The sequence below is a fragment of the Mesoplodon densirostris genome, chromosome 10 (assembly GCF_025265405.1).
Source record: "Mesoplodon densirostris isolate mMesDen1 chromosome 10, mMesDen1 primary haplotype, whole genome shotgun sequence".
NCBI classification, from domain to species: domain Eukaryota; kingdom Metazoa; phylum Chordata; class Mammalia; order Artiodactyla; family Ziphiidae; genus Mesoplodon; species Mesoplodon densirostris.
Genome location: NC_082670.1, coordinates 78,425,662 through 78,627,666, shown reverse-complemented (window position 1 = coordinate 78,627,666; position 202,005 = coordinate 78,425,662). Strand labels below are relative to the sequence as shown.

Genomic DNA, 202,005 nt, shown 5'->3' with positions numbered 1-202,005 from the left:
GGTCACCCGGTCCCAGAGTGAGGGGACGTGCAGAGGTGGGAACATGGACAGAATGGGCAGGGACGGCCGTCTGAGTCACGGGGGAGGGGTTGGCGGGGAGGGGTATTTCATCCATCTACAGGTTCAGTAAGGTTCAATAAGGGATTTTATTGAGCTCCTGCTGTGTGCCAGGCTCTGTGTTAGGCGCTGGGGACACCGTGAAGGAAATGGACATCTTACATTTCATCTTAAGTAAACTCATATGAATTATAATATCATTCATAGCATTTATTGAGGGCCTACTGTATGCCAGCCTTCTCAGCGCCTGCCAACCAATGGTAAATAAGAAAAATTTATAACTTAACCTTCAGGAGTTCATAGACTAATAGGAGAGAAAAGTATAAATCAACTATCACAGACAGCTTAATGGTACTGATAGAAATGAACAACAACTTGCTGTGTATATTAGTTTCCTAATGCTGCTGTAACAAATTACCAAAACTTTGTCTTTAAAAAAAACACACATTGTTGGCACTCCCCTGGTGGCGCAGTGGTTAAGAATCCGCCGGCCAATTCAGGGGACACGGGTTTGAGCCCTGGTCCGGGAGGATCCCACAGGCTGCGGAGCAACTAAGCCCGTGTGCCACAATTACTGAATCCCTTGCACCTAGAGCCCATGCTCCGCAACGGGAGAGGCCACCACAATGAGAGTCCTGCAGAGAGAGCCCTTGCACAGCAACGGAGACCCAACGCAGCCAAAAATAAATAAACAAGCTTAAAAAAAACACATACATTATTATCTGTAGTTTAGAGTCCCTCACAGGTCTCACTGAGCTAAAATCAAAGCATTGGCAGGATGCATTCCTTTCTGGAGGCTCTAGGGAAGAACCCATTTCTTTGTCTTTTCCAACTTCTAGAAGCTTCCCAAATTCCTTGGCTGAGGCCTATTCCTCCAACTTCAAAACCAGCAACATCAGGCAGGGTCTTTCTCATGCTGTCATCTCTCAGGTTCTCCACAGTCACATCTTCCTCTAATGCTTTTAAGGACCCAGCTGGGAAGAGGGGTTGGGCAGGATGAATACATATCAAGGGCTTCCAGCCCTAGGAGAAGTCAGCAGATTTGTGGTGACATTCTGTAACAGGTCATTTGTATACAAGGTGAAGTGCTTTCTTCAGACAGATTGCCTCACTGACTGAAAATGCTCAAAACCGCCTTGGGGGAAAGACGGTATTGCCTGGCCCTGGCCCATTGTTGGGATCAGTAACTATCTGAAGTCTCATTCTCCTCCTTAATGGTTAAGTGAAGACATTTGCTGGAGATCAGCTGATAAGGACTAGACAAATCTGGACTTGTACCTGGGTTTATCGCTGAAGTCTGTACTATGCCTAAAAGACCCCATGCTGTTCCCAGCCTGGCCCTTGCCTTTGTCCACACAATCTGAGCAGCAGATTCACTAGAGGCAGTTTAGGTAATCTTACTTATCCCATGCCCAAGGCTTCTGGTTCCTCATGCTTTCCTCCATCCAAAGGCATCCATCAAAACTTATCAGCCAGGGCTTCCCTGGTGGCGCAGTGGTTGAGAGTCCGCCTGCCGATGCAGGGGACACGGGTTCGTGACCCGGTCCGGGAAGATCCCACATGACGTGGAGCGGCTGGGCCCGTGAGCCATGGCCACGGCCACTGAGCCTGCGCGTCCGGAGCCTGTGCTCCACAACGGGAGAGGCCACAACAGTGAGAGGCCCGCGTACCGAAAAAAAAAAAAAAAAAAAACTTATCAGCCAGCATCTCACTCCGAAGGGGACCTCCTCCCTGCTAGGTGAGACTGGAGCTAATGTGATCAACTCAGCTCACTCGGCAGCTGATAATGTACTAAGGTTCTCCTTTCTTATGAGATATTTCTGTTTTCACCAGGTCTTGACACACATAACTAAATAAGTTCTGCATCTAAATATCCAGTCCACTTCACTCTGAGCTGAGACATCCCTGTCTTAGGATGAAGCTGGTGATTCTCTCCAGTCAATCAGAAGACACTTAAGAGTTCTCTAGGAAGCAGTTTATGGGGAGTGAAGGGGATTCAGCAACCTTGGTGGAGGAGGGTGGTCAGTGGCTTTGGTGACAAGGAGAGGAAGCAGACAAGGTCTTCAAATGGCTCTTTATCAATATGTGATAAAAGATAAGGGCTGAACAACTCAGGGCAGGCATTTCTGCAGGGAGCGTTTTAGCCAATGCATTCCACAGTTTTGCTGACAAGGCCTTCACTTCAAACACCCAATCTGTTTTCTAAATTTTTTCCTAGGCTTCTTTGATCTCTTTTTGGTAGAACCATCCAGAATGGAAGAGTGTAGAGAAGCGAAAGGCTCAGGCTTTCGGTGTGAATTCTGGCTATCCTGGCTCGATGACCTTGAACAAATAACCTCAGCAAGCCTGTTTTCTCATCCGGGAAATGGAGCCAACACATCAACTCCTGGGGTTATTAAATAATGCAAGCAAAACTCTTAGCAGAGTGCCTGGAATACCATCAGCGCTCAATAAATGTAACTGAAAACTCGGCAAAATTAACAGAGACTTCTCAACCAGACGCTGAAAAATCTAGAATTAGCTGCATTTTCCCAGACTCCAGTCTGTCTCTGTAAGAAGCCAAGCCTCCTCTCCACGTCTGTTACCCACAGATGTTGACACCAATCTGTTCCAGCCCCGCAAGATCCCAGTCAGAATGAACTGACAAAGAAAACATAAGTAGAGCAGTAACCCCTACATGTCAGGATGGACCTGACAAGACAACAGCAAATTCACAGACATCCACAAGGAAGAGTCTACCTGTACCTGAAGATAAACATCGGGTGGAAGGTTGGAGCACTGTGAGCCTGCTTCTCAAAGTTGTGCGATTTGCCAGGTCAGCCCAAAGGAGTAGGACTGGAGGGAGCTCTTCTACCCGAGCAAGTGTGCAGAAGTTCCTCCAATCCCACCGCCAGGCCTTTGCTCAGGCAGTCCCTCCGTCAAGAGCGCTCTCATCTCTCCCCTCCAACTTGGAAAAAGCATGCCCATCCCCCAGTCCCCTCACTCTCACAGCTTGTGTGGTCCCAATGCTTGTTTTATGCTGAAGTTTACTTGCTGTTTTCACTTGCTGAAGGAGGGCAACTGTCATCTCTGTCCCCTTGCAAGATGCAAGGGGTTTAAGACCTGACAGAGCCTCCACTGTCCAACATAAGTATGAGGAGAGCCACACTGTAACTTTAAATGTTCTAATGATACCAAAGAGTTATTAAGTACCCTTTTTTTGTGTGTGTGTGGTACGCGGGCCTCTCACTGTTGTGGCCTCTCCCGCTGCGGAGCACAGGCTCCGGACGCGCAGGCTCAGCGGCCATGGCTCACGGGCCCAGCTGCTCCGCGGCATGTAGGATCTTCCCGGACCGGGTCACGAACCTGTGTCCCCTGCATCGGCAGGCGGACTCTCAACCACTGCACCACCAGGGAAGCCCTAAGTACCCTTTAAAAAGTAAAAGGGAGCTTCCCAGTTTCCATCCCTGGTCTGGGAGCTAGATCCCATGTGCATACCGTAACTAAGAGTTCGCATGCCACAACTAAGGAGCCGGCGAGCCACAACTAAGGAGTCTGCCTGCCACAACTAAGACCCAATGCAACCAAATAAATTTTTTTAAAAAGGTGTGTAATAATAATAGTGGTAGTATAGCTGTAATAGTAATAATAATAACAGAAGCTTCTGCTTCTCAAGTAGTGTTATTCTCATTTAATCATCACAACAACTCCAGGAGGTGTTGTTATTATCCCCATTTTACAGGTAAGGAAACTGAGGCTGAGAGGAGTAGTCATATGCCTAAGGTCACAGAGTGACAGAGACTGGATACTAAGTAAATACTAAGAAAGGCAATAGTCATGATTAAGAGCAGGGACCTGCAGCTGCCCCTGACTTTATTTCCTTACCTGTAATCTACATTAACATGTACCTCCTAGGAGTTTCTGACAAATGGGAAGCTAGATGTATAGCACTTAGCATGTACGTGTCAGCTGAGAGAGCTGATACTGCTATTATTGTCATGATTATGTGACAATGTGAGTGGACATCAAAGAGGAAGACTGAAAGTTCCAGGTTTAGAAGCCTGCTTTCCAAAGGGAACAGAGGTGAAGACGAAGAACCAGGACTTGCAAAATAAATTTTTGCTCTCCCCAGATGCATCTTTCCCCCAGGGCAGGGCCCTTCTCAGCTGTAATTTTACACCAATGTCCACACCCTGCCAGAAAGAAAGAGAGCAAAATGTAAACGAGAATATTTACTCTGTCTCCACCTCCTAGAGAAAGAGGAGCTCGTTCTCTTAGCAGCTCCCTGGAGAAGTGGGAGGGTTCACCCTCCATTGCCAGCCCCGACTGCAAAGGTCCTGGGACCATGTGAGTGGGGTGCTGGAAGGAAGCCCACTCTGGTGGGGAGAAGGGGGAGGGCTGCTGGGAGATCTGGCCTTCCCCCAAAAAGGTGGCAAAAGGCAGCAGCACTGTGCAAGGGCCCCACTAGCCAGCCCTGCCCTGAGATTAGGTGGCGGCTGCTGCGAGGAGGCACAGATCTTCACCCCACTCACCCACCTCGTAAGGTGGAAATCAAAACGGGCAGAGCAGTGATCATGAAAGCCATTCTTTACTGGATTCACACAATGGGCTACCTGACTGTGGTTTTAGCTCTATTCTGTCCTTCGATCTTACAGCTGTAGTAACTGGCCACTTCCTAGTGCTAGGTACTGAGCTAAGCATGTCCGTGAGTTATCTTTTTTAATCATCTCAAGAACACTGTGAGCTTGGTGCTATTGTTATCAGCCCCATATTACAAGTAGGGAAATTGAGGCTGCAAAAAAAAATAATAATAAGTTCACGTTCTCAGAGTCCCTTGGGAATTAGGTGTCAGATTCTGGATTCAAAGCCTGGTCTCACCAACTCCAGAGGCCAGTTCTGAGTCTCTAAGCTCATCAGGCTCTCAGAGCCCACAGCCCTGACTTCCAGGAGCAGTTTGTCCAGCGAAGGCAAAGGAATGAAGGCAGTGGCCACTATCCACTGGACATCTGTGTTGTTCATTCAGCAGGTGCGGGAGTCAGGGTCTGCTGAGGACCTTGGCTTCCTCCCTTGAGGCCTTCCCTTCCCAGCCCAAGGCGGAACTCACTGCCCCATATTCCACCCCAGACTTGCTGGAATCACCAAAAAAAAAAGAAAAAAGAAAAATTAGTTTGCAAATGACTGGGCCCTCTTCCTCCACACAGTCTGGCTTTGGCTTCTTTGGAAGATTTATGTGTAGGTCTCGTTTGTTTTTTTAAAGTGCAGACAAATGCCACAGGGCACTTTTCAGCTAAAGAAAACCCTGTCTAGCCGCTGCTCACCTGGCAAGCCCAGTCTGCCTTCCAGCTGGAACAGAGCTGCCCCTTTGTGGATGGCTGGACAGCTGACAAAGCCCTTTCCTTCCTTATCTCATCCACTCCCTCCGCCCCCCCTGCTCTGAGGGCCAGGATTAGTAGTATTACTGTCAGAGCACTCAAGGACAGGGACTGTTTATCCCTAGGGTCTAAGAGAGTGGAGGCACTGAATTGCCGGGGAAGAAGGCTCCAGGCCACGTGGTTAGCGTCAGGGTCAGAGCTCAACGTTGTGTCTTCTGACTCTAAAGCCTTCTCTAGGTCTCCTTTTGGATATTCAAGGATGTTTACTGCACTGACTCTAACAGCCACGTGCCCCTCACTGGTGGGTCCCTCACATGCACTGTAGCCTTGCTTCTCCGTGTGGTCCCGCCAGCAGCTCGGGCAGTACCTGGGGGTGTGCAGAACCTCAGGTGCCACCCTGGACCTGCTGAATCCAAAGCTGCAGTTTAACAAGATCCCCAAGGCGATTCCTGTGCTCATTGAAGTTGCTAAGTCCCACATTACAGTACATCCATCTGGTGGACCACCTTGCCACTTTTTACAAAAGGATGTGATGGATCTACGTAGGCTGATGGAAAAGGATCTCAGAACTTATTGTTATGTGGGGAAAAAGAAAAGCAAGTTACAGATCAATACGCATTTGTATGATTCAATTTGTATACACATTAAAAAAAAATAACACTAGTACACGTTAATATATGCACAGAGTGGATCAGCCAGGCAGCCTATTAGGGTGCTAGTCTAGAAGGGGAACCCAAACAGCACTGAACTAGATCAAAACACAGTGCCAGTTCACTCAGGTTTCCACGCGGGACAGACCTGTGGTAACCAGTGCTCAGAGGGAAATAGCCTCCTCTGGGGGAAACTAGAACATTCCCTTCTTTGGGACTAGGAGCAACTCTAGGCTGTGCCACCATGCCAGAGTCCAGCTAGGCGACGATTCTCTCAGGTCCCTGGTCTGTCAGCTTAGTCCTTGGCCAGAGATGTGTGCTTCCCCGAGACGTAGTGATTTGTTAGTGCGTCACCTGAATCCTAGCCCATAATACAGCCCCCAAGAAACTGACTGCTCGGACTTCCCTGGTGGTCCAGTGGTTAAGACTCCGTGCTTCCAATGCAGGGGGCACAGGTTTGATCCCTGGTCAGGGAAGTAAGATCCCACATGCCATGCGGCGCAGCCAAAAAAAAAAAGAAACTGACTGCTTGGACAACTACAATTCCAGGACAATTCCAAGTAAGTGAAAAGATCAGATTTCATTCTGTGTATGTAATAAATTCTTTGTTTCAAAAAGAAAGAGGAATGATCTATTTTATTAACAGGAAATCGGTTTCTCCACATCCTGCCTAAGTAAATTTTGAACCACTGTTTTTAAAATATCAAGTTGAGGGGATGCCAAATTATAAGCCTGCCCAGGGCACCTCTGTGTCTCAGTCTGGCTCTGTATGTGCATAAAAAAAAACAACAACAAAGAAACCTTGGAAGGATTTATAGGAAACAGTTAAGCAAGCCAATCACTAGGAGGTAGAATTATAAGAAGTTTTACTTTCTACCTTAACGAGTTTCTTTCTTCCTTAAATGTTTTGAAACATGCACTGTTGGTGGGAATGTAAAATAGTAAAACCATTTTGGAGAGCGGTTTCTTAAAAAGTTAAACGTATGATCCAGCCATTCCACTCCTAGGTAATTACCCAAGGGAAATAAAATCATGTGTGTATAAAAGGACTTGTACTTGGATGTTTGTACCAGCTTTATTTGTAATTGCCCAAAACTGGAAACATCCAAAGGTCCATTTAACAGGTGAATGGATGAACACACTGTGGTGCATCCATACAATGAACTAGTCAGTACTCAGCAATAAAAAGTAAGGACCTACTGACACACACAACAACATAGATGAATCTCAAAATTATTATGCTCAGTGAAAGGAGCCAGGCAAAAAAAGAATACATACTGTATGATTTCATTTATGTAAAACTCTAAAAAATGCAAGCTATTTATAGTGACGGAAAGCAGATCAGTGAGTGTCTGGGGATGTAGGGGGTAAGTGGGGAGGGATGGGAGGGAGAGATTACAAAAAAGTATAAGGAAACTTTTTGGAGTGATGGATATATTCCTCATTTTGATCATAATAATGGTATCATGAATATATATTTGTGTGTGTGTTTATGGGTATGTATGGGTGGTTGTGTAAAAACATCACATTATGCACTTCAAATATGTGCTGTTTACTGTAAGTATATCATAACAAAGAAGAAGAGAGAAAAGAAAAGAAAGAAGAAAAGAGAGGTAGGGAGGGAGGAAGGGAAGGAAGGGAGGGAGGGAGGGAAGAAGGGAGGGAGGAAGGAAGAAAGGAAAGAAAAAAAACAAATCTTTTTTTAAGTTTATGGGTAGAAAAAAGCAAAGGCACACCCACATTAAAATGTGTGCTCTTTCACTTGTAAATCTCCTGGTCTCCTCTACCTATCATTGCAGAAAATGCATCAAATGTGATCTTTAATTCAGCTCATTTTAAGACTATCTGTTCCTTTCTCTCCCCCATGTCCCCCACCAAGTGAAGCGGAATCCTGCTGAAATGGAATCAGATAAGGTTTCCTCGCTCCACTATGGCCCCCAGCTTCTCCCCATGGAGCTTACAGGCTGCGAGGAATGTGATGGCATGTTTAGTTTGGAGCAGACTTTGGCCAGTAAATACACTCTCAGCTCAGACCAGAATCAGCCCTGATAGAAGATAGGCCCTTCCATAATAGATGGAGGTCAGTCCTCTGTCCAAAAGCTCCATGTAGATCTTTAACAGTGAGGGGAGGGGAGGGGAGAGGAGGGGGAGGCGGTAACCACAGCATTCTCCTCAGTATCACTGGAGCCTAACTGGGAAAGCTCTTGGCTACAGAAGCTCACTGAGAAGTAACAAGAAAACAAGCAGAACATGGCTGGCCAAGCTTAACGTGGTCTCTGATGGTCCCCCGTTCTCCAAGTATGAGAGGTTTGCACCTCTGTTGGCCTCAGTGGTTGACCAGCCATGTGATCCCAAGTTGGTTAGGACCAGAGGGAGTCCACTGGACCAGACGGCTTTCTAGAACGCAAAACTCTAGTAGCAGCAATGATAATCATGACATCTGGTGCTGAGCACACATCTATCGCCATGTTTAATCCTTACACAACTCCATGAAGTAGGAACTGAGTCCCAGAAAGGTTAAGCAAGCATCCTATTAATAGGTCTGAATCCAGGGCCCATGCTCTGGGCCATAGCACCACACTGCCTCCCAGGAAACTGTTGGAAGTCCAGGCATGGCAGAGATTCTGGACTCAGACCCAGGTTCAAATTCCCATTCTGCATTGATGAGTTATGCAGGAATAATAATAATACCCACCTCACACTTGCAAAATCACGTGGGTAATGAGGGCTGAGCATAGCAGGTGATCAGGAAGTGGTAGCTGCCATCATTTTCATCACCATCATCATCACTATCAGTGTCCAGAAGACCATCCAAAGCTGCTTCTCAATAAAAGAGAGACAAGGACCAGCATTGTAAATAGTAAAGGCTGGGGCTAGGACCAAAACCTAGGCAGTGGCTCAGAACCTGTGATCCAACAACTACAAATTTTAATTTCAGTATCATATTTTCCAGTTCTGGGACTTACATTTAATTATTTTTTTATAGTTTCCAGTTTCCTGCTGAAATTCTTGTTATCTAATTTCTTGAATGCCTTAATCACAGTTATTAGAGTCCCACCTCAAGCCTGGGGTTTTATTAAGGAACCGCCACCATGGGTCAGTCCTCACTCCAATTTTTGTTCCCCCAGACCTTGAGACACCAAAGCTCTGCCAGCTTCTTAGCCTCTCAGCTGCCCCAGTCAGTACACTCCTTGAGGGGAAAAGCAACTCCCAGTTACAGGCTTGTCTTTCTCAATCATTTCTAGGTGCTCTTGACAGAAGGGGTGACCTCATACTAGCTCACCTGCCATGGCCAGAAGCAGGAAGCACCAGCCCTCCCCCCAACCCCATCCTCTTGCTGCTTCTCTGCCAACATGGATAAAGACTGCAAAATTAAAAAGCAAAAAGAGAAAAGATAGGTGACATTGCAGTTTTCAAAGTTGTGTTATTTACTTATTTGGGAGACATTTTCCTCTATTTCATTTCAAGAAATACTACACGATATAGTTTCTGAAGGAAATGAATGATAAAAGCTGCCATTTATTGAGCACTTCAAAAGGACTTAATTGTTTTAAGCATTTTACGTGTATTAACTCAGTCCTCATTAAAAGGCTGAGAGTAGGTTTTGCCACCTCCACTGCCATGGGTGAAGGAGCCAAGGCCCAGAGAGGTGAAGACATTGGCCCCAAAACACACAGCTTTTTTTTTTTAACATCTTTATTGGAGTATAATTGCTTTACATTGTTGTGTTAGTTGCTGCTGTATAACAAAGTGGATCAGCTATACATATACATATATCCCCATATCCCCTCCCTCTTGCATCTCCCTCCCTCCCACCCTCCCTATCCCACCCCTCTAGGTGGTCACAAAGCACTGAGCTGATCTCCCTGTGCTATGAGGCTGCTTTCCACTAGCTAACTATTTTACATTTGGTAGTGTATATATGTCCATGCCACTCTCTCACTTTGTCCCAGCTTACCCTTCCCCCTCCTCGAAGACACACAGCTTGTACAGCATAGAGCTGAGACACAGACCCAGGTCTGGCCAAACATTCTTCTTTGTGACCTAAGAGCAAGGCATGAGTAATTATAAGGAATTAGAGTATCTGGACTTGAAAGGGCAAGAAAGCCCGAAAAAATTTGCAGACAACAGAAAGAAAATGGCTAAGGAGGATGAAGCAATGTCTAGGGGCAAGAAAGAGTTCTGAGTTCCGTTTGGTGAGCCCCAGCTTTGAGGACAGGTAACTTTGCCTCAGTGTCTTCATCTGTAAAATGGAAATGATAAAAGCGTTTATCTTACCCCTTGGGCTGTTCATTCCAGGACTTTAGCACTCAACCGCCTTTCCCATTTCCCAGCTCCAAGCAGAACCTGAGACCTTCCCTGTTGAGGGAGGTTTGCTTCAGGTAGAGGAAAACTAGGATTCAGCCAGCTGCACACCTGCCCTGAGCCAAGCCTCATCCTCCTTTGGAAGGACGCCAGGCCCTGCAGGGGGGCAGAGAATGGAGAGGGTGCTTTCCCAAGCCAAATGCCAAATCCCTCCAAGTCTGGATGGTCCTACAGGGCAGCGAGGCCCTTCCCACGCAGTCACCCCACACTCAGAGGGCTCACTCAGCCACTCAGTCTGTGCGCGTTTACTGAGAACACACCAGTCAATCAGGACTCTCCTGGTTGCAGGTGACTGAAACACAGCTGAAAGTCTGAAAGCAAAAAGAGAAATGATTGTCCCTGTAACCAGACAGTCCAAGGGGGTGGTTCAGATGTGTCTGGATCCAGGGGCCTAGGTGACACCTTCAAGATCCACCTCTCTCCCTCAGGGCTCTGCCTTCCCCTCTGCTGGCTTCCTGCTCAGGCAGGCCTCCCCATGTGGTGATGAAGCCGCCTTCCAGCTGCTCCAGGTTCACCTCCTAGGCAGCCCCAACCCAGAGAGAGCTCCTTTTTCCCAGAACTTCCAGCAAAAGTCCAGGGCTGATGCTAGTTGGCTCTGCTGAGCCTGACCCGTTCTCACAGTCTGAGGGACGTGGGCCTCCCCGTGCGCAGCCCTGGACTGTACGTTCACCCCGCCTGGGGGGTGCAGGCAGCCATCTCACTGTTGATATGGGGAGGCATCGAGGACAGATTTGCTGAGCCCCGCCTCTGCCAGACACTGTTCCAAGTCCTGTAGAGGTATTTAAATCTCACAGAACTCTGTGAGTTAACTGCCATCAGGTGGGGCGGGAGGGGCCGTATAGGAGTGGGGGAGTGGGAGGTACGAACTATTGGCTGTAAGAGCGGCTCAGAGATGTATCGTACAATACGAGGAATATAGCCAATATTTTGTAGTAACTGTAAATGGAAAGTAGACTTTAAAATTTGTATAAAGGGCTTCCCTGGTGGTGCCGTGGTTAAGAATCTGCCTTCCAATGCAGGGGACGCGGGTTCAATCCCTGGTTCGGGGAGATCCCACATGTCGCAAAGCAACTAAGCCCACGCGCCACAACTACTGCGCCTGTGCCCTAGAGCCCACGCACTGCAACTACTGAGCCCACGTGCCACAACTACTGAAGCCCGCGTGCCTAGAGCTCATGCTCTGCAACAAGAGAAGCCACCACAATGAGAAGCCCACGCACCGCAACGAAGAGTAGCCCCCGCTCACCACAACTAGAGAAAGCCCAAGGGCAGCAATGAGGACCCAACACAGCCAAAAATAAAATAAATTAAATAAATAAATAAAATTTTAAAAATAAAATTTGTATAAAAATAGGGACTTCCCTGGTGGTCCAGTGTTAAAGAATCCACCTTCCAATGCAGGGGATGCAGGTTCGATCCCTGGTCGGGGAACTAAGATCCCACATGCTGCAGGGCAACTAAACCCACCCGCCACAACTACAGAGTTTGCAGCCTCAACAAGAGAGCCCACGTGCCACAACTAGAGAAGAGAAAACCTGCACACCACAACTAGAGAGAAGCCCAAGTGCCTCAACTAAAGAAAAAGCCCGAGCGCCACAACGAAGGGACTGCGCACCACAATAAAAGATCCCGCATGCCTCAACGACTCGATGCAGCCAAAAAAAAAAAAAATTGTATAAAAAAATTTTAATAAAGATAAAGAAAATAGGAACATACACACAAAAAATACCATCAGGCAGGTGAGGAAACTGAGGCACAGAGAGGCCAAGTTACCCCAAATTGCACAGTTGGGAGACAGCAAGGCATGGCCTCACACGCGAGCACCTACAGAGACTGCCCTCCTAACCATTGCACCACACGGCTTCTACCATTTCTCCCTCAAGCTCTGGCCACACTGAATCATTTCAGTTCCTCAAATGATTGAGCTTTCTCTCCCCTCCTGGCCTTTGCACTCGCTCCTCTTCTGTTCAGCACCCGCCCTTTCCCTTTCCTCCCAGTCTAGGCTGAAGCAAGCTCACACTCAGGAAGTCTTCCCTGACCCTTCAGACCAGACGGGCCCTTCTGTGTGCTCCCAGCCCCAGGCACCCCCTGAGATGGGTTGCAATTGCCCGCTGCTTGATGATGTGCCCGCCAGGTGTCAGCTGTTCTCAGGAACCATGCTACATCTGAGCAGTTGGTAGGGGACGGGCTGGTACAGTAGTTGCATTCGTTTCCTGTGGCTGCTGTAACAAATCACCATAAATGTAGTGGCTTAAATCAACACAGGTGTATTCTCTTTCAGTTCTGGAGGCCAAAAGTCCAAAGTCAGTTTCACTGGGCTAAGATCAAAGTGATGACAGGGCTGGTTCCTTTTGGAGGCTCCAGGGGAGAATCTGTTTCCTTGCCTTTTCCAGCTTCCAGAGGCCACCTGCATCTCTTGGCTCATGACCCTGTCTTCCATCTTCAAAGGGAGCAGTGTAGCATTTTCAAATGTCTTCCTCTCTGTTTCTCTGGTTTGTCATCACATTGTCTTCTGTCTGAAAGACACAGGTGGAGGATACCCTCTTATAAGGACTGTTGTGATTACATCGAGCCCACATGGATAATCCAGGATCATCTCTCTATCTCAAGATCCTTCCCTTAATCACATCTGCAAAATCTCTTTTGCCATAGAAGGTAACAGTCACAGGGTCCGGACGTGGACTACTTGAGGGGCTACTGTTCGTCTACCATGGAGGTGAAGTGTGAGGACTCCGAGCCTGGAAGCCTACTCCTTTTTTTTTTTTTTTTTTTTGTGGTACACGGGCCTCTCACTGTTGTGGCCTCTCCCGTTGCGGAGCACAGGCTCCGGACGCACAGGCTCAGCGGCCATGGCTCACGGGCCCAGCCGCTCCGCAGCATGTGGGATCTTCCCAGACCGGGGCACAAACCCGTGTCCCCTGCATCAGCAGGCGGACTCTCAACCACTGCGCCACCAGGGAAGCCCTGGAAGCCTGCTCTTGAACCCATGTGGTTCAACCTCTAACTTGCTGTGACCAAGTGATTTAACCTCCCTGTGCCCCAGAGGGCAGAGGGCAGGAGGTGACTGAGTAGAGTCGTTTGAGGAACCGAAAGCAATTCAGGCTGGCTGCAGGACAGGGTCACGGGAGGAGCCGCTTGGCTTCAAGCTCTGACTCAGTTTCTGCATCTGTGAAATGGAGATGATAACGGTCCCTACCTCATAGCCCTGGCTGTCGGAGGATTAAATGAGTCAAGACATGTGAAGTGTTGAGCGTGGTGCTTTGGCACAAAAACACTCGATAAATGTTGGAAATTAGATGTTGTCTTAGTTTGGGTTTCCTCGCAAGCAGACCCAATTCTAGGATTCAAATGCAAGACATTTATTTGGGAAGTGATCCCACAAAGCACTAGCAGGGGAGGTGAGAGGTGAGACAGGCAAGGAAGGAAGCCCATAAAGGTTGCATTAATGAGGGGCTGCTCCTGGGACGAGGAAAGGGGAGGAGCTGCGGGCTTTACCATCAGTAATTGGTGGAGGGCTACTGGGAGAGGGGGAGCTGTTCATTCGAGGCCCTTTTGGACTAAGACGTACAGGCAGAGTGTGGACTTAACGATGACTAAATAAGTTAGTTTATGAAAAGCACTCACCCAGTGAGCAGGTGACCAGAAAGTCATCAGGCAGAAGGTCTTGGCTGCCAGCAGCTGGAAGTAACTGGCGTAAGCTGAAGGGGGTCTGGGTGTGTGCTGAGCGTGTGCTATAGTCATACCAGAGACCATCCTGCCCTGGGGGCCTGGACTCTGGGGACTACACACACAGTGGCATCCCCCGAAGAGTGTGGCTCCCCCTGTCTTGGAAATGGGCAGGGCCAGCACTGAGGGCCGAGCCTTCTGGGCCCCTCAGAGCAGATGGGAGAGGCTCTTACACAATGTCATGTACTTTCTCCAGGACAGGCTGAAGTGGAAATGTTAGCAGGTCCCCACAGGTCTTGACTGCAGGTGCCTGACAGACCAGCTCGGCAGCCCAGGGCCCCAGAGGCCCATAGGAAGGTGGTGTCTGTGGGCAAAGTCCTGATGGGGGATGGAATGACAGGCATGTCCCTGTGCAGTGAAACAGTGAGGTGTGAAGGGCCCAGGGGTGAGGGGTCCATCGGTAAAGGCAGGGAGGAAGATGACCTTTTAAAGAACAGAGGCCATGAGGCTGTGTGGATTTGGGTGGAGGGCAGGGCTGTCGTGGCTTTCTGAGATATTTCAGGCATGAATAATGCTCAGATTGCTGGGGTGGACACGGAAAGAAAAGTGGGGAGTAGTCCTGAAAGATGGAGAAAGGCCAGCTACTCTGCAGTCACTGCAACTTGAGGCCTCAAAGGCACTTCCCTGCAGCAGTGAGGGATGAAGGCTGTTCCAATTTCAGGGCCCCAGCAGGTACCTCATGGCAAGGCCTGAAGCCCAAGGAACAAGGTTGGTTTGGACATCAGGCCAGAGCTCTGGGATGCTGCAACCCAACAGCTTCCCAGTCCTCTCTCTGCTCTAAACCCTCGAGAAGTCCAGCTGACAGAATGTGGCCCACTGCTCAGAATGTGGGATTCGGGCCAGGCCTTGACCTCATTTGAGGTTCCAAAAATAGACCTTTTTTTTTTGAGGTACTACTCTAATCCTGGGGCCGCCTGGCTCCATGATCTGTAGATATGACCTTATCTATCTTTTGAGAGACAGAAGAGGAAAATTCAGTGTTACCTGCTAGTCTCCTTGATCCAGGAGAGTCTGTGGTCAAGGACCAGACAGCCTGGGTTCTGATTCCAGCTCTGCCATTCACCAGCTGTGTGACCTTGGGCAAGTTACCTAATCTCTCTGAGCCTCCACTAACTTCCTCTTAGTACATGCGTTGATCATAATCACACAAACCTGGTAGAATTGTAATGACTAAACAAGTTAGTTCATGTAAGACACTCAGCACAGTGCCAAGCACATAGGAAGCCATTGACTTCTCTAGTTAGTGTGTATTATCTCATTAATTCTGATAGCAACTCAAGCTGTGCTCACCCAGTGCCTGTATGTCCCCCTCAGAGCAAATCATCTTGCTGTGGTGGATTATAACTTCCTGCTAACTTTTCAGATTCTTCCACAGAAGTTCCCGGAGCCAGGAACTCAGCATTGTTTGCCGCTTTTCCCAGCACAGCACACAAGTGCTCTAAAGATGTTGATTTTGAAAGTATCCCTGCTTTACAGACCAGGAAGCTATGGGCAGAGGGTTTCAGGGACATATTCATGGTTCCCTAGTAATGGGGTCATCCAACTTACAGTCTCCAGCCCATGCCATTCTGCCAATCTGCAATTCTTGAGCACATTTTGTATGTCAGGCCTTGGACCGGGCACCAGGGAGAGACACAGAAAAGAAGGTAAACCTTAGCCCCGTCCTTCAGCATCCTTATCTTTAAAAGGGAGATCATACACTTTTCAAAAAGAAAGATATCCAAATGGCCAACAGGTACATGAAAAGATGCTCAATATCACTAATCATCAGAGAAATGCAAATCAAAACCACAATGAGATATCATCTCACACCTGTTAGAATGGCTATCGATAGCCAAAGAGATAACAAGTATTGGTAAAGATGTGGAGAAAAGGGAACTCTGGTGCACTGTTGGTGGGAAGGTAAACTGGTGCAGCCAGTCTGGAAAACAGTATGGAGGTTCCTCAAAACATTAAAATAAGAACTACCATATGATCCAGCAATCCCACTTCTGGGTATATATCCTAAGGAAATGAAATCACTCTCTAGGAGAGATATCTGTACCCACATGTTCACTGAAGCATTATTCACAGTAGTCAAGACATGGAAACAATCTAAGTGCCATCAGTGGATGACTGGATTAAGATATTACTCAGCCATAAAATAAAAGGAAATCCTGCCTTTTGCAACAACATGGATGGACCTTGAAGGCATTATAATAAGTGAAATAAGGCAGACAAAGACAAATACTGTATGTTTTCACTTGCATGTGGAATGTAAAAAGCTGAACTCATAGAAATAGAAAGTAGACTGGTGGTTGCTAGGGCTGGAGCGTGAGGGAAATGGGGAGATGTTGGTCAAAGGGGACACGTTTCCAACCCCAGAATAAGTTCTGGGGATCTAATGCACAGCATGGTGGCTGTAAATTAACAATACTGTATTAGATACTTGAAAGTTAAGAGAGTAGATCTTAAATGTTATAACCACAAGAAAGTGGTAATTATGTGAGAGGATGGGGGTGTTAACTAACCTTCCTGTAGTAATCCTTCATTACACTGGACACCTTAAACTTACATGTTGTATGTCAATAATATCGCAATAAAGCTAGAAAAAATGGAGATCATACCATCTCCCTCAAAGGGCTCCTGTGGGCTGAAGTGAAGTTTTGACTGCTAAGAGCCTGGCACAGGGTCCAGACTGAGGCAAGGGCTTGGTTACTGGGTGCTAGTACTGGTCTGTGGGCCTTTTCTTGTTCCTTCATCTGAAATTTCCCTTTTCTCCCTTCAGGCCTCCCAAGCTTGACTAGCACCCACTGAGCCAAGTTGTCACCTCCTCCAAGAAGCAGCTCTGCTTCACAGGCTGGCTTAGTTCCTTCTTCTGTGATTTTTTTTTTTTTTTTTTTTTTTTTTTTGGCTGCACCACGCAGCATGCAGGATCCTAGTTCTCTGACCAGGGATCGAACCAGTGCCCCATGCAGTGGAAGTGCGGAGTCCCAACAACTGGAACCCCAGGGAAGTCCCCTGTGATCCTAAAATGCCCAAGATTTTGATGCATTCCCCAAACTGGGTTAGTTCTGGACCAGACTGTACACTCTACGAGAAGGGGCCTGGGCCCATCTCAGCCACAGCTCTATCCCTGTTATCTGGCAAAGGATCAGCCACATAATAAATGCTGAGTGAATAAAGGAAACAAACAAGTAGAAAGGAGAATGGATGAATGGATGGATAGATGAACGACAGGTGAATGGTTTGATGGGTGGATGGATAGATGGATGGGAGAATGGATAAATGATTGAATGGGTAAAGGGATGAATGAATGAAGAGGTGCCAGGCTGAAAGGGAGCACTTCATCCTGCAGGTTGTGGATAGTACTGGGCTGTGGGGCATCCACACATGTGTGGCCTGGAGCCTGACAGTTCAGGCCTGAGGAATCTACATCCCGTCCCCACCCTGGGTGGGGTACTTGCTCTACTCTTATTTCCACAAGGCAATTAACTGCAACCACCTTCCATCCAGGCAGACAGATTCTAGAAAGTCAAACAGCCTTTCCCTCCCTGACTAGGAAGAGTGACAAGGTCTTGCCATCCACCAGTGACTGGCTTCGGGATCCTTGAGTTTGCATTCCCCCAAAGCTCACAGCCCCATCTTTTTATTTTCCTTTTATATATAGCAAAACATTATACTCACTAGCCTTCTGTTTTATCTCAGGCATTTAGTCTCCTGTGACTGCTTCTGGAATTTATCCTCCTGAAAGATAGCATTCACCAATAGAAATCATATGTACTCTGCACTTGATTTTATTTTCATTTGACATATTACCTTTTCATGAGAACAGATACTACTTACCTGTGTAACTGCTGGTAGCTGTGCCAGGCCCTTGCTCTGCAGTAATGTAATTTATTTAATCATCCATCATGTCAGACAACTTGTGTGCTTTACAAGGTCTCGTTATGGTTGGGTGTAGAATAGTGTGGCCAGCGTGCTACCTTTGTGTAAAAAAGGTGGAGCAAAGTATGTATATTTACCTGTCTGCGTATAAAATACCTCTGGAATGATTCATGAGAAAATGGTAACATTGTTACTTTCAGGGATAGAGATGGGGAGAAAATTTTTGCCTTGGATCCTTTGGTATCTTTTGCACTTTAAACCACGATTTTTTTTAAAAAGTTAATTAAATTAACATTAAAAAAATCAAGGTTTCCTGCCCTGTCCCACTTGAGGGTGGCTTAGACTTATAGACTCACTTCCAAAGAGTAGAGTTTGGAAAGTGAACAAAATAGTAACTTCACAGTAGAGAAGCCTGACAGACACCACCTTAACCACAAGCTCAAGGTGAATCTCACCAGCGGCGTCATGTGGGTGCCATGGACTCCTGATAGGATGTGACGAGAAGGGCACTTCACCTCTGTGGTGTTCTCTCTAAAAACTTATAACCCAGGTCTACTGGGGAGAAAACCACACAGACTGGTGGGCATTGGACAGGTGACCTGCCATTCCTCCTCAAGACCATCCACATCTTTTTTTGGCAGCGCAGCTTGCAGGATCTCAGTTCCCCAACCAGGGATTGAACCCGGGCCCTCAGCAGTGGAAGCGTGGAGTCCTAACCACTGGACCACCAGGGAATTCCCAAGACTGTCCATGTCTTGAAAAACAGGGAGAAACTGTCACAGACTAAAGGGAAGCCATGATAAGTAAATGTCATGTGCTTCCCTGGATTGAGTCTTGGAACAGAAAGAGGACATTAGTGGAAAAATCCAGGTGAAACCAAAATCAAGTCTGGAGTTTAGTTAATAGCTGAGTGCCAGTGTCAGTTTCTTGGCTGTGACAAATCCACACAGTAATAAAACGTTAATAATGGGGAACTGGGTGAAGGAACTCTCCACATGATCATTACACCTTTTCTGTAAATCTAAAATGATTCCAAAATTAAAAGTTCACTTAAAAAAATAAAGATTTCCCAAGTTTTAATTTAAACAAAACAAATAGCCCTACTATACCCTTTTGGATTAGGAGCCTGAGTCCGCTTTTTTCTTCTTCGGTCTGTGGTTGCAGGAGCACTGAGTGTTATGAGTCGGAAGGATGGGGACATTTCCCACATTTCCATCAGCACTTCTGCTGATGGAGGTCTGATTCAGGCCTGGTGTTTGTCTGGGGTTGGCTGAGGCTGTTTCAACACGAGAAATTGCTGTTACCATATAAATAAAATTAGTTCCCTTGCTGTTGAGGTTTGCATTTGTTCATTCACCTTAGATGGTGTCCAGATGTTTTCTCTGGGGGAAATGGCTTCAGGCTGAGGGGGTCTGGAGGCTATTGTTTTGGTGCCACATATGCTACTGGCCAGCAAGATGCCAGCTCTCGAGTGCAGAGTTTCTGAATCTCAGTTTGCCTAACCATAAAATGAGATGATAACTTCTCTCTCTTAAAGAACATATGAAAGCACTTTGCAAAAGGTATGATCAGTTCAAATATAAGACCTCAAACTTTTCTACTGGGGGAATAAGTGCAGCATGGAAAGTGAGCAGTTGAGAGTTGAGGGTGGGGTGGGTATAGCCCAGAGCAGCCGTCTTCAAAATATGATTTTCTTTTGGTGCTGGGGCGATGGTGGAATCTCAGATTTTAGCTTTATTTTTACTTATTTATTTTTTAAAATAAATTTATTTATTTATTTCTGGCTGTATTGGGTCTTCATTGTTGCGCCTGGGATTCTCATTGCAGTGTCTTCTCTTGTTGCGGAGCATGGGCTCTAAGCACGCAGTCTTCGGTAGTTGTGACTCACTGGCTTCGGTAGTTGTGGCTCCCGGGCCCCAGAGTGCAGGCTCAGTAGTTGTGGCGCACGGGCTTAGCTGCTCCGCAGCATGTGGGATCTTCGTGGACCAGGGCTCAAACCTGTGTCCCCTGCATTGGCAGGAGGATTCTTAACCACAGCGCCACCAGGGAAGCCCCTGATTTTAGCTTTGAAATTCATGAAACTTGACGTTCTAGTCCATGCAGGGCACACACTAAAGGCCAGGGTCAGCTCCATGGGCATGCTGCCCGTGCAGTCGACAGAGCTGTGTGCTTGGAAGGGCCAGGCACTTAATTTAATGCTCTGCTGTCACCATCTTGAAATTCTCCATACTCTCTGAACCAGGGACCCTACATTTTCATTTTACACCAGGCCCTGCAAAACTATGCAGCCTGTCCTGCTAATGGCACTCAGTGTACATGTGTGAAGGCTACAGGCCAACTGGGATTTTGAGGGCAAGGAGAGGAGTGGCTGGAGTTGCAGAGGAGAGGAGATGTGAAGCTGTGGCCTCAGGAAAACAACTCCTAGAGAAGGAGCTGCAATGGGAGGTAGGATTTTCAGGAAGTCTTGCTCTACTAGGAAACTTGCCTTTTAAATTCCTAAGAAACCACCAATAAAATTTTCGTTGCTGATGGTGGGTTGGATTTGTTTTTGGAGGGAGTCCTGTGTCAGGACTGGGTTCCACTCCATCTCCTGCACCAGGGAGGAAGGCAGGGAGCATGTGCTGGGTGTGCCCTGGATGCCAGCTGCCATGTTGGGTGTGTTCACGCCGAGAGGAGAACAAACCAAGAAAGTAGGGCTGAGGGGCCCCGGCCATTCTCCTTGATCCCTGTTCTAGGCTGAGTCTGAGCAGGGCATCTGTTATGTCCCTGGGTCTCCAATGCTGGGATCTTGAGGGGCAGGGACAGTAGGGCTTTTGAGGCTGCCCTGGGCCTCAGCCTTTTGCTTTGTGCTGGAACTCCACTTGGAGGCTGGCCAGCCACCTCCCGTCTCTGACTTTATCCCCAGCCACGCCTCTTGCTGTAGCCCCACCTGCGCCCCGCCTGGCCCCTCCTCCACATCTTTGCTCCCACTTGAAATCACAGCCCTCCTAATGCTCCAGTGCAAGTCCTACCTGGTCCTCAGGGCCAAGGCTGCATCCGGACCCTCTCTCTAAACACTCACAGCACCCGGACAATGGTACAGTCAGTGTTTGCTGGGCCACTGTCTCAAGGTCTATTTGTTTATGAGGGTTGATGTGTTGGGTGTCCAGCCCCCCTGCAGTTCCCACAAAAGTGCAGCTTAGTAAATGGCTAAGTGTGTGGGCTCTGGAGTCAGAGACCTGAGTTCAAATCCTGTCTCTACCAGTGTGATCTTGGGCACCTTACCCAGACTTCCTGAGCCTCACTGTGCCCAGCTAGAAGGTGAGAATGGTGTCATGGGTTTGTTGAGAGAATGTATAAACGAGAGGACAATTAACTGTGGCTGTTGAAGTTATTATTATTGTTATGACTGGGGATGGATGAGGAGGACTCTGGACAGACTCAAATAATATAGACAATAATGGCCAGACTTAGCGTGTTCCAGGCAGTGTTCTAAGTGTTTTATGTAGGAGTTATTTAATTCTTATGATAACCTGGGAAGCTGGTATTATTTCCCCCATTTTACAGAGGGGGAAACTGAGATCCACAGAAGTGATTATTAAGTGGTTGGCCCAAAATTACAGTAACAGGTGGAGCTGGGATTTGAATCCAGACAGTCTGGCTACAAAGCCTGTACCCTCACCCACTCACTCTGCTAGCCCTCAGACAGCACCACGCTGCTCCCTGTCCCCAGAGCCTGGGCTGGGCCACTACCTGCCTCTCCTGACTCTTCTGGTGCTGGGTGCCACCACTGCCAAAGGAAGGAACTCTTGGTCTTTAAATACTTTAGCTTTCCGGGTAGCTAATATTTACTGAGCAAAAAGAATGCCCCAGGAACTATGCAAAAGATTAAAATATCTCGGGACTTCCCTGGTGGCGCAGTGGTGGATGAGATGCTCCCTTTGTCTCTCCCCTTTAATCTACAACCAGTAAAATAAGCACAGCTCAACAAAGGTGCCTCTGCCCAACACAGTGGAACGCCAGAGAATTCCATATATCTGTATGTGTAAAGGTGGCTGGACTGGAACACATGAACCTGTTTACACAGGAGGGAATTAAGGCATAGACACTTACCTGAAGTCACATAGCTAGAGAGCGGAGGGGGAGCTGAAATCCAAATGTGGCTTGTCTCTTTTTTTTTTTTGGCCGCACAGCCAAAAAATGTACTCACAGATGATACATTATATGATGCCTCTGACTACCAAGAATGAGAACAGCTAACCAGCACTGGGCTCTTTCCAGGCTTTACATGCACTACCTAATAACCTAGATAATTACTCCCTAGGTGATATTATTATTATTAACTCTATTCCCATTTCACGAATGGGGAGAGCAAGGCACAGAAAAGTCAAGTAGCTTCCTCAAGGTCACGCAGCCAGTGAGAAGCAGAGTCAAGACTTGGCCAGCAACAATTTTACACCAGAGCTTGGGTACCAACCACTGGCCCATTCTGCCTCCCACTCCATGAGCAAAGAGAGACACTGTGTTTACCGTTCCCAGTTTAAACACCTGGTGGGGTGATGTGTCAGTCTGCCAACATTTACTGAGCACTTACTGTGTGCTGAATGAGCCCTGTGCTGGGAGCCATGGGGAATTCCAGTGAAAAGGCCCCAGGCCTTTCTAGGTGTACAGAACTTTAACTCACCATAACAACTTAAAAATCCATATAATGGCCACAGATGATTTCAGTGCAAGCTGGGTACTTTAAGTGACAGTAGGAGCAGAATGGAGGGGCTTGGCCCATAGGACAGTCCAGTAGGGCTTCACAGAGGTGGTAACAAACCCATAAACCTCTTCCAGGGCTTCAACCAGGATCTAACAGCGCAGCCTTCCAGAGACAGCAGGAGGCAGATTTTGCAGGGAGGTGGTGCCCTTGCCCACAGTCTGCTTTGCCCATTCCTGGCTGGCCCAGCTGGCACTTCAGCTCAGACCTTGGCCCTGGCCTGTCTCCTGAGCCTGAGTCAGGGGAACACAAAGCCTGGGGCCTCCTGGAGTGCAGACACCCAGCCCAGCTGCTGGGTGTTCTCTGGGCAAGGACAGCCACCAAGTCTCAGATCCTGAGGGTGTCTCCTCCATCCTGAGACCACTGGCTCCTCCTTAGCTGGCCTGGATCCAGGACTGGTCCATTCATGCTGCCTGATTACTCCTGTAGCACTGAGTTCAAGCCCTAGATCTGTCATTCACAAGCATGATGTCAGCTAACCCTGCTGAGCCTCAGTTTCCTCTTTTCTAGAATGGGGGTGTTAATAGTACTGACTCTGCAGTATTTCTGGGAGGATTCGGAGACAAGGCCTGCGGGCTTGTCTGGGCTGTGAAGCTCCCATCACTCACATGTCTGTACACTGACAGGCTGGGCCAGCCGGGGAGGGACTATCTCTATGCATTGGATGTACACAACTTTTTCAGTCTATGAGACAAGTTATGAAAGTTATGAAAGTTCAGTGACTAGTATTTAATGCTGACCTACTACTATAAAGTATTCTATTCTATTTATATGACTTCAGAGACTCTTCTGCACTAGGACACCCTCCCTCCAGTGTCCAACAACCAGTGCTAGCCCCAGGGCGTGGGGCAGATTTGCGTATTTATTTGTCTGTTCAGTAGGCTTAGATGTCCAGGATCCTGTTTAAGGTTTTAGGATGCATGCCTTCAATACATAACTTTTTTTTTTTAGTTTTTATTTATTTATTTTTGGCTGCGTTGGGTCTTCACTGCTGTGTGTGGGCCTTCTCTAGTTGTGGCGAGCAGGGGCTACTCTTTGTTGTGGTGCACAGGCTTCTCATTGCAGTGGCTTCTCTTGTTGTGGCACATGGGCTCTAGGCATGCGGGCTTCAGTAGTTGTGGCGCACAGGCTTAGCTGCTCCACGGCATGTGGGATCTTAGTTCCCCGACCAGGGATCGAACCTGCATCCCCTGCACTGGAAGGCGGATTCTTAACCACTGGACCACTGGGGAAGTCCCTAGCATTACTTTTCTTGATTGACTGTTTTTCCTTTGTTCCTCTATTCCCTCACTTCCCTAATTGTTAACTTCTGTGCCTGCCATTTGGAACTCAGGGAAGGTCTAGAGACTAAAGCTTTCTCTATAAACAAAAAACAGGGGACATGGAGGGGCTTTTGTATCTGGAAGGCCCCACAGGGTCCTACTTGGTTTCAGTCCCCCCTTTTCTTTTTTTTTTTTTTTTTTTTTTTGCGGTATGCGGGCCTCTCACTGTTGTGGCCTCCCCCGTTGCGGAGCACAGGCTCTGGACGCGCAGGCTCCGGACGCGCAGGCTCAGCGGCCATGGCTCACGGGCCCAGCCGCTCCGCGGCATATGGGATCCTCCCAGACCGGGGCACGAACCCGTATCCCCTGCATCGGCAGGCGGACTCTCAACCACTTGCGCCACCAGGGAGGCCCCCCCCTTTTCTTTGATACGCCTCAATTCTGAGGAGAATGGGGGCAGGACAAAAAAAGAGAATAAAGTTTTGGATAGAGAGGTTAATCATAAACTCGGCAGAGGAATTCTGTTTTAGGGGGACTCAGTTTCAGGACGAAGCCCCACAGTGATAACCTGCTCTTTAACACATTCAGTATCAACGTCTTCTACCCGTCCACTTCCCAGCTTCCTGAGGTCCTCACCTCAAGATCTCCTTTGGGATCATCTAAGTCAGTAGTTCTCAACCAGGGGCAATTCCCCCGGGGACATTCGCCAAGGTCAGGAGACTTTTTTTTTTTTTTTTTTTTTTGCAGTACGCAGGCCTCTCACTGTTGTGGCCTCTCCCGTTGAGGAGCACAGGCTCCGGATGCGCAGGCTCAGCGGCCATGGCTCACGGGCCCAGCCGCTCCACGGCATGTGGGATCTTCCCGGACCGGGGCATGAACCCGTGTCCCCTGCATCGGCAGGCGGACTCTCAACCACTGCGCCACCAGGGAAGCCCCAGAGGAGACGTTTTTGATTGTCCAAGTGGCAGACAGGAAAGATGCTACTGCTTCTAGCAGGTAGAGATGCTGCTAAACATCCTAGAGTGCACAGAACAGTCCCCGACAACAAAGAATTATCTGGCCTCAAATATCAATAGTGGAACTTCCCTGGCTGCCCAGTGGTTAAGACTCCGTGCTCCCAACATGCTCCCAATGCAAGAGGCATGGGTTTGATCTGTGGTCAGGGAACTAAGTTCCTGCATGCCACAAAGTGAGGCCAAAAAAAAAAAAGTCAGTAATGCTGAGGTTGAACATCTCTGACTAAACTAAGACACTGAGTGGCCCCTCCCTGTTGATAACCCTCTAGCATCCTTGGCCAGACAGGCATGGCCCAGAAGAGCCCCTGTGTGGAAAGGGTAGATGGGTGGGGAGCTGGCCCCTGGGGTCACCTGGCTTTTGCCTGCCTCCGTCTCTTCCCCTTCTACCTCCCACCCACTCTGTATGGTTCTGCTGCTGTTCTGGCCCCACAAGAAGACCCAGGGTGAGGATGGGCATGGGAGAGAAGGCTTGGCCAATCATAAAACCCCACCCCAGACCACTGGGATGTTGTTCAGGGAGGCACGTGGCTCCAGATAAGCCAGTCAGAATTTGCTCTGGGACTTTTCCGCCAGAGACTCTCCTTCCACCAGGGCCTGAGAGCTGGCAGGACATGAGCCTGAGGCGTCCAGCAGGCAAGCAGAGCTCAACGTCAAACCTGACTAAGAAATGCTGAGGGGCAGAGGCTTGACAAATAGACAATGACACAGATCAGAACCTTCCCTTTTTTGGAATTGCTTTTCTGTCTTGACTAATAGGGCCTTGTCTCTCCCACTGGGCTGGGAATTTCCTGTTCTTTTATCTCATCTCAAGCACCCCGCCTCCTCCCCCTTCTAAGAGCCTGGAAGACAGGCCTGCCCCACAGCAGAGTCACCCAACTGCTCATTTATGACCTGGGGTTGCTCACCTCCCCGTCTAGCTTGTGGCGAACACCTGAGCCAGTCTCTCACCACATCACACAGACGAACAGACTGGGCTGGGGAAGAGCTCTGTCCACCTTGCTAGGAAGGATCCCCCGGGGCAGATGTCTTCTGTGGCTCCTTTGAGGACTGGATGTAAGCTATGGATGGCTCCCGGGGGTTCACAAAACTCCTGATGCCCATTCCCTGCCCTATGTATTTTGGTTTTTCAAGAGAGCTGTCTCTGAATTTTGGACCCAGCTTGAATCCCGAATCTGCAGCTTCCTGGCTGCATAAATCTGAGCAATTCACTTCCTCTCCCTGAACCTCAGTTTCCTCATCTGCAAAACGTGGAGAGTGGTTAATACCAGCTGCCCAGGGGTTTTATTGGAGTAAAGATTAAAGGAAATAGTACAGGCAAAGCCCTTAGTCTAGTGTCTGGCACTTAGCAAATAGTCAACACCTTGGGGGAATAATAATATTCTGGAAATATTTTCTGCTTGAAAAATAGAGGAGACGCCCTGGGCCACCCCTCCCATCTTAAGCTAGCAGGTCAAGGACTCCTCCGGTCTGCGGCCAGCTGTCAGTAGGTGGGTGTGGAGGCCGGACCCTCTCCCACCAGGGAAGGGCCTGGCGTTTGCACCCCGTCTCCCACCCCGTGGACCCGACACACCCAGACTCCGCCTCCCACCCCATGGACCCGACACACCCAAACCCCCACCCCTGTGAGTCAGCCCCACTCCTTGAGGCGCAGCAAAACCCACAAGTCACTTCCTGGCCGCCCCAAACAAAGGCCTAGAACCCGCAGTCCAGGAACTGGCCCCTTATCGCTCCTCAGGCCTGATAAGAAGGGCAGGAGGGTCTGAGTCAGCCAGTAGTAGCCGTTTCACAGCTCTCCCTTGGCCTCAGGGCTGTTCCCAGCCCAACCTGGGAGCTCAGAGCCCCTCCACTTCCCCTTCTCTTCATGCTGCCCCGAGGGTCTGCCATTCAGCCCTTCGGCATCATTTCCAGAAGGAACCAGCCCAAAACTCTGGTAGGAGCAGCAGGGCACTCAGTGGAGTACTCCCTGGAGTTTATCAGATAAGCATGCACTTCTGGGGCCTAGGGAATGGGACAGGGGACAGGAACAGGGTGAAGAAGGAGGACAAAGGTGAAGGGAGGGGCGGGGCCACGCCCTCCCACTGGAGCACGCCTCTGGGAGGGGCTCAGGCTGCAGCCTCCTCAGTGGCCCCCCAGCCTCCCACCTGGCTCCAGTCTGATCCAACTATCCTCCACCCAGCAGCTAGAACCACCCTCTTTTAAGCCACATCTTCTTGTCCCACCCCTGCTGTAGCTCCCACTGCCCTTTGGGGAGAGGCCAGGTTTTCTCCTGACTGCCAAGGCCTCATTCTTGTCATGCTCCAGATGGAGCTACTCACAGTTTCTGGAAAGGAACTTCTCGTGCTTCTGGCTCTTGGCTGCTAGCACTCAGAGGAAGTGGGTATCATAACTTTCTGGGTGGGTGAGTAGACGTTTGAAGGAAGGCTTCCTAGAGAAGGGGGTACTTGAGCCGTCCTAGCATTCTGACAAGAATGATGGAGGCACAGGAGAGGGACACAGGCAATTACCAAACAAGCTGACAACACCAATTCATTCAGCTTCCACCTGAGTAAGCAGCCTGGACTCTTTCCAGGAAGTGGCTTCTAGTGGAAAGAGCTGGAAACTCAGCACTTAGCAGCTCTGTGACCTTAGGCAAGTGTCTCTCTATGTCTGATCTCCCGTGAGGCCACCTGTCAGGACTGCCAGGAGAGAGGAAAGCCTGCAAAGTATATAAATGCCCAGTAGGTGCTTAAGCCATTCGATCTGTGAGGGGGTTTTCTCTGGGTTGTGTCTCTGGTCCAAGTCAAGGGAAAGGACCAAGCTTAGGGGGAAATGAGGCCAGCCTAACCCAGATTTTCCAATTGTTCCTGACCGCGTGTTTGCTCCTTGGGGCTGGAGGGAGGAAATTCCCTGCACAAAGACAGGAAGGCAGAGGTGCTCTGTGGCAAAGGCAAAGCTTACAGTGGCGCCTGGTACGATGAGAGAGTCCACAGCACCAAGAAAGCCAGGCAAGGGAGTCACAGCAGAGGCTCCAACACCCTGGCACCTCTCACCATCTAAGCACGTCAACTCAGGATGTCACGGGGCGGGGGGACCGAGGCCCTGACAGACTGTGGACCTGCCCTAGGTCACATAAAGACCATGGCCTCCAATTCTGCTCCCCCTCCACTTGTTTTCAAATTCACAGCCATTGACTGAGGACATTCTGTAGAGTTACCGAGAAGGTGGTAATCCCACACCAACTGTGGTTTTAAAAGAATTCATTATACCCCCCCACACACACACATATATGTGTATATACACATTTTTTTTTTTTTTTTTTGCGGTACGCGGGCCTCTTACTGTTGTGGCCTCTCCCGTTGCGGAGCACAGGCTCCAGACGCGCAGGCTGAGCGGCCATGGCTCACGGACCTAGACGCTTCGCAGCATGTGGGATCTTCCCGGACCAGGGCATGAACCCGTGTCCCCTGCATCGGCAGGCAGACTCTCAACCACTGCGCCACCAGGGAAGCCCTACACACATTTTAAACAGCTTTATCGAAGAGTAATTTATATGGCATACAATTCACCCATAGGAAGAATACTGTTTGATGAGTGAATTTATACAGGGGTTCAACCACCAACACAAGCCAGTTTTCAAACACTTCCATTACCGAATTTGCTCATCTGCAGTCAATTCCACTCCCAGCCCCAGGCAATTACGGGTCTGCTTTCTGTCTCTATAATGTTGCCTTTTCTAGAAATCCCCAACCTCTTTTAAAAAAAAAAGTTAGAAGCCCAGTAACGACCCTGCTCTTTCCCAGGCCTAAAAAGGGGAATACTTTGAGGGCAAAAAGTATGTCTGCGAGGGGACCTAGAGAGTGTGGGGCCTGATCCCTCTTGATTGAACTCAGAGAACTCTCAGATGAACTTAGGGTCAGAGAGGCCTGGGTGGGGAGGGGCCTCTGTGGTCCTACCAGCCCATGCCTTCATTTCACAGACAATAATCAATGTAGCAGCTGCGAGGGACTTCCCTGGTGGTCCAGTGGTTAAGAATCTGCCTTCCAATGCAGGGAATGAAGGTTCGATCCCTGGTCAGGGAACTAAGATCCCACATGCCCCTGGGCAACTAAGCCCACGCGCTCTGGAGCCCACGTGCCACAACTGGAGAGAAGCCCATGCACCGCAACGAAAGATCCTGCATGCCGCAACTAAGACCCAACGCAGCCAAATAAATAAATTAATTAAAAAAAACAAAACAGAAACAAAAAAACAGGACTTCCCTGGTGGTGCAGCGGTTAAGAATCTGCCTACCAATGCAGAGGACACGGATTCGATCACTGGTCGGGGAAGATCCCACCTGCCGCGGAGCAACTAAGCCCGTGCATCGTAACTACTGAGCCTGCGCTCTAGAGCCTGCAAGCCACAACCACTGAAGCCCACACGCCTAGAGCCCGTGCTCCGCAACAAGAGAAGCCACTGCAATGAGAAGCTCATGCACCACAACGAAGAGTAGCCCCTGCTGCCGTAACTAGAGAAAGCCTGCGTGCAGCAACAAAGACCCAATGCAGACAAAAATAAATAAATAAATTCATAAAAAAACAAAAAAACAACAACAAAAGAAACAAAGTAGCAGCAGCGATGGCTACTACTCAGGGCCTGGTGTGGCCATGTGCTGGCTACCCCTGGGGGCCACCCGAGGAGGGAGTATGGATCTGGATGCAGAGGGCAGGAGTTCCTCTCTTCCCAAGGACCAGTGTGTGAGGTGCTTACTAAATGCAGAGAGGTCTTCCCCCACCCTCCCCAGATTGGATAGCAAGGGCCAGGCCTCTAACCTGCTCTCTCAGGCCCAGCCAGTTCTAGTTCTAGCTGGAAAGGCTCCTGGTACGATGGGCCCCAAACACCCCTGCTAAACTCACCGTGGTTCACCAGCGTCTGAAAAGGAAATTGCCAGCTGCACCAACTTAAAAGTGACCAGGGAAGTCAGCTTCCAAACTAGACCCAGAGCAACCAGCCAGAGAAGAGCTCAGTCCTAGAAGCAGGGCAAATTTGTAAGCAAGGCTGGGGGCTGGGCTGGCCTTTGCCTACAAATTACCTGGGCAGGTGAAAATCAGAGAGGCCTCCTTCGTTCTAATCAGCAACTTGCCGTGTTTTCTGGAGACTGGAGGCAGACTAAATTTCTTTTTTCTGCAATGACCAGGCCTAGGAGGGAAGGGGAACTTTCCAGTATATTCAGTAGGACAGCCTTTCTCACCCCAAAAGGAGCAAAGTTGTGAGTCTGTGAGTGGGAGTGACTAGAATTAATAATAACAATAGTGAACATTTATTCAGAGCTTCATAAGTACTATCTTATGAAGCAGGTACCATTATCACCCCCATTTCACAGATGAGAAAACTGAGGCACAGAGAGGTGAGGAATGTTCAGAGCCCCACGCAGTGAGGCGTGGGGCTGGGAGCTGACCTCTGGAAGTTAGCTCCCCTTATGTCCCATGCAGTACTGACTTCTGCCAAGATGCCTTGCTCTCCCCTGAGGCTTGTTAATAGGCCTACACTCAATCTAGGAACACCTGAGACCAATCAAAGCTGACACCAAAGTTACCCATGCCTCTGCTCTTTCTAGCACCCCAAACTGCCCCAAGAAGCCAAGGGTCTGTGATGCTGAGTAATGGAAAATGAGTTAGGTAACTTTGTTGTTACAAGTTGAACTGTGTCCCCCAAAAGGAGATGTTCAAGTCCTAACATATGGTACCTATGAATGTGACTTTATTTGGAAATACGTTCTCTGCAGTTGTAATCAAGTTAAAATGAGGTCATACTGGATTAGGATGGCTCTAAATCCAAAGACTGGTGTCCTTATAAGGAGAGGGAGATTTGTAAACTACAGATACACAAACACAGGAGGAGCCCATGTGATTACAGAGGCAGAGATTGGAGTGATGTGTCTACAAGCCAAGGAACCCCAAGGATTGCCAGCAACTACCAGCAGCTGGGAGAGAGGCATGGAAGAGATTCTCCTGCAGAGCCTCCAGAAGAAACCAATCCTGCTAACAACCTTGATTTTGGACTTTTGGCCTCATGAGCTGTGAGAGAATAAGTTTCTATTGTTTTAAACCACCCAGCTGGTAGTAATTTGTTATGGCGGCCCCAGCAAACTAATACAGTCACTTTCTCAAATCTCTTCAACCAGCCCTGTCATTTTGCTGGTTCCCTCGTTAATGACTTAAATAAATCTTTGACATGTGGTCACTACCTACTTGTATGCAAACCTTTCTGAAAATGACACTTTGCCATGGCATAGACACAGAACTATTACTTCAGTTCACTCTGCCCATGGTCTGCTAAGGCACAGGCCCCCACTGCCCATCCCTCTGTCCCAGGCAACGGGATGCCGCCCAGGCCGAGGCCCCCTGTGGATGGCACTCCACCCAGATGGTGGCAGCAGTGAAACAGCCCTCTCAGTCTTGGTCTTTTTTAGCAGCTGGACGGCAGAGGCAGCCTGGCAACAGAAAGCTGAGAGGTGGAGGGCTAGGGGAGAGGGGACCTTTCCAGTCCTGGCCACATCTGAGGAGCCAGGCAGAGAAAATACTAGTAACCTCGTGCCAGAGGTGCTGGGGGCTGGGGCTTCGTGACACCAAGCAGACGGCCAAGCAGCCCACTGAGGACAGTGAGGTCATCTGGAGGCTGACTCACTGAGGCTGGCAGTGAAGAGTGTGCATGGAAGAAGTCAGCTCCCCCTGAACCCTGAGCAGGGTGCACAGGGTGGGCCTGGGAGTCGGGCACGTTTTCCTTCATCCCGGGGCTTGTTACCAAGGCCTGTCTCACTTCTCATGACACCTTCAGGGCTGAGGCAGGTGGTGAGATGCAAGTGGGGCAGCGGGCTGGGTTTGAGGTCATGTCCTTCATTTACTCACTGTGTGATCAGGAATAAGAATCTGACCATCAGCTTCCTTATTTGGAAAATTACCACCTTTCCCACTAGTTCCCAGGAAGTCTCGATGGACTCAGGGCTGAGAAACCACCTCACAAAGGGCCTGGTGTAAAATTGGCACATAAATGCTAAAAAAAAAAAAAAAAAAATTAAGTCATCCTCAAATGCAACTCCCTTGGTTTTTTTGAGGAAATCACTCTGAGCAAGGAGGGTGAGAGGTGAAAGCAATTAAGTAATTTTTTCCCAAAAATGGAAAATATCTTTTAATTTACAAAATTGACTGCATTTCACGAATTCTAAGATGCACATCACCCCCCCACACACATTTTAACATCTCAAAAACCCAGATATTGGTGATGTAATTTCGTAGTGATTTTTCTTCATGGTAGTATATAAAATAATGGTGTCTTTCAAGCAATGGCATCTTAGACTTATGAAACCTGGTCTGAAATTGATACATGCTCATTGTATAAAGTTTAGACCACAGAAGTATACATAATAAAGGTTTCCCAAGTTCCATTCCCCAGAGACCATCGCCACCCTGAAGACAGCCCACTTTGTGTGGAAGTGCACATTTCTGTTTTTGTTCTCTTTAATCGCCCCAGCAAATCTCCGCAGACCAGTCACCCACACCTCCTCCAGTGCACCAGAGCCAAATTAATGCTTACCTAAAGAGGGCAACACATTACATATTTGGATTTTGTGATCAGACACCTTCCCGAGCCCCACCCCACGGTGGCGCAGTGGTTGAGAGTCCGCCTGCCGATGCAGGGGACACGGGTTTGTGCCCCGGTCCAGGAAGATCCCACATGCCGCGGAGTGGCTGGGCCCGTGAGCCATGGCTGCTGAGCCTGCGCGTCCGGAGCCTGTGCTCCGCAACAGGAGAGGCCACAACAGTGAGAGGCCCGCATACCGCAAAAAAAATAAAAAATAAAAAAATAAAAATAAAAAATGTACGTGCAGTGCAGTTTGTAGTTTTACCAGTTGCAAGTGACTAAAACAGGGAGGTGCGGGGCCTGGTCTGGAAAGAGAGAAAACGGTGGTAAATCAGAAATGTGTGTCTTACGCAAAGACAGGCTTTTTAACCCATGATATGATTTCGCAGAGCCACCAGGAGCCCTCACGCACAGCTCTGTGCCAACTTAACCAAACAGGGAAGAAGGAGGCACACGGCGTCAACGTTCATGAACAGGTAGCAGCTGTCAGGAACACTGGACTGTGAAAGAGTCTGAGAACCACGTTTTTCAAAGGAGGAGGGGAAAGTGACTTGTCCAAGGTCATTTCACTAGTGATCAGCGGAACCCGCCTGGAATCCGCTCTAGTCCATCGGTAAAAGCAAATCTGGGGCTTTTTCTACCATGTCACATGGCCTCCAAGGGGATGATGCCTTCTGCCCCCATCAGCTACATGCAAAATCTGCTCGGCCCGAGTCTACCTGCATGGCCCTCTGTGGATCACAACTTCAACAGAAGACTGAAATGAGAGGCAAGGGGAAGGAGGCAGGGAAACATAGCAGCCTGGGGGCCCGCTGGTTATGAATGAGACTTCTGTTTGCCTGCCCTGTGCGTCTGGAATTTTGTATGAAAACAATGAACTGGAAGGAGGTGAAAGCGTGCTCCCCAAAGCAAGGCCACCACACTTCCCCACCCCACACTCCCACCTCGCCTTATAAAAGACCTGCTTTGTTTCAAGCAAAGCAAAGGAGAAGCTGGGGAATATGCTGAGATTTGGGGGAGTTCAGGTGTTTGGGGTTGACATTGCCAACGTCTGGGATGAGGCAGCTATCAGAAAAATTGGGAGCCAAACTAGAACCTGGGATTTCAAACAACAATCATCTTCATAACTGCCCTCATATTTACGTCATGCTTTACACAAACTTGCAAAATGCTTTCTTAGGCCTTTTCTCAACAGAGCAAGAGCTTGGGGAGGGACAAAGAGCATCAATTCCTTCAGCCTTCTCGCATGCTGTCCGGGTGGCACTGCAGGTACACTGCTTTGTCCACGACCGTCCCCATCCCTGCAAATTGGGCAGGCTGGGCTGGGGTCCTGGCTTCCTCGCCTGCTGGTTTCAAGACCTTGTGTGGGTTAATGGGTCGTGATGCCAGCTGCGTGAGGGCAGATGAGAGTGGCTGCCCGGCAGGATGGCTGTGAGGACTGAACAAGCTGCTAGGTAAGGGCCTGGCTCATGGCAAGACCTCAGTTGATGCTGGCCACTGGTTGTCCCAGCTAGTAAGAGGCTTACAGTAAGGCTAGGGGTATGGCCTAGCCTGGAAGCACCTGGGTAGGTCTCTGGATGTAACTCCTGTCCAGATCTGGGGTGTGGGGGGGTGTCTGGGTGGGTGGGGGAGCATCATGTGAGGCAGGCTGTGGATTGAGTGATGCTGCAGGGAGGGTGGGGTCCACAGGGTTGGGGTCACTGGTTGACAGAGTCCGGCTTTCACTAAAGTGTACAGCTTTTCAGTAAAGTGAAAAAAAAAAGTGACACACAAGTACTGAGATCTAATGAGGGCCAGATTACATCACTCCTCTTCCTCAACCCTCCCCCGGGTCCTCATCTCAGTCAGAGAAATAGTTACAATCCTTTCAGTGGCCCATAGGGCTTGGGTCCCCACTACCTGTCTGACCTCCCTTCCACACTGGCCTCCTCACTTGCACTCAAACATGACAAGCATGCTCCTGCCTCAGGGCTCTTGCACAAGCTGCTCTGTCTGCCAGATTATGTTCTTTCCCCTAGATATTCACGCAGCTCCCTCATTTCCTTCAGACTTCTGCTCAAACACCACTTTTTCAAAGAGGGCTTCTTTGACAACTTTTTTTTTTGGCTGTGCCGCTCGGCTTGTGGGATCTTAGTTCCCCAACGTGCGGAGTCCTAACCACACAGGACCACCAGAGGATTCCCTGACCACTTTGAATAGCAGCCTGCTGATGGTGTTCCTATCGCCGTATCATGCTGAATTTTCCTGCAGATCATTCATCAGATCATGACACATTTTATCACATATACAAGTTTGTTCTTTCTCTCTCTCCACTAGAATCTAAGTTTCATGAAGATAAGGATTTTGTTTGGTTAACTTGCTAGTGCTTAGCAGTATGCCTAGCATGCAATTGGCACTCAAAAAATATTTGTTGAAATGAACAAACCACCGTGGTCTGGCATGAGTCATTTTTCATTGCCTAGAACTGATATTTCTTGGCAATTGCTTTATGCCAGGCATTGGACTAAGCCCTTGCCATGCATTAGCTTATTTAACCAAGTACTATTATTACCCCATTTTATAGATGAGAAAACTGTACCTCAAAGGTTGGTTTCCTTACCCAGGTAATAATGGCAGAGCCAGAACTATATCTAGTTCTGACGACCCCAGAGCATGGGTTCCTAGCAACACGATACTCATTCCTGATGCACCAAGAGTCTGAAAAGATAAACACCAGAACTATAGCAGGCTTACAGTTGATCTGTATCCCTTCTTCATGTTTTTCTAAATTTGTTTTCCCCAGTAAGCAGGTATTAATTTTATAATGAGAGAAAAAAAGAAGTTGATCTGCTTGTCCATCCGTCCACCAGGCCTGACCACAAAGGTGGGACCCTAAAGAGGAAGGTTACCCACTGCTCTTCTGGGAGCCTCTGAATTCCAGAATCTCTGGGAACCTGATTAAGAGCAGGAGGGATCTAAGGACCCCTGCACAGATGATGGTGGCAGAAAGACAACTTTCAGGTCAGCTGTGAGGATTGCAACTATTACCAGAAGCAGCAAGTGCTAAGATGGAAGAGAAATTTCTCTACAAGTGCAACTGTGCAACTTCTTTTCCTTTTGGATTCTGGCACCACATAGACAGTAAAAATGCTTCAAGGTCTGATACCAGCTTAAATCTATGCCACCTTCCCCAAGTTGTGCTTGGCTTTGAAGCTGTGACAAGGTTTGCATTTTTCACCCAGAACCAGCAGGTCAACTTTTCCAAGAAGACAACCCAGTTCCCCACCTTGGTGTGGGTTTCTGTCCCTGCAGGGTCTGGTCAGGAGGAAAAGGATGCTGTGACAACTCTGTGACTAAATCCTCCAATAGTCGGTGAGCACTGCGGTAGGGTCAAGAAACCAGCACTTCCGGTAAAAAAGTTAAAAGCTAAGAGCATGTCCTGTTCTTAGGAAATACAAACTAAGGAAAAGGAACACAATGGAAGAGTTGACATTCTCAGACAGTTTAGGGAAAAAGTGTGTGTTGGTGTACACATACACAGAGAGTGACAAAGTAAATGGGGCAAAGTGTAAACAGTCAGTGAATCTGGGTGAACGTAAATGTTGAGCTCCTTGTGCTATTCTTGCAATGTTTCTATGAGTTTGAAATCACATCAGAATAAAAAATTACAAAAAAAAAGAAGGGTATGTGTGCTGAATTAACTAACGCACTCAGCTTAGTGTTTAGAGAAGCTGAACTAAGGGTCCAATTCCTTTTCTTGTGCTAAACTCACCCAGGAAATGGAGAAAACTGTAATCATCTCATTCCTCTTCCCATTGGTCACAATGGACCCTCGTAAGCTTCCTGGTATGGGAAACATCCTGCTTGGGCAAGAGCTTTGATCATAAAAATGCAATAAATGCCCGGAGCCTGAGATTGGAATCTTTGGAAGGGACTGTAGGAGGCGGAAGGGGAAACTTGGTACCTCCCCACAGGGAGGTCAAGGCGGGGTCAACATGGAGAAAATCTGAAAACTCACAGCACAGAGTGTGATGGTGCTGGAGGGCGGCAAGGCGGCAAAGGCGAGCGAGGCACAGCCCTGCCATTAGGAGCTCACAGTTTAATGGGGGGTTGAAGCTACACACAGGTGACCCCTGGGGTGGAAAGTGCTGGGGGAGGAGAAAGGTCACAGAAAAAGTCCTCCAGGGGCTGAGGGCAGGGAGGCTGCTTGGGGTATTTCTGAAGGACACTGGGAGAGACAGAGAGAGAAATTCCCTGCATAGAATGCAGCCTCATGATAACTTCCCTTTCTGCTGAAGCCAGCCTGCTGGTTCTGCACAACCAAAAGTGTGAATCCCCCCCTGCAATGGGGCAGCCTTTGCACACCCAGCTCCCTCTGTCTCAACCATTTCTGCCACCTTAAATTCCCTCTTCCTGGTGTTCCCCCAAACCCGGCTCTTCCTCCAGGCCTAGCTCCAGTGTGTGTGAAACCACTCACACACCTGCCACTTTCCTACCTCCCCCCTGCAATGCCTTCCTGTAATGTCCTCAATAAGTTCAAATCTTTCCTGCCCTTCAAGGCCTGAGCCTTGCCCCCTGCAAATTTCTCAAGCTGCTCCCTGGAGAAGTCATTTGATTCTGAAAGGAAAGGCATCGGTATGACTCAGTGGTTCAAACATTTAATGCTTCCTCAGGAGGCATGGGGAAGCTATTTTGAACTGACCAATCCTACCACACTCTGCAGTGCTGATCCTTCTGGGAGCCACTTTTGAAAATCCTGACAAAGCGCTGCTGCACTTGGCCTTGTCACACAGCTCGGGGAGCCAGCTCACTGGGCCTTAGGCCAGCCTGGGCAGGTGCATTCCTTAGCAGAAGAGAAGTCCTGAAAGGAGGAGGTGAGTTCTGGGTGGCAAAGAGATCAGAACTAGGACCAGTGCAGTTAGGAGAAACAAGGACTTAGGACTCTGATGGCAAGGGACACTTTCTGTTATGAAATGCCGCCACATGTGGTCGTGTGCTCCCTGTTGCACAAGGGAGCCAAGTGAAAGTGGGGAAGAGTATAAAGATTTGTTTCGGCCCACAGCAGAATCTCCCAAATGTCCAACCCTCAGGGCAGTCTCCAGGGGTCTAGGGGGACCTGAGAAAAATAAGGGCAGCATGCTGAGGGCTTCATAAAGTTAGTCCATTGAAAGGACTGTTCCTTTTTTGATACAGGTCCCATAGTCCGAAAAGCTCTGAAAACCAAGTCTTTGGTTTGGCACCAAAACTCAACTGGCAGATAATCCTGTCCTGAACTGACACACGGTTATTTATAGCTTTTACTTATTCCACTTAGTTGAATATTCATATGGTTCACTGCAGAAATTTTACATATTATGAAGTATTATATGTACCACATTACCTTTCTTTTTTAAAAAAAATATTTTATTTATTTTATTGCACTGGGTCTTAGCTGTGGCATGCATGTGGGATCTAGTTCTCTGACCAGGGATCGAACCCGGGCCCCCTGCACTGGGAGCACAGAGTCTTAACCACTGTGCCACCAGGGAAATCCCCACATTCCCTTTCAAAATGTAAAAACTTTCAATTCCAAAACAAATCTGGCTTCCAGGGTTTCATAAGGAATTGTGGAACACTATTACGTGCACCCTATTTTTTAGAGTGAAAGTAAATAGTAGCTGTGGCTTGTTTTGTTTTTAATAAAAATTTAAAATGTTATTGCTTGGCAAAATAAAAAAGTTGGCAACCCTATGTCTAGTTCCAAATTTCTGGAACATCTTATTGTTCTAAGTCCAACCCTGGCATAAGGCATTTCTGATGCTTTACAAATCTAGGCTTGATTAGAACACAGGTTGCCAGCTAGTTAGTCACACTGGCCAAAAAGAGCCTGCAGACATGTTTTATTTGCTTCACACAGTGCATTCTCCCCTCCCATCTGGAAAATGAACATGAAGTCCAGTTTCCAGTTCCTCTTGAAAATTCAGAAGTGTTGACAACAGTCCTGCATGGCATATAATCAGCTGGAATCAAGCGGCAGGTGGCCTCTGCTGCTTTCTAGTCAATCCCTCTCTGCAGACTGTAACACCCAGTTTTTTTGTTGTGTTCTGTTTTTTAATATTTTATTTATTTATTTGGTTGCGCTGGGTCTTAGTTGAGGCTGGCGGGCTCCTTAGTTGCAGCTCACCAGCTCCTTAGTTGTGGCATATGAACTCTTAGTTGTGGCATGCATGTGGGATCTAGTTCCCTGACCAGGGATCGAACCCAGGCTCCCTGCATTGGGAGTGTGGAGTCTTAACCACTGTGCCACCAGGGAAGTCCCTAGAACACCCAGTTTGGTCCACTGTCACTGGACAGACATACTAGAAGAGACTACGTTAAGACTGCTGGTCGGGCTTCCCTGGTGGAGCAGTGGCTAAGAATCTGCCTGCCAATGCAGGGGACATGGGTTTGAGCCCTGGTCTAGGAAGATCCCACATGCCGCGGAGCAACTAAGCCTGTGAGCCACAACTACTGAAGCCCGCGTACCTAGAGCCCGCAACAAGAGAAGCCACCGCAATGAGAAGCCTGCACACCGCAACAAAATGTAGCCCCTGCTAGCCGCAACTAGAGAAAAAGCCCGCATGCAGCAACGAAGACCCAACCCAGCCAAAAATTAAAAACGAACAAACAAAAAAAAGATTGCTGGTCACCAGCTCCATATAGGAACTGCCCTAGCCAATACCTCCACAAAACTAGGAGGCTGCTGCTCTAGGGAAGGCCAGGAGCAGAGAATTCTGGGAGGCTAGGAGGCCAAGAGCAACTTGCTTGGCTCAGTGATCTCCTTAGCTGATGACACAAAAGAACTTGCTTGATTAGGAATTCCTTCTCACTTTCACAGCAACTCCTGCCAAAGCTGCAATGTCAGGAATATTGTCAGCCTGCCTGAGGCTCAGCTGCTGAAAGCCTGAGTGTAACATGGTCCTTTGTCCACAAGAATGACAGCATTTCAAAATATGGTATTAATGAATTTAAAACATCTATTTAAAAAAAAAGGCACAATACAAAGCAAAATAAAGATAGTGAGCTTTGGTTACTCAACTGGTGATTTTTGGTTACTCAACTGACATCTGTCCAACCAGAGTCAACACTTTGGTCACAGTGGAGTTTGCATAGGTAAAATATGCCACTCTTATAGAGATGGTCTATTTAATCAGAACTCTTTTCTTCAAATACAAGGCACGGAAGACAGTATATGAAACACCCATGTACCTGTCATCCCATATGAACAAGTCTTAAACTCTGCGACACGTGCCTTTGAAAAAAAATAATTAATTAATTTTTGGCTGCATTGGGTCTTCACTGCTGCGTGTGGGCCTTTCTCTGGTGTGGCGAGCAGGAGCTACTCTTCCTTGCAGTGCGTGGGTTTCTCATTGCAGTGGCTTGTCTTGTTGTGGAGTATGGGCTCTAGGCGTTTGGGCTTCAGTAGTTGTGGCTCGCAGGCTCTGAGCGCAGGCTCAGTAGTTGTGGCACACGGGCTTAGTTGCTCCGTGGCATGTGGGATCTTCCCAGACCAGGGCTCGAACCTGTGTCCCCTGCATTGTCAGGAGGATTCTTAACCACTGCGCCACCAGGGAAGCCCTACCCTTCCCAGTTTTGACAAATGATATTAATCTTTTTCATCTACTTTGAATACTTTTGAAAAGAAGATATGCAGGACTCCCTATATCATATAGAATGCATTAAAAAAAAGCTTTTTTAGGGCAACTTTAGTTTTTTTTAAAAAATTAATTAATTTATTTATTTTTGGCTGCGTTGGGTCTTTGTTGCTGCACGCACGCTTTCTTTTTAGTTGCGGCGAGCGGGGTCTATATTCTTTGAGGTGTGCGGGCTTCTCATTGTGGTGGCTTCTCCTCCTGTGGAGTACGGGCTCTAGGCGCGCGGACTTCAGTAGTTGTGTCTTGCGGGCTCTAGAGAGCAGGCTCTGTAATTGTGGCGCATGGGCTTAGCTGCTCCGCGGCATGTGGGGTCTTCCCAGACCAGGGCTTGAACCCGTGTCCCCTGCATTGGCAGGCGGATTCTCAATGAATACGTCACCAGGGAAGCCCAGTATGCATTTTTTTAAAAAGCCCTGAGGGAAATTCCTATTTACTTTTCACACTTCGAAATAATTTATTATTAATATTATGGACACTGACCAGGATTTTTGGTTTGGTTATTAGAAAGCTTAGAGCCACATGCGCTGGGTGGCATGAAGTAATCTTTTTCCCTCTCAGTCTTGGCTCAATTTTATATCCTCACTCTTGTTTTACTGTCTTCTTTCCTCTTCCCCTGCTCATTTTAAGCACGCTATTCCATGCTCTGGGTATCTGTGTAGATCACCATAAACCTTATTGAAAGGTATAAATAAATAAATGATTTTATAAAATGTATCAAAGCAAACAAATTAGGCAGGGGCATAAATAAATGCTTATTCAGTACCTTTCTACTTGGTAATTGGTAAAAACTAGGTGCAGCTCTTCTCACTGTGTTGTTTAAGTGTATACCTTAAATAAGGCTTAAAGTCTGTACAAAACAAGGTCCTCCCAGTCAAATTTACATTCACAGCAATAGAATGTTCACTGCCACTCACTGGTTTTATTCCAGACCAGTGGGAGCACCATCATATGATCTATCAGTGGCTGCCACTAACAACCAGAAAGCAGTGATTCAAGTCCATCTTCAGACTTGGATTTGACTTCCTATATCCAAAAACTTTTTATTGAGTACCTAATATATGCTGTATATTATACTAGGCTCTAGTTATACCAAAGCCAAGTAAAGCCCCAGCTGCAGCCCTCAGGGAGTTTATAGTCTAGTGGGGAAGACAGAGAGGAACTGGCAATTATAAACTACAGCCCAGGGAAAGAGAGGTAAGCTGTGAAGAGAGGTCCATCTGTCCAGAGTGTCCAGTAAAAACTGTCCCTGTAGCTTTTCATACAGTGGTGGAAGATAAAGGGCATAGTTTTAAGAGAACAATCTACTTTGGAAACTCTTGATAAAAACTTCTAAATTTAAATTGTAGGTATAACAGTTATCTTGAGGAAGCACAAGCTTGATTATTTGTCATCCAAAGAAATGAATTTCCCAAGTACTCTCATTTTGGAATTTCTACAACTTGTCATACATCAATTATACAAGGGAAGAATGTAATGCTTACAGAAGTCTCTTTAATGTGTTTGCTTTGATACATTTTATAAAATCAAGTCTTCCAACGATTCAGAAGTTTCCCAATGGGAAATTAGGTAAGAAACCAGTCTCCAAACTGGCTCCCAACAATCCCTGCTGCCTCTTGGTATCCATGCCCTTGATAACCCTGCCAAATTGTACCTGGGTTAATCTGTGTGAGCAACAGAATGTGGCAGAGTGATGGTACATCCCTTCAGAGATTCAAAGACTTCCATCCTTTGTGCTCTTCTCTCTTCAATCCCTTGCTCTGGGGGAAGCCAGCTGCTGTTCGAAGCAGCCCTATGGAGAGGCCGCCTTGGTGAGAAAATGAATGAAGCCTTAAGCTAACAACCATCTGAATGAGCTTAGAAATGCATCCTCTAGTCCCAGCCAACAGCTTGACTGCAACTTCAAGAGAGATCGTGGTCTAGATCCACCCAGCTAAGCTGCTCTTGGATCCTCAGAAACTGTGTGAGATAATAAATGTTTGCTATTTTAAGCCGATAAATTGGGGATAAATTGTTATACAGAAATGGATAACTAAAACAAATTTTGAGGACTCTGCTATAAAATGAGACCAGAAAAAGTATTCAAAGACAGATGATTTAAGCAGGTCGAAGGTTCTATTTACTCCAGGTACTATCACGGCACGTACTCATCTTCATTGATAACAAGGGCTTTATGTGGACACAGCACATATATAATTCATCACCTAATTTTTGGCTTAAGTATTTAAAATACAAAGCTTTTTTTTTTTTTTTTTTTGGTCTAAAGTTACATGACTAAATAAACTCTTCTCATGGATTTTTGTGTGTCTGACTTTATTAGCTACATACATGATATACTAAATTAGAATGTCCCACTTTAAAACTACCAAATTTCGTTTGTGGAAGAAAATGTGATTAGCTCTATATACACTGAGGAAAATAAAAATCTGTTTAAAAATATCCAAAACAGGGCTTCCCTGGTGGCACAGTGGTTGAGAGTCCGCCTGCCGATGCAGGGGACACGGGTTCGTGCCCTGATCTGGGAGGATCCCACATGTCGCGGAGCGGCTGGGCCCGTGAGCCATGGCCGCTGAGCCTGCGCGTCCGGAGCCTGTACTCCGCAACGGGAGAGGCCACAGCAGTGAGAGGCCCACGTACCGCAAAAAAAAAAAAAAAAAAGAAAAAAAAGTTGTAAAAAAATATCCAAAACACATTAACTTTCTGAAAGTTAGTTATGGAGTATATGGGGTGGAGGGTATGGGGGGAGGTTAAATAAGCATAGGCTAATTATCTCAGAACAAGTTTTCAACCAAAACCAGAATGGCATAACTATGAAAAGATTTACGAACAGCAAAATAATTTACAGTGGAAACCTGTGATTCAAGAAGTGGAAATGGTTGAGGTTTTTCAAGTGCCTTTGGTGCTCCTTCCTTATTGGTGTTCTTTCATCTGCTTAAACAGCCTGCCATGAGGAAGCGTTCTCAGCCCAGGAGGAATGGATCCCTGCCATTTAAGAGGGAAAAAAAACGCTGTCCAAACACACATGCCTGCTTCAAATTCTATGTGGAACAAGATCAGACAAATAAATACATTAAAATTTAGGATTAAAAAAACCCCTCTAGGATGTAATTTCATAGAAGTTTGAATCTCTGCTAAATGAAATCGGGCTACCTAGATGTACTCTGGCCAATTCAAGAGGTCAAAATGAAAAGATGAAGTGAAGAGCAACTGTGGACAGGTGGGAGCATAACCAGAAAAAGTTCCTTTACTCCTCGATCAACCACCAACCCCCCAGTTCCTTTTGCTTTTATTCTCAATGCTCTTGGCTTTTTCACTTTTTCATAGGCTTTATCTCAGTGTCCTTGCAAAACAGGGTAACAAATCATATAAGCTCTGGGTTGAAATCTTTTTTTTTTTTTTTGTGGTACGCGGGCCTCTCACTGTTTTGGCCTCTCCTGTCGCGGAGCACAGGCTCCGGATGTGCAGGCTCAGCAGCCATGGCTCACTGGCCTAGCCACTTGGCGGCATGTGGTATCTTCCTGGACCGGGGCACGAACCCGTGTCCCCTGCATCGGCAGGCAGACTCAACCACTGCGTCACCAGGGAAGCCCTGGGTTGAAATCTTTAGGAAGAAATATATAGCTGCTTAATCTGCTGAATGAGCAGCACTGTAAACACACGCCACAAGATATGGTGAACACTTGCCTTCATGTGCCAGGAGTTATTGGCTCCATCCAATCCATGCCCTGGCCTAAGACACTTTCCCCTGTTTAAGAAAAAAAAATCCTCCACAAAAACAACAGAAAACCCCCAAATAACCCGATTAAAAAAATGGGCAGAGGATCTGAACAGACATTTTTCCAAAGATACACAGATGATCAACAGGAACATGAAAAGATGTTCAACATTACTAATTAGGGAAATGCAAATCAAAACCACAAGATACTTCACACCTGTTAGAATGGCTATTATTGAAAAGAAGAAATAACAAATGCTGGAAAGGATGCCGGTAAAAGGGACCACTTGTACACTGTTGGTAGTACTTTAAATTGGTACAGCCACTATGAAAACCGTAATGGAGTGTCTTCAAAAAATTAAGACTAGGGCTTGCCTGGTGGCACAGTGGTTGAGAGTCCGCCTGCCAATGCAGGGGACACGGGTTCGTGCCACGGTCTGGGAAGATCCCTCATGCCTCGGAGCATCCCACATGCCTCGGAGCAGCTGGGCCATGAGCCATGGCTGCTGAGCCTGCACATCCGGAGCCTGTGCTCCGCAACAGAAGAGGCCACAACAGTGAGAGGCCCACGTACCGCAAAAAAAAAAAAATTAAGACTAGAACTACCATATGACCCAGCTATTCCACTTCAGGGTATTTATTCAAAGAACACAGAAACACTAATTCAAAAAGATATATGCACCCTTATGTTCACTGCAACACTGTTTACAACAGCCAAGATATGAAAACAACCTAAGTGTCCACAGATGGATGAATGGACAAAGAAGATATTGTGTATATATGCAATGGAATAATACTCAGCCATAACAAAGAATGCTACAATGTGGAGCAGCATTTACAACAACATGGATGGACCGTGAAGGTATTATGCTAAGTGAAATAAGTCAGACAAAGTATGATATCACTCATATGTGGAATCTAAAAAAATAAAACAAATGAACAAACAAAATAAAACAAAAACAAACTCATAGATACAGAGAACAGATCAGTTGTTACCAGAGGGTAAGGCGGTTGGTGGATGGGCAAAATGGGTGAAGGGGATTAAATGTATGGTGATGGATGGTAACTAGACTTGTGGTGGTGATCACTTTGTAGTGTATATAGATGTTGAATTATAATGCTGTACACCTGAAAATTATATCTCTATATAAATCCTTCACTAGTTGCAAGGTGCAGTTCAAACCATTTTACAGGGCAAAACTCCAGGACAGTACATAAAACCTTAAAAATGTTTTCCAATTCTAGGAAAATCAATCTCAGATGTTAGTGGTTTGTAAATTCAGGTACTTCTCTAGAGAAACCAGTCCTGTTCCCCAGACTACCTAGAAGGAAAACTCACCTTTGGCTCTGCAGCCAGATGTCTCTGGGTTGGATGGTTGAAGGTGAGAGGAAATGCACCCCTTTTCTATGGTTCCACAGGTTCCTATGTCTTCCTCTAGCATCCTGTACTGTGATTGGCCCACTTCCTTGCCTGTATTTCTCCTCTACACCAAAAGCTCTATGACAGCAGGAACTGAATATTGCCAGAACCTGGCACAATGTCTCACATCAGACACTCAAAAAGTATTTGCTAAATGAATGGAGGTAAAACCATCAAAGCCTGGAGGCACAATACGGAGTAGCAAAAAAATAACCATCCTCATCCTCAACTTTATAACTTACTGTAATTCTGACTATGAGTCAAAAATTCTCTGGGTTTTCTCCCTGATAGGCAAAACGGTGAGAACGAATTGCTAAGACCTCTTCCAGTATTCTGATTCTACGCATGTATATACAAAGCATGTTTAAAATTGTAAGACTGATGTTTAAATGAACACACCAGAATTCATAAGTGCAAATGAGCATTAACTCCTTTAAACGTAGGTACTTTGACAAGGTACTCATTCAATTACGAAAAGCAACTTAGAATTCTGCTTGTTTCTAATTTAAAGCAAAACCAAATAGCTTTTTAATTTACAAAAGCAACATACATTTACCACCAAAAATAAATCAGAAATCATAAAAAGGGAACAGAATTGACCCTCAATCATACAGACAGAAGCACTAGTGTAGCCTGGATAAAAAATCGTTCTGAGTCCTCCTGCTATAAACATATCCTGTATGTCTACATTTTTTTTTTTTTTTTTTTTTTTTTTTGCTGTACGCGGGCCTCTCACTGTTGTGGCCTCCCCCATTGCGGAGCACAGGCTCCGGACGCACAGGCCCAGCGGCCATGGCTCACGGGCCCAGCCGCTCCGCGGCATGCGGGATCTTCCCAGACTGGGGCACGAACCCGTATCCCCTGCATCGGCAGGCGGACTCTCAACCACTGCGCCACCAGGGAAGCCCTACATTTTTTTCTTTACAAAACCAAGGTTATTCTACACTGGTAACCTCTTTCTTAATATAGTATGAATATACTCGCACATACTCTGCAAGCACAGCAATCTGTAGTGTGGCAATATTAATTTATTTAACCGATGACCCACTGCTGGATATTTAGGTGGTTTACCCATCACTATTACAGAAAAATGCTACACTAAATGTCCTGGTAGTTAAAATTTTGAACACACAATTATGCCCTCAGAATAAACTTTCAGACGTGAATTTTTTGGGAGGACGGCTGCACATTTTTAACACAGTTGACTTGTATGCAGTTTTTTCCTCTTTGGTAACAGATTTCCATCCTTTTGATAGTAGATGTAATCACTGGAAGCAGCCAAAAGTCACTGGGGGTCAAGTCTGGTGATTGAAGTGAGATCAAGCTAGGCAATACTATTTTTAGTTGAAAGCCCCTGATTATGCAGCAGTGTGACTGGTTTTCATATGTGACTCAGAATTGCTCTTGAAGGCAGTCACAACAGGAATTCCAAAGTGTTGTAAGCAATTGGCTCATTATCAAACTAAGCATATTACTTCCTAAAGACACAACTATAAAAGGGATGAACAGAGCTGGATGCTTTCTTAGGAGTCATTCCACTGCAGTTCTATCTCATTCACACACAAAGTCTCAACAGTTGAGTCAATCAATTCATTTTAAATAGCTGTACTGGTTCACCTAAAACTTAAATATTTGCAGTATTTATTTACCACTTGACACTTCACATACATTATTTTAAAAATTTTCATACTACCGCTAAAAATATAGATATTATTCTCTCCATTTTATAAATGAGGAAGTAGAGACTCAGAGAAGACAAATGATTTGCCTAAGGCAGAGCGCCAGTATGCCAATACGGATGTTTTAGCTTTAAACATCACGTTCTTTTCATTTTCTGACCCAGCCATGTAGCACCTTAGTGTAATTTTTAAATGTGTTATAGGGTTGTTCAATTCTTAACTGCTAGGATTAAAACTTCTTAATGACTCTATCACTACAAGTGAATAATCCTACTCTTTATTTAACCTGAAAGTAAACTGAACAAAACTGGGGGTACTGCTTATGAATAGGCTCATTTATATTCTTAAGAAAAACTGGCAGTTCACTACAAAAACCCATTTATTCAATTTGAATAAAGTAAATATTGATGCTAGACTTTACATTTAAAGAGACTTGTCTGGCAAGTGAGTCACGTTTTAACAATAACCATAGTAAAAGGAAAAAAATTAGAGCAGTAAGTTAAATAAAAGGCTAATAAAACCTGGAGGAAACAGCTCAGTGTTTTCTTTTAAACCCTGAAGAACACCAAACGTACATTATGTTGCATAAAGAGTCATTTCATGAAAAGACTATTAACAATACAATAGTAGAGTCAGTACTAAGAATTTCAATGATATCCAACTCAAAAATGCATAGGGAGAGTAAAGTTATTTTATTAAATCATGCACATCACGTGTGTTAGTGCAAATAGTTTAATCTGTACTCCAGAAATTCTATTGTACTTTATATCTTTACAAAATAGATTTAAAACAATTATTTACTTTAAAAAATGTAATTCTGAAGTTAAGCATTTCAGAACAATATTTGCAATAACCTATATACAGGAGGTACTGGGTACCACTGGCATATTAGCATTCTGTGGTGGAGTGGCTTCCTGCAACAGAAAATGATGAAATGAACTATATGACAGTATTTTCTACAAGTCATTTGTGACTAATTCCTCCATAAATCTAGTGATCCTCCCAACAGCAAACCCCAAATGGCTTAAAATATAACCTTTAAAGTATAAACAATGACTGCCAAACATCACAAGGCAAATTATATCCTAAACTTCTATTTCAATATTTGGCTAGGCCTGTGGATTGCCACAGAACATTCAAGCCAATTCACTGACATTCCCTCCCAGCTTTCATTGACTGAAAAATTTAACTATGTGATACTTTAGGATATTCTATGACCTATATAAACTTCATTGACATAACTGTGGTGCCGCACAAAAACCATAGCTAAACCTTCACTTCCGTGTTTTAAATTTGTAACATCAAGCGGTGTTTAGGTGCTTTACTGTGCATGGAACACTATTAATCTTGGGAATAGTGCTTCTCATTAACAGAACATCCCAATTGACAACAATAAAAAGAAAATAACCATTTGCCTCCCCAACCAGGAAATCTGTTGGTAGGTAACAACAGCTCACCTCGAACATGAATTAGTTTTGAAATATTATTAACCAAATTAAGTCAGTAAAAGCTTATCTAAAGAGATATTAATTCTTTCTTCAATTAAACATGCTTGGAGGAAGAGATGATAGGAAAAAAAAAGTCATGCTTCCTAAAATGCTGTATATGAGAAAGTAACTTGGCTTTTAAAGAAAATATCTCTTTAAATACATGAGGTTTAATAAATTACATTCCAATTGACTCAACATTTTGGTTTACTGCACTGAAACTGTATAATTACTATGTTTTTGCTCCCAGAAATACTTCAGTTTGCTCAAGAAAATACACACTCTCATGGAAAGTTTTTCAAAGTTGATGTCCTCCACATCGTCAAGTCACATTAAGGCTGAACAAACGTGCACATATTCCCCAAATTATCACTAGAACAGAGTATTTTCCAAGTGTATTTCTCCTTAAAAAAAAAAAAAAAATCCACGCAAATAGTTGTCTCTAAGTCTTGTTCCCAATAGCTCAGTGGTTTTATAACAAGTAAAAATGGCGTAAATATGTAAAAAATATATATATATATGTGTATATATTCAAACTGATAGGCACTGAGCACACAGGGCCTCTCTTCCCATGTATGTATCAGTTGTTTGGTTTGGGTAGTTATCGAATCAAAAAAAAATGAGTTATCTGGCCATTAGAATTCAGAGTAAAATACCCATAAATTTAATGTTATAAATAATTTGGTGTACCAAGAAGCCTACTTTAGGCCACCATAATATTCAGAATTTCAACATACTAATTTAAAAATTACATGAAAAATTGCAAGCAAATTATTGCTTACAGTAGAATAAAGTCACAATTTTATATCCTCTTTATAGACAGATACATTTTATATAATTTAAAGCAAAGACCCTACAGCTGTATTCTTGCACTTCTGCTGTTTTAAGAGGTAAAAAGGAAGAAAATGGTTCTGTTTGTCCCCAGCATGAGTGTGGTGCCAGCTTCTAGAGGGAGGACGGTGTACGGACTCAAGAAACGCTCTCATGGAGAAGCTCTGGCCAGACCTGGCACGTACAGCACGATGGCTGTCACCGCAACCAGGGCAGCCAACATGGGCATCCAGGGCCAGGGTTTCTGTGTGGAAAGAAACCAAGAGTCAAAATCACATTCTCCCTTCTTTTTGCATACCTATTAACCCCTTGGTTCCAGAGAGTCCTGAATACTTAACAGAATATTAGAAAAACCTTATCTTTGCATAAGAATAAATTTAAAAAAAAGAAAAAAGGGTGAGGGAGTGCAGGTGTGAGGAGAGCCATAATAGCAGGAACTGTTTTAGAGGACCATTGTGTGGAAGTCGAATACACTGCAGGAAAATCTTGGGCAGTTTTCAATTTTCTTTGAAGCCTAATAGTGACTTCTCTAAGAAACCCTTTGAGCTCAGCCTGTTTTATTTACTCCGGTATCCACATATTACAGCTAACTGATGTCCATAAATGCCTGGAGTATGTTTCTGCCTAAAATGTTTATTTCTTGATAAAAACCAGACTCACATGTTGGCATAGTTTTATACAAGGGGCTGGTGGGTAAGGTGATAGAAAGAAAATGGTCTAAGCTTTGATCCTCTAATCTTAAACCACAGAAGACAAAATCAGAAGGGGTTCAAGATGGCAAAGTGATGTTGGGGACCCTGCTTCTCTGATGCTTTTGGTAAAGACCATGTCCAGGGTAATAATGCCACGTGATCATCTCATATGCTCTACTAACCAGTATGCTTGTTGGAGGCGAGCATGGATGGGCTGTTCTCTGTTAACTATCAGAGGGCTTTACAATATCAATTTGCTTTGTTTGAAAACTTTATTTTCACTAGTGTTCTGAGTGGTATTGAGAAAGCTAGCTTTTAAAGAAATATTGTGATGTTGTAGATCAGGGCTCAGAAAGACATGGGACAGGCTGATACCCTCACAAGTAAATGCATACTGAGGTTGAGATTGTGAGCCAATGGTCCATTATGCTACTCTCATCCTTTTTCATCTTCTTAGCCACAGTGTAAATATAGGCAAAGGGTTGAAACAACGAAACTCTACACCATGGAAAAGAAGAGGGAAGGGAGGAGGGGGAAGAAAGCTCGCTGAAAACTTCAAAGAGGCAAACTCTTCATTTCTCATTCAGAGCTGATTAAACATATAATTGGGAAGGGGGTACTAAGCTGCAGCAATTCACAGTTTACTCCGGTTTGCTAGGGACAAAGACTCAGTTAAAGGCAGCATATTAACATCTGGTTAGGTTGGAATTAATTCATGGTTAGCTTTACTACAAAGGAAACAAGACAATATGTTATGTGATTAGTTGATCATTCAGTTCATTTGTATAACACAATACATAGCATACTAAATGAAGGGTTTGCTTCAGGTAACAAAATACCTGTGTGGTTTTGCCATGCACTATATTACAAATATGGCACAAACAGGTGACGGGAACAAACAGACAAGGACTCAACAGTAGTGCTTGTACCTTTCTCTACCACAATGGACCGAAACACCAAAACAGGAAAGCCAGGAATAGGCCGATGAATACGGCTGGGACGGGTTGTAATATGGAAGGCTAAAGAAGGGAAGGGATATTAAAATCATTTTATGCTATAAAAAAATCAGATAAGATGATTTAGAACCCAGAGGGGTGGGAGGGAGGGTAGAAAGACATTTTAAAGACATCTAATACAATCCAGAATGATGGACTGTGGTATGTAAGTTGGCAAACTACCAGTTTAAAAGGAACAGCTGGAGGCAATGTGGGTGTCCCTAACTCCCTAATGAAATGTAGCACGTTAAGACAGAGCAATGAAAATACCTCACCAACTGATGCTCTGCTTGACAGTACATTATTTTTGTTCCATACTCAGAAACCATTATTTGACAAAGTACTCCTTTGGAAACGGCTAAGGTTTATTTTATCCCTCTATCAAAACCTTTCTTTTTTTTTAAACCAAAACTCTTTTGCTTGAGATAGTATTGCTTTCAAGCTTAAAAATAAATGCCCTGTGATGCATGGCATTTATTTTTCTAAATCAAGCAAAAGATCTGACACAACATATGAGAAACATTTAGTATATAAAGATAAGCAGCTGAATCTCAGGGCTTTCAGTGATGTTATATGAATATAAGTAATTTTAAATTTAATTTTATTATTATTATTTTTTTGGCTGCACCACGTAGCATGTGGGATATTACTTCCCCAGCCAGGGATTGAACCTGTGCCCCCTGCAGTGGAAGTGTGGAATCCTAACCACTGGACTGTCAGGGAATTCCCAGTAATTTTTTAAATTGGAAGGGAATTACTACAATGAGTGTTATTACAGAGTAATATTTCATTACCATAAGTCTAATGTCGTAAAAATAGGAAATCCACCCTTAAAGTAAATTAATTGTATAACTATAAATAATAATAGCAACATTACTTTCAAATAGGCTCTAAATCATATAGAGGGATCCATTCTGATTATCCTAGATGTCTTCATAGGTTAATTTAGTAGAAGGTAGACTGAAATTCCATAATCAGAGAGATATGAATTAACACAAAAGAAAGAAGTAACCAAACCATTATGATCTGATTTCAGAAGAGTTCTGTAATTGACATTTTCAAAATAAATGCAATCCATTTTTGCTTATCATAAAGCCTCCATACCCAATTCATAAATTTCTGAAAGGCTTCTACCTAAGCAACAAGTCTTTATTAAAAAAACAAACAAACTAGGACTTTCTTTAGCAAAGAACAGTTGGACACAACTCATAAGCATTCTGAGTGTGACTGTGTAACTGGATGGCCATGCAACATTACTCTTTTGTACTTGTGCTGCAAGTTAAGCAGAGTGCCTTCCTCCATAGGAAGTATGCGGCTCATGCCCACTGCAGTGTCCAAGCCATGACAGGGGTTTGGAATAAGTCAGAGCACAATCAACCACACTGAACATCCATCAGTTAGGGCCCACAAAGGCAATGATCACTAAAACGTATGACACAACATTTATTTAGTATAACATCTTTTAAAAGACCATCTGCCTCTCTAGCAAATAAAATACAAATTAATATTATTAAACTCAATTTATACCAAAATGTTCCAATTTCACACACACACACACACACACACACACACACACACACACACACACACACACACACCCCTAGAGAAACTCACCAAATACTTCCTAATATTTATAGGAGGCCCAGAAGACACTAAGCTTTTTAGAAATGTGCCTTAGTGAGAACATTATTAGTACAAAATGAAAACCATCATTAAGTCTCCATTTTTTGATACAGCCAAATGCTAAGGAACCGTCATGTATTACTCTTTCTTCAGTGGGTCCCTGGTGGTATAGTGCTTTGTTTCCCAGAGGGGGAAAAACAAGAGCCAGATGAAGGCTTAGTGACAGAACTTCAGATTCATTTGGGAAAAGCTGACAGTTCTTAGGTAAATTATTTTTTTGCAAACAAGGCTCTTCCTCCAGGTAGTCCTTAGGCTCTTGTGTACAGGTTAAAGGGGCAGATTCTTACTCAAAAATCTGACAGCCCAATGATTCCATCATGGAATTTCATAATGAAAAGCTTAGTTCACGTGTACTACAGGTCTTAGTTTCTCAAATCAGTAATAAAGTCCTCTGAAAAATCAATTTCAGGGCTCTCACCTGCCTCTCAATCAAAGCTAAGCCAAGTTTGCAAAGACTTACATTATTTCCTTTCTCTCGGAGCAGCTTCAGGTTGTCTTTACATTGTTTGAGCTCATCTGTGATTGATTGTTTTTCCTGCTCAGTCATTTCAAACTTCAACTTCAGTTCTGAGAGTACAGTCTGTGTCTTTTCATACTAAAGGCAAAGAAAAAAGAGTGTGCAGACTCAACTTAAAATGGGTATGAAGTTATGCGTCTAGTCAGGCTTATATACCAGACCCTGTTTAGTCACCTGCAACACCACAGTCATGCCTTTTTGTTATAAGGAGAATAAGAATCACTTGTGCTAATAATAAGAAGACTTTAATGTTCACTTGATTCTATGTAACAATTTTGTGGCCCTGGTGTTAAAAAAAATTGAGAAGTCACCACCGTGTCATCTGTTTCTAATATAAGGGGTCACTTTTTCCACTAAGAGAATTAGAGGAGAAAAGTAAAATTCCAATCTGAGCAAAAGAAAAGCAAGTGAAGAAAAACTCCATAGCCTAATTAAATGGCAAGGTTAGGAAGTCTGAGTTTATATCCTGGTAAGTAATGTCAGCCAAGCTATTTTAATCTTGAAGTCAAAAGTATTAACTCTCATTAGGCCTCCCTTTACCCAGCATCATTGGGTATTAAGGTGTTCTGGATAAGGAATTTCTACGCAAATGAAGCAAAGAAATATATCTAAGGCACCAATCGCTATGACTGGGACATTTCTATCTCTCTATTTAAGACTTATAAGCATCAATTAAAAATAATTTTAAAAAATCTGTTTCTGATATTTTTCCATAGTGAAACATGCCACTTCCTGCTCTGGAAAACAGTTCACTGTATATAATATGACTTTCAGACAGACTACCTAGCCCTTGAACACAGGTGAGATTAATGTAAAACATAGTATGGTTTGCCCCTACTTTAAACGCCCCAGAAGGCAGGAATGCTAGACTGGTTTCACTTCTAGATATTGCATCTTACATGCAAGCTGGGCTCTCAGTCAAAGAGCAAAGACTGTTCTGCTGCTGGCTGTGCCTTTGTCTCGGCCTCCACTGCCCCACTCTGCCATTTCTGAAGGTTTTAGAAGGAAGAAAGACAGACAAGGGCTGATTATAAAATAAATATACCACAGGTCTGGCATACCAGAAAGATTCCTCCTCTTCCCTAAACACAGCCCACGAGGCTGGAAAGTCTAGAGTTCCTTTCTGCCTGTATCCTAGAAATTTCTCAATAAAGGACACATTTATATGGTGCTTCTGAATAATCCAAACACCTTGGAGTGATTAATCAGGAGCTCATCATTATGCACTCCAAAGATAAATATTACAGATGCAAATGTATAAAAACATCAATCAGAAGTGGTGGAGGCAGGGGGTTAGGGTCAGCAGCGAGTTCACCATAAAGTGGGAAGAAAGACACGGGTACAGAGAGGGAGGTAAAATATGAAAGGAACTCTCTGTTACCTAACAACGTTCCCAGAACAAGTCTGGGTAGTATGCCAGAGAATGAACTAAGGAGTAAGATTCATGGACTTCATGACAGCTTTTTTTGTGGGGTCTGTGGACTTCCTTCCAGAAGGCAAAAGGTTACCGGCAGGTTGCCAAAGCAAACTCAGTGTACCTAGACTAGTCTCTGCACTAAGTCTCTTAGAACATAATCAATTCTCAATGATATGATTCTTAACAGTGACTAATAAAGAAAAAGTGAAACGTGATTTGCTGACCAAAATTTTCCCTTATTTTCCTTTTCCACCATTCTTACATCCAGCCTGCCCTTTATACCAAAGCACTTAATCATTTCTCCGTTCCAGGACTTGTGGAGAATGACAGGAAGGCAGCTTAGTCCTGAAGATCCTGCTGTTTACCTTCAGCTTGTGAGTGGGTGGGAAGGACTCTGGCCCCAGGGCAAGATAGTGAAGCCAAACAACTTTCCTGAGTCAGTCTTTGCAGGGTGGACTTGTGTGCTCAATGTTTTATGAATTCTTAAATTACAGATATTCCTACTAAATCAAAATATATAGATGCTTTCTTAAGTCAAATATAAAGATGGTATACCATTATTTTTCTCTTAACACTGAGGATTAAATTTTACTTTTCTCATGTACTTTTTCTCTTTTAAATGTTAAACAGAAGCTGCCACACATATAAAATTTAATTGTCAGAACAGAGGTCACCTTCTGTAGCCTTAGTGTCACACCTCCCTTGGATATCATTTTGTTCCATCTTGCTTTCTAACTCAGAGATGAGAAAGGAGCTCAGTTCTGATTAAGAGGGAAATACCACACAATATTACCAGCACCTTTGGTTCTTCTTCACAAAAATAATCATATCTGGGCTTGCTTAGTTTGTAATATTTTAACCTGTGACAGTGCTGAAGATACATAATCATTATATTGTACACATTAAGTATGATTCTATGAGAGAAAGGAGAAAAAGGGGAAATGTTGAAAGGGAATATATGTGCATTAATAAAAGGTAGTAATTCATTTGCAGTGGATTACACAGATATAAGAATCTTATTAAAGAAGGTTTTAGTTACAGACTAGTATTCAATAGTTGACATCAGGACAAATGGAAAGAAAAGCAATTTCACATCATAAAGGAGCATGGTATGGTGACTACACTTCATTTCACAATGAAAACATTGAACAAGAAAATAGAAAAGAAACATACTGACAAGATCAGACATATTTTTAAATGTGCTGCATTTAATGCAATCCAAAGGCTACCAACAATTTAGATGCTGTGACAACATGCCACTGCCATTTGTGGGAACAGTTAAAGCATTTCGCACTGATTGCTCAGTGACCAGAAACAGGCAAACAAATAATGCAACAAAATGGCTAACGCATTCAGAGTAACATACAACAGAATTATCTTCCGACCACAGCATTCTTCCCAGATTTTGAAAGAATTATGGCATGTGGACTGGAAGGACACAAAGTGCTTACAGTATTAAATACTAGTATATTTACTTTGGCACAAAATTTGTGTTCCAACCAAATAAAATGAGATTTCTCCCAAAATACATATCCTTAGCAAGAAGATAAAAAATGAACATATTACAAAATCAATATGGCCACATGTGAATAAAAAATGTTACAGTTTTTTTCTTTAGGAACAAACATGAAGACAGAAGAACAATAATCATTTCCAAGTTCAGGATACTACAGGGAAAGAAAAGTGCAAAGGAAAACTACATGGATTAAACAGATCTTCTAAAAACACTTTTGGGAAAATTTGTTATTTAAGACAAAGAGTTGTCTTCAACTTCCTTCTGTTTAAAACAAATCCTTCATTTAAGAGGGTCTACAACTGGGGTGAGCCCTGCCGGGTAGATGAAAATGCATCAGCCTTCTCCATCCCCTAAGCCGGCCAGAAGTCAATACAGGGAATAGTGTAAGGCCAGTAGGACTGATCGCAGCTCTTATTGCCCCACTCTCAACTTCAAGGTTCTGCTCAGGAAAAGCCTGGGTGGGGTCTCTGCTCCAACATCAACCCTCACCATTTTAAACATGATTTTTTTTTTTAAAGCCACCAAGAAAATGGTCACAGAACATGTATTTGGCTGGCTGGGTATGAGCTGAGTTTTCTCATAAGCAACTTTTCAGGCCAGTGTCACCTGAGGGGTTTAGACAGCATTATGGTGTGGCCCCAGTTAGCTTTCCAAAAGTATTCTAAATTAAATATGATACTGTCTTTGAAAGATAAACAGTGAATCAAGTAATCTGGTACAAAGGACTTCTCATATAGGTCAACTAACTGGTAGAGAAAAACTTTTAACGTAATTTTGTTTATTTGTAGTTTTGAGACCAAACCTTACTGATGAATTCTCTATATATGGATCATGATACACAGCTAGAAATCACCAGGCAGAGATGCTCCCAGTATCAACTCTGTGACAGGTAATACTTCCCTTTAGTTCTAACTAGCATGAATATCTGATTTGCTTTTGGCTTTAAGTCCAACCATAATTGGGCTCATAATGTCTTTTCGCTTTACCTCTTTCTGTACATCCTTCGCTTGGTTTTCAGCCTTACTGAGAAGAGTTTTTAAATCAGCTGAATCCCGAAGATGCTGTTCTTTCAAGGATCCCACTTGATTCTCAAGCTCTTTCCTAGTCATCTGCAGGATGCTGAGATCACTGGTAAGCTCTAAACTCTGCTTCTGAGAACTGCAACATAAATATTGACCGAGTTATTCATGTAGAAACCAGACACAGCAGGAAGTCCAATTTCTTATACATTTTACGAGGAGGGATGGAGTGGATTTTAGATGAGGAAAGAAAAGTGTAAAAAAGAATGATATTTTCAATAAGTAAAAAGCATTAAAACCCTAAAACAATGAAAGTTTAAAGTTGTATCCTATTTTCATATAATCAAATACACACAAAGTTTGAAATTGTAAAAATAGAAGGTGACTAATTGTATATTTTGTCATATCACATTATATTAACTGTATCATAAAAAGACTCAGTGTAGGTCTTCTACAGGAAAAGAAAGCACATATTCCAACTATTTTCTTTAAGTACTTGACAAACAGGATGGCGGACAGAAACTTAAAGCTTAGGAGCCACTTCCAACTTAAGTAAAGATAAACCTACTGAAATGAGAAGACACCAAACTGGGGGGGGAAAGCACAAGACAAAGAACCAGGAGTCTGGGTTCTAGACCCCAGATCTGCCACTATTTAGTTGTGGGATGTTGAGCAAGTCACTTAACTGGTGCCATTTCATTCTCTGAGTAAGCATTTCCTGAGCTCTAAGATCTGTGCCAGGCACCATTTGCACAGACACAAATAACACAAGGAGAGTCTCAGTGCCCTCCACTGTCAAACAAGAAGACAGAACTCAATAATTTCTGAGGCTGTTTTCCATCTTAAATTCTATGATCGCTGTTATAACCTGATGTAAAAAAAAAAGTCCCATTTACACACTAGGAAAACAGCTTGATAAGCAGGAATAGAAATTCTTTGTTCAATTCCTTCTACACCATGGACAACAAAGAACAGAAGACCTGTATATTGTAGCTGTTTTAAAGAATTTGGCTCCATCTACAACAGAAATAGCTAAAGGAGGATAAGGTTTTCAAGACATCCTCTCAGGATGGATCATAAGACTCAGACTCAATATTGTAACTGAAGTACTATAGAGTATAAATCCCATGCTGATTAGATGCTAGGCAGATCGTAGGGTGTAAGTGTGATGTTGTCAGGGCAATATAGCTAGGAACTATATGGCATGTAAGACACTGTAAAGGGAGACTAGCTTCTAAATACTACTTACATGCTGGGGAGGCTTAACAAATTAACTTAGAGAACTATTAAATCAGAAAAGTTTAAAAAACAGAATTAATGTCTTAAATAGTTTTTGTGAGTTTAGACAGATAACTTGACCAATGATCTAATATTCCACCCTTCTGGGGCCTAATATTATTAAACCATATGCTTCTAACTCATGAGGAGTTTGTAGGATTGCTTTTCAATACTTAAACAAAATTTGAAGTAATTAAAAAAAAAACATTTAACAATCTTCCAGATTCCAATTAATTATATCTCAAAAATACAGGATCAAGTCTGAATCTTTAAAGTATGAAAAATTCCAAAACAAGAATAATTTAAGATAATCAGTACTGGTAATCAAATATCAGTATTTCTTGCTTGAGAGAATACCAAACTAAATGGATTCACCAGATCCAAATGTATTCCAAATATGAAGGACTTGAGTGTCTGTATCATCTTACACACACTTTATACCAATTTGCCCACATGTGCTGTCACACAGATGAGCAGCTGGTACATACATATACACAGACGTGTGCGTGTGTGTCTGTGTGAGACCACCCATTTATTTATTTATTTGTTTGTTTGTGTTTTGGGCCTTTATTTTGTCCTTTTCATATTTTGAAATTGCTTTTACAAACTTTTACATAAAAAACAAACATTTGTTTTGTTCTTTATTATTAGTTATCTTTAAACATTCAAAAAGTAATACACATAGAAAAGACTATGGAAAGATATGACACTGGAAGAGAAAAAAATGCTTTAAAGATACTGATATTGACCATATGATGTTGTAAGGCGTTTTAGAGAATAAGTCAGCACATCTTGCTCCTTCAACTAGTTCTTGATTTTTTAAATGTAAAACCAATATTACAGTTGCCCTTTTTTTTTAAATTGAGGTCCAGTGAGGTTAAATAACATTTTTTTTAAGATTTTTTTTTTGATGTGGAGCATTTTTTAAAGTCTTTATTGAATTTGTTACAATATTGCTTCTGTTTTATGTTTTGGTTTTCTGGCCGAGAGGCATGTGGGATCCCTGACCAGGGATGAAACTCACACCCCCTGCATTGGAAGGTGAAGTCTTAACCACTGGACCACCAGGGAAGTCCTGCCTTTGTTTTTATAAGAGATAACAAGGAATACTATTTTCTGATATATCTAGTCCTTTCATTATCATTTTTCCCTAAAGCTTGTTTTCTATGGGAACTGACCTTGGTCACTGAGTTTTTGCTAATCTTAATGCTCTTCAGGAGTATAAATACAAGGCTAACAAGAGAGTAATGACTCCCATTTTTGGTGTACTCTGGGGAGGGAGATGGATTAAAGAATGGCTTCAATAATAAACACGTACTACTTTCATATCTGAATTAGAATGTAAACATTGTTTAAATAAAAAACATGGAATGGATCAAAATTTTAAGGAAGAAATAAATTTTAAACTATGTAACAAGTGTTGATGAGAAAATAGGACTCCACTAAATTTGCTGGAATGAATCTATTACATTCATTGGTTTGCCTGTAAGGTAATGGATGTTAGAAAGATTTAATTGGTTTTAGCAAATTTTTGATCTCATATATTATTACTTTTTATATAACCCTGTTTGAAATTCAAAAGCTGACTTTGTATCTTTCAACAGTATCAATTCTTTATCATCTCCTGATCACCCTTATAAACAGAAGGGATCATTGGCAAGAAAGAAAAACAAACTTGTATTTGAAATTTATTATCATTTAGTTTAAAGGGCAAGTTCAATCATAGATCTTTTGCTGTCTGTTGGCGGGGAGAAGGGGCATTTAGTGAATCTATATTCCATGAGTACACCGAAAGGAAAGGACATGCAGGTGATGGCAGAAAGAAGTGCTGAAGTACTCATTTAGCGTGGTTAACCTGCCAGATAGCCAAAAAGAGTCTGGCTGAATATTTTCCTCCAAAAAGGTATTTAAGTATCAAAATTAAACTTAAAATTTAGATGAAAATCTAAAGATAAAGAAATATTTTGAACCTAAATAAGAGTTCTTGCATACTTGTGCAATTCTTTTTCTTGCCGCTGCAATTCTGATGATAGCAAAACATTTTCCTTTTTTAGAGAACGGCATTCGGCTTCCAATACATTCCATTCCTTTCTCAACTTCTCTAGTTCACCTAAAATAGTCCCAAAACACATTTGTTAATATAGGAACATAACTATTTTTTCCCTTAAACACGTAGATTTTACATGGCTATTCTTTGATTCCTGTTACTTCGCAGTGGCGCCTCAGGGAAGTTCCCATCACCCTGAACTTCAGTAATATTTTTTTCTCACTTCACTTTTATAAGACAAATAATTTTTAACAGTATTTAAATAAAATGTAAAATTGTAAAGATTTTCAATTTATTGTAGAGCTTACAGACCTGAAGAATGCTTATAGCCCCAATATAAAAACACTGATTTATACAACCAATCATTGTCAAAGACAAAACTAGCCTGAATGGTTATTTTGTACAAGTTATAAAGTTATCATTATCAAGAGTTAAGAGCTTTATGTAAAATACATTTCTTACCTTGTAGCCTCGTTGCTTCTTCTCTCTGCTGGTCCTCACATTGCTGACATCGAAGCTGAAAAGTATTTTGCAAACTCATGATTTCTTTCTCATATTCAGATGCTGCTTTCCGCCACCGCTCAAGCTCAGCTCGCACTTTCTTAAGCTCTTCTTGTAGAGAAGCAATGTCAGTGTCCCGCTCAGAGGCAGCCTTTTCTGCTGCTTGATGAAGGAGTAAAATTTCATCTCGGGCACTAAGCAATTCATCTCGAGTGCTTGTGATTTCACTGTCCTTCTCCTCCCGGAGGTTCTCAATATTGATGTGTAACCTCTGCAGTTGGGCTACAAAAGTATATTTACTCATCATTTTCTTAGTCCATAGTAATCAGGAATAAAAGAACAGCCCATATGGGACTGTAGTTACTGCATGGCCCAGGCTGTCAGAGCTGTTTGTTGCTTTTGATTAAACTGTACAAGCAATCCATGTTTAATGCAGAAAATGTCAAAATACAAAAACACAAAGAGAAAAAACCCCAAAAGCGATCTTTATTTCTCCCACACAGAGAAAATTGTTTCTAACATTTGGTACTTCCTCTCCTAGATTTTTTCTATGCATTTATACACATATAAATACAAAAATAGGGAGGGATCGTAATAAATACAATGTTCTCTATGCGGCTGCTGATGAATATTTTTCAACAACAAAAACCAGCTATACTAACTTTTTTGACTAATCCTTTATTTTAGACACTTGAGGCTGTTCAGATTTTAATTACTATAGACAATACACCTTATCACGCAATCTTGATTTTTTTTTTTTTCCTTAGGGTGCATTTGTAGACATAGAATTGCTTGGTCAGAGGGTAAGCATTAGTAAAACCTTTGATGTTCTTGACTCAGTTTTCTGTTCAAATGTCAATTCCTTAAAGAAGCTTTCTCTGATGGCTTATCTAAAAATAGCCCTCTGTCATTCTCTAGCCCTTTACTCTGCCCTTATTGGACATCACATTATATACTTATTTGCTTATTCATCTTTTCCACTAGACTGTACATCCCATGCGTGCTATCCCCAATACTAGAAGAGTAAACAATCAAGAATTATTGGTTGAATTAATGAATTAGTAAAGTTAATGAATATTGCCTAATGAAAGAGGTATATTTTTTAAGGATCTGGTCTTGTTGCCCTCATGACTTGAACTGGAAACAATTTGTATAAAATCATACTTGGTTCAGAACTAGAATACTGGTCTTGATTATAATAACACAAGAAAATTAGAGGTATAAAAATTCCGTAGGTAGAAAAGAAGAATAATTAAAATAATTAAGAGGATTTAAGGCTTGCGTAGGAAGAAGTTGCCTAATAAATAAACATTAAAGAAAATATTAGACCTTTTAAGTCTGTGGGAAGCGTTAAGAGGTAACAGATTCAAAAATCTGAAAAGACACAATGGCCATGGATAACATGACCATGGACTTGTGGATAAAATCCTGAAATATACATGCTGGCACTGGAGAGCACTCGATGCCCACGTAAGACAGCTTTAAGACAAAAGGAAGCACTACATCATAGAACTTTTAGGGATAATTGCCCATACACAATACAGAATGGAAGTATAGATTCAAATCAGATTTATATAAACTAATGGATAATGGCATTAAACTCTAAGAGTGTAAAGAGCTTTCAATTTAAAAAGATATACAACCTACCCTAGAAATTCTTGTTTGACCATAATACAATTTTTTTAAATAACTCACATGTCCCACTCAAAAATAAGAAAACCCAAAAGACTGGTTTTTCTTTGGGATATTTTAGGGCAAATATCATAGGCCTTATATAATGACTCCCCATTTCGTCTCAACAGAGATTACTTGTCTATTTAACTTCTTCCTACCCTACCTCTCAAACTAAAATTTTAAAATAACATTGGTTCCTTCTTTGACAATGAAGGCAAATTAATTTTACTTTAGGAATTTTACAGTGACACAGGAAAGACATCTCCTGGAGTATCTCACAATTATAACCTCAAAGTACCAGGAGCTCTGGTTCGAAGAAAACCCTTGACAGGCAGGGGTCTTTTGGGTCATTTCTGTAATGACCCTGTGATAGCCATACAAAGAGAGAGCAAAATGGTGTATATGAAGAGCAGCCTTTACCAATGAAGGGAGTGCAGGGACCACTGTTCTATTCCATTTGGTAAATAATTTTTGTTGCAGTGCAAGTGTGCTATGAGCATTAGAAATAATATCACTAAAAAGCTAAAAGTGCTGATGCACAGAGCTACTCGAACTGATTTCCTGTCTGAAGGCCTCCTTTGTAGTAAGTCACTACATAACCCAGAAAATGACAGTCTCACCAAATCCATATCTTCAATCTTCCTCTTCCCACTCCAAGTGGGAGGTACTACTAGAGTACTAGGGAATCTTCCCTTAAAAAAAAAGGGGGCCACAGAGAGCCCAGTTACAGTCTCAGATTCTAGGGAAGAACCAAAGCCTTGAACAATGGGAACCCTTTGCATTCTTACTTTCCATTTCTTTTGAATTGCTACAAACAAACAAACAGCAACAATCCCAAATAGCCTCGGGTGTTCCATACCTTGAAGAACCTGTATTTGTTTACTGGATTCCTCAACTTGATTTCGATAGGCTTTTCTTTCTTCTTCCAAAAGAGCTAAAAGTAAAGCACAGTATATCTAATTTTGTGATTTAATGAAAATATTCAGAATTGAGCAGCTGGAAGGTTCTAAGAAATTCTCTCCTAAACCTCACTGAAGGAAACAAAAGTTAGGCAGTGTTATCAGTGTTAGCAGTTAGGTAGTTTAAAGATTTTTTTAGGAGCACAAAACAGTAGTAAGTAATAAATGTATTCAACCGAGTAGTAGCTGTCTATACCTTGTATTGCCAAGATAACATGTGCTGTTCTTTACTTGAGAAGCATTCTTGATAGTTGTTAATCAGGATTTTGAGCTTAAATGTGAAAAACAGACTTAAAATCCTCATGTTCACTGCCAAGTACATAGTTAAGTACTTACTGACAGGAAGTTCACAGTTCCCCGTGGGATGCAAATCTTCCTCCTGGTCAGGAAGGCCATTTTAGAGAACATGAGGATTCTAAGACTTTGTAAGGTACTAATTGACTGCAACTAGGTAGCTGCTGTGAACGCTATAGAAATGTAAGCTCTAGGGAATAGCACAGACTCCAACTGGCCTATGACTCTTATCGGTTGGGACATTAGAAAATTCTATACCTTAACTTTGCCTGGTTCCTCTCACTTACTGAAGAATCCACTGTAAAACTGCAGGGAATAAAAATTTCCCTTATCTTATACTGAGTAGCTAATATTAGGTATAACTAAAATGTAGAAATTTATATTTCTATGTTTTTTCCTTTTGCTGTACTTAATGTGTAATTAACTTTTAAGATCTTTCATTGGTACAGGCCTTTCTTAATCTTCACAAGAAAGTAGTGCAACTGTAACTCTCCTCACTTTACTGATCTGAAACATAAGCTCAGAGAGCATAAGTGATGTCCCAAGATCACATATCTAATAAAGTTGTAGATCTGAAAGAAGATAACCATGCCTCTAGACTTGGAAGTTTGGGGCCATTCAGTTATATCTTGTTGCTTTCACATCCCCTGAAGAATCAAAGTAATCTTGATCTCACCTTGAAGTTCAAAGCATTTTTGTTTACTTGCTCTAGCTAGTTCCTGGGCTTCAATCAATTCCTTCCGAAGATGCTGAATTTCTTGTTTTGCCTCAGTTTCTGACTGTGCACCCTGCAAGTCATCTGACAAAAATATGTTTATTTTAAAAGCAAAGTTAGTATCATACCATAATCTCTACAACCAAAGATTAGCAATCTTTCTCATGTTTGGACATGCATAGTTAACAACATAGCACAACTAAGTTTAATAAAATTTAGAAGCAAATTGTATTAAGCATTTTAGTCATTTTACCTTGGAGAAAGAACACACATATGATTAAATTATTTTAGTAATTCATGGCAATGGTAATATAACATACATACTAATATATGCTAAATTATATATTTCACGTATATAAGGCTTATGTAGAACTTATGCAAGGTTTGAAATTTAGTAGTATGATTATAATGCTATTCTTCTTTATCAATTTTGAAATTTCTTCATAAGTCAGAAAATTTTCACTTGGAACTTAACTGGAAATGGAAAAACAGAAAGAAACTTTTCTTCAAGAAAAAATATTTTAGCATGATTTCCCCAGCTGTGGAATACAAAATAAAAACTAAGCTGAAAGCTCCACTGTGCTCCCTTCATCATCACTGTTACCTCAACACTACATACATAACAAGTAAATATTTGCTTAATTATCATTATTATTTAAAATTAATTAATTAATTTATTTTTGGCTGTGTTGGGTCTTTGTTGCTGTGCGTGGGCTTTTGTCTAGTTGTGGCGAGCGGGGGCTACTCTTCGTTGCGGTGCGCGGGCTTCTTGTTGCGGTGGCTTCTCTTGTGAAGCATGGGCTCTAGGTGTGCGGGCTCTAGAGTGCAGGCTCAGTAGTTATGGCTCGTGGGCTCTAGAGCGCAGGCTCTGTAGTTGTGGTACACGAGCTTAGTTGCTCCGCGGCATGTGGGATCTTCCTGGACCAGGGCTCAAACCCGTGTCCCCTGAACTGGAAGGCGGATTCTCAACCACTGTGCCACCAGGGAAGCCCTGCTTAATTATTATTATTTTTTAAGAAATTTATTTATTTTATTTCAGTTATTTTATTTTTGGCTGCGTTGGGTCTTCGTTGCTGCATGCAGGCTTTTCTCTGGTTTTGGCAAGGGGAGGCTACTCTTCGTTGCCATGTGCAGGCTTCTCATTGCGGTGGCTCCTCTTCTTGTGGAGCACAGGCTTGAGGTGTGCGGGCTTCAGTAGTTGTGGTACACGGGCTCAATATTTGTGGCTTGCGGGCTCTAGAGTGTAGGCTCAGTAGTTGTGGTGCACGGGCTTAGTTGCTCCGTGGCATGTGGGATCTTCCTGGACCAGGGCTCGAACCTGTGTCCCCTGCATTGGCAGGTGAATTCTTAACCTCTGTGCCACCAGGGAAGCCCAGCCCTGCTTAATTATTAAATGATGTAACCTAAGTGATTTTATCAAAATAAATTAGAGCCAGCATGACATCTCAAATAAGCTCCCTCCCCTAATTCTTTTCTCTCTAGTCACTCTGCTCATCATCTTTCATTGTATTAGAACTTTCTACTACTGAACACTGCCTGAAATGAATGTATCATCAGGTAGGCCATATTCTTCTAGTACATTCTATTTGACTACTACTTTGGTTTACAAACAACTCAGGCATAACAACTTCAATCTGTCAAAAAAGAATTAAGAATAAAATTTCACAGTGTAATCACTGCAGGTCTTAAATATTACAAACACATGTTTTCATCCTCATATCTTACTTCTCCCTGTCAAAAATCTGACTCTAGTTTCATCTATTTTAGCCAGTCTGTCAACTCTTCCTTCAAACAGTCATGGTAAGGGTGGAGGCAAAGAGAGAGAGAGATTGAGAGAGATTTTCCAGTGGCAGGTGCATTGTCACAGCAACTACAAAACTTCGCTTTCAATATCATGCATTGGGGTCTGCAAAGGTTCTAGCTGCCCATCTCTGGAATTGTCATTATGTAGGACAACGTCCTTATTCTTAGGAGTATTAAAGCAGGAAGTATCATGATGCCTTTATCTTTTTTTTTTTTAAAGTTGATTTACAATGTTGTGTTAATTTCTGCTGTACAGCAAAGTGACTCAGTTATACATACATTTATTCTTTTTCTTATTCTTTTCCATTATGGTTTATCACAGGATATTGATTATAGTTCCATGTGCTATACGGCCGGACCTTGTTGTTTATCCATCCTAAATATAATGGCTTGCATCTGCTAATCCCAAACTCCCAGTCCTTCTCTCCTCAACCCCACCTCCTCCATGGCAACCACAAGTCTGCTCTCCATGTCTGTAAGTCTGTTTGTTTCGTAGATATGTTCATTTGTGTCATATTTTAGATTCCCACATACAAGTGATATCATATGGTATCTGTCTTTCTCTTTCTGACTTACTTTGCTTAGTATGATAATCTCTAGGTCCATCTATGTTGTTGCAAATGGCATTATTTCATTCTTTTTTTATGGCTGAGTAATACTCCATTGTATATATATACCACATCTTCTTTATCCATTCATCTGTTGATGGACATTTAGATTGCTTCCATGTCTTGGCTATTGTAAACAGTGCTGCTATGAATATTGGGGTGCATGTCTCTTTTCTAACTGGGTATATGCCCAGGAGTGGGACTGCTGGATCATATGGCAAATCTATTTTTAGTTTTTTGAGGAACCTCCATACTGTTTTTCATTGTGGCTGCACCGATTTACATTCCCACCAACAGTGTAAGAGGGTTCTCTTTTCTCCACACCCTCTCCAGTATTTATTATTTGTAGACTTTTTAATGATGGCCATTCTGATGGGTGTGAGGTATAGTTTTGATTTGCATTTCTCTAATAATTAGCGATGATGAGCATCTTTTCATGTGTATGTCTTCTCTGGAGAAATGTCTATTTAAGTCTTCTGCCCATATTTTGATTGGGTTGTTTTTCTGTTATTGAATTGTATGAGCTATTTGTATATTTTGGAAATTAAGCCCTTGTTGGCTGCATCATTTGCAAAGTATATGTAAATATCATTTGCAAGTATCATGATGCCTTTATCTTACTTTCAAGTGGTCTGGCAAAAAATATCTACATAATATCCTTCAGTAGATATTTTCCTACTTGTATGTTAGGGTTTTTTTCTAAGTATTTTTGACAGTTTGGGCTAAATAATTCTTTGTTTTGGGGCTGGCCTGTGGATCGCGGGGTGTTTAGTAGGTTCATTGGTTTCAACCCACTAGATGCTAATAGCACTGCCTCTCAGTTGTAACAACCAAAAATGTTTCCATATACTGCCCAATGTCCCTGGGGGTATAAAATTGCCCCACCTTGAGAACAACTGTTCCATGTTAATAACTTTATAACCAAGAGAAAACAAATCTACACATAGGCTTCTTTCTCACAGAAGCACTGGTTAGTAATTCTGAAACTATTTTCTGTATATTCTAAAAATGTTTTAAAAAATTAATAAATTGTAGACAATGGCATCCAGGTTTCTCACTATCGGGAAAGACAATTACAGATATGGAAATACGAAAGACAATTAATTCTGTGGTGTAAGGTACGAATTAGAAGAAGATCTGAATGTACAGAATAGACTCTAATAGATCTGAATGTATAAAAATAAATAGATACAGACATGTGAGGCAGTAAATATAGCCATACATGTATGTATGGATATGAATATACATACATCTATTTCTTAACTCTGTCCACTCAAGTGGGCCTAGAAGTAATGAACACACCATATACTCAGATCTTGGTTTGTAAATACCATTCTCTAGTTTAAAAAACTAGGGCTCTGTGGAGAAATGGCTGATTTCAGGACTAAATCTAAGTACAAGATGAATGTAGAACATCTTTTTTGTGTCAGAAAGTAAGAAAGGACTCAAAGAATGATTGGGTCCAAAAAGACATAAGGGGCTCCCACTGGCCAAACATGAGACAATTTGAGTATCAAAATAAATAATGATAGTGACAGATGATAATCCACTGAATAAAACATGAATCCATGAATTCACACTGATATAGAAAAAGAAAGGAAGGAAGGAAAGAAGAAAGGGAAGGGAAGAGAAAACTCTTCCATGTTGTAGAAAGCTTGCTAATAAATGTAGAAGGATGACAGAATTATGAAATCACTACTTGGCAACTATGATTATAATAAATGATTCAGGCAATCATCATAAGGAGACATCAAAGCTAAGAAGATAAATGTTGGAGGAGTAACAGGATATTTAAAGTTAACATCATCAGTGAGAGAACAATTCAACATCAGGTGCCTCCTGATATGATGCCCCAAATTATTTCTGTTATATTACTGCCAAAGATGCACAACTTTAATCTAAATACGAGGAAACATTAGATACAACCAAACTGAGGGACATTTTAGAAAATGACCATGGTTCTTCAAAAATGTCAATGTCATGGAACACAAAGAAAAACTGAGGAACTGTTCCAGATTAAAGGAGACTAAAGAGACTTGACAGATGAATGCAACGCATGACTCAGGATTTTCTGAGGACATTATTGAGACAACTGACAACACATGAATAAGGTCTGTGTATTTGATAATAGTAATATATCAGCTTGTAGTTAATTTCCTGATTTTGAGAATTATACAGTAGTTATGGAAGAGAAACAGAAAACACACATGAAAATATTTAGGAGCAAGGTTATCACGCCAGCAATTTACTCTCAATGGTTCAGGGAGAGAGAGGGAGGAGGAAGGAAGAGGGAAAGGGAGATGAATAAATCAAATTTGGTAAAATGTTAACAGCAAATAGAGTGAAATCTTAACAGTTGGAAAATCTGGATGAAGAGTATATGAGGTTCTTTGTTCTATTCTTGCAACTTTTCTGTAAGTCTGAAATTATATCAAAATAAAAAGTCAAAAGAATAATTTCTACATATATACATAAACAAATAAAGAAAACATGGCAAAATACTAACAACTGCTGAATCTAGGTGATGGGCACATATGGAAGTTTTTGGCATTCTTCAATTTTTCTTGTGTTTGAAATTTTTCATAATTAAAAAAGGTCTCTTGAAATTACCAATCCTAATGCTGCCATCTTGGAGCAATCATTTCTCCCTATATTCTTATCCTTAACCTATCTTCCCCTTCTGCATTCTATATTGCATTGTGACACTAGAGCAATTTTCTTACTGAGATCAAGAACCTACACTGCTGGGGCTTCCCTGGTGGCGAAGTGGTTAAGAATCCACCTGACAATGCAGGGGACACAGGTTCGAGCCCTGGCCTGGGAAGATCCCACATGCCGCAGAACAACTAAGCCTGTGCGCCACAACTACCGAGCCTGCACTCTAGAGCCCATGAGCCACAACTACTGAAGCCGGCGTACCCTAGAGCCCATGCTCCGCAACAAGAGAAGCCACCACAATGAGAAGCCCGCGCACCACAACGAAGAGTAGTCCCCGCTCGCCACAACTAGAGAGAAAAGCCCGTGTGCAGCAAAGAAGACCCAATGCAGCCAATAAATAAATAAATAAATAAAATTATTTTTTAAAAAAGGAAGATAAATGAAAGCCTTATTGAGCTAAATAAATACTCATTTTATTTAGATGTGCAAGTCAAATGGAAATAAATGTTTTTTAGGAACTATGATGAGGTGAAACGATTAGTAGAATCTGTTTTCCTTTTAACACAAATCATGTCTTTAGAAGTGCTTGGTGTATAGTCTGGGCCAGGAACCAGCTTTTCTCAGACTAAGGCTAAATCCTATAAAAAGGTCTACACCACACAATAACCCACTAAAGAACCAGTCATGGCACACAGAATACGTGATACTCTAAATTAAATTTGGTGTCACTATTTCTTCAGAAGAGTGACTGGAGATTTAACTTAAAATCTGACCTTTGCTTTAAATGTGGGTGAGATACTCTAAACCACGTGGTAAAGGGCCAAATCAAAACATTTCTGCCTGAGTTCTATTTTGCATGTGCATGTTTGTTGAAGGCTAATGTAGCCATAACATCTGTTACCTCAGCAACTGACAGAAGTGACCTAGCAGAAGCAGCTGGCCAGGTGGGTGCCATCCTCTTTCTACTACTATCACCGATTCCTTTGGAAAGTCTGGTAGTTTGGTTGCAGGCTTGGTGGATGAGAACCTTCACAGTGGAGGAAGACCACTTTCTTGCTGTGGATATGTGTAGTCATGTGAGATAGTCCTAGGTGGTAGCCTATGAACTACCACCTCTTACTGTTGGCAGCAGCCTCTTACTGTTGATTCTCACCCCTTTGCCATTCCTTCTGACCAGCCGGGTTCCTTCTTGACAACTGGATCTTTTGTTGGCTCCTTTGTCCTTCCCATTGTTCTTCTCTTTCTCTATAAATTCCCCCTGCTATCACAGTCCATCCCTATGCAGAGAATTCCCAAACACTGTTACTGACTTCTTTCTGACCCAGTCTTATCTTTCTCCACATCTGCCTCACACAGCCTGTGTTGCACCACACTTTCCTACTGGTAAATGTTATTCCTACATTAAACATTAATCCTATTTGTACATGTCAGTACTATTTTAAGGAAAGGCATGGCTCCCTTTTCCCTCTTGGTGTACCCTGACTTATCTTTAACCAACACATTTGGGAAGCCCATTCTGACTACTGCTCCACCCCTCCCCTGCCCCTAGCCAGGAAATTAGCTCTGCTCTCCAAAGTTTTCACCACACCTATTAAAACACTTATTACGCTATCAACATGTCTCCTTACTCCATAGGACTGTAGCCTCCTCATGTGTCTTATCTCTGTATCTCCTGGGCCAATAAATGTCACAGAAATAAATGAAAATGGCTTTCCAGTCCTAGTTTCTGTATCACACTTCCAACTGCATTTCTGGTTCCGAGGGTGACAATACAAAACTTCTGAACGTGAAAGGAAGAACTTTTAATAATTATGCTGGGACAACGGGTATAAATGGTTTCAGGCAAAAAAAAAAAAAAAAAAAAAAAAGGTTTCAGGCAAACCAGAACCTATGGAAAACCTTCCTGTTCAACATGTGCCAAACTAAAAACATCATTGTCTTTCCACCACATCATTTAGACTATGTCCCTAATTATTTATACGTCCTGCAAGTTGGCAGTTGGATCTAGAATCTTGATCAGATTCAGGTTCAGTTTTTTTGTCACTGAATACATCACATGTGGTATGACACACTTTCAGGGTCATCTCAAATGATACTTCTTCCATGAATCACCTTTCCTCCCCATCTCTTCTCAGATAAACAAAAAGAAACAAATATAAAATCTGGACGTTCTTTCTCCTTTCTTTGACTCCTACTGGCAACAACCACCAAGAAACAGCTTATCATCTATACCTCTTCTATAGCCAGTTTGTCTAGAAACTCCTCAAATCCCAAAGAGAGTCTTATTAGACTTTGAAACCACTGGAGTCTCTGGCACAGTTCCCTAAATAAAGCAAACTTGCATTAGACACTACTTGGACTGAATTCCAGTCTTCTTTTTGTCTTTTTTTTTGGGAAATGATTTCAAGCATATAAAAACCTGTGGATCAAGCCACAGCTTTATTTCTCTCAAAAGTGGCATAAATTGGTTGAAAATAATATTTCAGGAAAAATTACTACTGCTATCATCATTTCATTAATATCTCATGGTGAATGTTTAATCTACTTTAGATTCTTTTCCTAACCCTAGATGACTAACATGACAGGTAGCACATTATAATTCTAAAAAAAGATTGGCTGTTTTTAAAAAAGGAAATAATAAAATTTGAAAATAATGGCTCAAGAAGCCAGGCATAGGGTTTCAATGAATAAAATAAAGGGTCTACTTTCTACAACTCTCAAGGTTAACACTGTGGTCTAATAATTTATACTCTTCATTTAAGAGAAAAATTCTGTCAGTCTACTGAACCTAATTACACAGACAACAAAACATAGCCACATATACTCAAGCATAACCCAAGTGTTTCTAATAAATGACAGTAAATACATTATTTTAAAGAATTTAGGACTTCCCTGGTGGCACAGTGGTTAACAATCTCTGCCTGTTAATGCAGGGGACACGAGTTTGAGCCCTGGTCCAGGAAGATCCCGCATGCCGCGGAGCAACTAAGCCCGAGTGCCACAACTACTGAGCCTGTGCTCTAGAGCCTGCAAGCCACAACTACTGAGCACGCAAGCCGTAACTACTGAAGCCCACGCGCCTAGAGCCCGTGTTCCACGACAAGAGAAGCCACCGCAATGAGAAGCCCGCGCACCGCAACAAAGAGTAGCCCCTACTCGCGGCAACTAGAGAAAAATCCGCAAGCAGCAATGAAGACCCAATGCAGCCAAAAATAAATAAATTTATTTAAAAAAAAAGAATTTACACAACTTTTACAAAGAAAAACAATGGATGAAACAACCATTTAGGGCTATGATGACTGTTTCTTGGAGACTCTTCTAAAATTTGCCGCTTCTAATGGGTGATTTTTCTTTATCTAATTACTGATTGACTTAACAATTCTTTTTTTTTTTTTTTTTTTTTTTGCGGTACACGGGCCTCTCACTGTTGTGGCCTCTCCCGTTGCGGAGCACAGGCTCCGGATGCCTAGGCTCAGCAGCCATGGCTCACGGGCCCAGCCGCTCCACAGCACGTGGGATCCTCCCAGACCAGGGCACGAACCCGTGTCCCCTGCATCGGCAGGTGGACTCCCAACCACTGCGCCACCAGGGAAGCCCAACAATTCTATTCTTAAAATCAAGCTGCAAAATCTTTCAAGAGGTGTTGATAAAAATACCACTTATTTAAACAAAAGTTGGCAATCATACAGAAATGTAAGCAAAGTTTTTGGGTTCTGTTTTTGTCACCTTAACTGAAAGCAAGGTTAGGGAAACTAACCCATTTTCATCAATGGCACTCCAAGCAATTACCAGTAGCATTCATACACCCACCCTCCTTCCACATACACCTTGTGTTTTCCAGTCTCTATCTCCTACAACTTCCCCTTTTATACCCTCTTCCTTGAGTCTGATTCTCTAGCCTATATCATGGGCACTTTTACAGATATAATTTAGCCTTCCTGTTGTACTCAAGAATTAAAAAAAATTTTGCCCTGACATCTGGCAAAGTAAACAAATTAATACATTATTAACTGGAAAATATCCACAACCAACAACTGCTTTTCCCTAAAAGATAAAGTAGGAAATATTTTTAAAAATCCCACAATCTTATTTAGTTAATGAAAAGTTACCCTTTAACTGATAGGTTTGCCTTTAAAAAAAAAATTTTTATTTATTTAATTTATTTTTTTGGCTGCATTGGGTCTTCGTTGCTGCACACGGGCTTTCTCTAGTTGCGGTGAGCAGGGGCTACTCTTCATTGCAATGGGCAGGCTTCTCATTGCAGTGGCTTCTTTTGTTGCGGAGCACGGGCTCTAGGCATATGGGCTTCAGCAGTTGTGGCACACAGGCTCAGCAGTTGTGGCTCGCGGGCTCTAGAGGACAGGCTCAGTAGTTGTGGTGCACGGGCTTAGTTGCTCCACAGCATGTGGGACCTTCCCAGACCAGGGATTGAACCCGTGTCCCCTGCATTGGCAGGTGGATTCTTAACGACTGCACCACCAGGGAAGTCCCCGGATAGGTTTGCCTTTGTTAATCATCATCATTATTATTATTATCAGTATCTTCATTATGGGGCTTAACATGTTATGTTCCCAACAACATATTAAGTGATCTACTTGTACTGTTGCATTTAATCCTCACAATAATCCTATGAAGTTGGTTTTCCCCAAACCAACAAACGAAAAAACACTGAAGCACAGAGGGGTTACGCAATTTGCCCAAGGATATATTACAAATAAATGGCAGGGGCTTCCCTGGTGGTGCAATAGTTAAGATTCCACGCTCCCAATGCAGGGGATCCGGGTTCGAATCCTGCTCGAGGAACTACATCCCACATGCATGCTGCAACTAAGAGTTCACATGCCACAACTGAGACCCAGCACAACCAAATAAATAAATAAGTAAATTTAAAAAAAACCACAAATAAATGGCAGAGCTGGGACAGAACTCAGAGATCTTTGGCTCTTAGCCTCTTGGCTAGAGCCTGTCACTTTCCTAATGCTCTTGTGGTTTTATAACTTTGATGTAAGAGGTCTATTATTAATTCATTCAACATACATCTGAGTTTTTCCAAATATCTGGCATTGTGGTAGGGAAGAGGATAAAAATAAAATCTAAAGCAGACGGACACATAAAATTACAAAAGCACTAATAACAGTTGAATATAATTAACACAACCATAAACACTATTTACAGGAGTTACTCAGTTTTCCTGGGTATTTCCCTTGTATACAGGAGGTATACATGTTATTAAACTCCTGTTGATGTTGTTTCTTTCTAAAAAAAAAAAAAAAAAGATAAATAAATCTTATAATCAGGGCCTCCCTGGTGGCGCAGTGGTTGAGAGTCCGCCTGCCGATGCAGGGGATACGGGTTCGTGCCCCGATCTGGGAGGATCCCATGTGCCGCGGAGCGGCTGGGCCCGTGAGCCATGGCCGCTGGGCCTGCGCATCCGGAGCCTGTGCTCCGCAACGGGAGAGGCCACAACAGTGAGAGGCCCGCATACCGCAAAAAGAAAAAAAAAAAAAAAATCTTATAATCAATCTGGATTTGGCTGCTGAAAAGCTTTCTGTGAGATTTCTACAGTAAAAAAAGATCATAAGAACAGCTACTTCTTTATGACGGGTGTCCCTTCCTCATTCACCTCCCTTCTTGTTTCTGTGTGTCCCCCAAAGGCCCAAGGTTCCCAAACTTTTTCAGGATCAGCAACAACGTTCTATGCATTAATGGTCTTACGTTTCTGAGAAGAATCAGAAATGCTCCAAGATGAGATTTCTGGCCTGTACACACATTAACTTAGATTTATTATTACCACACTAGAAAAAAGGCATGTCTCGTAAACACCAAAGGTCACCTGAGAAGAGTGCAGATCGGTAAGAATACTGGAAACTATTATCATACTTAAAAACAGGTTGGCAGTTGGTTGCCCGGGCCAGTAATCCTCAGGGCTTCCCTTGGTACGGGAATTCAGTCAAAGGTGGCTCAAAGAGCCATGTCAGCTTCAGTATCCATGGGGGAGAAAAGAGAAGGCCATGATGCCCAGACTAAGGAATTCGAGAGAATCTGGGTAATCTCTTGGTTAACCAACCCCAATCCCAATCATTATACAAGTAGGAGAGCAGCAGGATCATTCAGGGTGAAACTAAGGCTTCCTTATATAATCCAAAACTTAGGGTCTGTACTGGGAGTTCCCTTAATAGCCCAGCCAGAAGCAAAGGCATTTCTATACAAAGAAACCTCCACAGGCTGCTTTTGCTGCTAATTTCCGAGAGTTGCCTGGTATTGGTCCACTGCTACTAAAATGCGTAACCTAGTGAGCTGAACTTATATGTCAACTTTTCTTGTGTATAATAAGGCAATTATAAAAGAGACTAAATGCAGGGTGGGAGAGGGAGGGGATATGGGGGTATATGTATACATATATAGCTGATTCACTTTGTTGTACAGCAGAAATTAACACAACATTGTAAAGCAATTATACTCCAATAAAGATGTAAAAAAAAAAACCAAACAATTTTCTCTAAATGAGAAATGGACCAAAACACTTAAAAATGAATCTTTGGTGTAGCAGCTGTTGTCATGATTGCAAAAAAAAAAGGAGACTAAATGACGACAATCACAGATTTATCAATAAGCCATCCCCAGGCACTTTATTTTAAAAACACTTTTATAAATGCTAATTTAATTCCTACCCATTTCATTCTAAACAAGTAAATATCAAATAAATGTACTTCTTATTTAGAAGTGACACAAGTGAGATAATTTATTATATGCACTGCTCATCTTAGTCCAACCCAAAATTTCTAGAAGAGTCCTAAGAACCTGGGGATATTTACTGGAGAATGAGGAGGGCCAGAAAATGAGGAAATTTACAACTGCTACCATATGATAACAGAGCAAACGGGTAGTTCTTTCAAGAAAGTTAATATTTTAATCTATTTTTAGTTTACATTAAAAGTCGTAATGAGTTTCTATCAGAGACATCAAGGTAAACACAAAAAAACCACAGCTGCATTTCACATTCTACCACTTATTGCCTTGCCTTCATATAACTTTTATTGATATAAACTATTTTACAATTTAAATGTTTTTCTTTAAAGCACTGGCACCAACATCAACATTTTAAATTTTAGTTCCTGCTACTTTAGAAAACCTATCTTAATCTTTTAAGTTAAAACTTAGTTTTAACTAAAGCTTAAAACATCATATAATACATGATTTTGTGGCAAAGGGTGAATCTGATGCCCTGGTTTAAAATGTCTTAAAAACAAGTTAAAATACCTTTTAATAGGGACACTTTAGCAAAGGGTTCATTTAGGTCTTGCTCATCCATTTGGGCGTCTACAGAGGGGGGAGAAAAGATAGTTATAAACAGTAAACTCTATTAGCAAGCTATCATTATCAAAATAAAAAACTGAAATTTATACAGCTATTGTATTTGCATCATTGAAAGTAGTTTTTAAATTTATCCAAGATTCAAGGGAGTGACTTGATAAATAGAAGTACTGCTTTTTCCCCCAAACACAAACTTTGAGATCTCCACCCACACTAACCTGCATACCTAAACTGCTTGGTAGGTAACAATAACAGCTACAGATTTATAAATATTAGGTTAAAACTCACCTGTAGTGTCGTCACTACTTTTCTCCTTGCTTGGACTCAGAGTATCTGATAAATCAGATTCCTTTGCTCTTGCCTGGTTCTCTAAGAAGTAAATAAATAAATAAATAAATAAATAAATAAAAGTAGAATCTCTTTATAATTAAATAGCTTATATCAATAAAACTGCTTCAGGCTATGAGTGCTCTAAATCTACTGGTATGCAAAATACTTTTAAAATTAACTGAGGTCACTGAATCTCTTACTTCTTCACCACTCTAGTCCAAAATGGAATGCTGGTTATTACACGTAGCTCATATTAAATTATAATGTGGATCATGATTGCTGTGCAGAGGAGGGCTGGGGTTTTTGTTCAAGGCTGTCCACTGGCCAACTGGAAACAAAAACGAAGCAAGCTTTGCTAAAGTATTCAGAGACCTGCAACAAATATAGCAAAATTCCCAGGACAATGTGGATACTGTATGAAGATGAGGAAAGAAAAGGGTTCTATTATATAAAAACACTAGTTAGGTTGCCTTAGTAATATTTATACTCATGATAAAAACTCTTTTTAAAAAAATCACCATTGTCTTTTATAAAGTAACATTTAAAACAAGAAAATTAACAGCCTTTTATATCTAAAGAAAGTATTACTGTACCTGAACCACAGGCCTGAAATTCTTTGCTTGAGTTGATATTTCCTTAAACTCAAGGACCATTCTCACTACTTGGCCTATTCAAGCTATATTAAGATATAGCTTAAGCTCCATCACATCTAAGGAAGTCTTCATTTCTCCAGCATGTTGCTCCTTTTTATTTATCTTCTCTGGGACATAGGGTTTTATAATTAATCATGTTCTATTTTATATCATTCTCTGTGTATACATATATCTTGTTTCCTTAGTGAGATTATAAATTCACTAAACATATCATCACTTTTTATAATGTTACGCACTTAACTATACTGTTTGTGGTAATCTGTATCAAAAATTTAAATGTGTACACCCACTTCTAGTACTTTTCCTAAGGAAATAATAGGCAACATATAGTATATATACATAAGGACGTTCATTGCAACATTGTTCATTATGGAATGGAAAATGTCCAAGATATATTCACTACTATTAAGTAAAAGTAAAGTCTGTTAAGCCATGTACAAAGATGATCCCCTTTAGACTGAAAATAGCTATACACTTAGCTATGAATTTTTTGTTGTATATATTCATTCAAGTCTAGAAGGATCTACAACAGAGATACCATGGTCATTTCTGAAGGCAGGGATGAACATTTATTTTCTAACTTCACATTGTTATACATTGTTTGAAAAATTATAGCGAACATATATTGTTTTCATAATCAACTAAATCAAGAGATATTTTTCATTTTAGAAGCAGTCAGAAACATATCTAAAACCAATACTGTCAAAATAATTAATATTAAAATATAACTTGTTATGGCTATTCCATATAAGAATACATTAGAACTTATGGCTTCACTTGTGAAATGAGTGATGGATTACAAGAAGCCTTTTGCTTCCTTTCTCAAAGGCCAACTGGGGAGAGACAGTGAGTTTAGATTAGAAGTGAAGTCACTGATTACTGAGGTCCATGGGAATCTAATCTGTGACCTCTGGTGCATTCATAGTGTACTATAGTCAGACATTTCTGAATGTACTAGTTTTGATCACTAAGTTACAGTCTCAAATAAGGCAGGCTAACACATCTTGTCTATATATAGAAAGAAACGAAACCACTGTGGGAACAAAAAGGAAAAGACAAAAATGACTCTTTCCTAATTTTAACATTCTTGGCAATTTTATGATCAAGATATAGAGGTAAACCAAGAGGAACGTATTTTCAAAAGTATTCTTCTGGCTTAGAAGGAACTTTTATTTCCTATTTGGAGTAGTAGCCAGGAAGGTAAAATTGCCTTAGAGGTGGGACTATCTTCCATTAAGATCTTACTAGAATATAAGCTCCATGAGTGCAGGAATTTTTGTTTTGTTAACTGCTATAATCCCATTGCATAGAACAGTGCACAGTACATAGTAGGTGCGCTAAAAAGAGGACCATTAGAGACACAATTTTACTTTGAGTAAGAAGGCAAGCTTTTAGCAAGTCAAGTCATGGTTCACCACTGTTGTGTCCTGGTACTAGAATTATTAAATGGAGGCAAACAAAATCTATTCAAGGTGAAACACAGGACACAACAAATGTGTGGTAGAGTCTCTACTGTTCAAAACATCTACTTTTCAGCTACGAAGCAGCACCCAACTTCCCAGTATTAAAAGTCATTACTAGCTGATTTTCTGTGCAGTATTTAATCATTAAAATGCATACCAATAGTATATAGAAGTAAATGGAGGAATGGCTACCAACATCAATACCAAAACTGTTCCCAAACTGGCAAGTCTACAATAAGGTGAATATTTTCACTATATCTTCAAGCAGACATAACGACAGATGGGCAACACAAACACAGACCACTTCCTACACCACTGGAACCATTATTTGAAAAGAAAGCAAGGTCAAGGATCAAGGGGAAAAAAAAGGAGACTTAACATTTGTTGGACAACGGACCAGTGCTTCCTGCTTTATAAGCAATATTTCATTAAATTCCCACAAAATCCTCTAAGTTATATACTGTCAATCCCATTTTACAAATGAGGAAACTGAGGTTTAAAGAGCTAAAGTAAGTTGCCTGAGGGCACATAGCTAGTTACTGGTAGAACCTAGAATTAAAAGCTACTGTTTGGGGCTTCCCTGGTGGCGCAGTGGCTGAGAGTCCACCTGCTGATGCAGAGGACACGGGTTTGTGCCCTGGTCCGGGAAGATCCCACATGCCGCGGAGCGGCTGGGCCCGTGAGCCATGGCCGCTGAGCCTGCGCTCCGCAACGGGAGAGGCCACAGCAATGAGAGGCCCGCGTACCACACACACGCACACAAAAAGCTACTGTTTGACCTACTCTGTATTCTTTCTACTTCCACCTTGAAATCTACTGTAAACTGCAAGTTGAGTTAGGACTTAAGAAGGCATATGCAACTTATGATTACATTTTTCATTAGGTGAAATACCTGAAGGAAATACTACCAAGACTTGTAACAGCTGGTAATTGGCAATTTCCAACAACTGATATTTAAAATCAGTTTTAAATATAATTCCATTAAAAACATCAGCAATGAAAGCATTTTAAAAATAAAACAATCCAGCCAAACCCAAAAGAAAATACTTTATAGCCAGATATAAAGCATTTAAAATGTAATTTATTTCAGCCAACTAGTTTGTCACAAGGATTAGTGTACCTCTGCATGCTATCTGTGGGAAATACCAGTAAAATGTTGACTGCTGATAGAAGTATCTCTGGGTATATAAAACATCTGTATTATCATTCATTTTTTGGCCACGCTGCACAGCTTGCAGGATCTTAGTTCCCTGCCCAGGGATCAAACCCGGGCCCGGTCAGTGAAAGCTCCGAGTCCTTACCACTGGACCACCAGGGAATTCCCTGTATTATCATTCTTTTTTGGGGGGGCTGCGTTGGGTCTTTGTTGCTGTGTGCAGGCTTTCTCTAGTTGTGGCGAGCGGGGGCTACTCTTCCTTGCGGTGCGTGGGCTTCTCATTACGGTGGCTTCTCTTGTTGCGGAGCACGGGCTCTAGGTGCGCGGGCTTTAGTAGTTGCAGCACGTGGGCTCAGTAGTTTTGGCATGTGGGGCCTAGAGCACGTAGGCTTCAGTAGTTGTGGTGCACTGGCTTAGTTGCTCCACAGCATGTGGGATCTTCCCGGACCAGGGCTCGAACCTGTGTCCCCTGCATTGGCAGGCAGATTCCCACCCACTGCGCCACCAGGTAAGTCCCTGTATTATCATTCTTAAAGGATGTATTCTATTCACTTGCATGGACTTACTTGCCATAATTTATTTAATAAATGCCCTTATTATTGGACACTTATGTTTTCCTTTTTTTGCCTTTAAAACAACACAAACAAATGCCCTTGCACATTTGTCCAATTTGTTCCTTAAGATAAAAACTTAGAAGTGAAATTGCTAGGTCAAAAAGCATGTTCTTTAAAACTTTCAATACATATTTTATAGCCAGATTTCAAAAGGAAATCATAAGATTTTCTTTTTCAATAATGACATCACATAATTTCAAGGAAATATAGAAGCACTATAGAAGCACTTGGGTAGCAAGATACTTTTAATTATAAGAAGCACTGATTTTTTTCTAAGGCTCTACTTCTACATCAAAGTCCTGGCTATTTAACCAACTAATCTAAATAGGTATTTAGGTGGTGAAGTAAAAGCTATTTTAAAATCTGTTCTCATCTCACTTTAGTAAGATGAAATAAATTGCCATACGTACTAAAAATAGTTCACTGTTCTGAAACTCAATGCCTGTTTGCCAGAACAATATTAGTGATGCATATTTTATGCATTCTTTCTCCAAATATGGCATCTGCCATGCACAAAATTCCAAATGGAAGCCACCAGATATATGAAATAACACTATCCTTTTAAATATTTTTAAAAGCCAAATGGATCCAGTTACTTTCATAAAACAAAATGTAATGAAATGGAGTACTGCAAACTTTTATCGCTCATTGCTTTAGCTAACCAAAATGACTGTCAATTTAGTTTTAAATTTTATACTGGTATGTTCTGATGAAAGTCCTAGAATGAATAATGAGCATATCCCACTAAATTTATTTGCACAATTTCCCTATACATTAAAGTGACTTGACAATATGATGCTTTAAAACTCACTTTTCTTCTCTAAGCCTGACAATTGTAACAGAAAAGAATCAGCAGAATAAATTACTTCAAGCAATTACAGGACTGTTCATTAAAAAATATAAGGTTCTACATAATCACTTTTGTTTAAGTCAAATTGAAATGCTAACAATTAAGATAATATTAAATATCATAAGGACTATTAAAGGTATGATAACCAACAAAATGGAACTGCAAGCATTTTTCACCTGTTTCAAAAAAGATTTACATTGCGTTTGATTAAAATTTTGAGATCAAAGCTGAAAATAATGCTGGAAGTGAGACAGAGAGATTGCAACAAATCTTTAATACCTAACGAAACCTATTCCAAGCATTAAAAAAAAACCCCATACATATATACCCATTTAAAAAGAAACTTTCTGTTGAACATATCCTTCTTAAAACAGAACTCCAACTATTTTATACTATTATCTGATATTGTTACTGGATTGCCATTTTGTGAGCTATAAGACATAAATTGATGATTAAAGTACTATGACCTTGGAAATGTATACTAACCTTCATTATCCAAAAGAGTTGTCAAAACCCACAGAAAAATGCCACAGAAACCCACAGAAAACGAACCTTTTGAAAGCTTTGTTTCTTCTACCACTTTGGTCAGATGCCCCTCGACGATCAGCTTCTCTGCCAAAGAAAATAAACGTTACTATCGAAGCCCAAACTGAGTAGCAAGCACTTCCCTGAGCTGGGCAGTGTAACACATTCCATGACCAAATTTAAAGATGATAACATTACTCCCATGACTAGGCTTGAACAAAAACTTGAACCTGGAAGGGGAACTAAGAGAACTGGAACGATACTAGACCAATCAGGTTAATGCAGAAATCCGAGGGTAAGGGAACTGAACTGCCTTCAGTTTTCATTAGCTTTCACCTTATTTTAAAAGCCTTGAACTTTTAAAAAAGGACTCAGAACAAACAAAGCAACCCTCTTTAAATCAAGGATATTAAGTTGAAATAAAGGAATTCTGAGAAGGTATTTCATTTAAATAAAGAAGTAATACAAATTATATTATACCAACAGTTTACTTTTCCCTATTGACACAATTTAGAAGAGATGCCTATATGACATGTTTCAGTAAAATGAATAATTTTAGAAGAGCTAATTATTGAAAGAAATTAAAAAATTTTTTTTGCTTTTGTTTTATGGGGGATTCTCTGCAAATGTATAATGTAGTTTATTTATAATTTAGCTAAGGTTGGATTTTCATATTCTGCCTTTCAGTCAGGAGGATAATATATCTATTCTGTATACACCATTATCTGATCCTATATGTCAGTTGGTCTCCTTCATTTTACACTTTGCAGTATGTGAAATAATTTTTCTATTCTATCCCTCAACCCACTGCAACTTGGTCTACACCCATTACTGAACCACTGAAACGGCCCCAAGATCACTATAACCTATCTGACAAAGCCCATGGTTCCTTTTCTTAATTTTCATTTAACATAGGCTCTTTGCAGCATGTGGCACTGTTTGCTCCTGCCTCTTTGAAAAACAGGAAGTCGAAGTAATAAATTTAGATGATTTAAAAAGGCATTAACCCTACAAGATATGTAACATAAGCTGTCTTACCCATCCTCTGTCCTACTCCATTCCATTCTTGAAAAATCACTTCCTACAAACAACAACTTTTAACTTTTAGCCATTTCTTCTGGTATTTACATTTATATTTCTAAATAATACATTGCTATTTCTTAATTTTTCCATTTTAGGCATTATTTACTGACAATCTCTTACAGATGATTATGCTCTCATATCCTATTATCATCCTCATAAGAGTTACATTTTGTCCATCTGTAATCAGTATTTATGACTATTACCTATACCTGAGTCATATAATATACGATAATTATATTTCTTTCCTTGTACAACATTTACTATTTTGGGAACTTACAATGCCCTCCTTTGTTTTGCTAATTTTTAAAAATATATCTCAAACACAGCCCAAGTTCTTATAGAACCATAAAACTCTCAATATCCTCAAACATATCAGGCAGTCTATCACATTATATATCCCTGTCTCTCCCGTCTCCCGGCCCTTTAATCTTCCTGCTCCAGTCTGAGCTGTAACCTGTACAAGATCCCCTGCCCCCAGATTCCAAATCTTCATCTTCCTGTTTTATTCCCTTGTTTTAATGTAATATATCCTCTGATAATTTCCTGATAAGAGGTGGATAGAAGGTAAATGTTTTGTAACTTTGTTCCTCTGAAAATGTTAGTGTTCTACTAACATTTGACTGGTTTGACAGATATATAATTCCATAGGACATAATTTTCCTTCAGAATTTTTAAAACATTGTTCCACTATCTTCTAGCTTCATACTGGAAGGTGAGTCTAATGCTAGTCTGACTCTTGTTCCTCATTATGCACTGTAGAAGCTTCTTGTGCTCAGCAACGCCTGGTTTGCCTGTCCTTTCTGGGCACCTGAGAAGACTGCACAATCCAAGTCCCTAGCACTCAGGAAGGTCCATGTGACTGGTTCTAGCCAGGGCCGAAGCATTTAAAAGAGAGTACAGTAGGATTTTTCTACACTTGTTCTCCCCCCACTCTAGAAACCACGTGTTCAGATTAGCCTAGATTCCTGAGTAACAATATAGAGCAGTGTCCTCCCTCACCATGGACATGTAGCATAAATGAAAAGTAACGTTTGTTGAATTAAGCCATTATGATTTCAGGATTTATTTGTTGCTATATTATAATTTTATTATGATTAATAATACAGTATGAGATCCTTTGTTTCTCTCTGGCAATTTTCAGAATCTTTTCTTTATCCCTGGTGTTCTTAAATTTCATATACCTCAGTATGTGGTCTTGTTTTTAAAAACTGAGGTTAAATTCACATAGTGTATTAATTTTAAAGTGAACAATTCAGTGGCATTTAGTATATTCACGATAATATGGAAGCACCAACTTCATCTAGTTCCAAAACATTTTCATCATCTCAAAAGAAAACCTCATATTCATTAAGAACTTACTCCCCATCCTCCAAAATCTCTTACCACTCAATTGATCATTTTATATTTCTAAAATTAGTCTCTACTCTCATTCTCTTTGTCCTTGTGTCCTATGTCTTTTATAATATTTTACTATGAATGGATCCATTCACCATATTTAATCAAAAGTTTACTGCCTCCGTTTTAAAACTCTTTTCCTTTGACTTCTAGGATACTACTCATTCCTACTTCTTTTATGTGCCTGCTCATTCCTTCCTTCTCAGCTTTTCACTGACTTTCCTTTATTCTATGATCTAAATCTGTATGTACAACTCAACAGCAAGAAAAAAAAAAAAGACAAAAAAAATCAGATTAATTGGGCAGAAGATCTGAACAGATATTTTTCCAAAGAAGAAATACAGATGGCCAACAGGTGCACGAAAAGATGCTCAACATCACTAATCATCAGGGAAATGCAAAGCAAAACCATAATGAGATATCACCTCACACTTGTTAGAATGGCTATTATCAAAAAGACAAGAAATAACAAGAATGTGGAGAAAAGGGAACCCTGGTACATTGTTGGTGGGAACGTAAATTGATGCAGCCACTATGGAAAACAGTATGCGGGTTCTTCAAAAAATTAAAAATAGAACTATATGATGCGGCAATTCCACTTTTAGGTATTTATCTGAAGAAAACAAAAACACTAACTTGAAAAGATATATGCACACCCATGTTCACTGCAGCATTGTTTACAATAGCCAAGGTAAAGAAACAATGTTCATCAATGGATGAATAGATAAAGAAATTATGGTAGGTATATATAATGGAATATTATTCAGCCATAAAAAGAATAAAATCTTGCCATTTGTGACAATATGGATGGACCTCAAGAGCAATGTGCTAAGTGAATTATGTCAGACATAGAAAGACAAAGACCATATGATCTCTCTTATATGTGGAATCTTAAAAAAAACAAAACAAAACAAGCTCATAGATACAGACAGCAGACTGATGGTTGGCCAGAGGAGGGGAGTGGGAGGTGGGAGAAGTGAATGAAGGGAACACAGGGTTTAAAAAGGGGGAGGGGAGGTAGGCAAAATGTAGACTTCAAAAGCCTCGTGTGAAAAAAGTGATAGATTTGACATCATATAAATTAAAACTTTCTATATGATCAAACTCACCATAAACAAAGGAAAAGGGCAAGTGCAAACATGGAAAAAATATTTGAAAAACAAATAACAGATAAAAGGTTATTATTCGGGCTTCCCTGGTGGTACAGTGGTTAAGAATCTGCCTGCCAATTCAGAGAACACAGGTTCGAGCCCTGGCCCGGGAAGATCCCACATGCCATGGAGCAACTAAGCCCGTGCACCACAACTATTGAGTCTGCGCTCTAGAGCCCGTGCGCCACAACTACTGAAGCCTGCACGCCTAGAGGCCATGCTCCGCAACAAGAGAAGCGACCACAATGAGAAGCCCGTGCACCACAACGAAGAGTAGCCCCCACTCGCTGCAAATAAAGAAAGTCCACATGCAGCAACGAAGACCCAGCACAGCCAAAAATAAATAAATAAAAAATAAATAAATTTATTTTAAAAAAAGGTTATTATTCACTCCATTCATTCATTCATTGAACAATTAATTAGGGAGTGCCTACTATATGCCAGACACTGTCCTAGGTGCTGGAAACACTAGAATGAACAAATGACAAAATCCCTGCCCTCCTGATTCTTACATTCTAATGGTACGGGGAGGGACAGGCAATAAAAAAATAAACAAATAGTATGTCAGATGGCAGTTACAGAGAAAAATAAAACAAGAAATGAGGAAAGAGCCTGTGGAGAAGGCAAAGATATGATGCCTTCCAAAAATGAGTAAGAAAAAATCAAACACAAGAGAAAAAAGGCCAAAGAACAGGAACACAGAACTTACAGGCCAAGAAATGCAAATGTCCAGTAAACATGAAAAATTCTCGGTCTACCTACTAACACAACGCCACGGCATTATCTGCCCATCAGGTTGGCAAACATCCAGTACTGGGAGGAGTGGGTAAATGAGTAATCTTGTGCCCTTTCACAGTGGAAGTGTAAATTAGTATCATTTTTTTTTTTAAAGAGGGCAATTTGGCAGGAACTATCCAAATGTTGAAAGCACATACCCTTTGACCCCACAACCCCTCTTCTGTATATCACACTGGAAAGAGAGAGGCTTGTACAAAGATTTCCAATGCAGCACTTGTCTGTACTGGGGGAAAGCAGAATACAAATTTTTAAAGTTCTGCCAAGCAAGAAAAAAAGAAAGCATTAGTTTTTGAGATTTCAAAAATTATTTTCTAATAGCATTAACTACCTGCTACACTTGAATAATTTCTAAATGTTGATGCCTAGTCTAGCTCTCTCTCTCTCACATCCCAGAACCCTAATGCCTAACTGCTTCTCAAACATCTTCACCCAGAAATCCCAGAGGAACTTAATCTCACCCCCCAAAACTGAATTTATCTTCTCTTCCTTTCTCCTATATGGATTTGGTATCTCTCCTCTTCCATAACTCTTCATTTGTATCTCTATTAAGCTATACTGCAACTATTTATTTATGTCCACCTTTCCCAACATACTACAAACTCTTTGAGGAATATACTCATTCCTTCAAGTACTTACTATGCACCAGATACAGTACTAGGTACTCTTCATGGATTACCAAGATAAATCTAGGAATTTAGGGTCTAGTGAAAGCAGGGAGGCATCTTATTAATAATTTAATTCTCAACACAATTATGTCACATAATACAGGTTCCACAAAAGCTTGTTATATGAATACAGCAAATAATGAAATAGTATAAACACAGGTTCTGAAAGCCATTCCAATCTTTCTCTAGGATGTTGAAGATTGAAGTACCACCTTTAAAAAATTATAAACATACATTAGGAGTAATTTATTGCTCAAAACTCTCTCACCCTTAGAACAAAATCTTAAGTCCCTACCATGATCTACAAGGTCTATAAGCCAACTATGGCCCCACAGAGCCAAATCCAGCCTTCTGCCACCTCAGGAAATAAAGTTTTATAGGAACATAGCCAGGTCCATTCATTTACATATTGTCCATGGCTGCTTTCCGCAACAATGGCAGAGTCTGGTAGCTATAACAAAGACCTTTTAACACGCAAAGCCTGAAATATTTACTATCTGGCATTTTATTTATTTTTTAAAGGCATTTTTATTCTAAAACTCCAATTTCAGACCTGCCTTGGGTTTTCATATGGTTTCTCTCCATCTCACACACTCTTTCTGCAGACACATGTACAACTCACTCAGCTTAGTCTTAAATCTGTTCAAGACCTACATAGTACTTTTATCACTCCCTATTGTCTTATAACCTTCCATTTTTTCTTCAGCAGATTTATCACTACCTGACATATTATTAGTTTATTAGTTTTTATCTCCTCAAGAGAATGTAAATTCCATGAAGGCAAAGCTATCTTCATCTTGTTCATTTCTATACCTCCCAAAGCTAAAATAATGCCTGGTATATACATAGTAGATGCTTAATAAATATTTGCTGAATGAATGAATTAGGCATTTATGTTTAAAGAGTTCAAACTTAGAAAAATTATTTGAATGTTTTCCTCATTCTAAAAAACTAAGGATTAAATACATATAAAAAGTTTCGAACAGTACCAGTATTAAGCTCTAGATAATAATTACCTGCTGTTATTATCACTATTGAAATTATTTAAGGTTATATTACCAATCTAGCAAATCATTAGTGGCCTGTGATTAAAGTATTAAGGAAAAGAATATTGTTTTAAAAAAAGTTTCTAACCGCTAGTTCTCAAACTTGGGGTGGAGACCTCAACTCTTTTAAGAAGTACTGAAAATCAGAGACCCCTCAGAGACAAAAAAGAACTTCCATATAATAATAACTGCAGGTCTTTTTTTTTTTTTTTGCGATACGCAGGTCTCTCACTGTTATGGCCTCTCCCGTTGCGGAACACAGGCTCCGGACGCGCAGGCTCAGCGGCCATGGCTCATGGGCCCAGCCGCTCCGCGGCATGTGGGATCTTCCCAGACCGGGGCTTGAACGCGTGTCCCCTACATCGGCAGGTGGACTCTCAACCACTGCGCCACCAGGGAAGCCCAATAACTGCAGGTCTTGAAAGAACTATTTGCCTTGGCACAAATGAAAGATAGATTTTCTTTCTTTCTTTCTTTTTTTTTGATGTGGACCATTTTAAAGTCTCTATTGAATTTGTTATAATACTGCTTCTGTTTTATGTTTTGGTTTTATTGGCCGCGAGGCATGTGGGATCTTAATCCTCAACCAGGGATAGAACCCGCACCCCCTACATTGGAAGGTGAAGTCTTAACCACTGGACCGCCAGGGAAGTCCCCAAGATTTTCTTTCCTTTTTAAAACTCCCTCTTTTTGAGGGTTACTCTGGAGAGATTATTATTCATTTTCCCCTGTTTTAAAACCATATTTATTATTTATTATGAAACAACACTTAGAAAGGGGCACAAAACACAAAGGTATGGGTTAATAACATTTTTTTAAAGTTAATGTCTGTATGAATACTGCCCAAATTAAGAAACAGAACCTAACCACCACCTCCAAAGCCTTCCACATTTCCTTTTCCAATCAAAATCCCCTGAGGTAAGCATTATCCTGACTTCTATGGTATTTAATTTCTTGCATTTCTTTATAGTCATATTACTCAAATATGTGTGAATAAATAATATAATTTTAGTGGTTTTGAACTTTATTCATCCTATATACCTCAGTGTTTTTTATCCATTTAACTACTGATGGTTTTTCAGGTTATTTCCAGTTTTGAATTCCTGTGAATAATACTGCTGCTGCGAACATTCTTGAATTGCACCTGATATACGTGTTTAGGTATTCTGTAGGGAACCTATCAAGGAAAATAACTGATGGGTATAATAAGTTTGACAACATTTGAGAACCATCACCAAAGCACTTTGTTTAGTCAGAAAACATATTACAGAATTGCAGAAACTGCCAAATATTGTCAAAGATTGAATAGAAGAGAACCAAATTTATTTCTTGGCTGATAAAAATATATTATATACTATCTGTATTACTATGTGACGCAAAATGAAAGTGAGAAACAAGGCAAACGAAAGAAGCTCAAAGGGAGCACAGGTATGCCTAGTTCTTAGCCATTTTCCTCACATGACAGCTACAACCAATTGAAAGCAGAAGATAAACTCAGTACTATATACTGATGTCAGCTCCCTAGGGATCTTAAACAGACAGAAGAGTAGAAGAATAAAAAAGAACTGCACAATCTGCTGTTGTAAATGCCAACCTGGAGAATATTTCTAAATCTCAAAGTTAGATTTCATTAAAAAGAAAATGTTATGACTAAGGCATCAAAATAATGTGCTTGAGACCAGATTTTTAAAATGGCATGCATATTGGTAATTTAAAAGTTAGACAATCCCTAGATTGTTGGAAACATATTACTTTAACAGGAGCAATAAAGCTAGATCAATTAGCTTTCACTGTCTTGAAAATGGGAATAAAAAGCAGGAAAACAAGTTACTTCAGCATGAAAGCTCCCACTAACACCCTCTCCAAACTCTGCCCCACGCCCCTGCAAAAGTTTTCTACCTTCTAGTTAACATGTATATCTGTGTGCCAGGAATTACTTAGAGCACTTAGTAAACATTATCTCATTTAATTCTCATAATCCTATGAAGTAGGTACTACCATCCCATTTTATAAATGAGGAAATTGAGGTTTGAAGAGATCATACCACCCAGAGTCATACTGCCAATGAGGGACAAAATCAGAATTCACATAAAGGTTCCTCTGATCCAACTCTAAACATCATACATGAAAATGAGCTAATGTTACTTAGAAGGTCATTAAGGGAAATACAGCTAAGAAACTGAGATTAAAATTAACATCAAGGGGCTGGTAGCGCAGTGGTTAAGAATCCGCCTGCCAATGCTGGGAACATGGGTTTGAGCCCTGGTCCAGGAAGATCCCACATGCCGTGGAACAACTAAGCCCGCGAACCACAACTACTGAAGCCCGCGTACCACAACTACTGAAGCCCACGAGCCTACAGCCCGTGCTCCGCAAGAAGAGAAGCCACTGCAATGAGAAGCCCTTGCACTGCAACGAAGAGTAGCTGCCGCTTGCCCCAACTAGAGAAAGCCCGCGCACAGTAACGAAGACCCAACGCAGCCAAAAATACATAAATAAAATAAATAAGTTTATTTTAAAAAATTAACATCAAGATACAACCAAAGGGGGCCTCCCTGGTGGCGCTAGTGGTTAAGAGTCCGCCTGCCGATGCAGGGGATACGGGTTCGTGCCCCGGTCTGGGAGGATCCCATATGCCGCGGAGCGGCTGGGCCCGTGAGCCATGGCCGCTGGGCCTGCGCATCCGGAGCCTGTGCTCCGCAACGGGAGAGGCCACAACAGTGAGAGGCCCACATACCGCAAAAAGAAAAAAAAAAAAAGGAAAAAAAAAAAAAAGATACAACCAAAGGAAAAATTAACAATCAGCATTCAACATCAAGCCAACAATTTATTTCCCTTCAGAGAATAGCAGCTCACATAGTAGAAAGAAAGCTTTAGAACTGCACAGGGTGACTCTGAGAGGTTGTTAATGTGAATAATAGAGATTTTTTCACAAGGTTATTTGTTTCTGCAGCAAAATACTTAAAGCAATTCCTATTACAGAAGATAATCTGCCTTTCCCTAAAAACAGTTCCAGAGGCTGTTTGCCTTAAAATCTAAGAATAAGGAAGAACAAAAGAAAAAAAATTAGAATTCAATGACATTTAAAATTCAATGAAATTAACCAATTTCCAGAATACAGAAATGGATTTTTTTTTTAAAAAGGAACAGTCTATATACCAAAACACTACTGGCATGAATTTAAGACTATCTTCTGTGCAATTATACTGGAAGAAAATCTGGCAGAAATATTGGAAAGCTAGCTGACTGGGGAGATGGTTGGTACAAATAAACAACAAACAAAACCCCTCCAATATATCTTACATAGAACAACTACTCTAAGAACAAAGAAATTAAAAATTAGCAACATCTAGTTTAAACTCAAGAGTTTTCCTGTAATGGGGACATTAACTTCTAAGAGAAGGGAACCACACCAAGTGTTTTCTATTCTTTGGCATAAATAAACTGCTTTGGCTTAGAGAAATAAAAGTTTAAAAGATGAAAATTTAAAACTCTGTTTCAGGGGCTTCCCTGGTGGCGCAGTGGTTGAGAGTCCGCCTGCCGATGCGGGGGACGCGGGTTCGTGCCCCGATCCCGGAAGATCCCACATGCCGCGGAGCGGCTGGGCCCGCGAGCCATGGCCGCGGAGCCTGTGTGTCCGGAGCCTGTGCTCCGCAACGGGAGAGGCCACAGCAGTGAGAGGCCCGCGTACAGCAAAAAAAAAAAAAACAAAAAAAAAACTCTGTTTCAAGTACAATATGTAATCAGAATAAGCCTGAAATTGTTCAGAGAGGCTGATCTCATAGAGTGATGAAAAGTAAACAGTCACAAGAGCAACACTGATTCAATGCATTACTCCAAATAAGGCAATTTCTATGTGAGAGCAAAGCCCTAAGAGCACAGAGGATGGAATGAGAGAATCATACACAGATAGTGACTGTAATTTCAAAATGCGGGTGGGAGGCAGGGAGAGAATTTTTTTTTTAATCAGGAAAAAAAATAAGACATGAAATATTAAGAGAATTAGACTTTTGCCTAATATGATAGTAAAAATGATTAAGTTGCATAGTAAGCATGGATTAAGAATACAAAGACATGTGGTTTATTTCATAGGACTCTTAACTCCATCATCAAAAGGCAGATGCCCTTGGGGGAGTGGGCAGTTTGTCTCTACAAAGCAGACCTCAGAGGAAAGTTTCTCTGGCACCCAGACACCGCGACAAACAGTAGCAAGAGAAATCAAAGGGGCAGGAAGCAGTGCAGAGAAGGCTGTTTTTCACTCCATGCCCACCAAGTGATGGCAGGCCTCTACATCCTTAGCTTCTCTACCTTTTACACCCTTCATCCTTTCACTCAGCATACAAGTTAATCAAGTGGTAGGATTCACAAAATATGTACGAAACAGATTTAGAGATGTACAACTTTTAACTCAGAAAGCATCTTTAGCAAGCATACAAAAGTCTCAATGTATTCATTGAAGTTTATATGGTAAACCTTGAGTGACTAAAATTTACAGGGAACATGGTATGTGGAGTTCTGCTTAAACCAAACTTCATGCCTGAATCTCTGAAGAAGAAAATTTGCGAAAACTTTTTAGTAAGTTTTATTAAAGTTACTTGTTAATTCTAGATCTTATATGATGTATTTTTAAATAGAAAATTTACTTCACAGTTCTGGAATTATGCAAAAGGTTATATTTAAATCTGTTCAAAATCCAATCTCTATGCTAGAGATTAAAAGCTTTTCTGCTATGACTTCCCCGGCAGTCCAGTGGTTAAGAACCTGCCTTCCAATGCAGGGGACGCGGGTTCCATCCCTGGTCGGGGAACTAAGATCCCACATGCTGCGGGGCGACTAAGCCTGCGCGCCACAACTACTGAGCTCCGGTGCGTCAACTACAGAGCCTGCGTGCTACAAACTACAAAGCCCACGTGCTCTGGAGCCTGAGCGCCACAACTAGAGAGAACTCGCCTGCCCAGTGCAGCGAGGAGCCCACGCGCGCAACAGAAGATCCCACGTGCCTCAACTAAGACTTGATGCTGCCAAAAATGAATGAATGAATGAATAAATATTTTTTTAAAAAGCTTTTCTCCTAAAAGAAAATTAAAAGGAACAGTCTGTTTTACCATAAAAGGAAAATAAATTGAAATGTGTTCTGACCCATTTAATTTCCTCAAAATCACCTTATAAATGGAGAGAGCCAACAACCAAATTGTCCTCTTACGGAGTCATACACATAAACTGAAAAAAAAATCTGTCAATATATTTAAAATATGCATGATGAGACTTCTCTAGTGGCGCAGTGGTTAAGAATCTGCCTGCCAATGCAGAGGACACGGGTTTGAGCCATGGTCCAGGAAGATCGTACATGCTGCGGAGCAACTAAGCACATGCGCCACAACTACTGAGTCTGCGTTCCAGAGCCCACATGCCTGGGGCCCATGCTCCATAACAAGAGAAGCCACCGCAATGAGAAGCCCTCGCACCGCAACGAAGAGTAGCCCCCGCTCTCCACAACTACTAGAGAAAGCCCGTGCACAGCAATGAAGACCCAACGCGGCCATAAATAAATAAATAAATAAACAAATTTAAAAAATAAAAAAATAATAAAATAGGCATGACTCCTATGGAAGTGAACTATTTGCTTTCTAATTTTTAAAACACCAAGTGAATTTACACTATACAAGCATAGTAAATAATGAGAGCTAGGTACTTAATATTTGCTTTTTAAAAGATGAAACAAAACTATGAAGTATTACTGCTTACAGAATATACACTTCATTGTCAAGATCATAAATAAGTTCAAGTGTCTATCAATGAAAATAATGGCAAAAAAGTTTATGTGTGCTTGTCACAAAATAATCCAAAATTGTTTCAAAAGTTCACTTGAGTAAGATTTTTGCTGAACTTGCCTAGCTTGCCATAGTACTTATTATTAAGCATGACAACTTCAATAATGGCACCTTGTCATCAAACAATAAAAATGTCATAAAATAATGAAAATGAGAACAAATCAAACCAGAGGTAACCCTTACTACGCCAGCTCCAGCTATCCAAATTTAAGGAGCCAAACAGATTTGGAAAATTTGAGATACAACTCTTGCTACTTGCCACCAAAACTCAGGAACCAAACAGATTCAGATAACAAGCTATATCCCTAGCTACCTGAATTTACAATCCAAACTTCCACTATTTATACTTAAGAACCCAGTGGATTCAGATATCTAGGAATGCTTATATTTTATTTTTTTCTGTTCTTTGGTTCACTCTTTGTCCAAAAAAACAGGGTTTTATATTCTCATTTCCCCTCTGTGTATCACATTTAGCATTTACCCATGCCATTACATAGTCCTTGTAAACATTATTTTATTGGCTAATATCCTCACTGAGGGGATTGCTGTAATTTATATAACTTCTGCTCAATCTCTGAATGTTTATTTGCCCCCATAACTATGACCCAATAAAAATCTCCAAACATCTTTTTCTTTATTTAAAACAAACATTGCTCTGTGTTAAAACTACAGCTAAATATTTTGCACATTTTATAATAATACTTTAAATGATTTTTGCAAACTGTAACTTAGTAAAACATTATTTTGATAGTTCTCTGTTCTTATTTCTTTAGGCTCAAAATATAAATCTCAAAAGCTCAAAATAAAAATAACTTATTTTAAAATGGTCACATAACTAAGCATAAAACCCTTCTCCTAAAGATTTATATTTTAGATTACATATTCTACTTTTAGTTGGTTTCAGTGGGTACCAATTATTTTGCCCCAATCCCTGCGTCTGCTGCCTGTAAAAATGAGATTTAGTAACCAGAAGGTAACAAAGATGCACTAATCTTTGCTTTATGAAAAAACTGTTAAAGAACAAAGAAATGTGCCATATTTATTAAACAATTTGGCTCAAAGTAATATTAAATTTACATTCAACATTATAGTCTCTAAAATGGACAAAAACAGAAGTTCTTCTAAAACTACTAAATGAAATTCCATGTTTCCTTAAAGCATCTCTAAGGAGTATAACATGTGATCTGTTGAGTTTGTGCCTGCTATAACTACCAGGTGTGATCCACGAATGCTCTTGAGATTGGCGGGGTGGGAGCAAAGGGTGGAACAGTAACCACACATGCATGCACACCCATAAAATGAATTCATGAGCATAAATACTTGGAAAACCACTCATTTCAAAGAGAGAGCAAACAGGAAGAAAAAAATGCCTGACAAAATGTGTGGCTGATAGGAAAAAGTATAGATTTCATCAATGAATCTTTACTACACATAGTGACCTTTAATTGTTACTAAGAAACTAAGAGAATAACACAACCTTGTGATTGTTACAGATTTAAGCAGTCACATGATTTTCAAGAAAGATGGAATACATAATTCTTCTGTTCAGAATTCAGCATTCAGAATTCTTTTGTTCTAAATCACCTCAAAAGCCAACCTATCTTTAAAATATTATTAAAATTAGCCTTGTACAACTTCCCCAGAGTAGGTAGTAGATGTCACACTGTAGGACAATCTATTACTACTTCTTCTCTAGAAAGCTCTTGCTACCCTAAGGGCTATCTCCAGATCTGAGTGTCCAAACGAAATCACTATTTTTGTGACTTCATTTAATAATTTAAGATATTTATCTAAGAATCTCAAAACCCAAGCCTGTGATAGAACTAGAACTTAAGTAAAACAGGTTAATGTTATTACTATCTCCTAAGTATCCAGACAGAGGTTTCGTTGCTTGACATTCTATTTTATTCCCTACTCAGTAATACTTTTTACTTAAAAAGCTTGAAACTGCCTCTTTTTTGTGGGCAATATGAAATGCTCACCTCCATCTGTGAAGGCAAATACAAGAGAAACATTTTTCTCAAAAGAGAGAAACAGGGGCTTCCCTGGTGGCGCAGTGGTTGAGAGTCCGCCTGCTGATGCAGGGGACGCGGGTTCGTGACCCGGTCCGGGAAGATCCCACATGCCGCAGAGCGGCTGGGCCCGTGAGCCATGGCCGCTGAGCCTGTGCATCCGGAGCCTGTGCTCCGCAACGGGAGAGGCCACAACAGTGAGAGGCCCGCGTACCGCAAAAAAAAAAAAAAAAAAAAAAAAAGAGAGAGAAACAGTATGAAAAGAACCACTGCTGTCTGAAGATGGCCTTTGTGCACTTCTACCATAACAAACACGTTGAGATGTTAATTATTCCTCTCATTTTTCAATTTAGACCCTGACTTCATTAAAATCAATATGAAAAATACTCTGTACTCACTCTGGCATTCTATGAATTGATGAATAAAAGTGCAGTCCCCGCCACTCTTTGAAAGCAAGTGCTCTAATAAAGAAAGAAACACCTTTAAGGATACAGTTTTTGTTGCTGTTTTTGAAAACCAACAGCAAAGGTAGGAAAACCAAAATGTATTAACATGGGTAACTGAATAAGATTAATAAAAGTTTAATATATTTTAATACTAACAGCAGACATATTTTGGAGTTAAAGTTAAATGACTGAAAATTATAATTATATAATCTTAATCTGTACCCCACCCAAATGGTTAGCTTTTAAAGGTGCAGTTTCTATCCAAATAGCTCAAGAAAACCATAGAAATATATTGCTTTAAAAAACTTCTCCCACTTTTAAAATACATCTTTTTCTTGAGAGCTTAACAAATACCCTTAAATAATTTAAAAATTTTATATTTGTTCTTACTGAATTAATTTTCAAATGACTGTTCTCCAACAGTCCCCCTTCAAAGATATTCATCTTAGTTAAGAGGCAAACAGTAAATATTTTAAGAATACAATAAAATGCCTTAAAATTTTTAAGAAACTGATATAATATTTTAATTTTTACACTTTCATTTCACTAGTAGTCTTTCCCCTTGAGTCACTTAATCTATACTTCATACACTATCAAATCATTACATTGTTATCTCTGCCTAAATGATTAAAATCAATGCCCATACATTTTAAAATAAGAGCTTGGTAAATGGTTTCGCTCAGGTCAAACAGATTTTTTTTTTTTCAATAAGTAAAGAGAATCAAAACCTAACACAGTAGTTTAATAAATGTTTCAGCCCTTTTCTTACAATAAGCTTTATTTACTTTGATTCAAAGAGTTAACTTCTAAATCTGGATAACATCCTTCAAGTACATATTTGTATCTTTCAAAACTACCAAACAGACATTGGAAGTTCAAGTGTTAAAAATATATTCCAACATGATGACTATCTAGAAGGTGTAAACACACAAAAACCTGTCAAAGAGGACGAGTCAGTACCACTCTGACTGTAAAAGCTTCTTTTCTCTTCCACCTGGCCTCACCCCCCATCATTTCAACTTTGCTTAAGAGGCAGGCATCTCCTACTCTGATGGCTGGACAATCTCTCTTGACACCCTTACTGATGGCCTTCTTCTTTACCTTCATATTCAAATCTCTCATTATCCTATATCTACTTACATGGTATGCCGATATATATTTCTATATAAATACACATACACAGTTATATATAGTTGTAACTACATATAACACATACATATATATAACTACATACAGTTATACAGAAATACAATGAAAAAGAAAAAAAAAGGCTAACTGCAATAGAAATTAGAAATTAAAAAAAAAAAAATCTAATAAATAGCGTTTGCCAGTTGCAGCCAAGAAATCCAAAACAGGAGTCTTCAGTTGAATTGTAATTACCAAAATAAAAAGTTGTTTACATAAATCCTATGTAAGCTATATAACATTTTCAAAACTCAAACTGTACAATATCACTGTTAAATATGAAAACTCAGTAAAACCAAATTTTAGCCTAACTAAAGGACTTTATAAAACATATTTTAAAAAATATATATTTGAAACCAAATTTCAGAGAAGCATCACAAGACTTCAGATGAAATTTATTAATGCAGGACATCCCACCATCATATACCAAGCCAAAAATCAAACTTTTTACCTACTCTGATTTTACTATCTGGACTCTACATTAAAATATCTACTATACTTGTTTGGATAAAATGCAAGATTAATATAAAAAGATAAATATACATGTGACTTTCACAAAGGTTATTTCCTAAGATACATGAGAGAAAAGTCTTTCAGGTAGTACATGTAAAGGATTTGGATCATGACACTTTTAACACTTCATTACTTGAATTCAGGCCCTTGGGAATTTCACTTTGCAAAAAACTATAAAAGATGTCACTGATAATCCAAACCAAGAATCAAGAATCAGATACCGAAAGTGCTGGGGCAGGGGAGGGGGTGTGTCCTGTGATACTAAATAGAGCTGTAGGAATGTAAAGAAAAAGCAGATACAGAAACATAATAGAGAATCATGACACTTAAAATGTTTTATTTATACATGAGTTACCTATGGGTTTTGATTATTTATACCTGTGTTGTCCAATACAGTAGCCATTAGCCACATGTGGCCACTGAGCCTTTAAAAAGTTGCTAGTTTGAATTGAGATGTGTTGTCAGTGTAAATTAAATATATACTGATTTCAAAGACTTACTAAGGAAAAAAGAATGTGAAATCCTCATTTGCGATCTTTTAATACTGATTACATATTGAAATAATATTTTGGATATAGTGGGTTAAAGTAAATATATTATTAAATACATTATTAAAAATTTACCTATTTCTTTTTATAATTTTAATGTGGCTACCAGAAAATTTTAAATTATGTATGTGGCTCTCAGAATAGTTCTATTAGAGCTTTTCTATACCTTCTAAGATATATTTAAAATATGCTTATAACATTTTAAAAATTACAGTACAAAACTGCTTATAGCAGCTACTTTAGATTTAAGTAATCTCAAAAATGGGATTTAGTGGAGAAGTATTATTAATCTTAATTTCTCCAGACATTTTTGAAATATTCTCTTACAACCATACTTGGTTCTCGCTCTACTTAAAGAGTAATTTTAGTTAAAATCATATCTGATAGCACATTATGATTGTGGACTTTGGCAATATTTGAATACTTGATAATTGGTTTCTTACTATATCATAAATGATTCAGAATAGACCCATCTTATTCCAAAATCCACTTTGTAACTAAATCCAGTGTATGAATCTTTTGTGCGTATCCAGGTATTTACTACTCAGTGTCTTTAAAGACATTCTATTAGTTACTCTCACACCACTCAATTTAGCACTACCAAAAAAACAAATACCAGCAAGGGAAAAATAATCATAGCAAGGAGCACCCTGAAGTGTCCAAAATATCTTATTCAGTGTTTTTTTTTTGGGGGGGGGAGGCTGCATTGGGTCTTTGTTGCTGCCCTCAGGTTTTCTCTAGTTGCAGTGAGCGGGAGCTACTCTTCGTTGCAGTGCACGGGTTTCTCATCACAGTGGCTTCTCTTGTGGAGCATGGGCTCTAGGCATGGGCTTCAGTAGTTGCAGCACGTGGGCTCAGTAGTTGTGGCACACGGGTTTAGTTGCTCCGTGGCATGTGGGATCTTCCAGGACCAGGGATCTAATCCGTGTCCCCTGTATTGGCAGGCAGATTCTTAACCACTGCACCACCAGGGAAGTCCCCTTATTCAGTTTTAAATCAAGGAGCTGTCTACAACTATTCTCATCTAAATCAACTGGAATTGGCAAAAAATTTTAAGCAGTAATTTGACAATTCTAAATAGTATAAAGATGGGTCAGTGTATATAAAAGGATTCTTAACTGAAGGAATAGAATGTTCCCAGCTCGAGTTAACACTAACATTATCCATGAATACATGCTCAAGTCAAAAGGGTGATGGATTTGAATAAGAAGTGTACATGCCAGAAAGAGAAAAAAGGGCAAAATAATGACAACAGAAAATATAAATTCATTTAAGAATGAGAAGCTTTTAGAAGATGAGGATTAAGTCTTTTTACGTTTGCTAAATATACTTTAGTAATAGTGGTGCAATGAATATAAACTACACCTTTAAAAAGTCTCAAATTGAAACTCAAACTGAAATTTTAAAATGTCAACGTATTTTCACAAAACATACATAAAATAGTCAAATAACAATGATTAATGGAACATTTTTAAAATTTAGAGTTTCAAGATTTGTTATATACAGAGTATTTAGCTCTTGACCTTGCGGCTCACATATACATGATTACCTGAGCCTATTATGCCAGTTCTTGATTAAAAACCAACCAACCAAACCGAATCAAAACAAACCAAAAAAGCACCTCCTAACTTTATCAGAGTTTGGTTGCTGCCCAAGAACTATAAAGATATCCCCTGATACATGGAAAAAGTATTTAGTAAGAAATTCTTGGGTATCGACCTTGATGTCTTCCACCAACTTCTGTATAAAAACTGAGTTGAGAGGCACACAGATTTGTAAACACAGAAAACAGTTTTATTCATTTTGTACTCTAAGCAACCAATACAGGATCTGGCATATAGTTGGTGCTCAATTAATGTTGGGTGAATGGGGTGGGGAGGAGGAATCTTAATGACTGAAGGAATATAGAAACCATTGAGTAGAAACCCCATGTTGCACTAAGAAAACCAACAGAGGCTGTATATTTTTGGCAAGAGATAACCCAAGCCATCCAGAAAGAAGGGTCATGTATCAAGAACAAATAAAGAATTTTTCAGATGGCAGAAATGACTGACCCTGTTATCTCTGATTGATGAAACAGACGGATAAAGAGAGCAATTTCTATGACACGTCCAAAGGCTCACTGGCCTCTGAAGTAAACTCCTGGCCAGGATGGGGGCAGGGGGTGCACATACATTAAAAAATGGCTGCCAATTATCCCCAGGAAGCGGTATTTGATGGAAGAAAATGGTAGTATCGTCTTTGAAAATATAGTGGGGGAAAAAAGCTATACTATGTTATATAAGCCAGTACTAAAGTTGAACATTATCATTTTCTTGTTATTTCAATAATTGAAATTTCCATATAACAAGGGATATCTAACCATAGATCACAGAATTAAGAATTACAAAATAAAGGGAAGCTTGATTTTTACAAGATGGGATTTAATAGTCAATGAGCAGCATGCTTTTCATTCCAAACACTTAAAACCTAAAAACCCTGACTTCTCTATCCTGCTTAAATAGTAAAAGGATATCATGAAAGAAAAATATTTAAGTTTTTTACACTACCTTTTTCTGTGCTCCCATTTATTTTAGGTAAGAAGTCATCAACTTGTGTCCCTAGGATTAAGACAGTGTATCATTGCCTGATCAAAGAAAGTATTATTTAAAACTGGTCTCAAGTGTAACCATGGCATTTTGTATCCCTACTTACATTAAGACTGATAGAACACTTTAAATTTATTTTTACAAGAAGGGTTCAACTTCCCATTTTCTATCATCTCAGAGAAAACCTACAACTGCTTAGTAAGCTGCCAGTGAACCTCAAAAGAAAAAGGATCCTGCTGTTGATGTGTTTTTCTTATTTAAATATCTCTAAGCAGACCGTCTCAGAGGCAGAAATTTCATTCATCTCAAGGACTAAACGATGGTGCCCACTGGTGGCAATCAAGCATATTTTTAAAGGAAATTTTCTGAAAGAGGGTAGATACTTTACACCTAATACGTAAAACATCCTTCTTAAAGAAATAAGTACCCAATGTGAGATAGTAAACATCGAAAATTTAATAATAAAAATTCAGCTTTAAATAAGAAATTTGGTGACACCTACCTAAGCTGCTGCATTCTTTAAGAGTTTTCTCTTGAAGATGTTCTAACCGTACTGTAAATAAAAGTCCAAGAAAAAGATATTTCACAGATAAAAAGAAAAAATCAAATCAAATCAATTTCTGGATTAGCTTAACTTACCTTGTAAAGCTGTTAGCCTTTCATTGGTGAAGTCATTATCAGCTTGCAAAGCTTCTATTTTTGCCTGGAGCTCCTGTTCTTTTTCTTCCATTTCATCTATTTTATGTTGTAATTCTTTTTTCTCAGCTTGTCCCTTCTGTTGGATTTCCTCTTGTTTTCCCTCTGCTACCTGTTGAAAAAGAGAAAGAAAATTCAGCTGTTTTAATAAAATCGAACCTTGATTTAAGAGGTCTAAAGCAGGACTGCTTTTATTCACATAAACTTCTAAGGAGAATATTCTATATTATAGAACATATCTGTAAATGTCAAAATGTCAAAAGTGATATGCGCTGTGTCACGCCTCCATATCACCTAGGAGAGAAAAACTTGTAGCAAGCAAGCAAACTCAATACATACGGAGATTATAGGGGTAAAAATGAAAAACACATCTTTCAAGAGGGAAATAACGGTTTCCCCTGAAATTACTATTGTTCCAATTAGTTTGTAAGTTCTAAAATGTAACTTATTCTGAAATTTTAAACAAAATTACGTTTAGCTAAAGGAATGATGATTACAAGCACTTTTTTAAATGACCTCTTTTTAACAAGTCCAATATTTAAAGCTATTATAGGTTAACCAATCACACAAAGGGGAGGTATGCTCTGGTCTTCTCTAACAAATGTGTATCTTCTAGCCACTCAATCCATGGTTTGAATTATATAAAGATGCGTCTTCACAAACTCAGTTCTAACATTTTATAGCAGTGGTCCCCAATCTCTTTTTTTTAAAAAAAGCATTTAAAAAAATTTATTTATTTTTGGTTGCACCGGGTCTTAGTTGCAGCGCATGTGCTCCTTAGTTGCGGCCACGGGCTCCTTAGTTGTGGCGTGCAAACTCTTAGTTGTGGCATGCATGTGGGATCTAGTTCCCTGACCAGGGATCGAACCTGCGTCCCCTGCATTGGAAGGTGGATTCTTAACCACTGTGCCACCAGGGAAGTCCCAGTCCCCAACGTTTTTGGCACCAGGGACCAATTGTGTGGAAGACCATTTTTCAACAGATGGGGGGGTGGGTAGGGATGGTTCAGGTGGTAATGTGAGCGATGGGGAGCGGTAGATGAAGCTTCGCTCGCTTGCTCGCCCACCGCTCATCTCCTGCTGTGCCGCCTGGTTCCTAACAGGCCGCAGACCATTAGTGGTCCACGGTCCGCGGGTTGGGGACCCCTGTTTTACAGGACCAACCTGGCATTACCTATGGTCTGGTCTGTCCTCATCCTAAATGTCCTATAGCTACAAGGAGATGCAGCTGAAGTGAAGCCAATGGCCTCCCTGGAAGGAATCACTCCAAGGTTCCCTCTGGGCTTGTACTAGCACTAACATAGCTGGGCCCTGATTTTGGGACACCCGAAAGATAAGCAGATTCTAGTTTTTCAAAAGTCTAAATATCTTGGGTTTTTCTGACTCTCATCTATTTCCTGTTACATATTTTAAAATGCCTATTATGAAGTACTATTTATTTCCATCCAGAGGAAATATGTCAGCTTATACAAACTTTCAGTTATCTGTGGTAAGGGGGTTTGGGCTAAATGGCACCTGATTTTTACTATAAGTTTAAACCATTACCAAATTTTACATCAACAACTATTCAGCAATAACTAACTCTTAAGCTATCCAGTGTATTAGGGACGATTAATTTACATACTTCTAGGTTGAGAAATACCTACCTTTAATTTATCAGATAAATCTTTAATCTCATTAACTGCTCCATTATATTTATTGGCTAATTCTCTTAATTCTTCCTGAGTCCGTTCATTCATTTCTTTCAGGTGGGTACATTCATCTTCAGTATTACTCAGACTTCGCTGTAATTCAAATTTACAGGCAATTGATTTAGCATAAATGCACATTCTAAATTCAATTTATAAAATGTGTAATTCTATGGGCTGTTCTAAAATCAGCATCTACCCTGGACTTTATACAAAGCTGAGTTAAGTAACGTAAGAATTTCAATTTACTTCACGTACATGCTAAAACAGAAAATACCAAGAATTTGGAAAGACAAAAAACAGGGGGAGGGAGAAAAGGACAATACTTTATATAATTACACTTTTTTTTTTTTGCAGTACGCGGGCCTCTCACCGTTGTGGCCTCTCCCATTGCGGAGCACAGGCTCTGGACGTGCAGGCTTAGTGGCCATGGCTCACAGGCCCAGCTGCTCCACGGCATGTGGGCTCTTCTTGGACCGGGGCACGAACCCATGTCCCCTGCATCGGCAGGCTGACTTTCAACCATTGCGCCACCAGGGAAGCCCCATAATTACACTTTTTAAAGGCCATTGGTTATGACTTTTAGCCTTGAAAATATTTTAAGCCTATCAATTCTTGAAAGCAAGTTTAATAATGTGCACAGAATCAATTTAATAAAATTAGAAGACAATTAGCAATTTTCTTTCCTTGCATGTCATATTAATGACATGACAGTGAATCAGTCACTTCGGGATGGGGCTATGATAGAAACTATCCTTACCTTAAAATATGTTTACTATTTAGTTTACAATGGACATTTTAACTAAATCCAGTAACACGTAACTTCTGTGGTAATTTTCCAGTAGTTCAAAAGAATAACCCATATTATCAATTATGTTGTTTTAAAGCAATGAGAATCACATTTTGATTATTCCTAAAAGACCCAGAAAGGACCTCAGAGATAATTTCCCCTGTGAACCTCCAAACAGGCACAATTTTCCTCTCTGGAGGATGGGTAAAGTAAGAATAGTGGTGTTGCTCTCTACCTAACACTGACTATCCTCAACTGGAAGAAAAACAAAACTATGTGAAATGAGATCAATTCCCTGGCACATATCGTGGTCCATTGTGTGGAGGCTGAATCCTAACCAAAGTGCAAATAGTAAAATTCCCTGGTTAGGCTTTTATTTCCTCAACCACTGACTAGAGACCATAAGCGCCAGAACTCACAGGGTTACGTTGAGAATCCCTGACAATGAAAACAGCATACTGCTCCTTCCCACCAGATAGACAGGAAAAATTTTCTAGCTATATAATAATACCCAAGTTTGAAATGTCCTGAAATGCTAGCACTTTTAGGCTAAAATTTTAAAATCATAGTACTATTTAGTATTTGTTAAATTTAAATACCTCAACTTCTGAAAGTTTTCTAACCACTTCAATTTTCTCCTGAAGAACCCGCCTCAGGGACTCTTTGGCTGTCGTCTCATAGTTGTGTTTATCCTCCTGTAATGCTATAAGTTCCTTCCGTAAACTATCTTCTGTTTGATTCTAGGATTAAAAAATATTTATAATTATAGCCAAGTTATTTTTTTTAAGTATTTACATTTGAAAAAAACAACACATTGTGATGCTCTTTGAGTTCTATATTAAGGTACCTCCAAACACAAATTATGTTGACTCTGTATTAATTGAAGCTGTATTTAAAAGCTGCATTAATAAATTATGCCTTCACAAATATATTAATTCACACTTCCAACAGAAAAAAAAAGGTCGAAATAAACTGAAAATTTATCTCAAGTATACAAAATGAATGAACTCTTCTACTTGCCATATTCTCTGAAAGCCACAACATTTACATTTATGGGCAAAAATAATCTCTTACCTCTAAAGGGGCCAAGCATTTAAAAATAATAACTAATAATAAAAGGAATAACAGCACCCTGAGGAAAAAGCTGATACCACATCTAAGGCAGGAAATGTAAAAGATGAGTATGGACTATCTTGTCTGATACGACAGCAGGAAGCTATCAAAGTCTACCAGGGTTCTACCAAAAGAACTCAGGTGCCAACCTGAAGAAACTCCTATAGACCAAAGGTGGGATAACTGGGAATCAATAAGGAAAACAAATGAAATAGGTTTATACACATGAAATATATTTAAATCTAAGTTGGGGGAAAAAAATACTTCATTGGTCATTCTTTGGTGGATGAAAAGGAACCAAAGCATTATTTTGAAATCCAGTAAATAAAGGGAGAAAATCATTTATCCTGCTTTGTCTAAAGAAAATGTATCACAGGATAACAAAATGGTTTATGCGGGGAAGTTTCTCTTTATAGAAGTAACTCAGCTAGTAAATGAAGGAAAGATAGAATTACAACATCACCATTTTTGCAACCCTTAATAAAAGAATGGGATCTAGGAAAGGATAATCAAAGACTGCTAATATCTCAAAAAGAAAGACAACTAGACACTATGGTGCTTCCTGGTGAAAGTACACAATATTACCCACGAAGTGTTGTTGAAAGAAAAAAAAAGTTGAGCCTACATCAGAGTTGATCTAAATCTGTAGCTCAAATTACAAATTTATGTTATGGAAGGAGGAGCCAGAAGAATGTTTAAATATCAATCCAGATTGAGGGAAATTATACAGAACAAATGACCCGGTTTTCCAACAAATATCAACTATGATGGAAAAAAGAGAGAGCTGTACATGGGTATTCACTATACAGTTCTTTCTATTTACATGTATGTTTGAAATTTCCCATAATGATAGAAGATTAAAAAGAATGGTGAAAATGTATAAACGTTTTTGCATGTATTCAAAATGACAGTCAAAGACATGAAGCCACATAAAAAAACTATGCATTCTTCTTTATGTACTTGAGATTAATACTTACTTTGGAGCAAGCCTGTAATTGGTTTCCCATAACCTCTAACCGTGATAAGAGTCTATCTTCATCTATTAAAGCCTGTTGAAGAAAAATTAAATATCAATAAAATCCCAGAGTAATAAAAAAATATATATCAAAAAGGTTGCTACTGCCAGAAAAGATCTAAAATCATAACGTTGACCAACATCCACTGAAAAATGCTAGATTTTCATTATTTGTTCATTAGGAAATAACTTTGCCTTTGCTTGCCACAAAATTTTAGTTTTAGCTTAATCAACAGCTAAGGGATATTATACTGTGCTTAAATGCTTCTTGAATATAAAGGCAACTGGAATACCTGCCAACTGGTATCTGAAGCCTCTTGGGTGATGGCTAGTAGCCGCTGAAGCGTGGCTAACTTCTGTTCCAACATCTGTTCCCGATGTAAGGCCTCCTAATATTATAAATCACAAAAGAAATTCTAATAAACTCAGCATGACACCTTTGAAGAGTAATCAATTTTTAGCACATTCTGAAAATATTCTCATATTACATCCCACAGTGTATCTTACTTTCAAATCTGATAAATCTACTTCGTAAAATATATTTAGGCCACATCATTATAGCCTCATTTGTTGAGCTGTAAGTAGTGCTATTAGGGGTGCTCTAGTTGCAACTTCCCCTATAACAGAAAACAGGTCACCTGTTTTTGTTTTTTTACTTGTAATTAACAAGAGTTTAAAAAACCAAAAACCTAGGGCTTCCCTGATGGCGCAGTGGTTGAGAGTCCACCTGCCGATGCCGGGGACACGGGTTCGTGCCCCGGTCCGGGAAGATCCCACATGCTGTGGAGCGGCTGGGCCCGTGAGCCATGGCCGCTGAGCCTGCGCATCCGGAGGCTGTGCTCCGCAACAGGGGAGGCCACAACAGTGAGAGGCCCACGTACCACACACACAAAAAAAAAACCCAAAAACCTAGAGTAGAAAATCTGACAAATGCTTTAACCCTGCATTTTATATATACACATTTAAAAGGGGTGTGTGTGTGTGTGTGTGTGTGTGTGTGTGGCGAGAGAGGGCGAGGTGAGAACAAACTCATTCCAAACTAAACCCAAACAATCTGGTTAGCAGCAAAGATACTTCTTAATGGCTTAGCTACATCAGTAGACATCTACAAAAGAAATAACTTTTAATTTTTCCTTTTAAAAATGTTATATAAACACAGTGTTATATATATATAAAAAGAGAGAGACTGCTTTATTCTCACAGTCTACTCCATTTTCAGGTGTTCTAATTCTCTCTGTGACTGTAAAACGCTTAGCCATAGTCGAATATGCCAAATATAAGTAAGAGTCCACCAAGCGTTAGTTCAATGTAATTAAGGGGTCAAGGAGTTATATAACTATTTGGCAGCTGCAAAGGAATATTTTTATAGAGAAAGACGCTGGCAAGCAAAGCCTTATCTCCAGGTCACTTGTTAACATTTGATAGCTGTTAAGAGGGTCTCCATCACTGCAGGTCAAGGTGAAAATGCTCACACAGCATTCAGTTGTGGTTTTGGCACATCTTTAAATTCACTTTCTTCTATTTCTGTCATTATCCAAAGAAGAACATTATTTACTACCATAATACCTCTGAGCCACCTCAACTGAGAAGTATATACTTCAAACACAGTATTTGAGGTTTAAAGCGTTCATTTGTTGCTCTCCACATCCTTGATAAATAATGATTAGGGAAATTTTGGTCTAATTAGAGTCAGAGGTACTGCTTTTTTTTTTTTTTAAACAAATTTATTTATTTTATTTATTTATTATTTTTGGCTGCACTGGGTCTTAGTTGCTGCGCACGGGCTTGCCATTCTTCGTTACAGTGTGCGGGCTTCTCATTGTGGTGGCTTCTCTTGTTGTGGAGCACAGGCTCGAGGCACACAGGCTTCAGTGCTTCAGTAGTTGTGGCTTGCAGGCTTCAGTAGTTGTGGCTCGCGGGCTCTAGAGCGCAGGCTCAGTAGTTGGGGCGCACAGGCTTAGTTGCTCCATAGCATGTGGGATCTTCCTGGACCAGGGCTCGAACCCGTGTCCCCTGCATTGGCAGGCGGATTCTTAACCACTGCACCACCAGGGAAGCCCCAGAGGTACTGCTTTTTAATATAACTCTAAAAGTACAGATTAAGGAATCTAATAAAAGTCATTCCACCTCAGAACACACATTAAAACACAGCTTACACTTAAAAGGGACTAGGTGCCAAGTTTATTTTAAACTTCTAAAACATTCCTAATATCCAGGAAGTTACACTAATGCTGCAAAAAGTTTTACTTAAAAACAAAACCACCAAACAACCACTACTTCCACTAGATGGTGTAATTTCTCCTTTTTTACTCAATTCCATTTAGAGTTTCATAACTCCATGAACCACATCCTAACAGAAATCTAACACTTCCAGGAATGGGCTTTTAGTTCTAAGGCATGAAATGCATCTATTTCAGTTTTTATTCAAAAGGTTTACAACTTATATTAGAACTTCAGCAATTCAAAAAGACGTATACAGAAAAGACAATCCAGTATAATTTCCCCTCAAAGAATTAGAAAAAGAATAGTGAAAGATTATGCCATTATGAATATTTAAAGAACTGACAAGAAAGTTGGAAAGAGTACTGGCGTGAGTCAGAACATTAGATTCACAGTCCACGATGACTAGTAACTGTAGTATATAGCCCTGGGAAATCATTTTACCATATTTCTCATATGAAAAGTGAAGCTTAGATCAGATTAATCTCAGTTTTCTTCTACCTCTAAAAATAAGAGAGATTGGACTTCCCTGATGGCACAGTGGTTGAGAATCCGCCTGCCATTGCAGGGGACACGGGTTCGAGCCCTGGTCCAGGAAGATCCCACATGCTGCGGATCAACTAAGCCCGTGTTCCACAACGACTGAGTCCACGCGCCACAACTACTGAGCCTGCGCGCCACAACTACTGAAGCCCATGCGCGTAGAGCCCATGCTCCGCAACAAGAGAAGCCACCACAATGAGAAGCCCGCACACCACAATGAAGAGCAGCCCCCGCTCACCGCAACCAAAGAAAGCCTGCACACAGTAATGAAGACCCAATGCAGCCAAAAATAAATAAATAAAATAAATTTTTTTAAAAATGAGAGAGATCTAGGTCAATTAATGTGACTTCCTACTGAATGGTAAACAACTACTAACATTTACAGCATACGTTCTATGTGCCAGGCACTGTTCTACGTGCTTTACATGTATTAATTCTTTTTTTTGTTTGTTTTGCTTTGAATATTTATTTATTTGACTGCGCTGGGTCTTAGTTGTGGCACACAGGATCTTCGTTGCGGCATGTGGGATCTAGTTCCCTGACCAGGGATGGAACCTGGGCCTCCTGCATTGGGAGCTCAGAGTCTTAACCACTGGACCACCAGGGAAGTCCCTTGCAGCTTGTGGGATCTCAGTTCCCCAAGCAGGGATCAAACCCAGGCCCTCGGCAGTGAAATCACCGAATGCTAACCACTGGACTGCCAGGGAATTCCCTGCATTAATTCATTTATTCTTTGCAATTCTGTGAGGTGAGTGCTATTATTATACACATATCATAGATGAGGAAAATGAGGTACAAACAACTTTCCCAACAGGTCAGAAGTTAAAGCCAAAGGTCAAATCCAGGGAATTCTGGCTAGAGTCTACCTACTAAACTGCAAGTGTATAAAACCACTTTTCAATCCACCATTACATTATGCCCAGTAGAAGGTAAGATCTGATTAATGTGTTGATAATTTTCACAGATGTGTACATTCCTAACTGAGGTACAACTGCTCTTAGTGATTGACCTATAAAAGAATGTAGGGACACAGGATCACTGGTTTGGTCCTATCATTTTAAACAAAAGGCAACTGAAGACCTACATATGTAAACTGACTCACCCAAGGTCACAGAACTCATTGAGTAGGAGCCAAGATAAAAACCTCAAATCTCTAAACTCCTGATTCAGGGTTTTCCTTAATCATGCTCCCTCACTAGAATAATAAGAACCATAATCCGGTCTAAATCTACCAAACTCAGGGAAAAAAAAAAAAAAAAGAAAGAACTACCACTTGTTTTCTTTTTAGAGACCTGTACGGCTCTTTAAACATGGCATTAACTTCTTCAGGAGCCCATTCTAAGCATCTGCCCTACCAAGAGATCTTTCTACAGATTGAGCAGCACAGAACAGTAGTTAAGATAGAGACTCTGGGGCTTCCCCAGTGGCACAGTGGTTGAGAGTCCGCCTGTCGATGCAGGGGACACGGGTTCGTGCCCCGGTCCGGGAAGATCCCACATGCCGCGGAGCGGCTGGGCCTGTGAGCCATGGCCGTTGAGCCTGTGTGTCCGGAGCCTGTGCTCCACAACGGGAGAGGCCACAACAGTGAGAGGCCCACATACCGCAAAAAAAAAAAGAGAGACTCTGAGGTCTGACTTGTCTGGGTTCAAATCCCAGCTCAACCACAGAACTCGGTGTGTGATATTGTGCAAGCTATTTAAACTTCCATGTCCCTCAGTTACTCCATCTATAAAAATGGGAATAAAATATGTACCTTACAGGAATTTTGTATAATTAATTCATTTATTGTATAATAAATGAATTAATATAGGTAAAGTGCTAAAGTCTGCTAGAGTCTGGCATATAGTAAGTGTTACATAATTATTTGCTATTAATAGTTAATATTTTAATAGTTCATATTATTTGCTATTATAGCTATTAATAACAACCAAAATCTCTCCGGATTTAGTTTTATTTAAAAGTCACCTTTGGATAAAGAACAACTGTGGAACTTCCTCATATGTGAAGAAAAAAACTTCTCTTGTACAGAACCTTATCTTCTCTAGACTTAACAATCGGATTTTTTAAATCCTTTTTTTTATAAGACCTGTTTTTATTTTTTTGTGTACTTTAAAAAGATATTTCTTTTGTACTTGTATCCAGCCAGTATTTCTTTAGCCTATATTTGTGAACTAGCAAAATCAAATCTAAGTTCTGCTTTTAAAGACTAAGAATTCTCAAGATTTATTTTACCTGAAGATACTGAGAAAGCTGGAATAGTTCCTGAGAGTACATACTTGGAGTGTTAGCAGCAACCTAGAAACAAAATGACACACCATTGACAGTCACACAAAATATTTGCAGAAGACATTAAAGCCAAATCAAGTCCTTGCAATGCCTATTTACTGAAATATGCAAAATAAAAATTATTTTTAAATGAACAATTTCCTTTAGTTTTCAAAATATTTCTGCTCCATGTCTAGAATGTATAAATGGTATTGTATTATGCTGATCAGTTTGGGATTTACAAGCAGGATGGTGCAACAAGTGCTACCCATGAAAACATTCCTTGATAAACCAAATCACAAACTTACGGCACAAAGGCAATACAGCCTTTTCTTTACCCAGAAATAATACCTGCTAAATCAACAGATCTACATTTTCCCCTTTAAAATTCATTGTCAAATAGTTCTTCAATATGTTAACAAGTCACAATTCGTTTAGAAGTAGCCATTTTCAAAATGATATTTGTATGTGGGCGCGTGGGGAGAAGCAGGACACGAAATACAATATTTTGTCCAATGGCCAGAGGCAATGAAAAAAGGTCTTTTTTCCCTTTAAACTGTAGGTAGGTTTTAAGAAGAAAAAGATGGGAAATAATAGTGTTTAAACATTAAAGTCACAGCCAAAATGCTTAGAACTCAGAGTACTGGAAGAAATAACTTCTATAAAGGGATTCTCCTGGGTGTGGAATATAGAACCACAGAATTATTTAAAAAAAAAAAGGTACTAACAGGTTGCTGTATCATTCATTTATCCATATTCTCAACACTGCCCAAGCCTTATATGTTAACTTATTAGTGATGTTAACAGCATCATTCCTTATTAAGCTCAGAAAGTCTATTTTTACTAAGATGCTAAGTAGAAGACAGAGAGGCGGCATTATTTTTTTAAAAGTTAGTCCTAAATCAGCAAGGCCATTATTTACTTCTGAAATGACTCTTGGTATTGCTGAAGTTGATGTTTAACCACTTTTACTTCTAAAAAAGGAATCTAACAGAGAACTTCAGTTTCAGGTAGGCTTTCATTCTTTATCCAAATGGAAGGAAAAAAAAGTAAAATGTTTTCCCCAATAGTTTAGTTACTTTACTAAGAAAACTCAACATACACTTTAATGCCAAAAGATACAAGAGCTTTTTTTTTTTTTTGCTACTTAGCAATGATATCTACAGTTTAATACACCATTATTTCTGAACAAAAGAAAAATATTTTCTAACAAGTAATTACTGCAAAGTTTCTGTCCAAATCAAGTTAAAACTGATCTTCAAGAACAATTAAAGAGGAATTGCTGTAAGCCCATATTTCTGTGTTATTTCCATGTGTAGGTATATTTTGAGTAAATTATCTGGGTGCAAAGCTTTAATAAATATTTCTAGACAGAAATGTATTATAGAATAAAAAGTAGTAACTAACACTTCTTACCTATGGCTAGGCGCAAAACAAATGCTTCTAGTCTAGAGTCAGCCACTGACTTGAGATAACAAAGGCTTTGTCCTAAGAAACATCCATCCTAAATTCTCCAGTTTTTGAAGATCAGACTAGAATAACTATACAGCTATATGCATTCTTGTATTTTTGTTACAAAAGAGAAATAAGTTTCTAGGCAAAGCATATTAAAAATGAACAAACAAACATTTTCAAAAGCAATATAGCTGAATCAGTTTGGAAAAAAGAATCATCAGCAACTTACTTTGTCAACAGGACTTGGTAATGGAGCATGGATGACACTGAAAAGTAAAATTTAGAATTTTTATCTAATTTCCTGACAACAGAGGAAATAGAGTATGACAGTACAAGAATATCTTAAACCCCAAAGTTGACACACTTGTTTTTATATAATTAAAAGAATGTGAATTATTTTTTAATCCTTCATAAACATATAGAATTGTTAGAAAACAAGGTAATAAATACACAAAACTTTTACACATTAATGTATTTCTAAACACAAATTCAAAATCCAAAATGTATTAAATGCCCTTGCTGGATCTACTATTAATGAGGGTTATGGTGAATTCCTTGGTTATAAGAACTTCTAAACAGAAAAGAAACACTCCTTAAATTATCCATTTAAAATTTTAGAATGTGTAAATTAAGTTCTCTTAAAATTAAATACTTCTATATAGAAAGGCTTAAAAAGCAAAGTTCTACTGTAAAGAAGGTTATAATTTGAAAATACATTCTAGTGGAGAACAACTTCAGCTAACCAAAACATTAGTACTACTCTTCTCTACCCAGCCACCTCACACACAGAAAGCTTACATGTAGTTATGAATCTAACTCAGTATATCACTTTAAAACTAAACAGTAACACAGTATTAATTGGTATTAATTGCCTTTTGGGCCTTATAAAGTACATAAGAGGCAGTACAGTGTAGCAGTTAAGCATGCAGGCTCAGAAGCTATACTGACTGGGTCCAAATTTTGGCTCTACTTACCAGGTATATAATCTTGGGCAAGTTATCTAACCACTATAGGTCTCAGTTTCCTCATCCATAAAATGGGGATAATCATAAAACTAACCACATAGGGTTACTGTGAGTATTAAATGTGTGAATATAAGTAAAGAGCTTAAAAAAGTACCTAGACATAGTAGCACTTGATCACTACTACCGCTCCCATGAGAACAGAGCCGCTAAGGAAGCCAGGGTTCCTGTCTTACAAGCACTGTAAGATACTGTAATGTGGGTTGGGAGGGTGAGTAGACGGAGCACAGAGCAAGACTGCCACCCATAGCCCCTACCAGTTGCTCCTCACTCCATATCCTAGAGGCCAATCTGGTAATGGTCTGCTTGATGGTTGATTAGGTAAAGTTCCTAGATTCAACAGGTTAATCACGTGTAAGTTGCTGACAAACTGATCTTGCAGGACTTAAAGATAGGGATGACAATTCTGATTCCATTGTAGTAACTGCAAACATCCTAAGAATATTTCAATTCAATTAGTCACAAATACACTAAGATGCTGAATAAAATGGAATATTAAGTATTAGCCCCCACTTCCCTTCTGAGCTCCCATGATATCCTGTACAGACTCCCACTGAGACCATCTAATCCCCTGTTCTACTCCTTTGATTTCACATCTGTGTTCTCAGCACTTTGAACAATTCACCTCTGCCTCCCCAGAACCTATACAAGGCCCTAACAAATCTGGTGCCTAATGAAGGTTTAAAAAATTACATACAGCTTTAGTTTTTTTTCCTCTGCCCCATAAAAGTGGAATAGACGTTTTAAATATGTTTCTTTTTCTTGATTTTATACAAATAATACATATTGACTAGGGAAAATGTGTGAAGTAAAGCATGAGGAAATAAATAAAAACTACCCAATGCCAGCACCCAGATATAGCCATTTTGGGTATATACCTTTTCTCTGTAGATATGCACATACAGGGAAATGAACTTGAGAAAGTCTAAATAGAAGCAAATGGTATTAATGGAGGTTTTTTGTTTTTTATTTTGGCTGTGCCGAGCCTTCATCACAGTGCCTGGGCTCTTTGTTGCGGCGCACGAGCTTCTCTAGTTGCAGCACGTGGGCTTAGCTGCAATATATGGGATCTTAGTTCCCTGACCAGGGATTGAACCTGGGCCCCCTACACTGGGAGCATGGAATCTTAACCACTGGACCACCAGGGAAGTCCCAGGAGGTTTTGTTTTTGTTTTTTTTAAACCAGTTTTCTTAGTGACCCAAGTACAAAACTTTCCGTTCTCATGAAAATCTGGTTCATAAACAAAAGGCTAAAAATCTAGCAAAACATTCCATAAGTGATATATATTTGTACTTTACAAAAAATATTGTGGATACAGGTGTATTTTGTTTGACTTATGGAAAAAAGTTCATATGCAACAAGGAACTGTAGAAGGAAAACTTATTTAGTGTTAGGGTGGTGGGATTACAGGCAATTTTTCTCTGTTTCTTATTATTTGAAAATTATTTGTGCAATAAAAATAAAAATCAAGGAAGAAAAAAGAATCAACGGTATACCTACTGAAGACCTTAAAAATATTAAATGGTATGTATACAATGTACCTTTAACTCTAAGCATTCTGGCATACTTAAAAGCATCTTGATTGCTAGAAAATATTAGATTACAAGAAGAGAAACAGTATTCATCGTGTGCTCATTATGCACCAGGTACTACACTAAACTCTTTAAGTGTACAGTCTTGCTTAATCCTCCTCATAAAATTCCTGCTCAATAGGTACTATTATTAACTTCATTTTTCAAATGAGAAAAGGGAGGCCTGATCAAGTCACAGAACAGGTAGAGTTGGGCTTTGAACCAGACTATCTACCTCTAAAGACCGTTCTGATCTTCCTCCAGCTCCAGGACTGCCTGTTCAAAATTCATCTTCTCCAAAAAGTCAACCAGATTACACACAATGAAACTGGCAGCAAAATTTTAAATGATGCTAACATTTAACCACATAAGAAAAACCAAACAAAGAGAAGGAAAAAGGGACAAAGATGAAAAGCACTGGGGAAACAAGAAGGATAGGAACACAATTCACTGATGTAGACTTTGAAAAAATTCATATGCCCTATTGGATGGAAGCTGAGAACAGACATGACCCTTTATGCAGCTGCTCAAAGCTTTTGAATCCATGAAAGAAAAATCTCATTGTCAAATACAAACATCCAGGTCTTTAAGAAGCCATTTGTTATTAGTTGATTAATAGTTACTCTTATTTTTAAAACCTTAACTCTTGACTAACTCATATTAAAAGCTAAGTCACATTAATGTTCCCAAAGTTAACTATATTTTTAATAATTAAGCTATAATTTAGCATAGGGAACAGATTAACATTTTAAATTTAAAATGTTTTAAATTTTCTGTTTTATTCAGATATCCTGAAAGGTTTAAAAAAAAACAAACTCCAACTGAAGCATAATATACAATAATTCTAATGAAAGCACTACCATAGTAATAAGAGGATCTCTCTGTGCTTCCTTTTTCCTTCTCTTTCCTACTCACTACTCTACTTCACCTTCAACTTACTGCTGCTCTCAACCTCCCACCCTCAGATATTTGTTTCTGCTTTTGTAGGACAGAAAATATTATGCTGGGTGTAGAAACAAGCCTCTACCATAACCAATATTCATATTTATTTATTCAAAATAAAAAATGCTTAAGTTTAAAGACTGTTTAGCTCCCTCTAACACTTCATAATAATACTCTGTGAAAAGTACAAGATCAAAATGTATTTATGCTTACATTTTAACATTTGCATTTTATGAGCAATTTTTCCCTCTCAAGTTTGTCCTCCTCTAAGTGACCTTTCCACTGCTTCTTTAAAAAAAGAAAAAACTACAGAATTGGAAAATCCCTCCAAAACCTCCCACCAATATAGACTACTAACTGTGTCAACATCCTTAAAGTCCTTTAAGATTATGACACTGGCATTAACTTCAGAGGCAACCATAGTTTAAGAAGTCATATATGAAATGCAGATCAAAATGAACACAATTATCACTCATCAATAACTTACATAGTCCAAATATTCTAAAAAACTAAATTTCCAGCAAATATAAGTTATAAAGTTAATTTTGGAAACAAAATAACTGTGCCTCCTTACACATTATTATTTACTAGAATTGTAACTAATGTGAAAAGCAATTATACTGTAGTATATTATAGTCCAAAAGTACTATATCAATTTTCTAACATTATTAGAATAATCCTGAAGTATAAACAGTATACTATCATCTAGAATATTATTAACCAATGTAATGAATACAAAAAGTTCATAGCTCTATATTATACTCACTCTGAGCGGAGCCGGGCTTCCATACCATCTGGTAGAAAAAGTTTTATTGTGGAAACAATACACCCATGGGTAACTGGTTAAAACAAACAAATAAGATGGATAAAATAATTGTATAAAAATATAAACCTTCATACCTCTCATGTCTAAACATATATTTTATTCTTAAATATAATAACTTCTGGGAAAGAAAATAATTTTGGTGGTTTACGACAATATTCATTTCCCTGGAGAAAATCATTCCTATCCATAATGAATCACAACTGCAAGGCAGAATCACAGATAAAATTGCTTTGAAAAGTGTCCTAACGTCCAATGCTATAGCAACAATGAACCAAGGTCATTGGAGTATATGGAAATACAATTGAGGGTCAGGGTGGGGGTGAGGGGGAGATGCATTTTCCCCTCTATATGCTAGCATCAAAACCTAAGCACAGGGCTTCCCTGGTGGCGCAGTGGTTAAGAGTCCGCCTGCCGATGCAGGGGACACGGGTTCGTGCCCCGGTCCGGGAAGATCCCACATGCCGCGGAGTGGCTAGGCCCGTGAGCCATGGCCGCTGAGCCTGCGTGTCCGGAGCCTGTGCTCCGCAACAGGAGAGGCCACAACAGTGAGAGGCCCGCGTACAGCCAAAAAAAAAAAAAAACAAAAAAACCTAAGCACAACTAGTGGGGCTTCCCTGGTGGCGCAGTGGTTGAGAGTCCGCCTGCCGATGCAGGGGACACGGGTTCGTGCCCCGGTCCGGGAGGATCCCACATGCCGTGGAGCAACTAGGCCCGTGAGCCATGGCTGCTGAGCCTGCGCGTCCGGAGCCTGTGCTCCACAACGGGAGAGGCCACAGCAGTGAGAGGCCCGCGTACAGCAAAAAAAAGGAAATAAAACCTAAGCACAACTAGTACCCAGTTTAAAATTTAGCCCTTAGTCCTAAATCTCCTGTCCCCAACCTATAACTCCTATCCATACCTCACAAAACTCTAAAGTTCTGTATAATAACAGCTTGGAATATGCCATTCAATACCCCATTTTATGAGCGAGAAAACCAAGACCTCAGACAAGTGAAATTGCTTCTACAACTCTCTGCTATTAAGTATCAGAGCTGTTGGCTAGAACTCAAGTCTGAAGTTCCCAGTTCAGTATTTAAAATTACGGTTTTGTTTTTTCGGTGGTTGTTTCCTCCTCCACCTCCAAACATCTTTATATAACATTACATCAGTCACTTTGTAGATAGCTTCTTTTTTTTTTTTTTTAAAGGCTTTTACTTTATTTATTTATTTATTTATTTTTGACTGCTTTGGGTCTTCATTGCCGCACACGGGCTTTCTCTGGTTGCAGCGAGCAGGGGCTGCTCTTCGTTGCGGTGCATGGGCTTCTCACTGTGGTGGCTTCTCTTGTTGCAGAGCACGGGTTCTAGGCTCACGGGCTTCAGTAGTTGCAACATGCAGGCTCAGTAGCTGTGGCTTGCAGGCTCTAGAGTGCAGGCTCAGTAGTTGTGGCTCACTGGCTTAGTTGCTCCACGGTATGTGGGATCTCCCCGAACCAGGGCTCAAACCCGCGTCCCCGGCATTAGCAGGCGGATTCTTAACCACTGTGCCAGCAGGGAAGTCCTGTAGACAGTTTCTTATCATTGCTTCTTACTTCCTCCTTCTTCCGAAGATTTCAAGAGACAAAACCTCTCAAAAGCAGTACTTGTACAGAGCTTCTCTTTCTTTTACAGAAAAAAATTATTTTCATAGTTTAAAAGTTGATGGTTTTGGGGACTTCCCTGGTGGCGCAGTGGTTAAGAATCCACCTGCCAATGCAGGGGACACGGGTTCGAGCTCTGGTCTGGGGAGATACCACATGTTGCAGAGCAGTCAAGCCCGTGCACCACAACTACTAAGCCTGCGCTCTAGAGCCCACATGCCACAACTACTGAAGCCCACGGGCCTAGAGCCCGTGCTCCACAACAAGAGAAGCCACTGCAATGAGAAACCCGTGCACCACAATGAAGAGTAGCCCCCGATCGCCGCAACTAGAGAAGTCCCGGGTGCAGCAACGAAGACCCAACGCAGCCAAAAATAAATAAGTAAATACATAAATAAATAAATTTATTTTTTTAAAAGTTGATTTTTTTAAATTTCTCTATTCAGATATTACGTCCTTCAGGGTTCAAAGAGTTAATTCATTTAGTTTAACAAACTCTAATTAAAAGCTAATGTAGGGTGATGAAACTCTCTGCCTAACACAGCAATTATCGCCACGAATCACTGACCTTCATTTCAGGTCTCACCCTCCCGTCTTGCTACCATAGATACGCTATACAAAACCAAGCTACCCGCATCTCCAAATTTCTTACTTTTCATAACCCCATGCCTTTTACACAAGCTGTGCTCTCTGTCGGTGATGTCCTTTATCCCCTTGACTGCATAACCAAAGGCTATTTATCCTCCAGGGTCAGACTTTTTACTTCCTTCACTAAAGTTCAATATCTGAGCTAGGTGTCCCCAGAATCTATGTCTACTTATAACACTAAACACACTGCATTGTGAATATTTACCATTTCCACAACCATTGTCTGACCAATTAGAGTCAACTCTTTGGGGGTAGCAATGACTGTTGCTTCTCACTTTTTAAACCTGGTAATTAGCAGAGTTATCTGGTACAAAGAGGGTATTTAATAAATGCTCAATGAATGTCAAAGAACATGTCTGGTTAATATTTTTAATTTCCATTACTCAGAGGAGAAGGTATCTCTTACCACGAGGACAATAGTGTTCATCTCTACTTGCAAGAAGCACCTAACTGCCTCCTTTCCCTGGCAGAAGACAGGGAAGGGATGGATTTATCCCCGCTTGATGGCTCCCCCAGAGATTTACTATAAACAGGCTACAATAAATAGAGGATCACAAAACAAGAAGACCCAGCAATACTGATAATTTACCAATATATTTAAACTGATAATAAAATTGTTTTTTAGGGCTTCCCTGGTGGCGCAGTGGTTGGGAGTCCGCCTGCCGATGCAGGGGACACGGGTTCGTGCCCCGGTCCGGGAAGATCCCACATGCCGCGGAGCGGCTGGGCCCGTGAGCCATGGCTGCTGAGCCTGCGCTTCGCAACGGGAGAGACCACGACAGTGAGAGGCCCACATACCGCAAAAAAATTATAAATAAATAAATAAATAAATTGTTTTTTAAAAAATGGTACAGTGGGGCTTCCCTGGTGGCGCAGTGTTTGAGAGTCCACCTGCCGATGCAGGGGACACGGGTTCGTGCCCCGGTCTGGGAAGATCCCATATGCCACGGAGCGGCTGGGCCCGTGAGCCATGGCCGCTGAGCCTGCGCGTCCGGAGCCTGTGCTCCGCAGCGGGGGAGGCCACAACAGTGACAGGTCCGCGTACCGCAAAAAAAAAAAAAAAAAAAAAAGGTGCAGTGAATTACAGAATAAAACTGTAGTGCCAGAGCTGGCAGCCTACGACATGTTACATAAGGATTTCTTCTGCTCACATATATCACGCTGAAGCCCAGCAACTGGGCAGATTTGTGAGATGAACCAAGGGCTAATACTACCTAGGCAGTTCGAGGTTGCTGTACTATTGAAAGCAGTTAAAGATCATGTCTGACTAAGCTGACAATCTAGTCTAGTCAAACCTGCCTTTGGAAAGGTTCTTGTGACAACTAGGTAAACAGATGCATAGAAATGTTAGTAATCTTTTCAATTTGCAAAAGGCAAGTATTTAAAGCAACCTGACAAAAATGTTTCATTCTAATACTTTTATTAATGACTCAACCTAGCAGCATTTCCTAAAATGGAGTGCTAGCAGGTATTAACAAAAAAGGATTTTGGGGTCAGAAAAGTTTGGAAAATACTTGGTTAAAAGACATTTAAAGAGTTTTTATTTATTTAAACCACAGGCTTTCTCAGAGCTTAATGGGTTTTTTGTCCATAATGAGGCTCTAAAGGTTAGATGTGTTTTCCAAACTTATTTGACCATTGAGAATCCCCGCTCCCCTTTTTAGGAACACTGGAACTGGCTCTATGGTATAACATATATGGTATACATGGTATTATGAAGAAACTACTTTGGAAAATACTGCTCTAAAGCTTTTTTTTTTTTTTTCTTTTTGCGGTACGCAGGCCTCTCACCGCTGTGGCCTCTCCCACCGCAAAGCACAGGCTTCGGATGCGCAGGGCCAGCGGCCACGGCTCACGGCGGCTCACGGGCCCAGCCGCTCCGCGGCATGTGGGATCTTCCCAGACCGAGGCACGAACCCGTGTCCCCAGCATCCGCAGGCAGACTCTCAACCACCGTGCCACCAGGGAAGCCCAGCATTTTTTTTTTTTTTTTTTTTGCCGTATGCGGGCCTCTCACTGCCGTGGCCTCTTCCGTTGCGGAGCACAGGCTACAGACGTGCAGGCTCAGCAGCCATGGCTCATGGGCCCAGCCGCTCCGCGGCATGTGGGATCCTCCCGGACCGGGGCACAAACCCGTGTCCCCCGCATCGGCAGGCGGACTCGCAACCACTACGCCACCAGGGAAGCCCCTAAAGCATTTTTGAAGCACTTTTAAAACAAACTTTGCTCTCGAAATTCATCTAGAAACATTATTACTGTCATACTGCCAAGATTCAAAAACAAAATTAATTGTAAAACACAACTTTAAAGTTTTTTGGGCGGGGTAAGGAGGCTGCAGGAACACTGCCATGTTAAATGTACACATGTATTGTAAGCTAAATGCAAATTTCAGAAACGTTAAAAACATGAAAAACATGTGTCGAGGGAAAACAAGGTATCTGCAGAGAAAAATCTGCAATTACCTGCTGTATTTACGGCACTTTATTAAAAATCAGAATTAAGACTATACAACCTGACGGCCATTTAAATGAGTTCTTTCTCTGTTATCTTATACAGATTATTTATTTTGCTTTTGAGTTAATATATTTACTTTATGATATATAGTCAGCCTTTTCTATTACCTCTTTACACATACACCACTTAAAGAACCAATGTTCACTATGACAAGTTTAAAAACTGTTTAAGACCCTGGACTGGGAGACTGAAACTACTAGTATGTTAGAGTCTGGTTCTGTCTCCTTCCCTGCATTGAGTAGGAAGGTCAATACCACAATCTACTTGAGTAGGTTGAAGGGTCTCTTGAGATGACCGGCAGTAACGGGAAGTAAAACTCCAGAAACATTAAAAAAAAACAAGACCCAAATGAGAGGTTTTAACATTTCCAGGATGGGAAATTATTCATATGATTGTCTTAAAAAAAAAAAAAAAATTTATTTATTTTTGGCTGCTTTGGGTCTCTGTTGCTGTGCGCGGTCTTTTTCTAGCTGCGGAGAGCGGGGGCTACTCTTCGTTGCAGTGCACGGGCTTCTCATTGCGGTGGCTTCTCTTGTTGCGGAGCACTGGCTCTAGGCGCATGGGCTTCAGAAGTTGTGGCTGGAGGGCTCTAGAGCGCAGGCTCAGTAGCTGTGGTGCACGGGCTTAGGTGCTCCGAGGCATATGGGATCTTCCCAGACTGGGGCTCGAATGCTTGTCTCCTGCACTGGCAGGTAGATTCTTAATCACTTTGCCACCAGGGAAGTCCCTCTAATTGTCTTTTGACTGCAATCTAAAATGAAAGTTACCAAACCTTCATTCTGGTATTTTTTGCTACATAAAGCTTCTGATTCTAAGACTGTTTTTTTTTTTTTAAGGTTAGAAAAGAGACAGGGCAAGTTAGCTGCATAGACAAGTACTCTTCAAATTAAGAAAAAAAATTTTTTTAACTTTAAGTATAGTCGATTTACAAATGTTCTGTTAGTTTCTGGTATACAGCAAAGTGATTCAGTTATACAAATACATACATGTTCTTTTTTCATATTATTTTCCATTATGATTTATTATAGGATATCGAATATAGTTCCCTGTGCTATACAGTAGGACTTTGTTGTCCATTTTATATATAGTAGTCTGTATCTGCTAATCCCAAACTCCTAATTTATCCCTCCCCCACCCCCTTTCCCCTTTGGTAACCATAAGTCTTTTTTCTATGTCTGTAAATCTTTTTGTTTTGTAAATAAATTCATTTGTGTCATATTTTAGATTCCCATGTACAAGTGCTATCATATGATATTTGTCTTTCTCTATCTGACTAACTTCACTTAGTATGATAATCTCTAGTCCATCCATGTTACTGCAAATGGCATGATTTCATTCTTTTTTATGGCTGAGTAGTATTCCATTGTGTATATATACTACATCTTCTTTATCCATTCATCTATCTATGGACATTTACATTGCTTCCACGTCTTGGCTACTGCAAACAGTGCTACGATAAACACTGGGGTGCGTGTATCTTTTCAAATTATGGGTTTTCTGGAGTTTTCTCCAGATACATGCCCAGGAGTGGGATTGCTAGATCCATATGGCAACTCTTTTTTTTTTTTTTTTTTTTTTTCTTTTTGCGGTATGCGGGCCTCTCACTGTTGTGGCCTCCCCCGTTGCGGAGCACAGGCTCCGGATGCGCGGGCCCAGCGGCCATGGCTCACGGGCCCAGCCGCTCCGCGGCATATGGGATCCTCCCAGACCGGGGCACGAACCCGTATCCCCTGCATCGGCAGGCGGACTCTCAACCACTGCGCCACCAGGGAGGCCCTTGGCAACTCTTTTTTTAAGGAACCTCCATACTGTTTTTCCATAGTAGCTTCACGAATTTATATTCCCAACAACAGTGTAGGAGGGTTACCTTTCCTCCATACCCTCTCCAGCATTTGTTACGCGTAGGCTTTTTAATGATGGCCATTCTGACCAGTGTGAGGTTTTGATTTGCATTTCTGCTGAGTCACAGCAGAATAAAAAAGGGCAGTGGGTAACAAGAAGGTTGCCAATACCCAATCCTCATATAAGCCTCCAGATTAGGAGGAAGGTTGTCAAAATATTAGTTGAGATGAGGTGGTAGAAAGAACTTTTGTAAAATGGCAGATAAAGATTTATGAGACGTTTGAAAATTTATTCAACCAATATGTGCCAGGTTAAGTGTGGAGAGTCTACAATGAAGACAGACACACTGCCTGTTCTTGAACAGCTTGCAGGTTAGTGAGGGAGGCAACCATACAAAGAGGACGAGTACAGTGTGCAACAGGGACATGGAAGGGCATTTTGTTCAGCCTAGGAAGGTTTCTAGGTGAAGGAAAGATCATGTGCAAGGGCTTGAAGGCCAGAAGGGGCAAGACCTACTGCGGGGAGTAAAAGCAATTCAGTGCAGTTGTAGCACAAAGCAAAAGGAAGATACCATTTGCCTTACTCATAACACGCCCTTTGTTCATAGAGGCTTAACCTAGGAACAGAGTGGGTAAAGTGGGACCTGGACTGATCAGCTAATTGGAGTTATATGTGAAGTTTATAGAACTAAATGGTCCCAAGATTTGCAACAGAGGGTTACTGTAATGTATGACCCAGAAAACTCATGCCATCTGAGCAGTTTGTGGGTTTGTGAACAGAGGAGTGGCCAGCAATCGGGTTGTTAAGGCTCCCATTCCAGGAGGATCTGATAGGTTGGCTTTCTCTCTTTCTCCCTTCCTTTTTCTTTTTCTTTCTTTCTTTCTTTCTTCTTTTTTTAAAAAAATCTATTAGAGGGCTTCCCTGGTGGTGCAGTGGTTGAGAGTCCGCCTGCCGATGCAGGGGACACGGGTTTGTGCCCTGGTCCGGGAAGATCCCACATGCTGCGGAGCATCTAGGCCTGTGAGCCATGGCCGCTGAGCCTGTGCGTCCGGAGCCTGTGCTCCGCAACGGGTGAGGCCACAGCAGTGAGAGGCCCACGTACCACACACACAAAAAAAAATCTATTAGAAAGTCATCCTATTTGTTTGCAATAACATTTTATATCTATAGGGCAGGGTATTACTAAAGTGCTGACCAATGAGTCTTTTCCCTGAAGCCACACTGTGTGGAAAGCCAAACATCAAAATCAGCTTGTTTTGGAGAGCTTGGAAAAGACGACACACTAATATGAACTGATATGTTCAATGACCTCAGACTCATCACATTTTTAACAAAAATCCTGATTTATATATATATCACACACAAATATAAAAACACTTATATATTATATATATATTTAAATTTCCTTTTACACATACATTATTTTATACAAATACATAAATGTCATATATCCTAGAGGGGTTTTATTTCAGTTTTGCTAGTCTTGCCCTTTTTAATTTGGCTCCCACTTCTCCTTTACTCCTCCTCTCCAATCATACTCTAGGAAGACTCACATTAATGACTAGTATGTATGCATTCTTCCATGTTTTCCCATGTTCATAAAATCATACACAAACACATGCATATAAATGTACATTTATAGGGACTGATGAGACTTTTTAAAAATAATGAAATTACTAAACATAATCCTTTCCTCACTCAACAATATATCTTACAAAAATCCCTGCAATTCATATAATACTAATGTATTCTTTTTAATACCTGCATGAAGGGAAATATAAAAATTATCCTTCCCTTGTTTTTTGTACTATTCACACTGATGCAAAAAAATCCTTTCATAGATCCACACAAACTAGTTTTTATCATTTCAAGTATCTAATTTGATATCCTTATTATAAATGTATTCAAAAGCATTATAGAGCCTCTGTCTCCTAGAGTAATGGAAATATAAACAAAAATAAACAAATGGGGCCTAATTAAATTTATAAGCTTTTGCACAGCAAAGGAAACCATAAACAAAATGAAAAGACAACCTACAGACTGGGAGAAAATATTTGCTAATGATGCTACCAACAAGGGCTTAATTTCCAAAATATACAAACAGCTCATACAATTCAATAACAGAAGAAAAAACCAACCCAATCAAAAAAATGGGCCCAAGACCTAAATAGACATTTCTCCAAAGAAGGCATACAGATGGCCAATACTCACATGAAAAGATGCTCAACATTGCTAATTATTAGAGAAGTGCAAATCAAAACTACAATGAGATACCACCTCCCATGGGTCAGAATGGTCATCATTATAAAGTCTACAAATAATAATTGGTGGAGAGGTTGTGGAGAAAAGGGAGCCCTCCTATACTGTTGGTGGGAATATAAATTGGTGCAGCTACTATGGAGAACAGTACGGAGGTTCCTTAAAAAACTAAAAATGGAGTTACCATATGACCCTGCAATCCCACTCCTGAGCATGTATCCAGAGAAAACCATAATTGAAAAAGATACGTGCACCCCAATGTTCATAGCAGCACTATTTACAACAGCCGACACATGGAAGCAACCTAAATGTCCATAGACAGATAGACATAGACAGATGAATGGATAAAGAAGATGTGGTTTATATACATGATGGAATACTACTCAGCCATAAAAAAGAATGAAATCATGCTATTTGCAGCAACATGGATGGACCTAGAGATTATTATACTAAGTGAAGTAAGTCAGAGAAAGACAAATATCATATGATGTCACTTATATGTGGAATCTTAAAAAATGATGTAAATGAACTTATTTACAAAACAAAAATAGACTCAGACATAGTTTCATTTCTGAATTTAATTTATTAATACCCTAATCAGGATTTTTTATCTATTGTCACAAATGAAATTAGTTACAATTTTCTTCTTTGTACTTTATCTGTATCAGAATTTGGCACTAATGACAGGCTGCTGGCTTCTTCAAAGGATTTTGAGAGCTTCCCACCTTCACCTATGTTGGAGTATTTAAACAACATTGGATTTATCTGTTTTTTAGTAAGACCAAATTCGGCTGTGAATGCCCATTTCTGGTCAATCTTTAATAACTTTTTTAGTCTCTTTTAAAGAAATCAACTTAAAAGTTTCCTACATCTTGGGATAATTTTGCCAGGAAAACATTAATTTACTCTAGTTTTTTTTTTTTTCTTTGCCATAGTTTGGCATGTAACAGTCTCTAATAATTCTTTTGGTATATCCCAGATCTGTGTTTATATCTCCTTTCTCATTCCTTATATTTTTTTAACCTAATAAAGCAATCAAGGCTTATTAATTACCTATTTTATTTTACTGTTTTGTTTTAAAGATCCAGCCTTTGGGTTTGTTTAATCCCTTTCAGAGTTTTTTGTTCATTTCATTAATTTCTGCTTTTTTATTTCTTCTTCCCAACTTCTTTTTCTTGTTGTTCTTTTTCTAATTTCTTCTAAGTACCAAGTTCCTTCATTGTTTGTCTTTCTTCTTTAATACGGAAAATATTTAAGATTATAAATTTTTATCTGAGTAAAGGATTTACTGTATTTTGGTATGAAAGTTTCCTTTCCTTTCCACATAGTTTGAAATTCCCTTTTTGATGTCTTCTTTGATCCAAGAGTTATCCAGTAGTGTTGCACAATTTCAGTAGGATTTTCCAAGTGATATAAAGCTTATCATAATACTGTTTGGCATAGAGCATTTTTTTTTTATTTTTTAAAGCATATGTTTAAACAGTAATACTCAACTTGTGACACAGCTGTATCCCAAGAGGCCATGCATAATATAAGTCAACTTTTTGAAGGCAATAAATACCAAAAGAAACAACATTTTAAATGATGAAGAAATTTTTCTTTACTTTCCTTAAAGTTGGCACAAAAGATAAATTTTCAAAGAAGCCTGCAAGAAGCTATGCTGTCAAAATAATATTGAACTAATAGTAACCCTGAATCTCAGAGTTGTCCTCTTAGCTTTCTACAGCATTTTCTAAAGTGGCCCCCACAGCTAGATGGGGAAGAAGAGTGGGAAGGAGTTTGGAACTTACCTACATCTTATAACAATCACCCCCTTGGAGATCTGCATATATGTTAGCATGTTATAAGGTCGGAGAAGTCCTGACGGTCTTTGGTTAACTAAGCATTCCTAAATGTATTTGATTACTTCATTCTTCTATCAATTAACACCTTTTAATTCTCTTTGTTTGAGAAATGCAAGCCAAGAAAATAGATATTCCTTGGAGAGAAAGACAGTGTAATCAAATTCTGTCTTCTCTGTGGGCTCCTCACAGCTGGGGTTCAGTAAATGTTTGCTGAATGACTTGCTAGCAGAGGAGGTGTGATGTGGCAACAGCAGATATCAGAGTGTCCACTGCAGCTGTTCTCAGTATGTTTACACATAAGTTGAGTTCTCTTAGTAAGGAGCACTCAATATTTTGCATCAAAATACAAACTTTCCGTTCTATTTTAAATTGTAAATGAAAATTCCTAAGACGTTGGCCCTACACACATCCAAATTTCAAAACCTAACACCTTAAAAAAACAAACAAGCAAACAAACAAAAAACGTAACACTCTGAGGAGGCCAACAAAACCCAGCAAAAATAATACTGCAGTTGCAGTATGTAAACGTATATGCACGTGTACACACACACACTATCATCACCAGCACCCCCTGGATTCCCATATCTACTGTGCAAAATGCCAGAGACTAATGACTTAAGGTATTATCAGATCAGAGTGTGCTCAGAGAAACAAAAGGAGAAACTTGCCAGTCGGTTCCACTATCTATATTAAACTGCGACAGTGGGACTGCATACTTTTGGTTCCTATTTATTTAGTTTTATGATTCAGCCATATAATTTCTTGGTCATAAAGTAAACAGTGAACTAGGTAGGGCCAAAAAGCCTCAGAATTGTAAAATTAATCTAAATTTATTTAGCTAGAGAAATCCTAGTTTCAAAAACTTGAGACATGAAATTTTATATTCGTGGTAGCTGCCTACAGAATTCTGATTTTGTTTGGGGCAACAATGAAGACACAACCAAAAGGGATAAATCATAATTGATCTATGCCAGTCACGGATCTCCTGCTTACTTTTGCCAAGTAACTTCCTTCCCAGGCTCCTTTGTAGCTACAGTTAAAGGTATGTATGTGACCTACCCACGCAGCCAGTGAGACAAAAGAAAGAATCTGCTGGAAGGAGTCTAGGAAAGATTGTTCTTTCAAACATGAAAAGAGAGCCACACAAAAAGGCATTTTGCCCCCACCTTATCTTTTTTGCCTAGGACACTGGTGTGAGGAAAATAAAGCCTGGGGCTGCAGCCATCACCCTTAGACCATGAGGCAACAAGCAAAAGCGTAAAAAACCAACATGTAAGGGATACCAGAATGGGAGGACAGTAGACCCTGGATTCCTGATAACATCACTGAGCCAAGTGAACAAAGTCTGGACGTACCTACCTCCAGGCTTGTTGTTAATAAGTTAACAAGAAATATCCTTATGGTTTAAGCTCCTATTGGTTGAGTACAGCATCACCACAGCCAACTGTTTCCTAACTGACTCAGTAGTGCCCTATGTTTTCATACTGTGATAAAGATTATAAATTATTTAACATTTTAGAATTTAAAATTTTAGAAAAACAATAGGGAAAGTGAGAGACAACTTTTCACTGCATAAAATGTTGTACTTAAATTGCTTCTGCAAGCATGAAATGTTTTGTAACATTAAACAACAGAATAAAAAATTAAACAAACAAGGCAAATTAATAGGAAAAATCGATCCATACCCGTACCTTTCCGTGTGTTCTCCGTCACATCTACCCCAAACTGGATAATGTCACCGGAAAGGATTTCACATGGTGGACTTTCTTCAGAGCCTCGACTCAATCTCTGACTATTTATAAAGGTACCATTACTACTTTTAGTGTCTTGGAGATAAAACTGCAAAAATAAAATTTTAAAAAAGAGCCAAAGATTAGTAGTAATAATTCCAAACCTACTTTTAAAAAATAGTATCAATACTTCCAACTTTGCAAACTATTGCAGGTAGATTTTTTCCCCCCTATCAATTCAAACCGCTTACTTCAGCTAAGATTCTCCTTCATTACATGTGAAATTAGAACCCTGAAACTGGGTGATTTAAAATCCAGCTGGACAAAATGGTATATCACTTCAGGAAACAGTTTACAAGGTCCTCAAAATGTTAAACAAAAGGTTAGCATATGACCCTGCAATTCTACTCTGAGGTATATACTGAAGAGAACTGAAAACATATGTCTTCACCAAAACTTGTACACGAATGTTCATAGCAGCATTATTCCTTATAGCCAAAAAATGAAAACAACTCAAATGCCCATCAACTGATGAATGGGTTAACAAAACATAGTATATCCACATGAATTATATTATTTTGCAATAAAAAGGAATGAAGTACTGATTCAAGCTATAACATGGATGAACTTTTAAAACCTTATGCTAAGTAAAAGAAGTCAGTCACAAAAGACATATATTATGTAATTCCATTTATATGAAATATCCAGAATAAGCAAATCCATAGAGATAAAAAGCACATTAGTGGTTGCAAGGGGCTGAGGGGCTGGGGCAGAGGGTGGGATGGGGTGGGGTGAATAACTGATAATGGGTATAAGATTTCTTTTTGGGGTGATTAAAAGGTTCTAAAATTAGATAGTGGTGATGGTTGCATAACTCTGTGAATATACTAAAAACCAATGAATTGTTCATTTTAAAAGACTGAATTTTATGGTATATAAATTATATTTCAATAAAGCTGTTATTTTCTTCTTTTTAAGCCAGCTACTCAAAACTCTAATTTTATCTTTCCATCTCACTCTGACTTTGTAACTTTGCTCCTAGGATTTCTGGGTTAAGTCAAAGGAAGTGCTATTTATTCCACAGGCAAGGACAATTGGTATTAGGTAACACCTGTATTAATTGCTATCAGTTAACTAACATATGTGGTATCAGGCCCAAAACATCTTCAGTAAACTCTTTGTGATAAACATTTTGGAGACACTAGAAACTAAAATACTGGCATCAGCTATGAAGGTATCACTTCCTGGCGCCCCCAAACTTGCCTTTCATCACTTGGGTAATCCTCCCTCTTTAAGAAGGGAAGGGACAGCAGGAGGCACAGGAAGCCTACCTATTTATCACCTACTTAGTCCAAGAGAAATTAGGAACAACTGGGATCACACACAATAGACTTACTAGGAAGAGAACAACCAATAAAAAAAGATGTACCTTTCTTTTTGCATCTTTCTACACTCTCCAGCCCTGCTTATTCTAGCAACACATTTTCACTGAATGCCTTCCTAAGGAAGAAAGGAAAGAAGAAAACTAATATTTATTAAAATACATGTTGCACCACCAGGCCCTCATTTAACCTTAACATTAAAGCTATGTTATAGATATTATTTCCATTTATAAGTGAGAAAAGCGGGGCAAAGGCAAGTATCTTTCCAAACAGAGCTATGGAATACAGAAGCAGGGATTTATATCATGGAATTAAAAGGGACATTTTTCCCCCATTACTTCACACTGACCTTTATGTTTCATTTATCCTTCACTCCTCCCCAAAACCCTCTTCCAAAATGAAACACAACAGAAGAATAAGCAATTTGAAGAAGATACGAAAATGACATTTCTTTTCATTAATTCCTAGGTGACAATTTAAAGGCCACCAGGCTGTCTATAAATGACTTAGTCTCTGTTTATAATTCAAAAAGAGACCAACTGTTACTTTGGCTAGCAGTTTATGTAGTTAATTACAGACCATTAATAAAGAAAATTGTGTTGATATTTTACAAGTCCATTTGAAACTTAGAGGCCTTAATATTTCACACCAGGGAGATAAGCACAGGCAATATGCTCAAGTAGGAACAATTATCCTCAAGATTTTTTCTACACTGGAACCTATTGTTGCACTGTATAAATGAGTTTGTTTTTTGTTTTTTAATTTTAATATATTCTTGGGAAATGTGGCAATATCTGAATTCTGGTTTGGTCATTTTCAGTTATATGTGCCTTGGCAAGCCAAATAAGGGGATTATAGATTTACAGTGGTTTCCAAACTTCAAATTCTGATCCATTAGTGTGTTACTAAGTCAATATAGTGGGCTGTTACTAGTGGTTTAAAAAAAAAAATTAAGAGAACAAAAGTAAGAACATATGAAATGAGGTTCAGTACTGTTTAGAAAACTCTGTTTGAAAAACAAAAATGTGTGTGTGTTTTTCTATGTGTATACACATACACACACGTATATCAACACCTCATGTTTGTAGCTCTTAACTCTAAAACCATAAATTTTCAAATTAAAAAAATTTTTCATCAATATTAACCCATGTTCTTTTCATTCTAACATGTCTATATTATGTCCAAAGCACACCATGGTATCTTTGACCTTCATTTAGCTTGAACATACCATTTAACGTTAGTTGTTCATTGAGCCTCTGCTCTCAACCAGCTAATGGCTTCCAAACACCTTGGAATAAAGTCCAAAGTTCTTACCATTACAGCCAATAAAGCCCCACATGATATGACTCCTGGTTCCCTCTCCAAACTCATTAACTCACACTATTTTCCTCCCTTATCCCTCTCAGCCACACTAACCTCCACTCATGCCCCTGAGCCTCCACACTTGGGTATAGCCAGACTGCAATTGTTCACTTCCCTGCAGAAATATTTTCACTGATTTAACCTTCTGCCCTTGGTGTTTTGAAAAACTGTTATTAAAAATAATGTTTCTGCACCTTCTATGAAACAATCTGCCACTATTCAGTCTACATTGTACAGAAGCTATTCTATTTACTATCAGGTTAGATAGGTATAAATAAGTCAACTTGTTTGCAAGGCACTGGGAAGTGACTGTGCTTACAGTCCCTGGATGCATTTCCTGTAGCAGGTATGTCAGTTGGTCCTTTGTCACTTTCAAACCAGAAATATCTTTCTCCTCTATGCTGATACACCTTTTTCTATCAGGCTTTTTTTTTTTTTTTTTTTTGTCTGCATTGGGTCTTCATTGCTGCGCATGGGCTTTCTCTAGTTGCTGCGAGCGGGGGCTACTCTTCGTTGTGGTGCATGGGCTTCTCATTGTTGTGGCTTCTCTTGTTGTGGAGCATGGGCTCTAGGGGCGTGGCTTCACTAGTTATGGCACATGGGCTCAGTAGTTGTGGCTCTCGGGCTCTAGAGCGCAGGCTCAGTAGTTGTGGAGCACGGGTATAGTTGCTCCGCGGCATGTGGGATCTTCCCGGACCAGGGATCGAACCTGTGTCCCCCTGCACTGGCAGGCGGATTCTTAACCACTGTGCCACCAGGGAAGTCACAAAAGAGAAAAATTTTAACTACTCTAAAAATCAAATCTTGTTGAAGCTTTAACTATCTTTATTTCCTAGTAGCCTAAGGAATGCCCAAGCATCTCTGGTGTTTGTATTAGCCACTGGGCATTCACTTTGATGTTGAGCAGATATGTAAGGAGCCCAGAATTTATAAAACCCCCTGTAGCTCGTGGCCAAAGTTCAACTTTCACTGTTTTCAGGTTTTATCTTCAATTAACTCCCTGCTTTCCCCTGACTGAAGGTTAAGCTCCCCCAAATCAAGCACTGATGGTGATCCCTGAACTGAAAGGTTGTCCTTGCCCCATCAGTCACTTTTCTTTGTTTCTTTTTTTTTTTTGAGGGGGGGAAGTATTTCTTTTATTTAAAATTAAAAAAAAAATTCATGATGATGGATCTGTGTGGCAACAATGAAAATAGTTTCAATAGATTTTACTCAAAATACCATTTATGCAATTGTTCCCAATGTACATCAGAGTGACTCACTGAAACTTTGCTCTTTCCATCTCTTACCCTTTAAAATAAACATTTCCATTGGTAAAGGTTAAGTATATCTAAGAGAATCAGATGACTGCATGAGAAAATAAATCAATGGCATCAATGGGAAATTAACTAAATATGTCATCAAATTTTTTAGAGTTGACTTTCTGATTATGTGGAATATTTTCAAGGTAATTCTCATATCAGGTTAGATCTCATGTAAAATAACTTATATATTTACATTTAAATAAAATATAGAGAATTATAAACGTTTTTAAACATGTAAATATTTATATCATTTAATATTATTCAGAAAATGTTCACAGCAAATATAATGTAAATTTTTTTTACTTAAAATCTGTTTTTTTCTAAAATTGAGGCTTAAAATGCAATTTTGTCATTTGAAAAAGTTTTGTTACCATCTCCACTACCACCTGTGGAGAATGGATAGATTGTGAGAATTGAACAGATCACTTTGAATATATATTTCAATTCTACAAATTATAGGATGCATACTTTAAGCAATAATGAGGGATTAATCCTGTAAAAGTCAGTAAGGTCTCAAATCAGTTCATCTCTTAAAACATATATATATATATTTTTTATTTTCTAAGAGAAACAGTTTGTGGAAGTGAATAATATTCTGTTCTTAATTCTGCTATAGTATGAAACACCCTATATGTGGGAGTAGGAACTATGCTTATAAATGAAATTCAGCCCATTGTCATATTTCTATTGCATTCTACATATTTAAAATATGAGAAATTTTATATTAAAATATTCATCTTTTCTTTATCCTTGTTTCTTGCTTATTACGATTACCTTCAAAGACGCAGGCACAGAACTTTACAGGTTGTATAATTTGCTCTTTGGCCTTCAGAAAGTTTCTGCTCTTTCACTCCATAAACAAATACATTTTGCATCACTTTCAACTTCGGTACAATTTGTAAATGCTTTCATTTCCACTATAATGATAAACTGCTTCTTTCTAGCTTTTCTACGTTGACAGGTTTTTGCAATATCCAACCACCAATAGGGATTTCCCTGGTGGGCCAGTGGTAAAGAATCTGCCTCCCAACGCAGGGAACGCGGGTTCGATCCCTGGTCGGAGAACTAAGATCCCACGGGCTGTGGGGCAACTAAGCCCGTGTGTCGCAACTACTGAGCTTGCACCCTCAATGAGAGAGCCCGTGTGCTGCAAACTACAGAGCCCAGGCACTCTGGAGCCTGTGCACCACAACTAGAGAGAGAGGAAAAAAGAAACCCACACGTCAAAACTAGAGAGAAGCTCACGAGCCGCAACAAAAGATCCCGCATGCCTCAGTGAAGATCCCACACGCCTCAACTAAGACCCGATGCAGCCAATAAATAAATACACACACACACACACACACACACACACACACAGATATGATGATAGTAATTATAAAAAAAAATCCAACCACCAATAGATTAATAACATTTGAATTAAAGCTGCAGAACAAAGCACAAACACAGGAGACGTGCCACAGGCCAGAAGCCAGAAATTCTAAGTCCATATTGGGGGGGGGGGGTTTAAAAATGTGAATGCAGAGTAGATTCTGGATTCTAGATGGCAGATACTACATCATAGATCTTTTTTTTTCTTTTTCTTGGCCTGCACCACGTGGCATGCAGAATCTTAGTTCCCTGACCAGGGATCAAACCTCTGTCCCCTGCAGTGGAAGTGTGGAGTCTTAACCACTGGACCACCAGACAAGACTCCATACATCATAGATTTTTAATTTACTTGAATCACCACCTAAAATGAAAAAGAGTGACTAAGACAGCAAAACCAAAATCCCATGGGCAACATTTGCAACAAAAATTGGTGACAAATTATCCATATGAACCTCAAAATACAAGCGGGGAAAACCATCAACAGTCACAAGACCTTCATGAAATCAGCATCTGTGCAGGAGGATGTATTTGGAAACAATGCACGATTTGAGGGACTTGAGAACCTCAAAATAGTCACTAGATATTTACTGGACAATATGATAGCCAATCTGGGAAGAGAAGATGAAAATGGGGAAGGTTCAGCCCAATCCACAAACAAGTGAGTATGAGGTAGATTCTGAAAAAGGCTGGAGCAGTCTGAGTCTTATAAATTCTTTTTTTTTTTTTGCGGTACGCGGGCCTCTCACTGTTGTGGCCTCTCCCGTTGCGGAGCACAGGCTCCAGACGCGCAGGCTCAGCGGCCACGGCTCATGGGCCCAGCCGCTCCACGGCATGTGGGATCTTCCCGGACCGGGGCACGAACCCGTGTCCCCTGCATCAGCAGGCGGACTCTCAACCACTGCGCCAACAGGGAAGCCCCTGAGTCTTATAAATTCTTAAAACCAACCTACCAACCAAAGCTGCCTTCCACGATAGGGCTCCACACTGTGGGAAAGCTGTTGGGTGTGGAACCAAAATTGATCAGGGCAGGGACAATAGAGACAAGGAAAGAAAAGACCCAGATAAAAGTAGAAAAGGGGAAAGGAAGCCATCATATTTTTAAACATTTTACAAAAATAACAGAAGAGGGAGCTCTGTGACATTAGAAAATTTATCCTGAATCATGACCCCCTTCTGTAAGTTCAGGAAAACAAATTTCACATAAAAATGAGCAACAGAAAAATATCAGTGTCCCATGCCATACAGTTATTTTTTTTAAAAAAAGAATAAAGAGCAAAATAACATTCCCTACAAATAATGACAGACAAACCTTGGGAACAGATCAAAATTATACTATTTCAGAACAAGCTAAAAGACATTAAGAAAATAACTCAAGGCACGGAAAAGAAATATAAATCACAATTACAAAACTCAGGGAAAGGTGAAAGAACTCAAAAAGAAATAGGAAAAAAGGGAAATCATTTCAGGAATGAGTACAAAATTAAAAGGACACAAGTAACTAAATATAACAAAAAATGCCTTAAGAGAAATAAGAAATAAAAAGAAGGAAATTTTTTTGAATCAAAAAAAATGAAGAAAGTGAAATCAGCAAAATGGCAGAGTAGGCGGCTCCAAGCTCTCACCCCCACACAAAGGCTGAAAAAACAAGCAGAAACTGTCAGAACCAACTTCATCAGAACCTTGGAAAGCAAAGTTTTACAGCAACCATGTGAACGCTGAATCAAGAAAAAGACAACTTAAAAATGGTAGGAAATCTTGGAACTTCCCTGGTAGCGTAGTAGTTAAGAATCTGCCTGCCAGTGCAGGGGACACGGGTTCAATCCCTGGGCCAGGAAGATCCCACATGCCACGGAGCAACTAAGCCCATGCGCCCTAACTACTGAGCCTGTGCTCTAGAGCCCATGAGCCACAACTACTGAGCCCACGCACCACAACTACTGAAGACCATGAGCCTAGAGCCCGTGCTCTGCAACAAGAAGCCACTGCAATGAGAAGCCCGTGCACTGAACGAAGAGTAGCCCCTGCTCACCGCAACCAGAGAAAGCCTGCGCACAGCAACGAAGACCCAACACAGCCAAAAAAAAAAAACCAACCCAGAAAGCTAGGACTGAAAGGAACTTCCTTAACATGATAGAGGACATTTATGAAAAACCCACAGCTAACATAATACTCAATGGTGAAAGACTGAAAGCTTTCTTCCTAAGATCAGGAACATGGCAAGAAAGCCTACTTTTCACCATTGCTACACAATACTGTACTGAAGTTCTAGCCAGACACAAGAAAAAGAAATAAAAGGCATCCAAATTGGAAAGGAAGAAGTATACTATGTCTATTCACAGATGACAAGATTCTCTATATGGAAAATCCCATAGAACCCACAAAAAAGCTACTAGAGCTAACAAACAAATTCAGCAAAGTTGCAGTTTACGAGAAAAACACAGAAAAATCAGTCGTGTGTATACATCAGCAATGAACAATCCAAAATGGAAATTAAAAAAGCAATTCAGGGGCTTCCCTGGTGGCGCAGTGGTTGAGGGTCCGCCTGCCGATGCAGGCAACACGGGTTCGTGCCCCAGTCCAGGGAGATCCCACATGCGGCGGAGCGGCTGGGCCCGTGAGCCATGGCCACTGAGCCTGTGCGTCCGGAGCCTGTGCTCCACAACGGGAGAGGCCACAACAGTGAGAGGCCTGCGTACCGCAAAAAAAAAAAAAAAAAAAAAAAAAAAAGAAAGCAATTCAATTTATAATAGCATCTAAATAAAATACCTAGGAATAAATTTAACCAAAGAAGTAAAAAACTCATACAATGAAAACTACAAAATACTGCTGAAATAAATTAAAGACAAATACAGGCATAGCTCGTGTTTTTTTTTTTTTTTTTTTTTTTTTGCGGTACACGGCCTCTCACTGGTGTGGCCTCTCCCGCTGCGGAGCACAGGTTCCGGACGCACAGGCTCAGCGGCCATAGCTCACATGCCTAGCGCTCCGCCACATGTGGGATCTTCCCAGACCAGGGCATGAACCCGTGTCCCGTGCATCGGCAGGCTGACTCTCAACCACTGCGCCACCAGGGAAGCTCCCATAGCTCGTTTTATTGCACTTAACTTTACTGTGCTTCAGACATTTCATTTCTTACAAATTGAAGGCTGTGGCAACCCTAGGTCAAACAAATCTATTGGCGCCATTTTTCCAACAGCATTTCTTTTAATTAAGGTATGTACGTTGGTTTTTTTTTAGACATAATGCTATTGCACACTTAATAGACTACAGTATAGTGTAAACATAACTTTTATATGCACTGGGAAACCAAAAAACTCGTATGACTCGCTTATTGCGATATTTGCTTTATTGTGGTGGTCTGGAACTGAACCCACAGTATCTCTAAGGTATGCCTGTAAACAGAAGGACATCCTGTGTTCATGGATTGGAAGACTAAATATTAAGGTGTCAAATTTACCCAAACTGGTCTACAGAGTCAATGCAATCCCTACCAGAATCCTAATCACCTTTTTTGTAGAAATGGAAAAGTGAATTCGCAAATGTATATGGAATTGCAAGGGACCCTGAATAGGCAAAACAATCTTGAAAAAGAAGAACAGGGTCCATCCAATAGGAAAAGAAAAGTTTCCTCAACAAATGGTGATGGGACAACTGGATAACCACGTGCAAAAGTTGGACCCCTTCCTCCGCCTATATACAAAAATTAACTCAAAGTGGATCAGAGACCTAAATGTAAGAACTAAAACCGTAAAGTTCTCCTCAGCCACTATTTCTTCAAATAATTTTTTTCTGCCCCTTTCTTACTCTCTTCTGGGATTTCCAAAATGCATATGTTGGTACACTTGATGGTGTCTCATAGGTCCCTTAGGTACTGTTCATTTTTCTTCATCTTTTTTCTTTCTAGTCCTCAGATAGAGTAACTTCAATTGCCCTAACTTCAAGTTTGACTCCTTCCTCCTGCTCAAATCTGTCACTAAATCTTCCACTGAATTTTTATTTCAGCTATTGTATTAATACTTTTACAATTTCTATCTCTCTACTGATCTTCCACACTTATTCACACACTGTTCTCCTGTTTTTCTTTAATTTGTCCATGGTTTCCTTCAGCATTTTGAGCATATTAAAAACGGTTATTTAAAAAGTCTTTGTCTAGTAAGTCCAATGTCTGGGCTTCCTCAGGGATGCCTTTTGTCAATTCTTTTTTTTCCCTGTGAATGGGCCATAATTTTCTATTTCTTTATATGCTTTGTAATTTTTTTTGAGAATTGGACCTCTTGAATATTGTAATGTGGTAAATACAGAAATCAGGTTCTCTCCTCACCCTAGGGATTGCTGTTGTTACTTGATGAAGGCTGCAGTCATCAGTTTATTTACTGACTTTTCCAAACTATTTTTTGCAAAGACTATATTCTTTGTCGTGTATCATCACTTAAGTCTCTGTTTTGTCATCTCCATGGTCATCCAGTGACCTAACAGAGATTCCCCTAAATGTCAGGATCCAATAAGAAAAGGCAGGAAGGGTGTGTTTTGTCTCTTTAATCCCCTTGGCAGATGCCAGAGAAGCTGTTTAGTCTGTGGGGTTTGAAACAATGGCCAGCCTCTGTGCCAGGCCCTCAGCAATAAAAAGCAGTGACAAAAACATACAACCCCAATTTTTGAAAGACAAGCAAAGTCACACCAGGAATCATGGGTCACCATACCCACAGTTACCCACCACAGGGCTAGGGGATGGAAATGGTAGCCACTGTGCAAAACACTGAAATTCTCAGAAATTGATCACCCTCTTCTTCATTAAGCACTCCCCTGGATGCTGCAAGTGTTTGCTTAGACTCCAGAGTCCCAAAATAATTGCTTCAGACAGTTCATGCTAGCTTAACAGTCATCCTGGTGAAGAAAACCAATTTTTGGAGATTTCTCCTCCATTATTTTTTATGGTGTCACTCCACAAGTCCCGAATCTATAATAACAGCTACCATTTATTGACTGCCTGCTATGTGCAAGCACTTCTGATCTTCACAACAATCCTACCAAGTAGCTATTACCATGTCCATTTTCTAGATTAAGAAACTGAGGCTCAGGTATATTAAGTAGATTGCCATGGTCTCACAGATAGTACAGATTTGACACTGTTATTCCTTCAAAACCTCCACAACGCCTTCCTTCTCTCCTACTTAGACTAAACAGTCTCTGGTCTTTGAGTCCAAAGTTATGAAATCCCACTTTGTTTATGAAGTTTTCCCGAAGCAATCAGAATAGGAAGTGCCAATTTCAACTCTAACTCCACTATTAAGGCAAATCATTTTAATCTATAACGTTTACTTGGCAACTGTCTGGAGAGATTGCACATCCATAAAATCAAATGTGGAGCCACTCTACACTGAGAATAAATTAAGAGAGTATGCATTAAGTACCAAAATCCTGAGAGGCAGGATTAGGATTAATAAAGTTAGGCACAGTCAGTTGCTAACAAGACACTTAAGAGTAAGAGAGGTGACCTGAATGAAAGGCAAGGAGGAGGAGGAGATGGAGGAGGAACAGGTATTACAGTATATTTATATATAGTTAAGGCCCAGCCCTAGAGGGTAACCAAAAACAAAGGAAGAAGTGGGGAAATATAAAATAGAGTGAAACTATAAAGAGAGGGCCTGAGCACGCACTTAGGAATTGAGATTTCTTAAGACAGAAGCTACTACTAAAGGATTTGATGAAAATACTGTTTTAGGGAGATTATTACAACAGCTCTGATAACCTAGCAGCTGTGTGTAGGATGAACTGCAGTGGGAGTCACTAGAAATAGGGAGATCCATAACTTGTACGTTTTTGCCACCAACAATTTAGTTATTTCTTAGAGTACACAAACTTAGTTTATATGCATGTTCAATATGGATTTGTTTATATAACCTTCCTGGCTTCCTGACTAGCAAAGCACCACATATTTCAGAGGCTGGAATTTTTAAGCTGTGCCACTGAAGGGGGAAATAAAAATTTTATTCACATGCCATAGGGAAACACATAGAAAAGTGGTAAAATGTTCTCACCAAAATAAAATCTCACAGGTAAACTAGAATGAACTTGTCAATATATACCCAAAGGTCTTACAAATGTTATGAAATTGTCAGGACTTTTTCCATCTCCAAGTGACATCCCAGACACATTTGTTGTAAAGTAATTCTTTCTTGTGGAGCCAGTCCATAATAGAAAGAGAAAGCAAAAGTATTTCTATCTCTCTACATAGGAACAGAGATACGATTATGTAGAACAGAAGTAGAGAAGATGGGGAGGAGAAACTTTTTAAATTTAATGAAAACATTACAAAACATATAAAACACAGCTAGAATGATTACACCCTTCTAAAATATGCAAAATTGTGACAACCCTTCACTGAGAACTCAAGACAAAGTAGATTAGATTTCTGAATCTCAGCAAGATGCAAAATAAACATATTATCAGAACATTACAGTTCTGACAGGTGAGGCTACTGAAAGCCTGTACCAAATTCCAATTTGGAAGAGATTAACCTATTTCCTATAACCCAAAACTGATAGGTTGATAGGCAAATCCTGATTATTTTCTCCTCTCATGATGTGTTAATCACAGCAAGATGCATTCTTCTTTGTCTTTGAAGCTCCTACTGAGGTAATTAAAGAACAGATACTAATCTCAAACTCAGTCTTTTAGACCCCAAGAGGTCTTAACCTCAAACGTTAAAATTTTAACATCAGTACCTAAAATAAACATGTATTTATTAAAATACCACATATTTTAGCATATTAAGGATTGAGCAAAGGGATATTGTGATATTTTAAATACATAATACTCTGACAATAATTTATAGATCATTATTTTCCTCACAAAATGTTAGCTTAAACCATCCTGAGATCAACTGAAATAACAATAAAATAATTGCACCTCCATTCTTTATCTCTGATAGTTAAAAAACCTCACCCATAGAATAACAGTCTTGTTTGCCACAAAGGGAAATCATTGTGATCACATCTGTGGGAAATACAGAACAAGGTCACTGTATTTAAAGGATGTAGCCCTACATATTGTTTAATAATGCACACTATGGGCTAAATCTAAGGACAGTTGATGTTGATTTATACAGTCACTAGGAGGTAAGGGAGAAGGAGAAATTAATTTTTTTCCATTAGAGATTAGCAAAATTGGCAAAATAGGAATCTAGATCTTATTTAGGAAAACAAAAACAAAAAACTGCCCACACATGAAACAGTCTATTTGGCAAACAAACTAAATGGAAATGTTAAAAGACACAAATAGTATATCTGCCCCCCAAAAGAACATTCATAGTTTTTTGAAATGCTTAATAAAGTAATCAAAATGATTATGATGGCCTTTTCTATTCTTTAAGCATAACCACTCAGGTCGGCATATAATTTTAATGTTTAAGACAACTTGTTCTTTACTCACGTCTCCCTGTTTTTAGTGACAGTTAATTCTTCAAGAGATTTATCTCCTCAAGGCTTTGACAACTCACACATCCATAGGGGAGTTCTTTATTTATTTTATTATTATTATTTTTTTTGCGGTAGGCGGGCCTCTCACTGTTGTGGCCTCTCCCGTTGCGGAGTACAGGCTCCGGATGCGCAGGCTCAGCGGCCATGGCTCACAGGCCCAGCCGCTCCGCGGCACGTGGGATCTTCCCAGACCGGGACACGAACCCGTGTCTCCTGCATCGGCAGGTGGACTCTCAACCATTGCACCACCAGGGAAGCCTGGGGAGTTCTTTAAAAATTATAATACTTATACTTTGAAAGAGAAGAGGAAACAGTTACTGAGGACTATAAGTGAATATATAGAAATAATAATGATGAAATTTATGAAACAATGGGAAATGACTATTGGGACCAAAGAAAATAACCCCTTACGGGGTTGAGTATAGTGCAGAGGCTCCCATTTTTCTGCCCCCCACATGATTCAGATATTCAAAGCATAGTCTATTCCCAATATCTCTCATGACATTTCCCAATACCTCTCATGACATCCACTGTTTCTCAGGATGAGTAGGTAATGCCCCCAATTAAGAGTCACTAATTCTTTTTTTAATTTTGAACTGAAATTTAGTAACAGAAAGTATCACATTCAAATTCCACCTCCATCTACGGCTTTAACACAGGGCCTTAAACATTTTTCCAAGGTTTTAAGGGCCAAAGGTGAAGCTGCTGGGAAGTTTTTCTTTTAAAAGTGTTGTTGATTTCTTTCACTACCATGAAAGGTAACATCACTTATATCCAGAATTCACCTATGTATACAGAAATTTTAAACACAGAGCAAAGCCAAAGAAGAGTTAATTGTTCAACAGTGTCAAAAAGATACCACATAATTTACAATAATCACAAGTTTTTGAGTTCTTACCATATGCTTGGATAAACTACTTTCCATGCATTCTTCCACTTACTCTTTAAAACAGTCCTATGAGGTAGATTTTTATTTTATTATCCCTATACCACAGATAAAGAAATTAGGACTAAAATAGGTTAACTAACCTGCCAAAGGTAGTAATGGGGAGAGATGTATATTTTAAACTTTTTAATCTCAACTATTCTGCTATGCTACTTATGTTTGGTCATTTCACAACCACTATCTCTGATGTTTCTACCAACCATCACATGAATTCATCACATGAATTAGGAATGATTTTGTTCATTTGATAGATCCGCAGGTTGAGGCTGAAACACAAGCAACCTATCTAAGTAACCTCTCTACAGTCACAATAATATCATAAAACAGCAATCAGGCCTTATGATGCCAAATTATCAGGAAAAGTGAACTTTAAAAATTTCTTTCAGAAGTGCATTCACTACCTTCTACCACCTATGTGACATACAATCCTAATAAATTTGAGTTTCCCAGCTTCCATGTCCATGGCAACTTAAAAGGGAACAAGCATATGCCAGGGACTATGCTAGGCACTTTATACACATAACCTTATCTAAACTTCAGAATACTATGAAATAAGTAGTATCCCACATGAACATACAGGGTAAGAAGTTAAATTATATGCCCAAAGATTACACAGAAAGTAAGAATGGCAAATAAGGTCTATTAGACACCTCATGACCATGGCAAATCCCTTGAAGATCAAGATAAGTGATATCCCTTTATCTCAGTGATATCCCTAGCCCTTAACAAAATGCCTGTTGAACAAGCATCAAACAAGTATTTTATTTTTTTAAATAAATTTATTTATTTTTGGCTACGTTGGGTCTGCATTGCTGCGCGCGGGCTTTCTCTAGTTGCAGTGAGCGGGGGCTACTCTTCGTTGCGGTGCGCAGGCTTCTCATTGTGGTGGCTTCTCTTGATGCAGCAGAGCACGGGCTCCAGGTGCACTGGCTTCAGTGGTTCTGGCGCATGGGCGTAGTTATTCCGCGGCATGTGGGATCTTCCCGGACCAGGGCTCGGAGCCGTGTCCCCTGCATTAGCAGGTGGATTCTTAACCACTGCGCCACCAGGGAAGCCCCACACAAGTATTTTAAATAAATATTTAGTGAGTGTGATATTTATAGCCCCGACTCATTCCATCATTTACCCACCATTTCCTGAGCACCTGTGAACAGGAATTCAGCCATCAGCTGCTAAAAATAGAATATGTGACTTTCCAAAGTCACTTAGAGCAAATGCAAAACAGTAATAACAACAAATACTATCAGTAGTAATAATGTCAATAACCCCATAGGGCATTCAATATGTCACCAATTCCTAGGAATTCTGATTCAGAATAATCTCTCAATTCCACACTGCCTTTCCCTCCCCATTACTGTCCCTCTAACGCAGGCCCATAACATTTGCAAAGACGATGGCTATGATTCCACACTCTTCACCGTCTACACTGATGCTAGATTTATTTCCTAAAATACAAACCTGACCATTTTGTTTCCCTTTGTAAAATGGCTGTTGACCCTTTGCCTTCAAAATTAAATCTGAGAGCTCTGATAACTTTCAAAATCTTTCATAATGACCTCAATCACCCTATCAAACTGGATTTTCCACTTTTCCTAAAAGTACCATCCATTCCATCCTTGCTTAACTACTAGCAATTCCCTACACAAGCCCCAGGTATGATGCTTGCTTATGTTGTGCTTGGACCCGAAAAGCCCTTGCTTCCACCCACCCACACTCTTTACTTGTTAAAAGCCTCCTTTTCTTTCTGAAGCCCCAGTTTAAATACCTTAACAAATAAGATTTCTCATTCAGATAACATTTCTCACTAAATAATATTACACCTAAACCAGAGACTCAAGGCTTTATTCCAGGTTAAGCCTCTAACTCCCAACCCTCTATGTCCAAATCATACTCTGAACAGCATTACAATTCCATCTTTTAAAAACTATAACATTTATTCCCTGTCAGAAAGTTCCAATAGGCACAAGTAACAAATGATGTTTTAAAATACATTTCGAATAAATGAAATAATTCATACTTTAGAATGGAAGCTATAAAGTTTTGATTTACCATCGGATAGGCCAAACTGTATTACATCCAAATAGCAATATGCTATATGGAACAGAGGATACGTTAAAGGTTTGAATTCCAGCTCCATCACCTTCTAACATACTGTGTGACCTTGAGCATGTTATTTAACCTCTCTGAGCATCCGTTTAGTTATAAAGGGTTATTTATAAATCCCTACTTATAAATTAGGGATAATATCAGTATGTACCTCTGAGTGTTTGTTGTAAAGGTTAAATGATGTTAAGCATGTAAGGTATTTAGCACAGCATTTGTACACAGTAACTGCTAAACAAATGGCAGCTATTATTACTAAATTCACAGAATATGCATAAATGTGTAATCACTGCAACTTTCTTCAGTCAGAGAACTGATGAAAGACTTTCCTTTATGCCTTTTCCTTATAACCTTTCTTTTTTTTTCTTCGGTATGCGGGCCTCCCACTGCTGTGGCCTCTCCCGTTGCGGAGCACAGGCTCCGGACGCACAGGCTCAGCGGCCATGGCTCACGGGCCCAGCCACTCCGCGGCACTTGGGTTCTTCCCGGACCGGGACACGAACCTGTGTCCCCTGCATCGGCAGGCGGACTCTCAACCACTGCACCACCAGGGGAGCCCCTTATAACCTTTCTTAAGCTAAAGTTCTTAAAAATAATTTACCAGTTAATTACTTAAACAGTAAACAGCTGATAGAGATATAAATAAATCAGTAACAGCTGAACTCTAACACATACAGATGTTAAAAATAGCATGCCATTGCCCCATTACACATGAATATTACCATAAATAACCACAACCTGTGCAAAGAAGCAGCTAAATCTCTGTCTCACAGCACAGACTGAAAACCATTTATAAAAAATATGAAACACACATCACAATATGGATCAGGGAATTCCCTAATCAAAGTTATATCAAAAGGAAATTACTACCCTCAGATATATGTAAATACACTCAGAATATATAGCACAGATTAGCAATCTACAGCTCACTTGACAGTGTGAACTAGCTTCTGAATAAATTAAGCAAGTGATATTTAACGGGTGTCATATAATTCCATTTCTAAACCAGAGCCCTACTATACTCCTGGCCCTGAGTGAGTGACAGGGTTGGAAATCCAGTGAAGTCATGGAATAATGCTCCAGAAGCATTAACTCACTCAGTTCAAAACTCAAAATGCTCCTTAGGACACCTAGTAGCGTATAAATTACTAGGGCAGGGCAGAGTTTTTCCCATTACACCCTCCTATTCTATTTGAATTTTCTGTTTAAAAAAAAAAAGAGAGAGAGAAAGAGACATGTATGGGAAGGGGCAAACAAGCATCTAACTCCAAAACTTTCAAGAGACCAAAAAGCTCAGGAAGATGGGCAATTATCAAAGTGGTCAATATCAGTTTGGCAAAGATTAAGAATAGTGATACCTGGCTCTGGCAAAATAAAAGTGTGGAGAAACAGCTCTCTCACATACTGGGAAATATACTGGGCATATATACATTGGGCATGAGAGTGTGTAAACTGCTACAACCATTTTGGAAAATGATTCAGCAACACCTATTAAAATTTTAAATGCTTATATTCTTTGACTGAGCAATTCCACATCCAGGAATCTAACCTATAGAAACAATGAAATGCACACATGTACAACGACAAATGCATAAGTATGTACCAAAGCAATGTTAATATAAGTTAAAAACTGGAAACTACTAATGCACAGCCAAACTGTCTGATTAAATATCAGACATCATAATCATCAAAATTAATGTAATGGTATGGGTACTGAAATTAAAATATATCAAGACATACAGTGATCCCTTTTATAAAAAGAACGATAGGGACTTCCCTGGTGGTCCAGTGGTAAAGAATCCACCTTACAATGCAGGGGACGCAGGTTCGATCCCTGGTCGGGGAACTAAGATCCCACATGCCATGGGGCAACTAAGCCCACGTGCCACCGCTACTGAGCTCACGCACCTCAAGGAGAGAGCCCACGTGCTATAAACTACAGAGCCCAGACGCCCCGGAGCCCGTGTGCCACAAGTAGAGAGAGAAAACCCACACGCCACAACTAGAGAGAAGCCCAAGCAGTGCAACAACAGATCCCGCGTGCCTCAACGAAGATCCCATGTGCCGCAACTAAGACCCAACACAGCCAAAAAAATAAAATAATAAAATAAAATATCCTGAAATTGAGATTCATCTTAAAAAAAAAAGAATGATATATGCTTATACGCCATTAGAAAACAAAAATCTGAAAGAATGTATACAGGGCCTCCCTGGTGGCGCAGTGGTTGAGAGTCCGCCTGCCGATGCAGGGGATACGGGTTCGTGCCCCGGTCTGGGAGGATCCCATATGCCGCGGAGCGGCTGGGCCCGTGAGCCATGGCCGCTGGGCCTGCGCATCCGGAGTCTGTGCTCCGCAACGGGAGAGGCCACAACAGTGAGAGGCCCACATACCGCAAAAAGAAAAAAAAAAAAAAAGAATGTATACAAACTATTCACAGTACTTATCTCTACAAAAATGAAATCTTAAAGAGTTAAACTTTAATATTAAAAAAGATATAAAACCTTATTCAATAAGGCTAACAAATCTTCAATTCCACATTATCATCATTTGATGGAAGAAAGTGGAAAGAAGATGAAAAGAAACAAACAAAACAAAACAAACCCCCAAACAAATAGAAAAATATAACTACGCAAAGAGAGAAAAACACAGAAAAACAGAATTTGCCAGGGAAAAAAAAGAGTTAAACATCAAGGGAGATCAAAGAAGGAAAAAGTTCAATAAATTCAAAAGGGTTAATAAACTAGTCATCTCCTTGACACAAGAACAGACTTCAGAAGTAAAATCACTGACTTATGAAAGGTACTTAAGAGGGTTAACAGCTCACTTGCTCTTCGTTCTTTCAGATTACAGGACTCATTTCTGAATGGAAGAGCTTCAGCAACCCACCAGAGTTCTTTATGTGGTGGGGAGGGGGAGAGGGGGGAATCAAATCAAGGCATCTGGTATAAATATGGTCTTCAGGATCCCTGCCCTTAAAATAAAACAGTGCTATAAAACTGGAAAAGCATAACGTTAACCTTTTATACAACACACACACAAAATGATAATATGTGTACAGCACAAGATTTCCTGACAGTCTGGATGTAAAATATGAAAAAAAGGAGTCAAGAAGGATACCGAAGTTTTTGACCCAAGCAACTTAGAAGGATATACAAGTGACCCTTGAACAACACTGGGGTTAGGGACACCAATCCTCCATGCAATTGAAAACTCCCATACAACTTTTAATTTATAGCTGGCCCTCTGTATCTGCAGTTCCATATCCAGGAATTCAACCAACCTCGGATTGTGTAACACTGTAGTATTTACTACTGAAAAAAATATGCATATAACTGGACCCATGCAGTTCAAACCCATGTTGTTTAAGGGTCAACTGTAACTGCCCCCACGTGAACTGGAAGGGCTGAATGTGGGAAGGTTTTTTATTGAGGTTAGGGAGGTATCAGGAGTTCAGCTTTGGACATATTAAATTTGAGGTGTATGTTAGATATCAGGTGAAAATGTCAAAAAGGCAGCTGGATATGAACTTAGAGTCCAGGGAAAAAGTCTGGGCTTGAGATAAAAATGTGGTTGTCATCAGCATATACAAAGAACTGAAAGTTAAGAGACAGAATGAAATCATTGAGAAAGCAAGTACAGATAGACAAGAGGACCAAGGACAGAGTCTTGAAGCAATCCAAAGTTTATAGGTCAGGGAGATGAAGACCAAGCAAAGGAAATTTCAAAGATGGCCAGTGAAGTAAAGTGTTGTGTCCTGGAAGCCACTGTGAATGATGTTTCCAAGAACACGGAAGAGATCAACTATGTCAAATGATGCTGAAAGATCAAGGAAGATTAGGAACAAGAACTGACCAAGGGAAATAGCAACCTGGAAGCCACTGATGACACTGACAAGAATTGTGGATGTAGTGGACAATGAAAGCCTCACCAGAGTGATTCAAGAGAAAATGGATGGAGGGGAATGAGAAAGTGTACATACAGACAAATCTTTTAAGGAGTTCTGCCCTAAAGGGAAGCAAAGAAATGGGCAGTAGCTAGAAAGTAAAGTGGGGTCAAGATAATAATTTTTTAATATGAGAAAAATTACACTGTTTCATATACTAACAAGAATAATCCAGTAAAGAGGAAGGGTACTTGGCCCAATCCTGAGGATTCAGAAAAGGCTTCTGATGGAACTGTCCCACGCTGAGTCATGAAGGCTGATTAAGAGTGAATCAGGATGAGAAGGGAGGGGACTGAAACAGCATGAGCAAACAGAGGTGAGAAACAACATAGTGGGGGGTGGCATGTGAAGCACAAGACTGAGAATGACAGGAAGTCATGCTGGAGAGGTAAGCAGTCACCAAGCCTTTTAAGATGTATCAAGCAGTACAACCTTTATGATACAGATGATAGGGGACTTACTACTATAGGGTTTAGATAGGTAAATACTAAGATCAAACTGACATTTCACTCAGGGAGGGAATAGCTTGAGGGGTACTAGACTGAAGGCAGGGAGACCAGTTACAGTTATTGAAATAAAGAAATAGCAGGGTCCTAAACTGGACAGAAGCAGTGAAAGGGGCTTAGTGACAGATCTTAAGTGCTCAGTGTTGAAAGCAGTAGTTTCTAGTATGAGCTACTGAGCAGATGATAAGGCCATTACCTGTATTTGGAAATACTGGGGAGGGGGTGGTGAATGATTCATTTCAATTTGGGGTATATTATTAGAGTCTCTATAGGACATTCAAGTGAATAAATGTAAGCAGGCAGTGGGTAGAAAACTCAGACCTTAGAGCTCAAGATATCTGAGAGGCATCTGAGTGGTAATTAAAATTACTGTAATATATGAGATGATCCAAAAATAACATTTACGAGGAAAACAATGATTGAACTTTTAGGAACACTAACACTTTATGGAGAGTTAGTGGAGAATATGCTTGAAGGAATTTCAGACAAAACAGTCGAAAAGCTACAGAAAAAATCAGGAAAAGAATTAACCAAGAGGCCAGGGAACCAGCCAAGGACTAACACCTTTACCAATTTAAAAAGAGATGGTGTAGTGACCTGAATACACTGGCGGGGATCAGAAATCAAGTCAAATCACGTAACAGTCTGGACTTTCCAATTCTGCTGTATTAATTTTTCAAAAATTAGTAGAATCTACAGGCCATCTCTTCCTGAGGTCCCTAAGTAGTCAAGCCAATCTGAGTGGAAAAGACTAAAGAAATAAATACAGTTGCACCACTACCTCTTGTAGAAGAGTATTTACAGTTTTAGTAGAAGAGTATTTGTGGTTGCTCTATACAAAGAAAATTGGTGATGTATTTCTTAATAAACCAAAAATTGTTGTCAAGTATAATAAAATGAATAGGAAAGTGTTTACTTTTTATCATGCCTGACTTCTTGATTGTTACATAATACTTCACCCATGACTTTACATAAACTCAACTAACAATAAATCTCATAGCCTTATATAACAAGGAAAAGTATTGAAGTATGGATGATGTAAAAACCTATAATGCTAGTACTTAGGGAAAAATATTACCAATACAATAAAAATTTGTCAGGAACGGAAAGGATTTTTGACACTGGAAGAAAAAAGATAACGTGAAGATACAGGGGGAAATAAACAGAGCAAGGATCAATTTCCGCTTCTTGATTTTAGCTCCACTTTATAATTTTTTGGAAGACAATTTGTCACACTGAAAAATCACTTACTCCTGGATGGCTGTACTGTACTAACTGGGAGTGACTCATAAGTGTTTGGTCCCACCCATACAGAAGAACTCTGCAAAGAACTTAAAAAAAAAATCAACCGGAAGCGTATTTTCAGATGAGCACCTAACACAAAATCATTAAAGCATAGAAAAGGTGTGACAGAATTATTACTCGCTATGAGAAAGTTAAAAGCATTTTCTTGGAGTGGGGTGGGGGTGACTCTCAAGGTGTGAGTCATAGGATTAAAGAACAACTGGATCCAGGATTTAGTGAAAGCTGGAAAAGCAGGATTCAGATCACATGCAGCTCTCCAGGCCAGAGAGAAAAAAAGCTGAGTTGGGTTAGTGCCTCCAGAGTTTAGGTGAGTCACAGAGAGAGCAGAGAGAGAAAAGCACGACCAGACTGGACTTCAGCACATGGGAGAAATCTGTAGCTGTTATCTTTTGGTTTATTTCTTCCCTTATTAATTTACTATTAAAACATGTTAATTACATTCAAAGAAGCTAAAACAGAGGTTAGCCCAGAATCCTACTACTCCACAGACGTGGACAAGCTCTGCCACACTGCTTTGCACGTGGACTAGACCAAAACACAAAGCTAACGTCACTATCACAAACTTTCTAGCACTACATATTTTGATTTTGCTAATTTAATATAACAACCATTTTGTAAGATATTTATTTCTGTGGTTACTAGCAAGGATATGTTTGTTTACCACATATATTCATCTTGAAGGAACTGACTGCATAGTTCTTCGGTCCACCTACAAAAATCTTGTTGACCTTTTATATTGCAAAGGACATTTTGTGTGTTATATATACTCATTTTTCTGTCATAATGAATGCAAATGATGTTCTATTTCCATTGTTCTCATTTTTCATGGAACCAAAGTAGTTATCAATGTTTGTTTAGATATTCATTAATTTTTTTTTTTGCCTTCATTTGGTTTTACGCTCTAGCAGTTGCTCATGTACCAATAAATCCTGAAGGGGTTTCCATTATTATACAGTCATACTGCATGTCTTAGAACTTTTCACTTGCCTGATCCAATCATTCCAGTTTAACTCTTTTATATCATTTATTTATGTTTCTTCTCAAATACAGTGCTATCATCCTTTCTTTAAAAGAAACATTTTGGGGCTTCTGTGGTGGTGCAGTGGTTGAGGGTCCGCCTGATGATGCAGGGGACACGGGTTAGTGCCCCGGTCTGGGAGGATCCCACATGCCACGGAGCAACTGGGCCCGTGGGCCACGGCCACTGAGCCTGCGTGTCCAGAGCCTGTGCTCTGTAGCGGGAGAGGCCGCAACAGTGAGAGGCCCGCGTACCGCAAAAAAAAAAAAAAAAAAAAAAAAAAAAAGACATGAGCTCACCCCTTCTTATAAAAAAAAAAAAAAAAAGGAACATTTTTTGTGGCTAAGTAATGAAATAAAATGTAATGGGTTCCAAGCAATTCTACACCTAGGTATCTAGCCAAGAGAAATAAAAGACACAAAGTACTGTACACAAATGTTCCTAGCAGCGCTGTTCATAATAACCAAAAGTTGGAGGCAATCCAAATATCCATCAACCACTGAATAAATAAGATATATCAGCAATAAAGTGAATGAACTATTGATACATTCTATAAAACAGATGAACCTCAAAAACATAATGCTAACGGAAAGAAGCCAGACACAAATGACTGCATATAGTATGATTTTGTTTACTTAAAATTTCTGGAATATGCAAATCTATAGAGACAGAAAACAGATCAGTGGTTGCCTAAGGCTGCATGTAGGATCAAGGACTGAATGCAAATAGGCACAAGAGAACTTTTGGGGGTGATGAAAATGTTTTATAGCTAGATTATGGTGATGATTACAAAACTACAGATTTACTAAAAACCATTAACTTCAAGTAAACTAAACTTACTTTTATATGGGTAAATTTTATGGAATGTAAATTCTACTTCAATAAAGCTGTTTTTAAAAGGCCAATGAACAGAGGAAGGATGAAAAGAATATATGAATATATACACGCACATAGGAAATAACTTTGTAATATAAAAATTTAAGGGATTCAGCTTGTTACTGATAAAAGTGGCAAAAAGTATTTTAAATAACACTCAGTGCGTTCAAGAGTGACATAAGAGAAACATTTTCACAAGCTGGTCATGGGAGTGTAAATTGGCACAACCTGTCTGGAAAGCAGTTTGGCAAAGTATACAAAGCGAGCTTTAAAACAATGTCCCCTTTGATTTACTTCTGAGAACTCAGCCTACAGAAGTAATAAAAAACATAAATAAAGATCTAGGTATAAAGATATTCAGCAAAGCAAAATTTATAATAGTTTTAAAAGATGGAATCTATGTAAATATTCAACAATGGAAGAACAGTTAAGAAAACTGCAGCCCATCCGTGAATATTCTGCACTCTTTAAAAATATCTGTGTGCCTATGGCCCAGCATAGAGCATGACATCACTGCTGCCACCACCACGACCTACACTCAGGAGGAAGATCCTCTAAGAGGAAGATTCTCACCGTTTCCTGCTGGTCGTGGCTAGCAGAACACTGGTGGCATCCCGTAACTGTGCAAATGATAGTACATTTGAAATGAAGAAATGTGACCTTCATGGGTAGTAAGAGGGCCCTCGTATCACAACAGTGCTTGGTAGTGAAGACAGACGCAGACTCTACAGGATGATACAGACTGTTTGCCAATGGAATCAAACAGAAAGTTATTTGTGGTTTTTGTTACTTATGTAATGTCAAGAAGTTTGTGGGGGACTTGAGGTTGGGATAAAAATCATAGATCACCTCATCACAGCTTACTGGGTTCATGGCTTTAGCTTTACTTGTGGACTTTCTGTCCTAGAAATTTGTAGAGTTTACAGGACAAAGAGAAGGTTGTGCTAAAGGAAAAGTAGGATTAATACACATGTACACTAAGACCTTCTACGGGGATCAGGGCATTGTCAGAGTTCAGGTTCCCCTGAGCACTGGTCTGGACTGTAAGTACAGTTACCACTCAGTATCCAAGGGGGATTGGTTCCAGGACTCCCATGGATACCAAAATCCTCAGATGCTCAAGTCCCTTATATAAAATAGCATTGTATTTGCATATAACCCTATGCACATCCTCCCATATACTTTAAATCATCTCTAGATTACTCATAATACCTCATACAATGTAAATGCTATGTAAATAGTTGCCTGTGCATGGAAAATTCAATTTTTGCTTTTTGGAACTTTCTGGAATTTTTTTCCAAAACATTTTCAATCTGCAGTTGGTTGAATCGGTGGATGCAGAGCCCATGGATAGGGAGGGCCAATTGTATAATGGAAAAAATGAGGTCTGTTTGACTTTATATTTGAAGCATACAATAACGGCAACTTTGTGGAAATGACCGTTTATTTTCATCTGTGAGAAAAACCACTGCAGAATAGGAACAACTGTTTAGAGAGCAGCAGCCATCACCAATTACTACAAGAAAGGCAATTTTCTTCCTGGGCTTAGGTCAGATGGAATGGATGCTCTATGTGTCCAGGAGGCAATAAAGATTGCAGCTGCCTATTATAGATCTGTATAGGGGATCATACTGATAGAGCTGCAGACTCAACATTATGAAGGACACAGTATGCATGATCTTGGAGCCAGTTTACTATACACAAGAAGAAATACAAGAAGTAAGAAGAGTGACTCTATTATGCTTCTCCGAGATAGAATAGCACACAGCAATACTGCCAGTGTTGAAGAATGAAAGGAAACTGATGTTGAAGTGAAGAAAGGAATTGAGAGCACAGTCTAGTTTGTTACAGTTGATCCCAAACCACCTTTAGAAGAGCTAAGCCATCACTTCTATTACAGTGATCCACCTTTTGAAGTTTATGGATCAAGTGAATCACTTAAAGGAAGACTGCAGGGACTTCCCTGGTGGTCCAGTGGATAAGACTCCATGTTCCCAGTGCAGGGGGCCCGGGTTTGATCCCTGGTCAGGGAACTAGATCCCACATGCCACAACTAAGAGTCCACGTGCCACAACTAAGAGTCCGCATGCCACAACTAAGAGTCTGCATGCCACAGCGAAGATCCCGCGTGGTGCAACTATGACCCGGAGCAGAACGAGTGAATGAATGAATGAATGAATGAATGAATAAAGGAACACTGTAAATTTACTATTATGCCTTCAACAGAATACAACGGTCAACTTTAAGAAACTTTGTGTTCTCAACTTTAAAAGAAATAAAACTCATCAAACAAACAGTTTGTAAATGTGTTTATGCTACTCTATAAAATTAAGTTTAAAAAGATGGGAGAAAAATTTTATGGGTTCCAGAAGTCCAGTGGTACAGTGAAAAGTACATCTTCTTTCACATGTCCCACAGTTTCCCGATTTCCCTCCACAGAAGCAAATATGTTACTAGTCTCTTCTATAAGAAAAAATGAAAATTTTAAAAACTGAAACAAATCGACAAACACAAAAGACAATTCAAAATGTTTAAAGGGGGCTTCCCTGGTGGCGCAGTGGTTAAGAATCTGCCTGCCAATGCAGGGGACACAGGTTTGAGCCCTGGTCCGGGGAGACCCCACATGCCATGGAGCAACTAAGCCCACGAGCCACAACTACTGAGCCCGCGAGCCACAACTACTGAAGCTCACGCGCCTAGAGCCCGTGCTCTGCAACAAGAGAAGCTACTGCAATGAGAAGCCTGCGCACCGCAATGAAGAGTAGCCCCTGCTCGCTGCAACTAGAGAAAGCCTGCGCACGGCAACGAAGACCCAACACAGCCAAAAATAAATAAATAAATAAATTTTAAAAAATTATAAAAGAAATGTTTAAAGGAAAAGTTCATAAATTCTTACATTCAGAAAGAAAAATATGGAGGGAGAAATAGAAACACTTTGTAATTAACGTGAACCAAGTGGCAGAAGATACGAAAAGTATAGGCCGGGGGAATTTGGAAGCATTGAGTTAAATCTATGGGGAGATAGAATAAGATATTAGACATGTAGGATAGGAACGCTCTCATATCTATACTTACACAAACAACTCATCCTAAAATAAGATCCAATTCCGAAGTCAGGCAGAGATTTTTCCCTCTTGTGTCAGTGAGTCACAAAGCTGTCTCAAGCTTATTTTACCCATCAAGCCAAAAGACATACCACTCTCTTGTTATAAGGATTATAGCTAGGTATGTTTAATGAACAAGTTATTACAATTAGAGGAAAATACCTTATATCTGTTATAAGTAACAAATTGTATCACTTAACTGTGGCAGTCAAACTACTGCCTTTTGCTTCCTGGCAATGTTAACTCTACTAATTTACTCTCTAACAGAAATAATGCCCCCCATGGTGGGCTGCCTACTGCAGTTACTCCATGCAGAAAAGGAGAGAGCTTCTGAAGATCTAAAAATAAGTGTATTAAAATACAAATTTCATCTTCATTTTGACTGCCATTATAAACTGAGGTATCACAGAGTGACTTGTTCGCAGACAAAAATTTCCCAAGCAATGGAATAGCTGAGTCACTATTCACCAAAGACTTAATTATCTCATAGAGTCAGTGAAAGAAAATGATGTAATATTATAAAAGTCATCTATTTTTGTAGTCTTTGTTCAGGGTTCCAAAAATGAATTTCAGTATGGTTGCTGACTCTGAAAGTGATTTTCACACTCAGATTTACCTCTTAAAACATTTGGGTACATTCTTTTTCTGGGATTAAATTAAATAACATCTATGCATCAATCGAGTTACACCAGAGGTAATGCTCCACCAACTTCTAGCTGAGGTTACAATATAACGTTAGCTTTTTCTAGAATGGGCAAGTCAACTGAGCTGTAACAACATTCCCTTGGGCTTTATGCCATTTCTCAAGTTTAAAACTGAAACATCAGTTGAAGAAAAATAGGTACAACCTAACAGCCTATGCAACTTAATTACAGGCAGATTAAGCTGCACACATCAGCTTCAGAACAAAAAGAGTCAGAAAAAAACTAAAAAATCAAATATGAGATTTTTACTGCTGATATGGTCTATAAAATACTCTCATGGATGAGATAACTTAGGACCTCAAAGAAGCTGCCTGCACAAGAACACAAAACAAATAAGGCAAGCTGGGGGTGGGGGCCAGGGCCTCCAAAACATTCTATTTCACAAATCAATAGCCTCCACAATCTCAAAAATATCTATATAGAAAATTGATTAAACTTTCAAATGACAAATTTAAGAATCACTCACTTGACTAAAAATATTGGCAATAAATAACCTCATTAGAAAGGATCTACATACCAGTAAACATGGTTAACATTTACTGAATTCTTACTGTGTGCCACGCTCTATATTAAGTCCTTTACATGTATTTAATTCACTTAATTCTCACCACTCCCCTGTGAGGTATTATTATTAACCCCACTTTAAAAACAAGAAAATTGAGGCAGAGTTTCTGGCAAGTTACTTGCCAGAAGTCACCAAGCAAATAAGAACTAGGGTATGAACCCATGCAACCATCTCCTCAGCTGTAGTCCCTAACTCCCCACTTCTGACCTCCCAGCTCTTAACCATTCTACTATACTGCCTTTTAGATTTTAGTCCAATTTCTCATTTTACAGATAAGGAAACTATGTCCCCAAGGAAGAGATAAAATTCAATCAAGGTTTAAAATCGTTTAATAACAGTACTAGTACTAGGATGCAGGTTTCCTATTCCCATTATGCTCTCCTATTTCACATTGGGCATTTCCTATTTTTCTATCATCCTATTATCCTCTTTCACATTGGGCTTTTCCTTTTTTCCTATCATTTTTCCTATTTCACATTGAGCTTTCCCCCTCTTCTGGTCTTTTTCAAAATTAATTTGTTTTTCTGAGCATAAAATACTTATCACTGAAGTCAAGAAAGTACAATAAAGTATAGAAGAAAATTAAAATTATTCCTCCCAGCTTCCAAGGATAATCAGTGTCGGGCCTCCCTGGTGGCGCGGTGGTTGAGAGTCCGCCTGCCGATGCAGGGGATACGGGTTCGTGCCCCGGTCTGGGAGGATCCCATATGCCGCGGAGCGGCTGGGCCCGTGAGCCATGGCCGCTGGGCCTGTGCGTCCGGAGCCTGTGCTCCGCAGCGGGAGAGGCCACAGCAGTGAGAGGCCCGCATACCGCAAAAAAAAAAAAAAAAAAAAAAAAAGGATAATCAGTGTCAACAGTTTAACTAATTTATTTATATGCATTACAAGACCAACACTCCATTTCCCTGCCCAATATGTTTAAAGAAGTTTAGAGACCTACTTTATAAGTAGTTGTATATTAATTTGACTTTTTCACTTAAATCACTATATTCCCAAGGCATTAAATATTTTTTGAATATGACTAAATGGCTACATGACATTTCATAAATTTCATTAAGATATTTAACCATAGGTCTACTGACTATATATACGGAAGACTTCTTGCAATTAATCTCTTTGATGAAAGTGTTATACATGTATCTTTATGCAACATATCTGTTAATATTCTTAGATTAAGTCCCTGAAAATGATATTACTGAGTTAAAAGGTATAATAATATAAAACACACATGTGCTGCTTACTATTGCCAAACTATTCTAAGTGCTTCACAGATATTAGCTTGTTTAATCCTTGCAACAACGCTGAAAGATGAAATGAATGCCCAGAGACAACAAGTGACTGGCCCAAGATCATACGGCTAAGAAAGTGGCACAGCCAGGATTCACACCCAGCTAGTCAGAATCCAGGATCCAGGCTCTTCATCATTATGCTGGACTATTTTAATTCCACACTTTTCAACCACATGATGCCAAGTCTCCTAGACGTTTACTACAAATGTACAAAAACCATTTGAGGAACCTGTTTTCAGTAAGCATCTCAGGAGATTCTAAAGTTAGAAACCACTATCCTGATCTAAAAATTTTTAAATAGTACAACATCTAATAAACCCTTCTCATAAAACCACTGACAGACCACTGAGAGTTTATATTGGTTGATGTTTAATATACAAATGGGAGGGCCAAGTAAGAGAACACTCAAAAATGTTTAAAATACGTCTTCATGACCTGGGATTAGGCAAATGGCTTCTTAGACGTGATACCAAAAGCACAAATGGTACCATAAATTAAAAATTTTAGGGTCGTTAGAATTATTTTCAAAATAAAGGATAAACTGAACTTCAAAATTTAAAACTTCTGTGCTATAAAAGATACCATAAGGCCACATATTATGTGATTCCACTTATATAAGTCACCTATAATAGGCAAATTCATAGAGGCACAAAATAGAAATAGCAGTTATTAGAGCCTCGGGGAGAAGAGGAGAGTTATTATTTAATGGGTACAGAGTTTCTATACAGGATGATGGAAAAGTACTGAAAATGGAGAAAGCAGAAGCAAAAAGAACTACAATCCTGCAGCCTGTGGAACAAAAACCGCATTCACAGAAAGACAGACAAGATGAAAAGGCAGAGGGCTATGTACCAGATGAAGGAACAAGATAAAACCCAAGAAAAACAACTAAATGAAATGGAGATAGGCAATCCTCCAGAAAAAGAATTCAGAATAATGATAGTGAAGATGATCCAGGACCTCAGAAAAAGAATGGAGGCAAAGATCGAGAAGATGCAAGAAATGTTTAACAAAGATCTAGAAGAATTAAAGACCAAACAAACACAGATGAAAAATACAATAACTGAAATGAAAAATACACTAGAAGGAATCAACAGCAGAATAACTGAGGCAGAAGAACGGATGAGTGACCTGGAAGACAGAATGGTGGAATTCACTGCTGCGAAACACAATAAAGAAAAAACAAAGAAAAGAAATGAAGACAGCCTAAGAGACCTCTGGGACAACATTAAATGCAACAACATTCGCATTACAGGGGTCCCAGAAGGAGAAGAGAGAGAGAAAGAACCAGAGAAAATATTTGAAGAGATTATAGTCAAAAACTTCCCTAACATGGGAAAGGAAATAGCCACCCAAGTCCAGGAAGCGCAGAGAGTCCCATACAGGATAAACCCAAGGAGAAACGTGCCGAGACACATGGTAATCAAATTGACAAAAATTAAGACAAAGACAAAGAAAAATTATTGAAAGCAGCAAGGGAAAAATGACAAATAACATACAAGGGAACTCCCATAAGGTTAACAGCTGATTTCTCAGCAGAAACTCTACAAGCCAGAAGGGAGTGGCATGATATACTTAAAGTGATGAAAGGGAAGAACCTACAACCAAGATTACTCTACCCAGCAAGGATCTCATTCAGATTCGATAGAGAAATCAAAAGCTTTACATACAGACAAGCCAAACCTAAGAGAATTCAGCACCACCAAACCAGCTCTACAACAACTGCTAAAGGAATTTCTCTAAGTGGGAAACACAAGAGAAGAAAAGGACCTACAAAAACAAACCCAAAACAATTAAGAAAATGGTAATAGGTACATACATATCGATAATTACCTTAAATGTGAATGGATTAAACGCTCCAACCAAAAGACACAGGCTTGCGGAATGGAAACAAAAACAAGACCCATATATATGCTGTCTACAAGAGACCCACTTCAGACCTAGGGACACATACAGACTGAAAGTGAGGGGATGGGAAAAGATACTCCATGCAAATGGAAATCAAAAGAAAGCTAGAGTAGCAATACTCATATCAAATAAAATAGACTTTAAAATAAAGAATGCTACAAGGGACAAGGAAGGACACTACATAATGATCAAGGGATCAATCCAAGAAGAATATATAACAATTATAAATATATATGCACCCAACATAGGAGCACCTCAACACATAAGACAACTAACTGCTAACAGCTATAAAAGAGGAAATCGACAGTAACACAATAATAGTGGGGGACTTTAACACCTCACTTACACCAAAGGACAGATCATCCAAAATGAAAATAAATAAAGAAACAGAAGCTTTAAATGACACAATAGATCAGACAGATTTAATTGATATTTATAGGACATTCCATCCAAAAACAGCAGATTACACTTTCTTCTCAAGTGTGCACGGAACACTCTCCAGGATACATTACCTCTTGGGTCATAAATCAAGCCTCAGTAAATTTAAGAAAATTGAAATCATATCAAGCATCTTTTCTGACCACAATGCTATGAGGTTAAAAATCAACTACAGGGAAAAGAACTAAAAAAACACAAACACACAGAGGCTAAACAATACGTTACTAAATAACCAAGAGATCACTGAAGAAATCAAAGAGGAAATCAAAAAATACCTAGAGACAAATGACAATGAAAACACGATGATCCAAAACCTATGAGATGCAGCAGAAGCAGTTCTAAGAGGGAAGTTTATAGCTATGCAAGCCTACCTCAAGAAACAAGAAAAATCTCAAATAAACAATCTAATGTTACATCTAAAGGAACTAGAGAAAGAACAAACAAAACCCAAAGGTAGCAGAAGGAAAGAAATCATAAATATCAGAGCAGAAATAAATGAAATAAAAACAAAGAAAACAATAGCAAAGATCAATAAAACTAAAAGCTGGTTCTTTGAGAAGATAAACAAAATTGATAAACCATTAGCCAGACTCACCAAGAAAAAGAGGGAGAGGACTCAAATCAATAAAATTAGAAATGAAAAAGGAGAAGTTACAACAGACACCACAGAAATACAAAGCATCCTAAGAGACTACTACAAGCAACTCTATGCCAATAAAATGGACAACCTGGAAGAAATGGACAAATTCCTAGAAAGGTATAACCTTCCAAGACTGAACCAGGAAGAAACAGAAAATATGAACAGACCAATCACAAGTAATGAAATTGAAACTGTAATTAAAAATCTTCCAACAGGGCTTCCCTGGTGGCACAGTGGTTGGGAGTCCGTCTGCCGATGCAGGGGATGCGGGTTCGTGCCTCGGTCTGGGGGGATCCCGCGTGCCGCGGAGCAGCTGGGCCCGTGAGCCGTGGCCGCTGGGACTGCGCATCCGGAGCCTGTGCTCCATGGCGGGAGAGGCCGCAACAGCGAGAGGCCTGCGTACCACAAAAAAAAAAAAAAAAAAATCTTCCAACAAACAAAAGTCCAGGACCAGATGGCTTCACAGGTGAATTTTAACAAACATTCAGAGAAGAGCTAACACCCATCCTTCTCAAACTCTTCCAAAATATTGCAGAGGAAGGAAAACTCCCAAACTCATTCTATGAGGCCACCATCACCCTGATACCAAAACTAGACAAAGATACTACAAAAAAAGGAAATTACACACCAATATCACTGATGAATACAGATGCAAAAGTCCTCAACAAAATACTAGCAAACAGAATACAGCAACACATTAAAAGGATCATATACCATGACCAAATGGGGTTTATCCCAGAGATGCAAGGATTCTTCAATATATGCAAATCAATAAATGTGATACACCATATTAACAAATTGAAGAATAAAAACCATATGATCATCTCAATAGATGCAGATAAAGCTTTTCACAAAATTCAACACCCGTTTATGATAAAAACCCTCCAGAGAGTGGGCACAGAGGGAACCTAGTTCAACATAATAAAGACCATATATGACAAACCCAGAGCAAACATCATTCTCAGTGGTGAAAAACTGAAAGCATTTCCTCTAAGATCAGGAACAAGACAAGGATGTCCACTCTCACTGCTATTATTCAACATAGTTTTAGAAGTCCTAGCCATGGCAATCAGAGAAGAAAAAGAAATAAAAGGAATACAAATTGGAAAAGAAGAAGTAAAACTGTCATTGTTTGCAGATAACATATTATACATAGAGAATCCTAAAGATGCTACCAGAAAACTACTAGAGCTAATCAATGAATTTGGTAAAGTTGCAGGATACAAAATTAATGCACAGAAATCTCTTGCATTCCTACACACTAATGATGAAAAATCTGAAAGAGAAATTAAGGAAACACTCCCATTTACCACTGCAACAAAAAGAATAAAATACCTAGGAATAAACCTACTTAGGGAGACAAAAGACCTGTATGCAGAAAACTATAAGACACTGATGAAAGAAATTAAAGATGATACCAAGAGATGGAGAGATATACCATGTTCTTGGATTGGAATAATCAATACTGTGAAAATCACTATACTACCCAAAGCAATCTACAGATTCAATGCAATCCCTATCAAATTACCAATGGCATTTTTTACAGAACTAGAACAAAAAATCTTAAAATTTGTATGGAGACACAAAAGACCCTGAATAGCCAAAGCAGTCTTGAGGGAAAAAAAACGGAGCTGGAGGAATCAGATTCCCTGATTTCAGACTATACTACAAAGCTACAGTAATCAAGATAATATGGTACTGGCATAAAAACAGAAATATAGATCAATGGAACAGGACAGAAAGCCCAGAGATAAACCCACATAACCTATGGACAACTAATCTATGACAAAGGAAGCAAGGATATACAGTGGAGAAAAGGAGGTCTCTTCAGTAAGTGGTGCTGGGAAAACTGGACAGCTACATGTGAAAGAATGAAATTAGAATATTCCCTAACATCATACACAAAAATAAACTCAAAATGGATTAGAGACTAAATGTAAGACCAGGCACTATAAAACTCTTAAGAGGAAATCATAGGAAGAACACTCTTTGACATAAATCACAGCAAGATCTTTTTTGATCCACTTCCTAGAGTAATAGAAATAAAAACAAAAATAAACACATGGGGCCTAATGAAACTTAAAAGCTTTTGCACAGCAAAGGAAACCATAAACAAGACAAAAAGACAACCCTCAGAATGGGAGAAAATATTTGCAAATGAATCATCAGACAAAGGATTAATCTCCAAAATATATAAACAGCTCATGGAGCTCAATATTAAAAAAACAAACGACCCAATCCAAAAATGGGCAGAAGACCTAAATTGACATTTCTCCAAAGAAGACATACAGATGGCCAAGAAGCACATGAAAAGCTGCTCAACATCACTAATTATTAGAACGCAAATCAAAACTACAATGAGGTATCACCTCACACCAGTTAGAATGGGCATCATCAGAAAACCTACAAACAACAAGATGCTGGAGAGGGTGTGGAGAAAAGGGAACCCTCTTGCACTGTTGGTGGGAATGTAAATTGATACAGCCACTATGGAGAACAGTATGGAGGTTCCTTAAAGAACTAAAAATAGAATTACCATATGACCCAGCAATCCCACTACTGGGCATTTACCCAGAGAAAACCATAATTCAAAAAGACACATGCACCCCAATGTTCATTGCAGCACTATTTACAATAGCCAGGTCATGGAGGCAACCTAAATGCCCATCGACAGATGAATGGATAAAGAAGATGTGGTACATATATACAATGGAATATTACTCAGGCATAAAAAGGAACGAAATTGGGTCATTTGTAGAGACGTGGATGCATCTAGAGACTGTCCTACAGAGTGAAGTAAGTCAAAAAGAGAAAAACAAATATCGTATATTAACGCATATATGTGGAACCTAGAAAAATGGTACAGATGAACCAGTTTGCAGGGCAGAAACTGAGACACAGATGTAGAGAACAAACGTATGGACACCAAGGGGGGAAAGCAGCGGTGGGGGGGGGGATGGTGGTGGTGGTGTGATGAATTGGTAGATTGGGATTGACATGTATACACTGATGTGTATAAAATGGATGACTGATAAGAAAAAAGAGTACTTAAAATGGATGAAGGTGATGGTCGTAATACACTGTGAATGTATTTAATACCATTTAAAATGGTAAAAATGGTAAATTTTCTGTTATGTGTATTTTACAATAATACTTTTTTAAAGGCACCATTAAGACAATCTACAAAATGCGGAAAAATATTTGCAAATCATTCATCTGATAAAGGAATTGTATCCAGAATATACAACTCAATGATAAAAAGATAAATAATCCATTTTTTTAAACGGGGAAAGGATATGAACAGACATTTCTGCAGAAAAGTATACAAATGGCCAATAAGTACATGAAAAGATGCTCAAAATTACTAGTTAGTAACTGGGGAAATACAAATCAAAAACACAGTGAGAGGGCTTCCCTGGTGGCGCAGTGGTTGAGAGTCCGCCTGCCGATGCAGGGGACATGGGTTCGTGCCCTGGTCCGGGTAGATCCCACATGCCACGGAGCGGCTAGGCCCGTGAGCTATGGCCGCTGAGCCTGCGTGTCTGGAGCCTGCTGCTCCGCAACAGGAGAGGCCACAACAGTGAGACGCCTGCGTACCGCAAAAAAAAAAAAAAAAAAAAAAAGAAAAAACCCAAAAAACACAGTGAGACACTTCATACTCACTGAATGGCTACAATAAAAGATACAGATAATAACAAGTTTGAACAGGAAGTAGAGACACTGGACCTTCATAAATTGCTGGTGAGAATATAAAATAGTACAGCCACTTTGGGAAACAGTTTGGCAGTTCCTCTACACAAAAACTTGTACATATATGTTCACAGTGGCATTTTTCTTTTTCTTTTTAAAATATTTATTTATTTATTTGGTTGCATGGGGTCTTAGTTGCAGCAGGCGAGCTCCTTAGTTGTGGCACGTGGGCTCCTTAGTTGCAGCCTGTGAACTCTTAGTTGTGGCACGCGAACTCTTAGTTGCGGCATGCATGTGGGATCTACTTCCCTGACCAGGGATCGAACCCGGGCCCCCTGCATTGGGAGTGCAGAGTCTTATCCACTGCACCACCAGGAAAGTCCCGGCATTTTTTAATAGCCAAAAATAGAAATGACCCAAATATCCATCAGCTGATAAATGGATAAATGAAATGTTATATATATCCCTACAAAGGAATATTATTTGGCAATAAAAAGGTATGAAGTACCAATACATGCTACAACATGGACGAATCTTGAAAACTTATACTGAATGAAGGAAACCAGGCACAAGAGGTCACATGTTGTATGACTCCATTTATATGAAATTTCCAGACAGGTAAATCTATAGAGACAAAAAGTAGATTAGTGGTCATCAGAAGCTGGGAGAAGAGGAAATGGGGAGTGACTGCTAATGGGTAGTTTCTTTTGGGGGCAACGAAAATATTCTGGAATTAAATGTGGTAATCACTGCACAATTCTGTGAATATACTAAAAACAACTGAAGTGTATCAAAAAACTAAAAATAAACTAAAAAATATGGATAAGAAATTCATGATAAGGACATAAATTTTGAAATTAAGTGCTTAGAAGTGGTACTTTAAGACTGTAAGTAGGGCTTCCCTGGTGGCGCAGTGGTTAGGAATCCGCCTGCTAATGTAGGGGACATGCGTTCGAGCCACGGGTTCGAGCCCTGGTCCGGGAAGATCCCACATGCCGCGGAGCAACTAAGCCTGTGCGCCACAACTACCGAGCCTGTGCTCTAGAGCCCATGACCCACAATTACTGAGAGCCTGCATGCCAGAACTACTGAAGCCTGCAAGCCTAGAGCCCGTGCTCAGCAACAAGAGAAGCCACCGCGGTGAGAAGCCCGTGCACCGCAACAAAGAGTAGCCCCCGGTCAACGCAACTACAGAAAGCCTGTGTACAGCAACGAAGACCCAATGCGGCCAAATTAATTAATTAATTTTTTAAAAAAAGACTGTAAGTATATGAATTTTGAGAGAGAATGGCGCATGGAATCTCAAGGATAAAGGTAAAGTCTTTATGGAAACCATAAACAATGGAAACAAAGATGGAAATGTCAAAACTGTCAAAAAAGTCAAAAAAAATTAAGAACTAGGAAAGTATGTGTCATGCAAACAAAAGTTTGAAAAGTTCTATTAAAATTCACACTGAGGAAAATGGAAAAGTAAGTTTCAGAGTAGGGAGAAAACAAAAATAACAACCAAAACAAAATCATTCAATGACTCATCTAAAGAGATTCCCTGATGACTTAAAAAAAAACAGTCTAACTTAGTACATAAAAAACAAGGTTAAGAAAATACACATACAGTCTAAATTTATAAAATTGAAGGCGATATGGACAGATTTCACCAAGTGTAGAGCACTAGCAATTGAGGGCAAAACTGAAATTTAACCGGAATACTTTGGATACATATTAACAGTATTGCTTTTACACAGCAAATTTATAGGACAAGATGAACTGAACTATGTTGGATTCCCTGTCAGTAATCAAGCACTCCCTTTTGTCCTAAATAGACTGAGGTGATGATGAAAAACGGATGATGGCACACTGCACGCCAGAATGTCAGCTCCATGGGGGCAGGGACTTTGTTTTGTTTAACTAGAACAATGTTTAGCACACAGGAAGAGCTCAATAATATTGGCTAAATGAATCAACAGTACTTTGAAATCTACAGAATACTGTGTATATGTTTTAGGAATTCCCATCTAGATTAGGGAATCTTCACATCTAGAAATGGAATTTTAATGAAGAGCCAGAGATAACTGAGCTCTAAAACTAGCGTTTCAGGGAAGAAAAGAATTTTCCTTGAAATACCACACTGACTGGAGGCAGATAAGAAGCCTACATAACTTGCTTGTGCTGTTAAACGCTTAAACATAATCATAAATTTCTTTTATTTTTTACACTGCCAGTATAATGAAAAACATAAATGAGTCCATACAATTCTAAAGAGTTAACTTTTTAAATGGTAAAAATAACTATATACGCTTAGAATTCATCATGGTCAAGTTATAGGAACACACAATACAGAAGATAAAATCCTCTAAAGACAAAGATATGATTTAAGTAAAATATAACAGATAAAGCCACTATCTAAGAGATCTAAGCAGAAAATATAAAACCTAACTGTTAAAATCTATTCAATACTAACTAAACTTAGAACGATGAACACAGAAAGAAAACAAAATCCTCCAGCTTAAAGGAATTCAATTCAGGATAACAGACAAGAAAAAACTACTAGACAGTGATAAACACCATAACAACGATAAGAATAATTTCTAACAATGCCTGATTCAGCTAATTTACTTATAAATTTACACGGAGGATCAAAAAAAGACACATCTTCAGGTGGGAAAAGACACATACTATAATTTCACTCATATGTGGAATATAAAAAACAAAATAAATAAACAAACCGAACAAAAACAAACATGTAGATACAGAGAACAGAGTAGCGGGTACCAAAGAGGAAGGGGGGAGTGAAATGGATAAGGTCAACTGTATGCTGTATGACAGATGGAAACTGAATTTTTGGTGGTGAGCACAATGTAGTATACATATAAGTAAAAATATAATGTTGTACACGCAAAATGTATAATGTTATAAACCAAATTACCTCAATTTTTTAAAAGACACATTTTATTTTAAAACATTACATGTATAAGAAGTTTCTATACCTGTCACATAAATAGTAAAATCAATACCAACGAAACAAATGGTGTTTTTTAATAAAAATATCACTAAGAAGGTTGCATTTAAATATTTAATCAACACAATTATTACAAAATTTTGTTCTTTAAATCAAAGTACTCTATTGTTAGAATAATGACAAATATCACTAGTTAGTTCATTTCACCTCACCTCTCTTTTTAAAAAAGATACTTGTGGGCAATAGACATGCAATTAAAGCTGTAGTTCAAGTTCAAACAACTCCCTCTGAACACACTAAAAAGACAGCCCACTAAAACATCCTGTTATATTTCTCACATTTGAATACGGTCTTAGATTTACCTCTACTAAGTTTTTATTTGAATCTAAAATATCAAGCAAATTTTGGGACTTCCCTGGTGGTCCAGCGGTAAAGAATCCACCTTCCGACGCAGGGGACGTGGGCTTGATCTCTGGTCGGGGAACTAAGATTTCACATGCCACAGGGCAAGTAAGCCCGAGCGCCACAACTACTGAGCTCACGCGCCTCAACTAAAGAGCCCACGTGCAGCAAACTACAGAGCCCAGGTTTTCTGGAACTGGCACGCCACAACTAGAGAGAAGCCCATGCGTTACAACAAAAGATCCCACAAGCTGCAATGAAGATCCCATGTGCCGCAACTAAGACCCAACGCAGCCAAAAAATTAAAAAATAAGAAAAAAAAATTTTAAATACCAAAAAAAAAAAGAACAAGCAAATTTTGAGATGAAATGTTGTTTCCCTTTCCATTAATAGGTATGTCTTTAAATCAGTTTCAACTCTAAAGTTTAGCAAAGAACATAAATTGGTTCAAGTATGAGGGATTTCTATTACTAAAACTAATTTTAGAGTATTTAATCTGAGCAAACTTGATGCTATGTAAAAAAGCTTAAGCAATCTTTGGCACTTTCTGTTGATACAGGAGTTCACTTGATAGTTTTCTGAAAATTATGCTGCAAATACTGAACTTTTAAATAGTCATAAACTAGAAAATTAATCATACCTTAACTTTTTTTTCATTCTCAAATTGTTTTTCAAGATCCTGAGAGATTTACACTCTGTTTCAGGCACATTATCTTAGTAACAAAGCCGGATTTACACTAAGGAAGTGACAGTGCAGATTTTGGGTTTTGACATGCATGCTTTACAATAGAAAACATTGTGCAAGTAAAAAAGTACTAATGTTGAGAACTACAACATATGTTAAATAAAATGGTACGTTTAAAAAAAGTAAGACTGCTGCTAGCTATATACTTATACTGGGCCAAAATTCCTAAAAAGTCATTCCTCTAAAATCTCCTTCTTCCCCTAACCCCTGCTCAAAATAACTTTTTCCATCCTAGAACTCATAAAATGTATTTAAAATACATATTTCAGTACATCTTTATTATCTTTCCATTAATGGATATAACTCTCTGAAACTGAAAATATTTTATTTGACCCCTTTGCTCCAAAACAACTTAATTATGTTTTTCCATTAAATTTATTTATTTTTAAAAAATTATTTTTGGCTGCATTGGGTCTTCGTTGCTGCACACGGGCTTTCCCTAGTTGCGGAGAGCGGGGGCTACTCTTCGTTGCGGTGCGCAGGCTTCTCATTGTGGTGGCTTCTCTTGTTGCAGAGCACGGGCTCTAGGCACATGGGCTTCAGCAGTTGTGGCTCGTGGGCTCTGGAGCGCAGGCTCAGTAGTTGTGGCACACGGGCTTAGCTGCTCCGAGGCATGTGGGATCTTCCTGGACGAGGGCTCAAACCCATGTCCCCTGCATTGGCAGGCGGATTCTCAACCACTGCGCCACCAGGGAAGTCCCGTTAATTTTAAATATAAATGTTTAAAATTCATTCTAAATTTAATGGAGGGCCTTAATCCATTGCCAGTGAGCTTACATACCCACCACTCCACTGAACAGCCTTCAAGTCACTGATGAGACTACTACCTGACAAATTCAAGGACTGCTTTCAGCTCTTAAAAGGTGACACGAGTATTTTCTCAAAAACTCTTCCCTGCCTTGTACCTCACAAATCCAATCTTTCCTGGTCTTCCTACTTCTCTGGTTGTCCCTTCCAACTCTCTTTTCTATTTCCCTCACAGCAGTTCAAATGTTGATCATCCCCAGCGTTCTTTCCTAGCTTCTACTTTTCTAGAGATGTACAAACCTCCCTGGGCGTGTATTTCCTACAGCCTTCACTATATCGGGCAGTGACTCCCAAATCTGTCTCACTCCATCCAGATGATTTGGTTGCACTCTGGGAATTTATCTCTAACTGATCTTCCTACTATATCACTCTGCTGGGTCTCCTTGCCTCTGAGCACAATTCCAATGTCTTTCATATCGTCACTAAGACTGCTGCTCTAAAAACAAAGTTTTACCCATGTAATTCTATTACTTAAAATCTTTTGGCACCCCTCACCACTTGTCCTAAAGGAAAAAGGAGCATGACATTAAAATCCCTCACAACCTCATCCTGAACTATCTTTTCTACCTCATCTTCTATTCCTCACCTAAATGATATCACACAAAATCAGTTTCTCAAACAAGCCAACTATTTTTATTCCTATCAGTACTAATAAAACTATCACTCATGCTTCCCCCTCATTTGTATGCTAAAACCTGCTCTTCTTTTAAGAGTTGTTTCAGATATCACCTCCAGAGAAGCCATTCCCTCCTTCATTGCCTTCTCAATTGGTCATTCCATCCTCAACATTTCTACTGCAGTTCATTTGAATAGTATCTCTCTAAGCAATTATTTCACTGAATTGTAATTTTTTGTAGACATGTCCACTTACACAGAATCCCTAAAAACAGGGGTTATATCTTTTCACCCCTTTATCCCTGTCAGCTAGCAAACATGCCATAGTAGATACTTAATAAAAAGATGTCCAATAAGCAAATGCTATGTAATTATGTCGCTCTCTATTTTAAATACTCTGATGTTTTACAGATGGCCAACAGGCACATGAAAAGATGCTCAACATCACTAATCATCAGAGAAACACAAATCAAAACCACAATGAGACATCACTTCTCACCTGTCAGAATAGCTATCTTCAAAAAGACCACAAATAATAAATGTGGCAAGGATGTGGAGAAAAGGGAACCCTTGTACACCATTGGTGGGAATGTAAATTGGTGGTCACTATGTAAAACAGTATGGAGGTTCCTCAAAAAACTAAAAATAGAACTACCATATGATCCAGCAATTCCACTCCTGGGTATATAGCCAAAGAAAATGAAAACACTAAATCAAAAAGATACTTGCACCCCAACGTTCACAACAGCATTATTTATAATAGCCAAAATATGGAAGCACCCTAAGTGTCCATCAAAAGATACACACACACACACACACACACACTCACTCACTGGAATACCACTCAGTCATAAAAAAGAATGAAAAATTTTCCATTTGCAACAACATGAATGGACCTAGAGGTTATTACGCTTACGGAAATAAGTCAAGGAAAGACAAATACTATATGTTATCACTTACATGTGGAATCTAAAAAATAAAACAAGCCAATTAATATAACAAACAGAAACAGACCCACAGATATAGAGAACTAATGGTTGCCAATGGGAAAGGTAAGGGGAGAAGGGCAAAATTGGGGTAGAGGATTAAGAGGTACAAACTATCAATATTACGTATAAAATAAATAAGCTTTGAGGACATTGTACAGCGCAGGAAATATAGCCAATATTTTATAATAACTTTGAGTGGAGTTTAATCTATAAAGAATTTGAATCAATATATCATACACCTGAAACTAACATAATACTGTAAATCAACTATATCTCAATCATAAATAAATAAATACTCTAATGTTTGACCCTATGAACTAATATATTCCAGTGTTTTATTTTAAAATATGATCAATACAGATTCAGTCCATGACAAGGCAGATAAACTGGCAACATAAAAAGCTGATGAATAGATGTCTGGGAAAAAAACATCACTTATGACTAAACCCCATAACTCAATGTCAGAGTTATTCACAAAAGATACTAAGTACTGTATCAACGATACAGACTTCTCTCATAAAAAGGAGATTGCTACTTCAAATTACAATTTCTTTAGGCCTTAATTTTCTCTTCTCTGAGAGAGATACAAACCATTTACCTTACGGATATTAGAATACTCATAAGAGACTAGAAAACGTTATTTTTGCTAAAATGCATTCTTTGACAGCTCCCAAGGCTGTATAATTTTCACTGAGTTGGGAAGTAAGCTGAGTGTAGCAGAACGGATGACAGTACTCAATTATTCCACTGATTTTTCCTAAATGAATATTAATTACACTTCCCTGCCCAATTATGTCATGTTTGGCCATATGACTTGCTTTGGCCAATGAAATGTGAGTGGAAGTGACATGTACCACTTCTGGGCAGAAACTTTAACTGTAATTCCATGGCTCTGAATAGCTCTTCTCCTTCTAATATCTACTACCAGAACATGTATGTCCCAGACAGGAGTTGCTCCTTCAGCCTGAATTCCAGAAAGGAGAACGACTGTGGATGGAGCTGCCATCTACCTAAGTATTTAACATGAGCAAGAAATAAATCTTTGTTGTTATAAGCCACTGAGCTCTTTGGATTGTTTATTACCACAGTATAACTAGCATAAACTAATCAACACACCGAATCAGTTGTTCTTCCTCTATAGTATCATAATACACAGGCATATGACACTATAAAGTATTATACTAAAGGTTTTTTATTGTCTTATGCAAATAGACTTATGATTTTAAGAAGGCAGACACTTCTTTTTTCATCTCTAGCACCTGGTAGTAGAAGACTAATAAATTTGACTGATAGTTTGCTGAAAGAACTATAGAAGTACCCATTATGTATTTTCCAACAAATGAAGCTACATAGTTACTGAAAAATTTTAAAATGTAATATAAAAATAACTTATATTGTTTAAAAAAAAGCTGAAGAAATCAAAATAACATACTGTAAAGAAAAGTTGAAGAGATCTGATGACCATCTATTACCTGATCTTAGGTAAAATATCTTAACATTATTCTAAAACGTTTCGACAATATATTTATCAAAGATTTCAATAATACCATTTTACTTACAACATATTCACTTGATAACCAGAAAGGAAAGACGTGTGGGAGCAGATGTCCAAGCTGATGCACTGTAAAGTTCACATGCTTCCTTATTGGTTCATATTTACAAATGTTTAGTTATTGTTTCTAAACTGTTCCTATAGGAATGGCTGACCTAGAAAACTGACAAATAACAAACCAGAAGAACCAACACATAAAAATGCATAATTCAGTAATTTTAAAAACTGCTAATCTAAAAAGTCACTTAGCACTGGGATAAAAAACATATAACCTCTAATGGTATTAGTAAATTAGGTCATTAAGAAAAGGTTATGTCTAATACCACATGATATCACTTATATGAGGAATCTAAAACATGACACAAATGAACCTATCTACAAACAGAAACAGACTCACAGACATAGAGAACAGCCTTGTGGTTGCCGAGGGGGAGCTGGTGGATTGTGAGTTTGGGGTCAGTAGATATAGAATGGATAAACAACAAGGTCCTACTGTATAGCAAAGGGAGCTATTTCAATACCCTGTGATAAACCATAACGGAAAAGAATATAGAAAAGAATGTATATATGCACAACTGAATCACTTTTCTGTACAAACTAACATAACAGGAACTTCCCTGGTGGCACAGTGGTTAAGAATCCGCCTGCCAAAGCAGGGGACACAGGTTCGAGCCCTAGTCTGGGAAGATCCCACATGCTGCGGAGCAACTATGCCCATGAGCCACAACTACTGAGCCTGAGCTCTAGAGCCTGCATGCCACAACTACTGAAGCCCGCGCGCCTAGAGCCCGTGCTTCACGACAAGAAGCCTGTGCACCGCAATGAAGAGTAGCCCCACTTGTTGCAACTAGAGAAAGCCTGCGTGTAAAAACTAAGACCCAACGCAGCCAAAAATAAATAAATAAATAAATAAACAAGTAAACAGATAAATAAAATTTTTAATTAAAAAAAAGGAAAAAAGGAACACTTTGGCCATCTAAACACTAACTTTTCCTATTTTTTAAGTTAAATGATGTCAGAAAGCTCAAAGTCATAGTACCAAAGCAGTTTATAAATTATAAAACTGTTTAAATATAAGGTTGTATTATTTTAAAAAGCCTCCTCATTAAAAGGATAGTTCTGCCTATAAATGTACAACATCCAAAAGAGGCAGAAGATAATCAAAGAACTAACACTGGAAAAGGGGAGATTCTGGAAAGACTTTGAGAATCTAACTGAAAAAGTCCTCTTTGAACTTAAACCCTTATTAATTAATGGTATAGTATTCCCAAAATTTCTACTATTTCAAGAGATTATAAAACCAAATCTCCTAGAAATGGAAATATCCTATAGCCAACAAATAAATAAAAGGACATAAATCTGAATCTACCTAAGAGAGCCATAGCAAACATATTTTCTTTTTAAATGGATAAATTGCTGTTGATTTATTTAGAATAGGTGGTATAGTTGCACAATTCCAAAAGAACTAAAAAGGTATATATGCTGAAAAGTCTTCCTGCCACTTTATCTCAGATCAACTCAGTTTTCATCCCCGAATCCACTCTCAGGTAACCACAGTTACTAATTCCCTTGTATCCTTCCAGATCTCTTTATGCATAAGCAAATAAACAACAAATATAGATTCTTATTTTCCCTCCTTTGCATAAAAGCTAGATTACTATATACACTGTTCCGTGCCTCATCTGTCATGTTGTTTTGTTACCTGACAATACATATCATGGAGAATTCTCCGTATCAGTACAAAGACAGATTCCTCATTCTTTTTATAGACTTTACAATGAAGCAGAATCTCAAAAAGTCAGCCTTACTTTATAACTCATCTTATAATGCCCTTGTGATCATCTCAACAAAGACATATGTAATGTTGCTGCAATAAGAAATCTTCGGAATTTAAAAAATCTTATCTGATATTTTTATTATAAAGAATTTATTAAAGTATGGAATACCTATAGAGAAGTGAACAAAAAAAAAGTGTATACGCCTGATGAATCACCACTAAGCCAACACACTCGTGTAACTATGATTTTTTAATATTTCATGACCTATTAGTATCTAGGAAATATGTTAGAGAAAATTAAAAGTGTTGACTTCCTACACTTCCATTTGGGACACAGTTTGGGGGCTTATATTTCTTATATTCCATTCACATAGCTTGATCTTTGTTATTTTTCTTTCAAAATTTTAATTAAGTAGTTCATACATACAAAAATAAACACAAAGATATGAATAACAACTAAAAAATAATAAAAGAAGTATTCATGTACCTAACACCTATCTTGAGAACCCCCTCCCTACTCCTCCCATGAGGCAAGCTGTATGCTTAAGGGTTAAGAGTACAGACTCGAGAGCCAGACTGCCTGAGTTTGATTACAAGGTTTACCACTTATTAGCATTATGATTTGGGGAAGTTAAACTTTTCTGCACTCTTATTTATAAGCTCCTTTACTAATAAATGAGAATAATAATAGTGCCTGCTTCACAGCAGGTACTCATTTAATTATGAGAATTAAATAAGTATATACTCATAAACTATTTAACACTTTCCAGCATATACTATGTAAAATTTAGCTATTTTTGTATTCACTCTCTGCCACCCTCACAAGGAAATATGTTTACCATTCTATTATTATATATGTAGTAAAATGGATGTATGGATGAGAATTGTGATTTTTAAATTTTATACCAACTGGCATCAGAGTCTAAGTATTCCTTTGCAACTTGCTTTTTTCATTTAAAATTTCTGAGATTAATCTACATTGATATATACAGCTATTGTTCATTCATATTCATTCCTGTACAGTATTCTATGGTGTAAATTAAAAGAAGTATCTACATATTTCTGTCAATAGACATCTGGATTATTTCCAGTTTTTGCTATTATGAAAAATGCTACTACTAACATGCTTGAACATGTCTCCTGATACAGATTTGTAAAAAAGTCCTTCTAGAGTATATATCTAGGTGAAGAACTGCTGAGTCACTAGGTATATACAAGTTTAACATTATAACAATGTCTAATTGTTTATCAAATGGTTATATTATAGCATCACATGCTTCATTAGGAAAGAAGCAGCATTAAATCAATGATCTAAGCCTCCAATTTAAGAAACTAAAAAACACAAGAGGAAATTAAACCCGAAGAAGGCAGAAAAATGGATATAATAAAGGACAGAAATCCATGGAACAGATAACAGAAAAAAATAATAAAGAAAAATCTATTTAAAATAACTGATTCTTTAAGAAGATCAGTAAAGTTGATAACTCTCTAGCCAAAAGGATAAAGAAAAAAAGAGAAAAGATACAAATTATCAGTATTGGGAACAAGAGAGGTAACATCACTACTGATTCTATAGATATTAAAAGGATAATAAGGTAATGTTATAATTTTATGTCAGTAAATCCAACAAATAAGATGAAACAGAAATTTTCTGAAAGACAAAAACTACTAAAGTCAATGCAAGAAGAAATAGACCTGAAAAGCCATACAGCTAACAGAGAAATTAAGCTTATAGTTTAAAACATTACACACACACACACACACACAAAAGGACACAAAGAGATCCAGATGACTTCACTGGTGAACTCTAACAACCATTTAAGACTAATCTTTCATGAACAGAGAAGCAAAAAGCCTGAACAAAATATAAGCCAATCAACCAGCAACGTATAAAAGGATAATACAGCACAATGAAGTGGATTCTATCCCAGTAATGCAAAGTTGGTTTAACATTCAAAACTCAATGTAACTCATCATATCAACAATAGAGCATGAGAGTTCCTAGTGCTCTACAGTGTCACCCACACTTGATGTTATCTTTTTTTAAATATTTATTTATTTGGCTGTGCTGGGTCTTAGCTGCGGCACACGGGATCTTCGTTGCGGCATGCAGGATCTTTAGTTGCAGCATGCGGGATCTTTAGTTGCAGCACGTGGGATCTAGTTCCCTGACCAGGGATCAAACCCAGACCTCCTGCATTGGGAGTGCAGAGTCTTAGCCACTGGACCACCAGGGAAGTCCCAATACTGTCCAACTTTTAAAATGAGTATAGGGACTTCCCTGGTGGCGCAGTGGTTAAGAATCCACCTGCCAATGCAAAGGACATGCGTTCGATCCCTGGTCCAGGAAGATCCCACCTGCCATAGAGCAACTAAGCCCGTGTGCCACAACTACTGAGCCTGTGCTCTAGAGCCCACATGCCGTAACTACTGAAGCCCATGTGCCTAAAGCCCGTACTCTGCAACAAGAGAAGTCACCACAATGAGAAGCCCATGCACCGAAATGAAGAGTAGCCCCTGTTCGCTGCAACTAGAGAAAGCCTGCACACACCAACAAAGACCCAACACAGCCAAAAATAAATAAATAAATTTATAAAAATAAAATAAAATAAAATGAGTATAAATGGTATCTCGAGGTTTCCATTTACAGTTCCCTAGTTACGCTGATCTTATTATCCATTATTTCTTCCTCTTCTGTGAAATTTTTATTTGTCTCTTTTGACCATTGCTTCTGTTGGGTTGTATTTCTTATTAATTTGGACAAGTTCTTTCTATATTCTGGATACCAATATTTTACAAGTGTATGTACCATAACTATCTTCTGTTAGTTGTTTTTCTTCATTTTTTCATTCTATTTTAATGAACAAAATTAATTTTAATGTATTTGAATTTATCAATAATTTACTTCAATGTGTTCTTTTTGTGAATTATTTATGGTATCCTTCCCTACCCCAAGGGCATAAAGATAGTCTATATTCTCTAACAAGAGACTTTAAAAAAAAAAAAAAAAAAGACAAATTTTTTTTTTTTGGCTGTGAGGGGTCTTAGTTGCAGCAAGCAGGAGGATGTTTGTTGAGTCATGCAGGATCTTTCGTTGTAGCGTGCAGGCTTCTCTCTCGTTGTGGCATGCAGGCTTCTCTCTAGTTGTGGCACATGGGCTTCTCTAGCAGGCATTTTTTAGTTGTGGAGTATAGGGTCCACAGCGTGTGGGCTCTGTAGTTTGTGACACGCGGGCTCTCTTGTTGAGGCGCACAAGTTCAGTAGTAGTGGCTCACAGGCTTAGTTGCCCCATGGCGTGTGGGATCTTAGTTTCCCCAACCAGGGATAGAACCCACATTCCCTGTGTTGGAAGGCAGATTCTTTACCACTGGACCACCAGGGAAGTCAAATTTCTTTCTTTTTTTGGCTGCACTGGGTCTTCACTGCTGCAAGTGGACTTTCTCTAGTTGAAGCGACCAAGGGCTACTCTTCATTGCGGTGCACAGGCTTCTCATTGAGGTGCTTTCTCTTATTGCAGAGCACAGGCTCTAGGTACACAGGTTTCAGTAGTTGCAGCTCATGGGCTCAGTAGTTGTGGCACATGGGCCCTAGAGTGCATGAGCTTCAGTAGTTGTGGCTCATGGGCTCAGTAGTTGTGGTTTGCGGGCTCTAGGGTGCATGGGCTTCAGTAGTTGTGGCACACAGGCTCAGTAGTTGTGGCTTGCGGGCTCTAGAGCACAGGCTCAGTAGTTGTGGCACAGGGGCTTAGTTGCTCCGCAGCATGTGGGATCTTCCCGGACCAGGGCTCGAACCTGTGTCCTCTGCATTGGCAGGTGGATTCTTAACCACTGCGCCAACAGGGAAGCCCCCAGAAATGGTATTTAATAAGTTTATTCCAGAACTTAAAGTGACTAACAAAAAATATATACCTTAAAATGAGGCACACAAATGCAATCTTTTAATATGCCAAGAGAGAAACCATCTTGAAAATAAGAAATCATACGTTGGAAACTTCGAATTTTGTCTACTCACTATGAATCAAATCCTCACCACTTTCCAATCACTTTATTATAAAGTCAGCTTATTAAAGCAGATGGGTGTTTTATAACCCACTACAGAACATACCATTTTAGTTACTAGGGTTATTTGGCTGGGTTAAGGGGAGGCATGGCTTTCCCCTAAACTACAAATCCAAGATTCTTAATCCCAGGGCTTGGGCCTTGGTTCCCTAAAGATTTCTGCCCTATTGCCCCACCTCCACAGCCTTCCTGAAATGGAACCTGACAAGTTCACCTCTGTCATTTAACCTAAACTACCTGCTCAGTCCAGTAGTAGAGCTCCTTAACACACAGCTGCCTCCGGACTATCCCTCTGGCCTTATGCCTTTTCATGCAGACCTTTATACACCAAGGACACCTGTTATTTTCTATCCTAAATCTTCAGGGTCCAATTCAAGCCTTCTCCACCTTAATCACATAGAGCTCTTAATTCCATTTAGAACTTAATTCTTCCCTAGTTGTTTATGAGGCTAGGTCTGGCTTCCCAATTAAACTATAAGCTCCTCAAAGACTGAAGTGATATCTTAATACTTTCATTATGCCCCATGTTGCCTAATATACCATATACACTCTCTTACATGTTTCCTGATTGATTAACTAGATTCTCATCATATAACTTACTCAGCTCCTTTAACTCCGTATCTTCAAGTAAGGTAAGCCAAGTATGCTAATGATTTTTATTCCTTTTAACAGGGAAAGCATACAAACTCGGCAGTACTGGATAATGGATGTTAATCAGAAGACTATTTGAACTGCTTTTACTCACAACACTTCTGATACCAAATGTGTGCCTGTCTTTTCTAACACTACTCCTCCAACTTTCTAAGACAAGCCGAGTGTCCTACAATTCAATTCAACTCTGACACTATCTACCTGGAGTTAATGTCAGATCCCAAAGGTTAAGGGCTCAGTCCCACAAGACTGCCCCCACTTCTACTGCCAGTCAAAAGTCCCAGGTTGTCACCGATACTTGCAACACGGATACAATTTAGGAATGGTCAAATGAAAGAATTGCAAAGGGCAAGGTATGAGGAAAAGGGCGAGGAGCTTCCATGTCTTCTCTGGTGAGCCACCCTCCCAGCACCTCGATGTGATCACCAAACCAAACGCTCCCTGAATCTCACTGTTCAAGAGTTTTTATATAACTCAATCTTCATCCTGCTACCCTTCCTCTTCCCAGAGATTGGTAAGCGGGCCCCAAAGTTCCAACCCTCTAATCACTTAGTCTTTCTGGTGACCAGTACCATCCTGAAGCTATCCAAGGGTTCCCAGCCACCAGTCATCTTATTAGCATACAAGAGACACTCTTATCACTCAGGAGATTCCACAAGTTTTGGGAGTTGTGAGCCAGGAACCTGGGACAAAGACCAAATTTTTTTTTACTGTATCACACTATTTCTTTAACACATTCAAAAAAGTTTCAAGGTATCAAATAACTTAGATGAGGAGACTCAAAAGGCAGATATTCGAAGAAGAAAACCTTTTTAACAATAAAAAAAGAACACTTATAGAAAATAAGCATACAGGTCTTACCGTGCAAACACACCAACTAAAAATATAAAGAAAAATTAAAATAGCCACAAGCTACTGAACACAGATCTTCCTAGACTTACGATGGTGTTATGTCCCAATAAACCCATTGTAAGTAAGTTGAAAATGCGTTTCATTCACCTAACCTACTGAACATCATAGCTTAGTCTAGCCTATCTTCAACATGCTCAGAACACTTATATTAGCCTACAGTTGGGAAAAAACATCTAACACAAAGCCTATTTTATAATAAAGTGTTGAATATCTCATGTAATTTCTTGAATATTATACTAAAAATGAAAAACAGAACGGCTGTATGGGCACAGATGGTTGTAAGTGTACTGGCTGTTTACCCTTGGGATTGTAGAGCTGACTGGGAGCTGTGGCTTGCTGTCGCTGCCCAGCACCACAAGGGAGTATCATACCACATATTGCAGGAAAAGATCAAAATCTTAACTACTGTTTCTACTGAATGTATTATCACTTTCATACCATCATGAAGTCGAAAAATCCTAAATTGAACTACTGTAAATCAGGGACTGTTTGTACTTATTCTGTGCCAAACATTCTGCTAACTGCTTTACAAGAATTCTCATGATCTCTACAACAATTCTATGAGGTGAATCTCCCTATTAGCCTCATTCTTAGATGAGGAAAACTGAGGCACAGAGACTCTTTAAGGTCACACACCTGGCAAGCAATGGAGCCAGGATTCCAGCTCAGGTAGTCCAACCCTAAAACTTCTACGAGCAGTGTTCAATGACCCCAAAGATTTGATAGCAGCTCTATTTTCCCCTCCTCAATTCTGCTAACTTCTGGGTTTGCATTTCCCAGAATACATCATTCTCTTCAGGCTTTTCTGCCTTAAACACACACTATTCCCTGGGGCTGGAATGCCCTGCTCTACGTTATACAGAGAGTAAAGCCCTCACTCTTCATACAGTAGCTTAAAAACAACTTTGTCTATGAAGCCCTCTTCATTCCTTCCATATTTGCTGCCCCCAATCCTAGGGAAGGAATACATCACTCCCTTAGCTCCTTGGAAACAATGATTCGTAGATACTTCCATTGTTGGACTTATTTGTATTGTAACTATATTTTTCAGTACTATTTACCAGGCACTACACTGCATGCATGAGACACTCAGATACTTGTTAAGGACTAGGAATGGTCCCAGTTTAAGTTCAACTATAATTTAAACGACTACTTCCTTCTAGTCAACATAACATCATTCATTCTAACAATATTTTACCATGCGCTATAGGCCTGCATATGCAAAAGATGCACTGGTGAGAAAAATTAATATCTTAAGATTCCCAGGTTCAGATTGGGACTTATAAATTTCATCTTTCCAACCATTTCTCAACTCCCACATTAAGACTTTGGCACTTAGAGCTTCTCAATAATACCAAAATTTTGTCTCTACCTCTTTAGTATTCATATCTTACTCTTAGTTAGACTTTTGTTTCAACAAATGTAGTTAAATTTTGAAACACAATCTACTAAATTCAATAAAAAAGTCTAACCAAGAGTAAGACATTCACACTGAGAAACTAGTGACAGAAATTAAGCCACACAGTACTTAAAAAGCTGCTCTGCTAGACTATCCACACTGAACTCTACATTCTTCCACTTCCTACATACTAACCTGCTTTCACTAACCTATTACTCCACTAACAGTCCTCTTTTTTTTTTTTTTTGCGGTACGCGGACCTCTCATTGTTGTGGCCTCTCCCATTGCGGAGAACAGGCCCCGGACGCGCAGGCTCAGTGGCCATGGCTCACGGGCCCAGCCGCTCCGCGGCATGTGGGATCTTCCCAGACCAGGGCACGAACCCGTGTCCCCTGCATCGGCAGGCGGCCTCTCAACCACTGCACCACCAGGGAAGCCCAGTCCTCTTTTTTTATAAGAGCATTTTGAGATATAATTCACACACCATACAATTCACCAATTTAAAGTGTACAATTCAGAGCAACCATCACCACGATTTTTTTTTAATTTTTTTAAATGCCACCATCAATTTTATAACATTTTGGTCATCCCAAAGAGAAACCTGTACCCATTCAGCAGTCACTCCATGTATTATATTAGTCAGGGTTCTCCAGAGAAACAGAGCCAATAGGATGTATATATATACAGAGAGAGACAGATTTCTTTTAATTAGCTCACATAACATTCTGGGGGCTGTCAACTGAAATTTGCAGGGCAGGACAGCCGGCTAGAGAAGGGAAGAACTGCTGTTGCAGTCTTGAGTATGATGGCTCTCTGAAGGCAGAATTCCTTCTTTGGGGGAACCTCAGTCTTTTCTCTTAAGGCCTTCAACTAATTGGATAAGACACATTCTGGAGGGTAATCTGCTTTATTCAAATCCTACTGATTTAAACGTTAATCACATTTTTAAAATACCTTCACAGCAACATCTAGACTGGTATTTAACCAAACACTGGACACCATGGCCTCACCAAGTTGACATATAAAATTAACCATCACACTCCCTGTTACTTCCTGCTCCTGGAAACCACTCATCTACTTTCTCTCTATGGATTTGCCTATCCTACACATTTCATATAAACAGAATTAAGCAATATGTGGCCTTTCACTGAACATAGTGTTTTCAAGGTTCATCCATGTTGTAGTATGTATCAATATTTCATTCCTTTTAATTACCAAATAATATTCCTTTATATAGTATACCACATTTTATTTACCCACTCATCAGTTGAAGGACATTGGGTTGTTTTTTTCAATGAACATTTGTACAAGTTTTTGTGTGGACATATGTTTTGATTTCTCTTGGTTATATACAAAGGAGTAGAATTGCTGGCTTATATGATAACTCTGTATCATTCCTTTTTACTAGGCAAAATTTTCCAAAACATTCAAAGCTACAAATTTTGTTTATTCTACAAGCATAACTACCATTGCTATACTAGTAACACACAGCATGATCTTGTCTTCTATCTCTGAACTTCTGAAGTGGAAGGAAACGTAACTGGCATCTAATAATACAGTTAATATTTCTATATTTAAAGTTAAAGAACCAAATATATTCTTTTTCTTCTAAATTAGATTTACTTATAGGGGGAGGTCACATATATAATTTAAAATACAACCTCCAAATACACTATACTTAGAAATTATCCAATGAAGCATGTGGAAAGAAGGGAACTCTTGTACACTGTTGGTGGGACCGTAAATTGGTGTAGCCACTGTGGAAAACACTATGAAGAGTCTTCAAAAAACTAAAAAGAGAACTACCATATGATCCAGCAATTCCACTCCTGGGTGTAGAGCCAAAAAAACAAAAAACAAAACCCCAAAACACTAATTCAAAAAGATACATGCACCCCAATATTCATAGCAGCATTGTTTACAACAGCCAAGACATGGAAGCAAAATAAGTGTCCATCAACAGATGAATGGATAAAGAAGGTGTGGTATATATGTACAACAGAATACTACTAAGCCATAAAAAAGAATGACATTTTTCCATCTGCAACAACATGAATGGACCTGGAGGGTATTATGCTTAGTGAAATAAGTCAGAAAGAGAAAGACAAATACTGTATATTGTCACTTATACGTGGAATTTAAAAAATAAACCAATGAATATAACAAACAGAAACAGACTCACAGATATAGAGAAGAAACTAGTGGTTACCAGTGCAGAGAGGGAAAAGATAGGGGTAGGGGATTAAGAGGTACAAACTACTATGAATAAAATACATAAGCTACAAGGATAAATTGTACAGCACAGGGAATATAGCCAATATTTTATAATAACTTTAAATGGAGTATAATCTTTAAAAATTGTGAACGACTATGTTGTATACCTGAAACTTATATTTTGTAAATCAACTATACTTCAATAAAAATAAAGCATACTAAAAAATTATCTACAACCTAAGTGTCCATCATCCAATGAATGGATAAAGAAGATGTGGCACATATATACAATGGAATATTACTCAACCATAAAAAGAAATGAAATTGAGCTATTTGTAATGAGGTGGACAGACCTAGAGTCTGTCATACAGAGTGAAGTAAGTCAGAAAGAGAAAGACAAATACCGTATGCTAACACATATATATGGAATTTAAGAAAAAAAAATGTCATGAAGAACCTAGGGGTAAAACAGGAATAAAGACACAGAGCTACTTGAGAATAGACTTGAGGATATGGGGAGGGGGAAGGGCAAGCTGTGACAAAGCGAGAGAGAGGCATGGACATACATACACTACCAAACGCAAGGTAGATAGATAGTGGGAAGCAGCTGCATAGCACAGGGAGATCAGCTTGGTGCTTTGTGACCGACTGGAGGGGTAGGATAGGAAGGGTGGGAGGGAGGGAGACGCAAAAGGGAAGGGATATGGGAACAGATGTATATGTATAACTGATTCACTTTGTTATAAAGCAGAAACTAATATACCATTGTGAAGCAATTATACTCCAATAAAGTTGTCAAAAAAATTATCTAATGAAAGAGTATCTTTTTTATTATATTATAGTATCTGAACAGTGATACTCTAATATCTTTACATGTAGAGGGTTTTTTTTTCAAATTTTAAGTAATAAATAAATATTGTTTGAGGAACTGATCTTCAATTAAAACTCTACACAGATTTACTACCAAAATATCTATGAGTTAATAGACAATAAGGTTTTTATTTCAATATATTTTTTTCTTTTCATTTATTGCTCACTAACTGGTTGGTGATGAGATTAACGATGACTGACTGTGCGGAGGTGCTGAGGTAGCAAGCAACAGAGCGATTAAGAGCATGCATTCTGCAATCAGATGACTGGGGTTCAAATCCTGACTTCACCACTCTCTGTGTTACCCTGAACAAATTCCTTCACCTTCCTGAAGCTCAGCTTTCTCATCCTGAGGATAATAATACTAACAAATTCAAAAGTCTGTTGTGAGGATTAAATGAGATAATGCATATAAAACTCAGTGTACCACCTGGTAAGTGCTCAATAAAATGATATTAATTTTACAGCAGTCTGGATGCTGGTCATAACCTAGAGCATATTAACACATTTCAGATAAGCTGACCATAATTCACTTGATATTATCAGCTACAAAGTACACTTAAAATTATGATCCAATTGCTTATGAAAAAAAGTAACAACAACAAAAAACCTTACTTATCTACATACCCAAGTAGACAAATGCACAGAAAAAGCTCTGAAAATTACATACCAAACTAATAACAAAAGTTACTTCTAGAGGAAGGGAAGAGGATAAGAGGTACCTATGTGAAGGAGGACATATATATACTCCACATACGTCCTTATTGTTTCGATTTTTATGAGAATGTATCCATTATTTTTGTAAGTGAAAAATAAAAAAAGGAAGAATAGCTTGAAGGTCCATATTGGAAATTCATTTCTACTTGACTCAGCTAGAATAAGTCAGTAGTTATAAATGTAGGTAAAATCATAAGCCTGAAAGTATTGATAAAACCTTAATGCAAATAAATAAGAAAACAAAGTTTCCTATGTCTTTACATTAAAATCTAACCCAGATTACATATTTGACAAAGGATACAGCAGAATCACCAAAGGCTTCCATGTTTTCAAGTGCCTATATAAACTTTACTTTTTTCTTTACACCTGTCAGCTATTCTCTTTAAAGAATTAAAAATTTACACGGCACACAAGTTTTTCCAAGGCTGTTTCATTCATTTGCATAAACACTCAAATCCAAATCAGTTGCCTGAATGCAAACTTAAGAAAAAATATATTTATTGTTAGGAGTAGTAGGGGTATGTTTAAAAAATGCTAGCTGACTCAGAGAAATAATTAACTCAGATTCTCTCAGTCTTTGAAAGTCTGTCATATGACAAGCTTTTTAGTCATACTTCCAGAAAATAATAGCTTAGATTACCCTTCAAGAGAGCAAAAGACAGATTTTCATTACAATAATTGTTCATTCCATAATAAGATAGTTCAGAATAAATGTCTAGCAGTTGGCTTTTATCTCAGAGGGAAACAATCTAGATTCTGGTTCCAACTCTCCACAGTTACTAAGAGATGACCTTGCGCAAATAACCTCTAAACAGCAAACTCTTTTTTCATAAAACGGAGCCAGTCGCGGTTGCTCTACCTACCTCCTAAGTGTTATACAGATCAAGTGAAATAAGAAACCATTCTGAATATCATTAAACCCTTAAAAGTATTATTTTGCATGAGAATGGATATATATGTAATGGCTCAAAATTAATAATATCACCAATCACAAGATTATCTAAGATACCAAAACACTCGGCAAAGTGTCTTGCACACTGCAAATTCTCAATAAGTAATGATTTATACAAACACCATGTATCGGAAACTGAGTCCATGATCTCAAACTGAGAACTAACTCAAATGACCTTCTGCTCTTTGACCGTCCTCAGGGTCTGCAGAAACAGAAACTGCTCCATTGTTCACATTTCACTCATTCAAGCATTTATGTAGTGCCTATTCCCTTGTTCTCAAGAGCTCACATCTGGCAGAGCAATAGTGCATTTGCGTCATAATTATTTTGTTGTCTGTGTCTCATAACGAAATTATATACAAAGTTCTATGGGAGTATAGAGGAAGAAGCAATTAATTCCTCAGTTAGTGGGAGTCAGGGAAGGTGTCACATTGGAACTGGGATGAAGGGGGAAAGTCATTCTGGAAGTCAAAACAGCAAAAACGGAACTGTTTCTAGGAACAATGAGCACTGTCACATAGCTACTGCACAGAGTCTGGGGCAAAGGAAAAAAAGAGTAATAGAAAACGAAGCTGGAAAAAAAAAGGAATGAGAGACGATTTTGAAGGTTTTGTGTATCATGTTAAAAATTAATGGAGCAAAAAAAAAAAATTAAAGGGGCGAACAACCTAGATTTTGAGCAGGGGTATAAACTGTTCATCCACTGGTAGTGGTAGTGAGAGAAGCATGGGCAGGAAAGAGTCCTTAGAACATTTCTGCAGCTAACAAATGCCACCATTTTTCTGGATTCAAGTAACTGATATACATTAAGAACCAATCTCACAATCTTTTCACTTAAAACTCTAAATGACAGATACCCTCCTCCCTATTTATAAAAGAGAATAGATACTAAGCTCTAACATAAATACCACTTGAGAAAACCAAACAGGAGCCTGAGAAGGTAAAGAATAAATTTAAGCCAAGGAGTAAAGTCAAATAACTAAGTAGAACAAAAATGTTTTAAGTGTATACACCAACCTTATTTTTTAACAACTTGAAATAATAGACAAAATATTTCATTAACTTCCCACTACTGTTAAAAGTCACATAGAAGGAAATGATGATGGGCTGTGGATACATAACCAGGCCTTCTGAACATGTTTATATTAATGTACATTAAACATAACATGTCAAATACATGTCTTTCTCACAAAAACTAGCTCTTAATGACCTTTGTAACTTCTGTAAAAAACAAAAACAAAAACAAAACAGACATCTGTTGAAACATAATACAAACAAAATCAATGAAAGTATGATCTGTCACTCTCCCCAGGAGGTGAGGCCAGGATCTTTGTAGTCATATGGAAGGAAGAAGGAAGAAACAATCCTGGTTGTCAAATTCTGCAGGTTTCTCCTTTGCAATGACTTTCTTGCAATGTCCTTGAAACGTGCCACATCATTCCTGCTTCTATGCCTTTACTTGAGCAATTTTTCCCACCCAGAACTCCTTTCCGACTGACTCTATCTACATTCTGCCCTATTCAAAAAGTCCTAAGTTCTAGCTCAAATTGCATCTCGTCCATGAAACCATCTATCCATGAAACCTTTCCTAAAATCTCCAGTCCATACAGACCTTCTCTCTTTGCTGAAGTCCTAACAGACAAGTTAACACATTTGTCTTTTTTCATTTTCTGGCATTTAGTCATTTTCTTTCCTACTATTAACCTGGCCCATGCCCCTACAACATGACATCACATCTAAACTTTTACAAAGCCTTGGAATAGCAAAGCGGTTAAGAGCTTGGATTCAAGAGTCAGAAAACCTCAGTTCAAATCCCACCTCTACCATTTATTAGCTATATGAACTTGGGCAAGTTAACCTAATCTAATCACTCTGTGCCTTAATTTCCTCATATGTTAATATAGGAAAAATAAGCACCTATCTTAAATAGATATTTAAGTATTAAATAAGTTAACACATAAAGCATTTAGAACAGGGGATGGTACATAGTACACAATAAGTTTAGTTAAGCTAACAGTTACCCATTTTTACTTGTTCCAGGCTTCTCTACATGTGGACGTTTTATCACTCTTAAATAATGGTTTTGGTATGTCAATGCTCGGCACAGAACTCTCCTGGGCCTTCCATAACCCATGCGTCCATGCCCTTAGTTTGGCAACAAAGGCATTCCACAACCTGGCACCAGGCTATCTACTCAGCTTCAGTTACTCAACATCTACTTAACAAGAAATAATAGGAAACAGACACATAAGGCAGAGACCCTCTCCTCCAAGGTCTGAAAACTAATTCCAAAAACAAGGCACAAACATGAAAACACCACACACAACGAATGTTCACCCATAGCTACTCTCCAAGACCTTCTATCCAACAAAATCAGTTTCCTCAGTGTTTGGAAGATGCCAAAATCATTCAAAATAACTTGCTTTTGTCTGTTTTATTCCACCCTCATCCCCTCACACACAAACACAACCCATAAAAGCACCTTTTCTTAACCTGTACCTGTCCACTCCTATTTTGAAGTCTAATTCAAACACCATCACTCTCTTGCCATTTGAACTTATATAATACTGTCTTATCTCAAATCAACTGTTCTCAAGGTGTTTAGTCACCCTCTCTATCCAAATATAAGCCCCTAAAAAGGAGTAACAATTTCTTACCAATTCTCATGTTCCCCCCATGCCCCCACCCCGCCACTATGCTCTCCACTGAAACAGATCATGATAGAACAGGTGCCCAAAAATATGTGTTAAATTTAAGTAAAAAAGTGAACCTGGAAGTAGACAACTACTACTACTACCTACTACTAGGTAAACTACAGTGAGACTGGAAATAAACTACTGTGTCGACCACTAGACTATCGCTGGTCCACAAAGCCTCAAATCAAATAGGGCCATCCAAATCAGAAGGAGGCAGTCCACTTACTATCTCTTCTATGTAACCACCATATGGGTAGATTTGCTTATTCAGTGGTACCTTGAGTCAATAGAAGGGTTAATGACCATCCTATAATCTGCCATCTAATTTGAAGAGTCTGACCTCCAAAAAGGAGTGAAGGATGATACACAGGGCCAGAATCCAAGCAGGGCAATATCCAACTGCTACATCCCTGAGTAGATGATTTGGGGAAGCTTATTAAAGTCCACTCTGTGGCAAACCTGTCACCCTCCAGTATGCAGGTTTTAAGTACCATAACACATTCCATGAACTTAGCATTAAAAAATGTCACCTAGGGCTTCCCTGGTGGCGCAGTGGTTGAGAGTCCGCCTGCCGATGCAGGGGACACGGGTTCGTGCCCCGGTCCGGGAAGATCCCACATGCCGTGGAGCGGCTGGGCCCGTGAGCCATGGCCGCTGAGCCTGCGCGTCCGGAGCCTGTGCCCCGCAACGGGAGAGGCCACAACAGTGAGAGGCCCGCGTACCGCAAAAAAAAAAAAAAAGTCACCTAGATTTCCATCTGCCTACACTCTGCAAATTTCCTACAATAAACATGTATTACTTGAATAATCAGAAAGTTTTAAGTGTTTATAATTTCTTCCAGCTTTTAATGGTTCTCCCATAATGATGAATGCAGAATGCAACACTCACAAATTGAAAGTCAACCAAAGGGCATATTACCCCAATTTTCCACTTCCCAGGTAAGGTGCCAATTTGGACAAAGTTCTACACATGTTTCAATTTAAAAAATTACTTCCACATATGCCATCACATGAAAGAAAAAAATGTCTCATTACCTTCCTGAGATTCCACAGCACTACAGCAAATTGCAAAGACCTGCCTAGATGGTTCCCCTCTTCCCCTGACCCCAAACACCCTCCTTTCTAAGGACTGAGACCTTATTAAGGGCCAGAAACAGGGTGCTAAGTGATTTACATGATTATCTCAATGCTGGAAACAACAGTAGGTACTATTATTATCCCCAGAAGAGAAAACTGAAGTTTAAAGATGTTTGAGGAAAAAAACAAACAAAGAGAACTTGCCTGAGGCAATGCTTAAAGAAGGAGGGGATTCTAGTGTTGTACAAAGAAATTTGCTGGGAATATATATTAGGCCCTAGGGACTTCTGTTATGATAAAATTGTAACAAATCCTCATACTGGAAATTTATTACAGAGAAAACAATAAATGATATTTGGTCTAATTGTGGGTTTTCTTTGTTACTGTGTACCTCACGCTATCTGGCACATAACAGACGCTCAATCAAAACCTACTGTCTGGGGCTTCCCTGGTGGCACAGTGGTTAGGAATCCGCCTGCCAATGGAGGGGAAAAGGGTTCGAGCCCTGGTCGGGGAAGATCCCACATGCCTGGAGCAACTAAGCCCGAGTGCCACAACTACTAAGCCTGCGCTCTAGAGCCCATGAACCACAACTACTGAGCCCTCGTGCCACAACTACTGAAGCCTGCGCGCCTGGAGCCCGCGCTCCGCAACAGGAGAAGCCACCGCAATGAGAAGCCTGCACACTGCAATGAAAAGTAGCCCCCGCTTGCCGCAACTAGAGAAAGCCCGCGTGCAGCAACGAAGACCCAATTCAGCCAAAAATAAATAAATAGATAGATAGAAAAAAAATTTGTTTTAATAATAGAAGAGGGACTTATGCTTCAGGAAAGACTGAGTAGGTGTACTTTTCCTTATTTCTCCTGCTGAGAACAAATTAAAAGATTAAAAAAGAAAAAAAACCCTACTGTCTGTTCAAACCTAAACTTTAAATAGTTAACTCTTAAAACAATTTGATCACATGGCAAGATCTGACAGGTTATTTGTTTTAAATAGATTAAGTGGTAGGTGGTAAAATAATCAACCCTAATAGTCATATCTACCTCTAAAGTAAAGGCCTCACATCCTGAGTATGTTTTAGAAAGAAAAAAAAGTTCAAATGGTAGAAATAAGCTGCGTATCCTTTAAAGACAAGGTTTTCTAGTAATAAATTTCATTCAAAATTTTAACATATTTCAGTTTATACAATAAACACTCACTACTGATCTATCCTTAGTCATCTCAAAATAAATCAAAGAAGGTACATTTGCAATGTACTTTAAGAAACCTATTACCTGATTAAGTTTCACCTTAACTGTTGCCCAGGGACAAAAAAGGACAAAAATGTAAAAGCTGATTAAGGCAACTATCTATGTTTGAACTTGACTGCTGGAAAGATGAGTTCTTTAAATTACTATACGTAACCTATGAGGTCTTTCAGGCACCCAAACTTTACTTTCCAGGGAGAAAAAAAGGATCTGTTCCACAGGTAAATAAATGAGCATCTGGTGTTATACAGAAAAATTAACATACTTTTTAGTTTTTATCCTACATACAGAGTAGGATATAGATATTATGCAAGCACACAGCACTTGGGCAATCTTTTCCTCCTTTCTTTGAAAAATGATTTATATAATAATTCCTTAATTCAGAAGTAACGCTTTCTCTCTTCCTTTTGAGGCTCAGGTTTCTTTCATTTCAAAACAGTACACTTCTAAAAGTCTTAAATTCTTCTTTTAAAAAAGACTTAATCATTTAACTCAGAAAGAGGGACCAAAAAGTCAGGAGGTGAAACCGGAGATATTCTTATTAGTCTTACATAACTTACTCGAAGTTGGAACTAATTCAGTAGCTTAACTAAAACTTGAGATTTAAGCACAAACATGAGCTCTTTAGTATATGCTCCTCACACATAGATGGTTTTAAAAATTGAAAGGGTCTTATTCAATTTTTTTCTTGTATTCTTAAAATATAAGCAACCACGTGTATAGTTAATTAGGATGACAACATAAAAATGCTAAAATAGTCACTTATAATGAAGAGTGCTAAATTCAAGCTATCACATCCAGGTAATGCAATAACTGATAGAGCTGGATATAATTTCAGAAAATAAATTAATTTTTAACACTGATTTTTAAATATCACCTCTGTAAGTATGCATTAAGTGTTTTTATTAAGTGCTGAAGGGAACATCAAAAAGTGATTTTCAAAAGCAATTGGTAAACGGTCACCCAACCTGCAAACAAAACTCTGAAATCTAAAGTTAGTTGTTCATGCTTAATTGAATTGGCTTTGATAATTGCAAATTATCCCTTCCTAGGTAAATATGTATCAAATCTTCCAAAATAAATTTACACAAACACTGTCCTTGCTAGAAAAGCCCTCATCTGAACTCAACTAAAAGCTACTGTGTTAACTATATCTCACCACTGAGTCATTTGAGCCCCAGAGTAATACCGGCCGCAGATTCCCTGCATTGCTTTGGGAACTGCTGCTTGCTTCATCAAGCACTGAACTGCAAATTCACCTTTCTAAAAAGACTGAAAGCAAGAAGCCAAGTTTCGCTATCTAGTTTTCTAAAATGAATTAGGGTTTGGGATTTCACTGGGAATGACCACGTTATCAAGATGCCATCGCCCTCTCGAGGCATTTAATTAACAATACCTTCTCTGTTTTCCATTCAACCACCTCAATCAAATTTCCACTAGAACCAGACACACAAAAAGTTGGTTTCATGGCCTTGCTGAAAGTCTCCTCTGGGTGCAAGCCCTGGGATCCCACATTCATTATGCAGAAGGGGCAAAGGGAAACGAAAAGCAACAATTGTTAGACAACGTAGTGACATTACCTTGCCCGTCTTGTGATCAAACCAGACGAGAGCATGGTTCCTTGACAGCACTTTGCAATCAAAGGTAGCATTATTCTGCGCTGGTCGACAGCGGGCCACCGAGCGGCCGATTTTAATAGGCTCGTCCAGGTAGACATGACGCTCCTGAAACGGGTGTGAGTTCGGGCGACAAGTGAAGATGGCCAAGGCTGACGGCATCGAGGACAGACTTGGGGTGTCTCTCCTACCAGGGACAAAGAGGAGTTCCACCGGATCCGGCCTGCTCTTCACAAGCCTATACCCCTATCCCCCCCAAAATTTTAAATTAAAGCAAACTGCACATTGTCTAAGCATAACCAGTGAACATCAAAAACTCTTCACTGGGGTGGGAAGACAAGCCAGCGCAAGCCCCATCACCTCCTTTAAAACCCAGCAGGGCCCTGATCACAAAAAGTCCCCAACTGGCACCTTTCAGTCCATCTTCTTCCCTGGGAAGAAAAGGCTCAAACATTGGACAGCTTCGGCCAAGAAAACTCCTGGAAGACAGTTTGAGAACTGGAGGTATACAACCAGATGAGTCACACACCAATTCTTGTGTTTTGTTTGGGATCGCGGCCGCTTTCCCCCCTCGGTGGCGGAAATGTTGCAGCACTGCAGCATGAAGAAAGGGTCGGTGCGGCCAGAAAGGTCCTTTCGCGCGTAAGAAAGGTGGTAGCTGAGCACCTCTGGGCAGCCACCGCCCGTCCTCGAGGGCCTCTGGAGTGGAGGGACGAGAGGCGATGGGGGCGGCTAAGGGGTCTAGACGGCCAGCGGGACAGTCTGCATTGCCCCTGCTGCGCGGAGGCCGGCCAGGAGGTGGCACGGGGTCCCCGGACCGCCGTGGGCCGAGGCGGCGGTGGCTGAGGTCCTTGGCACGAGGAGCGGGGACCGATGGGGGCGCGGGCAGCGGCCGAGGCGGGACTCCGGGGCACCTGGCGGGCGTCCCCGCGACCAGGGCGGGGATCCGGCTCCGCAGGCGGGTGCGGACCGAGCGAGGCGCGACCCGGGGGAGGCTCCGGGCTCTCGACCGGCAGGAAGTTGGTCCCTGAACACCTGGGCTCCTGGCTGCTGCTCAGCACACCGGCCGCCTCCTTTTAGGGTCGCCCCCGCGAGGGTCGCATCTCAGGGGCGGCAGCCGAAGCTCCGGGCTGACGAGGAGGTGGGGGAGGGAGGCCGGCCCGGAGGTTGGGGGAGAGGCCTGGAGGCCCCGGGCTGGGTCCGCCGCAGCCTCCACCACTCGCGGCCGGTGGGACACCCTCAGGCTGTGCCCGACGAGGCAGAAAACTTTCCGACCTGGTGGGGCAAACATGAAAACAAACGGCCGTCAGCCGCCGGTGCCCGCCCGCCTCAGCCTTAGCCCCTCTCAACCCACCCGAGCCAGCCCCCCCGACTGGCCACGACCTCGGCCGACCTCTCTGCGGACGGGCTGTGGGGATTGGGCGCCCGGACGCCACGACGGGTCCAGCTTCCCTTGCCGCCACCGCCTCAGCTTACCTTGCCAGTGCCAGCCGCCATAGTGACTCTGACTGAAACCTACCCGGTGCACCGCCACGGGAACGCGCACCCTTCAAGGGCCCTCCTACCCTCTCTCCCGCGCCGTAGTCCGGAAGTCACGTGATCGATGCCTCGGAAGCCATGATGGACAAGGGCAGAAAAAGAGGGCAAGCTAATTTTTAACAAGCCTCCGAACGCCATCTTAGTTAAGGGTTAGGCGCTTCAGCACCATGGGACAACCTGTACCATTTTGGTTAAGGGCAGGAAAAAAATTTGACCTGTTGAAGGTTTTCTAAACATAACTTGCCAAATTCCTACTTTAGCGTCTTGGTAAAAGGCGCCTACTTTTACTAAATTTTATTCACTATAGTCGTCGTTGAAAATACCACTGAGCAAGGCGAACAACCTCATCCAAAGGAGAGGTTATTAGCATCCATCTTAGCTGTGGGCAGCACAGTCCCCCACGGCCGCCTTAGGTGTGAGCAACTAAATTCCCACAAGCCTTGGGATTTGTGCATCTAAAACAAGGTCTATCCTCCCCTTGCTGAAGTCTACACTGTGTTATCCTGCCCGGAGGAACACTCTTTCTTAGTCCCTGCATTCCATTTCAAACGACCTTTCTTCTCACTGGGCCTGTCTTGTACCCCAGGGCTCCTAACTCAGATTCAAACCCGGAATGAGTGTGACTTCATAAAGTTTAACATCACGTTGCTTCCAGAGAGTGGTCGAACAATTTCTAATATGAAGAAAGGGGGACTGCTTCCACTCAAAATATTAAGGTAGATGAGGAGTCATTAGTCCCAGGAAGGAAAGATTTTGCAAAATCTAAACGAAAATTTCAAGAAAAGACAGTGGGAGTGAGTCTTACTCATTTAGAATCAGTGGTGGCTTCATTCTTCTGATTCCTTTGACAACAGGCTCCACCACTTTGTGACCTTGGGCACGTTTCTAAACCTCTTCAAGCCTTGTTTTGTCATCTATTACATGGAGATAATACTTAACTCACTTCTTGTGAGAATTCAAGGTAGTAATCCATTTGCTCCTAAAAGAGTAACTACTTTGCATTTCAATTCTTATATACAGGGTTTGGGCCCTATCCTAAGCTCTGTGCTGGGCCCTGGGGACACATAGGTGAACAAAACCTCAATCCATGCCCTCTGAGAGTACACCTGAGTATTGTGAGATAGGGATGGGGAGAGGAAGGTGACAAACAGATAACTTCACTTTGATGTAATCAAGGCTAAGATGGAAACAAGCACTGGGTGCTAAAGGGGTCAGAGACAGCCTTCTGCAGGAGGTAACTGAACTGAAACAAGGCTGGTAGGAAAATGACAATGAATATGGTATTTGATGAATGGCTTCAGAAGTTTCCAGGAAGAAGGTTTAACAAGAAAAAGAATAAGGCTATTTGAAATGGTGGACCAATGTGTCTGGCACATAATAGTAACTCAATAAATATTTGATACGTGATTGAAAATTACATACTGGGGCCTCCCTGGTGGCGCAGTGGTTGAGAGTCCACCTGCCGATGCAGGGGATACGGGTTCGTGCCCCGGTCTGGGAGGATCCCATATGCCGCGGAGCAGCTGGGCCCGTGAGCCATGGCCGCTGGGCCTGCGCATCCGGAGCCTGTGCTCCGCAACGGGAGAGGCCGCAACAGTGAGAGGCCCGCATACCGCAAAAAGAAAAAAAAAAAAAGAAAATTACATACTGTTACTCATTACAGGATAAAGTAGGAGTGGCACAAAGTGAGTCTGGAAAGAATATGTGTTAGATTATAAGGACCTTGTATACTTTTCTAACACTCTTCACTATTTCAGCAGATATGTATTGAATTATTACCATGTTCCAGGTACTTTTTTTTTTTTTTCTTTCTTTCCAGGTAATTGATTCTGGAGAAAAATAAGGATATGTTGAAAAGTTTTAATATAAGAGGATGAAAATTTTTCATTTGTGGTAACTTTTAGGCTTCTGTGGAGTAAAGTAATATAGAACCCCCCACATCCCCTAATGAGTTCTGTGCATGAACTTATAAGTCACTTATGCATTCTTGTCATTCATTCACTCTATAAATATTTAATTTGAATGTGGGAAACAGCTACTGCGACAGGCTCTGGAAATACAACAATGAAAAAAAAGACTCCCGGGCCTCCCTGGTGGCGCAGTGGTTGAGAGTCCGCCTGCCGATGCAGGGGATACGGGTTCGTGCCCCGGTCTGGGAGGATCCCATATGCCGCGGAGCGGCTGGGCCCGTGAGCCATGGCCGCTGGGCCTGCGCATCCGGAGCCTGTGCTCCGCAGCGGGAGAGGCCACAACAGTGAGAGGCCCACATAACGCAAAAAGGAAAAAAAAAAAAAAAAAAGACTCCCTTGAGTTGCTCACAATTTAGTTGATGGTACAATAAGATTCTTGCTGTAATGAGTTTATCAAGAGGAATGGGAGCATGGTGGAATAGTTTAAACTGAGATGAAAAATGAGCAGGAGGGGCTTCCCTGGTGGCGCAGTGGTTGAGAGTCTGCCTGCCGATGCAGGGGACACGGGTTCGTGCCCCGGTCCGGGAAGATCCCACATGCCGCGGAGCGGCTGGGCCCAGGAGCCATGGCCACTGAGCCTGCACGTCCGGAGCCTGTGCTCTGCAACGGGAGAGGCTACAACAGTGAGAGGCCCACGTACCGCAAAAAAAAAAAAAAAAAAAAAAGAAAAATGAGTAGGAGTAGGCCAGCTAGTCTGGTAGTAGTGGGATAATGAAATTTTAGGCCAAAGAAACATTACAAACACCCAGAGACTTGGGAGAAAAGGACTTTAAGGGAATGACAAGTAGGTCTGTATTACTGGAGCATAAGGAGAGGTGGTCAAGAAAGAAGGGCACAGAAAAGTGGTTTCAGTTGCTGAAGGAGTTGCAGGCAATGCAATGGTCTTCGGAGTATTTCCATCTTTCTCCTAGAAGATCAAAGTAGAATAATGAAAATCAAGGTTTCAGAATCACACATTACATCACCATTTAAAAGCACTGTAGGGCTTCCCTGGTGGCGCAGTGGTTGAGAGTCCGCCTGCCAATGCAGAGGACACAGGTTCGTGCCCCGGTCCGGGAAGATGCCACATGCCACGGAGTGGCTGGGCCTGTGAGCCATGGCCGCTGAGCCTGCCTGTCCGGAGCCTGTGCTCCACAATGGGAGAGGCCACAACAGTGAGAGGCCCGCGTACCACAAAACAAACAAACAAACAAACAAAAAAACAAACAACAAAAGCACTGTAAATTATAAATTATTAAGCTTCTCTAAGTTTCAATTTCCTCATTTGAAAAAAAGTAGATAGTACCCCCACGGAGTCTTGTTAGGATTAAATAAAATGATGTTAGGATTAAATACGATAATGATGCCTAGAAAATAATAGATGCTCAGAGAATGTTAGTTTCTATTATTATTACTCATATTAAGGATTCTTCCCGGGCTTCCCTGGTGGCGCAGTGGTTAAGAATTCACCTGCCAATGCAGGGGACATGGGTTTGAGCCCTGGTCCAGGAGGATCCCACATGCTGCGGAGCAACTAATCCCGTGCGCCACAACTACTGAGCCTGCGAACCACAACTGCTGAGCCTGCGTGCCACAACTACTGAAGCCTACGTGCCTAGAGACCGTGCTCCGCAACAAGAGGAGCCCCCACTCGCCGCAACTAGAGAAAGCCTGTGTACAGCAATAAAGACCCAACACAGCCAAAAATAAATAAAATAAATAAATTAAAAGAAAAAAAAAAGAATTCTTCCAGCCTTCCACATACAGTAAGGAGCAAGTTGTAATGTCTCTAATTTGTATATGGAGAAACTTGTTCATAAATGTGGAAACAAAAAGTGTCTCTTTATATTGAGTTCTACTACAATCTCTTAAAATTAACGTTAAATAGAATATGCTTTTTCACATTTTTTTCAAAGAAAAGCTAGGACTGCTATAACCTGGAAGGGTAAAGAATCTCACCAAGCTACACAGGGTGCTGGAAATGCTAAAATGGCAATGAAGGCGTTTCTCACCCACTGGTATTCGGTAGGCACAGAAAAGACTTAAATTAGACATCTCATACATGAGATATTTTGAATTCTAAGCCATGTGGGTGTTCCTCTCTACGATTCTGTATCCATACAATATTTTAATTAAATAAAAAGCATGTTATGTTTTGAGAAATTTGGAATGATAGTATTTCCCAATGTGGTAGCTTTCTCTTCCTTTATTATTTTTACTTTTTTAATAAACTGATCATTATTACCACTGCTATGATCCATGCTACTTTTCAATCTAAGAAAAACAAAGAACGAATTGTAAAATTATTACCCTGGTACCATGAAAGATAGGCAATCATTAGCATTTGAGATGTGTAAGAGACAGCTCAACTTACAGAGTTTACTCTGTAAACTCATTCAGTATGCAACCCTCCCTAAGTGATACTCATCTAATTGGATTTTAACCAATGACATATGATATCATGAATTATGGAACACTTGCATAATTGCTTAAGTAGAGTATCTGGTTTGCAAATAAGTATAAGTAAACTAACTAAAGAGGAGACCTGGAGTAGTCAAAGATTAAAATTGAGAGGATATAATATTTTTAATGGCACACACTAGCTTCTTGAAACTGAAGTTTAATCTTCTTCACAATAAGGAAAGCTCTCCTCATCAGGGAGATTCTAATGAGTGGAAATACTCTGTCATTTCCCAGGTGCCCAGGGTGGAGTTGCCCAGACATTCCAGAGGTACTGCTCATTGGTTTTTGGCTTCCTGGTTCTTCAGGAAATAAAAGAAGAACAATTACCTGAAGACAAGTAAAAACATTTATTTTTCATTCAGCAGTCTTTTTCTGTGAATATAAAAAGAGGGAATCAGAAGATTAACTCTCGAAAGGATCATGGACAACTAATCCAGCTCCCTCATTTTGCAGGCAAGGAACCTGAGGCTCAGAGAAGGTACATTTATTGAAGGTGTATTTTTTTTAACATCTTTATTGGAGTATAATTGCTTTACAATGGTGTGTTAGTTTCTGCTTTATAACAAAGTGAATCAGCTATACATATACACACATCCCCATATCTCTTCCCTCTTGCGTCTCCCTCCCTCCCACCCTCCCTATCCCACCCCTCTAGGTGATCACAAAGCACTGAGCTGATCACCCTGTGCTATGCAGCTGCTTCCCACTAGCTATCTATTTTACATTTGGTAGTGTGTATATGTCCATGCCACTCTCTCACTTTGTCCCTGCTTACCCTTCCCCCTCCCCATGTCCTCAAGTCCATTCTCTAGTAGGTCTGCGTCTTTATTCCCATCCTGCCCCTAGGTTCTTCATGACCTTTTTTTTTTTTAGATTCCATATATATGTGTTAGCATACAATATCTGTTTTTCTCTTTCTGACTTACTTCACTCTGTATGACAGACTCTAGGTCCATCCACCTCACTACAAATAACTCAATTTCGTTTCTTAAAAGTATGGAACACTTCACGAATTTGCATGTCATCCTTGCACAGGGGCCATGCTAATCTTCTCTATCGTTCCAATTTTATTATATGTGCTGCCAAAGTGAGCACTTGAGGATGTATTTACCACACGTTTTCCTTATGACATCTCTGTGTGGTATTAACCCCATTTTACAGGTAAGGAAACTAAGGCTTAAAGAGATTGAGTGACTGATCCTAAATCACCATGCTAGATCTAAAGTACGTGCTGGGTTGTTTGTTTTTCTTTTTAAAAATTTTCTTTAGTGTTTTTTTTTTTTGATTGATAAAGCTAATACATATTCATTGC

General features: G+C 40.1%; 1 protein-coding gene, 2 long non-coding RNA genes, 1 other non-coding gene and 1 pseudogene across 21 annotated transcripts; 2 read left to right on the top strand and 3 right to left on the bottom strand.

The window, feature by feature from the left end:
* Positions 1-12,609: 12,609 nt before the first annotated feature.
* LOC132496660 (uncharacterized) lies at positions 12,610-27,429 on the bottom strand. The gene is made up of 3 exons (XR_009533510.1): positions 27,351-27,429; positions 17,816-17,875; positions 12,610-12,939 (listed from the first exon to the last, which is right to left on the bottom strand). It is a non-coding gene; the product is annotated as an uncharacterized LOC132496660 (long non-coding RNA).
* A 9,916-nt stretch (positions 27,430-37,345) lies between these two features.
* Positions 37,346-72,992, top strand: LOC132496665 (uncharacterized). 4 transcript variants are annotated; one of them, XR_009533512.1, is made up of 5 exons: positions 37,346-37,487; positions 57,024-57,124; positions 57,254-57,366; positions 66,848-67,000; positions 69,843-70,281. It is a non-coding gene; the product is annotated as an uncharacterized LOC132496665 (long non-coding RNA). The 4 variants fall into 4 exon arrangements; XR_009533513.1 differs by lacking the exon at positions 66,848-67,000 and adding an exon at positions 54,019-54,102; XR_009533514.1 differs by lacking the exons at positions 66,848-67,000; positions 69,843-70,281 and adding an exon at positions 72,725-72,992.
* SLMAP (sarcolemma associated protein) lies at positions 49,226-194,904 on the bottom strand. 15 transcript variants are annotated; one of them, XM_060109005.1, is made up of 24 exons: positions 194,707-194,904; positions 130,514-130,667; positions 118,044-118,116; positions 113,971-114,007; positions 112,254-112,316; positions 107,552-107,647; positions 107,221-107,292; positions 105,730-105,870; positions 104,299-104,436; positions 102,597-102,765; positions 102,460-102,510; positions 101,919-101,969; positions 97,076-97,138; positions 82,724-82,783; positions 77,394-77,474; positions 77,052-77,111; positions 64,684-64,806; positions 63,614-63,688; positions 61,042-61,362; positions 60,525-60,642; positions 57,222-57,393; positions 53,246-53,380; positions 51,037-51,126; positions 49,226-49,659 (listed from the first exon to the last, which is right to left on the bottom strand). In XM_060109005.1, exons 1-23 carry the CDS (start codon positions 194,902-194,904, stop codon positions 51,043-51,045), a joined length of 2,535 nt encoding a protein of 844 aa, XP_059964988.1. In that variant the 3' UTR covers positions 49,226-49,659; positions 51,037-51,042. The 15 variants fall into 15 exon arrangements, with proteins under 15 accessions (XP_059964988.1, XP_059964989.1, XP_059964996.1 ...); XM_060109006.1 differs by having other exon boundaries at positions 130,520-130,667; XM_060109013.1 differs by lacking the exon at positions 97,076-97,138.
* LOC132497261 (pyruvate dehydrogenase E1 component subunit alpha, somatic form, mitochondrial-like) lies at positions 150,813-157,709 on the top strand (annotated as a pseudogene).
* A 6,779-nt stretch (positions 194,905-201,683) lies between the features above and the next one.
* On the bottom strand, positions 201,684-201,788 carry LOC132498103 (U6 spliceosomal RNA). Its single transcript, XR_009533715.1, has one exon. It is a non-coding gene; the product is annotated as a U6 spliceosomal RNA (small nuclear RNA).
* Between the last annotated feature and the right edge of the window lie 217 nt (positions 201,789-202,005).

What these genes read in the sequence shown, in the direction of transcription:
- SLMAP (XM_060109005.1), bottom strand. Translation starts at nt 194,904, where the DNA reads ATGCCGTCAGCCTTGGCCATCTTCACTTGTCGCCCGAACTCACACCCG. An exon ending in GAACACACGGAAAGGTACGG is followed by an intron (nt 118,117 to 130,513) that starts GTATGGATCGAT and finishes TGTTTTAACCAG; the next exon opens with TTACCCATGGGTGTATTGTT. An exon ending in CAAGAAAAAGAATTGCACAA is followed by an intron (nt 57,394 to 60,524) that starts GTATGCAAGAAC and finishes TTTATGTTGCAG; the next exon opens with TTCTCAGAAGCAGAGTTTAG.